The following is a 242,434-nucleotide window of genomic DNA, read 5'->3' as shown; positions in this document are numbered from 1 at the left end:
TTACAAGGGACGTGTGATGAGAGGAAACGGTGGACCCACACAATCACATCAAAGGGTAGCCTCGTAACTCGTGATTATTTTCATTAACAAGTAATTCATTTTAGGATAAATCTCAGTTTACTATCTTCAAATTTCGTGGTTTTCAACATTTGGTACATGAAATTTTTTTCGTCCCGGAGTCATACCTAAAGTGTTAATTTTGGGACAGTCTCATACATCCATTAGTCTGGTTGTTAAGTCTCCCGTTAATTGATGACGTGACATCCATATGGACAATGACTGGATGCCACGTGTCATTAAGGGGTCCACGTGGAAATTAAAAATTCAAAAAAAAACTTTTATTTGGTCGTCTTCTACCTTCCCCGACCTTCCCTTCCTTCTTTATCCCTCCATTCTCTCCTCTGCACCAACCCACCAAACCCTCATCTCCTCTCCTCTTCAACTCGTCATACATCCACCATTCCCCCTTCATCTTCGGCTCCACCCATCCTCTTCTGCGTATTACCCCTCGGCCCAATGATAAGTTCGATAAAATTGTATCCAGGATATTCCTTCATCGGTATGTAAAGCTTATTATGAAGCTTGGGTGGCCTGTAATTAGCCGGGGGCTTAAATTTCGGGTTCCTCTTAATAATATGAGCAATAATTTCCCATGTTATCATATATAGGTTCCGATGAAGGAAACCTAGCCTCTTCAGGACAATCATCTAAGGGCAAACCCAAAGATAGCATTCGACTAATCCCAAGCACCTACTATTCAAAGCTTGAATTTATGGATTAAACTCAATACCTCCTATGAAATCCCGCGGCTGAATCGCCTTCGGCTCCTCATCTGCCCACCGCGACTTCCTCTTCCTCGTCCCACTGCCTGTCTCACCACCACCACTCTGATTCTTCGACTCAGGCTGAGGATCCCACCTGCTGCGGCAACAGCGCCTGCTGGTCGTCTTCTCCGTAGCGGCTTGGGGATTTGGGAAAGGGTTTTAAGCGTCAGAAGCTAATGTTTCAGTGGGCGGCGGTTGAGGCGGTCCATTCAAATCTAAGGCTAGGGTTTCAGCAGGAGGAGGGGGATTGAAATCGTAGGTGTAACGCCCCGATCCCAACATACGTCTAGAACCGACATGTGACGTCACAAAAAACCTGTATCTAACATACCTCGCCTCCGGAATATGTACCAAGCACAACTCATTCCTCGAATTGCGTAATAATTTTTCATATACTTTATGGCTACATCTAACCTCCTCATTAGATTGCCTTTGTACTCTCAATAGGGATCAAGCCATTCGTAGTTCACCATTTCACTACACTCGAACATTCATCACATAGACCATTATGTCTCAACATAATACCACAATTCAATCATGTAGCACCTCAAGGAACATTTAACAAAGCACGATAATAATCTCTAGTCATCTCATCATTCATCCACACATATGCATTCCAACACCATCCAATTATCACATCAATTAATAACTCATACAATACACCGAAATGCAGGGCAAGAGTGACACAGTTTGGTCGAAGCCTACATCTCTGAAGCTGTCTCAAATGAATCAAATGATGCGATTTCGGACCACTCAACGAAATCCATCAACATCGAGTTCTGGACCACTCAACGGAACCAAGACACCAAAGGGGATTCCAGACCACTTAACGAAATTCAACCCAGGATACGATTCTGAACCACTCAACGGAATCGCGAAGTAGAAGGGATTCCGGACCTTTTAACGGAATCCGAGCGGATACAATTCTGGACCACTCAACGAAATCGCGGAGTACAATGCATATCAAACCACTGAATGAAATCCAAGCTTGATACGATTCCGGACCACTCAATGGAATTACGGATCACAAGGGATTCCGGACCACTTAACTGAATCCAGGCGGAGCAGGGAACCAGACCACTTAACGGAACCCCAGTGGATGCCCAGTTCCGGATCACTCAACGGAGCCGAGATGAGGGCCATGGAATATAGCAACGCTCAAAGAACAAGTCATGAAACAAGTACTCAAAATACAAAAGCTCATCAAAACAAGAAATGGAACAAAGCACAAGGTACACAATTAGAACAGCTCAACGAAACGAGAAATGATATAATGATACGATATGTGAAACAAGTCTCGAAGCAACAAACCCCATGACAATGGGTTAACGGTCCACAATTAGCCCTCACATTTCATCACATCATATCAATTATGCAAATCAACCACATTTCAAATATGCACATCAAATCACATTTCATCACACAATTCAACAAGCACTTCAAATCACATTTCATCACGTCATACTCATGTTGGAAATGTGCCCTAAAACCAATCATGTGATGATACTTTACGGACATTTCACATGTTAAACTAATCTAGTTTAATATCAAGGGCAAATATTATTGTTTAAGCCGTCTCATATAAATGTTATATGCTTAAACGATAAGTCCAAGGAATATGTGATTGGAAGAATACGATCTAAAGAAGTTAGATTCATGAGACCATTCTTTCGTAGACACATCCTAAACGTTCCTGATCATAGGATTGCCAATTGGGCATTGACAGTCCGTTAAGATCAGTACGTCCTGTGTCTTCTCTCAGGGAGAGTGACTAGTCTCGAGTCATTGGTGTGTGTGACATCAAGACAAGTACGTAGGTGCTCAATAGAGAATGAGTTCACTGAACACGATCAACGAAGAGTTCTCATATTCATGTCACATGAGAACTCATGGTTGGGATAATGCAAAGTAGTCATTTGACCTGAGGCATCACAGTTGTCTTGTGGTTAAGTCCTTGATCTTTGATTATGTCAAAGTCACCCCATCGGGGTGTCCACGGCATCGTTGGGGTTAAGCCACTTAGCCATGGAGACAAGTGAATGTGCAACAAGGGATCTCTAACCTTCAAACCGTTTGAGGGAGAATACTCTATGATATGATTTAGAATCTCTAGCGCCAGAGTATGAATGAGATTTAGGAAGTCGTCCAAATCACATTCAAGGTAATCATATAAGCACACGAATCACATTGGATAATAGACATAAATAAATAAAATATCAAACCAAACAATGTGGTCAAGAGTATTGTATTAGAGAAAGACCGTATTGCATTTGTAGTCCTAAACTGAATAGGTTCTCCACTTCTTCTGATTAGCTTGGGTAACCATGATATGCTGCTAGGTGTCACTCATGGTTTGTGGAAGCCCTAAACGTGTATAATCACTAAAGGGAGAATTGAAAGTAAGTTTCAAATTCACAATCGATTTGAAATGGTTTTAATCGCCCACTGCCTCGCTAAAAGGAACCTAATGGATCGTACACCGTGTAAGGTGGAGATTGAAGAAACAATGGAAATGAGTAAGAATAATTAAATGGTTTAATTATATATGGCAAGGATTAATTAATATGTTAATTAATCAAACAAATAAGTTCGTTAAAGACCTCGGGATAGTTTTGGACCTTAAGGCCCAATGGGCTTTGAATGCCAAGTCCATTAACTTAAGTTGTATGACAACTTAATGAATAATGATTCACAAAGGCCCAATTAGTCCAAAAATATCCCAATGGCCGGCCATATTAGAGATGGAGTGGGTTTTGGACTTATTTACAAGTTTGCCACTCCAATGAATTAAGGTATAAATATGACTTTATAGCCAAAATTCATTTAGGGTTTCTTTTGGAGAAAATTGGTGAGAACTTGTCTCTCCTTTTCTCTCTAAAGAGGCCGGCCCCTTGGAGGGTGTATCTAGCCATACTAACTACTCCAAGGTCACTCATTTCTTCTCCAATCTAACCTTGGTGAAGATACTTAGAGGTTCTCAATTTTGGGAACTTGGAGAAACCTTTTCATCCATCCAAATCCATAGATTTTAGATGCAAGGAATGAAGGCCCTCTCTTTGGGTGATTAGCCTTTGCTTATGCAAAGAGGAATCTACAAAGGTATATTTCTCAACTCACTTTGATTTGAGTTGAGTCTTGGTTCACCAATCTACTAGGCTTTGAATTTCATGGTTAATGTTTTATTTTTAAGTGCATGCAAGCATGATTCCGCCTTTAATTGTTAATTGCATGCTTATAGATGTTGCTTAAATGAACATGTTTTTCACAAATCATCCTTCAACTCATCATACAAATCAAACCATATTTCACAAACGTTTTTAATGCACAAATCAAAACATACTTAATAAACAAGTATAATATAATACGATGCAACTAGTACGCAAATTGAGTCACCGTCAACCAAGAAGACACGTCATCACAATGAGTCCATCAAGCTCCATGAAATCTCATCTGCACTTTAAGATAACCGACACACTAGAAGAACTCAGCTAGTTGACTACAAAGCCAACCGTTACTCAAGGTCGAGAGTAGGGCCCATAACCCTAGAAATCTAAACCGGAAGATCCACCTATCAAATTCTGATCCGTAACTTTCCAAAGTCCACATTATGCTTCTAGAACAACCTACTAAAATCTCATGGCAATCCGATGGTCGGATCTCTGCCAATTGCCTGAATTAGGTGCCGGTTAACAATTAATTTTTCTAACTTAGAAATCCAGTTTGGGAAGATCCGTACATCGGATTCATGATCCGTCAGTTCTAGCTATCCTCAAATATTATGTTCTATAATGCATTAAAGTTTGGTGACGATCCAACGGTCGGATCGTCGATTCAAATTTTTGATCAAGTAATGTATCATAATAAAACTAGATTCAAATAATCAAATCACTTACTACGGGTGTCAAACATGGACTTAGGGCATCTAATATTACTTAGAAAGACATTTTCAGTCCACTGGCCGCGCTCCGCCGCACACGCCGCTGCGGTTGGCAGTCGGCCACCCCAACTTGCCAGAAAATTCAACTATTTCAAAAAATTACCAAATTTCACAGAAAAGTAGATCTCAGTGAGGGGAGCCTATTGGTGGTGGAAATGGGTTAAGTTAGCTTCACGATTTTTGGATCGCCGCCGTACACCCATAAGCTCTACCTTCAGTTTTTTTTTCCAAAACTAGCACAAAATTCCTTCTAATTTTGGGTGGAAATGGAAAGGGGAAGGCTAGGGAGTCGTTCCTAGGTGGTGATTTGCCTCAATTGAATGGCGTCAGGTTTGCAAGCCCCGTTGGGTCGGGTTGCACGAACTGGGCAGGAATCCGTGATCCCGTGCCTTTCTATTCTCTCCCTCCCCCTCATTTCTTCCCTTTCCCATTCGTCCACTTTTCTCCTCTCCCCTCTCCTTATTGGCTGACTTCCCCTCCTCCTTCCTTTCTCTCATTTTCTTTTTATCCTAACCGTACATCTCTCTCCCTTCTCTTCTTCCTTTTCGATCCCAACCACACACGTGGCTCCATCTGATGGTTCCAGAAAATCTGGAATCTTCTAGCAAGGTCAAAAATACAAAAATATCCATAACATTAAATGTTAATAACTCTTTCGTTATAACTCCAAATTACTTTCCATTTGCACTCACGCGTTCGTAAAATCGAGCTCTATTCGAAAATATAAATTGTGACCTCAAAAGGTCTACGAATTTTAAATAATTAATTTCCAAACTTTACTTTTCGTAACCAATTTAATAAAAATCTAAATTTAAACAAATTAAAAATAAATTCTCGAAAAATAATATAAAATCCTAATACTACAGATACGTATATTATAATAGTGAAATCCAAGAAAAGGATTTCATAGTAGAAGGGTAGGGTTTCAGAAGGAGGGGGATGAGGATCTAGGGATTCGATTAGAGGATGAGGGTTAGGGTTTGATGAAAAAGCAGCCTCCATGGATTTGAGATTGGAGAAGCTTCGAGTGCTAGAGGTCTAGGGAGAGATGTGTGTTTGCTCTCGAAGATGAAAACTTTTGGTTTTTTTGAAATTTTTGTTTTTTGTTTTTTTTTAATTTTTAATTTCCACGTGGATCCTTAAAGACACGTGGCGCCTAGACATTGTTCATATGGGCGTCACATCATCATTTAACGGGAGACTTAACAACTAGACTAACGGATGTATGAGACTGTCCTAAAATTAACCCTTTAGGTATGACTCTGGGGCGAAAAAAACTTCATGTACCAAATGTTGAATACCACGAAACTTGAGAGTAGTAAACTGAGATTTACCCCTCATTTTATGTCTTTAGATTAGACAAAATCCATTTCAAGTGTCTACTTGATAGTATAATGACATGTGATATTCTACTACGTATTTTGAATAGACATGATATTTGTGTCATAATTTTCGTATTCATGTTGTTTTTCTAACATATCCAATATCTTAATAGGTCGTGTCATGTAACATCCATTAAAGTATATGGGTAATATGACCTGACCTCATATCGACCCATTAATATAATCAGGTAATATGACCCGACCTGTTACTCGTTAAAGAAAATATATTTTAAATCCATAAATAATGAAGAAAAAAAAACATAATTTGACCCAAAAAAAATAAAAAACATAATACTAAATCAGTATATGCATACCGCATTGTCACATAAATATTACTTCAAAATATAAAAAAAAAACATTTACCTTTCAAGTATTAGATACCTCAAAATAAGAACCAAATGAAAAAGCATTAGTACATTACTACAAATTACCAAATGTTCAAGGATATGCAAAATGAAGGGAGTTGTGTTTCATGAGGGTTTGTATGGTTTTAAAAATTCAAACGACAATGTACCCATCCCAAACCGTATAGGATGCGATAACAAGTGTTTGCATATTTCTTCACATTTTTCGCACTTGTAAATTAATTATTACAATTTTTAATGTGTTTGGTATTTTTAAATTACTTCATATTTTTATTTTTAATGAGTTTTCTAATTTTTTTAATCTCACTCTTTGCCTATAGTATACTTTTAAAATATATAAATAAATAAAACTTTATTTTTTTCGGTTTATGTAGAATAATAATTACTATAATACATATTTAATATACAATATATGCATATACACTATGACTATTATATTTTATAGTAAATTTATTTAGTAGTTTTAAAAAAATTAAAATCATCAAAATATATATATTTTTTTAACTTGTTGAAACGGATTACCCGGGTGTCACCCTCGTGTAAACCTGTTAATGACCTGTTATTAACAGGTTCTTATCGTGTAACCTGCTAACGACCTGACTAGTTATCGTGTTGATTCGAAACCTTTTATTTTTGTGTCATTTACGTGTCGTGTTAACAAGTGTAAGAAATTGCCAAGTCTAATTTTGAACACATTGAAAATTGTATCCTTTACTACGGGCCTGGAAGAACTTCTTGAGACTCGCAATTTGTTTTGGGATCTATAAACTAAATCAAGCTAAACTATTAGAAAGATTATTGCGAGTAAGAGTAACCACACTAAAGTGAATTGAGTAATTAGTGAGACAAATATATTGAGATGAATCTCATGTTACAACCAAAGAATTTCCAACAACATATAACTTAAAAAAATAAGGAAAACTAATGAAAATGGTTTGAAAACTTTGAGTTTTAACGATAAGGACAAAATAAAGGGTAAAATAAATAGTACCAGGATTGACTTTTTAGTGTTAAAATGTGGTTTTTCGTTAAAGTGAACAGTACCGGGAGCTTTTTGTTAAAGTTCCCTAAAAAATAAGGAAAACTAATGAAAAATGATTGAAAACTTTAAGTTTTAATGATAATGACAAAATAAAAGGTAAAGTGAATAGTACCAGGTTTGACTTTTTAGTGTAAACATGTGGTTTTTCGTTAAAGTGAACAGTACCATGGACTTTTCATTAAAGCTCTCTAAAAAATATTCTCTAAAGTGATATATCTAATATTTATTTATCAAACGGGCACAAAATCTTATATAAATAAATTTGAGAAGTGACAATATATGAAGACATATTTTGATTGAAACTCCATGAAAATGCTACCGACTTTTTTAATTAGATTTTCTCGATCTACCTTATCGACTGTTTATCCTACACGATGACGAAATTCGTCTACTTCTTATATGCCCTCTGTTTTCAAAACTGCAAAATAAGCAATTGAATCAGAAATTTCAGTCTCACAACCTACCCTCATTTAATCTTCTATTTGGAAAAAATGGGATACAAAATCTTCTCATGATCCCTGTAGCTTCTCTGCTCTTTCCGAAGAAGCACACCCACGCAGCCATACAGCAAGCAGTTCCACACGTAGGATTGCCCGGGGTCCCACCAAAAATCACGACAACAAAAATTCCAGAGCCCACCATGTACAACCAAGCAGAAGTTTAATAGCTTCTTCCATAAGCAAAAAATGTCCACTGAAAGAGAAAGACTTTGATCGACCTCAAGTCAATTACTGTTTCTCTTGTTTTTCTTAATCCTAAAATAACCCACCCAGCATTCCATTTGTCCTACATGAAGGAGGATGGCTTCCAATGGAATCCCCTTCACCAGAGCAACCGCAAGAGGCATATTACTGCCAGTGGGATTCCGATTCCACCCCACAGAAGAAGAGCTGATCGGCCATTACTTGCAGTTGAAGCTCCGGGGAGAGGATTCCCTCGTCAGCGACGTCATCCGTGAAATCAATATCTGCAAACACGAGCCCTGGGACTTGCCTGGTAATTATTTGCAAAACCCCAGGTCTTAAATTTTCATTATTTTTCTTGTTTCAAAGAGTCGGATAATCTGTATAATCTGTATTTGCCATTGGGTATTTGGGTTTAATCCTTACGTAACTTATTACCAAACCCAGTTCTTAAAAAATTCAATTTTTTATTTTATTTTTGGTGACAACTTTAGTAATGTGTAACTTATTACTAAGGGATGTATTCAATTGAGAATTTGAGAGATTTTAATGGATTTATAAATCCATGGATTTTTATGGAGTTTAATTGATTTGTAGGGATTCCATGTAAAATTTTGATTCAATTCCCTCAAAATCTCATGGGGAAATGTGAGATTTGTGGATGCTTAAAATACACTACAAAATCTCTCAAATTCCTTCAAATTCCTCAATTTTTCCAAATTCTTTAAATTCTAATTCTAATTGAATACACCTGAAATGTTATAAACTTTTTTAAAATTCTAATTGAATACACCGGATTTCTAATGATTTTAATAAACTATCTTAAAATCCTAATTGAATACCCATTAAATTTCTGAGAATCACCTAAAATCTTGATTAGATTCATTAAGAAAATTAAAATCCCTCAAAATCCCAATTGAATACACCCCCTACAGTTTGAATCTCTGTTTAGGCAATTGGGTTTAATCCAAACGTAACTTATTACCAATCCCAGTTCTTAAAGTTACTATTGTTTTTTCTTGAGTGACAATTTTACGAAGGTAAGAGATTTTAGCGCTTAACACTCTTCTGCGAGTTCGAAAAATTGTAAAATGTTCATTTTTTAAGTGGAAATAGCTGAAGATGGGGTGCGAAAATCGCTACCTTTTTACTGATACTTTTTAGTTTGCATTTGAATGAGTGTAAAAATATGTGTTGGTTTGATCCAAATGTTGTGTTTTTATGCAGCTAAGTCATTGATAAAGTCGGATGATGAGGAATGGTACTTCTACAACCGACCAATTTACAAAAATAACAGCAGACACGACATCGAAAGGGCGACAAGCACAGGCTTCTGGAAGATCACTGGCCGGGATAAAATAGTCACGGCTCGAGACAACAAAACTATCGGTAAAAAGAGGATTCTGACATTTTACCGAGGTCGCCCTCGTCAAGCCCAAATTACCCCCTGGGTCATGCATGAGTTTTACATCCCTCAAGTCAGTCCTAATGCCAATCGGGTCATCCTTCTCTTTCTGTTATCGGGTCTTTGTTAATAATGTTAGGGATATATGATGTACAATTTGCAGCATTGTATGAGGCAAGTTCTATACCGGAGGCTTGAGGGGTTTTCGTTGTGAAACTCAAGTCTATTTGGTTTGGTTCGAAGAGGTTTTGGTTTTGAAATCATTGAATGGATCAAAATCGAAACCCCTTCAAGCCAATTGGCTTGTTCTGTAAATGTGCAAAGTTCAGTGACTTTTGGTTGGAACCTTGTTTAATTTTCTGTTGGTGATACTTCATTACATAATTGGTTTTCCAACTTATTTGCAGAGGGATTTCGTTCTCTGTCACGTAAAGAAGAAATCAGGTAAGAATACGGATGTTGCAACCTGTGATGAAGGTGAATCTAGTAATTACAACAATGCACATGACTTTGAAAATCAACTGCAACCAGCACATAATATGCATGTTGAAGAGGTGAGAATGTCGAGCACGAATGGTGATTAAAACTTCTTCATATATATATATATACTCGGAGCAAAAGAAACAGATCCAAAACCTTCGCTTGCTTGTTGTTCATTATGCAGGAACGTACTCAGCCACCACCAAATCCGGACATTTTTCAGAGGCATATGGGCAGTATGCTTGCAAATGCGCATGATAATAATGATTACCATGGAACGCAATCTGCACCTGGAGCTAATGAATCGGATGGAGATTCAGAAGAGTTCGTAAATACAGTTATTGTTGACCCGGATGAGGCTTTCAGTGAACAAATAACTCACGCTAACGTCTTAAATAACTCCACTCTGCCACAGTCACCTAGGAAGGTGTATTTAAAGGATTGTGGAGTAAGCAGTGGCTCAGCCACAGAAGTACAACATGCAGTTGAACTTGAAGAGGTAAAAAAGCGTTCTGCTAAAACTTCGCTTAACTTTTTGGTACTGGAAGCTTTGGAAACTTGCTCATGTTTTCTGATTATTATTATTTTTTAGGGCCAGTCCCGGGGCGGGAAAGGTGTTACGCTTCGTAACCGGATCTTAATACAGGCTGCTTCCTCTACCAATGTATTACCTAAACCTCAGACTGATCGTCTTCAATCAGTCAGTGATGAAGATTCTGGTGCATCAAGACCCATTAAAAAGAGTGCTTCCTCTGTGGATGTAGATGCAGATAGCCTTCAGATTAACTCTATTCAGTTAGCCTCCGACGAATACTATAACAATGAGAGAAGAACATATTCAACAAGTGCCCTCTTAGCACCAGGCAAACCTAATGAATTAGAACAGCAGCAAAGCAAGGTGAGTGAGAGAACCCAAACTGCAGCACGGAGAACATGAATAATGTTTCTTTGGAGAGGCTATTTCCACAACTTAATCTGGTTTATTTTTGCAGGCCAAAGTAGCTGCAGAGCGTCGAGCTGCTGTTGATTTTCCCCCGAAGAGGAACTTTATAACAGAATCTAACAAAGACGCAGAGGCGGTTCAAGGCAATAATACAGAAAAGGGTTTGAAGCAGACACACAATGCAACCACCGCCGGCAATTGGATGAGCTGTTCTTTCATTTCCTGGGAAACTTTCCCCCCATTAACAAGTCCCCCATCAGTATACCTTTTCAACACGGTTCTAGGTGCGATATTGTTCTTTGTTTTTGCTTGGGAAGTAGTTTTATATGGGCAGTGGTGCTAGATGAGCGTCACACAATGAGTAATGCCAGACTTAGTGGTTGCTTATTGCTGCTATAAAATGTGGGAGTACCAGCCATGTTTTGCAGTGATGAAATGTTTACATTTGGCATAGCCTATGGTAGGCCTGGCATTTTGGACCCAACCCGTTAACCCGACCCGACCCAACCCGTTAATATTTGTATTTGGGTGGATGTTTAATGGATTGGGTCGCTAACGGGTGAACCCGTTAACAACCCGTTAAATAACGGGTCACTTTGGGTCAACCTGTTAGACCCGTTAGGACCCGTTAGTTGAGGATATTTTAGTAATTTTAGTAAAGTCTTAATAACAAAAAATAAACTTTATGCAAAAAAAAAAAAAAAATTGTTAACGGGGGTTAACGGGTCGGGTTCGGGTGACCCGTTAACTTAACGGGTCGGGTTGAACCCGATCCAAACCCAATAAACCCGACCCGTTTACAGGTCTAGCCTATGGAGTTTGACATGTTTCTGTTTCTACGTACCAGATGTAATGATGTATGGCTGGTATTGGAATCTCGGTACGGTATATTGTTTTTTGTTTAATCATTTGGTAGCGGGGATTCGAACTCTTAGGATATTTTCTTGAAATTGTAAAAGAGAAATACGGTTAGACCATGGTAGTGTTAGAAGTTGAGATGTTAAAGAAATCATATGGAAATTCAAACTCTTGGGATATCATTTAAAATTGTGAAAGATAAATACTACTGGACCATGTTCGTGTTGTTAGAAGTTGGAAGTTAAAATGTTTTTGTTTTCCTATAATAGCAAAAGATAAAAAAGAATGGGGTGAGAGAGGCTCGAACTCTCGACCTCAGGATCACTCAGAAGCTATGAGACCTACGCGCTAGCCAACTGCGCCACCACCCCAACGCTGTTCAAGGCTGTGTTATGTACAATTTAAACGGAACATGCAAAATGTATTACATAACTTTAAAGCCCACAACCATCCTCAAAAACTTTGCTTGGTCAAAAATGGTTTGAAGGAGACCTGCATTACCAGTCAAAATTGATACTTAAAAAGATTACGCCACAATTTGTGGGCCAAGATATTTATAAGCATATGAATATTTACATTTTTGTCACATTAAATATGACTCACAAGCCCCCCAACGTAAGTGCCATAATGAGTCCCCAGCCACCGCGTCGGTGGGGTATATTATATATACCGTATATATTTTTCTGGCGACGAAAATTTTCAACTTTTAACAAATAGTTATAGATGCACATTTTCAATTTCAATTATGTTTGTTGTGTGAGTTTATTATGTATTACACATGTATACACAATAAAATTAGAGAATTTATAAAGAGTTCAACACTTATTCTTTTATGAAAGTTACTACTAGAGAAGGACCTTGAGGCTGTAAAATTAGACGGGCTAGTTACGAAAAAGTTTGTTGGTCGAAAAATATGGTAAGATTGAGTGATAATTATGTAACTTGAGATAAAGATAGGTCATGATTTTGGAGAAGAGGTACTTGAGACAACATGGTGAGGAAGTAGTTGAGACGTGTGAGGGAAGTCTTAAAGCCCTATTGGATATCTCCATTCTCCAATAACAAAATTCTGAAATATATATTTTTTTATAAAGAGGGAGGAACCAAAGGGATTCCTCCACCCACATCAACTATGACATCGCGTTATATGTCTTTCATAAATGAATGATGTTTTATGAATGATGTTAGAGAGATGAAATTTTTAGATTATCTTTTGTAAATTATATAATGTGGTAATTGATGGTTGGACTTCTTTAACTCATTAAAATAAGAGCTCAATCATTAATCGTCACATCATGCAGTCTATAAAAAATGGTCTAAAAATTTAGGATCTATTTGGTACTCTACTTGAATCCAACTTTTTAAACTCAAAAATAATTTTCAAGTTTTAAGCCTTAAAAACTTGTTTTGGTAGGACTATTTTCAAAAACTGAACTTAAGACTAACTAAAAAATATAGTATATTCTCTAAAAACATAAAAAGTGAGTTTTTAGAGTTTTTAAACTTCAACTCTCTCATTTCTTTTTTCTCCCTCCTCCCTCTCACTCCAAATCTCTCTCTCTTTTTTCTTCTCTCTCTCCTTTTTTTTTTTACCTTTTTCGTCTCTCCTTTAATCCGCTTTCTTCATTTTCTCGGTTCTTTCTCTCACTTCTCTTCCTCTCTATCTCGTCCAATCCTCTCTCTTTTTTCTTTTTTCTTCAATCATCTCTTACTTTCTTTCCTCATCTCTCATCTTTCTCCCTCTCATGTGACCCCCTCTTTTTAGATTTCTTTGTCTAGTTTAAGTCGTAAGATTTAAAAATTTTAAGTCGCAAACCAATCAAATTTTTGAGTTCTAAAGAAAGTTGTTTTAAAAAAATATTTGGAGAAATGATAAAAAATTTCAAATATGATACCAAACTGGCTCTTAGTTTCCTTCACATTTTCCCTCACAAAATATGTGGTATCGTGATCTTATTCGATTTGATATTGAGATGGCTTAGAGTAGAGCAGTACTTTCCAAAGTTTCTATCTGATGGTAGATGGATCAGAGATGAAAATCACCTAACGCGGCAATGCCAATTGCAAATGGAATCTTGAAAGGTGAGGAAATTGAAAGGACTATTCCACAGCCAAAGTACGTGGTTTTATACTTTCACATGTGTTGCTCTTAAACTTCTTGTCTCAATTGCAGGTTTAAAAATAGAGCACGCTGCCAATTTGGTCATCAATTAATATCCGAGTAAAAATTAAGTCTTTTAAAATTTATTAAAAATTGTAAATTTCATCTCTATTATAAGATTCAAAGTTATTTTATTCAAATTCTATCAATTTAAATCACGTGACTTGCATATGATATACTTTAGGAGATCATACGGTTATGTATCGAGGATGAGTATTTTGGCTCCTTTTTGCGTGTTTAGAAGAGTCATGAAATGTAAAGGTTTTGGCCCTTTTTGAGTGAACTATTTGTTTTAGTGAAGCCTAGAGTTAATAATTTGGTTAGGGGACTAGGAGTATACACATGAATGCAGTTTTAAAGAATTGAAAACCATGGATGATCAACTTGAGCTTAATCTTCCTGAGTACTCTCTTCAAACTTCGAATATTACGCGATCTCCTTCTCCCTTAGAACATAAGATGATGATCTCGGTTAACTTGAACAAATTAAATAGAATAAAATATCGAAGTGAAGAGTGCAAAAGATGAAAATGATGCGTAAAAGTCACTCTCTATTACAAAAGTCAAGTATTATTACGAGTTACTTCAACCCATCATTTTTTACCACAAGCACAATTCATACTTATTTGTTATCGTTATGTTGAAAAAGTTAAAGAAAATTAACAAACAAAAACAAGGATCTGGATCCTCTCCTTAGCTAATGAAGAGGATCCTCCTGATCAAGTATTGTGAATCGTTGTATTTTCATCCAACAGTTATAATTATTATAATTTTAAAGGAACCCTTCTGTTTGTAACCATTAAATAAAAATCTAACGGTCTACGATACTTGATCAGAAAGATCATTTCCATTGGCTAAGGAGAAGATCCAAATCCCAAAAACAAATGCAGGGTGCAAATTATAAAAACGAGCGTATCATTTCATATCGAATGCTTTTGGACTTGTAATTCAATGTGGGAAAAGGACGTGTAACTGCCTCTGACAGATTTTATGAAGTGGGAAGATTCCAAGTGTTATAAAGTAATCCTAAAGCTAAACTTCCAAGAGGGGTTGTCTACCAAAAAAATCAAAGGAAAAAAGTAAACTTCCGAGAGGGGTTGATCAAAAAGACAAAAATATATAAATAAAAAATAAAAGCGTGGCATGTCAGCAAACTTGTTTGGGAAGTCCGAGACTTGATTGGCTGGATCAAATAGTACTGATTATTCTGAAGTGACTTTATAAAATACTTGTAGCTGCACCTTCTTCTCATTTCACACAAACACACACGCACACACGCACACATACGCTGAGAGAAAAGAAACACATGGAAACACCGGGAAGAAAGAGAAAAACAAGAGGAGGAGGGGGTTCAGGGCAGGTAGGGTTCAGATTCCACCCCACCGGGGAGGAACTGGTGGACCATTACTTGAAGCTCAAGAAACAGGACAAGGATTTCCAAGCTGAAAACATCCCTGAAGTCGATGTCTGCAACTTCGACCCTGGGGATTTGGCTGGTAATTATTCAGTCTCTCCCACTCTTTCCTCACTGTTTATTTATCATTATTCATAAAAATAGTATATTGTTTTGTATTTGGTATGTGGTTTTGAAGAACTGAATTGGATTGGCATCCATTTCGTGTTTTGATTTTATTTGGTGCTGTTGGTGTACTTGGTTTTTTTCTCGCTAACAATTATGTATGAGCTCCCAAGGGGAAAAATTTGCTCTGTTTTTAGTACTTGGTTTTTCAAGACTTGAATTTGGTTGGCCTCAATTTCTTGGTTCGAATTGTTGCAATTTTCAGCTCGCATGCCATCCGACGATATGGAGTGGTACTTCTTCGGTCGAAAGAATTATAAGTACAAGAACAGCAAGCGGTCCAACAGAACCACACCAGGAGGCTACTGGAAAATCACAGGCAAGGAGCGTGATATCAAGGCTCGGCGGTCCAAAGCTGTCATTGGTAAGAAGAGGACCTTGACGTTCTACCGGCGTTGTGAGCCTAAACCGAAAAAAACCAACTGGGTCATGCACGAGCACGATCGCATTGATAGTGAAGCCAATCCTAAACTGCCTCAGGTCACTCTCTTTTCCAGTTGCAGAGTTTGCTATTTTGTTCCTTGTTTATTATCTTTGGATTATGCAACATCAAATTTGTGTGTTGGATTGATGTTTCCGTGTTTAACATACATTTAGTAATAGTTTTGAAGTGTGGCAATTGGATTGGATCTATAGCTCATAATATTGTTGTCCAACTTATGCTGAAGGATTTCGTTATCTGTCGCATGAAGAAAAAATCCGATGAGGAGGATACCTCAATCGGTGAAGTTGAACTTGGCAGCTGTAGTGTGTCTAATGTTGAAGATCATGCTGCAGCTGTTGTGACTCCAGGGGTGAGAATGAGAATCGTCTGGTCTTTTAACATTTATCTCATGGATCACGAGAAATTTATCGAAACTTATGCATCACTCTTTGATTCTCTTCAGTCACAGGATAACAGTTCCTCTACACCCCTATCATCCGGATACATAGAGCTGGAAGATGTTCTGCAAGCCAATGGCACCAATGATGATTGTAATGCAATACAATCACCATTTGGAGATAATAATTATTCTTATATTAATAAGAATGATATTTCAACCTGTGATGAAGGTGAACCTCATAGTTTCACCGTATCTGATTTAAAAAATGAAGCTCCACATAATATGTCTCAACAGGTGAGAATAAAAATGCTTATTTGAATATTTCTATATGAACTTTAATAATACAAAAGTGTATCAAAACTTAACCTGCTTGTTTGTGATTTTTAATCCAATTATGTGTTCAGTCCCAAAACGACATGGATTCACTCTGTTTACATGTCGCCCAAGAGTCACCAACATGTGTTATATCCAAGAATAATGTTTCTACCAGTGATGATGATGAACAATTTAAGAACTCCATTTCTAATTTTGAAAATCAAGCTACGAATAAAAGGATTTCAGAGGTAAGAATGAGTCTCTTTAAACATTTTCTTATATGAACTTCTTATGGATATATTTAAACTTTGCTCTTGTTCATGATTCTTAATCTAGGTATGTCCTCCACCAGAAGAAGATATGGAATTTTTCTTTGATCTACCATTTTTCTTTGATCTACCTCAACTAGAGGACTACACACTGTAGCCACCAATGAAAACAACAGTGGGAGATGTTTTGCATGACAGTGAGTTTCAATCCCGAATATGAAGCTAATTACTTTTTTCCCACCAAGTTCTTGAATAAGGTTATAGTTAACTATGATTATTAGTCCTATGAAGAAGTAACATAAACTTATTTTGAATGACAGCAAGCTATCGAAGTGCAGGAGTGGTACGAACACCAAAGTAGTGTCATGGATGTGTAAAATGCTATTATGCATTAGCTAAAGGAGAATAGTAAAGAGGGCTTTTGAATTAGGCATGGAAGAGGTAGCTCACAGTAACTGAAGGCCTTCTTTCAAGTTCGTGGAAATATCTCCCTGAAGTCGTTAATCAAATCCTCCACGGAATAATGTTTCGACCAAGCCATAATGCGCCTTATTGGCAATGCTTTTGTTTGTTCTGAAGCTCTTGCTGCGTGTCTGCTGTAGTATCTATCAGATGACATATTAGTGTTACTTGAGATGTATTTTTGTTATATTTGGAATGACTCAAAACATATGGTTGTAGTTTAAGGTGCTACACCTTTTTGTAAGTATCCTTTTGTATTGTTTATCAGGGAAAAGGATCATCGAGGATCCAGTGATCCTGTGATCGTGACCGTTCATCGTATATCGTGTGATCAGTTTTTGTTAGATACTATTTATATCCTTTTCCGTTTATCAGAACCTCTTAACGTTGAACGGGCTTTTGCATATTCTTCTCTCTTTCTATATATGCAATGTCAATTGTTACATGTTGTATTATGTTACACCCAATTAAGGAGAAAAGAGATCGAAAGGATACACGGCTGCAAACGGCTGCAATTTGGCAAGCAAAATGTGCCCATAAACATGGCAGTGCTGCAATTTGGCAAGCAAAACGTGCCCCATGAACATGACAGTGCTATAACCACATTGAGAAGTGATGAGGAGATCGACATCGAATTGAGCGAACTATTTGAAGTTGAAAAAAGATCGAAAACTCAAAGTTGGAGGCCGGTGGTGGGCATTTGGGAAAGTCGGGCCGATCGGGTGTCTTCATTCAAGCGGCGATACAGAAGAAGAACGAAACGAAGTGAGAGGCCGGGGGTCCGGGAAAAGAGTCGAGTCGATCAGGCTCGACGACCGGGAGAAGCAAAACGAAATTAGGATTTGGCCGAAAAAGAAGCAACGCTATGGATACCAAAAAATGTGGTTCCTAATGGAATAGGTAACGGCCGACTAGCCAAACCACCTCCTCCAGCCGGTTACTTTCTGTCGAAATTCATGTGTTTGAAGCAAGTTCATCTCCACAGGAAATTCCCAAGTGCTATGTCTTTGAATCCATTGATCCTAAAGCTCTAGATTCATTTATTCTACATTCTTCCTGTTCGTGGCAGGAATTTCCGCTGGGGATGTTTCCTGGCCGACGAGCACACAGCTCCCCTGGAGGTTGGCGCCGGTTGAGGGCTGCTGTCGGGCTTCTGCTTTGTTTCTGGGCTTTGTCGGGCAAGTCTCGTCGGGCAAGACTCTTCGGGCAAGGCTCTTCGGGTAAGGCTGAAAGAGAAGGACAGAGTTAACTTTGAGAGGTGCCTTTGTGGGGCCTTAGGTATAGGCCTTGAGGCTCACAATCAAGGTTAACATTTAGGTGCTCAGGCATGCCACTGCCATCTTTAGCATGGCAGATGTAAAATGCTTGTCGTTCTTTCATTGTATATATATATATATATGTATCCAAGAAACCGTGTTTAGTTATAACAGGTGCCTTTGTGGGGCCTTAAATGTAGGCCTTGAGGCTTCCCATACATAACTAAACCAGTACTCGAACGCATCATATGTATTCTTGTGATTGTAGGAGTCTTCTAACTATTATATTTCTGATTACCCGAATCCAAGGAATAGAACGAACCCAAATGGGTGCCTTTGTAGGGCCTTAGGTGTAGGCCTTGAGGCTTCCCATCAGAGTTCATTCTTATGCTTAGACTCTTAAGATCGCTGAATAGGATGAATCCAAATGGATGCCTTTGTGGGGCCTTAAGTGTAGGCCTTAAGGCTTTCCATTAGAGTCCATCCCATGCTTAAGCGTTCTATGATAATCATGATATAATAGAAAGAAAACTAGAAGGTAGGTCGATTACTTGCGCCCCAAGTAACTTCGGACTTCTCGTTTATCAAGGATTGTCGTGGATGGGTTAAGTCCACATAAAGTTCTTTTTTATGCCTTGAGGCCAAGGACTTTTAAACTAATCAGATTTACATGCCTGCGGGCTTAGGACTTGGATCTAATTTAAGCATTGAAGATATATTTAAATCAGATCCAAGTGTCAAAAGCTTTGTCATCGTGATTTTACTAGAGACAACTTGTATATAACTAAAAACATACAACATATCGCTAGACTTTAAAGAAAGAAAAGACAAAGACAGAACAAAGCAGGTCGGGCAAGATTAAACCTTATCAATTAAGGCTGATCGTCTTGCAGGTCCCTATCTTTGTGGTTATGTCAAAGGTCTGAAAGCTTAGGTGGAGAGGGGAAAGGAGAATACAAAAGGGTGAATCGATACTACAACAAGTTTGAACAAGGTAGCAGAGCTATTACAAAGTTTAGGAGAAAAGATTATCCCGAGGGGGATGAAAGCTTGGGCTGACTACAGCTTCGTTTGAAGGCAAATCTGACTTTTTGAGCAGAGTTTGTGCTTTTGTTTGTTTGATTGAGTGTCTTTATTCCTGTCTTCTCTTCCTCCTTTTATAGACTACTCAGTTTGGCTCCTGTAGCAACAGCTTTGCCCGAATGCGGTCTGAGGGTGATGACTCATCAGCTTTATTACATGTAATGCCACCATAAAGTACTTTATGGGCTGTGCAGTCTGATCAGTCTATACCACTTGGTCCTTGGGTAGGTAGGCAAGTGGCCTTTGTGAATTGTATCAAGTCAGAAAAGGCCATTTCCTGCCTTCCCAAGTCTCGGCTGGGCTTTGATCTTCTATTCCTCCAAGCCTCCTTTTGGGCCGACTCCATCTTTGGGCCAAAAATTAAGTTTTAATCCAAACAGTGCCCGCTTCAATTAATGTGAAGGTTGGAATCTCAAGCGTCGACATTGATTGAATACCCGTATGCATGCATATCCGTCCTTGGAAATTGGTGCTTCCAGTGCCCCTTGCTCTTTTCATGACCCTTGAACTGTCCTTTGAGCTCTATAAAATCTAGCTCGGGACTTCTCTTACAAAACCACCAACTTTCCTTTGGTTCTGGCCTTCAACTTCCATCCATCTTGAGCGTTCTTGTTTTCTCTTAGCAACTGAGAAATGGGTTCCTTAGGTTTTGAGTGGAGTTTCCTAAAACTCCCTTTTCGCGAGAAAAGGAGGTTTTAACTGATGACTGCTATCTCCAACACCCTTGGTCGACCGCCCCTCTATCTCCAACACCCCTGGTCAGGCGGCTTCCTCCTGATGGTTTGTCCTCCCGCAAGTTGCGGTGATAAATCGGACTTCACCATCACATATGGTGACAGCCCCGTTGGAGGATCCTCTACCAGGCCCATGTTGGCCGCACAACCCGATCACCCGATTGGGTTCCATCCATGAAGACGTCGGGAAACCAGTTGAAGACACCACCATACTCAGAGAGAATTAAATGTAATACATAGGATTGGAACTCTGTAAATTTCATCAATTTATCGACATGAAATAAATACTATTTTAGCAATTTCTGTCTTTCTGCCCTCTTTGAATGTTTGATGAACAAAAACACTGCATATGGGATTCCCGAAGCTTGCTTCACTCTGCCCCCTCTTCAATGTAACAATCCCTAACATCCCATAATGTAGGACAATATTTCTTTAAGAATCTAACATTAATGGGATGTTTCTGCCTATTTCCTTCGAGGTCCGCTAGGTAGTATCCTCCTTTATTCAAGACTTGACTGATAATGAAAGGACCTTCCCATGTAGGGCTCCACTTTCCAAAACCCCGAAGCTGAGCTCCCAGCGGGAGGACTGTTTTCCATACTAAATCTCCCTCTTTGAAAGACTTTACCTTCACCTTCTTGTTATAAGCTCGGGCAACAGCTATCTTTCCTTCCTGAATCTGGTTCAAGGCTTCAATTCGGGCTGCATCCAGATCTTCAATACCTTGACACATAGCTTCGATATATTCTGTACTATGTAACCCAAATTGGTTTTGAATTCTTACGGAACCAACGTTGATCTCCATGGGGAGCACTGCATCTTGCCCGAACGTCAAAGCATAAGGAGTTGTGCCGGTCCCCGCTCTTTTGGAAGTTCTGTATGCCCACAACGTGTTCCCCAACATCTCATGCCACTTTTCTGGACTATCTGTCACTATTCTTTTAATAATGTTGACCAGGATCTTGTTGCTAGCTTCGGCCTGCGCATTTGACTGAGGGTAGTACAGACTGGATTGGATCATCTTTATCTTATACTTGCTTGCAAACTCCTCGACTTCTTTTGAAATGAAAGATGGCCCACGGTCCGTCACTATAGTCTCGGGCACCCCATATCTGTGCAGGACCTTGGTCTCGATAAAATTCTTGACTACGGTGGAAGTTACGGATTTTACTGCTGATGCTTCCACCCACTTGGTGAAGTAATCCGTCGCCATAATTATAAAAGTATGCCCTTTACTAGAAGCTGGATAAATTTGCCCGATGAAGTCCATCGCCCATCCTCGGAACGGCCAAGGCTTGACCACTGGATTCAAAGGTACTGAAGGCACGTGTTGGAGAGGTCCATGCTTCTGACATTCTTCACAACCGCGGGCATAAGACTTGCAGTCTTTTTCCATGTCGGGCCAGAAATAACCGTACATTCTGAGTAGCCATCTCATCTTTGTCCCCGCTTGATGTGCTCGACATATTCCCTCATGTACTTCGGCAATTACTCTCATGGATTCTTCCTAGCCTAAGCATTTTAACAGTAATCCATCCGGGGTTTTTCTCAGAAGGTTCTTCGCCCATAAGACATATTTGGTTGCTTGCTGTCTATTCTTCTTACTTGTAGGTGAAGAAGGATCCTTCAGGTGATAAATGATGGGTGCCCTCCAATCTTCCATCTTGGCTTCTAGAACCATTACATCCAAACTAAACCCCCGATCCAAGATGGAAGGAAGGTTTCTTGTTTGAATCTCGACATTTACTCCATACTTTCTTTCCTGTATTGGCACTCCTGAGGCGAGTTGCGCCATTTCATTGGCTGCTAAGTTAGATCCCCTAGGAATATGATTGACCGATATCTCGGATTCCCAGAAACTCAACAATTGTGTTGCTGCCATATAGTACCCCGCCATAGTGATATGTCTGCACTTGAACTCGCCATTTAGCTGGTTTACTACCAACTCTGAATCACCAAAGACTTCTACCTCTGCTACCCCCAAATCCAACAGGATTTCCAGACCAATAATCAATGCCTCATACTCTGCCCGATTATTAGTATTTTGTTGGTAATCGAGCAGGAATGAGTAATAATGATAAACCCCCTGAGGATTTATAATCACAATCCCAGCTCCTGCAGCCTTCTGAGTGTGGGATCCATCGAAATATAGCTTCCAAGGAGTAATCCATAGGCCCGTTACTCTTCTTATCTCTTGCTGGATCCAATCTTCTTTGCCCGAAACATCACTTCTTGGTGGGATCCAAATGCTAGTAACCTCCAAACTTCCTGGGATATTGATTACCTCACTTTGAGGTTCCTGATGCTCGGTCAAGAAATCAGCTATTGCCTGGCCTTTGACTGCCCTTTGAGGTACATACTGAAAGCTGAATTCTGACAGTGCTAGAATCCACTTCCCAATCTTTCCTGCTAGCATAGGCTTTGACAACATGTACTTTATCACATCTGTTTTGGCAATGATGTGTACGTGACAAGGTAACATATAATGTCTTAGCTTGCTGGCTGTAAAATATAGAGCCAAACACAATTTCTCCACTGGAGAATATCTTGTTTCTACTTCGGTCAAAATTCTGCTGAGGTAGTATACGGCCTGCTCCTTTCCACCTTCATTATTTTGAGCTAGCAAACTCCCAATTGACTTTTCCGAAGCAGAAATATATAGCTTCAAGGGCTTTCCCCTTTGAGGTGGTACCGGCACTGGTGGAGAAGTTAGGTAGGCCTTGATGCTGTCAAATGCCTGTTGGTGGGTCGGCCCCCACTCGAAATTTTCTTTATCTTTCAACCTTAGTAAAAGAGTCAGCGGTTGGATTTTGCCTGCTAAATTGGCAATGAATCTCCTTAAGAAGTTGATCTTGCCTAGTAGTCTCTGAAGCTGCACTTTGTTGGTGGGTGGAGGTGACTCCAATATTGCCCGAGACTTGTTTTTGTCCACTTCCACACCTCTCTGATACACCAAGAATCCCAAGAAGTTGCCCGCTCTTACTCCAAATGCACACTTCTTTGGATTCATCTTCAATTTGTGGATCCGCATCCTTATCAATGCTTGCCTGAGATCTACTAGATGCTGTTCTTCTGTTTTAGATTTCACCACGATGTCGTCGATATAGACCTCCATGCTCTGGCCGATTAGATCATGAAAAATGGCATTCATTGCTCTTTGATATGTTGCGCCAGCATTCTTGAGCCCGAATGGCATGACCAGATGTTCATATGCCCCCACATGACCAGGACACCTAAAAGCTGTTTTATGAATATCATCTGGAGCCATCTTTATCTGGTTATATCCGGCATTTCCATCCATAAAAGATAAAACTTTATGCTTTGCTACTGCATCTATGGACAAATCAGCCATAGGCATGGGGTACTCATCTTTTGGTGTAGCGCCATTAATATTTCTGTAATCAACATAACATTGTACTGCTTTTGTTACAGCTTTTAAAACGGGTACGATGTTGGCTAACCACTCCACATATTTGGCTGGTCTGATAAAGCCAGCTTTCACTAGCCTCTCAATCTCTTCTTTGACCTTTTCTTCTATCTCCTTTGACATCCTCCGTGGTGCTTGCTTGACCGGTTTATATCCTTCCTTGATAGGCATTCTATGTTCCACCAAGGTTGGATCTAACCCTGGCATCTCGGTGTAATGCCAAGAAAAACAGTCTTTGAATTCTTGCAGGAGACAAATAATCCTGGCCCGATCCTTGGCCCCTAATAAACCACTGATCTGTATTGGTCTTGGATCATTCTCTGTGCCTAGATCAATAACTTCCAAAGGATCCTGAACTTCGGGTGATGGTTTATCAGGTTCTGCACATAAAAATTCGACCAATTCTGGGCTCTCGGGCAAGTCGTCTGGCCCATCTAGATCATATATGCACTCGGCCATCTGAATAGCCTTATCCAGTTCTTCACTGCAAGATTCCTCTTCATTTTCATGCTGGCTGGTCGAAGCTTCTTCCTGCCATTCTTGCTCTTCTTGCTCCCTCTCTTGTCTTCTTCCTTTCCCATATACCAACAGCCTTTTAATCAGGGATATGACTGCCATGACCTGATATTTCTTCTTTTGTTCAGTCATTGATGGTGTAGGGAAATTGGTATGAGACAGGGTCTATCCCATTCCTCCTTAGTAAGGAGCATTCCTTGTTCCAAAAGCTTTTGGGCCGTCACCTTGGTAGGGCGGCCGTTCTTATCAGCTCCTGAACATTTCAAGATTCCTACGTTGGGATTGTAGAAACCTGTTTCCGCAACACTGGCCGAGGGGAGGAACGGCCGTGTTTTGGCCTCTACTATCTCCCAAAAGCCTGGTCCTTCAACACCCGCCTCATGATATACCGCCACTTGTTGATAAAGAGTGGAAGGTATGGCTAAACTTTGATGGATCCAATCTCTTACGAGTAAGGCTCCGTAAGTGGAGGTGCAGTCCACCACAAAGAATGCCAGCATTATCTTTTTGGATCCCAAGTCCACCTCCAAAGGTAATATGCCATGAGTCTTAGTGATGGCACCTGAGAAGCTAGAGACCGTAAGGTCCGTGGGAATAAGATCTTCCGTACCTCTCCCCATCTTCCTCATCTGCTTGGCCGGTAACACGTTAACCGCTGCTCCTCCATCAATCAAAATTCTTTTGAAGGGCACACCTTCTAGGTGAGCTGAAACATATATAGGCTTCAGATGGTTGGCCAATGAAATACTCGGACGGCTAAACACCATCTCATTTGTGTAAATCCTTAGAGGACCACCTTTGGATGTTTCTGAGGGCTCAGCTTTGCCAAAGTCTTCTTCTTCCGCTATATCCACATTGACTTGTGCCATCATTGGCTCGGTTGTTAAGTAATCACCCTCCATAGTAGTAGGTTGATCAGGTCTGACACCAAAAGTGGCGGATAATATATACGCCATGTTGATGTGGAAATTACTGGGCTCGAGTACATCCTCCTTCTTGCTCCCAATATGGTCCATGAATTCATCTAACCAGGCCATCGCATCGGCTGGGAGCAGAGGTTCTGGTATCCCCTCCTGTTGTAGTTGACCCATGCCCTCGTACAACGTTTGTTTTGGAACTTCACCAAAGGGATCCACCAATGGCAGAGAAAGTGGTCTTGCAACGGTTCCCATGTGAATAGGCTCTGGCTTCCATCCAGGAGTTGGTACCATGATCGGATCTTCTTGAGCTCTTCTCAAGATCCTATACTTCCCAGGATGTTGGCTCTGCGGCACATGATCCCCCACCCATTCAGCTTTGCTGTTGGCTTTCTCTACCTCCTTCTTATGTCGCCAATGGAGCTGGCTACTACCTCCAGATGTTGCTCTTTCCAACTTTTGAGTTTTTGAGGTTTCAGAGGTAGTGGGGGTTTTTAAGGAATTCATGTAGGCCTTGTGCTGCCTTTGAACCCTCCTGATCATAGAGGCTCCCATTGGTTTGGTAGGCTGTCCGTTCTTTCCGACTACATACCATTTCCGCCCGAGGTGGGCAGAATTCCCTTTTCTGTCGGGATTAGCTATCCCATCAGTTCTCTTGACTTCCCTCCTCATCTGGCCATTCTGAGGATAATCTGCACCTCTTTGGATTGTGGCCTCCATTTTTTCTGCCTCGTCAGAAGCTTCATGGTTTCGAAACACTTCTGATAAAGCCTTGGGCTGGGAATCACCTCCTAAGCTTTGAAAAACACTTCGGGAGGTGTCCTTCCTTGTTGCCTGCTTATTTCTCTCGCGGGCCTCTCTTCTTGCATCTTCTTCCTTCCTCCTGATTAACTCGTGATCAATGAGGACTCCAGCCGAAGGAATCTCGAGCTCACACTCACACTGGCATTTACTGCACATAACCATCCCTTTGATTATGGCAGCCTTTGGATACACGGGTAGTTTGTTTATTTTCTCCGTAGGTTTCTTGGCCAGTCTTTCTTCTTCTTCCCTTGTAATCTTCCCTTTTCCCTTCTCCGCCCATGTTATATTCAGCATATTTATAGGGGCATCCGGAAAGGGACATGCAGGGTTGATTATCACGTCCATCTCGTCTGGCTGGTTGTTTTCACGTCTTTTTCCTCTGGGAGGAACAACTACATCAATATCACTTCTAGAGCTCGTGGAGGCTTTCTCCAAGCGTTGCAACATTTGAAATAACGTGTTCTGCAAGTCTTCTGGCATATCCGTTTCTCTATCTTCTGATTGGTAAATCCCACCGGGCGTGCCAAAACTATGTTCGTGGCAGGAATTTCCGCTGGGGATGTTTCTTGGCTGACGAGCACACAGCTCCCCTGGAGGTTGGCGCCGGTTGAGGGCTGCTGTCGGGCTTCTGCTTCATTTCTGGGCGTTGTCGGGCAAGTCTCGTCGGGCAAGACTCTTCGGGCAAGGCTCTTCGGGCAAGGCTGAAACAGAAGGACAGAGTTAACTTTGAGAGGTGCCTTTGTGGGGCCTTAGGTATAGGCCTTGAGGCTCACAATCAAGGTTAACATTTAGGTGCTCAGGCGTGCCACTGCCATCTTTAGCATGGCAGATGTAAAATGGTTGTCGTTCTTTCATTGTATATATATATATATATATATATATGTATCCAAGAAACCGTGTTTAGTTATAACAGGTGCCTTTGTGGGGCCTTAAATGTAGGCCTTGAGGCTTCCCATACATAACTAAACCAGTACTCGAACGCATCATATGTATTCTTGTGATTGTAGGAGTCTTCTAACTATTATATTTCTGATTACCCGAATCCAAGGAATAGAACGAACCCAAATGGGTGCCTTTGTGGGGCCTTAGGTGTAGGCCTTGAGGCTTCCCATCAGAGTTCATTCTTATGCTTAGACTCTTAAGATCGCTGAATAGGATGAATCCAAATGGATGTCTTTGTGGGGCCTTAAGTGTAGGCCTTGAGGCTTTCCATTAGAGTCCATCCCATGCTTAAGCGTTCTATGATAATCATGATATAATAGAAAGAAAACTAGAAGGTAGGTCGATTACTTGCGCCCCAAGTAACTTCGGACTTCTCGTTTATCAAGGATTGTCGTGGATGGGTTAAGTCCACATAAAGTTCTTTTTTATGCCTTGAGGCCAAGGACTTTTAAACTAATCAGATTTACATGCCTGCGGGCTTAGGACTTGGATCTAATTTAAGCATTGAAGATATATTTAAATCAGATCCAAGTGTTGAGAAAGCTTTGTCATCGTGATTTTACTAGAGACAACTTGTATATAACTAAAAACATACAACATATCGCTAGACTTTAAAGAAAGAAAAGACAAAGACAGAACAAAGCAGGTCGGGCAAGATTAAACCTTATCAATTAAGGCTGATCGTCTTGCAGGTCCCTATCTTTGTGGTTCTGTCAAAGGTCTAAAAGCTTAGGTGGAGAGGGGAAAGGAGAATACAAAAGGGTGAATCGATACTACAACAAGTTTGAACAAGGTAGCAGAGCTATTACAAAGTTTAGGAGAAAAGATTATCCCGAGGGGGATGAAAGCTTGGGCTGACTACAGCTTCGTTTGAAGGCAAATCTGGCTTTTTGAGCAGAGTTTGTGCTTTTGTTTGTTTGATTGAGTGTCTTTATTCCTGTCTTCTCTTCCTCCTTTTATAGACTACTCAGTTTGGCTCCTGTAGCAACAGCTTTGCCCGAATGCGGTCTGAGGGTGATGACTCATCAGCTTTATTACATGTAATGCCACCATAAAGTACTTTATGGGCTGTGCAGTCTGATCAGTCTATACCACTTGGTCCTTGGGTAGGTAGGCAAGTGGCCTTTGTGAATTGTATCAAGTCAGAAAAGGCCCTTTCCTGCCTTCCCAAGTCTCGGCTGGGCTTTGATCTTCTATTCCTCCAGGCCTCCTTTTGGGCCGACTCCATCTTTGGGCCAAAAATCAAGTTTTAATCCAAACACTTCCAAAGATCCACTTCTAATCCACCTGCCGAATTATGGAAGAGTTTGGAATCGAACAAAAAATCAAAGATGTCTAGTCAACTAAATTCCACTCCAATGGCCAAGATATGTGGAAGAGACAACCGAAAAAAGTGAATAAAAACAAGTCTCAAGCTTTGAAATTTAAGAAAACACAAAAATATGCAGTGCCTCATTGTCTTGCATCCACACCAAATTTTAAAGCTACACAGTGGAAGAAAGGAACATGAAGAAGAAACATGGAGTGGTTCCTCATTTCAATGATCCACCATCTTTGACTTAATCTCGGCATGGTCAGGTTGAGAACTTTAAACCAAGCGCTTGTAAGGAGGCAACCTAATCAGGTTCTTGCGTTCCTTATTTTTCGTTATTTTTTCATATTTTCTTCATTCTTTTCCCGGACTGGTCATTGCATGCTTTTGTTATGGTTTTACATTGCGGACAATGTTTAGTTTAGGTTTGGGGGGGGGGGGGGGGAGTACTTTGTTAGTATTTTATGTTGAGTCATCTGAATTTTTGTTTTTAAGGTAAAAAAGTTTAAGGTATTTATGTTCCAAGTTGATAAATATTGATTTCTTCATACATAGAATGTTTCGAGTATGTTTACTTTGTCATTGCAGATGTGTTTGGGGTGGTTTTATGGTTAAAAGGCCAAAGAAAGGAGAAGAATGCATGTAAAGTTCATATTTTGGTCTTAATTGATTTAACTGCCCAAATTATATTTAGATGTTTGCAAGTTAATTTGATGATGTCAACATGTTTAGAATATTGAATATGATGTTTTGGAATATGTTTGGGGATAAATTCGCTTATATTGTGAATTGACGGGTTTAAAGGCTCTAAAAGTGATAAATCAAGGAAGGTTGCTGCAGAAAAATTCCAATTTTTTTCTCATTAAATAACTTTTTGTGACGACCTTCATACAAATTTTATCGCTAAAGAAGCTGTACATATATTTAGAGACCATCTAGGGGCAATTATTTTGTCCCTAAAAAGTTTTTTTTTTTTTTCCTTCAGAATTTCTCTTTTAAGGACGGCAACAATTTGGCTCAGATCCTTCATCTTGGAAGCTTATTCTTCTTTCCACTGGAGCCAAAAAATAGGCGTATCCTCTCTCTAATTTCTATCTTTTCATCTATAGGTGAATTGTGCATTTAGTGTTAAAAGGAGGAGGTAGAAAATAAATTTGGGGATAGGTGTTAGAAATTGTTTGAAATAATACGAATTTTGATTATAAGATGTTAAGGTTATCACTTTAATTTGTTTTGTTCCTGCAACATGAGTCCTAGACGCCAAGAATAGAAGATCAAGGTTCAAAAAGAAGGGCCGGCCGAATTACAAATGAAGAAGTCTCGATATATCTCAAATTCTAGTTTTCTCTAACCGTTCTTTCATAGCCCATAACCTAGCCTTACGTTACAATCATGATGAAGACCTAACAGGTTTATGGGAAAGTCTTGCTTAAGTGGTGAAGGTAAATACCTATGTTCTAAGTGTTTGATTCCTTTATGGATTTTTTTTCTTCATAAATTGTTATTTTTCATTACTACTCATATGTGGTAATATTCCGATTCCCTTTACATAAATTCATAACATATATTTGTTAAGAGTGAAAGCTTAGGTTAAGAAAATAAAGAGAGAACAATTCTCGAACTCTTAATTTGAGCCATTGGATCAAATTCAAAAGTGAAATATACGTCCATCAGTACTCAAGCAAAATGAAGGATCAACATCAGTTGAAGAAAAGAATAGTACAAGCTTGAACTTTGGCTTTTCAATCTCCAATTACATGAAGGATGAGATTCCTTTAAGAATAAAAACAAAGACAAAGTAAAGGCATGACAGGAAGGGAGTGGGATCCACACTCAAAGCCATTTCCACACCATCAACAAAACCTGGTTTGGCGGCATCATCGCACGACTTGCAAGTCAAAGAGCAGTGGCACTCACTTGGTTGGGTGACTTTTGTTTTATATATACAAACTTCACTTGCTATGCTTCTTCTGCTTTGTTCTCCCAAGGCAAAAGCATCTGATAATCTTGCTTCCAAATTTCCAAAACATTTGAACGAGGGATGGGAAACATCAGCAGCAGCACCGCCACATCAACAACCGGACAATCGGTGCCGGACATGGTGCTTGCGATCAGATTCCATCCCACTGAAGAGGAAATGGCAGACTTCTTGTGGAAGAAAATGAAAGGTCACAACTCCCAAGCCTGCCATTCCCTCCCTGTCATCGATGTCTGCAAGTTCGAGCCTTGGGATTTGCCTGGTAACCCGTTATTCTACCTCACTTTTTCTTTAAAACCAAGGTTTTTTTTTTTCACTGTATGATTTTTGTGCATGCATAATCTTGTTTGATTTGTTCAAGACTAGGACCTCGTTTGGCATCTAGGATTAGATTGGATTAGATGAGTTACTAGGTTGATGGATGTATGTTGAATGAAGATATAGATATCAACTTCTAAGTTTGTCCAAATTGGAGGTAGAAGATGAATTCGCCACAGTGGAAAGTAAGAACTGGGTTTTGAAGAAAAAGTAGTCCATCTTAGACCTTCAATATAGTGAGTTCCCCAATTCAATCCAATTCTACACACCAAATGACCCTGAATCTAACAAGTTATCAAATCCAACCAATCCTAGACACTAAACAAGGATATTAAGTAGGTTAATTTCAAATTTTAAATATCTTTCTTTGTGTTGCAGAGCGCATGTTCCCTGACACTCGATATCAAGCTAAGGCATGGTACTCATTCAGCCAGCCTGATTACAAATACATCAATAGTCCTCGCTGCAACAGGATCACTGAGAAAGGCTTCTGGAAAATCACAGGCAAGCCACGAGATATCAGCTCCACACATGTCACTTGCAAAAAGAGAACCTTGACCTTCTACAAAGGTCGTGTGTCTAAATCCGAGAGGACTGGCTGGGTGATGCACGAGTACTATTTCACTAAACCTAAACAGGGTTCTAATACCAGTCAGGGGAGGGATCCGCTGAGGGACTTTGTTCTTTACCGCTTAAAGAAGAAGCCAGCTAATTCTATGTCTGATAACAAGAATCTTCAGGATACTTTGATCGGTGATGATTTAACTGATCCTGGTAATGGTAGTTGCATTGCATCTAGTTCCGGAAATGATCAAGCAGCTACTGCTGCTGCATTGAATCATGATATGACTCCAGCTGCAGAAGAACTTCTTGCATACCAAGAGCTAGAAGATGATCTGTTTGACAGTGGAAATCATGATCGTGGCGAACCTGGTGGCGGCATCTCATCTGATTCTACTGATCAAGTTCTACGTGACATGATTCAACAGGTTTGGTTTTATGTCCCCCTCGTATGTATATCTTTATTTAATTATTTTGTTTTCATAAACACGGGATTGGAGGGAGGTTTATGGATGTGTTGGTTCTCTCTCCTTCATGACTGAGACTAGCACTTAGTGCCTTTGACGGACATGAGCTAATCTCGCCCAGTCCTCTGTTTTATTAAGAAGAAGAAAGAAAAAAAACCACCTTTTTGAACATTTTCTGATGTAAACTTGATAATATGGAGCACAAAAAGTACATCAAACTTAGCACTTGCTTATTTTGTGATTCTTAATCTTGCAGTGGAAGTCGTGTGCTCCGGTAGGTGAATATCTGAATTCACTCTTGACTCTTCCTGAGTCACCTCAGCCACCTCAGCCACCTCAGCCACCTCAGCTTGGAAATGCTCCTGATGTCTGTAGTGATGAATTCGTTGATCCTAGTACTGGTGGCTGCATCACCTGTAATACTGATAACCAAGATGCTGCAATGAATCATATGATTTCCGCTGAAGAAGAAATTCTGGCATACAAACAGCTAGAACGTGCTTTGCTTGGCAATGGCGATCATGATGATGGTGAACCTGGTAGCGGCGGTTCATCTGATTTTAATGATCAAGCTGTAGATGATATGATTCTGGAGGTGAGGATGAGTACACGTTTTAAACATTCTGATGCGAACTTGGTAATACGAAACACAAGAAGTTATTAAAAATTTAACCTTGGCTTTGTTTTGTGCATCCTAATATGGCAGCTTTCTGCGGAGCTACAAAAAGATTCGGATTCACCCTTTCCTCCTCCCGAGCCATCTCAGACAATTCAGCCACACCAGCTGGGAGATGCTGCGGACGTCCATAGTGGCAAATTCAGTAACTGTCCGTCTCCAACCAATTATGACAACGAATCAGTTATCAACATCGTTTATAATTCTCAAAATCGTGCTACAAGTGAAAGGATTTCCGAGGTGATGATGAATTTTTTATTATATAAACTTAATACGGTGCACTAGAAGTACATCAAAACTTAACACTTGCTTGTCATGATTCTTCATCCAGGCTTATTCTCAGCGAGAAGAAAATCCGGAATCACCCTTTCAACCGTTTGATCATTACCCATTGCAGTCACCATTATTTTCCTCAGAACTGGGAGAGCTTATGCTTGCCAATACCTATATTGGAGGCAACGAGTCGCAATCTTTAAATATAGAGCCTGCGACTCTTTTCCCGCAAAGTTCTTGAATAACAGAGGCATCGTACACTCCTTCCAATGGCTCCAACCTATAAGAGTCATTGGGATGGGTGTATGATGGGGATAGTGGAGTAACCAGTGATACTGACGCCGAGTTACTCCACGGACGTGCAAAAGAATATTCTGCATTAGCTATTGGAGAAACACTCCAATATTGTTAATGAACAACGATACTCTTATCTGTAGGAGAATATTAAGAGGGCCTTGTAAGAATGGGTCCCCAACTCTCTGATATTCTCCTACAAATACTTCAAAAACACTCAAAAACACTCACAGTTATCTACATTTCTGCAACCAAGTTAAGTAGTCTTTGAGGCACGACATTGCTTTTGGACAATTATGTCCAAATCTTTGTCGTGTGTCACAGAATCCCCAAGTTTTTATGCTTCAACCTTGTTAGGTGAACTTTTGTTGGTACAAAGGAACACCAGGAGATGCAAATGGTTGAAATGCTATCTGGAACTCTACCGTTCTCAGAACGTGACGAGTCCAGATAAAGTAATAATGTCTTTTCTCACAAGCATTATTTGAAGACGATACTTCCTCTATCAACACAGCTACATGTATTCCTCAGACGAGTAGCTTCTATCCTACAGTCAAACAACACACGACTCCAATGTACACCAACATCCATTCCTGTCTACCCACATGGAGATGCTCCAAGAAGAATCCGAATGCAGGGCAGTGTCACGAAACAAGGTGAGGAAATCAAGCTGAAAACATGAAGTGAATACTCTCTGGCTTTGTCCCTGTGATTAAACGAATACTTTTATGTTTATCCCTTGACTCCAATAAGCTATTTGCTATGTTTACTGAAGTACTTAATTTGATTTTGTATGTGCAGGACAGTGAAGCTGCAGCTAGCGCATTGTATTGCTTTCTGTTCATACCGTTTGAAGCAGGCATGGAATGTGCGGTGAAATGAAGGGTTCTTTCAATTTCCAGGAAGCATCTCCATTATGCAATATCAAGTCGTCCATGGTAACAGTATTTCAATTCCAACCAAGTTCTATGATTTTCGATCAAAAGCGGATTTGCTTTGTTCCGCATTCACTATACAGGAGCTGCTGCTACATGGCTGCTGGAGACTCAACTGATACATTAACATAACCAGACACTAATGTGATGTCATGGTTATGAAAAGTGAGGCTTTGAGTTCCATCCTTGATGGAGTACTAGTTACAATTATATTTTTTGTTAAATGTATGATTAAAATCGAAGGTCTTAAACTTATCAATGACCTATCTTAACTGTGAAACACCAAAACTTGTATCTTTGTTAATATGGCGTTTATTATCATGTCCTTGAGAATGTTATATCAAAAGAAAATCATTCTTGTGAATGTGGCTTATTTTGAACATTTGAATGTGGAATGGAGTATTTTGTTTTGTTTTTTTCTTTTTGCTTTTGAACTGTGGCGTATGTTTTCTCCTATTTTTGCCATTTAAATACTGGTTTCGGGCATTTTACTGTCATGGCTCCTAATGTTATAGACCAAATGGAGCAATGAAGCAACGAATGAGGCAGAGAATTTGAATCTGAGATTTAATTTTAGGAAGAGAAGAATGATGAGACCAAGAGTTAGTTGTCATGTAAAGAACTTACTTTGACATATTTTTCTTCTCTTAAACCATTTAAGCTACAAACTCCTTGATAATTGTCAACGTAAAAGTTTTATGGTAGTCCAATCGATATAAAATCTAGACCACTCTCAAATTGTCGGACGGGTTCAAAATCATCTTCTAAAAAAGGAAACATATTGTAGCATTGTAAGTGTCTCAGGCTCTCAACCACGAAGGAAGCTTATGTTCCCCATAAAACTCCATTAGTAATATGAGTCGTAGCCTAACTCCTTAGAGGATCTCTAGTGTGAGATGCAAAATGCATTAAAATAGTCAATTTATATTTTTGAGTGGCCGAAGGCTCTTCAATAGGCGAGATGTAAAATACATGCCTTGATCGGAAAAAGAGAATTTGCATATTCTTTCCTTTTACATCTAAATGGCTCTCCGCTAGTCAAATTTCATGGAGAAAATTATATTCTCTTACTTGGACAAAAACGTCTTTGACTCACATCTTAGAGTCTAGGATGTCTCTTGCTTGGTTATCAAGAGTAATAAGGAACTATTTTTATAAATAAATAATGTCCCTTGCTTCATATGCATGGTAATAGTAAAGCAAAGGGAAGAAGAGCATAGAGTAAGGAATTTGAAGATGGGTTACATAGTATTCTTTTTTTTTTTTTTTCCCAATAGATAGTGTTTTTTTTTTTTAAACTATTGATCTTCAATCATATTTTATAAATAATTTCCGTGCACTTTTTTCTCTTTTTCATACATGTATTTGATACATTTCGACTCAGAATGTTCACTTGGACTCCGAATCGAGTTGTGCTGACCGATACCAGGAAGGTAACAAAGCCATAAAGTGTAATGAGATGAAAAATGTGAATAAATTTAAACCTAAAAGTGCCTAAATACAAGTGCGCGTGTGAGCGGGAATGAACCAAATTCACACGTGATGCCAGAGTATAAGCGAAGTACAATAAAGGTAGGATAAGAATTATACCATTAAAGGTAATCACCTATACCGAGATTTGCCAATAATCCTTATCGACACGAAAGCTTAGCTACTAAAACCTAGAGGGGCCAAAAATAAGGGTGAGTGGGTCTAAAAATAAAGCTTTGTAAAAACCTTTTCAAAAATGTATAACCCATCGCCATAAAACAAGTATAGTTTCCAAATATAACATACTACGTATAGTATGAAAATACTTACCGTAGCCAACAATATCTAAAAAAATGCAATACTTCACAAAAATTCGTAAATAAGCATATAACTTCCGGTAATCACAATATCACTGAAATAAGCATTCACATCGAGTGCTCATCGACACATGCTGACACACGAGTTCATGCATAGGTATTCTGACATGAACATGACTGGATGTAATAATGATTTACGCTTTAGTACTACAATCAAGTGAAGACTGGTGTTATGCGTAACACATACGAGTCCTAATTGCCTATAGCAATCTAGGATAGGACTGGCACCTACAATGGATCCAAAGTAAGTGTATGGTGCTATGCGAACATACACATAGAGGTGGGTTCGGTTTCGTTTTGTTCCCTTTTTTGCCAAAACCGAAAACCAAACCAAAGTTAATGTTATGTTCGGTTCAGTTTTTCTTCAGTTTTTTTTGTTTGATTTTTTTCAGTTTCGATTTATTTCTGTTCAATTTCAGTCCGGTTCAGTTTTTTTCATGATTTTTTTTAATATGGATATTGGTAAAGAAACAAATCTGCAACAACACTGCACATACTCATCAAACCACTATCTTCATCTACAAATCACAACAACAATTATATTCATTTAGCCGAAATTTAAATAACTAACAACCACACAACACAAAAATCGAACAAAATCTGCAAACTTGCTTACTCTTTTTCTTTGGGGTTTCACTCGATAAGTGTGGGCAAAGTTTAGAGTTTGCAAGACTTGTGGGCTGCTATTGATGCAGCAAAATACGAAGATGAGAAAAAAAAAAAAGAGGATGATTAGAGAGCAAAACAGAATGAAGGTCCAGCTAGGGAGAAAAAAAGGGAGAGAAGAATGAAGGTGCGGCTGAAGTCCAGGAATGGTTAGGTGGTTTCTGGGTTTTAAAGGGTGGGTGGCTGCTGAGCTTTGAATCCGAGAAAGAGAGAAAGAGTCTGAGACTGAGTGAAGGCAGATGAGAAAGGAAAAATGAAATGAGAGAAAGTGAGTAGGGAAGTGTCGGCTCGGTTTTCGATTGAGAGGAAGGAAGGGTTAGGTGGTTTCTGCATTCTGAGATATAGAGAAAGATATTACGCGTGAGATAAGACAGAGAATAAGAAAGAGACATAGATAGAGTTTTGTAAAGCAAGCACCCATGTGCTTGATATAACTTTTGTCAGCACACGGTTTCTAGGTTGTAAAGAGAGATAACAGAGAATGAGAGAGAGAGAGACAGATTTCTGTCTTTAGAAAGCAAGCACCCATGTGCTTGATACAACTTTTGTCAGCCACATTTTAGTTATTTTAATAATATAATAATTGCCCATTACACATTCCAACACACACACACACACACACACACATATATATACAAAACAGATAAATAAATAATTAAATACTAATTTAATTAATTTGGTTCGGTTTAGTTTTTTCAATTTGGTTCAATTTTTTTGGTTCAATTTGGTTTTTTCGATCTCGGTTTTTTTTTTCTTCAGTTTTCGATTTTTTGAACCTACCCCTACATACACATGAAGTCTGGCCCTAGCCTGAGCGAGTCCTGATACCATTGTAGCACACGATGAGCAATTCACGTAAATATAGTCATGCCACAGTGATTCAATAATTCTAGTCGACATAATACTATTCGTAGCCGTAAATCTAATTAAGACATCCCATAGGATTTATAATGATTTCCTAATTCTCATCATTACGTCGTTTCCTATAAACGTTAATTTAATTACGGCATCACATAGAAAATTCATTATTAGATGTATATATGGAAAATAAACAAATGTATATACTACATAAAAGAAAAGACCCACTCACAAATCATGTCGTCAAGTCTAACTCGCCTTGCAGGTATCGGGGGTCCTTGCAATGCGCTTCGCCTATAAATGAAATCATTTACGTAAATATATAATATACTAACGTATAAACGCGTTTTTAGTATAAAGACAACTAATAAAGAAATTATTCTAAAACCATCGAATTTCAAAAGACAGACGACGAATTTAGGTTCGGCACATCGAGAAATCGAGTTCCTCTACATGCTGCCACAAGGTGGTTACACTGGAAACCACACACTGCACGCGCTGGCCACCACGCTTTCCCACGCTCCGGTAACCACGCCGGCCCACGCGCCTTCTTCGCGATTCCCAGATTTTGCAGGTTTTCTTCCCAACTTTCAGAGCTCATTTTAAGCTCAATACTCAACCAATATCGATGATTCAAAAGTCAATTTAAAGCTAGAAAGGTAAGGAACAAATCCTTACAAAATGGGGCTGAGTTATGGTCGGTGTTGGCCGGAAAAATGGCTTGAAAGTGGCTTGGTGGCCATGGTTTTTCCTTCACCAGTTTTATGGAAAATCCTCCCCAAGGTTTTTCTGCACTTGAATACCATCAAAACATTCATATGGCTTCAAAAATAGACTTAAGGCAACGAGAAGGGAATGATCGAGGAAGTCCCGAGGATTACCTAAGCCGTGAACGACAAGATTTACCAGAGATGAGGGTGGTCACAATGCCATTGCACAATGATGTGAGGGAGGATATTTGTGAGTGTTTTCCTTCGTTCTTAGGTTTGTAGAACTCACAGAGGGGGATGTGTGACCAAGGTGGTGTGATCGAGGAACTCACAGGAGAAAATGGCAAATGGTGGTGACTCGAGTTCGACGGAAATGGCAGCCGTATTGTCTATGTTTCGTTTGGTATGTGTCCGAGATGACAAGAGAAGAAATAAATGATAATAAAGAGTCAGTGAAGAGGATGGTGGTATCCTGATCTTGACGTCGGTGGTAGTAAATGGAGGTGAGAGTTTTAATGAGGATATACAAGGAAAGATAGAAAGAGAAATGATGGAAAAAATGAGAGAGAGATAGAGAAGAGTGTCTGAGAGTTATGGAAGGCACATGAGAAGGGAAAATTGTCATGCCCCGATCCCAACATACGTCCAAGATCGACACATGACGCCACCAAATATCCGTATCTCTAACTTACCTCGCCTCTGGGATACGACAAAGCATAACTCGAGAATCGAATCATATAGTAATTTTTCGTGCACTTTATGACTGCATCTAACCGCTTTGTTAGACTGCCTACGTACCTTAAACAAGGATAAAGCCATTCGTAGTTCACCATTTGTCAAACTTCAATCTTTTCGTAAAACACTTCGAGCAAAAATTATAGAGTACCACACTACACAGCAACCATACACAAAACAACAATTATCACCTTATCATGCACGCAGGTATGCCAATCCCACACATATGCTTTCCAATTCATCCATCATATAAATCACTATGTTTCACATAATACTGCAATTCATAGTATGCTACATCTCAAAGAACAGTCAACGAAGCAAAATGTTATTCTCACAATGATCAATGAGTCTATCATAATAATAACAATCATATCCAACGTCATTCCACAATCACTCCAATTATTCAGTCCCATGAATCACAAATGCACGATATTAACATTTAACTACATTAATATATCATCAAGATCACGTATCAATTCATGAAATTTAATAAAGGAATTCAATATAATTCCCTGCATGGATTCCAAGTAATAATAAGGTAAATCCAATTTATAAACACAATGTCTACTGTGAGAAAGAGTAGGGATTTCGAACCACTCAATAGAATCCAACCCGAAATATAATTGTCTATCGGAATGTACCAAGTACAACTAATCCTTAGGGATGAGCAACGGTTATGGCGGGCAGGTAACCGCGGTTATTTACCCATAACTGTTTAAGCTTTTACCCGCATAACTGTTTACCCGTTGGGTATTTACATAAACGGGTATACCCATACCCATAACCATTTATAAACGGTTAACCATACCATAACCGCATACCCATTTACCCATTTTTAACCCGTTTACTTTTTTTTTACCCGTCTACCTATTTTTTTGACAACTTGAAAATTAAAAAGAAATTTGTCATAATTTTTTTTCTTCTAACAATTAAATACCGTTATAAATACATTTAACATGAATTTTTGTGTTAACGGCAATATTATTTATGAAATATGCGATGTCTCCCAATTATTTGACGGTCAATCTATTACAAGAATCATACATGGTTGTAGGTTAATATATATATATATGTGTGTGTGTGTGTGTGTAAGTACGCATCAGTATGCTAATAAGCTAATTTGATAAATATTTGGATTTTTATTTAGAAACATATGTTCATCGATCCAAGCCATTTAATTGATTTCTAATTTTTGGGTCAAATATTTATTGAAAACTCAAGGCCAATTTAATATATATACATATATATAGGTATGCATCAACTGACAATAACATGTTTCTAAAAACTCAAGGTAATCATGCAGGTAGTGATCACCCAAAGCAGATATACCAAGCATGATCACCCCTAAAATACGTATGGTCCCCCAACGTGGATATACCAAGTAGGACCACATCTTAACTTTAGGTAGTAATCACCCAACGATATACCAAGCATGATCACTCTTAGAATGCGTATAGTCCCCCAAAGCGGATATACCAAGCATAACCATATGCATAGTCTAATAACGTAGGCAGTGATCACCCAACGCAGATATACCAAGCATGATCACCCCTAACAGTCCCCCAACACGGATATACCAAGCAGGACTGTATCCTATAGCTCTAGGTAGTGATCACCCAATGCGGATATACCAAGCATGATCATTCCTAGAATGCGTATGGTCTCCCAACACGGATATACCAAGCAGAACATAGCATAATCTCATCGTGCATGTAGTGATCACCCAACGCGGATATACCAAGCATGATCACCCTTGAAATACGTATGGTCCCCCAATGCGGATATACCAAGCAGGACCATCCATGTACCACTCCTACATGGTGCAGTAAATTCAACACACAAACTACCTCCTACCTCCACACTTATGATTTACAAGATGAGCACATACACGTATAATGACACACCCTGACCCGAATCAGGGCATGCTGGCCGTCACGTGAGGGTGACATAGCCATGTGCACAGTGCGGAAGCAATAAGGATAATAGAGAATACGAATAATTAAAAACCAATTCATAAGAGTACTAGCTAAGGTAAGTGCTAGAAAATGTGTGAATACACAATCAGAGCATAAGTAGCCTAAGTTCAGTCCAGAAAATAAGTACTAATTAAACGACACCCAAAGATGCCCTACATTTGTGATAGTCTGTCAAAACCTCCAGTCAATCCTCGTGAGCCACCAACGAACAAGCTTATCTAAAACTTGGAGGGGCACAAAAACAGAAAGTGTGAGTGGGCAAAAACAAAGCTTTCCAAAACCATTTCATTATCAAATGCTCTAACCCCTCGCCGTAAAACATGTATAAATTTCCCAGAAGTGGAATATAAATATATAAGTATATATATATACACACACACATATATTTCAATTCATGCTTCGCATATCCATTTTTATAAGTATGCCATGCCAAAATATAAAGCAGAATGAGTAACTCAGGTGAAAATAAATTCATGGAAAATAACATATTAGTCGAAACCCCTGCAGAGGTCTATATGGCTGAATTCATAACTCATTAGTCAATCTAGCCAGAGTCACTGCAAGTGACCTATACGACACTAGACTGCATACGAGTCGGAACCACTGAAATGGTCTGTACAACAAGACTAGGTGTAATATAACTATGCTCCTTACTACATTCTCATTATAACTGTGCGATAAATCGCTAGTCACCTACGAGTCGGAACCACATATAATGGTTTTTACGACAAGACTGTGCACCTAAATTGGATCCAATGTGAGCATATGGTGCGGGAGGTGACATTAGATACATGCATGTGCCATATCTTTGGCTAACTCACTAACACCGGGGTGCAGGTTTATGAGCTCTATGTTCCTCAATTAATTAGAACCGTTATTCACATTCACAATTCATAACTTACCTAGGGCTTACCTGAGCATCCACAACACCACAATTATATATATATATATATATATATATATATGCAAACATCATATGCATATTCTAAATGTAAAACATTTGGCATGGCAATTTAAGTCATAACTCATTTAAATGCATTTTCTAGGAAATATACCAAACATATACATATATATTCAAAACCAAAAGCCCACTCATTGGTATGTCGAAAGATTGTAGCCCCCGAGTCGCCCTTGACTACGCTCGTCCTCGAGATAAGTCTCTCCTATAAACAAAACAACTATAAAAACGTTAATTTAAAGCACATAACCAATACTAGCTAATCACTTCTCATACATTGCTCAATTGAGGTATATAAATATATCATCGTGACCTACACAACTCCATGAACACGTCCAAATTTTTAAAATAATTTTTGGAGCCCTCACGCACCGTCACGCGCCGACAAGGGCACAGCCCTACGCGCGGCCACGCGTAGGGAACCCTAAAGGAATCCCCTAACCCCGTTAGGAACATTCCGTTAAAAAGTAACAGAAATCGTTAATTCTACCTGACGACGTCAGAATATTCCGTCAAAGTTTGACGGAATATTCTCTGTCTTCTACCTTCGAACTCCGGCGACCGTCGCCGTCGCCAGAAACTGGAAAATCTTAAAATCCTTATAACTTCTTCATTTTTGAACCAAAACTCATGAAACTTAAACCAAATTGAAGCTTATAACGAGTAGAACACATTCTTACCAATTTCAAGCTCCAAAAATCACGGGATCTCACCGGAGAAGACACGATAATTCCGGCCAACTTTCATACTCGCCAAACTCGACTTCCCGACGTCCAATTTACTTGGTTTTTGTCCTCCGAGCTTTGTAAGAACGTCCTAAAGCTTCCTACGAGCTTAAAATCCCCTAAAACATCCATAGTTATGACCATGTGAACAAAACTCAAATCGTGGGTGATGGTTTCTCGGGTTTTACAAGCTTTCAAGTCCTAAAAATGGTACGAATGGACTCAGGAGCTTGTAGGGAACAAGAACATTACCTTTTTAACGTCGATCCGTGCGTGAAAGCTTGAGTTTGAAGTTTGTCCATACGGTTTGTACGGAAAATAGAAAGAAGTCCGAGAGGGAGGAGAGACAGAGCATGGGAGTGATGGAGAATGTGTGTGTGTCCACGTGGGTCACCAACCAAAACCAACAAAACTAAGTCCTTTTTAGTTTCCCTTAGTTCTTAACTTGGGAAAATAATGGATGGGTCTAAAACCTAAGTACACAATACACACAACACACTATAACGTCCAAGGGTATTTTAGTAACTTCCACGTTTGAGACCAATTAATATTCCAAAATTTCGGGACGGGCTGTCACATATAATGTTGACACATGTTTAACAGTTGAATTTAATAGAGCAGTACTCAATCTCTCAATTTAAGCCATTAAATCAAATTCAAAAGTTAAATATATGTCGATACTGAATTCAGGTACTACTCAAGAAAAATCTAAGGTAGTGCCACTCATTTTACTTCTCACTCACTATTCTCAATTTTCAACCGTCGGAATGAATTGAAAAAGATTAATGAAAAAATATTAATAAAAATGTGTGATTGATAAAAATGGGTTTGTGTTCAAAATCTATTGATATCATCAGTTAAAGAAAATGAATGAGGATCCTAGGAATCCTCCAATCGCGTCCGTTTATCGTATATTGTGCGAAAAGTTTTTATTAGGTAATATTTATATTCAATTTTAAATAATAATTTTATAATAATTTTTTACTGCATAATATACGATAAACTGATACGATTGAATAATTCCCATAATCCTCACAAAGAAGATCCGAAGTCCGGATCCTCATCCGAGGAAAATAATAGTAAAGCTTGAACTTTGGCTTTTCAATCTCCAATTACAAGGGTGATATTTCCCAAAAGAACAAAAACAAATAAAACAAATACAAAATACAAAGTAAGAGACATGATTGCCGATAGGAAGTGGGTGGGATCCACTCAAAGAGAAATTTTTAATTATAACGAGAACACGGTTGATGAATCACATGTTTTTATATGAGTAGTGAAAAGTTTTATTTTTTAAATTATTAACTTTTTGATACACACATCCTACAATTTATATAATGACACGTGATATATCACTTCGTGTATCGATCATCCTGGAAAATCTCTATTTCTACAGCATCAGCAAAACTTGGTTTGGCGGCATCATCCCAAGACTTGGAAGTCTTTGCAAGTCAAAAAGCACAGTGGCACTGACTTGATTGGGTGACTTCGGTTTTTAAATACAAATTTCACTTGCTCTGCTTCTTCTGCTTCGTTCTCTCTAGGCAACAAACATCTGATAATCTTGTTTCCAAATTGTCAAAACATTGAAAGACAAAGAGGAGGGATGGGAAACATCAGTAGCAGCACCACCACATCAACAACCGCACAATCGGTGCCGGACATGGTGGCTGCGATCAGATTCCATCCCACTGAAAAGGAAATGGCAGACTTCTTGAGGAAGAAGATGAAATATAACAACTCCCAAGCCTGCCACTTCCTCCCTGTCATCGATGTCTGCAAGTTCGAGCCTTGGGATTTGACTGGTAACCCATTATTCTATCTCACTTTTTCTTTAAAACCCAGGTATTATTTTTCACTGTATGATTTTTGTTCATGCATAATCTTGTTTGATTTGTTCAAGACTTTGGGGCTCGTTTGGTGTATTGGATTAGATTGGATTGGATAAATTATTACGTTGAATGGATGTATGTTGAATGAAGATATAGATGTTAATTTCCAGGTTTTTTGTCAAGTTGAAGGTAGAAGATTAATTAGTCATGGAGGAAACTTATCCCTTCCAATCCTTCCATGGTAGGATTAGGAGGGGTAAGTTGGCTTAACGAGTGATCCATCTTCTACCTTTAACTTGAAAGTTGCATCTTTTCTTCCTTCAACATACATTGAGGGATCGTTTGGTGGAAGGATTGGATTGTCAACTTGAAAGTAGTGACTAGTGAGTTCCCCAATTCAAGGCACCCAACGAGCTCTGAATGTACAACGAGTTAGCCAATCAAATCCTGGTGGTGACCAACCAAGCCATTTTCAATATCTTGTTTTTTGTTGCAGAGCGCATGTTCCCTGAATCTCCATATCTAGCTAAGCCGTGGTACTCCTTCAGCTGGTGTGATTACAAATTCATCAATAGTCTTCGCTGTTAGCCGTGATGTTTGCATGATCAAAACACATATCAGTTATCAAGCACAAAGAAGAATTACTTACTTGTCGAGGATGCAGCTGCCATGCTTACAGAATTTGATCGAGGAAAAACACTAACTCTTCTGCAAACTCCTTGTCACGCCCCGGACCTGGGGTCGGTAGTAAAAACTCGATCCCGAGTCCGAAACACGAGTTAAAAGCTAAATAAATAAAAGGAAATTGACACGGGTTGGAAAATTAAACTCCTCTTATTAAAATAACTCCAAAATTTTTACAAGGTGTATAGAAATAATAAATCAACACTCTTAGATCCCTCGTCTAACACAACCTTAGCTCGTCTATCACCAGTGTTGCCAAATAACTCATCTGTAAAATAATAGGTTAGGGGTGAGCAACAACCACCGTCGCTCAGTAGGGACATAACCTTATCACAGTAAATTGACAATATTAAATTATGTGTCATGAAATCATATAGCCGAATATCAAATTATTATTGATAAAATAATGCATGGATGCAATTGAACCTCTTCGGCTACCCCCGTTAATTAATATAATAAAACACGCGGACCTGCACGTCCCATACCGTGCATTTTACCTCTGCAGTGGTGGTTCGAATGGTTTAATATACAAATTAACCCCCTGTAACTCAATCATCCCAATTTTCCCTTTTGTTAGTCATCTTGCCAAAACTCTTCGTCGCCAGTCCCGAATTACCCTTAAAGAATCTGTGCACTGTGGGCTCACCTGAGACCTGGTACCTGCTAAGAGTTTGACTCAACTACACAAAAGATCATTTCCATTACCCTCTTTCCAATTTCCTTTCTCACCTACAAAGTTCCAACCACTTCTTACACATGAGTGATGCACAAGCACGTTATTACATCTTCACAAGTCACAATATATATCTCAACGAATAACATTCCAGTAGTACTAACAAGTAAACAACGAACTGAAGCAATAATCCAAACAATGTCCAACCACATTAATCAACCAACACAAATATAGTACTTCACGAAATTTAATAGAATCAATATCTGTAAAGGTTTGCCGTATTTCCCCTACCTGGACTCCAAAGCATTGCTCCAACTCTCTATTACAAGAGTTCACCACCTTGACAAAATCCTATTCACAAGTATTAAGCAAATCACAATATATGCAAGACATAGACTCTAACTAATCAAAGTACTTGGGTTACTAATTTACTACCACTCAAATCAGATATCAAATTGGTTGACCTATAATACTATGCAAAATAGTTTTGTGTATAGTAAACATACTATGGAGACCAAAAGAAAGAATAAACTTAGATAGTCCTCTGCCTTCAAAACCTTATGTAACTTGTATAAAATAACCATACATAAAACCATTTCACAACATGATTAATCATTTATAACCTAGACGATATATAGTGCAAAAAGCTTAAGACTTAGTGTGGTTTTGTTCCAGCATATACTAATGTATATAAAAATAGCTATACATATACATCTACATATATTGATAGCGTAGCATATGTGTATATATAAACTTCATTCTATTCTCAATCAAATTAACATAATATTGTATAAATATAAAGTAGTTTTGGAAAAGGAAATTGAATTGGATTTGTCAAACTAGGGTTTATCATACTTCTTTCATATTTTATAATAAGACAGCCAACTCAAAGATCTATACAGATTTGAAGCCAAATTACATTAGATTTGATCAAGCGAAGAATTTGTATAAACTAACTTCGAATAGAAACTCCACGACAAATATAAACAAGGAAAATATATAATAGTTATGAAAAGATAAACAAGGTATAGAAATTGTTACCCACACAAAGCAGGCTACTGACTCCACGGTCCTCCCTCCCTCACTCAATCGATCTCTCTCTCACTCTCAACAGAAACCACAGAAAAACAACTCTCTCTCTCTCTCTCTATCCTGGTCTCTTTCTCTCGAATTATTTTTCCCTTCTTCCGTTTGTTTTCCTCTTTCAAATGAATGAAAAGCACTCCTATTTATAGGAGGTTAAGAGACGGTTATAGCTATTCTCTTATTGGAAGGTGTAGCGGCAAGAGATAAGTTGAACCTATCTCCGTACTCCCATAATCTGCTACGGGTGTGTCTAAATAGGGAGGTGTTGTCAACAATAGCACTGACCTTGACCAGCCAATTATTTTAGACCAAAATAATTATAGTAAAGCTAAAATCAATAAATAAAATAAATATAAACAGGTAATTAGACAAGGTTAATATATAGTAAACAAATAAATAATTAAATAAATACAAGGAACACAAATATTATAATTATAGATGGTCTTATAAATATATTTTCCAAATTACAGGTCTTCACACTCCTAGCCTTATGACTATGCTCTATGGGAAGCCTTAGTTGTCGTATCTAGGGTTAGCAGGGACCGATGTTTATATACTAGCCAAGGATAAGCTAAAACTCTCATTTCTTGGCTCTCAAGTAAAGTATCATAATCATATATTATTAAGGATTCTATCAAGCCTACTTATAATGTAAGACACTTAACGTGGGATATGATATATGAGGATCAAATCACAGCTTTACTGATTTCCTACTTATGCATTCCTATTTATGGTTGATTTATATTGAATAGATCCAACATTCTCCCACTTGGTCTACGAATTGTAATGATCATGTTTCAAATATGTATCGGAAATCAGTGTTTCTTTAATGGCCATATGCCTGCGATTCAATCTCATCCTTAATTCAAATTTCTGTCAAAAAGTTTTCTCAATGTAGGATTAACAAGGTTGTAATTATGTCTCATCTCAAAACCTTCATAATCACATACACTGAGCAAACCATTCACATGAAAATCATCAAATTATGATCTAGAGATGAAACTTTATCTCAAGAACTGTCTTACTCCATATCATCTCAGGTCCACTGTATTGTAACTTTAATAAGTCACACCTTATGCTTTTGAACAGCTTATATGTTTGCCAATGCAAACTTTTCCATCACTCCAGAAAACTCTTCAACTTTCTGCAATTCAAAAGTATAAAATGCAGACAAAATATACATATGCATGCATGCATTACGTGAACACAATTATTGAAAACAACCTTTATTCAATCCAAACTCGGAACCAAACTACATCTTTAAAACTTAGTGAGTTTAACTCACTTATTTGCACTGTAATTAGAAACAGTTTTCTACTCCCACTAATTCTGCATATCAAAGTTCGAGGTCAGTCCCATATTTTCCACATGCTGTTTAAAAGCTTTGACTGGAAGTGGCTTGTTCAAGAGATCTGCAAGCATTGATACTGTGTCAATGTAACTGATCTTTATAAACCCTTGCTTGATCTTTTCTCTAATTAACTTGTACTTGATATGCATATGCTTAGTTCCAGAAGACCTCTTATTGTTCTTGAAATAGAAAACTGATGCAGTGTTGTCACAAAATATTTGTAATGGATTCGTGACAATGTTGAGGACTTTCGTTCCTTCTATGAACTTACCAAACCAAACTGCTTGAGAAGTGGCCTCAAAACAAGCCATGTATTCTGCCATCATAGTAGAGGTAGTGATGTTCTTCTGTTTCATACTCTTTCATGAGATTGCACCTCCTGCCATCATAAAAATATAGCTCGAGGTAGACTTCAATGAATCTTGATACCCTGCATAATATGAGTCACAGTAACCAACCAACTAGAGGTTGTCACTTCTCTTGTATACTAACTTATAATCTTTTTTTTTTTTTGCAAATACCGTAACACCTTCTTAGCTGCAATCCAATGGGCATGTCCAGGGTTCAATTGATATCTCCCTAACAAGCTCAATGCAAAAGTCATGTCAAGTCTAGTGCACACTTGTGCCTACATTAGACTCCCAATAACTGAGGTATACGGTTTGTCATTCATCTCAAGCTTTTCAGCTTCAGTTCTAGAGCTTTGTAGCTTGCTTAGTTTATCTCCCTTAGTCACTGGCACATCACAACCACTACATGTTGACATATTGAACCTCTTGAGTATCTTGTCTATATATCCCTTCTGTGATAGCCCAAGCAAACCTCTCCTTTTGTCACGAGTGATTTCGATCCCCATGACATAAAATGCTTCACCCATATCCTTCATCTCAAAGTTGTCACGGAGTATTAATTTTGTTTCATGCAGCAAAGTCAAATCAGTGCTAGCTATAAGGATATCATACATATATAGCACCAATATAGTGAAGTGTCTCCCACTGGATTCGAAATATATGCACTCATCTTCAGAATTCTCAACAAAACCATGTGATTGCATGACTTCATCGAATCTCAAATACCATTGCCTTGATGCATGCTTTAAGCCATAAATTGATTTTTTGAGTTTGCATACTAATTCCTTTCCATCAGAGCCAATGAATCCCTCAGGCTACTTCATATAAATCTTTTCCTCCAAAAAACAAAAAACACATTTAGGAATATAGTTTTTACATCCATTTGATGTAGATGGAAATCATAGTGAGCTACCTAGGCCATAACAAACTTGAATAAATCTTTTGTTGAGACTGGTGAGAATGTCTCAGTGTAATTGATTCCCTCTTGTTGAGTGTATCCCTTGGCTACAAGTTTAGCCTTAAATCTCTCAACTTCCTCTATGGAGTCCTTCTTGGTCTTAAACACCCACTTACATCCAATTGGTTTTGCTCCCTTTGGTAATATTGCAAGTTCCTATACCTTATTCTTTTCCATGGATTCAAGCTTACTCTCCATGGCTTTCATCCGTTCTTCTCGTTGCAGTCCACTTATAGCCTCCTTATATGTAGAAGGCTCACCAACGTTGATATCTACTTCACTCAAAAATACCATAAAATCGTCTGAAATTGCTGGTTTTCTCGTTGTGACTTGCACTGGTTTTCATGGAACATCATTTGCAGTATCATGCTCTTCCATATGGCCTATAGTATTATCAGTGGCATCCCTTGTATCATTTTGCATAATATTCTCAACAATTTCAGTACCTGGTGGCAAGGGAATATTGTCTTATGCATCTTCTTGTGAGTTAAACTCATTTTCTTCTTAAAAGACCAAGCTGTAATTCAAAACTTCTTCTTTCACTTCTTCTATGAACTTAACTTTATTTGTCTCAATGAATCGCATGGAATTTCCAAGGCAATAAAATTTGTACCCTTTGGTTCTTGGTAGATAACCAATGAAATAACAACTCACAGTTTTGGCATCTAACATCATTTTGTGAGGATTGTATGCCCTAGCTTCTGCTTTACAAACCCCATATTCTTAAATGCAACAAGCTAGGTTTTTTGTTGTTCCAAAGTTCAAATGGTGTTGAAGTAATAGACTTGCTTGGTGCCCTATTGCAAATATAGTTTACAGTTTTAATTGCATCACCTTGCAAAAACAATGGCAAGTTGGTAGTGCTCATCATACTCCTAACCATATCCTTCAAAGTACGATTCTTTCTTTCGGAGACACCATTCTGTTGTGGTGTTCGAGGATTTGTATATTGAGTTACAATTCCTTCACTTTGCAGATAAAGTGAAAAAGGTCATGGATTCCTTCCATGTTTAGTATATCTTCCATAGTATTCACCACCTCTACCGGATCTTACTGTTTTGATTTTCTTATCCAACTGTTTTTCAACTTTAGTTTTGTAAATTTGAAAAGCACTTAGGGCACTGGACTTCTCAATAAGCAGATATAAGTAGCAATACCTCAAATAATCGTCTATGAACGTGATGAAGTACTTATAACCATCATAAGTAGGTGTACGGAAAGGTCTACATATATCAGTGTGTACGAGTTCTAGTAATCCACTGCTCCTGGTTGTATCTTTCTTGTGTGTACTTGTCATTTTTTCTTTAATGCATTCAATACATATGACCAGATTATCAAATTCAAATGGTGGGATTATGCCACTTTTACTCAGATTCTTTATTCTTTCAATCAAAATGTGCCCTAGCCTCTTATGCCAAAGAGTGGAGGAAGTCTCATTATGATTCAATCTTTTCTGACCTATCAAATGTGCTACACGATTTGACTCTTTACAATTTAGTCTAAACATGCCACCAATATGCAAACCATTCCCAATAATCTAAGAGTTTTTGTAAATCGAAAAGCCACTGTTATTTATTAAAAATACAAAATCCTTCATGACTAACCGACTAACTGATACGAAATTCCTTTGAAATGAAGGTACATATCACACATTCTCAAGGTCATGTAAAACCAGAATCTAACTTTATTCTACTTGTTCTAATGAACTCAACAGCAACTCTTCCTCCATTCCCAACGACCACTGAGACTTTATCCCTTCTTGGCACTCTCTTGTGTATGAAGTCATGTAAAGAGTTTGTCACATGTATTGAAGCACCATTGTCAAGCCACCAAGAATCTCTAGCAGATTCAACATTATTTGTTTCAAAACAGACTAAAACTTCACCTCTAAAAATCATAACATTACCTTTTCCCTTACCATTGTCAACCCACTTTTTGTACTTCTGGCAGTGTCTCTTCATGTGCCCAGGTCTCTTAAAGAAGAAACATTTTCCCTTAACAGTTTTGGACCCTTTGTTCGCACCAACTTTGGAGTAATGTGATGCCTCTTTGTTGTGCTCCTATCCTGCAGTGTTGTTGTTGTGGTGATCAGTCACCATATTCACCTTTTTTCCAAAAATTTCCTGCCTTATATGTTGTTTCGCATGCACACAAATTTCAATCGGTTTATTAAGGCTTCACTTCTCCTCCTGTGCATTGTATGTGCTCTTTAGTTGTGAACACTCATTTGGCAATGAGTTAAGCGCCACATGAACTAAGAAAGGATCACTCATAGGGACTTTAAGAACATTCAATTTAGCACCAATATCTAGCAGTTCAAATATATGTTCCGTTACACACCCCATACCATTATACCTTTTGGTCATAAGTTCATTCATGAGATTACCAGTTTCTGCCTTCTCTGATTCTTTGAACTTCTCATCAATAAATGTCAAGAATTCCTTGGCACTCTTGAACTCAGGAATGCCACCTCTCACTGTGTCAGACATGGATCACTTGATCACCAAGAGAGCAATTCGATTAGCCTTCTGCCACCTTTCATACTTTGCCTTGACATCAACTACAACATCTGCAGCAGATTCTGGATGAGAGTTTTCTCTTGTTGCCATGTCTAAATCCATTAACCCTAGATAGATCTCAAGGTCTTCTTTCCACTTTTTGTAGTTTGCTCCCCTTAGGGTTTGAACAGTGTTCACATCATTCATCACTGAATATATACATACAACATACATGCATTGAGTAAACCAATCCCAAAACATTATAAAAACGAAATTGATTCAACACTTGTGAGCAAGATGAATCAATATGCCTTTTGACACTGACTTATGCACTACACCAGTTTCCTTCATGCTGATTCCCAACACTTGTGAGCACAACTGATGTGGCGCATAAATAATGTCATACCATTCACATATGATCCAGAAAACAATGATCAACACTTGTGAGCAAGATGAACAGCCTCTATATCATATATTAAATGCAATTTTATGAACAACAATCTTGACTACATGATTCAATCTCTCATGGTAAACTATTGTAGCTTGAATATATGATTAACTTGAATTATGTAGATAAACTATTAGAATATCCTAAAACCGACGTCCGATAACAATTAAATAAATAAAATATTCAAACTAGTGACGCTCTTAACTGACACTACCTTTGTTAATAATAATAAAAAAATTTGAGAATCTGCACTCGTTTCCAATTAATTGTAACTAAAAAAAATTATATAACCAAAATAATAAATTTAAGTATAGGCCAAATCAAACATTAATAAAAATAATTAACAAGAAAAATAGTGCAAAAATGTACAAATATTTTTTATCTAACATTCCACATAATATACAAAACTCATCCATACAAATAGTGCCAAAATTTACAATCTGTACAAATTCTTGCCGCACTCTTACAACTGAAAAAAAAAAAAAAAAAAAATTTTTAGACAAATTTAAGGTGATAATGAAATCAATCATAACGATTACCTTTGTTTTTTCTTTATTCCAGTAAGCCACCAATGCAATCCACTATGTAGGATTCACTTCACAAGGAGGGTGGCTGCGCACCTTCACTGCTCTGTTAGTATAAAAGTTTTTTTTAATTTATTTCTAAACTCTTTGTGCGCATGCTTCGCAACCTTAAGTGTCATATGGCAGATCATAGGCATTTTTACTATATCTGCATCTTCAAAAAAAAATATTTCCCTACATCCATAAAAAAAACCAAGCTAACCAATTATTACTGCTATCATTGACTTGTTCTTCTATTTTCAAGTTAAAATAAAAATATCTATACCTTTATTCTATTCCAGAAAACTTCCTTATCTTCTTCCTTAATCTTACACCAATCACTCACCAACGGGAGATTTCTGTGGTCTCTAACCTCCCCTGCTACATATTTTGCAAATGCACTAGAATTGTCACTAATGCATTTTCCGGAAGAATCAAACGAACAAAGTTGTTTCGTCCATTTGGGAATTGAGGACCCGCGCCTCCGTTGAGATGTTCCTTATTAATACCAAAAAAAAAAAACAATTAAAAACCAGGAAAGTAATGTAAATTTTCAGTTTAAGCATAATATAAGTTTAAACACAAAACAAAAACTGAATTTAATAATAATTCAAAAAAGTACTGGCTTCGAACTCCTCATCTTCCAAATGATGTTCGTCAAAACGTTGATCTCACTAGAATTATCCATAGCACAAGTTAGTGGAAGGAGCAGGAGTATGGCAAAAATGGGGGAAAGAGTAAGGCTGAAATGGGAGAAGGAGAGGGAGTAAACGAGACAGAAATGAGAGATAGAAATGGAAGCACGAAAGTAATGGGAAAGAAGGGGGTTTGAATATGGATTAAAACTTAGCGTCGAAATATGAACACGTTACGTCGGTCAAAACCGACACTCTCTGACAAACTGACATATTTGTCAGTAGCATCGGAATAATTAAACGTTGCGTCAAAATAATTGTCAGTAGTGTCGGAATAATTGAACTTTGCGTCGGTTTAAACCGACACTATATCTGACACGACCTACATACACGCAGCTTGACACACTTTTGACTAAAAGATCATGTTGTCGAAATAGGGACATCTTTGCGTCGAAATAAGAAAAGGTTGCGTCGGTTACACACTAAAATATTTCAAACATTTCAAACATTCATTCCCGTCTAAAACATTTCAAACATTCATTCCCGCCTAAAATATTTCAAGTTATCTCATATAATATTTTAATAAATAATATTTAATACATAATAAAAAACAATAATATAATTATATGATAAAACAATAATATAATTTTATGATAAAATATCATCACACATGAATTGAAACATAGTCTAATTGATATTTAAAATACATAAAATAATTAATATATTTATTCCCTGTCATTATCTGTTAGCTCGTCGTCGACATTTGCATGAGTAACGAACTCGGTAGGCATCGGTAACGATTCATGAAAAGAAGTCTCTTCCACACCAACCCTTTTATGGAAATTTTCATTGTCAAGAATTCGATCATCCAAATTAGGTATAGCATAATCATCAATTGCATCACTATCCTCTAATACATTAAACAAATCCCTCGGCTGAGTTCGACAACTACGTGCCAAATATGTACAAAATAAATAAATTTAAATCTCTTAATAAATAAATATATACACACACCATTAAACTTGATGGGATACGAATTCTATGAAACTAATTTCAACGATCCAACTGTCAAACTTGTTTGTCTATACTTCGAGATCGCATCAGCAAAAAATCACAAAAAACAAACATTCAGAGATCAAGTAACGGGACAAAACTTTTCGACGGTTATAAAACAAAAAAATCACGATTTAACGGTTATTTTAACTCCGATTTTGATTATTTTTTATAGCTACACTCCTTGATCCTATATGAATACAATAAATGAATTCGATCTTTAATTTCAAATATTTACACTAGTGGATACCACAAAATATTATGTTATACTTAATAGAAGTATAAATAAACTCTAAGTGTTAGTGAATCTATCATTTTGATAGGATATGCATACTTCGAAACTAATTTCAACGATCCAACCGTCAAATTTGTTTGTATATGGTTCGAGATCGCATACGCCAAAAATGGAAAAAAAAACATTCAGAGATCAAGTAACGGGACAAAACTTTTCGACGGTTATAAAACGAAAAATCACGATTTAACAGTTATTTTAACTCCAATTTTGATTATTTTTAATAGCTACACTCCTTGATCCTGTATGAATACAATGAATGAATTCGATCTTCAATTTAAAATATTTACACTAGTGGATACCACAAAATCTTATGTTATAAAGTATAAATAAACTCTAAGTGTTAGTGAATCTATCGTTTTGATGGGATATGTATACTTCGAAACTAATTTCAACGATCCAACCGTCAAACTTATTTGTATATGCTTCGAGATCGCATACGCCAAAAATGGCAAAAAACAAACATTCAGAGATCAAGTAACGAGACAAAACTTTTCGACGGTTATAAACGAAAAATCACGATTTAACAGTTATTTTAATTATGATTTTGATGATTTTTTTACAGTTACACTCATTGACCCTATATGAATACAATGAATGAATTCGATCTTCAATTTAAAATAGTTACACTAGTGGATACTACAAAATCTTATGTTATATTTAATAAAAGTATAAATAAAAAGTGTTAGTGAATTTATTGTTTTGATGGGATAAGCATTCTACAAAACTAATTTCAACAATCTAGCCATCAAACTTGTTTATATATGCTTTGAGATCACATACGCCAAAAATGGCAAAAAACAAACATTCAGAGATCAAGTAACGGGACAAAACTTTTCAACGGTTATCAACGAAAAATCACGATTTAACGGTGATTTTAACTCCAATTTTGATGATTTTTTTACAGGTACACTCCTTGACCCTATATGAATACAATGAATGAACTCAATCTTCAATTTAAAATATTTACACTAATGAAAATATAAATAAATTCTAATTATTAATTTAACATAATATATTCTATTCTTATATTACTAAATATTATAAGTTCATGTTATATTTAATATTGTTAATTTAACATAAATGCTTATAAATATTATTCATTTCTATTTTCTCATAACAATTCAAGTGACAAAATTAATTAACTTGGGGTAAATTACATAGTAGCCCCTCAGGTTTGAGGTCTATTACAACCTCATACAACATCTTTAAAACATTTCACTTTCATACCTCACGTACTATTTTATTTCAAAATAATACCTCCGTTACATTTTTCATCCATTGATCCGTTAAGTGCTGACATGGTTGCCATGTGACTGCCAAATGTGTGCCACGTGGCATAATTTTATTTAAAAAAAAAAAAAAAAAAAAAAAAAAAAAAAAAAACCTGAAAGCGCAGAACCCACCCCCACCTCCCCAGCAACCCTCCCCACCCCTTCAATCCCTAACCCAGCACCCTTCCTCCTCGACATCTCCTTCCCCAACCTAACCTCTACTTCTGCCAACCGCTGCCAACCCACACCTCTTCCCAGAACCCCATCCCCGCAACCCCCCACCCCTCTTCCACAGCCTACACCTCTGCCACAGCCTACACAACTTTAAAATCTCGACTCCAATCAAATTCGAGATCTGTTTCTTCCGGACAATGTATTGGTAATAGTCCACCCCCCACAATCCATCGTCTTCTCCGAGCTCACTCGGCAATTTGCACACGCCACGGTTCTATCGGAACGGATTGGTTAGGATTTCAGAACCAGCAATGGGAGAGAAGATGCAGAGCAGATGATCCAGTGCTCGTCTCTCCGGCACCGTTTTCGGGTCTCAGATCCCGACGCTCTTGGTCTCCATGTTCGCCACCTTCACCTTCATCTACGTCGCCGGCCGGTTCGTTCTCTTTCTCTTCTCTCTCTGCAGTCTGCACCCATTTGATGTTGCAGAAAAATCGATTGGACCCATGCGATAAATTTTCTTTCTTTCTTTCCCTTCCTTTTTGTTTGATCTGGGGATTGTGTGTAGGCTAGGAAGAGGTGTGGGTTGGCGGCTGTTGGCAGGAGTGGAGGTTAGGTAAGGGAAGGAGGTGTCAGGGAGGAAGGGTGATGGGTTAGGGATTAAAGGGGTGGGGAGGGGTTGCGGGGGAGGTGGGGGTGGGTTCTGCGCTCTTTAGGGTTTTTTTTTATCTTTTATTTTTTTAATAAAATTATGCCACGTGGCACACATTTGGCAGTCACGTGGCAACCACGTCAGCACTTAACGGATCAATTGATGGAAAATGTAACGGAGGTATTATTTTGAAATAAAATAGTACGTGAGGTATGAAAGTGAAATGTTTTAAAGATGTTGTATGAGGTTGTAATAGACCTCAAACCTGAGGGGCTACTATGTAATTTATCCATTAATTTGACTACATATTTATTAATTTAAAAAAAATAGTAGAAATTTATCTAAGTACTTAAATTAGAATTTTTAAATAAATAAACTTGTGTATCATACAATTTAAAAATTAAAGAATTTAGTGATAAAAACCTGAATTATGGAAGAATTCTGTCGTTGATCAATTCTTTATGTACTCAACTAGCTCAAATAAATTCCCTACAAAACTAAATTGTAAATAAAAATTAAACATAAGAGGAGAAAATAAAAATATTACAAGTAAGAAAAACTTACTATTGTGAAGAAGGAACAAATGAAGTTGGAAGAACAAATAAGAAAGGTGCAAGAGAGAACACACGGGGAGGGTTTGTAAATGGGAAGAACGAATAAGAAAAACGCAAGAGAGGAAGAAGAATACACGGAGGAGAGTTTATCATCAATCTGTCGCTTAAAACCGACACTGGGTTTCAAAATATTTAAAAAAACTAAAATCTATGTCCCTAAGAACCGACGTAGGCTTTAAAATATTTTAAAAACAATAATTAGTGTCGGTTAGAAGTGACACCAATATTTTATGTCGCTTAAAAGCGACACTGTATTATTTAAAGCGACACTAGTATTTAAAAATTATTAAAATATATGTCAGTTTTAAGCGACATTAAATGTTTAAGTCGGTTTAAAAGCGACATTAAATGTTTATGACGCTTATAAGCGACAATAAATCCGACGTCATGTTCAATAAGTGTCGCAATTGTCTAGTCCGACACTATATTATATTAAACCGACACCACCTACTGACACTATAAGGCCCTTTTGTAGTAGTGAGTCTTCGAAATAAGCTTATATTTTATGCATGTCAAAATTTTATGATGCATGCTTTCCACTCGAAACCACATACGATGTCATTCTTATCTGTTTTAACCATACAAACAAAGGCTCTAATACCAATTGTTAGCCGTGATGTTTGCATGATCAAAACACATATTAGTTATCAAGCACAAGGAAGAATTACTTACTTGTCGAGGATGCAGCTGCCATTCGAACAGAATTTGATCGAGGAAAAACACCAACTCTTCTGCAAACTCGTAGCTCTATGGGAAGCCTTAGTTGTCGTATCTAGAGTTAGCAGAGACCGGTGTTTATATACTAGCCAAGGAGTCTTAGATTCTATCCATAAAGGAAAGCTAAAACTCTCCTTTCTTGGCTCTCAAGTAAAGTATCATAATCATATGTTATTAAGGATTCTATCAAACCTACTTATAATGTAAGACACTTAATGTAGGATATGATATATGAGGATCAAATCACAGCTTTATTGATTTCCTACTTACACATTCCTATTACACATAGTAGACAATTTATGGTTGATTTTTATTGAATAAAGCCAATATTAGCTGCAACAGGATCACAGAGCAAGGCTTCTGGAAGATCACAGGCAAGCCGCGGGATATCAGCTCAAAATATTTCACTTGCAAAAAGAGGACATTAACCTTCTAAAAAAAGACCTCCCAAGAAGGTTGTAAGTCTAAATCCGTTAGGAGTGGCTGGATCATACACGAGTACTATGGCACTAAATCTAAACGGGGTTCTAATCCTAGTCGGGAGACGGATCAGCAGAGGGACTTTGTTCTCTGTCTCCTGAAGTATAAGCCAATTGGTTGTAAGTCTGATAACAAGAAGCTTGAGGGTACTTCGATATGTAATAATTTAGCTGATCCTGGTAATCGAGGCTACATTGCCTCTAGTTCCGGAGATGATCAAGCTGCCACTGCTAATCATAATCATGGTGAACCTGGTGGCGGCGTCTCATCTGATTTTATTGATCAAGCTCTACGTGTCATGATTCAAAAGGTTGGTTTTATGTCTCCCCCCGTATGTATTTATCTTTATTGTTTTTTGTTTTAATAAACACACATGGATCGGAGGGAGGTTTCTGGATATGTTGGCCCCTCTCTCCTTCCTGACTCAAAGTAGCACTTTATGCCTTTGACGGACATGAGCTAATCTTGCCCGGAGAAAAAAACCACTTTTTGAACATTTTCTGATCTAAACTTGATGAAAAGGAGCACAAAAGTATATCAACACTTAACACTTGCTTGTTTTGCGATTTTTAACCTGGCATTGGCAGTCATTTGCTCCGCTAGGAGGATATCTGGATTCACCCTTTCCTCCTCCCGAGGCACCTCAGCTGCATCAACAACCTCGGCTTGGAAATGATCCTGATATCGAAGTACTTTGTGTCTAGTTATGAATCACTTGATCCTGGTACTGGTGGCTGCATCGCCTATAATACTGATAACCAAGCTGCTGCCATGAATCATATGATTCCCGTCACAGAAGAAATTCTGGCACACAAACAGCTAGATCGTTCTGTACTTGGCAGTGGTGATCATGATGATGGTGAACCTGGTAGCGGCATTTCATCTGATTTTAATGATCCAGCTGTAGATGATATGATTCTTGAGGTAAGTATGAATACACGTTTTAAACATTCTGATGTGAACTTGGTCATACGAATTACAAGAAGTATATCTAATTTAACTTGTTCCTCATTCACTGTACAGGAGCTGCTGGAGACTCAACTGATATATTCACATAACTAGACACTAATGTGATGTCATGGGTATGAAAATTGAAACTTTGAGTTCCATCCTTCATGGAGTACTAGTTCTAGTTGTTTTTTCTTGTTTAATTGTATGATTAAAATTGAAGGTCAAAACTTATCAATGACCTATCTAAGTGTGAAACACCAAAACTTGTATCCTTGTTAATATGCTTTTATTATTATGTCATTGAGAATGTTGTATTGAAAGGAAAATAGTCTTGTGAATGTGATTTATTTCGAACATTTGAATGTTGCATGGAGTATTCTGAATTGTTTTTTCATTACTTTTTTGCAGTCTTCTTTAAAAATTGAATATAAAAAACGGGAAGTGTAAGATTGAATATACTGAGTGTTTTTGAAAATCGGATGGATAAGATTGAATATACTGAGTGTTTTTGAAAATCGCATGGATAAGATTGAATATACAATTATGAAAATTAAATGTAACAACTAAAATAGTTTTAACACTGAATGCTAAGTAGTATCAAAGCCATAGCGTTACTTTTGAATTGTGGTGAATGTTTTATCCTTTTTTTTTGTCACTAGAACATTGGCTTCGGGCATTTCAATGTCATGGCTGATAATGTAGTAGACCAAATGAAGCAATGAATCAATGAATGAGGCAAAGGAGAATTGGAATTTGAGATTTAAATTCGAAAAGGGAAGAATGATCAGAATTAGGTGTCACATAAAAGATGGGATTTTGGGTGCGTTTGTTGTACCGGACTATCTCGGACTGGACTAGCTTTAGGGACTAAGTTGGACTGGCTTAGACTAGACTAAGCTGGACTGACTTAATGAAGCGTTTGATGCAGTGTCGGACTAAAAAACAGGAAAACAAAAAATTCTAATATTATATTTTCTCATTCATATTTTATTAATATTTTATATTATTTAATACGTATTTAGTAATATTTTATTACTATCATTGTCTCTTTCTTTTGTCATTCTGGAAACTCGCATCCCTATTCCTAATTTTTTTTCCTGTGATCTTCCTTTTTCTTCCTAATTCTGCTCCGACCCTCTCCATCTCTTCGTCTTTTTCTTTTCCTCTCCAGTCTCTCCTCCCTCAAAACATCATCATTCATCACCCCCTTTTGTTCTCTCTTTTTTCCCTTTCCTTTTCTTTGTGTTGTGATTCCTCATATTCTGATTTCCCAACTTCAAATCCCACGGAAAATTGAAATCGTGCAGAGGCTCCTCTCTGCGGCGTCTTAGATTTCACAACCACTCCATTTCTCGCCCCTCCTCTGATTTTCTCAGAAAATCTCTTAATTTTTTGGGAAAAATGAAGAATTTTTCTATTGAGTTTGTTGTTGTTATCGAATTGATTTTTTTTTACTTTTCAAATTTTGGTGGTTGGATGTTGAGAATTAGGCAGTGGGTGTGGTGGGTTTCAGGTCTGGGTACAGGTGGCCAGAGTTGCAGAGAAGCAGACTTTGTACACAGCGTGCAGACTTGCAGCATGAAGAGGATGGAGCAACTATCGCCGTGGCGGCCGAGTTTGAGCCGAGCTTGGATCTCGGCGGAGCAGAAAGAAAAGAAAACGAGGAGAGAGGAGGAGGGGAAGGGGGAATTGGCGAGGGGGAATGATGGTGGCTCTTGGCGTTTGTGAAAACATAGGAGCAGAGGAAGACAAGAGGGAGTTAGTCCCCGCTAATCCCATGGTTCTCGACGGGTTTGCTAGCGAGGGAGTTAGTCCCCGCGAGTCCCTTCTAATCTCATTAAACTTAGTCCTGACTGTTAACAAACACGGGACTGGACTACTACATAGTCCAGTCCAAGCCAGCGAAAGCTAGCGAGCTCAAACAAACGCCCCCAGGTTTTAGTCTTTAGCCTATCTCAAACTACTTAAGCTACATACTCCTCACCTGCAATGCCGAGATTTCTAAAATAAAAAAAGTAGAATAGAAAAACTCTTTGCTAACTGCCAACAAAAAAATATTATAGTAGTCAAAACCAATATAAAGTCTAGACCATTCTAAAATTGTTGTAAAAGTAAATAAATAAACAAACTATTAATCTAATAGTATTCATCTTTATTTTATTAACAGGTTCAAATTCATCTCCTAGAAAATTCATGGTTCAAATTCATCTCCTAGAAAATTCATTAACAGGTTCAAAAAATTGTAGCATTGTAAGTGGGTCGTACTCTTAACTATGAATATGACACACCCCGACCTAGAATGTCCACTAGGACTCCGAATCGAGTTGTGTTAGCCGACACCTGGAAGGTGACGAAGCCATAAAGTGTGATGATGTGGAAATATTGTGAATAAATTTAAACTTAAGAGTGCCTAAATACCAGAGTGTACTGGTGAGCGGGAATGAACCCACTTCACACATGACGTTAGAGTATAAGCAAGTACAAAAGAGTGAATTAAGAATTGTACCATCGAAATAATCTCCAATACTAAGAATCGCCACAATTCCTCGACGATAAGAAAACTCAGCTAGAAGACCTGGAGGGTGAAGACAAGACAAAGGTGAGTGGCCCAGTAGATAAAATTTTAATAGAAACCATATAAATTTCTATAACCCCTCGCTACAACGCCTGTATAATTTCCAGAATTAGAATATAAAAATATACATATATATCAGTTCAAGTCATGCTTCACATATTTATAATCATATGCTAACTTATCGCATATTCATCACGTCCCCTAGCTTATCACGTATTCATCACATATGCTAGCTCATCACACATATTCATTATATATGCTAGCATTTCATCACATGTAGGATAGCATCTAAGTCGGAGTCACCTTTAGTGACCTATACGACATATTCATATCTCATCACATATCTCATCAATCATGGCTAGCATATAAGTCGGAGTCACCTCTAGTGACCTATACGACATATTCATATCTCATCACATATCTCATCAATCATGGCTAATACCGTATACTTACTTGAACTTACCTAAACTTACCTGAACTTACCTGTGTGTCCTGCGTTCACCTTTGCACTTCAGAGTGTTCACAATAATTATGTGCAAGGAATATACGTATGGATATGCCATGATGAAATCTAAACTTAAAACATTTCATAATATTTCCAGATATATAAACATATGAACGATTGGTCTAGAATGTCTAAACTGTAGTGCCCCATTCTCAAACTATTTACTTTTGAGAGTAATCATCGATGATAAGCCTAATTAAACATAGTTAAATTAACTATCAATTAATTCCCTCTCCTTACTTCAATTTCTTGATTATTCACGCAATGATTTATGATCAACATTTAACCACTAAAACATAGGGTCAAATCTTATACTCTTTCCACCAATGTCCCTCAAACTATTCAATTTCCCAAACTAGACTATTGTCTCGATTATTCGTTCTCATTTATTATATGGCTGCATCTAACGTCTTGTTAGACTGCCTACGTACCCTAAACAGGGATCAAGTCATTCGTAGTTCGTATTAGTATTTCAAAATATTCACAGTAATCATGTGCAATAATTAATTTATAAACGCTTGTGGAATTGTCAATCATATATATATATATATATATATATATATATATATATGTATATATAATATACGATAGATAGGAAAAGACCCACTCACCTGGAGTCCACGCTATGATTCTCTAGCACGCACATTGAGGCGTCCCGAACGATCGGCACCTGTGACCAATTATCAAACCATGTCTTAGAATTCTCGTCAATACAATACATAACTTAGATCGCACATGAGTCTACGTAATTCGGTCTAGAAGATCTACAAATCAGATCTCTGATCCGTAACTTCCAAGGATCCAAATTATGCTTTCAAAATAACATACTAAAGTTTCGGAACAATCCAACGGTCGGATCTCCACCAATTGCCAAAACCAAGTGGCAGTTAACATTTTATTTTACGAACGTAAAAATCCAATTCGAGAAGACATGTACGTCGGATTCCCAATCCGTAAGTTCCTATATTCTTCAAATATTATGAATAATAAGCTATTAAAGTTTGATGATGATCCAACGGTCGGATCATCGATTCAGATAATGGTCTATTAACGTATCTTGTAGAATTTTGGTTCTAATGATCAATCTATGTCATTCAATTCTCAAAAATGAATTCAAGGCATCAAATATAGCCTAAAAATAACATTGGTGGCCTTCTGACCACTCGCCGCCATGGGTGGCGGTTGGTCGCCCTGACTAGCCGGAAAAATCAACTATCTTTAAAAATTACCAAAATTTGTAGATTTGAAGATCTCAATGAGTAGAACAACTTTCATACCTGTGACTAAGGCCAATTTGGCCTGGAAAGGCTCCAATTTCATCAAAACCCGTCGAAAACCCTATTTTTTGATGTGATCGATTCGTCCTCTACTCAACTCCGCCACTCCAACCAACAATTGGGCATTGTTTCTAGGCTCAAGGGAAGTGTATGGGTAGTGGTAATTGGAAGAAATTATTTCAGAAATGGTAGATTTGGAGCAAAGACCTCACGGCACCCGTGTGGGTGTTCTTCGCGAAATCACAACGAAATTCGTTGATTTTTGGGTCGAATTGGATGCTGGGATATCTTGAGGGTGTTTGAGGGTGATGGGAGGTTGGAGAAAACTGGAAATTTGGATGGAAAACCGTCGAGAAAACACCCTATAGAACCGGGTCTTCGCGCGGGTTAGAAAGACCTGACTGCTCCCCTATTTTTCCTTCTCCCTCCTTTCCCTCCTTTCCTTCTTCTGGTTGGCCGTCCTCTCCTTCTCTCTTCTCCTGATTCGCCATCTCTTCCTTCTTCCAAATTGGACAGCTTTGCCCAATCCTGTTTGCCCTCTATTCTTCCTCCCCGGCTCTCTTCTTTTCTTTTCCCATATACTAACAATACTCCTCTAAAAAAAATACTTATATCAATAGATATATAAAAGTATAAATATTAACTAAAACCAAAATACTTCTTGGGTTTACAGTTCTATAAAACTTTAACCGTAACTCCAAATCCTCTTCGACATGTGCCTACGCATTCGTAAAATCGAGCTCTCTCCGAATATCTCAATAAACATGACAAAATATACAAGAGTTACACACGTCCTCGAAAAATCACGCTTTGCCCATAGGGCATTTCCGTCCTTTCATGTATTAAAATTATAAACACCATAATTTTTAGGGACGAGCTGTTACAGAATAAGTGAGGTTATACCGTAAAATCAAGAGAAAATATAATCTACACTCTTTTTAACCTTCTACATACTTTGGTTTAATCTGATTAGTAGTTTGCTTTTGATTAATTCAATTTGACAACCAGAAATAAAATATAAAAAAATGTGGGAGAGACTAGAAAGAGTATGTGAAGATTATCTTACTTCTAATTAACAATATAAATGGTAGTCAAAATTTCTATATGCATATGCATTGTCTTTTTTTTTTTTTTTTGGATATGAGATTCATAGGCTCAATAATGATGTGGTCAAAGAATAAATTTCATGCAACATGACACGTACCCATATATCATCACCGCATGAGTGTAACGAATCATCTAAATCATACACATATGTTGAAAAATTCTACAATCCTTCATCCGGGCGATTGCTAACTCTTTGGTCCCACGCCTCTCCACCCTAGTCGTTATCCGGGTTCGGACAGTTAGAACTACATTCTTGTCACTCTACTCTAAATAATTATTTATTGTGACTTGTGAGCAAAGCTTCCCATGTATGAGACACTAGAATGTTCTTGACTTCTCTAGATTGTATGTTTCCCTCCAAAAAATATTGGAGAAAGCTACTAAAGCTCAACCTTTCAAGCAAGGCTGATAAGATTCCCACGACGGGACAAAATGGATTATAAACTTGACTAACGCGTTAAAAGTAAAAGGAATCACCATCAAGAAAACTTGGTTTGGCTTACAGCTCAAGAGTTAGGACTTGGATTCTTTGGAACTAGGAGAAAGAGGAGGGAGAAACATGCATTAACTAGAGATTCTTTGAGAATGAATCATTCAACTACAAATATAGGTCGAGAACCTTAGAGAGAGGATTCTCTAATCCCCCACCTTCATGCAGATAACCAAAAGAAACCCATAACAGAGTATTTTCCATAACTTCTCTCTGAGTATTCCAGCCATCGTAAGCCTTGCTACCACCCTAGAAAGCTCAGATTATCCAACAGAAAACACCATACAATCGTCCAAGCTCTCTCTCTCTTTCATGCAAAACTTATAAATTTCTAGCTTCCACATTATGCCTCACTTAAGCAAGCCACTATTTGCTTAATCATGTTATCTTCGAGTCAACTGGGATATTTCCTAAGACATGATAATTCTTTCAAGATATTCCGGAACTTGGTACAAAAGCAAACCAAGGGAGACAAGAGGATATTCTCAAAGCCTAAGTCCACCTAAACCTAAAAGTCCCTCAACACTAAATTCCAGTATATAAATATTATAGTAATCAAACGCATATAAAGTACAAACCAAACTAAAATTGTTGTAAAAATAAATAAATAAATAAACAAACAATCAGTCTAATAGTATTCATCTCTATATTACTAGGCTAGTTCAAATTCATCACCTAGAAAATTCATTACAGAAAAATTGTGGCATTGTAATTAATTATTACTCTTAACTACAAAGAAGTGAGGTTATACCGTCAAATCAAGAGAAATGATAATATACACTCTTTTTAACCTCTTACATACTTCTGTTAAATCTTGTGAGTTATTTGCTTTTAGTTTATTTAATCTGACGACTAAAAGTAAAAGAGGTTATGTGAGAGACTAAAAGTAGTATATATGTAAAAATTATCTCACTTCTAATTAACAATATAAATAGTAGTCAAAATTTCTATATGCATATGCATTGCCTTTTTTTCGATATGAGATTCATAGGCTTAATAATGATCTCATTGATTTAGTCAAAGAATACATTTCATGTAATCATATATCATACCGCATGGATGTAACGAATTATCTAAATTATACACATCTCTGTCTCTCTCTCTCTCTCTCTCTCTCTCTCTCTCTCTCTCTCTCTCTCTCTCTCTCTCTCTCTCTCTCTCTCTCTCTCTCTCTCTATATATATATATATATATATACAGATTGCTTAAGGGGAGGGATCCCCATTTTTTCAAAAAAATGGGGACATGCTCCCCACCGTTGGATTTAACTTTAATGAAATTGTGTGGTTGAGATTGTGTGGCTTGTGTTTTAATCTCAACCACACAATTTCATTAAAACCAATCTAACGGTGGGGAGCGTGTCCCCATTTTTTTGAAAAAATGGGGATCCCTCCCCATAAGCAATCTATATATAAAGCCAACATTGATGTGAACATTGTTTTTGGAGTCACAAGCTTCCACAAAAATAAGTGGACAGAAATGCCCCCCCAAACAAAAAAGTTCAAAAGCAATCTAAAATAATGCATCAAATAATACAGGGGTATTTTCATCTTATAAACAGTATCTTTTTAATAATTAATTCTTTTTGTACAATTTATTTATTTATTTTGTTTTGGTAATTAGTAACTCACAATAGACTAGCAATAATGTGATTCAATCAGCTGTTTATTAAATATTATTTTCTCTATTTTTAAATATATTCAAAACATCTTAAGAGGTGCGTAGTGTCGGTTATAAAAAAAGTCTTTCGTTTGCGCATAACAATGTGATTCCATTAGTTGTTAAATAATATTTTTTTTCAAACAAACAATATTATCTACACTAAGGGGAGGGGGTGGGCTTAGTCTTACAATGGACTAGGAATATTATAATTCAATCAGTTATTTATTAAATATTATTTTCTCTATTTTAAACATGTTCAAAACATCTTAAGAGGCGCGTAGTGTCCGTTACAAAAAAGGTCTTTCACACGCGCATAATAATGTGATTCAATTAATTGTCAAATAATTTTTTTTTCCGAACAAACGATATTATTTACACTAAAGGGAAGGGGGTGGACTTAGCCTCATAATGAGATAGCAATAATAGACTCAATCAATTGTTTATTAAATTTTTTTTTCTTTCCATTTTTAAACACATTCAAAATATCTTAAGAGGCGTGTAGTAATGATTATAAAAAGGGTATTTCGCACATGCATAATAATGTAATTCAATTAGTTGTCAAATGATTTTTTTTGCCTTTTCGAACAAATGATATTATCTATACTAAGGAAAAGGGGGTTAGCCTCACATTGGGTTAGTAATAATGTGATTCAATCAGTTGTTTATTAAATATTATTTTCTTTATTTTTAAACACGTTCAAAACATCTTAAGAGCTACGTACCACCGGTGATAAAAAAAGGTCTTTCACACACGCATAATAATGTGATTCATTTAGTTGTATTATTTTTTTTCTATTTTTAAACACTTAAGGGGCAAGTAGTGCTAATTATTAAAAAAAAATTCAATTTGGAAAAATAACCAAACTTTGATAGAATAATAGCCATTCTTTTAAGTTTGTAATAATTATAACCAAATGTTAATATAAAAATACTAATATACCCATAAAATAGAAATTGAGAGATAAGAAAGAGAGTTTGAAAACAAATCCAAAAACCAAAATCAAATCTAAGATTAGCCCAATGTCCTACGGGGTTCGTTTAATTTTTCCAAAGAAAAAAACTGACCCATGAACACAAGGGTTTTCTCGGTTTGATTTGTGTGATAAACAAAAATTGTTTATATAGTTAGGCGTATGTATAAGTCAAATCCCTCACATTAAAGGGCCTGAAAGCCAAGATCATAAGCACGGCTAGAATGCCAATGGGATGCAACAACAACATGAAACGTGGGAAGGCAATGGCGGAAGTATCAAAGGAAAATATTAGCAGAGTTGTTGAGGCATACAAGCAAAGGCAAATAAGCAATGACTTCAAGATAAAGTAGCTGGCTTGCAATAGACTTCTTCCACTCCCTCTACTGTGAGATAGGGTTCGCCGATATTCTGTTGCCTTTCTTTGTCTCTGAATCTGACGATGATACTCTACTTCATTTGTCGGGAGTGCTCTATGTTTGGGCACCAGAAACTTTTCTTGTTTTAATATCCATAACTCAACTTGTTGAAGAGCAATCTGACAAATGAATAAAAGCCTATGACAGTACTAAGCCGATTTACTTTAGGAACATCAAAATTCATTTACTGATGCGTCGGTCCGGCAGATCAAAGCACAACACAACACCCAAATGAAGGAAATTATCCCTCAAACAGACCTACTTTTCACCCTAAAACTCAAAATCTCCAAAGCTTGACTAATGCAGGTTTTAGCAAAAAAATTGTGTATTGTTCATCATTTTTTTGTGAAATTGTTGTTGGGTTTCTATTGTTGTTAAAAAATTGAAGTAATTTCTACGGGATTTATTTTCAACCTTGCTCATCTCTCAATTTCTTTTGTAAGGGTATATTAGTACTTTTATATTAACATTTGATTATAATTATCATAAATTTATAATGATGACTATAATTCTATTTAGGATCTAAATTCTGGTTAGTTTTCCAAATTTCTCCAAAAAATTCTCACGCGCATAATAATATGATTCAATTAGTTGTCAAATGATCTTTTTTTTTTTAACAAACGATGTTTTCTACACTAATGGGGAGGGGAATAGGCTTAGCATCACAATGAGGTAGCAATAATGTAATTCAATTAGTTGTTTATTAAATATTATTTTATCTATTCTTAATGTAAATTCAATATAATGTAGATAGATATTGAAAGACCGATTTTATTATGTGGATTTAGCTGCTTTTATTGGTTTTTGAGGGGTTTCTTCTAGCATGTTCGAATATTATTCATTTACTTCAAATATTTGACTTTCTTTTTGTCATAAAAAAATTATTGAAACAATTAACGCATATAAATACATTTACAACATGTAAGTCGAGCATAGCACGCTGTAATTCAAAAAATATCTTCTGTATATGCTTGAGTGCTTGCATGAGGGCTAGTCTGCTAAGAAATTCGTCGATCCCTCGTACGGACGAATACTAACTCTTTGGTCCCACACCCCTTCACTTTGGTCATTATCCGGTTTTGACAGTTAGAACTACATTCTTGTCACTCTACTCTAAATAATTATTTCTTGTGACTTGTGAGCAAAGCTCCCACGTTTCAGAGTCTAGAAAGTTCTAGACTTCTCCTGATTGTATGTTTCCCTCCAAAAAATATTGGGGAAGGTTAATAAAGCTCAACCTTTCGAGAGGGGCTGATAAGAGTTATAATATTCCCAAACTTAACTAACACGTTGACGGAACAAACAAAGCTCAGGATCAAAATTTTAAATTAAATTTGCAAACAAAATAATGTGTCACTAACAACAAATAAGTATGTTCATCAATGTTTAAGTAATAATCTAACCACTAACAACTACATATCATTTAGTTTACAATTTTAATTTTTAAAATTTAGTCTCCCAACATTAGTCCGTAAACTAAAAAAAACAATTGGAAGTGGGTGTTGGAGGGTGGGGGATGGGGTGGGGTCCATAGTCAAAGCCATTTCCTTCACCATCAAGAAAACTTGGTTTGGCTGGCAGCTCAAGAATCGGGACTTGAGTCCTTGGAAGACAAGGAGCACAGTGGCACTGACTTTACCTTTATATACAACTTCACTTGCTCTACTTCTTCTGCCTTGTTTTCTGAAGACAAAATCATCTGGTTTTCTTGTTCACAATTTTATAAAACATTTCTTCACCAAAAAAAAAATGTATAAAAATAAAACATTTGAAGGAGAAGGAGGAGGGATGGGAAACAGCACCACCACCACCAAAACAACAACCGCACAATCGGTGCCGGACATGATGGCTGCGATCAGATTCCATCCCACTGAAAAGGAAATGGCAGACTTCTTGGGGAAGAAGATGAGAAGTCACAAATCCCAAGCCTGCCACTTCCTCCCTGTCATTGATGTCTATAAGTCCGAGCCTCGGGAATTGCCTGGTAACCCATTATTCTATCTCACATTTTCTTTAAAACCCAGGTATATATTATTTTTCACGGTATGATTTTCTTCCGTGCATAATCTTGTTTTATTTGTTCAAGACTAGGACCTCGTTTGGCGTCTAGGATTAGATTGTTTGAATGAAGATATAGTTAGTTTCCGATATTTTGTGCCCAATTGAAGGTAGAAGATCAGTTAGTCATGGGGGAAACTTGTCCCTTCCAATCCTTCCATGGTAGGATTAGGAGGGATAAGTTGCCTTGATGAATAATCTGTCTTCAACCTTCAACTTGTAAGTTGTATTCTTTTCTTCCTTCAACTTACATTGATGGATCGTTCAGTGTGAAGGATTGGATTGTGTTCGATATCTCATCGCATTCAAGGTATCTGATGGTATTAGGTGCGATTGGACATGAAGGAAACTTATTCCTTCACATCCTGCCAATTTTGTAGTGATTGGAAGGAATAAGTTTCCTTATTAGTAATCCATCTTCTACCTTCAAAGTGGACAAAATTTCTTCATGTATCCCATCAACATAGCTTAAAGATTGTGAGTAATCCAATTCGATCAAATCCTAGGCACCAAATGGACCCGGAATCTAATGAGTTATCCAATCCAAAATAATCTTTAGTCTTTATAAATTTTCATTATCTTGCTTTGTGTTGCAGAACTCATGTTCTCTGATTCTCCTTTTCAAGCTAAGGCGTGGTTCTCCTTCAGCCTGTGTGATTACAAATAGACAAATAGTCTTCGCCGCAACAGAGTCACAGAGCATGGCTTCTGGAAGATCACAGGCAAGCCGCGGGATATCAGCTCGAAATACTTCACTTGCAAAAGGAGGATATTAACCTTCCAAAGCAAGACCTTCGAAGAAGGTGGGGCGTCTAAATCCGTTAGGACTGGCTGGATCATACACGAGTACTATTGCTCTAAACCTAAGCAGGGTTCTAGTCCCTGTCAGGAGAGGGATGTGAAGAGGGACTATGTTCTCTGCCTCCTGAAGTATAAGCCAGTTGATTCTAAGTCTGATAAAAAGAAGCCTGAGGGTACATCGGTCTGTGATGATTTAGCTGATCCCGGTAATTGTGGCTACATTGCCTCTAGTCCCGGAGATGATCACGCCACTTCTGCTGCTGCAATGATTCATATGACTCCAGATTCAGAAGAAGGTTTGGCATATAAAGAGCTAGAAGATGATCTACTTGGCAATGGAAATCATGACCATGGTGAACCTCTTGGCAGTGTCTCATCTGATTTAATTGATCAAGCTCTAAGTGCCATGATTCATGAGGTTTGGTTTTATGTCCCTGTATGTATTTATCTTTATTGTTTTTTTGTTTTAATAAACATGGAATCGGAGGGAGGTTTCTGGATGTGTTGGTCCTCTCTCCTTCATGACTAAGAGAAGTACTTTGTACCTTTGACGGGCATGTGCTAATCTTTTATGAAGAAAAAATGAACTTTTTCGAACATTTTCTGATGTAAAAATGTTAATATGTGGCACAATAAGTGTATCAAAACTTAACACTTGCTTGTTTTGTGATTCTTAATCTGGCAGTGGCAGTCATATGCTCTGCTAGGAAGATATCTGGATTCACCCTTTCCTCCTCCTGAGGCACCTCAGCTGCATCAACCATCTCACCTTGGAAATGCTCCTGGTATCTATAGTCATGAATTACTTGATCCTGGTACTGGTGGCTGCATCACCTATAATACTAATAACCAAGCTGCTGCCATGAATCATATGATTCCAGTCACTGAAGAAATTCTGGCACACAAACAGCCAGATAGTTCTGTGCTTGGCAGTGGCGATGATGATGATGGTGAACTTGGTAGCGGCATTTCATCTGATTTCAATGATCCAGCTGTAGATGATATGATTCTTTACGTAAGTATGAATACACGTTTTAAACACTCTGATGCGAACTTGGTCATACGAATTACAAGACGTATATCTAATTTAACAATTGGCTTTTTTTTTGTGAATCCTATAATATGGCAGTGTTGTTCTCAGCTAGGAAAAGAATTGGATTCACCCTTATCTTCTCCCGAGCCACCTCAGCCACCTCAGCCACATCAGCCACACCAGCTGGGAAATGTTCTGGACATCCATAGTAGCAAATTCAGTCACTGGGCATCTCCAATTGGGGATAATGATTCTTATGTTACTAATACGAATAACATTGCAACCAATTATGACAACGAACCAGTTATGAACATCGCTTATAATTCTAAAAATCATGCTACAAACGAATGGATTTCCGAGGTGAGAATGAATTTTTATTATATGAACTTAATATGGTGCATCAGAAGTACACTAAACTTTACACTTAAGCATGATTCTTCATCCAGGTTTATTCTCAGGCAGAAGAAAATTGGGGATCAACCTTTCAGCCGTTTGATCAGCTACAGAAATACGCATTACAGTCACCAATATTGTTCTCAAAACTGGGAGAGCTTCTGCATGCCAATAACTATATTGGATGCAACGAGTTGCAATCTTTAGCTATGGAGATTGCAACTCCTTCTCCACAAAGTTCTTGAATAACAGAGGCATCGTACACTCTTTCAAATGCCTCCAACCTATGAGAGTCATTGGGATGGGTGTGCGATGAGGGCAGTGGAGTAAACCAGTTATACTAACGCTGAATTACTCCACGGATACGCATTAGATTATTCTGCATTAGCTATTGGAGAAACACTCCAATATCGTTAATGAACAACGGTACTCTTATTTGTAGAAGAATATCTAGAGGGCCTTGTAAGAATGTGTCTCCAACTCACATTATTACACGGTGATATTCTTCTACAGGTAATTCAAAAACACTCACAGTTATCTATATTTCTGCAACCAGAAGTTTCGGACACTTATTCGTAGGTACAGACACTTATGTCCAGGAAAAGCAACACAAGTAGTCTTTGACACAGCATTGGTTTTGGACAATTATGTCCAAATCTTTGTTGTGTGTCACAGAATCCCCAAGTCTTGTATACTTCAACCTTGTTAGGTGAACTTTTGTTGGTACAAAGGCACACCAGGAAATGCAAGCAGTTGAAATGCTATCCGGAACTCTACCCTTCTCAGAACGCGATGAGTCCAGATAAAGTAACAATGTCTTTTCTCACAAGCATTATTTGAAGACGGTACTTCCTCTATCAACACAACTACATGTATTACTCAGACGAGCAGCTCTCTATCCTACAAGTCAAACAACACACAACCGCAATATCCACCAACATCTTTCCCTGTCTAACCCACATGGAGATGCTCACAACCGCAATATCCACCAACATCTTTCCCTGTCTACCCACATGGAGATGCTCCAAGAAGAATCCGAATGCAGGGCTGTGTCACGAAACAAGGTGAGGAAATCAATCTGAAAACATGAAGTGAATACTTTATGGCTTTGTCCCCGTGATTAAATAAATGCTCTTATGTTTATCCTTTCTCCGATAAGCTGTTTGCTATGTTCACTGAAGTACTTAATTTGATTTTGTATTTGCAGGTCAGTGAAGCTGCAGCTGGCGCATTGTATTGCTTTCTGCTCATACCGTTTGAAGCAGGCATGGAATGTGCGACGGGGTTCTTTCAATTTCTTGGAAGCATCTCCGTTAAGCGATAAATCAAGTCGTCCATGGTAACAACATTCCAATTCCAACCAAGTCCTATGATTTTCAATCAAAGGCGGATTTGCATTGCTCCTCATTCACTGTACAGGAGCTGCTGCTACATGCTGCTGGAGACTCAACTGATATATTAACATAACCAGACACTAATGTGATGTCATGGTTATGAAAATTGAAACTTTGAGTTCCATCCTTGATGGAGTACTAGTTCCAGTTGTTTTTTTTTTCTTTATGTATGATTAAAATTGAAGGTCTAAACTCATCAATGACCTATCTTAAGTGTGAAACACCAAAACTTGTATCCTTGTTAATATGTTTTTATTATTATGTCATTGAGAATGTTGTATTGAAAGGAAAATACTCTTGTGAATGTGATTTATTTCGAACATTTGAATGTTGCATGGAGTATTTTGCATTATTTTTTCATTACTTTTTTGCAGTCTTCTTTAAAAATTGAATATAAAAAACCGGATGGTTAAGATTGAATATACTGAGTGGTTTTGAAAATTGTATGGATAAGATTCAATTTACAGTTGCGAAAATTAAATATAACAACTAAAATGTTGTAAATAGTGGGTATGTATGCCCACATGCATACAATAAGAACAAGAACAACAACAACAAGAAAAGAAAGAAAGCTAGAATATTTTCAGTATCCTCCTATTTCTCTATAAATGTTGTAATTGCTCTATAAATTGAACATTATGAGTGTTCAACAATAACAATAACAAGAACAATAAGAAAAGAAAGAAAGCTGGAATATTTTCAGTATCCTCATATTTCTCTCTTATCTGCAATCATTTTATAATATTTTACTACAGCCTCGTTCCTGTCTCTAGCAAAGGTTATCTCTCTAACTTTTGCTTATTTATAACACATTATCAGCACGACTCTCTAACCCTAAAACATTTCTCATTGCTCTTCGCCGAAAAAAAAAATGTTTCCTATAAGGATTTTACTGTTCTTTTTCTTCCTCTGCCTCAACTGCTAGGTATACCCTCGTGAAGAATTGTTTGCACCATGCTTGCTTTTAGTTCTCAACCTAACAATTACTTATATCTTTGATTTCTTGTTTGGTGTAGTTCCTAATTTCTAACTCAATGTTTATTTATCTTTGCTGTGATCAAAGATGGTGCGGTATTATCGCCCATCTTGGACTGCAGATTTAATTTTACTACAAATTTTAGGTGGAGGGGTATAATCGCCCACTCTACCCTACATGTTTAAATTTGCTTGCTATTTAATTTTATTGCAATTTTAGGTGGTATGGTATAATCGCCCACCCTGATCTGCATATTTAATTTTTCTGTTACTTGAGTGGTGCGAAATAATCGCCCATCCTATATTATTTCGATGAGAATGGTGCGGTACAATCGCCCTTCTCATTCATTATGTAAATCTCGAGCCTGAAGTTTCGAGTGCTCATCATTTTGGCCTAAAGATCAAAATGAAAAATTTGTAAGAACTAGAAGTTCTAACAATATGTTCCTCCAGAATACATATAATTGCAAGTTCTTACACACCTCTTTTTTCTTTCAAAAAAGAAAATGGAGAACTTGGCAAAACTTGATTTTGTTGTCCTGGATATTACTGGGAAGAATTACCTTACTTGGGTAATGGATGCCAAGATTTATCTGGAGGCAGCGAATCTTTAAGAAACTATTAAGGAGGATAACAGTGCATCTTCTCAAGATCTGGCGAAGGCCATGATCTTTATCCGTCGTCACCTTGATGAGGGACTAAAGAGCGAGTACCTCACGGTTGAAGATCCATTAACTCTCTGGAAGGTACTGAAAAATAGATACAATCACCAGAAAACGGTGATTCTTCTGAGCGCTCGTTATAAGTGGGCTCACCCAAGGATCCAAGATTTTAAGATGGTGACTGAGTACAATTCTGCTATGTTCAGAATCACCTCCCAGTTGAAACTGTGTGGAGAAACCATTACTGAGGAAGACATGCTGGAAAAGACTTTCAGCACTTTTCATGCTTCCAACGTGCTCATGCAGCAGCAGTATAGAGAGCGAGGCTTTACTCAGTACAACCAGTTGATATCTGTGCTCTTTGTAGCTGAGCAAAACAATGAGCTTCTAATGAAGAATCATCAGTCCTGGCCTACTGGATCAGCACCATTCCCAAAAGTGAATACAACTTCCCTTGAAGGGAATACCACATCCTTTCATGGCAATAATTACAAACGAGGACGTGGCCACAAGCGAGGCCGAAAAGGCAAGAACCATGGTGTCTAATTTCACAACCAGGTTCCAAAGCATAATACAAGCCCGAGCTTTAAAAATGCAAATCGCTAGAAAGGCAAAGCTCATATGAACACTCCTAAAAATCATGAATGAGTTTGCCATAGGTGTGGTGGCAATGGGCATTAGGCACGTACCTGTTGTACCCCAAAACATCTGGTGGATCTATATCAAGCCTCCCTCAAGAAGAAGGATGTCGAGACCAATTTTCTCGACCAAGCTAAACCGATGGATACACCTGATCCAGTGTTCGATTTATCAAGACAATTGAACATAACCTACCTAGATGTTTCAGACTTCATTATTGAAAGAGGGAATAAAGTGTTTGGGTCCGATTAAATCATTTATGTTTGATGTACTCTTGTTATTTGTACTTATGATTTAATGCTTGCATTTTATTCCAGTATGAATAAACTGCTTTTAACTGTAATTTCCATTACTCAGTGAGTATGGATAAAAATTATGGTTGTTCTCAAAACAAGAACAATGGTGGAGATTTTTGTCTTGTAGACAGCTCAACCACGCATACAATAATTCGAGATCGAAACTATTTCTCGAACTTGATACTTGCAAAAGTAAAATTAACAACAATATCAGGGCAATCAGATGTAATTGAAGGCTCAAGAAAATCCCATATCATGTTGCCAAATGGAACAATATTGTTCATACAAAATGCGTTGTACGCTACTCAATCCACTCGAAATTTGTTGAGTTTTAAAGACATACGTCTAAATGGATACCAGATTGAAACGAAAAGTGCAGAAAATGTGGAATATCTATGCATTACTTCCAATGATACCCAGAAGCGTATATTTGAGAAGTTGCATGATTTATCGAGTGGATTATATTATACATACATAAAGACAATTGAGGCATATACTGTCATGAACCAGAAGTTCATTGATTCAAAAGTTTATATGCTTTGGCATGACCGTCTGGGTCATCCAGGATCCACCATGATACGTAGGATCATTACCAACTCTAATGGACATCCATTATTGAGCAAACACATTATTATCTCAAATGATAACCCTTGCAAGGCTTGTTCCCAAGGGAAGTTGGTAATTAGACAATCACAACTAAAGGTTGATGCTCCATCATTTTTGCAAAGAATTCAAGGGGATATTTGTGGGCCTATTCAACCACCTTGTGGACCATTTCGATATTTTATGGTTTTGGTTGATGCATCTACCTAATGGTCACATGTTTGCCTGTTGTCTACTCGAAATGTAGCGTTTGCAAGACTTCTTGCTCATATAATTAAGTTGCGAGCACAATTCCCTAATCATCCCATTAAGTCAATCCGACTTGATAATGCTGGTGAATTTACGTATCAAACCTTTGATGATTACTGCAAGACACTGAGCATTGATGTTGAACACTCTGTTCCTCATGTCCATACTCAAAATGGCTTAGCAGAGGCATTTATCAAAAGGCTTTAATTAATAGCTCGCACTTTACTCATGAAAATAAAATTGCCAGTCTCTGCATGGGGACATGCCATCTTACATGCTGCATCATTGGTTCGGTTAAGACCCATAGCCAACCACCAAAACTCATCAATACAACTTGTGTTTGGGCGTCAGCCAAACATTTCACATTTACGAGTTTTTGGTTGTACTGTTTATGTGCCTATTGCACTGCCACAATGCACTAAAATGGGACCTCAACACAGACTGGGAATTTATGTGGGTTTTGATTCACCATTTATCATTAGATATTTGGAACCCTTAACAGGTGATATGTTTACAGCTCGTTTTGCTGATTGTCACTTTGATGAGACAGTCTTCCCGTCGTTAGAGGGAGAAAATACTGTTCCAGAAGAACGGCAATAGCTGACATGGGTTGTTCCCACCCTATCTCATTTTGATCCACGAAGCACTCAACGTAAAGATGAAGTGAAAATGATTGTTCATCTTCAAAGTATTGCTAATCAAATGTCAGATGCATTTAATGATGCTTCGAAAGTGACAAAGTCACATATACTAACTACAAATGCACCTGTAAGAATTAATGTCCCTGTTGGACAAAATAAAGTGGTAGTAAATAATTCATCTGGTGCATGCCTGAAGCGTGGTAGACCACCAGGTTCAAAAGATTCAACCTCTCAAAAGAGAAAGATGAGGGCACAATTGAATCCAAATGAAATCATTCAGGAAAAGAAAGCGAATGATACATCCACAATTCATGATTCTAAATTTTCTGAAAAAGAAAATGTCCTTGATGAGACACATGTCCCTGAAGAGACAGAAGTACATGAAAGCAAACAAATCTCCATAAATTATGCATGTACTAATGAATTGTGGGATTGAAATGAATCATCGACGATATATTCGCTTTCGCAATAGCCACTGAAATCATATTAAGCGATGACATTGAGCCCCACTCTGTTGATAAATGCAAACAAAGACATGATTGACCTAAGTGGAAAGATGCAATCCAGGCAGAATTAATTTCCTTGGAAAGGCAAAGTGTTTTTGGACCAATAGTCCAAACCCCGCCTGGTGTGAACCCCGTAGGTTACAAATGGGCAAGGAAACGCAACGAGAAAAACGAGATTGCAAGATATAAAGAAAGACTCATTGCACAAGGTTTTTCACAAAGACTTGGAATTGATTATGAAGAGACATACTCTCCTGTAATGGACACAATTACGTTCCGTTACTTAATAAGTTTAGTGGTTTCAAAGAAACTTGACATGCGACTTATGGATGTCATCATTGCGTATCTATATAGAGAATTAGATACTGACATATATATAAAAGTCTCAGAAGGACTTAAGTTGCATGATACGACTAACAAACCACGAGGTATGTTCTCAATCAAATTAAGGCGATCATTATATGGGCTAAAACAATCTGGGCGAATGTGGTATAATCATCTCAGTGAGTATTTGATCAAAGAAGGATATGCCAACAATGTCATCTTCCCTTATGTGTTCATTAAGAAATCAAATATTGGTTTCGCTATAGTGGCAGTATATGTTGATGATATGAACCTAGTTGAAACCCTTGAAGATCTAAATAAAACTGCTGAGTATCTGAAAAGTGAATTTGAAATGAAAGATCTTGGGAAAACAAAATATTGTCTTGGCCTGCAGATCGAGCATTATGCTAATGGAATTTTGGTCCATCAATCAGCTTACATTTAAAAATACTGAAGCGATTTGGCATGGACAAGGCTTATCCACTTAGCACCCCAATGGTCGTTCGATCTTTGGACATTAAGAAAGATCCATTCCATCCAAAAGAAGATGATAAAATGGTCCTTAGTCTAGAAGTACCATATTTGAGTGCAATAGGTGCTTTATTGTATTTAGCACAATGTACTAGACCAGATATAGCTTTTTCAGTAAACTTGTTAGCCAGGTATAGCTCTGCTCCAACAATTCGTCATTGGAAGGGAGTCAAAGATGTTCTACGATACCTTCGTGGAACAACAGACATGGACCAGATCCTTGTTGGATATACAGATGCTGGTTTCCTCTCTGATCCGCACAAAGCCCTCTCACAAACTAGATATGTGTTCACTAATGGAGATACTGCAATTTCATGGCGCTCAACAAAGCAAACATTAGTTGCTACATCTTTCAATCACTTAGAAATCATTGCTTTACATGAAGCAAGTCATGAGTGTTCTTGGTTAGGATCAATGATCCATCACATCTGGAATTCATGTGTCTACCTTCAAAGAAAAACACTCCAACTGTCATTCATGAAGGTAATGCAGCCTGTGTTGCCCAGATGAAGGAAGGATTCATCAAGGGTGATAAGGCTAAGCATATATCTCCAAGGTTTTTAAGTGCACATGAGCTTCAGAATGCTAAAGTTATTGAAGTCAGACAAATCCGTTCCAATGAAAATTTGGCAGACTTGTTCACCAAATCTCTACCAAAGTGCACATTTCAAAAGTTAGTGCAAGGAATTGGATTACGTCGGCTTACAAATTTGAAGAATGCGGAATCAGGGGGAGCATCCATGATACATGCATGTTGTACTCTTTTTCCTTCGATTAGGATTTTTCCCACTGCGTTTTTTGCTATCAGGGTTTTAACGAGGCAACATAAGCATGCTTAACACCATATCAACAATCCGGTAAAGTTGTACTCTTTTTCCTTCGCTATGGTTTTTTCCCACTGGGTTTTTCCAAGCAAGGTTTTAACAAGACAACTGATGTTGATATGTGGGCATCCAAGGGGGAGTGTTGTAAATAGTGGGTATGTATGCCCACATGCATACAGTAAACTTTTCATATGATTAATAGTGAAATTTGTTTGTTTCCAATGTAATTGCTCTATAAATAGAGCATTATGAGTGTTCAACAATAACAATAACAAGAACAACAAGAACAACAAGAAAAGAAAGAAAGCTAGAATATTTTCAGTATCCTCCTATTTCTCTCTTATCTGCAATCATTTTATAATATTTTACTACAGCCTCGCTCATATCTCTAGCAAAGGTTATCTCTCTAACTTTTGCCTATTTATAACATAAAACAGTTATAACATTGAATGTTATGTAGTATTATAGCCATGTCGTTACTTTTGAATTGTGGTGAATGTTTTATCCTATTTTTGTCACTAGAACACTGGTTTCGGGCATTTCAATGTCATGGCTGCTAATGTAGTCGACCAAATGAAGCAATGAATAAATGAATGAGGCAAAGGAGAATCGGAATTTGAGATTTAAATTCGGAAAGGAAAGAATGATCAGAGTTAGGTGTCACATAAAGAACTTAAGGTGGGATTTTTAGGTTTTGGTGTTTAGCCTATCTCAAACTACTTAAGCTACAAACTCTTTACCTGCAATGCTGAGATTTCTAAAATAAAAAAATAGAATGGAAAAACTCTTTGCTAACTGCCAACATAAAAATATTATAGTAATCAAAACCAATATAAAGTCCAGACCATTCCAAAATTATTGTAAAAGTAAATAAATAAACAAACTGTTAGTCTAATAGTATCATCTCCATTTTATTAACTGGTTCAAATTCATCTCTTAGAAAATTCATTATAGAAAATTTGTAGCATTGTAAGTGGTTCGTACTCTCAACTATGAAGAAGTGGGGTTATACTGTAAAATCAAGAGAAAAGATAATCTATACTCTTTTTAACCTTTTACATACTTCTGTTTAATCTTGTTAGTTGTTTGCTTTTGATTAATTCAATCTAACGATCAAAATAAAATAAAATAAAAATGTGGGAGAGACTAAAAAGATTATGTGAAAATTATCTCACTTCTAGTTAACAATATAAATGGTAGTCAAAATTTCTATATGCATATGCATTGCTTTTTTTAGGATATGGGATTCATAGGCTCAATCATGACCTGGTCAAAGAATAAATTTCTTGTGACATGTCACGTACCCATATATTATTGCCGTATGAGTGTAACGAATCATCTAAATCATACACATGCTAAAAAATTCTACGATCCATCATCCGGACGACTATTGACTCTTTGGTCCCACACCCCTCCACCTTGGTCGTTATCCGGGTTCGGACAGTCAGAACTACATTCTTGTCACTCTACTCTAAACAATGATTTATTGTGACTTGTGAGCAAAGCTTCCCATGTATCAGACTCTAGAATGTTCTTGACTTCTCTCGATTGTATGTTTCCCTCCCAAAAATATTGGAGAAAGTTACTAAAGCTCAACCTTTCAAGCGGGGCTGATAAGATTCCCACGACGGGACAAAATGGATTATAAACTTAACTAACGCGTTAAAGTAAAAGAAATGATCGAAAGTGGGTGTAGTCCACACTAAAAGCCATCTCACCATCACCATCAAGAAAACTTGGTTTGGCTGGCAGCTCAAGAGTTAGGACTTTGAGTCTTTGGAACTAGGGAGAAAGAGGAGGGAGAAACAAGCCCTAACTAGAGATTCTTTGAGAATAAATCATTCAGCTACAAATATAGGTTGAGAACCATAGAGAGAGGATTCTGATAGGATTAAAAGCACACCACAAAGTAGCACACAAATGTTCTATTGATTTTCCTTATTAACACTAAGATTTGTCAATTGTAGCATATGAAAATAAGGGTCTTTCCCGCAGAAGATTGTTTTATCTAACTACCTAAAATGTCACAAAAACTGGGTTGCTATCCCTACTGACCAGCCACCGAAAAATAATTATTAGACTGACTTATACTTATCTAAAGTCTACGAAATTTTATATGCAGATACTAGACACACAAAGCTACACTCACACAAATTTTTGGGATTTTTTGAGTTGATTTGCTATTTAAATTAAATCGAACAAAAACAGGATAGAAACAAATTTTAAGTAGTTCACAAATTAATAAAAACAAGTTAGGGGTATTGCTATCCACCACCAACTAATCATCCAAACATGTTATGTTTCATTCAAATTTCTTTTATTTCCAGATGAAGATGCTCAAGTTGGCTCAATGTTAGAACTCAACCTATTACTCTTTCTTACGTAGTATGTTAAGAGAATGGCGTTTTCAACTTAACTTAGTCCCTAGCATGCAATCTAGAATGGCGTGTTCATAGATTTAACAAGTAGAAATCATTAAGAAGGAAAAGAGTTTGAGTCATCACAAGGCATCGTAAGTACTGGCGTTGTCTTACTTATCCTAGAAATTGGTTCACATGTTAATCGCAATTAACAAGTACTACTTTAGAACATATGTAAGTCCTCATTCGACAAGGGCATGCACACACATATTCATAGCATTAGAATCCTAAATATGCTTACTACGTATGCATCCATAGAAAACAAATAAAGAATTCATCAATGAGACAAGTAGTGAACCAAGTTTCATCCATTCATAAAAGTAATTCAACGAAATGTCATAACAAAATTGCAATCATATTCGGGGCTTCAAAACAGCCCCTAACTTCTAAAAAATTAGTTACACATAGTTCTCAAAATAAACCAAAAGAAAGACATGAGTTTGAGAAGATAAAACCGAGAGAAGAGAATGCCAAGATTTCCTCCTTCCTTTCCTTCCTTTCTCAACGCAGCAGCCTTGCCTTTTTTCCTTCCTTTCCTTCCTTTTTTTCTATTTTTTTTTTCCTCTAAAGAACTCTCTTTTGCTGCTGCAACCTTCAGCCTTTATGCCCATGCTTGCTGCCCCATTTCTGCTCCATAACTCACCCCACTAATAGCCATTTAGTGATGACAATAAGTGAGAGGAAATGGTAAAACAATTGTAACTTTTTGGGCAACCTTTATGCCAATTACTCCCACTTAATCCTCATCTTTACTTCCATTTCATCTGATATTTGAAGAGGTGTCAGCTGGCTTGTTCTTGGCTGCATCAGTTTTGGCTGCTAGTTTTATTGGATTTATTGCCTTCAATGCAGTTACAAACTGCTCAGCGTCTTGGAAACCTTTCAGTGTTAAAACGGCCATAACTTCTTCTAGAAAAATGATATTAACAATCCGCGAAATGCTCCAGAAAATAGACATCCGTAGCTTTCCAAGCATATAAGGCTCATTCTCTAATTCATTCTGAGATGTTCGCAACTTGCTTCCAAAGTCAGCTGACCTGCACAGGCAGTTTTGACGAATTTGTTACTTAATATCCCACTTGTGCTATTTTTCTTTTATTTTCTTGACAAATCCTACAAAACACAAAAACAAAGTAAATAACTCAAAAATATAAGGAACTAACTAAGAAAAGACAAGTGAATTTGATGTAAAATATATATAAATATGAGCTTATCAGATTCCCTAATCCCCCAGCTTCACGCAAAGAACCAAAAGAAACCCAAAACGGCACCATGCAAATAGAGTATTTTCCATAACTTCCCTCTGAGTATTTCAGCCATCGTAAGCCTTGCTGCCACCCTAGGAAGCCCATATTATCCAACAGGAAACACCATACAATCACCCAAGCTCTCTCTCTTTCATGCAAAACTGATAAACTTCTAGCTTCCACACCATGCCCCACTTGAGCAAGCCATTATTTGCTTATTTATATTATCTTCGAATCATTGATCCAACCGGGATATTTCCTAAGACATGCTAATTCTTTCGAGATATTTCGGAACATGGTACAAAACCGAACCAAGGGAGACAAGAGGATATTCTCAAAGCCTAAGTCCACCTAAACCTAAAAGTCTCCAACACTAACTGCTAGTATAAAAATATTATAGTAATCAAACGCATTGTTGTCAAAATAAATATATAAATAAACAAACTATCAGTCTAATAGTATTCATTTCTATTTTACTAGGCTGCTTCAAATTCATCACCTAGAAAATTCATTACAGAAAAATTGTAGCATTGTAACTAATTCGTATTCTCAACTATGAAGAAGTGAGGTTATACTGTCAAATCAAGAGAAATGATAATATACAATCTTTTTAACCTCTTACATATTTATGTTAAGTCTTGTAAGTTATTTGCTTTTAGTTTATTTAATCTGACGGCTAAAAATAAAAGAAATTATGAGAGTGACTAAAAGTAGTATGAAAAAATTATCTCACTTCTAATTAATAATATAAATAGCAGTCAAAATTTCTATATGCATATGCATTGTCTCTGTTTTTTTTTAGAAAAACTAATGAAAATGGTTTGAAAACTTTGAGTTTTAACAATAAGGACAAAATAAAGGGTAAAGTGAATAGTACAATGAATGACTTTTTAGTGTAAAAATGTGGTTTTTCGTTAAAGTGAACAGTACCGGGAGCTTTTCATTGAAGTTCCTTTTTTTTTTTTTTTTTTGATATGGGATTCATAGGCTTAATAATAATATTTTTGATCTGATCAAAGAATACATTTCATGCAACATGTCACGTAATCAAATATATGGTACCGCATGAGTATAACGAATCATCTAAATTATACACATCTGTTAAGAAATTCGGCGATCCCTCGTACGGACGAATACTGACTCTTTGGTCCCACACCCCTTCACTTTGGTCGTTATCCGGTTCTGATAGTTAGAACTACACTCTTGTCACTCCACTCTAAACAATTATTTCTTGTGACTTGTGAGCAAAGGTCCCATGTTTTAGAGTCTAGAAAGTTCTCGACTTCTCCCGTATGTTTACCTCCAAAAAATGTTGGACAAGGTTAATAAAGCTCAACCTTTTGAGAGGGGCTGATAAGAATCATAAGATTCCCATCATTGGACAAAATTATAAACTTAAATAACGTGTTAAAGTAACGAATAAATTTAGAATGATCAAAATTTTAAACTAAATTTATAAATAAAATGATATGTCACCAACAACTAATAAGTATGTTTATTAATTTTTAAGTAATAATTCAATTATTAACAGCTACATATAATTGAGTTTACAAATTTAATTTTCCCAACGTTATTCGTAAATTAAAAAACACGATTATAGTGGATGGGGTCCATACTCAAAGCCATTTCCATCACCAACAAGAAAACTTGATTTGGCTGGCAGCTCAAGAATCGGGACTTGGATTCTTTGGAAGTCAAGGAGCACAGTGGCACTGACTTTACCTTTATATACAACTTCACTTTACTCTCCACTTCTTCTGCTTTGTTTTCTGAAGACAAAAACATCTGGTTTTCTTCTTTACAATTTTATAAAACATTTCTTCACCAAAAAAAAATAAAAATTATAAAACATTTGAAGGAGGAGGAGGAGGGATGGAAAACAGCAGCACCACCACCAGAACAACAACCGCACAATCGGTGCCGGACATGGTGGCTGCGATCAGATTCCATCCCACTGAAAAGGAAATGGCAGACTTCTTGAGGAAGAAGATGAAAAGTCACAAATCCCAAGCCTGCCACTTCCTCCCTGTCATCGATGTCTGCAAGTTCGAGCCTTGGGATTTACCTGGTAACCCATTATTCTATCTCACATTTTCTTTAAAACCCAGGTATATATTATTTTTCACGGTATGATTTTTGTGCATGCGTAGTATTGTTTTATTTGTTCAAGACTAGGTCCTCGTTTGGCGTCTAGGATTAGATTGGATGGAGGAGTTACAAGGTTGAATGAAGATATAGATGTTAGTTTCCGATATTTTGTGCCCAATTGAAGGTAGAAGATCAATTAGTCATGGGGGAAACTTGTCCCTTCCAATCCTTCCATGGTAGGATTAGGAGGGATAAGTTGGCTTGATGAATAATCCATCTTCTACCTTCAACTTGGAAGTTGCATTCTTTTCTTCCTTCAACGTACATCGAGGGATCGTTCAGTGTGAAGGATTGGATTGTGTTGGATATCTCATCACATTCAAGGTATGTCTGATGGTATTAGGTGCGATTGGACATGAAGGAAACTTATTCCTTCAAATCCTGCCAATTTTGTAGTGATTGGAAGAAATAAGTTTCCTTATGAGTAATCCATCTTCTACCTTCAAAGTGGACAAATTTTTTTCATTTATCCCATCAACATAGCTTAAAGATTGTGAGTTATCCAATTCAATCAAATCCTAGGCACCGAATGGACCCTGAATCTAATGAGTTATTGAATCCAATATAATCTTTAGTCGTTATAAATTTTCATTATCTTGCTTTGTGTTGCAGAACGCATGTTCCCTGATTCTGTTTTTCAAGCTAAGGCGTGGTACTCCTTCAGCTGGTGTGATTACAAATACATAAATAGTCTTCGCTGCAACAGAGTCACAGAGCATGGCTTCTGGAAGATCACAGGCAAGCCGCGGGATATCAGCTTGAAATACTTCACTTGCAAAAAGAGGACATTAACCTTCCAAATCAAGACCTTCCAAGAAGGTGGTGCGTCTAAATCCGTTAGGACTGGCTGGATCATACACGAGTACTATTGCACTAAACCTAAGCAGGGTTCTAGTCCCCGTCAGGAGAGGGATCTGAAGAGGGACTATGTTATCTGCCTCCTGAAGTGTAAGCCAGTTGATTCTAAGTCTGATAAAAAGAAGCCTGAGGGTACATCAGTCTGTGATGATTTAGCTGATCCTGGTAATAGTGGCTACATTGCCTCTAGTCCTGGAGATGATCACACTGCTTCTGCTGCTGCAATGAATCATATGACTCCAGATACAGAAGAAGTTTTGGCATATAAAGAGCTAGAAGATGATCTACTTGGCAGTGGAAACCATGATCATGGTGAACCTGGTGGCGGTGTCTCATCTGATTCTATTGATCAAGCTCTACGTGACATGATTCATGAGGTTTGGTTTTATGTCCCCGTATCTTTATTGTTTTTTGTTTTAATAAGCATGGAATCAATGGGAGGTTTCTGGATGTGTTGATCCTCTCTCCTTCATGACTAAGAGTAGTACCTTGTACCTTTGACGGGCATGAGTTAATCTTTCATGAAGAAAAAAAGAACTTTTTCGAACATTTTCTGATGTAAAATGTTAATATGTGGCACAAGAAGTGTATCAAAACTTAACACTTGCTTGTTTTGTGATTCTTAATCTGGCACTGGCAGTCTTTTGCTCCGCTAGGAGGATTTCTGGATTTACTCTTTCCTCCTCCTGAGCCACCTCAGCCACCTCAGCCGCATCAGCCACCTCAGCTTGGAAATGCTCCTGATATCTATGGTCATGAATTAGTTGATCCTGGTTCTGGTACTGGTGGCTGCATCCCCTATAATTTTGATAACCAAGCTGCTGCAATGAATCATATGGTTCCCAACACAGAAGAAATTCTGGCAGACAAACAGCCAGAACGTGCTGTGCTTGGCAGTAGCAATCATGATGATGGTGAACCTGGTATCGGCATTTCATCTGATTTTATTTATCAAGCTGTAGATGATATGACTCTGGAGGTAAGGATGAATACTCGTTTTTAAACATTCTGATGTGAATTTTGGCAATACGAATTGCAAGAAGTATATCAAAATTTACACTTTGCTTTGTTTGGTGAATCTTAATATGGCAGTTTTATGATCAGCTAGAAAAAGATTTGGATTCACCCTTATCTCCTCCCGGGCCACCTCAGCCACACCAGCTAAGAAATTTTCCGGACGTCCATTGTGGCGAATTCAGTAACTGGCCATCTACCATTGGGGATAATGATTCTTATGATATAATTAAGAATAACATTGCAACCAATTATGATAACGAACCAGTTATCAACATCGCTTATAATTCTCAAAATCTTGCTCCAAATGAAAGGATTTCCGAGGTGAGAATGAACTTTTTATTATACGAACTTAATATGGTGCACCATAAATACATAAAACTTAACGGTTTGATCAGCTGGTCGTGATTCTTCATCCAGGCTTATTCTCAGCCAGAAGAAAATCGGGGATCACCCTTTCAACGGTTTGATCAGCTACAGAATTACACATTGCAGTCATGTGCTCCTGCAGTTGAATATCTGAATTCACTCTTTCCTCGTCCCCAGTCACCTCAGCCACATCAGCCACCTCAGCTTGGAAATGCCCCTGATGTCTGTAGTGATGAATCAATTGATCCTGGTACTGGTGGTTGCATGACCTATAATACTGATAACCAAGCTGCTGCAATGAATCATGTGATTTCCGACACAGAGGAAATTCTGACATACAAACAGCTAGAACTTGCTGTGCTTGGCAATGGTAATCATGGTGATGGTGAACCTAGTAGCGGTATTTCATCTTATTTTATTGATCAAGCTCTAAACGATATGATTCTGGAGGTGAGGATGAATACGCATTTTAAAGATTTCTGATGTGAACTTGGTAATACGAAACACAAGAAGTTACTCAGAATTTAACCTTGGCTTTGTTTTGTCCATCTTTAAATATGGCAGTTTCCTGCTGGGCTACAAAAAGATTTGGATTCACCCTTTCCTCCTCCCGAGCCACCTCAAACACATCAGCCACACCAGCTGGGAGATGTTCCAGATGCCCATATCGGCGAATTCAGTAACTGTCCATCTCCAATTGGGGATAATGGTTTTTATCTTACAAATAAGAACAACATTGCAACCAATTATGACAACGAACAAGTTATCAACATCACTCATAATTCTCCAAATTGTGCTACAAATGAAAGGATTTCCGAGGTTAGACTGAATTTTTATTACATGAACTGAATATGGTGCACCAGAAGTGCATCAAAACTTAACACTTGCTTGTCATGATTTTTCATCCAGGCTTATTCTCAGCCAGAAGAAAATCGGGGATCACCCTTCCAACTGTTTCATCAGCTACATAATTACCCATTGCCGTCACCAATATTGTTCTCAGAACTGGGAGAGCTTCTGCTTGCCAATACCTGTATTGGACACAACGAGTCGCAATCTTTCAATATGGAGCCTGCGACTCTTTTCCCGCAAAGTTCTTGAATAACAGAGGCATCGTACACTCTTTCCAATGGCTCCAACCTATGAGAGTCATTGGGATGGGTGTATGATGGGGATAGTGGAGTAAACCAGTGATACTAATGCTGAGTTACTCCACGGACGTGCAAAAGATTATTCTGCGTTAGCTATTGTAGAAACAGTCCAATATCGATAATGAACAACGATACCCTTATCTGTAGGAGAATATTAAGAGGGCCTTGTAAGAATGTGTCTTAAACTCGCATTATTACATCGTGATATTCTCCTACAAATAATTCAAAGACACCTTCAATTGTCTACATTTCTGAAACCAAGATATGTAGTCTTTGACACGCAGTATTGGTTTTGGACAATTATGTCCGAAATCATTGTTGTGTGCCACAGAATCTCCAAGTCCTGTACACTTCAACCTTGTTAGGTGAAATTTTGTTGGTACAAAGGAACACCTGAAAATGCAAATGGTTGAACTGCTATCTGGATTCTCCGAACCCAACGAGTCCAGATAAGGTAATAATGTCTTTTCTCAGAAGCATTATTTGAAGACGGTACTTCTTCTATCAACACAACTATAGATATTCCTCAGACAACTGCAATATCCACCAACATCCATTCCTGTTCACCCCCGTGGAGATGCTCCAAGACGGATCCGAATGCAGAGCAGTTTCAAGAAACAAGGTGAGAAAATCAAGCTGAAAACATGGAAGTGAATACTTTCTGGCTTTGCACCGTGATTAAATGAATGCTCTTATGCTTAACCTTCGACTCCGAGAAGCTATTTTCTACTTTCACTGATGTACTTAATTTGATTTCTGTTTGCAGGACTGTGAAGCTGCAGCTAGCGCATTGTATTGCTGTCTGCTCATACCGTCTGAAGCAGGCATGGAATGCGCAGCGAATTGGAAGGGTTCTTTCAATTTCCCGGAAGCATCTCCATTAAGCGATAAATCAAATCGTCCAGGGTAACAACGTTTCAATTCCAACCATGTCCTATGATTTTCGATCAAAAGCGGATTTGCTTTGTTCCGCCTTCACTATACAGGAGCTGCTGCTACACGGCTGCTGGAGACTCAACTGATATATTAACATAACCAGACACTTATGTGATGTCTTGGTTATGAAAGTTGGAGCTTTGAGTTCCATCCTTGATGGAGTAGTGGTTACAATTATATTTCAAAAAACATGTATGATCAAAATTGAAGGTCTTATACTTATCGATGACCTACTTTTTTTAGTGTGAAACACAAAAACTTGTATCTTTGTTAATATTGCTTTTATTATCATGTCTTTGAGAATGTTGTATCAAAAGAAAATATTTTTGTGAATGTGGTTTATTTCGAACATTTGAATGTTGAATGGAGTATTTTGTATTGGTTTTTCGCTTTATTTATGAAGTGTGGCAAATGTATTCTGCTATTTTTGTCACTTAAATACTGGTTTCGGGCATTTCAATATCATGGCTGCTAATGTAATAGACAAAATGAAGCAATGAATCAATGAAAGAGGCAAAGAAGAATTCGAATTTGAGATTAAACGTTGGGAAGAGAAGAATGGTTAAGAGTTAGATTGTTACTGTGAAGAACTTAATTTGAAATATTTTAAATTGTCAAATTTTTTACAGGTTGTTGGAGTTTTACTTCTTGTAAATCACTCGTGCTCTTAAAAAATCCAATCAAAATAAGTTCCACCCGGTGTAATTCATCTAAATTATACACGTGCGCAAGTATTACAAGTAAGCCATACCCATATACAAACTCGACATCTGTTATACTTTGAACTACCATTCTTGTCATGGACATGCACAGTTAACGTAGTGATGTAGTGCTCTGCCTTCATTCAGACTTCACTGGAATATATGTTTCCCTCCAAAAAAATATTGGAGAAAATTACCAAAGCTCAACTTACTTGGAGCATGTCCACCCCTCGAAATTATCCCACCTATTGGTGATTAAATCGGACGAGGATTCTCTATCCTCCTATTCTCATCCTCTTCCATCCCATTCTTTCACATATTATTTTTTGTCTTATTATCTCTATTAAAAAATTAATATAAGATGTTGATGTGGCTTAACCATGACCATTCAAATATGAGGGCATGGAAGGGTAGAGAGATTAGGAGGGTAGAGAATCATCATCCGATTAAATCCCCCAATTCCTCTAAAATCGGCTCCAGCGCATGCCTATTAGTAAGGCCATTTAGTGGCCCATCTCCCTAGGACCGAGCAATCGGGCGAGCATGGCCTGACTCCTCACTTGAGATTGTCTGACGTCAGAGTGACGTCACCTAGATATATAAATTTTGTCCGTCAGGCGCAAGCAGTTCACACGCAAGTTTAGGCATTTGAGCTGATAACATGCAGGCGGTGAGGCTCGTGTGGCAGCGCACTCAGCTTCTATTCACATGAAACTTTGGATTTCATATTTGGGTTAGCAATAATGTGTTCCAATCAGTTGTTTATTAAATATTATTTTCTCTACTTTTAAACATGTTCAAAACATCTTAAGAGCCGTGTACCGCTGGTGATAAAAAAAAAAGGTCTTTCACTAGCGCACAATAATGTGATTCAATAAGTTGTATTATTTTTTTGTATTTTTAAACACTTAAGAGGCACGTAGTGGCAATTATAAAAAATATATTTTGCACGTGCATAATAATGTGATTCAATTAGTTGTCAAATGATTTTTTTTTTTAACAAACGATGTTTTCTATACTAAGACCATCTCCAACCCTGACCTAAAACCTAAAAATATTTAACCCAGAAAATTTAGGTTTTAACCCAGAAACAGTTTTTCTACTCCAACCCTTTTGGCCTAAAATTTTAGCCCCAGATTATCAAAAAATGAATTAAGGCTTTTTTTTTTTTTAAATTAACTTTAAAAAAAAATTATGTAGACTATCATAAATTAATTTTATGAACATTTTAACCTAAAAATATTTAAATTCCGATAAATTTTGAAAAATCACTAAATCAATACATGAAAATCATGATAAACCACATAAACTTAAAAAAAAAGACAATTAATAAACCACATAAACTTAATACATTCGAAAACTCATAGACTACATAAACCTAATAATGATATCCATCATCTTGACTTGGTGGGGGGCTTGGGTGATAGTCTTGAGATGAATCATCATCTTGAAATATACTTCTTGTGGCATTCATTCGTAAAATTTCTTTTTGCTTACCACGTAAGTATCACTTCCTCTCTGGAGTGTATTTGTCAAGGTCCTCCATTATCAAATTAGTTTCGTACCTTTCTTGCTCCCTATCCCCTTCTTGCTTCATGGCCAAAAACATTTGGGCCGATTCTTCTTGCCGACGACACTGGTTTTCGTTCATTCTTGCCATTTCGCTAACAAATTGTGCACGTATCGGATCTTGGGACTTCCCTTTTCTCTTTGCTTCCTTTTGCTTATCTCTACCCGAGGGCCTTGGCAAAGAAGAAGTTGGGCTCATTTGGTCGATACCTTCATTGTCGTCAAAATTCACACCTTCATTGACATCATTTGGGGGTGGGGCTTCATTATGAAATAATCTTCCACATTGTTGATTTGCATCGGTTCTCCACCTCAGACAATCCTTGAGGATGTTCCAAGCATGATGCAACTTAAAAGCTTGATTTTTTGGTGTAGTTCTTGTCTTGTAAATTGCCATTGCTTTGTCACCCTATGCAACAAATACATAAAAATAATTAGTTGCAAAATACTATTATGTACATGACAAGTAAAATATCAACAAAGAAACTCACAATTTCTGAGGCGCCCCTTCCACTAGGCATGTCAACCATGGCTCTCTCCAAACTTCCCTTCCACAAAGTGCACGCTTTGTTGATAATCTTCCACCGATCATAAACACCACCACCTTCCCTTTGACCGGCATTGGAGTTTTCATGGAACTTATCAACGATTTTACCCCACAAATCCTTTCTATTTTGATTGGTGCCGATGGCACCATCTTCACTAATAGAAATCCATGCCAAACATAAAGCAATATTTTCATCAAAGGTCCAATTACGACCTCTAACATGCTCTTTTGCCATCTTGAAAATTTTGGAAATAAGAAGAAATGGTAGAAAGAAAAATTAGAAGAATTGTAGGAGAAAAGTGAGTTTTGTGTGGATGTTTGAACAAATACATAGGTATTTATAGATTTTTTGGTTGAATTTTAAGTTAAATAATTTTTTTAAATTATTTTAGCCGTTGGATTTAAATTTGGACCGTTAGATCTTTTTTTTTACCGTTAGATTTGATTATATTGGATCTAAGCCGTTGGATTCAATAAATATATAAATATAAAACTAAAAAAATTAAAATTTGAACGTGGACCGTTGGATTAACCAACGGCCCATTTAAATATGGCCGTTCGATCGAAAAAAGTAGCCGTTAGGCTACTATTGCCTTCTGACAGCAGGGGACACGCCCACGTGGGGTGGGGTCCCGTGGGATTCCGGCTCGCGCGTTGAAGCGCGTTGGGCAATTGGCTCAGGCATCTGGGCTTCACAGCCCGTGTTTCACTCGCAACAGGTAGGGCCCATAATGGCTTTTGGCCTAAAAACGGGCCGGAATTTGGCATTTTTTTGAGTTTTAGGTTTTAGGTTTTGTTTAGCACATGGGTTGGAGTGAGTTTTGGGGGGGGGGGAAATGGAAATTTTAGGTTTTAGGTCAGGGTTGGAGATGGTCTTAGCACATGGGTTGGAGTGAGTTTTGGGGGGGGGGGGGAAATGGAAATTTTAGGTTTTAGGTCAGGGTTGGAGATGGTCTAAGGGAGAGGGGTGGACCTAGTCTCACAATGAGCTAACAATAATGTAATTCAATCAGTTGTTTATTAAATATTATTTTCTCTATTCTTAATGGAAATTCAATATAATGTAGATGAAAATTGAAAGACTGATTTTATTATGTTGATTCAGCTGCTTTGATTGGTTTATGAGGGGTTTCTTCTAGCATGTTAGAATATTATTCATTTACTTCAAATATTTGACTTTTTTGTCATAAAAAAAAATATTGAAGCAATTAACGCATATAAATACATTTAAAACGTGTAAATCAAACGTAGCACGTTGTAGTTCAAAAAATATCTTCTGCAAGCATGTGAGTGCATGCATGAAGGCTAGTCTGCTATGAAATTCAGCGATCCCTCGTACGGACGAATACTGACTCTTTGGTCCACACCCCTTCACTTTGGTCGTTATCTGGTCCTGACAGTTAAAACTACATTCTTGTCACTCTACTCTAAACAATTATTTCTTGTGACTTGTGAGCAAAGCTCCCATGTTTCAGAGTCTAGAAAGTTCTCGACTTCTCCCGATCGTATGTTTCCCTCCAAAAAATATCGGAAAAGGTTAATAGAGCTCAACCTTTCGAGAGGGGCTGATAAGAATAAAATGGTTGAGCCATGTGGCACAACCTGAGCTGTTAGATTGCAAAAAAGTGTAACCACCTAAATGATTCTTATAACCCTTAGGTGCAGTTTGCCTCAGGTGGGGCGGATAAGAATCAGAAGATTCCCACGGAAGGACAAAATTATAAACTTAAAACTACCGCGTTGAAAGACGTTGATGTCATCCACATATATGATGCACCCATGATCGTGACCAAGGTAAACTTGTATCACAAGCTCAAGACTTCATTATAAATTTGCACCTTTAGTTTTAGTATTTGTTCTATTTGGGTTTTTAAACTTTTTTTTTTTTAATAACCAAATGTGTGGCAAATGGGGACAATTCTTTACAACCTAATAAATGATTTGGATTCGCCACTTAGTACTACAGTTAGTGGTTTTCCTTTTCATTGGTAAGCGAGAGATTTCAGGTTCGATTCTTGTCAATGACGAATTTGAACCATATTATTACTAACTCATTATGAGGCTTAGCCTACTATCTCGCCTCCTTAGTGTAGATAATATGATTTGTTAAAAAAAAAAAAAAAGTTTAGGTTCCAAGTGGTTGGCACCTAAATTCAATTCGGAGGGTTTCTAGTTGAATGAAAATCAAGTGGTGGATTGTCTTGTTTAGATAAGACCTTATTATTCAACCCACTACGCCGTCGTTTAAGCTCTCCCATAACTCTTAGTGTTGTTACCTAGAGTAGTAATATAATTTATAATTAAAATCATGTAAAATTAAGCGTAGCCAAATTAGTTAGAACAATGTACTATTCTCACGTCGCTTAAGTTAAAATTGATTTGTAATTAACATCGTATAAATTAAGCGTAGCCAAGTTAGCTAGAACAGTATACTCTTCCCCTTCTCTTGTCACTAAAGTTAAAATTTATCACAATGTAATTTAAATTGGATAAGAAAAGGTAAGAAAAGGTTGGAAGACCAAAATGATAGAAACCAAAAGTGTAGGGAGCAAAAGATGAACTTACACCATAAGCTCAAGGACTAGGAAAAAGCACTAGTCAACTTTCAAAACACCAGTGCTTTGAGTGATAAGTGGGTCTTTGATGAGTGTATTAAGTGTTTATAAATACAACACGGATGAAATGCTGCTTCCCCACACAATCCAAAACACTGATCAATAACAATAATCACAGTTGGACCGGAGAGAGAGAGAGAGAGAGAGAGAGAGAGGAGAGATGAGCAGTAGCAGCAGCAGCAACCGCAGCGGCATGACAGCTGAAGAAGGAGATGCAGTGAGTGTGAATGTGATCCCACTGCCTGGGTTCAGATTCTACCCCACTGAAGAGTTGCTGGTCAGCTACTACTTGAGGAAGAAGATAGAGGGCACTGACTCCCATTTCCGCCACTTCATCCCTGAAATCGATGTCAGCAAGCACGAGCCCTGCGATCTTCCAGGTAACCAATTATTGTACCTTTCTTTCTCTTCACTACCCGTATCTTGTTTCTGATGGATTATGACGTTGTTTACGTAAATTTACAATCTTTGTGCTTTTTTTTCTTTTCTTCAAGATTTGAAGTTTGGTTGGCTTCACATTTCAATATTTAGTTTTTGTTGTAATGATCTTTTTTTGTGATTTTGTACTTCAAGAATTGGAGTGGTTGGTTTCAAATTCTGAACATTTTGTTTTTGTTGTTGGATTTCAGCATTCTACCCAGACGTTCACGAGAAGGAGTGGTTCTTCTTCAGCAGGCCCGATTACAAGTACGTCAACAGCACTCGCTGTAACCGGGCGACAGAACAAGGCTTTTACAAGATCACAGGCAAGGAACGTGAGATCAAGGCTGAACAGTCCAAAGCTGTGATTGGGAAGAAGAGGACTCTGACCTTCTACGAAGGTCGTGTGCCCAATGCAACGAAGACCGATTGGATAGTACATGAGTATTATCTCACTGAAACTGAGGTGGGTTCTAAACCCACCAAGCGGATGGACTTTGTCATCTGCCGTCTGAAGAACAACTCAGCTAGTTATAAGAAGCCGAAGATTGATTCAATCTGTGGCGAATTAGCTGATTCGGGAGTGACTTCTGAAGAAGATCGAGATGCTGTTAGTGATGTGATTGCGGAGCCAGTGGAACATTTGGGATCCAAAGAGCCAGGAGATGTTAATAGTTCTGAGTCTCCAGATGGTTCTTGTCCTATGGACTGCAATGGCATTTTGACCATTGATGATGGTGATGATGGAACAGGTGGCTGGAAATTCAATTTCGATGATCCAGTTGCATCTGATATGGTTCGAGAGGTGAGATAATCATATGCTTTTTCCACATTTTTTGTATGAACTTGCAAAGCCAACCAAAGTTTAACACCTGCTTGCTTGTGATTCTTAATCCACCAGTTGTGTGCTGAGGGAGAGATTCCAAATTCACCCTCTGAACCGCTGCAGCCACCGCAGACACCACAGCCACATCAGCCACAAGATTACTACCCCCGCACACTGCAGCCACTGCAGTCACCACAGCCACATCAACCACAGGATTACCGCCCCTCCACACTGCAGCAACCATTACACACTAGGCATGGAATTGATCCCTATGTCTATGGAGATTGCACAAAGCGGCAATCTTTAATCCCGGATGATATTTCTTCTCCTGAATACAAGAATAGTATTTCAACCAATGATCCCAATGAACAAGTCAGCAAACTCGCTAATGGTGTTCAAGATCGAGCTACAGATTCAGAGGTGAGAAGTTGTTTCCTTCATTTTATATGAACTTTCTAATATAGAGCACAAAATTACATCAAAACTTAACGCTTTCTGTTTACGATTCTTAATCCAGGCTTTTTTTAATCCAGAAGAGCGTATGGGTCCGTTTGATTACTTGTTGATGTCACCAATGAACACGGATTTGGGAGAATTTGTGCATGCCAGTAAATATATTGGATGCAGTGATGAGTTGCCGTCTCTAGATGACACGGAGATTGCAACTTTTTTCCCATAGTCCTTGGTTTATCATTGTTGACCAGGATTAGTAAGTTAGTATCCTGGGAAGAAACAACGTACAGGATTTTGGTGACTCTATGAGTCACGAGCACTAGTGTAAGATAGCAACTGTGGAGTAAGAAACGCAGCAAGATAGGTATGGTCGGTATTACCCATTCAAGAAACACATCAACATAGCTAGTGACCGGCAAGATGTTAGTTATTGAAAAACAACTTAGTATCAGAAAATAGCATTAGGGGCCTTGTAAACCCCAAGAGCTCTAGCAAGAGTAAAACATCGCCCTTATCTACATTTCAGGAACTTTAGGCATTAGAAACTTCTTCTGCTAGTTTTGGACGATCATGTCCAGGACAACGACGTAGGTTAGCTAAGCCTGTTCTTGTTCTTTTTGGCCATTTTTTAGCATTCCCTAGCTTTAGAAACTTCAAAGCTTGTTAGGTGAGCATGTTAGTTCAAAGAAACAGCAGCAAAAGCCAGTGTTTGAGAAAAAATCTGGAAATCTACTCTCCCCCGATGAGTCCAGATAAACCAAAGATGTCTTTTCACAGAAGCAATTGTTTGGAGACCATGTCTCTCCTGTCAGCAGAACTACAAATCATCCTCAGCATACTTGTCTTCATCAAAAGTGTACGAACCTCAGCAAAATCTTCTTCAAATAGCTTACTTTCTTCATCAAAACCCCTAAGGAACTCAGCAAAATTGTCTTCAACCATTATCCATTCGCATCCAGCCACTGGGAGTTGCTTCGAGAAGAATCCGACTGCAAAGTTGTCTTCAAATAATGCACTCTCTTCATCAAAAGTCGAACCTCAGCAAATTGTCTTCAAATAGTCTACTTTCTTCATCCAAAATCGTTAGGAACTCAGTAAAATTGTCTTCAACCATCATCCACTCGCATCTGGCCACTGGGAGTTGCTCTGAGAAGAATCCGACTGCAGAGCTGTATCGCAAGACAAGGTGAGCAATCATATCTGAAATAGTTTATAAAAGCTCTTGTATTGAAGCTTCGGGTGGCTATTTTCCGTTTTCACTCAACTTAATTTGATTTCTGTTAACTCTATTTGCAGGTTAGGGAAGCTGCAGAGTATTGCATTGCTCTTCATCTGCCCAGGAAGAAAACAAAAACCGAGTCTTGGAAGCATACGGTTTTGAAGCAGGCAACTATAGGGTTCTTTCACCGAAGCATCTCCTCAAAACCATCAATCAAGTCCCCGATGGGGAATGGTATAATACTTCGATACCAAGTTCTAGTTCTCGTACTGAGTCCTTCGTTCCACAGGCGATTATTCTGGAAATGGCGTTCTACAGGATCTGCTGCAACATGGCTGCTGGAGTCTCAAATATATTACAATGACCAAACACTAATGGTGATGTCTTGGTTGTTGGTACTGAAATTTGAGGTTCCATCCCTAATGGAGTGGTAATTACAATCATTATCAAAATCGGATGATTATGATTGGGTTTAATCCTATGATAACCTTCAGAATTAAACACCCATCTTATGTAAATATTGCTTTAATTAATTTCCCTGTATCAGCTGCTGCGTTCCTGTGCAGCATTTCTGATTTCCTGTATGTTAATGTTGTGTGTTATATTCTCACCTCATAATTGAACCCGCAATGTTAAGCCCTGCAGTCGGCATAAAGTAGCATCAAACCCGTCATTTTTCGAACCTATGAGCTTCCAGTGAAGAGGGAAATCACTATATTGTAGTACTAAGTGGCAATCCACGGGTCAAAACCTAAAGCTGAAAATTTATATTAATACGCCAAGGAGAACTGAATGGACTAACAGTAACATACATCTTATATATTTACACCACATTTTACAGCAGTCAACACCACCACCGCCTTTGCTGGAAGTATTGATCTATTTGTTCAAAAGATTAGTAAATGAGCATACGAGTCTAAAGAAATGCTGCATTTCAATGCAGGGAGAGAATTCGACAAACAATGATTTAAGATCTCAAAGTTCCCAACTCCAGCACCTTTGTGTGACCAAAACGTTTACCACATGAGCACTGAAGCAGGCTGCTATACATCTACTCATAGGTGACCGAGTTATCACTGTTTCAAACAAAGAAGAAAATAAGGATATTCAGCTGCAGTTAGCCATCCTTAGAGTAAGAGTCTATACTAGTAAACCTAATGTTAGCTAACGCACACCTCCGCATCAAATCGAGGCAGGACATCTATTCTATATCATAAAACAATATGTGTAATCCTTAAACCTAAAGTAATAGGATGAACGAGCATCTAGCAATAGCATTTTGCCGTAACAATTTGTGATGGTAGTTCACTGGTAAAGTTGACACATACATAGAGGCTTAGTTAATGAAAATCTGCATTGAAAATTGCAAACTTTGAAATCATGTCCAGGACTGTAAATACATTATCATCTGACCTTTGAGTGCCACAGTGTTGGATGATGAAACAAATATATCAATGATCAAAATCACAGAAGGATATTCCCATACCTGTAGAACGCATAACGCATGCTTACATTAGATATGCGTTGAGTGTAACCAAGTATATTGGAGAAAAGTACAAATATGCAAGAAAGAAAAACAGGCTATTTGATTTCCAAACCATACCATCATTGCAATAAGAAACATTTGAAGTAACTTGAAATCAATATTGCCAGCAGAAGCTCTTTATACCTGTACCAGAATTGACAATATCACACATTTGTATGTTAGGGTTTGTATATATGTATGTATCTATTGGCTAAAACAATCCAGTTATCTTTTAATCCATGACTCACGGGTGATCACAAATTGTCATTCTTTCTTATGTGTTCTATAATATTTTTCCCTAAACTTCAAACTGTGCTCTTGAACCATATCAACTTAAGCCCGACCAAATTCCTAATCGTTATTATTCTCAGTATAAGCTTGAGCACCCATCATCACCCATTTTACCGACTGATCAAACAGGCGTGCTTCTTGAACAAGTTTCCAAACAGACATGTAAATAAGGAGATGCCTCCGTTAAAATCTTGATATAAATTCACTGTCATCCTGAGAAGTATCAACAAGAAATGTTACCTGAGCGGTCTGGGGAATGTGCTGAAAAGAATCCTCATAGCGAGTAAAAAGGTTGAGAGAAACATGATATTTCCAAGACAATATCCATCAGCATCTGAAATAGGAACAACATTTCTTATCATAGGAAACTGAAACGGGAACATTTTAACCATCTGCTAAAACTTATAATAAACCATCCTAGATGCATGAAACCCATGAAATCCAATAAAAATTCCACCAACCTTTTGAAATCTCCAAAGTAACGAAGCGAAGCTCATGGACAAGCCCCATTCTTCCTTGCTTCTTTCCAGGAAGAGGCTCCTATCTTTACACATTGCTAAGGCACCCAATGCATATAAAAACACATCTTTTGCAAAAAGAATCAAAATTCAAATTTCCAAAAACAAAATCCTGACAAGCATGGTAATGGATACAAGCATCCAACAGAAGAAATCCGAAAGTCGACTTCCACAATAAACCCTGGAAAGGGTAGTAAAAAAAAAAAACAAATAAGCAACTCCTGGGAACTCAAATTTTCAAAGAAGCAGTAAAACTGTAGAACCCCAGAAGCAAAAAGCAGCATAATTTTCAGTACCTGGAAAGAAGGAGCTTGTGGGTCGATGACATTATAGAGTAAATGTGTGTAAGCTTTGGTCTTGTGCAGAATAATCTGGCAGTGCAAACAACAAAAAATGTATCAAATTTGTTGAATTTTGAAGGAAAAAAATTGAAGAAAAAAGATAGGAGCTTTACTATGGGTTCGCATTCGATGTACTCGTCTGCAACTGCCTTGCAATTACCCTATTCACAGAAAAATCAAACCAATTTTGTAGCAGCAGAAAAAATAAAAAATAAAAATAAATAAATAAATAAAAAGGGATTTACGCATTTCATGAGACGAATGTTGCCAGGAGAGTATTGGACGAACAGAGTCGTCATGCGACCGCCGCACTCTACACATCTGTACTCCATGGCGCTCTTTGCTTTTCGCTCCTTTTTTTTATCCGTCTCTCTCGCTTGGCACTCTGAAAACACTTCGGTTCTTCCTGTTTCCGGGTTTGGGCTTCGGCTTCGATAAAAGAAATATAATTTGGGCCTTCACTGACGACTTTTTTTTTTTTTTAAATTAAAATGGTGAACAACACTATGACAAAGTGACACGTGATGATTATTGGCAAGATAGTAGTAGTAAAATTAGTGTATTTGGTGATGGCGATAATAATAGAGGTGGTGATTGCCGTGGCGGGGTGGGGAAGGAGTAGGGATAGGGGTGGTGGTGATGATGGTGGTAGAGGTGGCAATCATGGTGATGATAGAGTCGGTCGAGATCATAGTAGGGGTGGCAAATATGCTCATGAAGATGGCAATGGCTGGGGCGACAGTGACAGTGGTGGTGGTGGAGGAGATGGTCATGGTAAAAAGGTGGTAGTGGCAACACGGTGGTGGGAGTAGTGATAATGATAGTCATTGCATTAAGGTAAAATTTAGGGGAAGATGTTGGATTTGTAGTGACAAAAAACTTACTATAAAAGCAATCAAAGTCCATCAAAACCATGACTTAAAAAAAAATATTAAAATCAATGAAATTTTGAATACACATAAACTTTTGAAGACTTACAAGAAGTCATAATTGAATACCACAAGATACTTTCATAGACTTTTTTGAAGTCATAAAAGTCTTTGGACTCGTTTAAAAATATTTTAAAATGACTGAAAACTATTTTAGTGAAAATATTTTTGGAATCAATTCTTAGTAAAAAAACAAATGAATCTTAATATAACACTTGAAATGCTTCCTTCCAAAAAGTTGGAGCAAAAAAACTTTTTATTTAAAGTGCTTTCAATCATATTAAAAACACTTCCAAATGAACATTTTATTAATTTAATACAGGATGACTTTTGTTTACTCCTAAAATTCTTATTGAATACATTTGAATTTGATAGTCAAGTAAAGTCCATTAAACTCCATACAGTACACCCCCACTATTACTATGAATGCATTTAAAATTCTTACCACAAACGCTCAATAATCTCTCTCTCTCTCTCTCTCTCTCTCTCTCTCTCTCTCTCTCTCTCTCTCTCTCCGTATCACTGCAATTTTGATCTTAGTAAACAATTGTAGAAGAGAAAGTTGGCTAGAACCCTAATGTGGTCCATGCAAGTTTGTGCGCCAGTTCAAAAGAGTCAGTATTCTTGCATCATGGCATAGCTTAACATAATTTGAGACTGTTGAGAAATAAGTATGAAAAATTGTGCGCTTGCATGCAGCGTATTAGGGTTTGTCTTCTACCTTTAGCCATGTGACATGTTCATCACCATCATCATTTTGCATTCTAATATTAAGCCTAGATAACCTACATAGACTTCCTTGCTGTACATAGATAGGCCATATGTAGGATGGGCACTCTCCAGAGACCATTGCTAGACTTGATTACCAGTTGGCATGGTCGTTCCAATAAACTCACCTTTCTGTATTTATACTTTTCTTTTTATACATAATGTCGATATTTTTGTTGATGCGTCATTAAATTAACGAGGAGCATTGCTAGGGTTGATTGCCACTTGAATACTTTACCAACAGGACAAAATTAGGGTTTTTGATTTTCATGAGCAACACAGTAACCCTAACCCTAGACCAACTTGAAGGTGATCAAGAGGATTAACAGCATGCAGCTGTGAAAACAATCAATCATAATCCTGATTTTTCGTGGCCTGCACAACAATCTTGTTTTTTTACAGTAATGTGATTGATGTTATAGCAATGGAATTCTGCAAATAAATACATGCAGTTCTAGTTTGTATCATTCCTTTGGAAATATATATATATATGTGTGTGTGTGTGTGTGTTTTGTGTTGTATCTCATTTATAGATTTGAACAAAATTTGACTCTGTAACAATTGATTAATAACTCGTTTCCTGGAGAACTGCTGTTAAAGAGTACTAGTGCTACTATTACTAATAAGGATGTTAATGCTAGGGGGACCAAGTTTTTAGGAGTGCATTTTTGCTCATCACCCTATTAAACGAACTTTAATATGGAACCCTAGCCGGCCTTTAGCAATTAACCAGTTTATAAATCCAATTTTGGCATGCCATTGCCAGCCAGTGTAGAGAATAAGCTAACGTGTTAGAATGCAGTGGTTAATATGGAAACTAGCATTACATATATAGCTAGCGCATGAAGATTAACGAAAGGAGATGTGATTAATTAGTGTAGTTATAAATTAGTTAAGCTTACAAACAAGTTTAGTACTAATTATAAAAATCTACTTCATCATATGTAAATTAATAAATGATTGCTATTTTGTTTAACACTCATGTCTGCATGAAATAATCCACGATAATTGTTGAAGATTAATATATATAGGAGTACATAATCAAGTAAATTTACTAATTAAGTGAGATGGTTATACTATATGTATACATTCTCATATAGATATATATAACTATACTGCAAAAAATATATAATTATACATAGATATATAGAGGTTAATATTACACGAGAACTGCTTAATTTAGAGAAAAAAATTATTTTAACTGTTTACCATCTCTAATGGTTGGGCTAAAAGCCAATATTTTAGCCCGGAAATTTTAGTTTTTAGCCCAGAAACAGCTTTTCTGATCCAACCGTTCTAGCATAAAATTTTAGCCCGGGATTATTAAAGAATGAACTTAGGCTATTTTTTTTTTGTTAAATTAAATTTAAAAATTAAAAATAAATATGTAGACTATCGTAAATTAATTTTATGAACATTTTAATCTAAAAAAATTTAAATTCCGATAAATATTGAAAATTTTAAATTTCGATTTCTGGGTTAAATTTTGGGAGGAATCTGGCCTTGGTTTAGCATTTAGCATTTAGCCCAAATTTTCTCCTTGGGTTGGATTGGGTTTGGGGAGAAATTTTAGGTGGTAATTTGCCTTTTAGCCCACCATTAAAGTTGGTCTTACAAAAGGAATTACTCATATATATGGGGCAGATTTATGGTATTAGTTTTAATTTACACCAAGTTAAACTCTAGCAGCTGCCTGGTTTTTGCAGTATCGATATCAAGACAATTTCAAAACAGGCTGGATCTATCATAAGCGAAATCAAAATATGAATTACCAAGGTAATAACAAGCTGCAAGGTAGGGGCAGAAACTATATATATATATGTACTTGGCCATAACACTAGAAAAACTTTGAAATAAAGTTACTAATTAAGAACACAGATGAATAGATGTACCTTTTTACATCAGTGAGCTTTCTGCACTTAGCCTTACCTGTAAAGGGTGCCTAATTTAATTAGCTGCAGCTGCAGCAGCAAATAGTGATTAAACACTCTATATGCACATCCTAAAGAAACAAATTTAATTTAATTAAATTGTCCATATCAAGCATGTTGCAGCTACTGCTACATACACATATAACAGCAGTATTCAAACTAGTAATTGAGGAGAAGAAAGTTGAACTTTATATTTCAATGTATTAATTAGTAACGAGAACTAAATAATATACAATTAATATTTTCAGCCAAAAAAATGTACAAGCTTTGAATGGCAAACTTTATCATCAAAGTTCAACCTTTTTACTCTTAAAATTTTGGTGGGATGTTGGAAACTAGGTGTCCATTGTGCAGTAGTGATCAAAGTAACTAAGGAGAGTGCACATATATATAAATGTGTATGCTTACAAGAAGGCTTAACCGCGAATCAGTTAATCAGTTATATATGCAAGGCAAAAAGAAATGCAGCCGCAGTTGTAGTAGTACTCTGATAAACTGAAACTGCAAATTCAACTACTAGTATGTACGTAATTATGTAAAGAAAATGCTTGTTCACTTTTGTTTATAATATATTGACCTGCAAATTCACATCAAATGAACTCTTTGCTAGCTAGCTTGGGATCACCATGTATGTTCCAATAAAACGACAAGTAAAGTAGATTGTTCCTTTCTTTGAAAGGCAGCTGATCTTCAGCTAGACCTGTGGGGCATCATTGTCCATTGGGGTACCTTTAATTCAAGAGGAAAGTGAACTAGTGAAGATCGAAAATTCGTCCTTCAACAGAAAACGATCAAAAACTCTTTAGGGATTCAAATAAAACGACAACGAAGTAGTTGTAGATTTCCCTTTGTTTGAGAGGAAGTGATGGTCTGGTGGAGTACTACTAGTACTACTTGTATTGGGCAGCCTCATGAATTCCGTTGACGATGGAAGATTATGATGATGATTATGGTAAGGTATTGCTGTTGAAGACAATATCTGACATTCTTGATGATCCTCCTTCTCAGTTGGACTACTTGAGCATTCCATGTTCACACCAAAAAGCCTAAGCTTTTTACCAGCTGAAGCAACACTAGCACTTTCACTACTAGTACTAGTAGTAGAACTCCTATAATTAGCATGCTGATAAAGCGGAACCGAATCGATAACCCTTGGATATTGATGATGAATCACGTGATGACCTCTTCCACCTTGCAACTGATGAATCTGATGCGGTAAATATTGTTGATTCATGATCTGATGGTTATGGTGGTGATGGTGGTACGGATGATGAATGTTGTTGTTCGAATGAAGAAAATGTTCGTGGTGTCTAAGAGGCATAGACGATATCACAGACGAAGGCGGCGGCCTCTGCAGCGGCGAGTAAAACCTGCCTCCAGCGTAATGGTTATGATGATGTAGCCGAGGTGGAGGAGGAGGGGGAGGGCGCCCCTTCCAGTCAATGAACAATCTGTCCTTACCGGATTCCCCAACCCCGCGCTCAAACGACACAATGTCGCCAGCATCCAGCTTCTTCTCCTTCACAAAACGGCTCCACCCTTTCGTTATGACATAGCTCTGGCTGCTATTCCAATAAGAGTACCTAAATCGCCATGGCTTCCCCGTCCGGTCTTGAAAATTCAAAAACAATCCATTGTCGTTTGATGATGAGTCCAGCGGGAAGAACCGCTCGGCATGCTGCTTCGGAATAACTAGGCGGTTGAGCTTCCCTACATCGCTCGGCGTCACAACCTTCTCAAACATGTGCTCCCTTTCGCAGCTCGCAGGCCAGTAATTTTCGTCAGTACCACCCTCAGCAGCCTGAATATCTTTGTTTAGTGATAAGTCCATGAAGTTTGTGGCTTCCGGAGAGCCGTGACTCTGAATATTAAGCCGCGGCTTTTGCTGGCCGTACTGCTGGTGGTGGTCAGGAGGAGGAGGAAAAAGGATGGCTTTGTACTTTGGTGAGGACCCATAATTGCTGTTATTTGAAGTATGAGATGATGATGAAGAAAACTTACTGGTGGTGATTATATCCTCCTCTTCCTCTTGATCTTCTTGTTCTTGATCTTGATCTTCTTTGTCAGAATACCCCTTTTGATCTCTTTGCATAAATTCCATGATCTTGTTATCACAATAATTTGCAATATTATCCAAAACCCTATCACCTGATTAGTGTAGTAAATGAAAAAATTAAATAAAATAATAAGGAAATTTTTGTTTATTAAAAACTGGCTAGCATGTAAGAATGCTCACCAGAAATTATACCCTTTTGAAAATTGTTATCATTTTGTGCTTCTGATCAGATCTCTGAGGCCCTAAAGTCTGAGAGTCTCATCATCCACAAAAGAGGGTCGGTGCCTTCCTTGACCACAATAGGAAAAACGCAAACCCTAATAAAACGTGACAAAATTAGCCATGGACGGCTTAACGATAAGGTCATGAAGTAGTAAACTAGCTTCTTGGTATATTAGTGTTGACCAAACTATGCCACCAAACGAGAGAGATTGAGAGGGAGAGAGAGAGACACACATACACACACATATATGGTTAAATTTACTGGTTAATTGAATAGCTAATTACCTTTTGTGAAGCTCTAGAATGAGAAGCAAAACATCAAATTCCGTCTTCCATTTTTCTTGTTTAGAAGAAAACTACTATGTCTGAGAGGAGAGAGATAGAGAGAGGAATCAGAAGAAGGAGAAGAAATTTTTATACGTAGGGGCCCATGAAAGATGAGGTTTTAGGTCATGTGAGCTTGTCCTTGTCTTCAATAATTTTTTGAGAGCAATCTCTATCTCTCTTTGTATGCATATGCATTTGCATATGTATATGTATATGTACAGTCCCTTTAAGGGAAGAGATCCCTATTTTCTTCAAAAAAAATGGGGATAAGTAGTGGGACCTACTCCACATCGAATTTCAAATATTCAAATCGTCTATTTTTTAAGTTTACATTCATATATTATTTGTGAAAAAATTCAGTACAATCCGAAATCATTTGCCTTTTTAATTATCATGATGAAATTTCAATATTTTTCTTATAATAAAATATTCGTTAATTTCTTTAAACTCAATTAAATGCCTCAAATATTTTCGAATTGGCTAATATTTTGCAAGGATGATCTATAATGTGTAACTTGAAAATAAGACGGTTCGGATCATTAAAGTTCAGTAAGGTGTGGGTCTTACAACTAATCCCCATTTTTATTAAAAAAAATAGAGAACCCTTCCCTGTACTGTATAAAAATGTCTTGTATGTGTATTTCTGTGTGCCGGGTGCTTAAGAACCAGAACCAGAGAGAAAGGGCTAGCTCACATTCTGTGTAGAGAGGACACCTTCGTATTATTTAATTGATATTATTATTGTTAATTAGAGGCCACTAGTCTTCGTAGAGAGGACACCTTCGTATTATATAGCTTGATAGATAGTTAGGTTTGGGGCTTTTGACTTTTAATGTCATTGATTGTGTAGTGCTGCTGGTCCTGCCAGCCAGTAGTGGCAAAAGCGATGGCCAAGCCAAGCGCCCAAGGGATAATCAAGCACACCACGCGCCAAATCTCTCACCATCGTCGTATGGAGTCCCCTAATCTTCGACCAATGCTTCATGAGTTGTTCACATCTCACTCACACGACTCCAACCCTCTCAGTAGACTATAATGATTAGATAAGATAATCAGTAAATGTGGTACAAATAGTTTTATTTTTAAATATTTTTTAGGGTAAAATACAAAAAACTACCTCAACTATTGATTTCATGATACTTTCATATCTCATCTTTTTAAAATGACAATGACATACCTCATCTTACGAATTTGTATCAATGTCATAACTCAGTCAGTTTTTCTGTTAGTTTCTTTGTTAAGTGTTGACGTGGCTTAAATAAATTAATAAAATATTAAAATATTAATTATTAAATATAATATTATAATATTATAAAAAAATTAAGAATAAAAAAAACAAAACAAAAAAATTAAATGGCCTAGGGTGCGGGCCTCCCCTTTCTTCCACCCGCACCAACCTTCTTCTTCTATTCGACAGCCACCAAACCCAGAAACCTTCCTCCACTCACCCCTCAAACCTTCCCCAACCCACCTTCATCCCCCACCTCTTCCCTTCCCCTAGAGGTGCGGGCCTCCCATTTCCTCCACCCGCACCAACCTTCTTCTTCTCTTCGACAAGCCCCAAACTCTTCCCCGTACCCCCAACTTTCCCCAACCCACCCCCATCCCCCACATCTTCCCTTCCCCTAACTTTTCTCGTCCCTTTCGAACCCAAACCCTAACCCTAATTCCCCATTTTCAAACAGAAAACCCCAACCTTGCCCACCCATCCCCCCAACCTTCCTCCACCACCTTCTCTATCCTCTTTCTCTCTTCTCTCTCTCTCTCTCTTCTCTCTCTATCTAGGCTACCTGCAGCTCTTCCTGCACCCTGTTCATTTTGAATCGCGACGATCGAAAAAATTTTGACGCGTTCGAGAACGCCAGGTCGCTGATGAATGAGTCATACATTATCGGATTCTGCTCCCAGATGAGTGTGTACCGCTCAAGCGTGGACATCGCCGGATTCTGATGTGGCGGGTAATGAGCAGGTGCTTCATCTCAAGCTCGACGAGAATAACGATGGGTTTTTGGTGGCGGAGAATCCAAGCTTCGAAATTACCGACGGTAGGACGCACAATAGCTTCATGAGGGAGGATAGGGAGTTCATGGCATTGGGGAGAAAAAGTGTCGACGTTTTGTCAATTTTCAGGCCACTGAGGAGAGAGAGATGAGAGAGAGAGGATGGTGGATGAAGGTTGTGGGGGAGACGGGTGGGAAGGGTTTCTGAGTTTTAGGGATTCATGTGTTTGGTGAAAGAGGAGAAAGGTGAGAGAGAAATGAGAGATAGAGGGTGGGTTGTACCTCTTCTCTCCCGCGATCGCCAATTTACTCCCCCTTCAATTCGACAGAACCCCGTCCGCCGCTTTTGCCCAACTCTTCGTTGGTGGAGTTATCTCCTGCATCGACGGAAGCCTCGACGACGACTTGTGGTTCTCTTTCAACAGCACGGCTGAGAAATCAGGCATCGATTGATCGAGAACGTAAGACCCTTTTTCGTGAATCGATCAGATGGGTCTGAAATTTGACTTGTTTCTTCAATGGGGTCAATTTTGATTCGGGTTCTTTGGACTCTTCTGGACTCATGTACTTCCTCCTTAGCCGTGATTCCCTGAGTTCCGTGTGGGCTCTGTATCTAGGTCCTCTCTCCATACAGTAGCTCTTGGTGGCGAACCTCAAGGGGACTGGATGTTGATCTGGGTTAGGGTTCTGTGAGAGAATCAGAGCGATGGGGTCGAGGGCTTCTATTTGAAAATGGGGAATTAGGGTTAGGGTTTAGGTTCGAAAGGGACAGGAAAAGGTAGGGGAAGGGAAGATGTGAGGGATGAAGGTGGGTTGGGGAAGGTTTGGGGGACGGGTGAGGGAAGGTTTCTGGGTTTGGTGGTTGTCGAATAGAAGAAGAAGGTTGGTGCGGGTGGAGGAAAGGGCCCGCACCCTAGGCCATTTAAAATTTTTCTTTTTAATTCTTAATTTTTTTATATAATATTATATTTAATTATAATATTTAATAATTAATAATTAATTAATTACTTAATATTTTATTAATTTATTTAAGCCACGTCAGCACTTAACAGAGAAACTAACAGAAAACTGACAGAGGTATGACATTGACACAAATTCGTAAAATGAGGTATGACATTGTCATTTTAAAAAGATGAGGTATGAAAGTGTCGTGAGACCAATACTTGAGGTAGTTTTTTGTACTTTACCCTATTTTTTAAGTTCATCCATATATTTGATTTTATGTTTACTTCGAAGGCGTTTATTAGGTCAAATATGGGTTCTCTTTGCTAGTAATCTTGTTGGTTAATTTGAATGGACATTCTTATTTTTATAATCATCCTGGTTTTTTTTTTTTTGGTTGAAAAACGGGGCTAAAAGTAAGAAGTCAGACAAACCTATTCAATAATAAATCTAGACCGAGACATTCCAAGTTGATACTTACGAATGAAACTAACTGAACAAGAAGGAGGAGTATCAAAATAAAAATCACGTAAATCTAAATCAAGACTATGAATTGCTAAACTGTCTGCCACAAAGTTCTTTTATCTGTAAACATGTTGAAGTTCGCAAATTAATAAATCATTTATAAGTTAAAAGCAATAAAAGCACACCCTAAACTTATTTCTCCAACAAAATTAAGGATTTAGGTTTATGAGAGGAAACATCCATCTATCGACTAACGAAAAAAAAACATATAAGATGGCTGGACAATTCAACCTTACATCTGAATGCCGATGCTAGTAGATGAAAACTAACAGATTCTATATATAACTTTCAATAAGGTTAAAATAGAAAACAAGAAAGAAAGGAAAAAAAATGGTAATCCTTAGACCATCTCTAACCTTGGGTTAAAACCTAAAATTTTTAATCCATAAAATTTAGATTTTAAACCAGAAACATTTTTTCTGCACTAACCCTTATGGGTTAAATTTTTGTCTGAGATTATTAAAGAACAAATTTAAGATAGTTTTTTTTTTTTGAAAGTAACTTTTTTTTAAATAAAAATAAAATAAAATTGTAGACAATCATAATTTAATTTTATGAACATTTTAACCAAAAAAATATTTATATTTCGATAAATATTGAAAAATCACTAAACCGACACCATGAAACTCGTGGAACACTAAAAAAGAATATAAAACACATATATGGTGGGCCAACCCACTACCCAGGGGAAATTCTAGACTAAATTTTCCCCAAAAATGAGTTTTCGGTTAAAACTCATATTTGGCCCAATGGTTGGAGCAAGTTGGAGTAGGTTAAGAGCCTAAAATTTGAGTTTTACTCCAAGGGTTGGAGCAAGTTGAGATAGGTTCAGAACCTAAAGTTTGAGTTTTACTCTAAGGGGAGATAGCGTGCCTCAAATAAAGAAAAATCTTGAACAAGCTTATTCTCATCCATTTTTTGACAAAGTGGCAATTTTACCATTAAGACATATTTCCAAAAAATTAGAAAAATTCAAAACCATTAAAACTTTCATTTATAGTGAATAAAATGGACGAATATGGCTCTACAATGAAACCCTAAACCCTTAATCCAAAGGTCATATGGTTTTAGATTTGGGTGATTTTTGGTACACATGATATTTGAGGGAATACATAAAAGATAGATGGTTCAGATCGTTGAAATACATCCAAAGTGGGCTCTACAAAAACGTGAGTCAAAAGTTGTGTAAAAAATGGTGTCTTGGATCCGTCCATGTATATATATACATATATAGGCCTTATATGCAAAGGGATTCCCATTCTTTTTTTTTTAAATAGGAATTAGGTGTGGGGTTCACTGTACATCAAACTTCAACGATCTAAACTGTAACAACCCGTCCCATAATTTACAGAGCAGAAGGGTATTTTCGTATTTTCACTTTGTTTGGGTTCTTTTTGTTTTAAAATATTGCTTTTAGGGGTTAAATGGTGTGCCCAACACCGCTGATTTGGTCCCCCGGCTCTGCTCTCTCCATGCCTGCCATGTGGCACCCCACTTCTCCCTTTCCCCCCACTATTTCTCCTTCTCGTGGATGCTTCCCCGTAACCTTCCTCTTCTCTCTCTCCCTCTCGCAGGTATTTCTCACTATTAGACTTTACTCTTCCCTAAGCTCCCTGAGCTCCCATCTCTGTAACCATGCCCCACCACCATCACACTACCTTCCTATTCATGATTCTCAGACCAAGTCGAGGCTCCTTATCTATCCTCTCTCGCTGCACAGTGGCTAGTGTCGTTATTGTGAGTTCTCCTGCGAGTTCTTGGGTTTTTCGACTAGGTAAGCCTCGAGACATGTTAAACCCTATCTTTTATTCTTGTGATGGTTTTTTTATCACGTTCTTGTAAATTTTGGTTGACGAAACTGCATAGAGATATTGAAGATTGATTTTCCAGATCCCGGCGAGAAAAACTTACGACTCTCGTGTGGATTTACGGCCAACTCCGGCCGTGTCATGGCCTCATTTTGGTAGTTTTCAAACCTACATCTTCTTACCTTTATTTTGGTTCTAAAATGGTGAACTTTGGTTATGTTTCGAGCTCCGTCGGAGCTAGGGAAGTTCCCGGCCATGTTCCGACCTTCTTCTTCTCAAGGTCCGGCGACCCACCTAACAAACGGGCCCATGGCCTCTTAAACCCAGGTCATTGGGCCTTAAAACCCAGCCCTGAAACTGTGGGCCAAGCAACCAAAACCCTATTCTAAACAGGTCGAATGTAGCCAGCCTAAACCTTGGGTCGTAGTTAAACCAAGCCCAAAATCCTAAACCTAAAACCCAAGTCTCTTAGCCCAAAGTTCAAACCCATTATCCCTAGGCCCGGCTGCTGAGCCTAAGCCCTTACAAAACCCAATCGAGGAACCGGCCCAAAGTCTAGGCCTAGAACCAGCTGGACGGCCCAACCTAAATGGAATATTCCGCTATGGAATATTTTTAGAATATTCATGTGTTGACTTTTTGTTGACTTTTTGTTGACTTTTTTGAAATTTACCCGGGACCCTTCTTAGGGTAATTCGATGTCCTGAATCCGTTTTTGACGTTTATTTTCCAAATTCATTATGTTGATGCATAGAACTGGAGGTCTTGGAACAACGTAAATCCGACCGTGAATTGCAAGAAATGTAAATAACACAAGATGTATCGTGGTTCACCCCAAGGTTTGGGCTACGTCCACACTGGTTATTTATTTATCTGAGGGAGAGAGAGCTCTAAGAGTGAGAGCTTTAAGAGGGGGTGAGAGGGCTTAGGAATTGGCATCCCCTAATTGTGAGGGTGAGGAGTCATTTTATAAAATAAGGGCTCCTCACTTATTACATATTTGTCCATTCCTTTATTACATAATTACATTTGAGTCCCCCGAGTATTTATACGAGGTCTAAATACGGAGGCCCTAAGTATGGTATAAACAGTAGTCCCCCAAGTCTTCAGTCAAGAGAGTCTTTTGGCTGGAGACTTGAAATTCAGTCCATGTGTGGGCCGAAGTAACTAGATGCTGTCTTGAACTGATGCTCGATATGAGGCAGTGCTCAATCTAAAATGATGCTCAACTAGAAGTAGCACACGCTGCGAGGTTACTCGGCTCGTGGCTTATGTTGCCTTGGTTGGCTCGGCTTGTGGCGTTTGAAGGTAAGGGAGTCCCTTTTATAAAATAAGGGTTCGCTCCTCAATACATAAATATGAGCTAGAGTTGATGCTCTCTAATGGTGGTGAGGGAGTCCCTTTTATAGAATAAGGGCTCGCTCCTCAGTACATAGATAATGGGCTAAGTCCCCTAAGTATTTTTCATGAAGCCCAGTTGAAGCCCAATATATGGTACATAATGTAGTCCCCCAAGTCTTCGGTCAATAGAGTCTGTTGGCTAGAGACTTCAAATTGAATCCATGTATGGGCCGAAGTGGCAGTTGTTCAGTGGCGGTATTTGTATACCCTGCACTGAAGCTTTGTAGGTGAAGCTTTGTAAGTGAAGCTTTGAAGCTAGAGCTCTGTAAATGAAGCTTTAGAAGCTGGAACTTTTATAAATGAAGCTTTTGAAGCTAGAGCTCTGTAAATGAAGCTTTTGAAGCTGATTGACATGAGTGATGCTCATGAATGTTTATGTTGATTAACATGAGTGATGCTCATGGATGTTGTCATGAGTGATGCTCAAGAATGTTAACATGAGTGATGCTCATGAATGTTAACATGAGTGATGCTCATGAATGTTAACATGAGTGATGCTCATGAATGTTGACATGAATGATGGTCATGAATGTTTATGTATGTTTGTCATGAGTGATGCTCATGAATGTTTATGTATGAATGACATGAGTAATGCTCATGTATAATTTTGGAGTACTGAGCGTACTTTTGATCACCTGGTTGGTGGCATGAAAGGGAGTACGGGTTGTACATTTCATCACCTGGTTGGTGGCATGAATGGCTAGTTGCCAAATGATATTAGAGTACGAGTTGTACATTTCATCACCTGTTGGTGGTAATAGCGGCAGGTTACCGAATAATTGTAGAGTACTGGGCGTACTTTTGATCACCTGGTTGGTGGTAATAGCGGCAGGTTTCCGAATAATTGTGGAGTACTGGGCGTACTTTTGATCACCTGGTTGGTGGTAATAGCGGCAGGTTGTCGAATAAATTTTGGAGTACTGGGCGTACTTTTGGTCACCTGGTTGGTGATAATAGCGGCGGGTTGCCGAATAATTTTGGAAGTACTGGGCTTACTTTTGATCACCTGGTTGGTGATAATAGCGGCAGGTTGCCGAATAATTGTGGAGTACTGGGCTTACTTTTGATCACCTGGTTGGTGATAATAGAGGGTCTAGCTCTTTTGGGCATATAGGCCTTTGCCCTCCACATGACATTGCAGCCCATTATTTTGGGCTTGCCATTTTTTATTTTTTTTACCCTCTGATGGGGTTTATATAGACATCTCCGAAAGATAAGAAAAATAAATTACATCATTAAAAAATAAGGAAAGTAAACCACATCACTCTGGTGGGGTGTTTATTCCATGCTTTTGCAGTGCGGGTGTTTATTCCTTGCTTTTGCTTGTGTTTTTCTACTGCACTCTCTCTATCTCTTCATTTGGCAGATAGAAGGAATCATAATAATACGAAAATCTTTTGCTTTTCTTCTTTTCTCTTTACTGCGTCTCTATCTTTTGCTTTTGTGCCGCATCTCACTTGATTGTTTTTCTTTCTGCTTTCTTCTTTTGCTTTTCTTTCTCTTTCCTTGTGCTACTTTGCTTTGTTGTCTTTTAGAAAATGTTCTGTGCATATTAGATTTTTGTTCTGTGGTAAGCCTTGAAGGATACTTAACATCAAACTTGATTCTCAAATTTCCCTTTTTTCCAAGTTCTTTTGAGATCGACATTCCCTCATTTGGTACCATCATTTTAGCTCCGGGTTTGATGATATCAGTCAACGAGATCATGAGATTCCGTCCATCTAGGGTGGTAAGGTCAAGAGTCTTGCCCATAAGTGCCTCCAGCAGTGTTATCTCCTGGTTGACCACCAGGTTATTACTGTCTTTCTTGTGAAGTGTGTGCGGTTTCTTGTCTACAATAAAAATTAGATCCGCCGGAATCACACCTTACTCTTGGTTACCCTTCTCAGGGAAGGTGATCTTTGTGCCCTTCTTCCAACCTGGTCTGATCTCAATAGTCAAAATCTCTTCCACAGTCCGAACCTTACCAGCAACAACGGAATCGTAGATGTTTCTGGAAATCTTCATCTTGTAGAGCTCCTCCAAGCTGCAGGGCAACAAATTCTCAAATTTCCCTTTGGCCTTCCTTGCAAGCGCAGCCCCACTAGGTCCCGCAAACTCTGGCCCACCATCATTGGATGTTCTAAAGAACCCATCATTATACCTTCATCCGCCACCAACCCCGCCTCCACCGCCGTCGGATCCAAAAATTTCGGTGTAAATGTCATTGGCATCCCTTGGACTAAACGTGAACAATGATGTATTCGGGTGTGCGTGGCGCTGGTGGTTGTGGTTGGCGTAGTAGTGGTGGCCCGATAAGAGGGAGGTAGAAGTTACCCCGATTTCAGAGCCTCATCACTGTAGAGGTCGTAGATCTGGTGCTTGGCGAGGTCGCTGAGGACGTTGTAGGCCTTGGAGATTTGCTTAAACTTGGCCTCCGCTTCCGGCCGCTCCTCGGCGGGGTTCTTGTCTGGGTGCCAAATCATGGCGAGCCGCTTATAGGCCTTTTTGAGGTCGTCCACTATTTGAACAAGAATTTGGAGCTTTGAAATGCATGCGTCGCAGAACAGTGCTGGGTAGATGGAGAGGAAACTATACAGCTTGTAGTTGGATTTGCAAGATGCCAACGACTGAGTTTGACCCACTGAGTCAGAGATCAGGCTAAGCCGCCAACTATCTTTCTTATCACTGTCACTGCGACTTTGACAATGGGGGTTTCTGGTTTTTTATTTTTGGTGGGGGGATGAGTGATAAGAGAACAGAGAAGAATGAAGTCTCTGATGAACGAAAGAGAGAAAGTGAGAGAGAAAATGAGCTATGTGTCTGTGTCTCTGTGTGGGTTTTGCAGATTCATAGCAGAGGTGAAAAATTGATAGAGAACCGACATAACGTTTCGTGTCGATTCCCACAGACAGCGCCAAATGTTAATGCACAAAATCGGAGGTCTTGGAACAATGTAAATCCAACCGTGAATCTGCAAGTAATGTAAATAACATAAGATGTATCGTGGTTCACCCCAAGGTTTGGCTACGTCCACACTGATTATTTATTTATCTGAGGGAGAGAGAGCTCTGAGAGTAAGAGCTTTGAGAGGGGGTGAGAAGGCTTAGGAATTGGCCTCCCCTAATTGTAAGGGTGATGAGTCCTTTTATAGAATAAGGGCTCCTCACTTATTATATATTTGCTCCTTCCTTTATAACATAATTACATTTGAGTCTCCCGAGTATTTATACGAGGTCTAAATATGGAGGCCCTAAGTATGGTATAAACACTTTCCTTTGAATACAATTTTCTTAATTGGACCCTTTATGTGCTTAGGTGCGATTATTAGCAGCGATTTCGTTCTTCTTATTTTGCACGGTTCTTCAACGACGAAGTATCTATGAGTGGACCCCTTCTAAAATGCATGTTTTAATAGTAGAAATGCATACATAAAAAGCATGATTTAATGATTACGTTTTATGAGATATTATGCTTACTGAGAATATTTTGAATTACCATATTTTATCGAACTCATGTTCTTTGTAGTATAGATGATGGATGACTTTTGTTGATGCACAAAACCGGAGGTCTTGGAACAACGTAAATCCGAGCATGAATCTACAAGTAATATAAATAACATAAGATGTATCGTGGTTCACCCCAAGGTTTGGGCTACGTCCACACTGACTATGTATTTATCTGAGGGAGAGAGAGCTCTGAGAGTGAGAGCTTTGAGAGGGGATGAGAGGGCCTAGGAATTGGCCTCTCCTAATTGTGAGGGTGAGGGGTCCTTTTATAGAATAAGGGCTCCTCACTTATTACATATTTGCCCCTTCCTTTATTACATAATTACATTTGAGTCCCCTGAGTATTTATACGATATCTAAATACGGATGCCCTAAATATGGTATAAACAGTAGTCCCCCAAGTCTTCAGTCAAGAGAGTCTTTTGGCTGGAGACTTGAAATTCAGTCCATGTGTGGGCCGAAGTAACTAGATGTCGTCTAGGACTGATACTCGATATGAGGCGGTGTCCAATCCGAAATGATGCTCAACTATCACATGTTGCGAGGCTGCTCGGCTTGTGGCTTATGTTGCCTTGGTTGGCTCGGCTTGTGGCGTTGAAGGTGAGGGAGTCCCTTTTATAGAATAAGAGATTGCTTCTCAATACATAAATGATGGGCTAGAGTTGATGCTTGCGGCGAGGCGGTTGCTCAGTAGGTGGCGATGCTCTCTAATAGTGGTGAGGGAGTCTCTTTTATAGAATAAGGGTTCGCTTCTCAATACATAAGTGATGGGTTAGGAGTGATGCTCGCGGTGAAGCGGTTGCTCAGCTGGTGGCATTACTCTCTAATGAAGGTGAGGGAGTCCCTTTTATAGAATAAGGGCTCGTTCCTCAATACATAAGTGATGGGTTAGGAGTGATGCTCGTGACGAGGCGGTTGCTCAGCTGGCGACGTTGCTCTTTAATGAAGGTGAGGGAGTTCATTTTATAAAATAAAGGCTCGCTCCTCAGTACATGAATAATGGGTGCTCTCTAATGAAAGTGAGGGAGCCCCTTTTATAGAATAAGTGATCGCTCCTTAATACATAAATAATGGGCTAAGTCCCCCAAATATTTTTCATGAGGCCTAGTTGAGGCCCAATATATGGTACATAATGTAGTCCCCCAAGTTTTCGGTCAATAGAGTATGTTGGCTGGAGACTTTAAATTGAATCCATGTATGGGCCGAAGTGGCGGTTGTTCGGAGGCAGTATTTATATACCCTGCACTGAAGCTTTATAGGTGAAGCTTTGTAAGTGAAACTTTAAAGCTAGAGCTCTGTAAATGAAGTTTTCGAAGCTGGAGCTCTGTAAATGAAGCTTTTGAAGCTAGAGCTTTTGTAAATGAAGCTTTTGAAGTTGATTGACATGAATGATGCTCATGAATGTTAACATGAGTGATGCTCATGAATGTTGACATGAGTGATGCTCATGAATGTTTATGTATGATTGGATGAGTGATGCTCATGAATGTTTATGTATGATTGACATGAGTAATGCTCATGTATGATTTGAAGTACTGGGCATACTTTTGATCACCTGGTTGGTGGCATGAAGGAGAGTACGAGTTGTACATTTCATCACCTGGTTGGTGGCATGAATGACTAGTTGCCAAATGATATTAGACTACGGGTTGTACATTTCATCACCTGGTTGGTGGTAATAGCGGCAGGTTGCCGAATAAATTTTGGAGTACTGGGCGTACTTTTGGTCACCTGGTTGGTGATAATAACAGCGGGTTGTCGAATAATTTTGGAAGTACTGGGCGTACTTTTGATCACCTGGTTGGTGATAATAACGGTGGGTTGCCAAATAATTTTGGAGTACTGGGCGTATTTTTGATCACCTGGTTGGTGATAAGCAGCAGGTTGCCGAATAATTGTGGAGTACTGGGCGTACTTTTGATTGCCTGGTTGGAGCTATTTTGGGCTTATGGGCCTTCGCCCTCTACACAACATTCCAGCCTATTTATTTTGGGCTTTGCCCTTTTTTTTTATTTTTTTTTTTACCCTTTGATGGGGTTTATACAGATGTCTTCGAAAGATAAAAAATAATTTACACCATTCAGAAACAAAAAAAGTAAACCACATCATTCTGGTGGGGTGTTTATTCCTTGCTTTTGCTTTCTGCTGCACTCTCTCTGTCTCTCACCTGATAGACAAAAGGAATCGTAATAATAGGAACCTTATGATTTTGCCCATTTTCTTCTTTTCTCTTTTCTTTTTTTGCTTTACTTTCTCTTATTCTTTTGCGTTGTCCCCTATGTGCTAGTTGATGATTTTCTTGCTTGTCCCACCTCACATGATTTTCTTGCTTGACACTAAAGTGACAGCTGCTTTTTTGCCATGCCATGCCGTTAGGTTTCTTCTCGGCCACATCAAAGCAGAACACCGGAATATCGAGGCTCAAAATTGGGAAGGATACACATAGGAAAGGGAAAACCGGAGAGAGCATAGATATCTTTTTTCTCGTCGTCCCCGTTGAACTTAACCATAAACAATTGGGTTTTGTTGCCAATGAATTCCTCGGGTATAATTCTGCGGTTGTGGTCCTTGAGGGTGCTGGGGGTCTTTCAGAGGTTTCCAAGCCGTCGGTAAAAATGATTTGGGAGCCGAAGACGCCGCAGCCAGGCTAGTGGCAAAGATTCTTGTCACGTGTGGAAGCCAAATCCTACAGCAAGGGCAATTGATCGGTACCGGAGGAACAAAGGTCGCATACTTTGGTTGTCACGAGCTCATCGCCGTTGTTAACAGTAGGAGGTTGAACGTGAATCTTACAGGAGTATGATAACAAATCTGCGAGATTGATGGCGTGGATATTGTAACGAAAGCCATCCTTCGCAACCTGTTCCGTGCTGAGATACAAAGACCTACACTCCTCAGACGTAACCTATTCCTTGTATTCTTCTACTTGAGCTATTGGTTCGAACCGGAGAAGTAGAGAGCAGCGAGCTCAGTGAAGACCATGACTCAGGTTTGAGAGTCAACGAGGACCGAGCCGTGGCGCGACCAGGCCGAGTCGAGCTGAGAGAGGACTCAAAACTGGTAAGTCAGAGGGTTGCAGACGACGAGTGACTTGGTTGACTAGGGCAGGTCGAACGAATCGAACACGAATTTCGCGGTCTAACATACTGAAATGGAAATAATAGCCTCTACAGAGTCTGCGTCCGTCCTATTCTGAGTTGACTCAGCGACTCGGACATGGTCAGAAGAGTCTGGACTCGGGATGAGGTTCAGCTCTCTCTGTCTCTGTTCAGCTCTCTCTGTCTATGTTCGAGTCTGGACTCGCGTTGATTACTACGAAAGCCCTCCATTAAGGAACAAGTGGTCTGCGGAGGAGTTTTTGTAGGGACCAGTGCTGGAGGCCGTGTCTAAGGTGAAGCACTCGAACTCAAAGTTGGAATCTCGGTCGTGGATCAGAGTGCTCGAGAAGAAGAATGCGTTGGCGGGGGATTTTTTTTATTTTATGGTGGTTTTCCATTGAGGGTTTTTTATTTTAGCAAAGAAACGCCCAGAAAAGGCAGAAGCAGGCAGCAGCAGCAAAAGCAATTTCTTCAGTGCGTTTGCTTTTTTTAGGGTTGTGTTTGTTGCGAGAATTCAAGCTTATCAGCAAGGATGTACCCCCCCCAAAAGCATGATTCACGGTGGAGGTTGTGAAGTTTTCACGGTGGTGAGATAGAAAAATGAAAAAGAACCGACATAACTTTTCGTGTCGTTTCCCACAGACGACACCAAATGTTGATGCACAAAATCGGAGGTCTTGGAACAACGTAAATCCGACTGTGAATCTGCAAGTAATATAAATAACACAAGATGTATCGTGGTTCACCCCAAGGTTTGGACTACGTCCACACTGATTATGTATTTATCTGGGGGAGAGAGAGCTTTGAGAGTGAGAGCTTTGAGAGGGGGTGAGAGGGCCTAGGAATTGGCATCTCCTAATTGTGAGGGTGAGAGGTCCTTTTATAGAATAAGGGCTCCTCACTTATTACATATTTGCCCCTTCTTTTATTACATAATTACATTTGAGTCCCCCGAGTATTTATACGAGATCGTTTGCATAATTATATTTTTTTTTTCGGAAATTCGAAAATTCAGAAATTCAGAAATTCGAAAATTCAAAAATTCAGAAATTTCAAAAAAAAAAAAATGCCTTGTCCTCCTCTTCTTTGGGCCTAACAACTTTCATAATAAATATATATGAAAAAGGAGTTTTGAGTTACCACTTAGAAAGGAAATGCCTCATTTGTCAACTCCCTCGACTAGAGACTTGGGGGACTCCTACCATATGCTACTGCACCTTGATACTCGAAAGTCTCATAACCACTCAGTGACTTAGATTTTTCAAGTCTCCAAACAAGAAGTTTTCCTCAATCAGGAAATTAAGGGAGCACTACCTCAACCTACATGCTTCACTCACAAAGCTTCAACATACAAGCTTCAACAAAAGGAAAATTTCAAAAAACTTAGTGAAGAAGGCCTTGGTGTATTTAAAACAATACGTTGAAATGAAGCAAAGCTTATTTATTGATATCTTCGATAAGTTACAAATATGTACATATACATGAATCAAAATAAACAAACAAGAGGAAACCTTCACAAAGGTTGCTCAAGAGAAGTCTCAGCAGTTGGCAGAGCCCCAGAAAGATGAGGCACCAGAGGGTGATTATTCGGAGCCTCAGTACTAGGCAGAACCCCAGAAGGAGGAGGTACTGAAGGTTGATCATTTGAAGCTTCATTATGCGGTACAGCCCCAGAAGACGAAGGTAATAAATGCTTTTAGAACAAACCCACAAACCTCTGATGATCAAGTAAAATCTGACCATCAGATTCCTGTAGCTGGTTGAGCTTCCTCTTCATGTTTGTAGCATAGTCATGTGCGAGCCTGTGCAACTGTTTATTCTCATGCTTGAGCCCTCTGATCTCCTGTTTGAGACTTATCACTTCAGTCACCAATGATTCAACTTGGCAGGTTCGAGCAAATAGGCATTGGGCCATATTAGACACAGAACCTGCACACTAAACATTGAGAGCCAGAGAATTCTTAATAGCCAACTTATCAGACCATTTGGAAAGTAGTTTGTTATCTTTGGAAGTGAGAAGGTTCCTGGCCACCACCACAGCGGTCATATCATTCTTCATCACAGAGTCCCCAACGGTAAGATGACTAGTAGGGGATAAGAAAGATGGACGTCATATGTTGTCTTGAGAAGGCATGGCTACCTCTTCACCAAAGTTCAAGTCAAAACGACAGTCGGATGGGTCAGACATTCTTAGAAATGATGAAGGAGAAATGAGGTGCAATAAATCTCTAAAGTAAGGGGAAAATTCCTACAAGCAATAACTCTCTGAATGTACTTCTTGCACACAATTGGTGCCCTTATAAAAGAAAAGGCAACAGGGTCGTTGGTTCAAAAATTGAAGAGACACCACTCTCCGAATTCCGAAGAGGCACCACTTTCCACACGCAACATCAGCTCCTCAGGTACCACAAATAACTTTACCAAAGATCTCTGACAAATTTTAGACACATAAATTTTGAAGGTCCAGCTACCCTACTATTATCCACAAAGGTAAAGGAACAGCACCGCTGCTTGATAACTAGAAAGTCTCAATGTGTGTCAACCTCCGTGCTCCGTGGCAAGGTAGACTGGAAAAAATGCCTAACAAGATTGCTTGCTCAAAAATCGAAGAGGCACCGCTCTCCGAATTTCGAGAGCCAGACTCCCAACAGGATTACGTGCTCAAAAATTGAAGAGGCATTGCCCTTCGAATCTCGAGAGCCAGACTCCTAATAGGATTACTTTTGCAAAAAGCTAAGAGACACTGCTCTCCGAATCTCAAGAGTCGAACTACCAACAGGATTGCTTTATCAAAAATCGAAGAGGCACCGTTCTCTGAATCTCGAGAGCCAGATCCCCGACAAGATTGCTTGTTCGAAAACCGAAGAGGCACCGCTCTCCGAACTTCGAGAGCCAGATTTCCTTGGATAAAGCTTATCTGCAATCTTCACACGCAACATCAGCTTTCCAGATACCACAGACCACTTTTTCAAAGTGCTCTAACAAAGTTAAAACACGTGAAGCTTGCAGCTCCCACTACATTACTATGACCAAGAAGGGTAAAGGAATAACACTACTACTTGTTGTGAGGGAGACTCCTATATATGTCGACCTTCATCCTCCACAACCAGGCAGACCTGCAAATAAAAAAAATGCTCAACTTTTATTCACATCCGAGAGGGCACTCTCAGCAGAGTCTCTCGAAATACTCAGCTTCTTTTCGTCCTAATAATACCTCTGCAAACAAGCCACACCAGAGCAAGAGTATCTCATATCATCAGGGGTTAAAAGCAAGAGTATCCCATATCATGCTTTTTCCCTGTCTTTTCCTTTGGCCTTGTTCTTACCTGCAAGATAAGGAGAAAGAGAACAATCAGTCAGCACTTGGAATCAAGCTTCCAGTCAAGAACTGACTACCTGGAACCCCTTGCTTAATTACTTACCTGACATTGCTCTCGAGTACTCATCTTCAACATCTTATGCTTCCAGAGAAGATACCATATCAGCCTAAGGAACATATAGGGCAAGTAAGAAGGATACAAGGAAGCATGTGGAGACAAGCATAACAGAACATGTGCCGATACATCCACTGCTTTGTCAACAGAAAAAGTATCCCATATCATCAGGGTTGAATGTACTCTAGATTTGATAGACTTATTTTGACCCTCAAATTATTGAGTCGGCCTTATACTCTGGAGGAAACCAGAAACCCTTGAACCAAGTTCAAGAATAAGCATGTAGAAAGTTACTTCTTCAAAAGTAAAAGTATCTCATATCATCTCTTTTCCATTTGCTTCTCCTTATCCTTGTTGTTGTTTACGACACAAAGAGAAGGAGAACAATCAACCGGATGCCGAAGTTGAACCTCCGATCCAGGTTGCTTGCTTGGAAATCTGATTGCTTACCTTGTCTGTTACCTCCTTCGACAAATCTCCTAGCTTAGCGACTTGAAAGACTCCTACTACATGGTTTGTATCGCGCTTGACCAAGCCTGAAACTACAAGTAAGCTTCAAGTAAAATTGATACATTACCTTGTGCATCTCCACCGGTTAAAGATACCACCCCTGGATGGAGGAAGAGTACTTCCAGAGAATATGCCACATCTACCTATGAGACAGATAAGGAAAGTGAAGACGATACCACACTTCGGTGCTTAGAAGTTTCGTGATTACTCAGCGGCTTGGATCTTGCAAGACCCCAACCGAGAAGTTTCCCTCACTCGAGAACTTAGGGGAGCACTATTTGTACCATACTTGACCAATCCCGAAACTACTAAGCACCGGTCAACGTTATACCGTCAAGGACCTAGAAGAGTTTCCCTCCAACCAGGAGGCTAATCACAGCGCGACATGTGTCGACATCAGAAGCCAATCATAGCGCGACACGTGTCAACATCAGAAGCCAATCACAACACGATATGTGTCAATGTGAGAATGAAACTAGAAACTCTTTTCTATAAATAGAGATCATTCTCTCACAATATTTCCTAATGTCATTTGTACTAAATCATTAATTAGTACTCATTAAATGAAAGCTTGAACCTATGTACTTGTGTAAACCCTTCACAATTAATGAGAACTCCTCTACTCCGTGGACGTAGCTAATCTGGGTGAACCACGTATATCTTGTGTTTGTTTCCCTGTCCCTATCCATTACATACTTATCCACACTAGTGACCAGAGAAATCTAGCGAAAGTGACAAACTTAACACTTTTTGTTATACCAAAGTCCTCACTGATTTTGTGCATCAACAACTTTATACTGCTTATGAACATTGTTTTGCACACTTCTTTATAGTATAGATGATGGAGGACTTTATACTATGAAGATATTTTTTTAAGATATATATACCTATGTTTGGAAAGTTTATTTTCAATGGTTTTGTGCGTATCTAGTGGTCATGGTTCTGCCTACTACTAAGGGAGATATCTGGCTAAGGGAGATATATGGTTGGCATGAGGTATACATTGATGGCTTCAGGCCGAGAGATACTGATATCGATATTACTAGCTAGCACACTATATACGAGATCTGTTTCATGAAAGGTTTTATGGCATGCTAGGGTTTTCGGAAAACCTATTACATATTATGCTATTGAGTTTTCATTAAACTTTGGGGGTTAGTATGTTGATAACTATTTTAGTATTATATATATATATATATCAACTTGGTCCACTCATGTTTGTTTTGAGCCCCCTCAGGACTTAGAATCGAGTCGTACGATCTTAGTGTCAAGACACTTCCGCATCGACATCTATGAGTCCTCTCAGTGTAGGACCCACTCATTTGTTCATTCAATTTTATATTATTTCTTTTTAGTATTCTAGATTAGTTGTATGCTCTGAACACGTTCCTTAAATGCATATTTATTACATTTAAATTTATAAGTCTTATTTATTTATTGTTCTCATGCATTTTAATATGGCTTTGTCACCTTCGGGTGTTGGCCAACACGTGTTTGGTGATCAGGGAATATCAGGGTCGGGTGTGTCAGTTTGGTATCAGAGCATGGTTTGTTCATAGTATACTTAAGATCTTATGTTACTATTGTGGTGTGTCAGTCATGACATCATTTGGATGTCACGACTTCCGGATTTGTTGTCTTTCGACACGATTATGCAACCCTCATACTGCATGAGCAGTCACATCTTATGGAAGAAGAAGAAATTCATGTCAAGATTGTGCCTCATCAGTGACGAATTAGTTTGTTGGACGACTTTCAACATTAAATCGATACTTAGCCACGTGCGTTCCTTAGGAATTATGGGCAGAGTCAGATTTACATGGGAGTTTTTGGGAAACGGAAAAACCTAAGTGGTTTGAATTTGGAAGATCTGAATCGGTGATGTCACTCTATGACATGTGTTCCCTAGGAATGGCGGGCATAGTCATATCTCTTGGGAAATTACTCGAAACTTTCGAAGTGCGTGTTAGAGAAAGCGAGTAAGTACTAGTTGTTACGAAGCTTAGTAAGTAGTAATTTGGTGGGATCGAACCAGTGTCCTTGGACTCGTTCCCACTGAGGAAATTCATGTGGATCTTTAGAATAAATCCTTGATGATTGTTCAATCGATAACCTTCTTACTTACTCAAACGATGAAGTCAAATTCCCTAACCATCGACTGTTAGTCTCACCCCAAATTCTTCGAGCGTTGACTTCGTTTAGATTAAATACTTTTCTTGGGAGACTCTTCAGTAGCATAGGCTATTCTCATCAATTTCCAAAAAGGTTGCGACCGTTGGAAATTGAAAATCTTCAAGAGGTGTCGTGAAATTGCGAAGTATCTTTGGTCTTGCACTTTAGTTTTGATAGACTTATTTTGACTGTCGAATTCTTCAGTGTTCTTTTAGCCTTCTAGACATGGTTACTCGCTCAATCCATAAGGATTTCACGAGGGATCGACTCGACTCGACTGAAGTGTGCCCCCAGTTCATACCGATCCAGATAGGAATGTTAGGAGCATAATCTTTTCACAAGCTCACCAGACTATTAAGAAGAGTTTCATGTGGCCTTGAGGTTTGAGTCGCCTTTTAGTAAGGGGTTGGTGAATGTGATCAACGGATTACATCATCAACCACTATCTTCACGCATATAATGAATAGTCACATCTCATATTATCTTGCTACAATTCATAGGCATCATATCGTACCCTAGTAGTTCTTTCCCAACTATATATATATATAAGTTCATATCCCAATTATTTTAAGGGTATCATCCCCGAACTATTTAGACCTTAGAGGACGTATTGTGTTCACTCGCCTTGTAGTTTAAGCACATTAAGAATTTACACTTCTCTCGAATTTTGTGTACTCTCATGGGGATTTTAGGTTAATCATTTGCGAGTCCTTCTTTCCAGCAACATTGACCTTGTTTGACTAGAAATATGCAACTAAGCAAATATGGAGAAGTGGTTTGAGCACTACAACAACCCCCTATAGATACTGCTTGTTGGAAATTTGGTTTCTCGTTTTCTGCTTGCTAGGCTCGAGCTTTTGGGTCTATTACTAGCATGGTAGCCACTTCTCTTGAATCCCAAGGTACAGTTTTCAAATGGGTTCTTTATTGGCAAAACACTAAAGTAGTTGGTCACATTTAGAAAAACTGAGAAGGATAAGATGCTTGGTACTGGATGAAGTTTTTACGACGACAGTTTTTGTTTTGTTCGGTTTGGGTATGGCACTTTTTGTGACATGGTACGAGAGTTTCTACAGGCAACATTAGTTGATAGAGGAGTTTTGCGAACTTGTATTTGAAGGATCGAATTTACGATGTGGGAAATTATGCACCCTTAAGAAATCACTGCTTGTTTATCGAGACAACAATGTGTGGTCAATATCACGAGTAGCCGACTGTTGTATCGATAACTTATTCATTGGATTCGTTAAGCAAGTGGGCTGGAAGACCCATTGGATAATTGTTACGGTTTTGTGATTGTTGGGGCTCGATCCAAAGAAATTTTTTCTCGTAGTACATGACGTTACGTATGTCTGGGCGAGACCCATTTTCATTTTCAGTTTTGATTTTCAGTACAAATATTTTAACTTACCATATTATAGTTATACGTGTTTTCTGACATTACAAATGTTTTGGGGGAAGTATTTCCGTTTTCAGTTTTAAGTTCGGCAAGTTTTCAACCTATATGTTAGTACTTCTACTTTTACACTGATGGGGAAAGAAAGTATGAGCTTGGAGGCACGAAAGATGGAATCAGTGCAACCCGATTACGACGGGGTAGCATTTTCCCTTTTATGCAACCGCTCTAACTTGTTTTCTTCTATACATATATATTATCCTTCTTCCTATCTCAGAGTATTTTCAATGTAACAACTTATTTCAAATTTCGGGACAAAATTTTATTTAACGAGGGTATATTGTAACAACTCGTCCCGAAATTTACGGAGCGAAAGGGTATTTTTCATATTTTCACTTTGTTTAGGTTCTTTTTGTTTTAAAATATTGCTTTTAGGTGTTAAATGGTGTGCCCAATGGGCTTACCCCTGATTTGGTCCCCCGACTCTCCTCTCTCCATGCTTGCCATGTGGCACGCCACTTCTCCCTCCCCTCCCCCCACTCTCTCTGCTTTTTGTGGATGCTTCGCCATAACCTTCCTCTTCTCTCTCTCCTTCTCGCAGGTCTCTCTCACTCTCGAATCTTACTCTTCCCTAAGCTCCCCGAGCTCCCATCTCTGCAACCATACCTCACCACCATCACATTACCTTCATATTCACGAATCTCGGACCAAGCCGAGGCTCCTCATCCATCCTCTCTCGCTGCACAATGGCTAGTGCCGCTGTTGTGAGTTCTTCAGTGAGTTCTCGGGTTTTTCGACTAGGTAAGCCTTAAGACATGCTAAACCCTCTCTTTTATTCTTATGATGGTTTTTTATCACATTCTTGTAAATTTTGGTTGATGAAACTACACAGAGATATTGAAGATTGATTTTCCAGATCCCAGCGACTCTCGTGTGGATTTATGGCCAACTCTGGCCGTATCACGGCCTCCTTTTGGTAGTTTTCAAACCTACGTCTTCTTACCTTTATTTTGGTTCTAAAATTGTGATTTTTGGTTATGTTTCGAGCTCCGTCAAAGCTAGGGAAGTTCCCGATCGTATTCTGGCCTTATTTTTCTTGTGGTCTGGCAACCCACTTAACAAACAGGCTTTTGTCCCCTTACCTAGGTCGTTGGCCCTTAAAACCCAGCCCTGAAAATGTGGACCAAGCAACCAAAACCCTATTTTAAACAGGCCTGGTGTAGCCAGCCTAAACCTTGGGCCTTAGTTAACCCAAGCCCAAAACCCTAAACCTAAAACCCAAGTCCCTTAGCCCATAGTTCAAACCCATTGTCCCTAGGTAGGGTTGTTGAGCCCAAGCCCTTACAAAACCCAAAACCCAAAACCCAATTGAGGAACCAACCCAAAGTCTAGGCCCAGAATCGGCTGGACCAGCCCAACCCAAATGGAATATTTCGTTAGGGAATATTCCTGGAATATTCTCATGTTGACTTTTTGTTGATTTTTTTAAAATTTACCCGGGACCCTTCTTAGGGTAATTTGACATCCTGAATCCATTTTTGACGTTCGTTTTCCTAAGTTCATTTGTTTGAATAGAGTTTTATTAATTGGACCCTTTATGTGCTCAAGTGCGATTATTAGCGACGATTATGTTCTTCCTATTTCGCACGGCTCTTTGACGACGGAGTATTTGTGAGTGGACCCTTTCTAAAATGCATGCTTTAATAGTAGAAGTGCATACATGAAAAGCATGATTTAATGAGTACGTTTTATGAAACGTTTTATGAGATATTATGCTTATTGAGAATATTTTCAATTACCATATTTTATCGAACTCATGTTCTTTGTAGTATAGATGATGGATGACTTTATACTGCTTATGAACATTGTTTTGCACACTTCTTTATAGTATAGATGATGGATGACTTTATACTATGAAGATGTTTTTTGAGATATATATATACCTATGTTTGGAAAGTCTATGTTCAATGGTTTTGTGCATATCTAGTGGTCATGGTTCTGCCTACGGGTGAGAGAGATATCTAGCTGAGGGAGATATATGGTTGAGGGAGATATATGGCTGGTAGGAGGTATACATTGATGGCTTCAGGCCGAGAGATAATGATATTGATATCACTAGCTAGCACATTATATATGAGATATGTTTCATGAAAGGTTTTATGGCATGATAGTGTTTTCGGAAAACCTACTACATATTATGCTATTGAGTTTTCATTAAACTTTGGGGGTTAGTATGTTGATAACTATTTCAGTATTATATATATATATATATATATATATATATATATCAATTTGCTCCACTCATGTTTGTTTTGTGCCCCCTCAGGACTTAAAATCGAGGCATACGATCCCGGCGTCAAGACACTTCTGCATCGGCATTTTTGAGTCCTCAAGGTGTAGGACTCACTCCTTTATTCATTCAATTTTATATTATTTTTTTAGTGTTCTAGATTAGTTGTATACTTTGAACACGTTCAATGTACGAGCCCATATTTGATTATTGTGGTCCAGTATTATCTTCAACGTTAGGGCTTGGACAAAATTTTAGGGGTGCCACATTTATATTAACTTTATTGGTCTTGAAATCGGTTTTCCAAATTTCTTCTTTCACTTCCTACTCTCATTTATAATCACCAGCCCCACTTCTTAGAATTTTTATGCATGCCTATGTTAATTTGTTCAACCATTGTTTGGGTTGAAGTAATTGCACACTAATCATTCATGCTAAGAAGAATGTTAAAGTGAAACTTTTCATGGACTCTTCACTATTTTATGTTTTTGGCATAATTTATATGTCAACAATATAAAATATTGTGTCAAAAACATGAGGTGACAGAGAGTTCATAGAAAGTCCCACCTTTAAGAGAGTTTCCTTAGCATTTCTCATTTTTAAGGCATATGTCACACTATCATGTGGTGTTATAAATTCATTTATCTAGTAATATATATGTGTATCAATCTACAAATATTATAGTCTAGATCTATTACATATCAATTATATCGTCTACCCGTATTATAACACGTGAAGTTTAATACACATGTCTGTTGCATTAAAAGGTTTCTCATCATCGTGTTTGAGTTGAATATTTTGGGATAAAAATCTATCTTTTTCAATAAGAAAAGGTGAAACAAAGTCCCGATACACGCATGTTTTGAATGTAATGCTGAATTATATTAAAGGAAAACTAATGAAAAGAGTTTGAAAACTTTGAGTTTTAATGATAAAGACAAAATAAAGGGTAAAGTGAATAGTATCAGGATTAACTTTTTAGTATAAAAATGTGGTTTTTCATTAAAGTGAACAGTACCGGGAGCTTTTCGTTAAAGTTCCCTTATATTAAAGGATAAGACACTTGCATTAAACCATATAGAATGGGGTGAGGTATAATAATTTGATATTGAAATTGTCATTTATGTGAATCAAATCTAAAAAGTATCATTTACAAATTGAGAGGAATAGTACGAGAGTGTAGTTCTAAGTGATACAAGCATATTAAATAATTAAGAAATATTGTTGTAAAAAATTTGTAGCTCAATTAGTTAAATACATTTTAACTCTTGTGCCCTTGATCCTGGTTCAAATGGAGGTGCTTTTTAGACATTCTTTTTAGCTTCTACACCTCTTTTGATTTCTGTCGTATATATATTTGCACCGAAACAGTTGGTAAGCAACTTTTACCGAGAATTTCCGATGAATTGTCACCGGTATACATCAAATTAAATTAAGCTCCAGAGACAGAGGGTGGGGGATGGTGCATCGTCATCGCTCGCTCACTCACTGCCGCCCCCCCCCCCCCCTCCCACCCCAGAAGCCCTAATCCTAATGGGTCGGGACCTCTCTCTCTTCTTTTTTTAGTTTATTCATTTATGAGTGCACATCCTGCGGTAGGCATGCTACTCCTTGCTACTTTCTCTCCCTTCTTTCACTATATCTTTTGGACTTTTCTTATTATATGATAATTAGGGCAAAGTACTACTGTGTATATGTATACAACTTTTCTGTCATCGATCATCTACGGATGGCTACAGCTAGCTAGCTCGATCAAGGGCCATGAGCTAAGCCCTAGGGTTTTTAGGACCACATGCGTGCAACAAGCTCTCTCTCTCTCTCTCTCTCTCTCTCTCTAACCGAACCAGAATCGCAAAACACTCTGACTACCTTACATACATACAGTTGGCTATTACCTTCCACACCATCATTATTCTGGTGCTGGCATTTTGTCCCCCACCCTCCTCCTCTCCTCTCATCCTCTTCCTCCATCTCCTCACAGACATATACTGCCATCATGGCAGTGCCATGCACCTTGCCAAATTCCAAAACCATAACTAATTGTCCTATATTTTGAAAACTGAAACTTTGTTTGCTAACCACTTTTAGTTTTGAAACTGAAAACTAAAAACCAATCATAAAAACTACTTCCATGAGTTTTCAAAATTTGGCTTTGAGTTCAAAACTTAAAAGTTACTAAACAAGATTTTAGTTCTCAGTCTTATAAAAAGTAAAAATAAAAAAATAAAATCAAATTGATCCTTAATTTACCTGCCACAAACTATATAGAAAGCAGCATGCACTTCTATATTCCATATGACTATGATGACAATGGCAAGCCCACGAGTCAATCAAGTAGGTCTGTATATATATATATATATATACACACACACACGGAGGGATCCTCATTTTTTTTTTAAATGGGGACACGTTCCCCATCATTGGATTTAACTTTAATGAAATTGTGTGGTTGAGATTGTGTGGCCTGTGTTTTAATCTCAACCACACAATTTCATTAAAACCAATTTAACGGTATATATATATAGACACACACACAAAGGACGCTAGGTCTATATAGAGGATGCTATTATATATAGGAGGAGGATGCTAGCTAGCTGTATTAACATTGTAAACAATCAAATAACACAATATATATAGGTATATATAGGTTAATGCGAGACACCATATGTGGGTAAAGTGGGACCATGATTTAAGGCAAGGGGGACACAACCGATCGAGAATCAACCAAAGAGCCTCAAGTGAATGGGAAAGGCGAGATTACCCAAATAATTCCTTTAGAAATGTGTAAAAAGCAGTAGTATCGTGGGGGCTACATTTATCACTTGCCCGCACCACAGCCACAACCCTAAAACAGCACAAGATCATATACTAAGGAGATTAACAAGCATCAACTTTCAAGCACCAGCAGAAGCAGAAGGAAGAAAAAGCAGAAAGCAGAAGCATAATATTGCTGTGCTGATCAGAACCACCATTCCTTTTCTTTCATCTCTTTCCCTTTCTCCTCCTACAGAGCATGTTTATTTTTAACCCCACTCTAATGGTCTATATATACTAGCTAGCTACTGATAATAATACTATCCATTCATGCCCCTCCTTATGTCTCTCTTTCCCACCCTCAGCCTGCCTTTTCTGAGAAACCGTTGGGGCTCTCGGTCTCTCTCAGGCTGTTGAGTCGCTTTCCTCTTCATTACATTACATATGGCATATGGCCTATATGGCCCCTGTCTATAGCTAAAGGCCATAGCTCTCCTTCCCTATCTATTCATGTTTAATTATGTGGTATCTATATATATGTAATCGGTTGATTAACATAGCACTATGATCTGCCAAACTAGGATCTGCCAAATACCCATTAGTAATTTAGCACCCGAACAACTTGATTTGTGGCCCTTTGTTTATTTGTCAAAGATTTGCAGCCTAGCTAATAAACTTTTTACCTAATCCAAACAAATATAAAATAAGCCAACTATTTTTTTTTCAAAAAAAAAAAAAAAAAAAAAAAAAAAGCCAAGGTGTTTAATCCAAAACAGTGTTATTCACACACTCATCTTTATCTCCCACACACATTAAGAAGAGTGTGTGAGAAGTAAAAATATGTTCAGGTCATCCAAGATGGTGACTTTTGACAACAAGCCCTTCTAGAAATATGTTCAGGTCATTTAAGCTTTAAAAAGAGTCATCTTGGGCTGGTTATGGAGGTGTCTAAGACCCAGAACGTGGATATTTTGTGGTTAGGCAGATTTCTCCATGTTTGACCAGGAAATTGTCACCTAGTTTCTCTTAACCTATTATGTTTCTTAGTTTTTTTTAGAAGGCATTTTCTAGGCAAGATTTTATTATGTAGTAGTATAAATAAGGCTAATTAGCCATTAAAGTGATGCCATAATTAAATTGACGTTATTAGAATTGTCACAATGCTGAAAATTGTGATATTATTATGAATCCCACGGGATGCACATGTATGCATATTATTACGAGATACCTTATTTATATTTACGGTAGTGAATAGTATTATGTCGACGTAAATTATTGATTTACCGATGTATGATTTTATTTACGTTATCTGCTCATCGTTGCTGCACCGGTGTTAGTACTCAGTCGGGCTAGGGCCAATCTTTAACGTGTATGTTCACATCGCACCATATACATTGTAGGTGCTAGTCCTATCCTATATTGTTACAGGCAATTAGGACTTTTATGTGATGTGGATAGCGCCAGTCTTCACTTGATTGTAGTACTAGAGGGTATATCATTATTACACCAAGTCCTGTTCATGTTAGAATATCTCTTCATGAACTCGTGTGTCAGCATATGTCGAATGAGCACTCGATATGATATGTTGTTGATGCGAGATTATGTGATTACTGGACATTAGATGTTTATTTACGAAATATTGTGACGTATTGGATTCTTGAGATATTGCAGGCTATAGTAAGTATTTTCTTACTATACGTAGTATATATATTTGGAAACTATACTTGTTTTATGGCGAGGGGTTATACGTTTTCGAAAAGGTTTTACAAAGCTTTATTTTTAGAACCACTCATCCTTGTTTTTCACCCCTCCAGATTTTAGTACCAAATGCTATTAGAAGCGCTTTTGGTGAATAAAAAGCACTTTTAGTTGTTTTAAAAAATACTTCCAAACACGTACAATTATAATATCATAGAATATTAACTCTATAATTAATATCCGCGTGGTACTTAAGTGGAGTGAGAATGTTATACCGTTGTTAAATGTGGTAAATAAAATTGGAGTCGTTGTACTATACATTAATATTCCGTCTACATTGCCTTTTAAATTCAACGGACATCTGATTGTTAAATTCAACATTAGCACTGTATGCATGTACTCTAGAATTTCTTATTAAGTCAGTTTTGTAAAAAAAAGTACTCTAGCTAGTGGCTCTTTATTTACACATAAGCACCTTACCATTTGGTTTAACGGCATTCAAAATATTCTGAATTACATGAGAAAAATAAAATTCCGATACATATGCATATAGGAAAGCATATATAAGTGACATATTTAGGTAAAGAAAAACATACATAATTTCACTAATTCTTCACTTAGTAGTTATTTTGACATGTGATATGAGGATCTCTTGCACTAGCTGGGTAGATAACCCATTAAAACCCAGCTACGATTCCTGCTTAATTGGTATTTTAATGTTACATTGCTACTAAATACATCTGGATCCCAAATGGATGAGAAAAGTGTATGTGATGATGATTCTAATGAAAATAGAGTCTAGGACTCGGTGTAAGAACTTAATTAAAGTAAGCAGCACCTGTAGGGAACAAGATCTAAACATGGAAGATTGCCACATGCTGAATGTCAAACTTTTAATGACAGAGTTCATCGATCCACTACTAATGAATCAAGCGTTAACGTTGTCTTTAATTTAATCATCTGCTACGTATGTCAGCATGTGTGAGGTAATTTTATCAACAAAAGAAAAAGACTTCAATGCAATTACAAGTAAAACCACTCCGTCAAGTGTTCGATGTGGACTTTTTATGTTCTTCAACATATAAGGATCTAGGGTAAGAAGTTAATTTAAAGTAACCAGCACTTGTGGGGGAACAAGATCAGAATATGGTAGATCACCACCTGCTCGATCATATTTCTCACAGAGCTAGTCACTAATTACCATTTCTTTAAAAACACAAACACCTTAAACGTTGATTTTTGAGTACTCGAATTGTGCAGATGGAAAGGGAAACTCAATTTGTATACTTGCAGGTTGTGACTGTTATTTGTGCATGTGGGAACGAAAGCGTGATCCACATGCAGCAGGGAATTTTGAAAAGTGGGTTGGGAAAGGGGGGTTTGGTGGGAGCCCTTGGCAGTACGTAATAAATAATGTGTACTTAATTTGCACCAAAGTCGACTTCTCATTGCATCTCCAAGTTCCTTTTCAACCAGAATTAAACCCAAGAAAGTAAAAACCGGAATAGGGTTCCAAAACCACCTACCAAAGTATACTCAACTTCTGTTTTTCTTCTCTTTGTATCATTTTTTTTAGGAAAACTAATGAAAATGGCTTGAAACTTTGAGTTTTAATGATAAGGACAAAATAAATGGTAAAGTGAATAGTACAAGGATTGACTTTTTAGTGTAAAAATGTGGTTTTTCGTTAAAATAAACAGGATCGGAAACTTTTCGTTAAAGTTCCTTTTTTTTTTTGGTTTGTTTGCTTGCCCTTTAGATGAAATATTTAATAAATGTAATTTTGGAAAAAAAAAAAAACTTGGGTATAGACGGCGGAACCGGCTCTAGACTTGGATAGGCTCTAACTCAGGGCAAATGTTTAACATGCTAATCTCATTATTATCAATAAATTTGGCGGAGGGACGGCCGGAGGATTTTTGGGTGTAATGGTCTTCAACCGTCTGGATGAGAGCAGGTGCCTCACACGCGACCATTTCTAAAGAGCTAATATACCTAATCTTTCTCCGTTGGCAAAAAAAAAAAAAAAAAAAAAATTAAAGCTAATTTGATCGTACAAAATTAAAAATGATAGCCTGCCATTGGAGCAACCGTTATTCAAACACTCATCACTGGTCAGGAAAAGCTTTTCTCATAACTGAGGGTGCCAAAGAAATATTGATATTGGGTCTTTTAGGGATTAGAATGATTTGGTGGTGGAAACTTGGAAGAAATGAAAAGAAAATGAGAAAAAGTAGGGGTGCGAAAATCATTCCTAACAAAGACTTTTTGTTGTTGCGTTACCCTTTTCTTAATACCTTCATTCTCCTTTCATTTGGAGGTAGCGTAACTTGGGCTTATCATGCGAGTATGTTTTCATCTTGTCTTGTTTACATAAAGTTTGTGAAAACAAAAGTACCTTAATGTTCATAGAGAAATAACAGAAACAACTCTTGTAATATGTGGAGGGCCTTCTCTAATGCACATGCCTATATACACATTTAAATTAGAACCTTTAGTTTGATCTAGACGGTTATTATATAGAGCAGTGGTTAACTTACAACCCATTAGACCCAATTGCAAAAATAAAAATCCGAGAGTTACCTTTAATCTCTATTCGACTCAAACTTAGGCATAATTTTTCAAATAAACAACCGGTTGTAACTCAATCATTCATTTCTCTATTGACCGTCCAGATTGGTCCAACGGTTTATATTCAAATAAGTATGCAGACATGTGCACCGCAAAAAAATAGGTAATATATGTAAGATTACATTTATTTATCATGTTAGGCCCATTACCAAAACACTTAGCAAAGGGCTTAGGAAATAATTTTCGTCTCAAAAGTAATATTTTAGGGCCAGTCCATATGGCTATTAGCCAACCCATGTGACTAGATGGGTTTTCTTTTTCCTTTTTTTTTTTGGTTTGTTGTTGTTGTGGTAAATTAAGTGAATAGGGTGAATGGAGAAAGTATTGTGTGTAGTACCAATAACTATGAGGAATAAGCGTATTTTTGCTTACCACTATAGTTATGATGTATGATATACATTCACTATACATTTAATTATTTGTTATGTGTCATTTTACTTAATTCTAGTTAATTTTCACATTAATTGTTACTTTTTTAATTTAAAAAAAAATAATCAAGGTTAAGTGAAGTGTATGATGAGCATACACCATAGTTTATGGTGGTGAGCAAAAATGCTCCCTCAAGTTACAAGACAATTAGCATGTTTTCCTCACGATCCTCTCCGGTCTCTTCCACCAAGACCACAAGATCAAGTGATCTAGACTTTTGAAATTTGATCCAACGGCTAAGGCCCTCTTTAAAAGTTATAATAATTTTAGCCTTTGAATCAAATTTTAAGGGTAAAGATTACTTGATCTGGTGACCTTGGTGGAAGAGATCCAAAGATGATATATTTCCTTTCCTTGATTGCACATAATTAGATTTTATCAATTTGGGTTGTTTTTATTTTTAGTTTTTAACCAAAAAAATCAAAGTTATTTTTTTTTGAGTTCTCAAAATTTAGAACTGAAAACTAAAAATTAAAATTAAAAATAAAAATAAAATATCAAACGAGTACTTATTTAGTTTAGCTAATCAATCTACTCCTCCACATTAAACATTGACTAAAAAATACTAGTCCACACCAAAAATTATTAAAAATAACTAGTCCACAGCATTCTTGTATATTTTTTATAATTCCTAGCCAGCCCTTGAGTCTACAACATTAAAGTTAATTATTATTTTTTTGTCAAAAAGTTAATTAATATTTGGAATCACAATAATGTTACGAAAGATAGGATCAAATATTCGGGAATAACACTATCAAGCACCATATATGCATCCAAAAGAAAAGCTCAGTAACGACCAGTCTCATCTGGAGGCCCCACAATTCCAAATCTGATCAAGTACAATATCAACCTGATCTCGCCCATTATTCCCATCTCGTTCACTGTCTCCGATCCGACGTTCGGGAGGTCCCGTTGACTCCGCAAGGAACAGTGCGGTTGCTCTGTCATTCCCCCCCTAGATCACCGGCTGCGATTCCACAATCCACAGTCCACACTCAAACAACCAAGTGGAAAGTACAAAGCCAGTGGAAATGAAGGTTGTCCGAAATCCGACTGTTGTTGTCCTACAATTTGTCACGTTCAAACAGTGTAAAAAATCGCCAACGAAATCAGAAAAAGGTCCAACGCCCAATAGGCTGAGGCGGGTTGGCACTTTGCATAATACTGTCATGTAGCGTTACTGTTTTAGATTATAATATGCGTTTATGTTATTTTATTAGTGTACGTGTCATTTAATACTACTATTTAGTGATATTTCTTTTCATTTGTAATAAGTGGTTTTACATTTAATTATCGTCAAATTTGAATCACTTTATCGCTAACCCATTGTGCCGTTTAACCCACATTCTTTCTAATGAAGATAATGTCGTTTTTCAAAATAAATAAAGTAATATTTTAAGAATGCGTTTGATATGTAGAAAATATTCTCCTAAAATTTTGTAATTAATGTCATGGTCAGCAAGAAATGATGGAATATAAGGAGAAATGTAAGCCTTCAATCCATGGAAAGAGTTTTCAATGTGCTGGGAATACAGCTCGGTACATCAAATGTTAAAATACAAATAGTTGAATATTCAAAGTTTTTTTTAACCACTTATATTATAATACTTAGTGTATTAGAGCGTATTTTCAGCACACTGAGATATTTTTCCCATCTATCATAGGTTCGGTATACTTACCTTATTTTTCGACAGTTATTACATATTTATTAATATTTCTTTCTTCAAACTTAATTTATCAAACATAGGAAAGGAGGTGATTTTCCTACTCAGAACTTCTTTTCTCGTACTCAACACAGCCTGGAAGTGTAATATACCATTCATTTGTTTTATAAGACATAGAATATTAACATCACGTGATCGTAGTTTGGATGTAACGAAAAATCTCTAGAGGGGCAAAGAGAGAATTTAGCAACATGGATAAAAAAGGGAAAAAGGGTAGAAAGAGAATATCAAAAGTACGATATGGGAAAGGTATCAGAGTTTTTGCCCTTCTCCCTCTCTCTCCTCTCTCCTCTCTCTGCTCTGTTTCTCTCTCTAAAAATGTGAAAGCAGAGAGCAAAGGAATCAAGAGTGAGAGAGGACGGAGGAAGCAGTGTGGGTCCGGTCAAAGAAGAAGAAGAAGAAGAAGAAGAAGAAGAAGAGATAGAGAGCAGAATAGGCGTAGATAGACCGTGGGAATCTCAGAAAGAAGAAATAAAATCTCCAAAAAATAAGAAGAATAAAAAGGAAGAAAAGTTATGGTCTTTAATTAGGGTATCTTCTTGAAAGACCACCATTGTTCTTCAATCATTCATTCATTCTGCGTATCCGTACGGTCTATCCACTCCTTTCTTACTCTCTCTCTCTCTCTCTCTCTAACACTCTTCGCCTTTCGATTTCGATTTAATTATTGTTGTTGTTTGGTTGGATTCAGCTGAATTTTAGATTGTTATACAATTATTTTAGTTATATAGATTGTTATACGTATTATTTATAAAGATATAGTCTGAAATATATACTGGAGTTTAGCAATGGAGGAGGCTAGGGTTTCAGGGGACACTGGGAATGGTGCTCCCACTGAGGGGGCGGTTCGGCCCTCGTACTGGTTGGATGCTTGTGAGGACATACCGTGTGGTGATTTCGTGGAGTTCTGTGAACCTCCAGTTTGTGGTCCTCCTCCTGTGGTGGTGGCGGCTATTGGCAATGGCTGCAACCAGGAGGAGGATGGGTTGGTGGGCGGTTTTTTCGGGGGGATTGATCACTTTCTCGACAGTATTAAGAGCGGAGCTGGCCTCCCTGGTGTGACTGATCCGAACTTGGATGTGAATGCCAACGGTGTTATTGGCAATGCTGCTGTTGATGGTTGTGCTAAGATTGAGCCACCTGTGGTTGTGCAGAGGGAGAATGTTGATGACTCGGTTGGACACAATGTTCGGAGAGGAGGGAGGAATTTGGAGGGTGATAATGGAGAGGGTAAGGGTGATTGGAGTGGTTATCACACGTATGGGAAGAGGAGGGGCAATGGGGTTGTGAGGGAGAGAGATATGGATGGTGAGGAGAGGTTCTCTAAGAGGGTTGCTTTGGATAATGGTAGGAATGGGAGGTATAGTTCCGGTAGAGGGCAATATAACATGAGGGACAAAAGTTTTAGCAGGAAGAGGCCTCGTGATTCCGAGGATATTGATCGGAGGGATAGAGATAGAGAAGATAGAGATCGGATTAGGAGAAGAGAGAATTATGGTAGTTATAATAGGAGGGAGGGTGGTAGAGATAGGGAGGCAAAGGGTTATTGGGAGAGGGATAAGTTGGGCACCGATGAGCTTGTTTTCCAATTAGGATGTTACGAACCTGATCATAACAAAGAGGGTAGGATAGCCGATGTCAAAAACAAAGAATGCAATGGGAAGGCTGACAAGAAACCTGAAGAGGTTAAAGAAAAAACTCCCGAGGAACAAGTCAGGAAGTATCAATTGGATGTGCTGGAACAGGCAAAGAAGAGAAATACAATAGCTTTTCTTGAAACTGGGGCCGGAAAGACACTCATTGCCGTTCTCCTCATGCAAAGTGTTTGCAATGATATGCAACAAAAGCAGAACAAAAAGATGCTCTCTGTATTTCTCGTTCCTAAAGTTCCCCTTGTTTATCAGGTAATGTATGTGCAAGTTTAAGTGTTTTTTTTTTTTTTTTTTTTTTGCTTAGAAGTACTTTATGTGGCGTCCATCCATTGCAATTTGCACCTTTTGAGTTTATGATACATTTGTCTTGTCCATATTCAGCAAGCAGAAGTTATTCGTGAGCGAACTGGTTTCCAAGTGGGCCATTATTGTGGTGAGATGGGCCAAGATTTCTGGGACACCCGAAGATGGCAGCATGAATTCGACACAAAACAGGTAGGTCTTACCATTTTAGTTATTAGAACATATCCTGTATATTTTGTTACTCATCTTATGTTCTGAGCACTTTTACTTTCTAATGATATTTTTCTGTGAAACATTGTGGTATCATTTCACTCACTATTACTTTGGTCTGCTTCGCTTATGAATTTTTAATGTATACTAGCCGATTTCATTTTGTTTTTTGTTTTTTTATTAAGGAGTGTGATTAGTTTTTAAAATTTAAAAAAGAGTATGAAAAAATGATGGTGGGACAGTTTCTCTTAATAAATGCATATTTTATCTTAATATTACATAATTATTGTTTTTTGTCCTCTTTATGTAAATATTGTGTATCAAAAGTGAGGGTAAAATAGGAAAAATAGGGATATGATTGTCATTTTGTCGCTACTAGACCCACCCTATTGTCTTATTTTCCCGCCCACATTAAAAAGTTAAAAAATTAAAATGTTATTTCCCCACCCACTATTATTCCCAAAATAACCTTTAATATATACATACATATGAAATTCTAAAATTCTCTCTTAAAAAATATAACAAATAATATGTAAAAGAAAACCACTAATTAAGGTTTGCAAATTCAAATGGAAATGACAGAGGTGTCCAAATTCAAAAGAAATCGACAACGACAAATTCAAAAATACAATTGACAAATTCAAATGACCTACACACAAATTATTCTTCTACAGTTTCAATGGAAACATAATCGTCTATCTCTTCCGTAGAAGCGTCACTTCCACTTGTTTAACCATTGATATTTTTTTTTACTTTCTCTGAATGAAAGGAGATGAAAATATGAGTTAGAGTTTAAGGTAGACAAATCATCTCCCATGTCCAACTTTTTTTAAAAAAAATTAAGCAAAACAAGATAATTAATGTCCTTATCATTCTTTTTGCAAATGGACAAATTTGTAATTAAAAATTCATTAAAAGGTGGGTGGGAAGATAAGATATTGGGGTGGGAATAACATCACTAAAAAATGAGGGTAAAATAGGAAAATAGGGATATGATTGTCATTTTGTCAAAAGGTACAAAATTACTATTTTGCGATCCTCATGTCAATATTGTGTATTCAAAAGTAAGGGCAAAATTGAAAAAAAAAGGGGAAAAAAGTTGACAAGGGCTCTTCTCTTAATAGAATAGATTATTTATTGTAAGTTGTTCGTAGTGTTGGCTTTCGTCATCTAATTTCCGTCTGCATAGTTGCCCCTCTAATGTGTCTAGTGCACATTAGCAATTGAGTGATGGTATTATAGGGGGAAAAGTGAGAAAGAGTGCAAAAAGTACACTGGCAGTGTACAATAACAAACTTAAGTTTGAAAATACAAGGAAATGAAATCTAAACCGAAAAAGGTGGAGAGCAAGAATTTATCCAGAAGAATAACAATCCCGAAGTGTAGCATTAATTTCTAAAACTGAATGTCCCTTGAAGAATCCTTTGGGTTTTTAGCTAGAACGTTTTGCATCCAATAGCAATACGTTACTGTATCAAGAATAGAATGTCAATAGCTTGACTCCCATCATTGAATCTGTGGCTTAGGATGGTTCCTGCTCGGTCCTCGGTTCCTTGATTACAATTTGACATTTTCCCCTGCAGGTTCTGGTAATGACAGCTCAAATTCTGTTGAACATTCTGAGGCACAGCATCATAAAAATGGAATCAATCAATCTCTTGATTCTGGATGAGTGTCATCACGCTGCGAAGAAACATCCATATTCTTTAGTGATGTCTGAATTTTATCATACAACCCCAAAGGAGAAAAGACCGTCTGTATTTGGAATGACTGCTTCTCCTGTTAATTTAAAAGGTACTTTTGTTTTGTCGAGTTACGACATCGAAAATTCAACTCTTGTTTATTCATGGCAATGTTTTAAATCACTGTATATTGATGCTTCTTATAACTATGTTCCATTCAGGTGTTTCCAACCAAATAGATTGTGCAATAAAGATTTGTAATCTTGAAAGTAAACTAGATTCCATAGTTTGTACCATAAAGGACCGCAAGGAGCTTGAAAAGCATGTTCCAATGCCCTCCGAAACAGTGGTGAAGTATGATAAAGGAGCTAGCTTATGGTCCTTTCATGAGCAGCTAAAAAAAATGGAAGCGGAAGTTGAAGAAGCTGCAAAGTTCAGCTCTAGGAAAAGTAAATGGCAGTTTATGGGAGCCAGAGATGCTGGGGCCAAGGAAGAGCTGCGCCAAGTGTATGGTGTTTCGGAAAGAACAGAAAGTGATGGGGCTGTTAACTTAATTCAAAAGTTGAGGGCTATTAATTATGCGCTCGGTGAACTGGGTCAGTGGTGTGCTTACAAGGTACCAACTAATAATTTTTCTGCCTAAGTTAGTTATATAATCATTTTATGAAACTATTGCTCATTCGGTTTCTTTCCTAGGTTGCACAATCTTTCTTGACAGCTTTACAGAATGACGAGAGGGTGAACTACCAGCTTGATGTCAAGTTTCAGGAATCCTACCTGAGCAAAGTTGTAAATCTCTTACAATGTCAACTATAAGAGGGAGCTGTTTTAGACATGGAAAAGAAAGTAGCAGATTCAGAGAATGGTGTTTCTTGTGATGGAAATGATCCTGATGAGATGGAGGAAGGAGAGCTACCGGATACTCATGGTTAGTCGGGTGGTTTACTTTTTCGAGCATGCTGTTCAGCATTCATTCCCTGAGTTAAGGAGTCCATTTGATCGACACTTTTTCTAAAGTTATCTCTTTGTGTTGTGTAGTTGCCTCTGGTGGGGAGCATGTAGATGTGATAATAGGAGCTGCTGTAGCTGATGGGAAGGTGACTCCAAAAGTGCAGTCACTGGTAAAAACACTTCTCAAGTATCAGCATACGGAAGATTTTCGCGCAATCGTCTTTGTTGAGCGAGTTGTGTCTGCTTTAGTCCTTCCCAAGGTTGTATTTGTTAATAGATATTGTTCTTTTCGAAAAAAAAAAAAAATGATGCATAGATATTATTTGCCTTTTTTGATTATTTCTTGTTTCAAGTTCCTCACCCAATAGTGTTCTTCCAAACATGCAGGTCTTCGCGGAACTTCCTTCTTTAGGTTTTATAAAGTGTGCTAGCCTTATCGGCCACAACTATAGTCAGGAAATGAGAAGCTGCCAAATGCAGGACACTATTGCCAAATTCAAGGATGGCCGTGTATGTATAAACAAAAGTTGAATGGAAGACAGTCTTCATGATTCAATCTTCTCCGGTCTAAAACTTTCTTTTACTTCTTTGCAGGTAACATTGTTAGTTGCGACTAGTGTTGCCGAGGAAGGACTTGATATACGGCAGTGCAATGTTGTTATTCGGTTCGACCTCGCAAAAACTGTTTTGGCTTACATTCAGTCCAGGGGTCGTGCTAGAAAACCCGGGTCTGATTACATCTTGATGGTGGAGAGGTACTTAGTTGCTTGGGCTCCATATTACCATTAATATCAGTAATGGTCACCACTATGGTTTTTCACATAACAATGGCTAATATTACTTAAGTGTTTTCTGTGTGAACAATTTGTCACTTTGTACTTTAATCTGGTCATTATCTTTTCCGTATGATAACTGACATCAAATTCCCTCTTCTTCTTTCGGGTGCCCTGTAGAGGAAATCTGGCACATGAAGCATTCTTAAGGAATGCCAGGAATAGTGAGGAGACTTTACGGAAGGAAGCAATAGAGAGAACTGATCTGAGTCATCTGAAAGATAGTGCTAGGTTAATTTCAGCGGATACAATGCCAGAGACAGTGCACCAGGTGGAGTCAACTGGTGCTGTTGTGAGCTTAAATTCTGCTGTTGGACTCATCCATTTCTACTGCTCTCAGCTTCCCAGCGACAGGTTCTTCTTTCATCAGAGTAATGTTTTTGCCACAGCAACTATAATAGGTCCATATTACTGATTTTGCCTTAAATCTGTTGTTCAGGTACTCAATTCTTCGTCCTGAGTTTGTTATGGTGAGGCATGAGAAGCAAGGAGGTCACACTGAATATTCACGCAAACTTCAACTCCCTTGTAACGCACCATTTGAGACACTTGAGGGTCCTGTGTCCAGTTCAATGCACCTTGCACAGCAGGCATGCTTTTGTTTTTTACGATCATGATACCTTTGCTTCACATTATCCAAGGATTTGGCTTATCTTTTCCTCATCATGCAGGCTGTTTGCTTGGCTGCTTGCAAGAAACTCCATGAGATGGGAGCATTTACTGACATGCTCTTGCCGGACAAGGGAGTTGGGGAAGAAAAAGAGCAGGTTGACCAGAATGATGGCGGAGATCCACTTCCTGGAACTGCCAGGCACAGAGAGTTCTATCCCGAAGGTGTAGCTGATATCCTTAAGGTAAGTTCATCCTGCATGTCATATGCTTTAGATTTATCTTTTCTGATATTTGGTTGAAGGTTCGTGCTTCTTACGTAGATTTGTTACAGAATTCATAGTGTACTCTCTGGCATTTCAGGGAGAATGGATCTTATCCGGAAGAGATTTGGGCTGTGACTTGGAATTAATTCATGTTTACATGTATGGCGTGAAATGTGTAAACTCTGGCTCTTCAAAAGATCCTTTCTTGACTCAAGTTTCGGACTTCGCAGTTCTAGTAGGAAATGAACTGGATGCAGAGGTACCTTGTTGCCATTTTAGGTGTGATGGTATCTGTTTCTAATTCCCCATTCTTTGCTAACTCGTTTTCTGTTAATAGGTGTTATCGATGTCGGTGGATCTATTTATCGCTCGAACCATGACCATAGATGCATCCCTTGTTTTCAGGGGTTCAATATGTATTACTGAAAGTCAGGTTGATAGTTTACTACCCTACTTGAATGTGATTAATTTTGAAACGATTAACTGTTTAGATTTTAGCTACAGATTTTTAATCAAATTTTTAATTTCTTGTGTACAGTTGGCATCCCTTAAAAGTTTTCATGTAAGATTAATGAGTATTGTACTGGACGTGGATGTTGAACCTTCCACCACTCCTTGGGACCATGCAAAGGCTTATTTATTTGTCCCTGTGGTTAGCGATAAGTTTGTAGATCCTATGAAAGAAATAGATTGGAATCTGGTTGAAAATATAAATGGTGCAGAGGCTTGGGACAATCCCCTTCAAAGAGCTCGACCTGATGTTTGCCTTGGCACAAATGAGCGTACGCTAGGTGGAGACAGAAGGGAGTATGGTTTTGCAAAATTGCGTCATGGCATGGCTTTTGGACAAAAATCCCATCCAACCTATGGTATCAGAGGAGCCGTGGCACAGTTTGATGTTGTTAAAGCTTCTGGATTGATTCCTGATCGGAATGCCCTAAAAATTAGAAAGCTGGTGGATTTTCCCAAAGACAAGTTATTTATGGCAGATACTACATGTGTCAGTGTAAAAGGCTTGGTCGGGAAGATTGTGACAGCTGCTCACTCAGGGAAGAGGTTTTATGTGGATTCAATATGCTATGATATGACGGCAGAAAACTCTTTCCCCCGGAAAGAAGGCTACCTTGGCCCTGTGGAGTACAGCTCATATGCTGATTATTACAAGCAAAAGTATGATACGCTTTTCCATTCTAGATTGTCTGATCTTTTTTTTAGTTATTTTAATATGCCTTTTTAGATTTATTATGGTAAACCTAGAAACGAGTCGATTCTTAATGGATGGTTGATGTGCCTGAGATTACGTGCTTGAAGAAGGGGAAAGCTAGGTGGTGCTTGGTTCCTGAGTAGCATTTTGTTTTTAGAATTGTTAGAAAGTGAGTGAAAACATATTCATTTTCATTGCTGGGGTAATGAAAATTGTTTTCATTTTTCACGAACCAAACACCACCAAATTATAATCTGGAAGGAAGTAGCTAATTATTGCCGGGTGGAAATTTTTTGGATTCATCAATGGAATGTTCCAATAAATTTTCCAGTGCCATAGTTGCGAATCCTTACAGATCGGAGAAGCTTTCTTCTTTCTTCTTGCGCAATATAGGGTGCATTTGGCTTTTTGATCTTTCTTTAAATAGGTATGGAGTTGAGTTGGTCTATAAGCAACAACCTCTTATAAGAGGGCGTGGTGTCTCATATTGCAAGAATCTCTTCTCCCCGCGATTTGAACACGCAGAAGGTATGCTTCACTTATTACCCTTAAATGAATTTACATTTCACCTATTTTTTTTCTTTTTTGAGTTAATGGAGCTTTTATGCAGAACAAGATGGTGAATCTGAAGAAATTCTTGACAAAACGTACTATGTTTTCCTCCCTCCTGAGCTGTGTTTAGTACACCCATTGCCTGGATCACTTGTCCGTGGTGCCCAGAGACTACCATCAATAATGAGAAGGGTTGAAAGCATGCTGCTTGCAGTCGAACTTAAAGATATGATAAACTATCCTGTCCCTGCTTCAAAGGTATTTTATCATCTCAAGTGCTTAGTTTAACTGGCTATTAATTACTTGGTTAGCGTGTGTTACCTACCTGTCTACAGATCTTGGAAGCCCTGACAGCTGCTTCGTGCCAGGAGACATTTTGCTACGAAAGAGCAGAGCTTCTGGGTGATGCTTACCTGAAATGGGTTGTTAGTCGATTTCTATTTCTTAAATACCCTCAGAAACACGAGGGTCAGCTTACTAGGATGAGGCAACAAATGGTTAGCAACATGGTTTTGTACCAGTATGCATTGAAACAAGGACTTCAGTCATATATTCAATCAGATCGCTTTTCTCCATCTCGGTGGGCTGCTCCTGGGGTGTTACCCTTCTTTGATGAGTATACAAATGACGGAGAATCATCCTTGTTTGACGAGGATAATCCTGTAGGGAAAATGGATCGCACTGGTGATGTATATGAGGATGATGAGCTGGAGGACGGGGAGCTTGAAGGTGATTCGAGTTCTTATAGAGTCCTCTCTAGCAAGACCCTTGCAGATGTTGTCGAAGCACTTATCGGGGTTTATTATGTTGAAGGTGGGAAAAATGCTGCTAACCATCTCATGAACTGGATTGGAATTGAGATAGAGCTTGATCCTGATGGGCTAGAGTGCATACCGAAGCCATCTAGTGTTCCAGAGAGTGTACTTAGGAGTGTCAACTTTGATGCCTTAGAAGGTGCTTTGAATTTTAAATTTAATGATAGGTTCTTTTTGATAGAAGCCATTAGTCATGCTTCTCGACCATCTGCTGGAGTATCCTGTTATCAGCGGCTGGAGTTTGTTGGTGATGCCGTCTTAGATCATCTCATTACAAGGCACTTGTTCTTCACCTACACAAATCTACCTCCAGGCAGGTTGACTGACCTGCGAGCTGCTGCTGTTAACAATGAAAAATTTGCACGTGTTGCTGTGAAACATAATCTCCATGTGCACCTTCGGCATGGGTCGAGTGCCCTTGAAAAACAGGTACTCAAATCCCTTTCTTACCCTTAAAACTTTTGGATTTTCATACTTGAAGGGGAAGCTGATGGTACAGATTAGGCAGGTTAGCTGCCAGCATAGAGCCTAAATCCTAATTTAGCGTTTTTGGATTCTGTTTACAGATTAATGACTTTGTGAAAGAAGTCGGAAATGAATTATCAAAGCCAGGGTTCAACTCCTTTGGTTTGGGAGATTGCAAAGCTCCAAAGGTTCTTGGTGACATTTTTGAATCTATTGCAGGTGCCATTTTTCTCGACAGTGGACATAATACTGCAGCTGTTTGGAAGGTAGATCTCACTCAAGGCACGTAATCTGCATTTTTACTTTTCGATGTTCTTTGGTGATGAGTTTGGGAAATTAATCCATGAATTTCTGGTTTTTCCGTCTCTGTGGCCATAGGTCTTTCAACCTCTGTTGCAACCAATGGTTACTCCAGAGACACTGCCAATGCATCCTGTGCGTGAGCTGCAAGAAAGATGCCAGCAACAGGCTGAAGGCTTGGAATACAAAGCCACTCGAAGTGGAAATGTGGCTACAGTCGAAGTCTTCATTGATGGCATCCAGATGGCAATTGCTCAGAATCCGCAAAAGAAGATGGCACAGAAACTGGCTGCTAGGAATGCACTTGCTGCATTGAAAGATAAGGAAACAGCTGAAACTAAAGGGAAGGAAGAGAATGGGAAGAAGAAGAAGGGTAGTCAAACATTTACCCGACAAACCTTGAATGACATATGCTTGCGTAAAAATTGGCCCATGCCATCCTACCGGTAAGAAGTTCTGAACACATCATCAACATCTGACTATGCCTTATCTGATAAAGACCTTGAGCTTTTTACTATTTCTTCCAAGGATATGCTTAAGTTTTTCTTTGAGAACGCCGTTGGTGGAGCAGGTGAAGATCATGTCGCCCAGGTATGTACAGCCAAAGATGGTGCAACCTAGGTAGAGGCGACTGATGACAATGCTGCCCAGGATGGGGCAGCTGTAGATGAAGGGCGGAAGGTTGATGTTGCTGAGAGCAATGCGATTGCTGAAGATGTCCAAGCTGTTGATGAGTAATTTTTTTAGATAGGCTTTAGGATTTACTTTATTTTCCGTATGATAACTGACATCAAATTCCCTCTTCTTCTTTCGGGTGCCCTGTAGAGGAAATCTGGCACATGAAGCATTCTTAAGGAATGCCAGGAATAGTGAGGAGACTTTACGGAAGCAAGCAATAGAGAGAACTGATCTGAGTCATCTGAAAGATAGTGCTAGGTTAATTTCAGCGGATACAACGCCAGAGACAGTGTACCAGGTGGAGTCAACTGGTGCTGTTGTGAGCTTAAATTCTGCTGTTGGACTCATCCATTTCTACTGCTCTCAGCTTCCCAGCGACAGGTTCTTCTTTCATCAGAGTAATGTTTTTGCCACAGCAACTATAATAGGTCCATATTACTGATTTTGCCTTAAATCTGTTGTTCAGGTACTCAATTCTTCGTCCTGAGTTTGTTATGGTGAGGCATGAGAAGCAAGGAGGTCACACTGAATATTCATGCAAACTTCAACTCCCTTGTAACGCACCATTTGAGACACTTGAGGGTCCTGTGTCCAGTTCAATGCACCTTGCACAGCAGGCATGCTTTTGTTTTTTACGATCATGATACCTTTGCTTCACATTATCCAAGGATTTGGCTTATCTTTTCCTCATCATGCAGGCTGTTTGCTTGGCTGCTTGCAAGAAACTCCATGAGATGGGAGCATTTACTGACATGCTCTTGCCGGACAAGGGAGTTGGGGAAGAAAAAGAGCAGGTTGACCAGAATGATGGCGGAGATCCACTTCCTGGAACTGCCAGGCACAGAGAGTTCTATCCCGAAGGTGTAGCTGATATCCTCAAGGTAAGTTCATCCTGCATGTCATATGCTTTAGATTTATCTTTTCTGATATTTGGTTGAAGGTTCGTGCTTCTTACGTAGATTTGTTACAGAATTCATAGTTTACTCTCTGGCATTTCAGGGAGAATGGATCTTATCCGGAAGAGATTTGAGCTGTGACTTGGAATTAATTCATGTTTACATGTATGGCGTGAAATGTGTGAACTCTGGCTCTTCAAAAGATCCTTTCTTGACTCAAGTTACGGACTTCGCAGTTCTAGTAGGAAATGAACTGGATGCAGAGGTACCTTGTTGCCATTTTAGGTGTAATGGTATCTGTTTCTAATTCCCCATTCTTTGCTAACTCGTTTTCTGTTAATAGGTGTTATCGATGTCGGTGGATCTATTTATCGCTCGAACCATGACCATAGATGCATCCCTTGTTTTCAGGGGTTCAATATGTATTACTGAAAGTCAGGTTGATAGTTTACTACCCTACTTGAATGTGATTAATTTTGAAACGATTAACTGTTTAGATTTTAGCTACAGATTTTTAATCAAATTTTTAATTTCTTGTGTACAGTTGGCATCCCTTAAAAGTTTTCATGTAAGATTAATGAGTATTGTACTGGACGTGGATGTTGAACCTTCCACCACTCCTTGGGACCATGCAAAGGCTTATTTATTTGTCCCTGTGGTTAGCGATAAGTTTGTAGATCCTATGAAAGAAATAGATTGGAATCTGGTTGAAAATATAAATGGTGCAGAGGCTTGGGACAATCCCCTTCAAAGAGCTCGACCTGATGTTTGCCTTGGCACAAATGAGCGTACGCTAGGTGGAGACAGAAGGGAGTATGGTTTTGCAAAATTGCGTCATGGCATGGCTTTTGGACAAAAATCCCATCCAACCTATGGTATCAGAGGAGCCGTGGCACAGTTTGATGTTGTTAAAGCTTCTGGATTGATTCCTGATCGGAATGCCCTAAAAATTAGAAAGCTGGTGGATTTTCCCAAAGACAAGTTATTTATGGCAGATACTACATGTGTCAGTGTAAAAGGCTTGGTCGGGAAGATTGTGACAACTGCTCACTCAGGGAAGAGGTTTTATGTGGATTCAATATGCTATGATATGACGGCAGAAAACTCTTTCCCCCGGAAAGAAGGCTACCTTGGCCCTGTGGAGTACAGCTCATATGCTGATTATTACAAGCAAAAGTATGATACGCTTTTCCATTCTAGATTGTCTGATCTTTTTTTTAGTTATTTTAATATGCCTTTTTAGATTTATTATGGTAAACCTAGAAACGAGTCGATTCTTAATGGATGGCTGATGTGCCCGAGATTACGTGCTTGAAGAAGGGGAAAGCTAGGTGGTGCTTGGTTCCTGAGTAGCATTTTGTTTTTAGAATTGTTAGAAAGTGAATGAAAACATATTCATTTTCATTTTTCACGAACCAAACACCACCAAATTATAATCTGGAAGGAAGTAGCTAATTATTGCCGGGTGGAAATTTTTTGGATTCATCAATGGAATGTTCCAATAAATTTTCCAGTGCCATAGTTGCGAATCCTTACAGATCGGAGAAGCTTTCTTCTTTCTTCTTGCACAATATAGGGTGCATTTGGCTTTTTGATCTTTCTTTAAATAGGTATGGAGTTGAGTTGGTCTTTAAGCAACAACCTCTTATAAGAGGGCGCGGTGTCTCATATTGCAAGAATCTCCTCTCCGCGCGATTTGAACACGCAGAAGGTATGCTTCACTTATTACCCTTAAATTAATTTACATTTCACCTATTTTTTTTCTTTTTTGAGTTAATGGAGCTTTTATGCAGAACAAGATGGTGAATCTGAAGAAATTCTTGACAAAACGTACTATGTTTTCCTCCCTCCTGAGCTGTGTTTAGTACACCCATTGCCTGGATCACTTGTCCGTGGTGCCCAGAGACTACCATCAATAATGAGAAGGGTTGAAAGCATGCTGCTTGCAGTCGAACTTAAAGATATGATAAACTATCCTGTCCCTGCTTCAAAGGTATTTTATCATCTCAAGTGCTTAGTTTAACTGGCTATTAATTACTTGGTTAGCGTGTGTTACCTACCTGTCTACAGATCTTGGAAGCCCTGACAGCTGCTTCGTGCCAGGAGACATTTTGCTACGAAAGAGCAGAGCTTCTGGGTGATGCTTACCTGAAATGGGTTGTTAGTCGATTTCTATTTCTTAAATACCCTCAGAAACACGAGGGTCAGCTTACTAGGATGAGGCAACAAATGGTTAGCAACATGGTTTTGTACCAGTATGCATTGAAACAAGGACTTCAGTCATATATTCAATCAGATCGCTTTTCTCCATCTCGGTGGGCTGCTCCTGGGGTGTTACCCGTCTTTGATGAGTATACAAATGACGGAGAATCATCCTTGTTTGACGAGGATAATCCTGTAGGGAAAATGGATCGCACTGGTGATGTATATGAGGATGATGAGCTGGAGGACGGGGAGCTTGAAGGTGATTCGAGTTCTTATAGAGTCCTCTCTAGCAAGACCCTTGCAGACGTTGTCGAAGCACTTATCAGGGTTTTTTATGTTGAAGGTGGGAAAAATGCTGCTAACCATCTCATGAACTGGATTGGAATTGAGATAGAGCTTGATCCCGATGGGCTAGAGTGCATACTGAAGCCATCTAGCGTTCCAGAGAGTGTACTTAGGAGTGTCAACTTTGATGCCTTAGAAGGTGCTTTGAATTTTAAATTTATGATAGGTTCTTTTTGATAGAAGCCATTAGTCATGCTTCTCGACCATCTGCTGGAGTATCCTGTTATCAGCGGCTGGAGTTTGTTGGTGATGCCGTCTTAGATCATCTCATTACAAGGCACTTGTTCTTCACCTACACAAATCTACCTCCAGGCAGGTTGACTGACCTGCGAGCTGCTGCTGTTAACAATGAAAACTTTGCACGTGTTGCTGTGAAACATAATCTCCATGTGCACCTTTGGCATGGGTCGAGTGCCCTTGAAAAACAGGTACTCAAATCCCTTTCTTACCCTTAAAACTTTTGGATTTTCATACTTGAAGGGGGAGCTGATGGTACAGATTAGGCAGGTTAGCTGCCAGCATAAAGCCTAAATCCTAATTTAGCGTTTTTGGATTCTGTTTACAGATTAATGACTTTGTGAAAGAAGTCGGAAATGAATTATCAAAGCCAGGGTTCAACTCCTTTGGTTTGGGAGATTGCAAAGCTCCAAAGGTTCTTGGTGACATTTTTGAATCTATTGCAGGTGCCATTTTTCTCGACAGTGGACATAATACTGCAGCTGTTTGGAAGGTAGATCTCACTCAAGGCACGTAATCTGCATTTTTACTTTTCGATGTTCTTTGGTGATGAGTTTGGGAAATTAATCCATGAATTTCTGGTTTTTCCGTCTCTGTGGCCATAGGTCTTTCAACCTCTGTTGCAACCAATGGTTACTCCAGAGACACTGCCAATGCATCCTGTGCGTGAGCTGCAAGAAAGATGCCAGCAACAGGCTGAAGGCTTGGAATACAAAGCCACTCGAAGTGGAAATGTGGCTACAGTCGAAGTCTTCATTGATGGCATCCAGATGGCAATTGCTCAGAATCCGCAAAAGAAGATGGCACAGAAACTGGCTGCTAGGAATGCACTTGCTGCATTGAAAGATAAGGAAACAGCTGAAACAAAAGGGAAGGAAGAGAATGGGAAGAAGAAGGGTAGTCAAACATTTACCCGACAAACCTTGAATGACATATGCTTGCGTAAAAATTGGCCCATGCCATCCTACCGGTAAGAAGTTCTGAACACATCATCAACACTTACTATCACTAGAGAAGTACGTGGAATTAAGGATAAATTTGGAAGTTGTAGTTTTGTAGGGATTCAAGCTTTTCTAGCTCTTATTCCATTTTAAATTTAGTTGGTTTTCTATTGTCTCAAAACGTTTGATATGTTTATATTTTTAGGTGTGTAAATGAGGGTGGCCCTGCACATGCAAAGAAGTTCACATTTGCCGTACATGTGAATACCTCAGACAGGGGATGGACAGACGAATGCGTCGGGGAGCCTATGCCCAGTGTTAAGAAGGCCAAGGACTCGGCAGCAGTTCTTCTTTTGGAACTTTTAAATAAGTTATACTCATGATGGCATGACGGGTGCTGGTGTTTGCAACTCTATTTTTCTGGTTGTGAATGCCTCAGCATTGCTGTTTACCAAGAACAAGCTGTAACTTACCTCAAGCGTTCTAAATGTACAGCTTATCGAATTGAATAAAAGTAGAAAATGCAAGCAGGAAATTATTTTAACAAAGTTTCATTTAGCTGGTTATGATTGGGGTCCAATATATAATGTGGTTTTACCTATCACGAATATATATGCACATGATCATTTGGTTTAGTGGCAGCCAGTCTCTGCTTTATCGGATTAAGTCACAAGTTCTATTCTTGTGAACCAAAAGTATGAAACTTCAGCTTCTCACACAAGCAATACGATGTAAGAGAAGATTTGGTGTTAGCTATTACGCTCCTTGTACTTTCTCCGTTTGTTTTTCCTATTCTCTGTGGTCCGTTAGTCTTCGGACTTAAAAAAAAAATCATCCAAATCGAAAACAATTTAGACATTTGATCAACAAAGTGATAATTCGTTGTTCAACCAAGCACTAGATACGTCTATTTATATGGTACTAGTTGGATAAACGAAATGTTTCCAATTTGATTGATTTTTTGCAAATATGATCGTTAAAAAGTGGTCTAAAAGATGAGACGTAGTTCCTTTCATCAAACTTAACTGCAAGTCTAAAAGACGAGACGCAGTTCCTTTCATCAAGATTCAAACCTAATTGCAGGATGGGAACATAACGAGAGGAGGTAGAAGGGGAAGGAAGGTAGCAAGGATTCAATGTCAAAATTTGCTACTGTTGTTTGTATTTAATTCCTTCCTACTGCTGTATGATTTTACTTATTGTCAAAATTTGCTACTGTTGTTTGTATTTAACTTCTTCCTACTGTTGTATGTATTTACTCATTGTCAAAATTTGCTTGGCCCCTTGTTTACTTGGTTTCAATGTCGATGATGTTGCTAGCAGAGGTGGATTTTATAAATCCAATCTTTTGAATTCTCATGTCCAAATTGAAAATAAATCATTGTTTTAAAGGATTGAAACACATTCTTCATTCCAACTGGATAAATAAAATAAGCAAATTAACAAAGTAAATTTGTAATAATTGTGGACACAAGTTATAAATCCGAGAATATTAGAAGATGATAATTTTTTCCACTTTAAAGTCCAAGGATGCTGAGAGAAAGTGTCAAACTCTTGTTGTGAATACAGGGCGAGATGCTCTACCACTGAACCTATAAGCCCCAAACTCGAAGATGATACCGCATTGAAGGTGAAATGGAAAACAACATTCTCTAATGATTTCGTTCAACTTCATTAATCAACCAAACAATCACCAATCACTATCCAGAACAGAAAAGGTAAAACTGGGGAAGTTCTGCATGAAATCTTCCTTCTGCCATTGACAAAATGACTTATCTGTAATTAGTGGAATGTTGTAGCTTGTGTGTTTACCGCCTTAAGGTGTGGAGTATGTACTCAGCATAAAGATCCCTGCACCAAAACATACAAGTTAGACACTGCATCAATTTATAATCTCTTTCTTAAGCAACAAGAAACATTAGAGCTTCGACCGCCATGTCCCGGAAGCTTGTGGTTCCTAAAGATAAAACTTACATTGAGTACTGGATAGCTTCAAGAGCAGTGCTAACGGGCAAAAAGGCGTTTACTGCAACCTCTTTGTTCTCATTCTTCTTGTCTATACAGTATGTTAAGAAAAATGGTGCAACATCTAAAGTGATGCATTAAGTTTTAAAGTATGATTGTGAACTGAAGGATACAGTCTTCAAAGAAGCGACGAATCTCAGAAAGGCGATGAGGGGGTAGGTCATTGAGCTCAGTGAAATGTCTGTACTCTGGATCATCTGCGCAGACTGCGATGATCTTATCATCTTTCTCTCCCTGGATTAAAAACATGAATCAGTAATCGTGAAAGTTCATGCACAAAGCTGAACAGTTATAGAAAGAAGTAGTAGAGGCTCAACCTGATCAATCATGGGCATTACTCCAATGGCTCGGGCTCGCAGAAAGCAACCCGGAAGTACAGGTTCCTGTTTATTCATCGATTTATATAAATACTCATCAAAACTGCATTACTTATACTCATTATTTTGCTACGTTCTAATGGAATTTTGTTAACGAAATTTCTTTGAAATGATGACGTAAAAAAATCTGATAAATCACCTGCATGAGAACTAAAACATCCAGTGGATCATTGTCTTCGCACAGGGTGCGAGGGATGAAACCGTAATTGTGAGGGTACACCACCGACGAATATAAAATCCTATCAACCTGAGAATTTATGTAAAACATTTAAGGACCATCTGAACTTAGATACTAGAAATATGCAGAAAGTAATTCTCAAGGTAATTCAGAGCTGTGAATTTTAATTTCACACCTTAATCAGTCCTGTTTTCTTGTCAAGTTCATATTTGACTTTGCTTCCCTTTGTTATCTCAATAACCTGAACCAATCCAACAAACAATTCAATTAATTAGCAACATTTTATTAATAGCATTTAGGATTTCCTCTAGTCACTTGCTTTGGCTCAAGTTATTTGATACGGAGCAGATACATACAACGTTGAAAACATTGGGTGCACTAGGTCCTGCAGACAAAGATTTTGCATCATGATCAGTTTCTTCCAGGAAAAAAAACCGAAACAAAAGAACAAAAGAAAAGAGCTAGTGAGTTTAACGCTCGCTCTCTACCCTCCTGCACTTCCGTAAGTGCGTAAAAAACAGTAAAATATTCAATTTAGTGTGCATGACTAAAAAGGCGCGTCAAAATCGATACCAAAAAGAAAGGTAAAAGCAAAACGTAGAGATCTATTTTAGGGTCAAACTGTAGGTACCAATTTCAAGATCATGCCAAGGATGTGCAGCAACGGATCTCCTTGACAGAGATGAAAGAATCCTCTCATTCAATTTGGGAGCTTTTTGGGTTTTAGTTTCTTCTTCCTTTCCTTCAGACATCTCTAACCATATGCAGGTAAAAAGTAAAAGGGTTAAGGTAAAACATCACATGCAGCTAGCAGTAAAAAAAAGAACATTCAAACAACAAATAGGATATTGATGAGTAAACAATGAACAGACTTGAGTAAATCATTGCATGGGAGGACCAAATTACGAATCCAAATATTGAGGTAAATATAACAGGATTATAATGGGTGATTAATATGGTGATTTACCCTTAATCAAAGACACGTTTTTTCTGTTAAAAAAAAAAAGTGATGAACAAGAACTACCCCATAAAAGACAAGATCGTTAATTACAAGATTAGGAAGCCTAAACAAAGATCTAAAGCAAAAAAAAAAAAAAAAAACAAGGGTTTTGGTAATAATCATGGTTTATTTACGATAAAACAAAATACAGAATCATGAGTTGAGGCAAAAATATGATATACGCACTTAGAAGTGCAAAAAAGGGACTGGTTGAGGCTCCCGGTGTTTGTTGATGTAGAAACTTGAAATTAAGATAAAAAGGATTGAAGAGCAAATGTGCTTGTAACTTGTAAGGATGGAATGATTGGATGAATATACAAAATGTTTATATATTAGGTGGGGAGGGAATGGAGGTGAGAAATGAGGGGGTTGGTCAAAACTTTGAGGGATTGCGTCGTGTCTGCCTATGAGTGAAGGTAGCTAAACTGCAGACCCACCCCTTACGTTGAACCTTCGAAGTTGGTTAATTTTCTATTTTTTATTTTTCAATTTATTATTTATCTCTACTAATTAATAAAATTCTCTTTGTCAACCAAAAGATGGTGAAATGACAAATTAGTCTTCTATCACACAAAAAAAATGATGGGCAATAATGTAATTTCACAGGTTCAAATTTTCTAAAAAAATGTGTTTATACACACAAAGTGTGTAGGCAAATGCTAGTGTTAAATTATGAAAAATAGATTCAAAAGATGAAATGAAATTCGGTTTCTTGTTTCAACATACAAGGGCTTGAACTTCGTTTGTTAAGAGCATTTATTTTGCACTCAAAATTGTGTTTGACTCTTACTTTCCTATTCCAGTTCTTGAGGAATGAAGTGCCTTTTCTCAATCTTCTAGATCTACATAAACTTATTAAACTTGTAAAATTAATTTAACAAATTCCTCTAAATAAATAAAGTCCCCATTGTGGATGCAAATTTTCGTCTTTCCTTGATTGACGAATCTGCACCTGCAAAATAATAACAACTAAGATAAAGGCCAAAAGCCTCACGTGCCCACGATGATTTTTTTTTGGGGGAGGGGGGTGGGGGAGGGGGCTTTGGCCGAAGAATCTTCAATGCCAAAGTTATAATTCTGTAAAGAATGTGTTTAAGTGTTTGTGAGAAGCAAAAAGCCTCTTTAGGGATAGGTCAAGCTTCTTTGAATTTTGGAGATAAATGGAGTATTTATAGGAGAAAGGGAGGAGATGGGTCGGCCTTTTAGGGTTGAGAGGTGGCCGGCCCTAGGGTGAAATTTGGGTAAGAATATTCTAAGATATTTGTGTAAATAAATATCTTAGAATAATTAGGTAAATATCCTAAATAAATGAGATTATGATAACTTACTTGAAAGAGGTATCCTTTGATTAGGAATGTATTTATGATAAGAATAAGGGATTATTCTATCATAAATACGTTTGACTTTTCCTACGGGCATGGGTGCCTTGAGTAGTTGTTGATCTCTACCTGTTCTACCTCAGCTACATGTGGCGAATGAGGCTGCTCCCTGCTTATTTAATAGGGGCAGTCTTGTCTTTCTTGAGAAATAATCCACGTGTCAACTCCATGATTTTTGGGATTATTTTTGGCTCCACAAATGCTCCCACACCTGCTGGCTTGCTTGTAGGAAAGGGCATGAGGTGTAGGAATCCAAAGCTGTAATGGAGTTTGTGTCCCAATTTGATGTAGATTTCCTCTCTGACTTGGAATTTAAATTCTTCTATGTAAGGGAATATGTAATTGCCACCAAAACCTATTTAAGTTTGCGTCAAGTAGGGGGTTAAATAAATCTGGACAATTAAAACCCCACAAGAAAGAGAGAAAGTCGGAGGATATTTGTTCCCTCTCCCATAGCAATCTTCTTCGCTTGCCAGTGTAAAGAATTGTATTTCGTTGCTTTTCTTCTTTTCCAAGGTAAGAAAAAAATTAATTTTCTCCTTCTTCTTGATTTTTTGGAGCCTCGGGGCTTGAATTTTTGGCTTGACGGGGGTCGAAAAGTAGTGAAAAGTGGCAGCCATCGGGTTGCTGCATTGCTGCTATGGTAGCCATGCTGCTGCAGGAGGCTCGGCTTTACAGAGAGCCAAGGGCCTGGTGTGGTGCAGCTCAGCTAGGCTGTTGTGGACCTGGGCACTAGGGTGCCAGTCTTGGGCTACTCAAGATGGGCCACTACGTGCGAGCCCATGTGGCTGAAGGGGCTACTGGGCTTGGGCATATGCATCGTGGGATAGATGCAAGAGAGAGGGAGGCGTGGGGGCTCCAGCCCTCATTCCATTTGAATTAGGCTGTGAGGGGAAGAAAGGCAGCTCTGGGGTGCCCGCCCCCTGCCATGTAATCTAGGCTGCTGTGCTCTTTGGGCTAAGGAAATGAGACCAGGCTGTGGGGCTTAGCAAGGCTACTGGGCTCCTACGGTCTTGATCTTGAATTTTTTTTTTCTTTGAGCAGCATTCTAATAATTTCTCCTTGCACCATTGTAGGATTTTCGAACATATCTTCATCGAGCGGATTTGCAAGTAAGCTAAGCTAAGCTACTTCAGAGCTGCTCATGTCAAGGTAGGTTCTGATAAGCAGTTCATGAACTTCCTTGAGATATTTAAGCACGTAATTCCGTCTACGGTTCGCGTGAAGTGGGCCAAGGATGGTAGCAATCGTGAGCCGTGCGGTTCTAGGAGAGCTATCAAGTTTAACCCTTACTACTTCGTGTTGGGGTTCACCTTTCCTATGCTTTGGTTTTTCTAAGAGGTGATCTACTCCATGAAGTGTGCTTCTGCTCAGTGCTCTCTGAACGTAGGTTCTTTGACTTCGACCTGACTGCTAACGAGTTTTGGTATTTCTTTAACATAGGTCACATTAATGGTGTCGGGCAGCTGAGAACTTGCCATAAGTTCCTCAATTACTTGAGCAAAAGGGATCATGACTGGTTTAGGGAGACCCTTGAGTTCAGCGGAGAGTGGAAATCTGACTCTTTGCCTGGGGGCGCGTTCCGACAACCTTTATCGATGGAAAGTAAGCTGCTTAGTCTCTAAGTTGCTTTATACTTTTGCTGAGCTTCCTTTTGATTTGTCCTCATCTGTTTATGTAGATTCGGAGTTTGGTTCAATTCCTAAGACTTCTTCAGACATGAAGAAGGTGCACATCGCTTTGGGGATCCTTGTTGAATACCATGAATAACGCTGGTTGCTCAGTCTTCTTTGTAGGGAGAAAGGTGAGCTACCCTCATTAGAAGAGATTAAGAGGATCAAGGGTAAGGCATTTGCTCGTTCGATCGCCACTATGAAGCCTACTGCAAACGAAGGTGGGAGAAAGAGATCTTCGTCTCCTGCTCGAGAGCTGTTGGTGGAGAAAAAGCTAAAGACTTCCTCTGCTGCTCGCAAGGGTTCGTCCACTGCTGAGAGGGTCGTGATTGACTTAACTTTTTCCAAGGGGAAGAAAAAAGCTGCTGGATCTAAGCCTGTGAAGCTTGTTGCTCCTAGGATTGCTAACAGAGCTTGCCATGCATAATGATGTGGTTTGACTCAAGAAGCCTACTAGTAGACTTGAGTCCAAGGAGGTGGAGCTGCAAGGAGCGTTGTCTGCTAACGAGAACCTGAAGAAGGAACTATATGAGTTGCAGAGTGCTCGTATTGACCTGATTGAGGAGAATAAGTAGTTGAGAAGCAAAAAGTCCAGTCTTGTGGTTTTCCTTGCCCAAGGTCAGGCTGACTTCTACAAGCTTAGCTGCATAGATCATTTACTTGGCATGCCATCTGACTATGCCTTATCTGATAAAGACCTTGAGCTTTTTACTATTTCTTCCAAGGATATGCTTAAGTTTTTCTTTGAGAACGCCGTTGGTGGAGCAGGTGAAGATCATGTCGCCCAGGTATGTACAGCCAAAGATGGTGCAACCTAGGTAGAGGCGACTGATGACAATGCTGCCCAGGATGGGGCAGCTGTAGATGAAGGGCGGAAGGTTGATGTTGCTGAGAGCGATGCGATTGCTGAAGATGTCCAAGCTGTTGATAAGTAATTTTTTTAGATAGGCTTTAGGATTTACTTTATTTTCCTTTCCTGCTTTGCTTTTTCCTTTGCTTGAACTCTGTTGGCCTTCGTGCCAATTTACCATTTTGTTAAAAATTAATAAACTGTTTTTCTTCACTTCACCCTCGCCTTTTTGCCTTGCTTTAAGATTTTTTCGTAGAATGACCAATCGAGTAGGCTGCTTTAAGCAAAGCAGTCAAGCTCGTTTTCATTGCTTTAGGCGCCAAATTCGGGTTGTCGGGTGCGAATCTTTGCTTGCTTGAGGCATATTTTGAAACTTATAACTTGCAAGGTTGAATGGCCTCCGTAGTTACATGTCTCATATCGGTGGTCCACTAGATCTTTAATCACAAGGTCGTTAATGAAGTGCGCTGCTTTTTAATAAGCAGTTGGGTTTGCATGACTTAAGTGATTGCCGATCTAGGTTTAGGACCTCTGTAAAGCTGTTAACCAAAGAGTCAGCAGCCAAGCGCTTTACTTACAGAAGCAGTAAGTCTGCATGACTGCTTGGTTGTTAAGTTTGATCTTCTAAGGTGTTGAACTGCTAAGCTTTATCTCGTGTTATTGGCTCCTGACCATAGGCTACTTAGTTGGTCGTCATTTCTCCAATCCTTTGTGTTGCGTGGCCTGCATCACAACATGCTAAAGATTGTTGGGACATGAAATTCGTTAACTTTTTGCATCAAAAGTGTGAGGTTCTATGGAATTTCATGGGCAGTGGTTTGAAAAAACTCTTTGCACTTTATATAACTAATTTCATAGGTTACATATCAAGTAGCACAACACTTTAGGAATCAGTGTAAACCCAAAGGGTTGTTCTGCGCTGACCTGTTAACCTTTCAAAAGATTGTATGGTTGTATAGGTTTTTACAGCTAACTACTCGAAGGGTGTATCGTAGACAGTCTTCCAGAAATTGTAGGTTGCTCGTTGAGTTGGCAGCTACTTTAAGTTCATAGGGATATTCTAGAAATCATAGGCTACTCGTTGAATTGGCAGCGACTTTAAGTTCCCAGGTATTTCTAGAAATCATAGGCTGCTCGTTAAGTAGGTAGCGACTTTAGATTCCCATGGATATTCCAGAATTCATAGGCTACTCGCTGAATTGGTTACAGCTTCAGGTTTCTAGGGATACGCAGAGATTACTAGTTGGTCATAAACAAGATGCTGAGCTCCTTACGCTAGCTGGTCACATCAAGATGCTCAACTGCATGTACCCTATACGTGTAGCCGGAGCTAGAATTTCGTATCCTCATAGAGATCACCTATGTATGGCATCGGGGATGCTCAGCTACGAATGCTAGCTAGTCACATTGCAAATGCGTACAAGGGATGTTCCTCTAACGGGTAGAGGAAATACTATTCCGTAACATGAAGATCACTAGTTGGTTATATACATAATGCTAAACCAGGGTTACTAGCAACTGGTCACATCAAAGATGCTCAACTGTGGTCCATCTTTGTGGGTAGCCGTCCAAAGGGCAAGCTGCGCAGCGTGCCTCCTCCATCTCTGAGGCCCGAGTTCTCGCGGATCAAGCCAAGGCCTAAAATCCTTCAAATCTAGCTAAGCCTTGAAAGAGACCATTATGGTTACTTCTAGGGATGCCGACATAGGCCACTGTGCTCTAGTTACACCAGGGCAGCTCGATCCATCCACGTCTGGATATTTGGAGTGCGTAGTTTACCCTCTCGTAGGGGGAGAACAAGGTTGGTCCTTAGGGGGGCGCAATTCCTGAGAAAAGTTTCTGATTGGGCACAATCTTCAATGAAAGCAGGAGTAGATAGCTGTTGCAGATACATAATCGAGCCAAGTGATGTTTAACTTCAGAAATCTTCATTGAAAAAATGAGATGAAAGATATTAAACTTAGCTGAAAGGTAGAAACTGCATAGCAACTGGTAACAATGAATGCTTATCTTAGGACCAGATCTGCAGGCTGAAATTGTCAGATCTTTACCCTTTTGATGTAGTTAGAGATGAGCTGCTACTGGTAGGTTGTAATGCAGGTGATACCCTTATCGCATTCTTTCTCTGCCAAATTTAGATTTGTGGCCATCTCCTTTCTGTTATGCTCTAAAGTTGGTAGTATGGTATTGATGCTCGGCACGATAACATTGGGAATGATGATTGCTTCTGAACCAAATGCCAAGGAGAAAGGAGTTTCACTAGTTGCTTGTCATTTGGTCGTGTGATACGCCTATAGTACACCAAGAAGTTTGTCTGGCCACTTCCCATGCTTATATGTAAGGGATTTCTTGAGGCATTCGAAGATTGTCTTGTTGGATGCCTCCGCTTACTCGTTGCCTTGGGGATATTTAGGCGTAGACATATGCTGCTTGATGCCATATTTCTAGAAGAACTTTGCCAAGTCTTTGTCTACAAATTATGGGCCGTTGTCCGTGGCGATATATTGAGAGATGCCAAACAGGCAGATGATGTTCCTCCATATGAAGTGGCTTTATGTTAGATTGAGTAATGGTGGTCATGGGCTCGGTTTCTACCCACTTGGTGAAGTAGTTGGTTACCACCATCATCATGCCTCTACCCCTAGTAGTCGACGACATGGGCCCTACCAGATCTATTACCTACTGCATGAATGAACATGGCCTTGTTTACGGGTGAAGCTCGTTGGTAGGCAGTGCGGGTACATGCTTAAAACGTTGGTAGCTGTCGCATTTTTAAACAAATTCCTTAAAGTCTTGATGCATGGTGGGCCAATAGTAGCTGATGTTGAAGATCTTCTGTGCTAAGGATTGACCTCTTGAGTGGTTTCCACAAACTCATTTGTGGATCGAGGTTAGAACTTTCAAGTTGTCGGGAGGTGCCAGGCATCAGAGATGTGGGCCTGAAAACAATTTTCAGACGATAATGTCGTTCCACATGTAGTAGCGTGCCACCTTTATTTAGAGCTCCCTAGCTTCTAATCTTTTTGCAGGGAGTGTCTCATTAACTAGGTAGTCGATGATGGGATCTTACCAGGGCTGGGTTGTATTGACTTGTAACACCGTGGCTGCTTGTTGTTCTTTTATACTCGGCTTTCCTAAATACTAGATCGGGATAGAGCGTTTGAACTGGTGATCCAAAGTAGAGCCGAAGGCTACCAGGGCATCTGCATGAGCGTTGTCTGCCAGCGACACCTGTGTGAAGGTGTAAGTCTAATGCCTCAAGCTGTTTTTGTACCTTCTCGAGGTATAGTGCCATTCTTGGATTCTTTGCTGTATACTCCCTAGTAGTCTGGCTAGTGATTAGGGGTGGTTCGGTATAGGATCCCATATAGAAACCTTTGTCCCGATTCCCAAACTGAAATTTTTGGGAATCCCAATTTCAATACCGATCCCAAACCAAATTTTCGGGAATCCTAATTATCGAGAATCCCGAAATAATTTTGAGATTTCATGACAAATCGGGAATCCTGAAATGGTTTTGGGCTTTTGGACCCAATTTGACATAGTTTCATATGCATGCATGCTGCTAATATATAACCAAAGTAACAATTTACCCACTGCCACAATAATGCCCATTTGAATCCCGAAATGGTTTCATATGCATGCATGCTGCTAATATATAACCAATATGCCCACTGCCACAATATTCCCAATTTGACATAGTTTCATACTTTCATAGTATATAACTAATTTGCCCACTGCCCACTGCCCACTGCCCATTTGTGCACAAATCTGTGCACAATAGCATTTGCCTATTCAATTTCTACTACACATGCATGCAATAAAAATAAATTAAGTACCAAATCCAAAAGCAAAAATAATAGTTACAAGCCAAGGTTTTAAAATAAATAAAGTAACAAACCCAAAAGCAAAAAAAATTAGTTATGAGACAAAGTTTCAATAATTAAGTTACAAATCAAAAGAAAAAAGCAAAGCTTAAAGTTTATAAAGATTGTTGGCCTCTTCGACCCCTTCGGCCCCTTGATCTTGTTGATGCTTGTGGTTGCACCCTTCTTGTTGGAACTTGTACTCTTCCCCTTGATGTCGATGGTTGAGCCTTTCCCCTTGATGTCGATGGTTGAGCCCTTCCCCTTACAATGGATGGTCGTGGAGGTAGTGATTGATTTTGACGTTGTTCAACTTCAACTTGAGGTGGTCGAGGAGGTGGAGGTGGCATTTCATTTTCTTGTGTTGTATTCTCCTCACCTCCCAAATTAGGCGTGCCTAAAACAATAAACCACAAATCATTTACATTGAATTATAGTCAAATAAATAATAAATACTAAGAAAATAAAAGAGGAAATTAAATTGTTTACTTACTTCTTTCTAAGCGTTTAAGCTCCTTGTAGAAATGATATTCGTCAAGTGTAGGCTCCTTGTAGAAACAAAATTCCTTTCCTCTAAGCCAATCACTAGTACACACTAAAGCCTTAACCGCTTTAGGTGTTAAGGAAGTTCTAAAAAGATCAACAACTCTCCCACCAAGACTAAAGGCATTCTCACTAGCAACTGTGCTACTAGGAAGGGCCAATACATCTTTAGCAACTTTACTAAGAGTTGGATATTGAGCACAATTTCCTTTCCACCAATCCAAAAGATTGAAACCCTCATATGTTAGGCTTTGATGTGGATCATTGAAGTACATATCCACTTTATTGGCTATCTCATTTTGTTATGCCTCCGCTCTCATTCGTTGAATCTTCTTTGTCATCCTTGAAGCAACATCATTATCTACAATCACACCCCCCACATCATCTAGTACAATACTTGATCTTTGCTCCACATTTGAGGTAGCACTACTACTAGTACTACTAGTACTACTACTACCAAGGACCACTCCCTCCTTATATGCATTACACAACTCGGTTACATAGCCTTTAACCTTTACTTTCTCCTCCCCTATTTTGTCCCATCCATAGCCGAGCTCTTCTAAATTTGCCACCAACATATCAAATTTGTACCTAGGGTCGAGTACTTGGGCTACAAAGAGAATAGGATTCACCTTTTCAATGTGACCCCAATATTTGTCAAACTTGAGCTTCAATGAGGTAGCCACACTTTGCAAAGTGGCATTAGAGGCGTTTAAAATTTGTTCTTGTATCTCCACTTGCAAGGCAATCACCATGCTAAGTATTAAGTGTGACGTTGGAGTAAAGGTTGCACTCAATGTCAAGGTGGCATCATAAAACTTTTTAAGAAAGTGAGCAAAACTCATTAACCTTTCCCAATCATCCACCTCCGGAGGACCTACCCGCTTGGCCTTTGTTGTCACCCTATCAATCTCTTTTGAGTCATCCTCTTTAAAGTAAGCGATAAAAGAGTCACACTCAAAGGCCATCTTAAAGAACACTTCTTTAAACTTGAAAGCACTATTAAGCATTTCAGACGTGGCATTCCACCCCGTGACAACATCAAAAGGGATACTTGACATCCTATCAAATCTCAACAAGAAACAATATTCCCTAAAAGACTCAAACCTTGCCGGGGATGGGTGTATAAACTTTACACAATTTCTTATGGCTTCAATCTCACAACTAAGCTCCGTCATTCCATCCTTAACTATCAAATTGAGGATGTAACAAGCACACCTCATGTGCAAGTGAGCCCCGTCAAGTAAAAGAGTACCATTTGAGTTGAGTCTTCTTTTCATGTATATAATAGCTGTGTTATTTGCACTAGCATTGTCAATGATAATGCTAAACACCTTGCCTATGCCCTAATCATTCAAGCAAACCTCTAGACATCTTCCAATATCATCACCCTTATGAGAAGTAACTTGGACAAAGTTTAGGATCCTTTTATGTAACCCCCAATTAGTGTCCAAAAAATGGGCCGTGATGACCATGTAGTTTATCATTTGAATCAAGGTCTAAGTGTCGGTTGTAATACTCACTCTCAACCCCTTAATCACACTTTTTATTTTAGCTTTCTCTTCAACATACAACTCCAAAACCGCCGCCGTCACCTTGTGGCTATTAGGAAGTTTGTACTTTGGATTCAAGTCACAAATAAAATTTCGAAAGTCCTCTTGATCAACCACCCTAAAAGGCATCTCCGCTATTATAATCAACCTCAAAGTCTTTTTTTGATTGAAAGTGTGAGTGACAACTGGACCTCCCATCCTCGCTTGTGTCAATGTAGGTTGGTGCGGATCCACATTCTCAAAGAGACTAGAACCCGGGCATTTCCTCAAATGCGTAAGAATTCCCGTCGTCCCATGAGTTATAGGGTGTGCCGGTACTAAGAGTTTGCAATGCTTGCATTCGGCCATGAAAGATTTCTCCCCATTATTATCAGTGATCGTTACCCTTTTAGCATCATTCCATGCCGGACTTGGACCCTTTCTCCTATTGTTTTTTCGAGGAGGACCCTCCCATTGTCTCACTACTTCTTATACATCCTCTTCCCCCTTTCCCCATCTTCCCCCTCTTCCCCATCTTCCCCCTCTTCCCCCTCTTCCCCCTCTTCTTCTATTTGTTCTAATGCAATATCATCCTCCATATTCGGATCATCATCCCAACAATCTTCATAATAATCATTATGCAAATAATCTTGAGGTGAGGGAGTGCCTAGTTGACGGGTACCACTAGGTTGGGTTTGTTTTCGTTTTCCTAATACCGAGACCATATGTGTACTAGATTGGCTACCAGACCCGTCCATCCTAACAAATAAAATAACAATGCACATTAATATATCACAACCACAATTCAGCATATATCCAAATTCCAATAAATAAATAAAATAAATGGTTCAAAAACTGAGCATTCAACATAGAAATATATGGAGAACTCAAAATATATAACAGAAATCAAAATCGTAAATACTATTTCCAACTGCTGTCTAGTCTTAGTTTATAGCATGATCTCTTGATGAGTAAGCATCTTATTTGTCAATTAGCTAACTAACAGTTAATTATGTGATTTGCAATTAGTTAATTTATGGGTCTTTAGCTGAACTTGCAGCCAGTTATATATATAATTTATGTAACTCATACGTGGTCTAATTTATGTAAATGAACCAGCACAGTGTTGAGTAGTTAACATACTTTGTAGATAGGTTGTTCCAGAGTCTGTAATTCGAGCTTCAAATAGATCCAATCCAGGTGTGTCAATCCAGTCAAGCCTGCATCCAAAAGGAAAATACATGCAATATTCATATAATCAGATGACTTGAAAATTTCGTCAGGAGGCCAAAATATCATAATGCAGTTTTCATCTAACCATGCTTACTTGTAAGAGCTGCCAGTCCAAAATTTGTAATTTGGCGAGTATCCAAATTAAGGGATTTGAGAGACGAGAGACCAGACAGCTTTCTCAAACCACTATGTCAAAAAATTATCAGAAAATCATTTATCTCTTGAAGATGCATCACCATGAACTGTAAGATGCAATACAACAAAGACGGAAAGAAGGTAGCATACGAAAACTATGGGTGGTAAGTATGATGGATGTAATAGGATATACAGTTCAAACTTTTGCCTAACTACGAAAGTCATCTCATGGAATTAGAAACTAATGTACGTCCAAACCTCAAATCTTACATAAGAGTACTAGGATAACTAGTGTCTTATATAAGAGTACTAGGATAACTAGTGTCCATCTTCTTTCACTATGCAGTTACAAGAACTCAGACAGAATATCATCATTTAAATTTTATAACGACCCACTGAAATTCTATCTAGTTTGAACTTTCATTTTTATGCTCACAAATTATGTGATAAACAAGTAAATCTACAAATCATTATCATTAAGCTTAATGTTGAAACGAGGACGAGGATCTAAATGTTTTACTGTAAATGCCATTCCCATCCATTTGCATAACATTTACATTTGGTCACTGGCAGTAACTCAATGAGACTCTCACATATTCGTCAATATCAAGGATGCTGCTCGCTCAACTAATCCTTTCATGAAAAAATTTCTATTCACTTTTGTCTAAAATTTTACGATGTTAACTAAAAAGAATTGAAACTGAGTGATCTCGGTTCGCCCATCCTTTTTATGTGTGTACGTTTTAATATCGATCAACAAAGAATAGAGGACCTTGTAGCAAAACCCAGTCCATATGCAAAGGAACTCTCAAACATGAAAGAAGATATGAGCAATAATAAAGCTGCAACATGAAGGAAGATATGAGCAATACTAATAAAATCAAACAAGAAAACAACAATAGTCAGGTTACGGAATAACAAAACCAAAAATTAAATCTTAAAACCATTTGAAAACTTCAAAGCAGAATCTACCAACATAAATTAGATTTCAAAACACTAAATTAATTACCTAATTTGGGGTGAGAGTGAGACTCGGACTTGGTGTGGTGGTGAGAGAGATCGCGAGAGAAAATCGCCTGAGAGAGAGATTATGAGAGAGAACGGTGGCTGTGTGGTGTGGTGGTGGGCCGGTGGTTGGCCGAAATTCGAAACAGATAGATGAGAGATGAGGGCTCGGTGAGGGACGCGCAGGGGCTGGGCTGGGCTGTGCTTGGAGTTAGATGGATGCAAAATGGAATGGAACTGTGAAATGAAATGGGATCTGACCTAAAACAAATCAACGGCACAAATTAAATCTAAAACAATGAACGGTTCAAATAATTTTCTTATAATTAAAAAATAATATAAATATATATATATATATATATAATTTTTTTTCGGTTCGGTATGGGAATGCCGAAAAAAATGAAATGCAAAACCGAATCCTATACCGAAACTTTCAGTTTGGTTTAGGATTATATCCCAAAAATTTTAGGAATTTTGGTTTGGGATTAGGAATTTTTCGGTTTGGTTTGGGATTTTTGGGATTGTTTTCCAGCCCTACTAGTGATGAGCTGAGAATCAGAATGGATTGCAAGCTTCTTAATTGCCAGATCATTTGCCATTCGGAGGCTTGCTAATAAGGCCTTGTACTCTACTTCGTTGTTTGAAACTTTAAAGCCTAGAGTGATTGCTTGCTCGAGCATCGAGCCGCCTGGGGTGATGAGAACTAAGCCTACTTTAGAGCCCTTGTAGTTGGATGAACTGTTGACGTGCAGGAGACAAAAGTCTTTGTCAGAAAGGGTTGGTGCGGCCAGGGCGTGCTTGATAGCGATTTTACCACTTGTAAAACAAAGGGTTAAACCATAGAAAATTCTTGCAAGAGAACAAGTGTTTGTAGTATAGAATGGCTCAAGCAAGGTCGATCTCCTCAGGGACTGATATAAACAATTTACGAGTTTTTGTGTAATTTTTTTTTTACTCTAAGAATTACACTAATTTGACGAAACTAAATACTACTGGATGTGAATTAAACAAATATCTAAAATGGGAATTTGCATATAGGAACAATGATTCAACTTAACAAAACAAGTAAAAGAGAAAATTCAAGATAAAATAAATGATTGAAGAAAAATAGATTGACAATATGCTAGAGTTCAACCTTTACCAACAACACTCCTACGTAGCTCTTCCAATTGCTTAAATAATTGAAAACACACATACTTTGAAGGTTGGATTTTCCTTGTGTATGTTTTACTTGTGACATTCAAGCTAAAACGCATACCACTACATGCAATTTATCCATGACATTTGGATTAAATATAAACATAATGATTCATTAATCTTGATGAAAATCCCTTTGTTAAACCATGTAATCCCTAAGAGTATGATATTTACCTTAGGAGAGTACAATCCTCAATCACAAGAAGCACAATCAATTTTAACGTGACATTCGTTCAAAATTGCATCCGATAACTTTTCTAAGCATCCTAATGGTGATCAAGCATCAAGGTATATAGATAGTTTAATTCAGTGATTGAAAATATCAAAGCAAGCATGTAACAACACTTAAGCAATTGAAAGAGAAATCTACATATTCATGTTGCGGCTCATGGCCTCACTCTAGCAAAATAAATTAGTTACACATACTTGTATTAATACATAAGAAATTATCCATAAAAAAATAACAAAGAAAGAAGACACCCGTTTTTGCAAGACGAGCTCTCCGTTCCTTTTGCTCTCTGCTCCTCACTTCCTCTCCTCTGCCTTTCTGCTTCTTCCTGCGCACCGCACTCTTCCCACACTGCCCTCTTTTTCCCCCTTTTATTTTCTGCCGTGCTCCTCTCTCCTCTATGTCATCTTCTGTCCGTGTCCCCCTCTCTCCTCTCTGTCATCTTCTGTCCGTGTCCCCCATTTCTTATTCTTTTCCTTTTCTCCTATCTATTTCTTCCTTTCATTTTTGTGCCGTGCTCTGTCTTTCTGCTTATTCTTTTCTATTCTTTTATTCTTTTCCTTCCACTCTTCTTTGTCTGCCAGTCTGTCCTGTGTGCCTTTCCCTCTTTTTCTTATCTGTTTTCTGTTGCTTTAAACAATAAGGCAATGATCCTTTCAAAACATCACCCCGTGGAGACAAGCTCCACTTCCATTTCTCTTATTTGTTTTTATTAATTCCTTTTCTCCATTTTGCTTGAAAGTGATCCTAAAATAAATTTAACTGCACATTAACACAAGGTAAGGTAAAATGCTACAATTTTAACACAAAAACATCACAAAGACTTTAGAAATGTATGGTATAAATGCATGAAATATATGAGTGATCAGTGCTCGGCTACTTCGGGGGCACCTTTGGGGAGTGAACAATGCTATGAAGTCTACTAAGACCTGAGCTTTTATCTCTGTGCGAGGTTGGTAAGCCAAGTCGTATTGGTTAAGTTCTGATGCCCACTTCATCACTCATTGAGAATCATTTGTACCATGTAAGATAGATATCAAGGATACTTAGTCAAAACGACGATCGTATGCGCCTAAAAGTATGGTCTTAGCTTTTGAGCTGAGACAACTGGCGCCAAAATTAGCTTTTCGATCCTCTGGTATCTTGTTTCTACATCGAGGAGAGCTTTAGAAATGTAAAATACTGGTAGTTGAGTCCCCAGCTCTTCTGGTATGAGAGTAGAGCATACTACTACATCTGAAACTGCCAAATGGATGTATAATTCCTCGACCGCTTCCATCTTAGATAGTAGCGGAGGGGTTGTCAAATATCTCTTCAAGTCTTGAAATGCTTTCTCGCACTCATCATCCCACTTGTTTCTTTGGGCCTGTTTGATGGCCTTGAAAAAGGGCTTGTATCTATTTGTTAAACATGAGAGAAAACGGTTGAGTGCAGTTGGGCTTAGTCGTGAGCCAATTCTAGCCATCTTATTCAGTTGCTCAGGATAAAGAATAATGTATTCGGCATCCTCTTCTGGCTTCCATTTTTTTTTCTTTTATCGGCGTGTCATTCTGAATGCCATCATCTTGATCCACCTATTATGACTACTATTACTATTTGGTAGCAGGCTTGTCCTTCTCAACCTCGGTAGCTCCTACGGGGGTGAAAGACTTCTTCTTTGACTTCTTTAGCATTTACACTTTGCATCGTCGAGATGCGGCTTGGTTAGACTTAATCTTTCTGACTCCTCATCCCAAGATGCGGAATCAGATTTTCTGGCCGGGGCATTGACTAGAAACGATGTAGGTTACGGTGCCCAATTTCACTAGCCAGGGCCTTCCAAGAATCCCGTTATAGGGAGACGGGTCGCTGACTATAATGAACGTCTGCTTTGAGACTAGTGGTGGTGTTCTCACATCAAGTGTTATGTTGCTAATAACAATTGAGGTGTATCCATTGAATTCATTAAGTACCTCTGCTTGGCGTATTATCGTGTTTTCCAGGCCTATCTTCTGAATGACTAATAGCTAAAGTAGATTTACTATGTTACCGTTACCCATCATCATTATGTCGACTATAGCGTATGCCAATTGAACGGACACTAATTGCTTGGTGAAACCAATGATGGGTCCAGGTTTAGTGTCGACTGCCTAAACCTAGGACATTACTATAGCCTGCTAGATCTTCCTCTTCTTGGAGTTGTTTGTGGCCCCCAAGTATTTAGACTCAGTGAAGATGTCGTTGATTCTGATGGTCTTGGCAGACGGCTCATCGTCTACGTCAGCGTTCCTTATAGACTACGCAGCTGGCTTGTTCAAGTATTTGTTGCATTTTCCTTCCTTCACCAGCTTCTCTAGGTAGTCCCTACATGTATAGCAAATGTCGGTGACTGAGATCTTAGTGGAACGCGCAGTACTTGGTGTGATCCAGCTTGGAGGTGTCTCATCTAGATTGTCTTAGCAGATTGAACCAAGGCTCACTCTTGAGGTCAAAGAGGATTTGGTTGACCAGGATCAAGAACTTGGTATAGTTCTTGGTGGATTGACCTCCTCTTGCGGTGGACTGATTTCTATACTTGGCCCTCTCTTCCCTCGGTCGTTGGACTGCTTCCTGTCCACCTTCTTTTGGGCTACCTTGGATTCCTTCTGAGGCTGCTCAGGTGCCTTGATTGCTCGTCTGAACTTGTCCCAAAGCCCATGCTTCTCTGCCAAAGAAAATGAGTCTGCTAGGGTCAGGTTTTCCTTCATGATTAATTCTCCGAATAAGAGATAATCTGCTAAGAGTCCTTTTTAGAAGGCTGCCCTGGTGATAAAGTAGTTGCAGCCGACTATCTTCGCCTTCTCTGCCTTGAACCTCTTGATATAGTCGGGGAACAACTCATTTAGATTATTCTTGATGTTGAAGAGATTATCAGACTTCTTCTTGATCGGGCAGTAGGATGAGTACTCCTTAGTGAAAACTATGGAAAACTCATTGAAACTCCAGATGGATTGTGGAGGCAGGGTATGAAATCAATCATGCGCTTCGCCTTGCAAAGTGGTTGGTCAATGGGTTGCTTACCGGGACCTTGTTGGAGAGAAACGTCATCGCTTGTCCTTGTTCTGCTTCGGGACACCTCGTTTTGGGCACGCTCTACCTCGGTGCGCTGCAAGAGTTGACTCATTAAGGTAGTCTGCTGTACGAGGGAGCTTGTGAGTTCAGCGACTTGTTGGGATAAGTGTTATTCACCATTTGGAATGGAAAAGCTGGGATGGTAGATTTCTGCTTGAGTTGTGGAAATGTAATGGATTCTAAGTGCAAAGCTTAAGCCAGAATGGGTTAGATCTGTAGTAAGGTGGGGTGAAAATACCCTTGGTTCAACCGTCAGCCTTGGGATATAGATATGGGCTGGTTGAATTGGTCTGGGACTATGCTAGACTGTCTGGAGGACTGTGGGAGCACGTCGGGCGCACGGGCACTGGCTGCCTTGGTTGGCGTGGCTTGGGCTGCCTTAGACTGGGCAGCTTGCATCCAAGTGAAAGTGGTAGGTGCCAAGGGTTGCTGGCGAGGGCGAACAGCTATTTGAGCCTGCGTTTTCTGGCTGCTTGCATCATGGGCCTCCTGCCCTAGGGTTTCCTCACGATGAGCGGAGGCTGCGTTATGGGCCACTACAATGGTGAGAGCCGCTGCTGGTATGGCCATGGTGCCTCGTGGTGGCAAAGGTGCAGTCCTTGCCGTGGTGAACCTCGAGGAGCAACGACGTGAAGCCACATCGTGATCTTCATCGATTAGTCCATGTCCTTCAACATAGGGGGTCCCATTGGTTGTATTTTATGAATTTCCTGCCATCGTAGTCGTGGATTTACAAACGAAGGAAGTTGAAAGCGAGAGTCTTCTTCGAGTCTTCGAATCAGAGCTTTTAATGAAAACACCAATTTGTGGATGCAAATTTCTGCCTTTCCTTGATTGACAAATTTGCACCTGCAAAATAATAACACCTAAGATTAAGGCCAAAAGCCTCACACGCCCACGATGAATGAGAAAGGGCTTTGGCCGAAGAATCTCTAATGCCAAGGTTAGAATTCTGTGAAGAATGTGTTTGAGTGTTTGTGGGAAGCAAAAAGTCTCTTTAGGGGTAGCTTAAGCTTCTCTAAATTTTGAAGATAAATGAAGTATTTATAGGAGAAAGGGATGAGATGGGCCGACTCTCTAAGGTTTAGAGGTGGCCGACCCTAGGGTGGAATTTGGGAGAAAATATTCTAAGATATTTGTGTAAATAAATATCTTAGAATAATTAGGTAAATATCCTAAATAAATGGGATTATGATAACTTACTTGAAAGAGGTCTTCCCTAATTAGAAATGTATTTATGATAACAATGAGGGATTATTTTATCATAAATACCTTTGACTTTTCCTACAAGCAGGGGTGTCTTGAGGAGTCGTTGATCTCTGTTTAGTCTATCTTAGCTGCGCATGGTGAATGAGGTTGCTCCCTGCTCATTTAAAAGGGGGCAGCATTGTCTTTCTTGGGAAATAATCCACGTGTCAACTCCATGATTTTTGTGATTATTTTTTGCTCCACATTGGGAAATAATCCCCTTTCTTTATCTAATTTTTTTTAGTGAGACCACATATTTGTACCACATTGGTGTACTATCTGATGTGGCATATGGTGCATACAACTAATATTCAATGAGATAAATTTATAATTGACGTAATATGTAAACACCACTAACCACATCAAATCATACAAAAATGTGATTTTCCTACCATTTCTTGAGAAAAAGCAACCGATTGCATCAAACGTAGATAAAGTAGTAAAACTATCTTTGTCACAAAACAAAAAAGAGCATAATTTTTTTTTAATTGCCTTGGTTAAAATTTCCGCCCCCCTTTGAGATCATGTGTTTGAACTTTGAACCCCTCCTTTCCCAACCGTTGCAGTTATTTAAAAAAAAAAAAAGGAACAATTGATTAAGTCAAACATAAAAAGAATTTCAATCTATCATACCACGTACAAAATACGTGGATCTCAGTGGATAATACAATTTCAGATTGGATTATTTGGGCAATCTCAACTAACTAATCAACATCAATCTCTGTCATAATAATATAATCCCATTACTTTGGCATTACTATCCATGATTTGGTACATGTTTAATATTTTGTGTTTATGGTTTAGCACTATCTATTATCCATCACTAGAGAGTTCAACACGTGGAAATGACCATAAATTTGGAGGTTTTAGTTGTTTTTACATCATTTTAATTTTTGTTGGTTGGTCAATCGTGGTATTGTTTCCATAAGAGTGATGTATTTGCATCTTTAGTTGTGTGCTTGAAGAGGGTGTGGACCACCAACTATACCAGAGGAGGGATGATTTTTTATGTCCTCTTTGACGAGAAAAATTTGAGTATAAACAGAAATATATCTCGATCCTATTTGATTCTATTTACAAGTAGTAATTTATCGAAGGTTTATGACAAAGTGTTATTAAGGCCAAAGAATGTCATTGAGGGATTGATGTTTGCAACACTACTTGTTGCCTCAACGATGTTAGAAAGTGAGCATCTGATACAAAATCAATTGATAACGGTGAAGATGCCTATAATCTTTTTATGGTCGTTATATATTGGATTTTTATTGCTTTATTTGTGTGTGTTTGTTTTCAAATATGCTAATCCCCTAAATAATTGATGTAACCAGTCGAGACGCATTTTTGTAAAGCAAGTTGACATTTCCTCTCGTATCTAAATTGATAATAAGACACCATTGTAAATTAGAATGGTGAACTTCAAACCGGGAGAGAAGAATCAAACCCGGGACTTTTGATGCAAGAGAGAATGCTGCAGCTGAACTACAAATCCCTTCAGGATTGAAGTAGATTACTAGGGAAGAAAAGTGAATACAATCGAACTTTTAAACACATGATGTATAATAAACATTCTCTAGTGATTTGATTGATCAACCAAACAAAGTTAACCGTAATCCGAAATAGAAAAAAGTAAAAAACGTGAAGATTTGATTGGTAAAATGACTTATTGTAAATATTGTAGCCTGTGTGTAACTTTATCGCCTTAAGGTGAGGATTATGTACTCTGCATAAAGGTCCCTGCACTAACAAAATTACAAGTCAGGGGAGTGAAATGTGGTGTTCTTTTGATGCTTGTTTTGTTATTCGACGGGATTGGATGATTTTATTTTATTTTTTATATACGAGCAATATTTGGGGAGGGGGAACGAAATACAGGAACTCGGCTGCAGTGGTAAATACTTTTATGGTGTTGACACATGTACTTTTGGGTGAAAATGATATTTATTCAAATCTCTGTCATCACTTCTCATCAAATCCTCACTCAAAAGGTAACTCCCAATTTTGCTATTCAATTTAGAATTAAGTGCCAAGATTAATTGTAAGATATTATTTCACATAATATAAATATTATCTTGACATTTTACTCATAATTTGACCATATGTGGCCGGCCCCTATTCACCATATAGGGCCGGTCACTCTCATATAAATAGCCCTATTCTCCTACTAAAATGGCAAGTCATTCTCTACCTAAAAATTCCCAAACACATTCTCTTTCAAATTCTAACTTTGGCATCGGAGATTTTTTGGCCAAAGCTCCCCTCCATTCATAGTGGGCACGTGAGGCTTTTGGCCTTAATTTTAGGTGTTATTATTTTGCAGGTGCATTTTCGTCAAAGGAGAAGATGACAAAAATTTGCATCCACAAATTGGTGCTTTCATTGAGTCTTGATTCACACGCTTGAAGAAGACTCTCGCATTCAAAGTTTCTCATTTCTTGTTCATTTGTAGATTTTTCATACGTTTTTATTCCTAGAATTTTTTTTATAAAATTCTTTGAATAAACGTAAAAGAAAAGTACAATGACTAGAAATTCAGAAACCACAACAAACGAAACTTTCTACGTCAATGATTTGGACCACAATGATCCATGAGGCTCAACGCAACGACGAGGGGAGCACCCCCATAGGGCACCACCGTGGCAGCCACCATGGTAGCAACCACGGCAGCGGCCCTTGGTGAAGCCCAAGCCCACGATGAAGGAGTCACCTTGCAACCACAAGCCCAGGCCTACACCACCTTGTAGCAGCAAGCCCATGCCTGTGCCACAAGAGAGGCTAGCATGGCCCAACTTAATCAAGCCCAAAACCAAGCAGCTGAGCCCAACACTCACGAGCCCAGCGCGCTCCCGAGCCTAGCCCAAGCCTAGTGCCCACGCGCCCCACACATGGGACAACCCATGACAACGGCCCGACCCACTCTGGTGACCCGACCCGCTCTCGCAGCTTAATCCGAGACTAGCCCAGCCCAAATCAGTCCAAAACCAGTTCAACCGTCCCAGCTTCAGATTTTTGGACCGACAATTGAACGAAGGGCATTTTCATCTTATTTCTCTACATATTTGAGATTTCCCAATTCAAATCTCTCACCCGAGGTCCATTACACTTCCACTACTCAAGAAGATGCATACCGTCCAAGCTCTTCCAACTTAAATGGCGAACAACACTTGTCTCGACAAGTCATAGAGTTAACAAGCGCCCTTGCGCAGTAGACAACCTTGGTGAATCAGCTTTTGCAGTGTACTGAGATGCAGCATGCCCCAAACAAGGTGTCTCGAAGTAAGACAAGGGTAAACGACAAACCGACAAGCGGCCCCTCGACCAGCCATGAACCGAGCATTCGGGCAATCTATACTCGTGATTGGACCCCCGAGATAACGTATACTCTCATCTTAGCGTGCGGAGGAGCGTGCACTCTTGGTTAGGCCCACGGACAAGCATATAATCATAATTGGGGCCACACTTCGATAATCAACATGAGTAACTTTCCATGCGAAGTGTTAATTCATGATTAAGCCAGCAAGAAGCATCCTTCACCTCACATTGCAGTAGGCAGCACGACAGATGGAGAGAATCAGTCACACAATCTGACATAAGTTTAACCAGTAATCTGCGAGGAATTCGCTTGCCTGCTAGGAACGTACCACATGTATCACAACCACGGCATAAACGAGCCGAACATATAGAAGAACAGCCTAGATTAGTAGGTCATGACCGGAGGCAGTCGAGAGCTCTACTACCCCAACAAAGGCAAATTCGTGAAGAAGTAGAAAAGCTCTTGACCGAACAATTGCGCAATTTCTAACGTCACGAGGTCACCGATAAGGCATTACGTCAAGACATGACCAACACAAGTAGGTCACCCTTCACGGACGAGATCGAGCAGGCAAAGCCTCCACGCAAGTTTAGCATGCCACATTTCACATCCTTCAAATGAGATGGAGACCAGGTGAGGCACATAAAGCACTACCGAAGCACAATCATTCTTTATCGGAACAACGACGCTCTCATGTGCAAGATATTCACCACCACTTTACAAGGCAATGTGCAAGATTGGTTCCACACCCTGCCACCACAATCCATTCGGAGTTTCGATAAGCTTTCTTTGACTTTCACCAAAGAGTATTCATCATATTGCTCGATTTAGAAGAAGTTTGACCATTTGTTCAACATCAAGAAGAACCCAAAAGAGTCATTTCGTGACTATTTAAAGAGGTTCAAAGCAGAGAAGGCAAAGATAGTTGGATGCGATGACTCGATAGCTAGTGTAGCCTTCAAAAAATGACTCCCTACAGACCACCCGCTGTTCGGATAATTGATCATGAAAATAAATCTAACTCTGGTAGAGAAACATGCACTTTGGGTCAGCAGATAAGGCACCCGAGCCGTCTCGAAGAGAATCGGTAATAGCTCAAAAGAAGGAGGAAAATAAGCAGTACAACAACAAAACCAGGCAGGAGGCTATACGTAGGGACCAACCCATGACTAAAGAAGGCCCGACGCCTAAGAACTACTGTAAGTTCTCGATCTCGATCCAACAAATCCTCCGCGACATCAAGAGTGAGCCATGGTTCAAGCTGCCAAAACAATCAAAAGGAGATACTTCCAAGTTGGACCACACTAAGTACTGCGCATTCCATTGAGGTCTTGGTCACACAACTGACAACTGCTACACTTGGAAGAACTACATAGAGAAGCTGGTGAAAGAAGGCAAGGTCGACAGATACTTAGACAAGCTAGCTGTGCATCCTAGGAGAAACACAGATGCCGGTGAAGAGCCACCAACCAAGACAATTCAGATCAATGACATCAATCCGAGCATTTGAGGGCCACCAACAACTCCAAGAAAAAGAAGATCCAACAGGCTCTACTAGTCTTATAGGTCTAGGCAGTCAACGTTCAACTTAGACCTATCGTTGTCTTTACTAAGCAAGATGCCTAAGGCGTCAATTTCCCACACGACCATGCACTAGTGGTATTTGTCCAACTAGCCCACACTATAGTTGACAGGATGATAACGAAAGTGTGGTAAACTTACTTTAGCTCTCAGTAATTCAGAAGATGGGCCTGTAAAACATAATCATACGCCGAGTGGAGGTACTCACCGGATTCAACAGACACACCTTAACTGCCATCGATAACATTACACTTGACTTGAGAACATCGTCAGTTGTCTCAAAGCAATTGTTCACGATGGTAAAAAACCCGTCTCCTTACAATGGAATTCTAGGGTGACTATGGCTGATAAAGCTGAACCCCGTAACCTCCGTCAAGTATCAAAAAATCTGATTCCACATCATACGAGGAGAAGTCTAAGAAATCAAGTCTGACTAGGTTAAATCTCGACGATGCACTGTGCAAGTACTGAATGAGTAAAAAAAAAAGACCTTTACCCCCATAGAGGCTACCGAGGTCCAAAAGGACGACAAAGCTACCAAATAGCAATTAGAGCAGACGGATTAAGAAGATGGTGTCCAAATAAATGCGCCAGCAGACAAGATGGGATAGAAACCTAAAGAGGATGTCGAACATATCATTCTTGATCCCTAGCAGCTGGAGAAGACTGCTAGAATGCACTCATGTCTAAGCCCGAAGGAAAATGAGGAACTCACGACTTTTCTTGGGGAAAATCATGACGTTTTTGCATGGTCATCTTCCGACATGCCTGGCATTGACCCCAAGATAGCTTGCTATAAGCTGCATGTCGACCCCGCTGCCAAATTGGTGAACCAAAAGAGAAGACATTTCGCACCAGAACGAGTGGCAATCATCGAAGTAGAAATCGACAAGCTATTGGAGGCTGGATTCATAGAAGAGGTAGCACACTCAGCATGGCTTGCCAACGTTGTGCTAGTACTGAAGAAAGAAAAAGGCAAATAGAGGGTTTACGTAGACTACATCGACCTCAATAAAGCATGCCCAAATGATCCTTATCCAATTCCCCAAATTGATCTACAAGTAGATTCCACTTCCGGGAATCATCTGCTTAGTTTTTTGGACGCATGCTCTAGCTACAACCAAATAGCTATACACGAGCCTTGCAAAGAGAAAACCACGTTCGTGATCGAGCGAGGCACCTACTGCTATAAGGTCATGCCTTTTAGCCTTAAGAATGCAGGAGCCACTTACTAACGACCGGTAAACATGATGTTCAAGAAGTAAATTGGAGTAACAATAGAGGTCTACGTTGATGACATCATGGTGAAGGCCAAGCAGCGATCAGACCACATCGGCAACTTGGCGGAAACTTTTGACATCCTTAGAAAGGACAAGATGAAGCTCAATCTCGCCAAATGCATATTTAGAGTATCTTCAGCCATGCTCAACCGCTTTCTCTCGCGATCCATTGATAGATGCAAGCCTTTTTTCAAAGGAATCAAAAGGGCACAACGAGACACATGGGATGATGAATGCGAAAGAGCTTTTCAAGACCTGAAGAAGTATCTCACATCATCTCCCTTACTATCCAAACTCGAAGCAGCGGAGGACTTATACATTTACTTGGCAGTTTTGGAAGTAGCAGTGAGCTATACCCTTATACGAGAAGAGCTGAGGGCCCAATTGCTGATATTCTACATTTTTAAAGCTCTTCTTGATGAGGAAACTAGATATCCAAAGATTAAGAAATTAATTTTGGAGCTAGTTGTTATGGCTCGAAAACATAAACCATATGTTCATGCTTACATAATCATCATCATGACTCAATATCTTCTACGATCAATCTAACATGGTTCAGACGCTTTTCAACGAGCAATGAAATCGACGTTGGAACTTGGCCAATACGGCTTAGTTTACAGACCCCGCACGGCGATAAAGGCCCAAGCCTTAGCAAAATTCATGCCTAGCCTAAATGATGCAACAGAGCAACCTAACGATGCCCTGAAGGTAACTGAGCATGCTCTAGCCACGTTTGCTTCACCCAATGGAGACTTCTGGCATTTGAACGTCGACAGTGCATCCAACTATAAGGGCTAGGAAACCAGCGTGCTCCTTGTCACTCCAGATGGATCGATACTCGAGCAGGCAATCACTTTAGGCTTCAAAGCATCCAACAACGAAGCAAATGACGAAGCCCTACTAGTAGGCATCTGAATGGAAAAAGACTTGGCGGTGAAAAAGCTTGCAATTCATTCTGATTCTTACCTAATCACCAGCTATACTATTGGGGAGTACATGGCAAAACATTTTAAGATGGCACAATACATAGAGAAGGTACGAAAGCAACTTGAGGCATTTCAGACTTACACCCTTACTTAAGTTTCGCGGGCAGACAATGCCCACACAGACGCGCTAGTTAGCCTATGCTCAACCCTTGACCACCAACTCAAATGCTTTATTCCGGTGGAGTATTTGGACAAACTAAGCATAGAGACAGAGCCAGCAACCGAAATGTCACAGGTTAGTACAACTTTAAAATGGCAAGATTCCATTATAGACTACATGGTTAATGGCACACTCTCCATGGAAAGATTGGAGTATAGGAAGCTCCAAACAAAGGCAGCAAGTTACTACATGTGGAACGACATTCTTGTCTGAAGATCATATACTAGACCACATCTCCGTTGTCTAGCGTCTCCCGACAATCTAAAGGTTCTAAGTTCAATCCATAAAGGCGCTTGTGGAAATCACTCAAGAGGTATCCTTAGCACATAAGACTCTTAACACAGGCTACTACTGGCCTAATATGCATCAAGATGTTAAGAAGTTAGTACAAAAGTACGACCATTGCCAATGTTACAAGTCGATACCAGCATTGTCTGCCAGCGAACTATACCCGCAGACGAGTCTTTGTCCGTTCATGCAGTTGGCAATCGACTTGGTAGGGCCAATGTCGCCCGCTACTGAGGGCAGATGCATGATGATCGTGGCAGCTGACTACTTCACAAAATGGGTAGAAGTAGAGTCCATGATAACCACAACTCAGAAGGACATAGAGCGCTTCATATGGAGGAACATCATTTACCGATTTGACATCCCTCAATCCATCGTCACAGACAATGGCCCGTAATTCATAGGCAAAGCTTTGGCAAATTTCATCCAGAAATATGGCATCAAGCAACACATGTCCACGCTAAGGTATCCCCAAAGCAATGGGCTGGTCGAAGCATCCAACAAGACAATTCTCGACTGCCTCAAGAATTTCCTCTCTGACAAGAAGGGAAAATGGCCAAATGAACTTCTTGGATGTCTATAGGCGTATCGCATAACCAAATGATGAGCAACCAGTGAGATTCATTTCTCTTTAGAATTTGGTTCAGAAGCAATCATTCCTCTTAATGTCATCGTGCCAAGTATTAGCACTCTACTGCCAAGCATCAAGCAGATAGAAATGAGATGGCCACAAACTTAGATATGGTAGAGGAGAAACGCGAAAAAGTCATTATCAGCATTGCAGCCTACCAGCAACAGCTTTTCTCTAGTTACAACAAAAGGGCCAAGATCCGGCAGTTTCAGCCTGGAAATCTAGTCCTAAGAAAAGCTTTCATCACTGCCCATAGAGAAGGCTCTAAAAAGATGGATCCCATCTGGGAAGGTCTGTACAAGATCCTCAGAGTAGGCGACAAGGGTAGTTACACCCTCACCACCATGAATGACAAGCTCGATGGGCACCACCTCGAAAGTCGATGACTATCCAGTTGTTATGTAGTTCCTACCATACAGCTAAGTTTTCGTTCATTTCACTCATTTTTCAATGAGGAATTCATAAGCAATTTACAACTTGGCTCGACTACATGCTTACAACAACTGATCACTCCTACACTTCAAAAAAAGATCGCGCCTTTCTTAGGGACTTATCGCAGAAATTGCACCCCTTGGGGACCAACCATGCTCTTTAGTGAGAAAGGGTAAATTAATTCCCTAACACCCATATGGGTTTGCTTTTCGATGCGAGAGGATAAACTATACACTTCGAATATTCAGACGTGGATGAGTTGGGCTACCCTGGTGTAACTAGGTGAACGATGACTTGCGTCGAGATTCCTAGAAGTAGCCATAATGGTCTTTTTCAAGTCTTAGCTAACTGAAGGATTTTTGGCCTCTTAGACTAATCCACGGGGAACCGGGCCTTAGAGACGTAGGAGGCACATTATGCAGTATGCATTATGGACGGCTGCCCTGGAACCCTAAAGTTGTTACCAAGTGAATTAAGGTAGCCTAGGGTTTCCAGAAGATTGCCTACAGCTTGCCCTTCGAGCAGTAAGCCGCGCTAAATTTATATAATTGTACATTTTTGTGAAAGGTTAAACAGTGTTAGCGTGCATATACGAAGCTCTATCCACTGCCGACATGCTACACAGTTGATAAGCTTCACCTCTGCCAAAGCGTAGAATGATCGTTTAGAACTACACTAATTCCTAAAGTGTTGTGATACTTGCTACGCAAACCATAGAATTTGGTACATTAAAGGCAATGAGTTCTCTCAGACGTTTGCTTACGAAATTCCATACAACCGCATACTTTTGATATGAAAGGTTAGCGAATTTCAAGACAAAAAATCTTTAGTATGTTGTGATACAGGCCATACAGCTCAAAGGATTGAAGAAAGCCAATGTTAACAGCCAAGTGGTTGCGCGGACTCGTCTGCTTCTGTAAGTAAGGCGTTTGGCTGCCGACCCTATGGCTAACAACTTTGCAAAATTTCTACACCAACACCTACAGCTACATAGGCTACATAGGCCTATCTGCTTATAGAAAATCAGCACGCATGCCACTTGTCTAAAGGTCAAAAGTTGGGCATAAACAAAAGAAGCAAAGGTGAAGAAAAGCGAATGAAGCACATTTATTAAATTTTCTAGCAAAATTGATAAACAAATAGCAAAGGCCGAATGAGTCCAAGTAAAGCAAAAAGCAATAAGGAAAATAAAGAAAATCCTAAAGGCTACCTAGAAGACTACTTTTCAGCAGCTTCATCCCATGATTACTCGGTTGCCACACCTTCAATAGCCGCAACACTCTCAGTAGCAGCATCATCCAATGCTTCACCCCCAGTTGCCCCAACCTAGGTACCAACTTATTTGACTACTTCACCAATGAAATCCCCAAAAGGAGAGGCAAACAAGTCTTTTGGAGAAATAGAAAAGGTCTCGAAGTCTTTTCCAGCAAACTCAAAGTCAAACGACCTACCAAAGAGATGATCTACGTAACCCAACTTGTAGAAATCGGCCTGACTATGAACAAGTGAAGCCTTGAGCCCAACCTTCTTGCCATTTAGCTGCTCGTTAAGCAGACCAACATAGACGTGCCATAGCTCATCCACTTCATTTTTCAGACTTTCGTTGATCTTCAATGCACCTTGGAGTTCCAACACTTGGGGTTCAAGCTTATCGACAATCTTCTTGAAGTGGATCACTTGATTATAAGCAGTAATTAACTATTTATCCTTTGCGTAAGAAGTGGAACGAAGCTAAAAAATGGCACGCTCAAGATCTTGAATCTGAGGTATGTAACATCCAATCTCTTTGTTTGCATTTTCATACTTAACTTGGATCACGTCAAGCCTAGTCTTCAAGTCAATGATCTCTTGGCGAGCGATCTCAAGTTGCAGAGAAGTGGGGGCATAGATATTAGACCTCTTTAAAGGAATAAGCTTCAATTGCCATATTCTTTGCCATCTCCTTAGTAGCCTTCGTATCCTTTTGATCAAGGAACATAGACTCGCCTACCAGAATCGTTGTTTTCTGCATCATAGCAAGCAGGGCAGTCATTCTATATTGGGTCATATGCTTCATAAAGGAACTTGGGCAAACAACCCCTCTAATGCCATCAATAAACTTAACATACGCGTCCATGTCTTTAAGAAGATCTGGTTTCAATAGCGCATGAATCTCAGCAGCTTCCCCATAAACAGGCTTAATGGATTTCTCACAACTGCCCACACGAGCAGTCTCATCTTTCTCAGCAGTAAGAGGAGTGGGCCTTGGCGTCACTTTAGCAGCAGAGTCCACTTTATCGCTCTTCATAGTAGCAAGCCTCTCCAAATATGAACCAGACTTAGCCCCCAACGAATGCCTTGTCATAGATTTCGATACTGGGGGCACGACGCAATTTCTATGTTGAGCAATCCTATTAGCAATCGTATTAGCCACCTTTGGCATGGCAGGCGTCACCGGCTTAGATATAGCAGCTTCATCTTTCTTTCCCTTGGAAGAAGTCAAGTCAATCACAAGCCTATCAGCAGTTGGCGAACCCTCATAAGCAGCAGATGAAGTTTTTCGCTTTTTCTCAGTCGGCATCTCTTGAGCAGATGGGGAAAACCTATTCTTTCTATCTTCGTTCACAGCAAGCTCCACGACAGCAATCGAACAAGCTAATGTCTCCGTCTTGATTTTCTTTATCTCTTCTCTCGAGGGGAGCCCACCTTCCGAACACCATTCACGGTACTCAACAAGGATACCTAAAGCAACATGCACCTTCTTTATATCTGGAGAAGTCTTTGAAGTTGAGATGAATTCCGAATCTACATAAGTAGAGAAAGACAATCAACAAATCAGAGAGCAGCTCAGGAAAAGCACAAAGTAACCTAGAGGCTAAGCAGTTTACTTACTGGTGATGAAAATCATTAGAACGCGTAGCTCAAGGGAAAAATCAGACTCCTACTCTCAACTTATCTCCAAAGTCTCCGTGGCCTAGTCATGATCTCCCTTGCTCGAATTATCAAATAGCCTATGGCGAGATTGCAGTTGTCCAACTTCATCAATGTGGCCTATGTCAAAGAGGTACCAAAATTCATTGACGGTTAAATCCAAGTCAAAGAATTGGCTTAGATTGAGGAATCTCACCATCACACAGACCGCATTTGGAGAACATTGAGCGGGGGCACACTTTATGAAGCAAAGCACTTCTTGGAAGAAACATAGCACGGGAAAAGTAAATCCCAACACAAAGTAGTAGGGGTGAAACTTGATGGCCCTCCGAGCCTTACTACATGGCCCACAGCTACTACCTTATTGACATGCTTCACATGCACCCCCGACAGAATGGTGGCATGCCTATACACCTCAAAGAAATCTCTGAACGAGTCATCAGAGCTAATTTTGAAGTGAGCAGCCTTGAAGTAACCCACTTACTCAATGAACCGCCTTGGCGATACAACGGCAACACACCAACGTCATTCTTGTGGCTTGAAGAAGACATACTTGAAGAAATTCTACAAAGAAATAAGGAAGAATCATTAGACGGATGCAAAAATAAAAAATAACAAAAAACCATCGGGAGTCCAGTCCGCGTTGTCTTCTATTCTTCCCTCTCGACCCAACACGCTAAGCGACCCAGCACGCCAGGCAGCCCAGCACACCAGGTTGTCATTCTCTCGGCCTAAAGGCTTCACGGCCTATTCCAAAAGGAAGGGCCTGGCGCTCTCACGCCTTCCTCTCTCTCACTATTTCTCCGCATATGGGCTCATGCCTCATTGGTCCAGTCCAGCGCCTTATTAGCTCGACCCAAGCCGAGCCGTACTTGGCCCAGCCAGCCACCGCCACACTAAGTTATCCATGGCAGCAACAATGTCGTGGCTTTCCAGCCATTTTTCACACACCCTCGACCCCTGTTGAGCCAAATTTCAAGCCCTAAGGCTCCAAAAAATGACGAAGACACGGAAAAATTAATTTTTTCTTACCTTGGTGCGGCGTGAAGTTGAAGAAAGAAACAAAAGATGGTCATTTGCATGGGAAAGTGTAGAAGATAGCTAGGGGAGGGGGAACAAATATCCTCTAGCTTTCTCTCTTGTAGGGTAAAATAAATTGCTCTCTGAAGTTGATTTAATCATTTACTTAAGGTAGACTTAAATAGATTTTGGAAGTGATTTATTTCCCTTTCCTAGAAGGATTTAATTTCCCATTAATGTGGGAATCTACATTAAAATAGAAAACAATCTTATGTTTCCTAAAGCAATGGAAGATCTCTACACCTGTTGCCCTTTTCTGCGAGCAGCCCAACAGGTGTGGGGGCATTTGTAGAGCAAAAAAGAATCAAGAAAATTATGGAGGTGACACATGTACTTTTAGGTGAAAAGGACAAAATTACCCTCGAGGCACACCGGGATTCTCACGCGCATGCAACAGACAATAACGGCTCAATCAAGGAAGAGTCAAAGGTGATCAAAATGGTATTTATTCAAATCCCTCTCATCACTCCTCATCAAATCCTCATCAAATCCTCACTCAAAAGGTAACTCCCAATTTTCCTATTCAATTTAGGATTAGTTGCAAGATATTATTTCACATAATATCTTGCAATTATACTCATAATTTGACCATATGTGGTCGGCCCCTATTCTGCAAATAGAGCCGGTCACTTTCCTATAAATAGTCCTATTCTCCCACTAAAATACTAAGCCATTCTCTATCCAAAAATTCCCAAACACATTCTCTTTCAAATTCTAACTTTGGCATCGGAGATTCTTCAACCAAACCCCCCCCCCCAATTCATCGTGGGCGCGTGAGGCTTTTGACCTTAATCTTAGGTATTATTATTTTGCAGGTGCATTTTCGTCAAAGGAGAAAGACGACATAAATTTGCATCCACAAACTGCAACCCCTTTGTTCTCATCCTTCTTGTCTATTACGATATGTTAAGAAACCACTTTGCAACTATTCACATTATAATAACCCGCAAAAAGAACTTTCACATATATATATCTGAAGTAATACATTAAGTTTGAAAGTAAAATTGTAAAGGATCTTCAAAGAACCTACGAATCTCAGAGAGGCGATGAGGGGGAAGCTCTTTGATGTCAGTGTAATGGTTATATGCAGGATCATCGGCGCAGACCGCGATGATCTAATCATCTTTCTCTCCCTAATTAAAAGTATGAATCAATAAAAGTCAGCGAAAAAAATGAAATCAGAAAGTAGTGGTAGAGTTTCAATTTGCTAGAGAGCTATGGAGGCGTATTTGGTCAATCATAGGCATTAGTCCAATCTCTTTGGCTCGTAGAAAACAGCCGGGATGAACACGTTCCTGTTTAACTTCACTTCACCGATTTAGATAAATATTTATGGATCAACTTGCCACTATGAAATTATGAATAGACTAATTAGCTAATGAGACATAATGGAAACTTGTTGCTCAATGCTCAAGGTACATGTAGCACTTTGGTTATATTATGCTGTCTTTTTGCCTCTTTGGCAATCTGTTCTTATATCCATTACCCCTCGATGTAATTTAGTAGATGATATTTTGCAGAATAGATGGATATATATGAAGCAAACAAGTGCCTGCATGAGAACCAACACATCCAGGGGATCATTGTCTTCACAGAATGTGCGAGAGATGAAACCGTAGTTGTGAGGATAAACCACTTATGGATGACATAAAGATTTCAACAAATTTGTTAACCAAATTGCCACACACACAGTTGAGGTTGCAGCAACGTACTCGGCTTCACACGATGACAAAGCAACAATTGATTACTTTTTTTAAGCCTCTGAGAAAGCTGTTAATCCTAAAAAAAAACATATAGCCAGTTGTGCTTTTCCTTTCATCTTGGTCACCTCCCCATTTACTATCTAAATAACCAAATAATTTTGCATCTCCACCAAAATTATAAAACATACCATAATTTAGACTATATCTTATGTACCTCAAACTTCTCTTGGTAGCCAGCCAATGAGATTCTCTTGGTGTTTTTATGTACTGACTCATGAGTCCAACACCATAAACTATATCTGGTCTTGTGATTGTAAGGTACCTCAGGCTTCAAACGAGACTTTTGTACACAGTGGAGTTTACAAATTCACCTTCTCCTTCCTTGGACAGCTTCCATCCAGTTGCTATTGGAGTGTTGACAGGATTGCACTTGTCCATATTGAACTTCTCCAATGTCTCTTATGTACTTCTATTGAAAGATGTAGATACCATCACTTTCTTGCTTCACCTCTATGCCAAGAAAGTATGACATTAATCCATTGTCAGTCATCTCAAATTCATTGAACATGGATTGCTTGAACTCACTGAACATTGCTTCATTGTTTCCTATAAACAAAAAGTCATCTACATAGAGACAAAGAATTAATAACTCCCTTTTTGCACCATTCTTCATGTAAACTAAATGCTTATACGGACATTTCTGAAATCCATTTTGATGAAGGGAGTTATCAATCCTTGAGTTCCAAGCTCGTGCTGCTTGCTTGAGGCCATACAAAGCTTTCAACTGATAGCTTTGAGGAGTCACCAAGACTCAAAGATCTATAGGCCCCATCTTTGGGTTCGGCAAAGAACTCCTTTCCACACATGTGGTTGCTTGCACTAGAATCTAAATACCAAACATCTTGTTGGTTGCTAGAATCATGGTGTCTAGTAAGACTGTAAGTTCCTCACCAACATTTCCACTTGATTTTGCCATATTGACATGCTCACCATTTTTATATGAACATTCATTGGCATAATGTCCATATTGCTTGCAGTTGTGACACTGGATATGCACCTTTCCTCGAGCAGTTCTCCACTCTTGAGATTGACCTCGGTTGTTCGTATAGCCTCGACTACTTGTAATTGTGAATCAAATAAAAAGGAATGGCGAGAAGCTTGACAATGTTCGTGTCATGGAGAAAATCCTTTGGTCCCTCACATTCAACTTTGAGCATGTGGTGACGACCATTGAGGAATCCAAGGATTTAGAGACAATGAGCGCAAAGGAATTGCTAGGATCCCTCCTAGTTCACGAGCAACGCATTCAAAAGAATGCAAGCCCCACAACATTAGAGCAAGCTAGAGTCAAAGTTAAATAATGACAAACCAAATGGAGGTCCGACTTCCAACAATAGCATACGGAGAGATGTACCAATTTCAAGATCATGCCAAGGATGTGCAGCAACTGATTTCCTTGAGAGAGAATAAAGAATCCTGTCATTTAATTTAGGAGTTTTTTGTGTTGTTTTGTGGCTGCTTTAGCTTCTTCACGGTGATCTTCAGAAGCCACCTACTTAACCATAGGCAGAAAACATGCATTCAGTCTTAAAACATGCAAACAGCTAAGATGTAATTACAAATGTTGGGCATATCCCCCTAGGCAGGCCCTCATAATTTATGCATTTCGGTACAATACTCTAGTTTATAATCTTCAATATAGCTTTCCCTTATTCAGCGACTCGTTGAGATAAAAGGTTTTAAACAATTATCGAACTTTGAAAGTTTAAAGAGTCAGAAAGTGACTCAACAATGTATATCAAGCTAACACCCTTTCTTACGTACAAACTCATCAACAAAAAAAATCGGAAGTGAGTATTGGAGATATCAATCCGAAGACAAGATCATGATTCGGGGGTTGAGATAGAAACTAGAAAAAGAAAGAAGATGAATAAGAAATAAGTGCAAGAATTTTGCCTTCGGATGATATTCATATTTTATAGTACGTTAATTGTGAGGGGAAAGGAGAGAGACAGACAGAGAAAAGGCGGGGATTGGTAAAAACTTTGAGGCAGTGCCACGTGTCAGCCTTTGAGAGAAGTTACAGCAGACCCCATCTGTAACGTTTAACCCTAGAAGTTTGATTTAAGGGCTGGTTTAGTATTGCTGTGTTTTGAAAAAAAAAAACTAATTCTGCTGTGTTGTGAGAATAAGTAGCTGTGAAATAAAACAGTAGAGTGTTTGGTATACTTTTTTGTAAAAGTAATTTTGGGGAAAAAAAAGCACTATTATAGTGTTTGGTAAACTTTTATGTAAAATAGTTGTGACTATGTGAAATGACAAAAAATAGTATAATATTAGATGTACTATTAATTTAAGGAAAACTAATGAAAAGGGCTTGAAAACTTTGAGTTTTAATGATAAGGATAAAATAAAGGGTAAAGTGAATAGTATCAAGTTTGACTTTTTAGTGTAAAAATATGGTTTTTCGTTAAAGTGAACAGTACCGTAAGCTTTTCGTTAAAACTCCCATTAATTTAATTTTGTTAACAAATAAAGGTGAATTAGTAAATATACTTTATTTTTAAAAGAAAAATATTTATAAATTTTATCTTAAATATTAATTAGTATGACAAACTACTTCAATTAAAATATTTTAGATTGAATAGCTAGGATTCATTAGTACAATATTGTTAATGTACTTGAAAGTAGTCTAATTAGAAGCATTCATCAAACTGGCTGATATTCTATTTCCCAATGGCACGACCCAAAGAAGTTGTGAGTTCTAACTTTGTTCATTGTACAACTAGGTTAACGGGTCTTTCACAATTACTCTCTAAACCACTTCAAATATAGAATAATGAGATTTAACAAAGTATACAATTTGAATTAGGCAATCCAAGTGAATGCCTCATGTTAATGCACTTGTCCAAATGCAATCTAAAAGAATTCAACAGAGAGAAGGAACTGGAAGTGTTTTCAACTACTAGTACTACATATGCAATATCATACAACCAGGTCACTCTATACAAAGCCATTCTACAGAATACACGACTACTTCACAACGACCTAAAAGCATGTTGAAATAGCTAAGCTGAAGTGTCATTTTTGAAACTTTTCACATCCCAAAATCATCCAATCACTCTTCAAACTCAGTGAAGTCCATCACATCAGACATGACATTCTGATTCTGCGTTTTACGCAATTCATCAATATCAGCAGCTAACAGTGGATCATCCTTCACTTTATTTGACTTCAATTTCGCAGGGCAAGCTGATAAGAGGAAAAACCAAAAGGGTTTAGCAATCTCACCAAAGTATAAGTCCAATTGATGTAGGGGAACAAAAAATAAATATACCTACAACAGGGCGTTGTGTGCTGTTTTCCTGTAAGTAATGCATGATATGCCCTTTGTCGTAAACATGCTTGCATACGACACTGTATTTGGGGGAAAAAATACACCAAGAAAAAACTTTAACATTAGAAAGGTCTACAACAGTGTAGTGTGAGCTAAAGTAAATATAAGAAGGGACTGGAAATGCCTAAACACACATAAATACTCAATGCTAGAAGTCTTATGTCACACCAACATTCAATAAAGACCGTAAATTCATATTTTCCCAACAAGGAAAAAGATAAATGTCTGAAGTAACTGATACAACACATGCGTACTGGATGCTTCAGTTCAGTGACAGGCAAATGGTCTTGGGGCCAGAAATAATAGAAATAACTTCTCACAAATTTTAGAGAGTGAATTTTCCGAGTACAATGGATAATGGCTTTCATCTACATGCAATAGTATACAGGGAATGCATACTATGGTCAACTGTGGTCTGCTTACTAGATCTATTGGTGTCTCACAGAGAGGGATGAATTCATAGTCCTGGCTACTGATGGGGTATGTAACATCTAATTTATGCTATTTACAAAAGATATATATAACATTTCCTTTCCTTTTCCCCCTCTTATTCCTTGTGCTCTTGGAATCTAAGATTAAAACTTTCTTGGCAGATTTAGGATGTCTTCTTTAACAAAACAGTGGTAGACATTATAGTAACAGCCCTAGCACGTTCTTTTGTAGCTCGAGCACTGGTAGAGACAGCAGTTCGTGCATGGAGACAGAAGTACCCAACTTCCAAACTAGATGACTGTGTTGTAGTTTGTTTATTCCTTGACTTAACATATGTCAAACACATTAGACATGAAGCAGTTTAATACATTGATAACAGAGCAAACATCTTTAGATACTTGAGGTAAAACATTTGCATGACAATATTGCTATGGTGCTACCCAAATCGAGCAGTGTAATATATTTATCTAACTCTAAAGGATTATCATGGCTCTTTACGCATATAAACAACTATAGAGGTGCCCCTCAAGGATTATCATGGCTCTTTACACATATAAACAACTACAGAGGTGCCCCTCAAATATTCAATAGTGCAGGGTGCCCCTCAAATAGAATACACTAGCAATTGAGCCCCACGCGATGCCGCGGGTTTTACGACCATTTTAAGATGATATTATTTTACATATAACATGTTTAGACTGAAAGATATGATTTTAAAGTGTTATTTACAAAAGAGATGATACTATTTACAACCAGCTCAAATCACACTGACTGTCTGCTCTTTGAGCAAGTTTTTGACAAACCTGAACAATAAAATGGACAAATCAATAGGTTGCATGAGATGAATGAAATTTCAAATAGATTTACCATGAATGAATTAATGAAGAATCGACAGTAATACTAAACATGGTAGTCATACAAATTAGGAAGCCATCCATCTATAAGCCAGTCCTCATAAGTTCATTCACTTGCACTATTCTTCTAGTGTCTGATAAAGAAAACGAAGTTCCTGTAAGCACTCCCTAACCATATGAGCAATAAAATCTTTTAAAAGGAATCCCAATTTTCTCCACATTAAAAAAAAACCATAAAAGCATTACTAATGACTATATCTACAAACCAAATCTCTTTTTTTTTGTACCCGTTAAAGTACACATATGAATATCAAAACGAAAACCTCAAATTATCATAGCATTCCCTTTCGATCTTAATTTTTGAAAAAGGAAACACAACGGAAGAAAAAAAATCAACAATTTTATCTTGTAAATCATTACTACATAGAGTCAAAAGCACTTCAATTATGGAAGGAGGGAAAAGAGGTGCAAATAATTGGTGCTCAATAGAAATCATTGCCTAGTCATCAACTCTTTGTAAGCAAAGATTAGAAAAGTTTCGGATCTAGCATGATAATTTAAGTTACTTGAGATTTGTCAATGTTCGCAATCATTCTGCTACTATATAAACTGATGTATTCTTCGAAAGAATATAATTGGTGTGTACTTATATGTAACACCACATAATTAGCCTTAAAATCAATATGCAAAACTTAATTAACTTGCACAACACTCATTTTACTGCTTACTCACCAACTGAAATATTGGCTCTTAGATAAGAGATGTAATGGTGACTTCTTAGCCTTATACAATGCACGGTACCATAAATCGCAGAACCTCCAAAACTCTATACAACAACAACAAAGCCTTTTCCCACTAAGTGGGGTCGGCTATATGAATCCTAAAACGCCATTGCGTTTGGTTTTGTGTCATGTCCTCCGTTAGATCCAAGTACTCTAAGTCTTTTCTTACGGTCTCTTCCAAAATTTTCCTAGATCTTCCTCTACCCCTTCGGCCCTGAACCTCTATCCCGTAGTCACATCTTCGAACTGGAGTGTCAGTAGGCCTTCTTTGCACATGTCCAAACCACCGTAACCGATTTTCTCTCATCTTTCCTTCAATTTCGGCTACTCCTACTTTACCTCAGATATCCTCATTCTTAATCTTATCCTTTCTCGTGTGCCCACACATCCAATGAAGCATCCTCATCTCCGCTACACTTATTTTGTGTACGTGTTGATGCTTCATCGCCCAACATTCTGTGCCATACAGCATCGCCGGCCTTATTGCCGTCCTATAAAATTTTTCCTTGAGCTTCAGTGGCCTACGACGGTCACACAACACGCCGGATGCACTCTTCCACTTCATCCATCCAGCTTGTATTCTATGGTTGAGATCTCCATCTAATTCTCCGTTCTTTTGCAAGATAGATCCTAGGTAGCGAAAACGATCGCTCTTTAGTATTTCCTGATCTCCGATCCTCACCCCTACCTCATTTTGGCCTCCATTTGCACTGAACTTGCACTCCATATATTCTGTCTTTGATCGGCTTAGGCGAAAACCTTTAGATTCCAACACTTCTCTCTAAAGGTTAAACTTCGCATTTGCCCCTTCCTGAGTTTCATCTATCAACACTATATCGTTTGCGAAAAGCATACACCAAGGAATATCATCTTGAATATGTCATGTTAACTCATCCATTACCAACGCAAAAAGGTAAGGACTTAAGGATTGTTGATGCACAAAATCAGTGAGGACTTTGGTAAAACAGAAAGTATTAAGTTTGTGATCTTCGTTAGATTGCTCTGGTCATTAGTGTGGATAAGTATGTAAATGGATAGAGATAGGAAAGCAAACACAAGATGTACAAGGTTCACCTAGATTGGCTACGTCCACAGAGTAGAAGAGTTCTCATTAATTGTGAAGGGTTTACACAAGTACATAGGTTCAAACTCTCCTTTAGTGAGTACAAGTGAATGATTTAGTACAAATGACATTAGGAAATATTATGGGAGAATGATCTCGTAATCACGAAACTTCTAAGTACCGAAGTGTGGTATCGTCTTCACATGCCTTATTTGTCTCATAGGTAGATGTGACATCTTCTCTGGAAGTACTCTTCCTCCATCCAGGGATGGTATCTTTAACTGGTGGAGATGCACAAGGTAATGTATCAATTTCACTTGAAGCTTACTTGTAGTTTTAGGCTTGGTCAAGCGCGATACAAACCATGTAGTAAGAGTCCCCCAAGTCGCCGAGCTAGGGGATCTGCTGAAAGAGGTGATAGACAAGGTAAGCAATCAGTCCCAGATCAGAAGTTTGATTTTGGGTTCCGGCTGATTGTTTTCATTCTCCCTATCTTGCAGGCAGCATGAAGGATAAAGAGAAGAAAAAGGAGAAGAGATGATATGAGATACTTTTGCTTTTTAAGAAATAATTTTCCATAGGCTTATTCTTGAACTGGGCTTGAGGGTTTTCTGGTTTCGTCCAGAGTATAAGGCCGACTGAAGAATTTGAGGGTCAAAACAAGTCCATCAAATCTAGAGTACGTTCGACCCTGCTGATATGGGATACTTTTTCTGTTGACAAAGTAGTGGATGTATCGGCACGTGTTCTGTTGCGCTTGTCTCCACATGCTTCTGAAGGAAATTATGTGAAAAACATGTTCATTTAGGCAACATCTATAGCATGCAATTAATAATTAAAAGGCGGAATCATGCTTGTATGCACTTAAAAACAAAACATTAACCATGAAATTCAAAGCCTAGTAGATTAGTGAACCTTGACTCAACTTAAAACAACATTTGTTAGTTGAGAAATTATACCTTTGTAGATTCCTCTTTGCATAAGCAAAGGCTAATCACCCAAAGAGAGGGCCTTCATTCCTTGCATCTTAGATCTATGGATTTGGATGGATGAAATGGTTCTCCAATTTCCCAAAATTGAGAACCTCTAACTCTCTTCACCAATGTTAGATTGGAGAAGAAATGAGTGACCTTGGAGTAGTAGGATTGCTAGCTAAACCCTCCAAGGAGGCCGGCCACTTTAGAGAGAAATGAGAGATTATGTTCTCATCCTTTCCCCAAAAGAAAACCCTAAATGAATTTTGGCTATAAAGTCATATTTATACCTTAATTCATTGGAATGGCAAACTTGTAAATAAATCCAAAACTCACTCCATCTCTAAATGGCCAGCCTTAGGGTATTATTGGGCTAATTAGGCCTTTGTGAATCATTATTCATTAAGTTGTCATACAACTTAAGTCAATGGGCTTGACGTTCGAAGCCCATTGGGCCTTAAGGTCCAAAACTATCCCGAGGTCTTTAACGAACTTATTCGTTTGATTAATTAACATATTAATTAATCCTTGCCATAAATAATTAAACCATTTAATTATTCTTACTCATCTCCATTGTTTCTTCAATCTCCACCTTACACGGTGTACGATCCATTAGGTTCCTTTTAGCGAGGCAGTGGGCGATTAAAACCATTTCAAATCGATTGTGAATTGAAACTTACTTTCAATTCTCCCTTTAGTGATTATACACGTTTAGGGCTTCCACAAACCATGAGTGACACCTAGCAGCATATCATGGTTACCCAAGCTAATCAGAAGAGGTGAAGAACCTATTCAGTTTAGGATTACAAATGCAATACGGTCTTTCTCTAATACAATACTCTTGACCACATTGTTTGGTTTAATAGTTTATTCATGTCTACTATCCAATGTGATTCGTGTGCTTATATGATTACCTTGAATGTGATTTGGAACGACTTCCTAAATCTCATTCATACTCTGGCCAGAGATTCTTAATCATATCATAGAGTATTCTCCCCCAAACGGTTTGAAGGTTAGAGATCCCTTGTTGCGCATTCACTTGCCTCCATGGCTAAGTGGCTTAACCCCGACGATGCCGTAGACACCCGCGGATGGGGTGACTTTGACATAATCAAAGATCAAGTACCTAACCACAAGACAACTATGATGCCTCAGGTCAACGGACTACTTTGCATTATCCCAACCATGAGTTCTCATGTGACATGAATATGAGAACTCTTCATTGATCGTGTTCAATGAACTCATTCTCTATTAAGCACCTACATGATTGTCTTGGTGTCAATCACACCAATGACTCGAGACTAGTCACTCTCCCTAAAAGAAGACATAGCATGTACTAATCTTAACGGACTATCAATGCCCAATTGGCAATCCTATGATCAGGAACGTTTAGGATATGTATACGAAAGAGAATGGTCTCATTAATCTAACTTGTTTAAATTACATTCTCCTAATTACATATTCCTTGGACTTATCGTTTAAGCATATAACATTTATATGAGACGGCTTAAAACAATAATCTTTGCCCTTGATATTAAACTAGATTAGTTTAACATGTGAAATGTCCGTAAAGTATCATCATATGATTGGTTTTAGGGCACATTTCCAACAGCTTCCTTGTATCCTTCTCACTTTCCCTATCTATTCCTCAGGCAGATGTGGTATCTTCTCTGGAAGCATAAGATGTTGAAGATGAGTACTCGAGAGCAATGACAGGTAAGTAATCAGGTAAGGGGTTCCAGGCAGTCAGTTCCTGACTAGAAGCTTGATTCCAAGTGCTGACTGATTGCTCTCTTTCTTCTTGTCTTGCAGGTAAGAACAAGGCCAAAGGAAAAGACAGGGAAAAAGCATGATATGGGATACTCTTGCTTTTAACCCTGATGATATGAGATATTCTTGCTCTGGTGTAGCTTGTTTGCAGAGGTATTATCGGGGGGAAAGAAAGCTGAGTATTTCGAGAGGCTTCGTTGGGAGTGCCCTCTCAAATATGAGGAAGGGTTGAGCATTTTTGCAGGTCTGCCCATCCGTTGAGGATGGAGATCGACATATATAGGAGTCTCCCTAACAAGTAGTAATGTTATTCATTTACCCTGCTTGGTCATAGCACGGTAGTGTGAGCTGCAAGCTTCACGTGTTTTAACTCTGTCATAGCACTTTGAAAAAATGGTCTGTGGTATCTGGAAAGCTAATGTTGCGTGTGAAGATTACAGACAAGCTTTATCCAAGGAGATCTAGCTCTCGAAGTTGAGAAAGCGATGCCTTTTCGGTTTTCGAACAAGCAATCATGTCGGGGATCTGGCTCTCGAGATTCGGAGAATGGTGCCTCTTCGATTTTTGAGAAAGCAATCTTATTGGGAGTCTGGCTCTCGAGATTCGGAGAGCGGTGTCTCTTCGATTTTTGAGAAAGTAATCATGTTGGGAGTCTGGCTCTCGAGATTCGGAGGGCGGTGCCTCTTCGATTTTGGAGCAAGCAATCTTGTTGGGAGAGTTTTCTCGAATGTGAGTAAAGGTTGGGCATGTTTGCTAGTCTACCTTGCCATGGAGCACAGAGGTTGACACACAAGGACTTTCCAATTATCCAGCAGTGGTGCTGTTCCTTTACCCTTGTGGGTAATAATATGGTAGCTAGACTTTCAAAATTTATGTGTTTAAACTTTGTTAGTGCTGTTCCTTTACTATTCTTTTACCCTTCTTGGTCATAGCGATGTAGTGGGAGCTGCAAGCTTCATGTGTTTAAACTTTGTCAGAGATCTTTGGCAAAGTTATCTATGGTACCCATGAGCTGATGGTGCGTGTGGAAAGTGGATGATTGAACAGTAAGATTCACGTGCTTTCTACTTCATCAGAAATCTTCGACAGAATGCCCGTAATTTCAGCAAAGCTGAGTGTGCATGTGACAGGTGCTGACAAGGCTGAAAAAATAGGTGCATCTTTGATTTCTGAGATCGGCCCTCGTGGTCTCTAAGCAACCCAGCTTTTGAGAAAGCAAGCGCCTCTTCGATTTCTGAGATCGGCCTTCGTGGTATTTGAGCAGCCCAGCTTTTGAGAAAGCAAACGCCTCTTCGATTTCTGAGATCGGCCCTCGTGGTCTCTGAACAGCCCAGCTTTTAAGAAAGCAAACACCTCTTCGATTTCTGAGTAGGCGCCTCTTCGATTTATGAAGCTCCGTCGAGTGCAAATTTTTATAGAGGTTGGCATTAAGTTCCAAAGAACACTTGAATCTCCACCAGTAGAAGCTCCCTTCTTACACTTCTAAGATCTTGATTTGTCTGACCTCTTCTCTCTTCAACACCTTTGAAAATGTCTGGCCCCTTCGACCGTCGTTTTGACTTGAACCTTGTTGAAGAGGCAGCCACGCCTTCTCCAGACAACATATGGCACTCATCCTTCTTATCCCTTACTGTTCCTCTTACCGTTGGGGATTCAGTGATGAAGAATGATATGACCGCTGCGGTGGTGGCCATGAACCTTCTCACTCCCAAAGATAACAGACTACTTTCCAAACGGTCTGATGAGTTGGCTGTTAAGGATTCTTTGGCTCTGAGTGTTCAGTGTGCAGGTTCTGTGTCTAATATGGCCCAACGCCTATTTGCTCGAACCCGCCAAGTTGAATCATTGGCAGCTGAAGTGATGAGTCTCAAACAGGAGATTAGAGGGCTCAAGCATGAGAATAAACAGTTACACCGGCTCACACATGACTATGCTACAAACATGAAGAGGAAGCTTGACCAGATGAAGGAATCTGATGGTCAAATTTTACTTGATCATCAGAGGTTTGTGGGTTTGTTCCAAAGGCATTTATTACCTTCGTCTTCTGGGGCTGTACCGCGTAATGAAGCTCCAAATGATCAACCTCTGATGCCTCCTCCTTCTAGGGTTCTATCCAGTATTGAGGCTCTGAATGATCCCCTCCGGTGCCTTCTCTTTCTGGGGCTTTACCGACTGCTGAGACTTCTCCTAAGCAACCTTTGTGAAGTATCCCTCTTGTTTGTTTATTTTTACTCATGTATATGTACTTATTTGTAACTTATCGGAGATATCAATAAATAAGTTTTGCTTCATTTCAACGTATTATGTTAAATACACCAAAGCCTTCTTCACTAAGTTCTTTGATTTTTTTTTTCTTTTGTTGAAGCTTGTATGTTGAAGCTTTGTGAGTGGAGCATGTAGGTTGAAGTAGTGTTCCCTTAATTTCCCGAGTGAGGAAAACTTCTCGGTTTGAGACTTGAAAAATCCAAGTCACTAAGTGGGGTTGGCTATATGAATCTTAGAACACCATTGTGCTCGGTCATGTGTCATGTCCTCCGTTAGATCCAAGTACTCTAAGTCTTTTCTTAGAGTTTCTTCCAAAGTTTTCCTAGGTCTTCCTTTACCCCTTCGGCCCTGAACCTTTGTCCCGTAGTCGTATCTTCTAACCGGAGCGTCAGTAGGCCTTCTTTGCACATGTCCAAACCACCGTAACCGATTTTCTCTCAGCTTTCCTACAATTTCGGCTACTCCTATTTTACCTCGGATATCCTCATTCCTAATCTTATCCTTTCTCGTGTGCCCACACATCCAACGAAGCATCCTCATCTCCGCTACACCCATTTTGTGTACGTGTTGATGTTTCACCGCCCAACATTCTGTGCCATACAGCATCGCTGGCTTTATTGCCGTCCTATAAAATTTTTCCTTGAGCTTCAGTGGCATACGGCGGTCACACAACACGCCGGATGCACTCTTCCACTTCATCCATCCAGCTTGTATTCTATGGTTGAGATCTCCATCTAATTCTCCGTTCTTTTGCAAGATAGATCCTAGGTAGCGAAAACGGTCGCTCTTTGGTATTTCCTGATCTCCGATCCTCACCCCTAACTCATTTTGGCCTCCATTTGCACTGAACTTGCACTCCATATATTCTATCTTTGATCGGCTTAGGTGAAGACCTTTAGATTCCAACACTTCTCTCCAAAGGTTAAGCTTTGCATTTACCCCTTCCTGAGTTTCATCTATCAACACTATATAAAATTTACAGTGGTATAATCAACAAAACTCCTTGGAAAATGTTTTATACAATAGTTTTCAATCATGTTAACAAAATGCACATGTTTATTCATGGAGTTAAACAAAATGTAAATCTTGGTATTCTTCCCTAAACTGTAAAAGCCCGCCAAACCTTAACTCTTTTCAATCTACCCCGAGTTAGTAATGATCTACTGTAGGTTCTTTTGGTCTAGATAGCCATTGAATGCAATCTGAGCGTGATGGTTACCTGATGCATGGTGGTTTAATAGCCATCTGCTACTTTTTGAGATGGAAATGGACTAATTCTTGTCTTTAGCTTAATGATATCAAATTCAGCTTGGTTCCAAACGTACTGCAAAAGCCAATTGAAAGTTAATGACATCCTTGTAAGTAAACAATAGTTTAATTAGTAATAAAATTTGATCAGCTCTGCATCACATAGATGAGAGCACCATATAAACTTAGGTCCCTAAATATTTTTAGCAAGTCAAATGACAATATTCTAAAAACGAAAACTGCATTCTGGTTCTCAAGAAATATACTAAGCTAGGAAAGGCCTGAAGTTGAGATAAAGAAGTGATGTCGGAAATAACAGTTCCGATTCGTTTTGGTCCTATGATCACTCACTCCCAAATTATCAGATTCTCAATACCATTTTTTCAAAACCTTGCATCTCCCAAATTATCAGATTCTCAATACCATTTTCTCAAAAACTTGCATACAACAACTAACTTTCTATTGTTTTCAATGTTTAAAAATTACCGAGCAGTGTAAATTTCAGATCCTTTCTTTAAAGCCAGAGCAGATAGACAAACTAATTGTAAAAAAACACATAAAACAGAGAGAAAAAAAGATACCTAGGATAGATGGAAACTTGTTTGCAATTTCCCATGTATATCCATAGCATGATTTTGAATTAATTTGCACAAAAAATAAGTTTTGCAGGACACAATATCAGGGAAAAAAGGGTATACAGAGATTATGATAGACTGTGGGATGTTGTGATAGGCTTCTTGTTAATACTATATGTTACATCAGATTCTTTATAAACACCTCTAGGTAACAAAAGTAAGCATTCTTCACTAATTAACTCTCTCAAATAGGCTCAATTTTCAGTTTAAATTTGGTCAACCGTTTGGAGTGCCTAACGTTTCCAGATTCTTCATTTCTTAAATCGACTAAAAAGAGAAAAATTAAAATGAAATTAAAAAGGTGAACCTGCTGGTCGCCGTCGGCGCCGATGAGGAGATCAAGGGGATTGATTTTAGCCTATCAGTTGAAAAGCTGGCTTCCCTTTCTCCAGCCAAAACCAAACAACATCATGCTCATCCTCTGCAATTAAAATACAACAAAAAAAAGACATCAAAATGACAGGAATAAAAATTTAAAAGATTCTTTTTTTCTCAGATTCTCAATCTTCTCTAATAAAATTAGCTTACCTTTTTCAAAGCCCTACAAATAACAGATCAAAGGTTTATGTAGACCCAAATTCAACCATTAGAGAAAGGGCAGTGGCGATGGACTTCTGGAGAGATAAAGTGGTTTGAAGGAGGAGAGAGAAATGGAATTTTGGAGAGAGATGGAATTTTATAGAGAAAGAAAGCAGAAAGGCGAGCGAGAGGAAGAGAGAAGGAAGACATTTGGTGGATTTGTGTTTGTTGTTCGTGGGTTCCAATTGGAGAGATCTGCATTGAAAGGAAATGGAAAGGTTTACTGAACCTTCGAGAGAGAGCTCGAGAAATCTGAGAGAGAATACGCGTCCACGATCAAAAATACGTGTCCACCATGTGTAAACTTGGCAGAAATGAAATTAAAAAAATCAAGTAGGGGTAAAATTGGGAGAACACTGTGCTTATGAACAGTGTTTCAGTTCATTTTCTCTTTTAGTATATATATAATTTGGCTTAAACCGATATGCAGAGAAACCTTCTAAAGGTTTCTTGATGTTTCTCTAGGAAGCCTTACAAGATTTAACTTTAATTATCCTCATGGTTTCTCCACAAACCCTAATTTTTCTCCCCAATTAAATTTTTCCACAAACCATATCACCTTCCCCAATTAATTTTTTCCCAGCCCTCCATCCCCAATTTTTTTTTTCCTGACACCCATACACTCATCTGTTCCCTCTTCCCACCCCTCTTTCACTCACTCTCCCATCCCCAAATTCTAAATCCAAACAAATAAATAACAAAATTTTAGATAAGAGAAGCTTACCAGAGGAAGGACGCAGGACACCAAGCCGGAGAACGAGAGAGATAAATGGCTTCTTTCAGATTTGGGTCAAGAGGTCGTTGGGGTTCGAAAATGGCGTGCGAGAGTGAAAGTGTGAGAAAGGCAGGAGAAAGGAGGGCAATGTTGGCAAATTGAAAAATTCATTATTCCGATTTAGTGTTCACCTGTGTTTTTCAGAATAAGCTGCTTTCTGAAGCTGCTTTTTGCAGCTTCCGGTTTTTAGCTTTTTTCATCTAAAACTTTGAAATAAAGCTGTTTTGGGATGTTTACCAAACACCAAAAACTCTCCCAACTTTTTTTCATACCACTTTTTTTAAAAATCATCTCAGTTCCAAACTGGTACTTATAACATCCTAGCTTATAATTTTCTCGGACTCGTGTTGATGAGGCCTCTATAATTGCTGGTTTTAGCCGATAAGTTGAGCAATATTTTGGATGAAATTTGGGTGCTTGAACAGGAGGATTAACAATTTAAATTGCATCATTGGAAAATCCACAAATGTATCCTAAATTAATTAGCACGTCCAAATCAATTGCATCTAAGACTGAGAAGGTTGTCTTAATCAACCTCCACATTATGTTACTAATTGAATTCTGTTGTGATGTGACTGTCACACTCAAACATTTCTCGGCTGTAGAGGAAGATACACGGTTTACCATAACCTATGTCAAGTATTTTGAATTGCATGAAATTTTTCTCCATGTGGGGTTTTAACAATTATAATTTGCTTCAGATTCAAAAACTACTCATCATGGAAAGAGAGTTTATATCATGAGGGTTACTATATTTTTTCAACTCTCGATCAAACAATGTGAGTTTCGTTTGATGCACTTAGGCAGGCAGGCAGGTTTGATATATAAGAGATGCAAGTTTTGATCTCCTTGAATTCCCTTCTGATCAGCTGATGTACAACACATAGAAGCAGCAAAGAAAGACATGTAAAACCTCTATGGAAAGTGAAATGAACTGCAAATTTTGTTGAGCTGCAGTCACATATTTTTTTACCAATTATAACAAATTCAAGGCACATATTTCGAATCAGGAGACATCGAAATCATCTGAAGCAGGCTCGAGTTCGAAAATGTTTCCTCTAGTCCAGGCCCTCTCTTGCTCCCTCCATCACTGCTGTCCCTTCTAATATGTACTAATTCGCGCACAACATCATACATTCCCAGCTTCCCATCTCCACCAAACAACAGGCACCTCATGGCAAGGTCTGCAACCACCTCTATCTGCTCGCGCCTGTGCGAAGGTTGCTCATGATAGTAGAGAAGTGGATCCACAATCTCTTCCACCTTCCCACTCCTTATCTTTTGCAGGGCTACTGCCGGCAAGTCCAAGCAATTTGAGCCTGCAATCATCTCAAATAGCATGACACCAAAAGCGTAAACATCATTGTGCTGAAAGCGCGAACCTTCGTGATTGTGTGACTGAGAACTATCTCCAGGACTCGAATTCAGTAGCCCAAATCCGGCAACTTTGCTAGAAAAGTTATTGTCAATGAAGATGTAGGCAGATTTGAGATCACAGTGGAAAATGGGAGGAGAAATTTCGTATTGCAAAAAGGCAAGAACACTTGCTGTTTCAGCAGCAATGCTCAGCCTCTTGTACCAGTCAAGAGCAACATTTTGTCCTCCGTTTTGATGCAAATGATCCTCGAGGGTACCATTCGCAGGATGTTCGTATACCAGTAGTGGAGTATAGGCCAAGTCAATGCAGCACCCAATAAATCGCGCGATATTTCGGTGCAAAACAGAAGATAAAACCTCGACTTGTGATAGGACTTGAATTAGGTCTTTTTCATTCTCACATTCTACCTTGTGCACCGCAATTTGCGATCCGTCACCAAGAACCCCAGCAAAGATTGTGCCATTGTTTCCATGTGCAAGTTTCTGACACACCTCAAACCCTTTGGTAGCTTCCTCTAGCTCATGGTACGTGAATAGCCGCGTCCTACTAGCTTTTCGGAATGACATGGTGCTGTGAAAATGGACTTTCCGAGCAGGATCAAATGTTCTGGGTTTAGCAGGCCGCTTTAGTATATACAAAAGTGAAATCAAGGAGGCTATGATGAAAACTGGAGCTAGAACTCCTGCAGTTCAACATGTCATGAAATTATTCCATGACAATGAATAGGAAGCTTTAATGGAGAGATGGGTTTATTTTGTTTATTCTTTCATCACTTACCGGCTAAAATTGCAAGTTTCCGGCCACCATGCTTTATCTTTAAGCAATCATTGCCATATGCTTCCCTTCTGTCCTTGATGCATGCTGCCAAAGGCATGTCAAATATAAGTAATTCCACTGTTATACTAGTGTTGACCTTATAATTTTCAGCAACACCAACAATGTGTAGGAATAAAAGGGCTTTTGACATAGAAGACTCTGAGAACATTACACTGCACAAAAAACATTTCATGTCTAATACTTCATAAAAGAAATAAAAAAACCCTACCGACATTTCAACGGAAGTCGGGCACTGAAGGAATTTTGAACCTAAGAATAAGTGAGAACATGACAAGTTTTCAGTCGAGGAATTGTTTTCTTCAATTGAACACTCTAACATAGTTGTCAGAGTGTTTTTTCTGATTTACTAAAAAAAAGTACAATTTTCTTCAAAGGCATGCAATGGATTAAAGAACATCAAACCGCTGTATCTTTATGAAGGGACATGTTAGAATAGCAATAGACCACATAAAGAAAAAAAATGAATAAATCTGCAGAAAGAAGAAAATTAATTCTTTTTTCCAATAATTTAGAGTGCCCTGAAAACTGAATTGATTATCAAACGAACCCTCAAAATGCACCAATAATGACTCGACGATCTCTGAAGACGTACTTGGTAATTCAATCTTAGAGGCAATTACTCAAAATGTGATTTTTAAAGTGAAAAATGTACAAAATAATTTCATAAAATATACTCACATTTCAAGCACCCTGCACCAGCTGCAAGGCCATCACCAAGAAACCCATCTGGACACATGCATCTCACCCCTCCTTCAACTACTGTTGCATTAGTAATATAAGCACTGCTATCACAAACTTCCTTGGATGAGTTCTTTGGCACTGCCCATTCCAATTTTACCCCTCTCTTCCCCAAGTTAGACCCTCTTTGTACAACCCAACTGGAAATGCCCCTGCATCCAAACTTGGCAAAAACCGAAAACTTGTCACCAAGATGCCACACGCTATGATCAGAGAGAGGGTAGCAGCAAGCAGGAGAGCTGTTCTCGTTGCCATCACAATCAGGCAAGTCATTTGTTTCACAATCTGTCTTGCACAAAGAAGAGTCCTCACAATCATATAAGCCAACCACATTTTCAACCGCAACTCCGAAATAGTCATTTCCCAAGAAATCGAAGGAGTTCAAGTCGTTGTACTGGCGGCACGAAGAGGAGCCCGGAAAGTCCACTAGTAGGCCATCAGAGAAGAAGTCTAGCACCCGGTAGCTTTCGGAACCAATGTTGAGGAAAAGGGTTGTTGAGTTTTGGCAAGAGAGGTGGAAAGCATCAGAGACTGAACTGCAAGACTTGTTCAAGTGAAATGGGAAGGGTAGTTGAAGTTGTCCACATTTTTCATTGCAAAGCTGGTTGGGAGGCAAAGTGGGTTGTTCTAGTTTTTGTTGTTGGCCATGGAGGGAATGAGAAAATGGTAAGGAATTAAGGAGTCCAAGGAGAAGAAAGGAAGGTAGAAATAGAGGTAACATTGCCAGTACCGAAACTGCTGATAACTGCAGAGAATATTTGGATAGAAATTTATACTACAGGAAGAAGAAATAGTGCAGGTTTGATGAGACTCCCTAGCAAGTACTTGGTATTTTTGTTGCCTATGCTTATATGCTAGTGGTAAATAGAATAGTGAGCGAGGTTTTTTTTTTTTTTTTTTTTTTTTTTTTTTTTTTTTTTTGGGAGCAAGTGAGAGAGGGTTTTAGTAGTGTAATATGACTCATACATGGGTTTCATACAAAGTGAAGTTCATGAAATGCCATGTCAAATAGGAGAAATGTTTGTGTGGGGATGCTATCTTATCACGTGGCACCGCTAAATGGTATAACTGTCTAGTTGAACAATTGTATGTGTTTATATTTAACAATAATCGTCATGTCATTCAATATTGTCATCTTTATAGTTTATACAAGATCAATTGGTCTAACAGCATACGGTCTTTATATTAGTTGATCTAGTTAGAGAGTATCTTAAATTTGACTCACATGAATGCAAAAATGATATTGTGGTGTGTTCAACATTAAGTTGTGGCTTCTTGTGTTTTGTTGTAGGTGGGTTCACGATCCATTGTGATTAACATCTTTGCAACTCTCCTATCATTTCTCTAAACATTATCCTCTTTAGCATTTCAATTAAAGAATACGGCTGAAATCATGACTGTTTTTAACTAATTAATGTCACCTGACACTGTCACTTACCAAGTGCTTCAATTTCCTCTCCCTATATGCTCCAATGATCGTCAATCATCATTATACCACGAGAACTGATTGTACTATGAACTGGTATTCTAGCACCACACAATAAGATTTTCTCGTATGGAGTTGGGGCCACAATGGTGTAGAGCCAGGTGATTAGCAAGGTGAGGAATGTAATTGGATGTTGAAAGAGGGTTGCTTGGGAGTTTGAAAAAGAGGGGAGGATTTATGGTCTGTGGAATGGCCTACATTTCGTACCGTATATTCATATGGAATGCCGTGCATGCTGTGGGCGTGGCCCAAGTGTGAACTTTTCGATTCACGTATATATTATTTATTTTGCATGGGCTTCGAGATTTGTTATTTATAATGAAATAATGTACGATTAAGTTATGAAGTTTGAGAACTACGGAATGTTAGATCTACGCAAATATTATAAGTTTATAACACACGAAATTATGTTATCTTTGCTCTTAGAAAGATGGTTAATACGTTCTAGTTCTATCTTTTCCACTGTTCTTCTTATCTTATAATATTTAACGAGAATCGGAATTATCTGCTTTTTAGGAAATATTTTATGAAATAACTTTACAAAAGAATTTAATCAAATCAGAAATCGTTTGATTAATGTTGTCAAAATTTTATTGTTTTAATTAAAAGAACATAGTTCGTCTATTTATTGAATAACTGTTTTAAATGACTGATTCAAATTTGGTTTATTTTTAGCAAAACTAATATTGGAGTCATCTAAAAATAAACGTTTTAAGTCATCATACAATATTACAAAATAAATAAGTAAAACAAAAATATTACTAACAATCCTCGATATATAGTCTGCTGCTGCTATATACTATGCAACCAAGTGGTTCTCTAACCCCAACGCCACGCTTGGTGGGTTTTCATAGCCGCGTTTGTTGCAACAAGGCTGTGATATCTGTAATATATTTCACAGTTGAGTTGAGCTCACTCTCCCCCTAATTTCAAATTTTGGTCAAATGAAATGAAAATTTAAATTTAAATTTTGGGGTTTAGCAATCTTGGTAATGTTACTGTGTGAGTTGTGACCTAACTTTATATATGTTGGGATGCCAAATTTGGCCTGGGTTGCGTGGCTCAATCTTACATGTTCCCAGCTCAGATATGTTTAGGGTTGAGCAAATAATCAGAGTTTTGGGGGCTCCTGAAATTAGTACTTGTAATTGGAGTCTTGAGGCTTTTTGGAGACATGTACATGCAGACAAGTTCGATAATTCCTTAGTCTATTTCCTTAAGAGAAATTCTTGAGTAGGGTTGCCCCATGTGACAACATACTTATAAAATAGAGGAATTGTGTACGTCTAACATATTTTGTAATTGTTTATGGCATAACGACAGCCCTATCTAAGAAGAGAAATTCTTGAGTAGGGTTGCCCCATGCAACAACACACTCATAAAATAGGGGAATTGCGTTAAGTCTAACATACTTTTGTAATTGTTTATGGCATAAGGACAACCCTATCTGAGGCTCTCTCTTGATCGTTTGCCTATAAACTTTGCAGGAAGAGAGAACAAGATGTGAATACCTAAACAAACTTGTATGTACTAAACAATAATGAGATCTCTATCACCAAAACTCATGCTTAATACAGCTAGGCCATGAAGCTTTTCAATGCTAATGCAGCTTCTGTGTCTTTCTTGGTCTCCTAAAATCCTTTTGGGCCGGCGTGGGTGTTGTGCTGCGTGATGAAGGTTGATCATATTAGGGCTGCTGAACATGTCAAATTTCTGGCCGCTCGAGAAAAAGCATGGCAGTTGGGGCAAAGTTGGGTTTGGCTAGTGTAACATGAGGAGAGTAATCTGCGTGCTATTTGTAGTGAAGGACTATACTTTCTCTGTGGGACGAATCTTTGACAATCTGATTGTATTTAATTGATATTTAAGCCTATGTTTGGTCTAGTAGTATTCTTCTTTATTTGTAAATGAGAGGTTTTTAATTCAATTCTCGTCAAAGATGAATTTAAACCACATTATTGCTAACTCATTGTGAGGCTAAACCCATCCTCCTTCCCCTTAAATAATATCGTTTGTTAAATAAAATAAAATAAATAAAAAAATAAAAACCGAGGCTAAATAAGGACGAAATAGAACGTGTTGGAGTACATTTATCTTTTACAATTTGGGTTTGGGTTTGTACAAGGATATGTGTTTGGATCAAAACTTGAACTTTGGGCTCAAGGAGGGAGCTGACCCGAAAGAAGGCCCAAAGGGAAAGATAGCCAGAACCCAGTCAAAGCCCAGAAGGCAGAAAGGGTCTTTTCTGACTTAGTGCAGCTCATGAAGACCACTTGCTTACCTACCCAAAGGCCAAGTGGTGTGGACTGATCAGCTACACAACCCATAAAACACTTTGCGGTGGCATCACATGTAAAATAGTTGATGAGTCATCATCCTCACACCACATTCGGGCAAGGCTGCTGCTACAGAAAACCAAGCCAAGTTGTCTATATAAGAAGAAAGAAAAACCAGGAATAAGGACACTTAATCAAACAAACAAATGCAAGCACAAACTCTGCTCAAAGCCAGATTTGCCTTCAAAACAAAGCTGTAGTCAGCCTTTATCCCTTTCGGGACAAGCCTTCATCCCTCTCGGGATAACCCTTTCTTCAACCCTTTGTAATAGCTCTGCTACCTTGTTCAACCTTGCTGTAGTATCGATTCATCTTTTGTAATCTCTCTCTCTCTATCCTTCTAAGCCTTCAGACATTTGACAAAACTACAAAGATAGGAACCTGCAAGACGAGCAACCTTACCCGATAAGGTTTAACCTTGCCCGACCTTCTTTGCTTTGTTTTTGTCTTTTCAATATGTTGTATACTTCCAGTTATATGCAAGTTATTTCTAGCAATATGACTATTAAAAGGCTTTCTCAGTACTTGATAGAAGCATATTTATGCGACTTAGTATGTTTGTTTTCGTGCATTTATGTTCTTAGTTCTTAGTTATGTTAGTAGTTTAAGCCATTTTCGTGTGTTTATAGGTTCTATGGGCCAAGGATGCAAGAAGATGCATTTTGGAGCATTTTTGGGCCAAGATTGGATGGTGCAAACATGGAGACATGAGGATGGACGAATTTGAATATTAGAAGGCTAGGAAATCAGCATTTGTGTGTGCAAGTGTGTTGGCCTACAACTACAAACATCATAGCTGCCATGTGATGGCAGAAAATGTGTTTATTGCTAGCTAAATGGATGAAGAGCATGTATGTGCAAGTATAAACACCACATGGGCAGCAAGAAGGAAAGAAAACAGCAACACACACACCACATGGGCAGCAAGGAATCAGAAATTAAAGCATGGAAGAGTGGGAAGTGATGAGGACAACACACACACACACACACACACACACACACACACACGGCAATGGCAGATTTCTACAACAAGGGGAGTGAATGGACAGCAGAAAAGCAAGGAAATTGGACCACTATGAAGTGGATTTCTTGTTGGTCTCCCACTTATAGCTTTGGGTGGCTTTGGAATGATTATTTCTAGGTGGAAAGAGCACAAAAACAGCACACACACATGCAAAACAAAGCTGGCAGCATCCTTTCTTCCCTTTGCCGTGAGTTGTCATGTCCCTTACCTTGCATTTCTTTTCATTTTCAACCTCTATATAAACACCATTCAGCCTTCAAGGAAAACACACAGAAATTCATACACATTTACATTAGTTCCAAGGCTTGCAAAGAAGGATGAGTGCTTGGAGTTGTGATAGCCATTCCATTGGAGTTGTTGGAGCATTCTAGGTGTATTCTACTTTGTTTTTCTATGTTTAATATCAATTGTTTTTGTTTAATTGCAAGTATGAGGAACTAAACCCTTACTTAGCTAGGGTGAAGTTCGAAGCCATGAACATGCTTGAGATATGAATTGATTTCTTCCAATTGTGATTTAATAAGTTGTGAATGCAATTCAATTAACTACTTTCTTCAAAACTAATTCTTGTATGTTGATTAAGGATGCATACTTAGTTTTCATGCATGAATTTGATGCTAGGATATAAATGAGTTTCACCTAATCGTTACAAGTTTATATTCATTGGTAGTGAAGGTTGCTAGTCACAATCGCGTTAATTGAATTCTTGGCAAACGTATCATGCATTCATAGTTACGAATGCCTCGTTAACACGTATGATTTTCATAGAACGTAATGATCTTTGATTGTATCTCTATTATGCATTCATGTAGAGGACTTTTGGAGAATAATTTGGATTGTCGTATGCATTCATCCAATTCAATAAATCAAGGAAAATCTGAGGATTAATTAGTGCATCACGGTTAATCTGGGGTGTTGAGTTTCATAATCTATTGAAAAGCAATTGGAAATCAATTCATGTACAAGTGTGTCGTGTGTGAAGAATGGATCTCTAGCTAATCCATCAACCATCTATTTAGTTTTACTTTTTGTTGTTATCTCAATCTCATCCAAACCAATACCCCCCATTTACTTTCTCGTATCAAAGTGTGTTTAAGTTTGTTTAGTTTGTGCCTTAAAGTGTTTTGAGTCTAGTGAGGTATTGTAAGGTATAGTTTTGTGTCATTGAGTCTATTCTAACGTTTTTAACTTTGTTCTTATATTTTTGAGTCAAGTGAGAGGTTATTAGCAAGCCCTCCTAATCCCCGGTCCAGAACGATCCCTACTTATACATATACTACAATTGTCAACAAGAGGGTTTAATTTGTGTGCTTAACTTTATTTCGCATCAAATTTTGGCGCCGTTGGCGGGGATTAGCAACTTTGCTAATCTCTTGGATTGTTTTCTTTCGAATTATTGTATTTTGTTTAAGTTTCTGTTTAAGTTGCTGATTTGTTTTGTTTTCTTTGTTTTTAGGTACTAGTTTATGACCCGTAGCTCACAACCTGTTCGTGAGCATATCTCCGACTTTGACGGTGATTTTGAGAGGACTTTGAGAAGGAAAAAGAAATTGCAAGAGTCTAATCCTCCTAGTCCCGAGCCTGAATTAGAAGAGCAAGAAGTTGAGGTTGAAGAGAAGGCCACGACACAAGTGGGTGGAGAAGAGCAAGGTATAGCCATGGACAACCGTACACTCAAGGAGCTTGCCGCCTCGGGTTTGGATAATGCCACACCATTGTGTATCCAATATCCCATGGCTGCTCAAGGTAAAACCGAAGAGTTCGAGTTAAAGTCAAGTTTGCTCCACCACATTCCAAAGTTCCATGGGCTTTCCATGGAGGATCCGAACAAACATTTGAAGGAATTTGAAGTGGTGTGCTCAAGTATGACTCCGGTTACCATTGACGGAAGTATTTTAAAGATGAAGGCTTTTCCATTCTCTTTAATGGACCAAGCCAAGGATTGGTTATACGAGTTGGCTCCCGGTACAGTTACATCTTGGGAGAGTATGAAGAGGGCGTTTCTGGAGAAGTTTTTCCCAACTTCTCGCATCATTCTTCTTCGTAAAAAAATAAGTGGAATTCAGCAAAGCCAAGGTGAATCTTTTCCATCTTATTATGAACGATTTAAATCACTTGTTGCTTCTTGTCCACAGCATCAGATGAAGGAGGAGTTACTTCTTCAATACTTTTACGAAGGTCTTTTACCACTTGAACGGCAAATGTTGGATGCTTCCGCGGGAGGAGCTCTAGTGGATAAGACACCTAGGGATGCCAAAACTCTCATTGCGAATCGAGCACTCAATGCACAACAATATGAAGGTGTTGGGCAAAGAGACACCCCACGGCCACATCATGTCAATGAGGTAAGTTCTATTTCTGAGTTACAATCCCAAATGGCTAACCTTACGTCTATGTTATCGCAGTTGGTTGAAGGCCCCAAAACGCAAGGAACTACAATCTGTGGTGTATGCTCCATTCAAGGACACCAATCTGATCAATGCCCTCAATTAATTGAGAATGGAGGATGGGAATCGGCCAATGCTGTGGGTTATGGGAATCAAAACCAACCAAGGAATGATCCTTTCTCCAATACATACAACCCGGGATGGTGTGACCACCCCAATTTCAGATGGAGAGATGCACCACAATATGGCCAACAAAGTGGATTCTGACACCCCCCGGGTTTCTTTCCAAGGCCAATGGAACCACAACCACCTCCTCAGGCACAATCTTCCCAAACTAACCCAGGTACGTCTATGAATGATGATAAAACATATCAGTTACTAACCACCATGGCGCAGGGAATGCAGAACCAAGCAAAGGAGGTTAATGAGCTGAAGAAGCAAATGGGCCAAATGGCCAAATTTTTGGGGCAATTCCGTGAAAATGGTAAGTTACCAAGCACTACGGTGGTCAATCCAAAGGGTGGCTTCGAATCTGCAAAGGCTATCACATTACGAAGTGGAAAAAAGGTGAGAAACAAGGAAGATGAGAAGATACAACTCGAAGAAGATGAGAACACCTACCCCACGGCAAGGGTACCATCACCCATGCCGCAGCCATCTAAGACATCCCATCCGTCCACCTCAGGTAAGAATGTTCCAAATGTTGTGATTTCGAACACTAATCTGCCCAATGTCCCCTTTCCTAGCAGATTTTTGCAATCAAAGAACGAAGAGGAGGAAAAAGATGTTCTAGAGACATTTAGAAAGGTGCATGTCAACATTCCCCTCCTTGATGCCATAAAGCAAATCCCGAAGTATGCCAAGTGTTTAAAGAAGCTTTGTACAACAAAGAAACGTGTCCGGGAGAAAGAGGTGGTACATGTAAGTGAGAATGTCTCCGCCATCTTGCAACATAAACTACCCCCCAAATGCAAAGATCCGGGGAGTTTTACAATTCCGTGTGTCATTGGTAATACCCGTTTCAAATCTGCCATGCTTGATTTAGGTGCTTCTATAAATGTTATGCCATATTCCATTTATGCATCTATGAACTTAGGAGCATTGAAAAATGATGGTGTAATCATACAATTGGCCGATAGATCTAACGCTTATCCAAAGGGAGTTTTGGAAGACGTTTTAGTGCAAGTTGATCATTTAATCTTCCCGGCAGATTTCTATGTCCTCGAAATGGATGAATCGGACCATGCCCCTTCATTGCCCATCCTCCTTGGAAGGCCATTCATGAAAACGGCTCAAACGAAGATTGATGTGGCCAAAGGATTAGTCACTATGGCATTTGGTGGTGACATGATTAGTTTCAAAATTTCTGAATCCATTGAGACTCCTAATGTTGTTCATTCTTGTTGTGCCATTGATAAAATTGAAAAGATAGGACTGGACCGTTCAGCACCAGGCACAAAGGATGCATCAAGAACCATGCAAGACGAGGGAATTGGAGTGGCGCACAAGGACCATACGGCCACTGCTCTCAAAATGCTCAAATTGGCCGAACGCACCATGGGGAAGAATGTTCACATTGCTGCCACTTCATCACAACACATAGGTAAGCCACCTAATCCAAATCCAATTTCCATTAAAGTTGATAAGTGGTTCCCTTCTTTGGTGCAGGTACCCAAGCAAATCCCCGATGGTGGGCGTATGAACATGAACCTTAGGCAACACAACGCACCCATCAACAAACATCACTATCCATTTCCGTTCAAGGATGTAATCTATGAGAACTTTGTTGAGCATGTTGTGAAGGACATTCCCTTGCATGCCGTGGGCTCCAGTGGGGAGTAATTGTGTTCATCGTCCGGCTGGAAGACGTTAAAGCAAGCGCTTTAAGGGAGGCAACCCATTTATTCTGCTTGATTGTCAATTTTATTACTTGTTTAATTATTTTTGGTTGTGACTTTCTATTTTGAAACATTAACAAATATGCAAAGGATTTTAACATTAAACTTCGTGGAAATGAATAGCAAACTGGGAAATAAAGAAACATAGCATAATACAAGAGAAAGCCTTCACAAAGGCTGCTTGGCAGAGGTCGCAGTAGTCGGCGGAGTCTCAGCAGTCGGTGGGGCCACGGAATGAGGAGGTATCGGAGGTTGATCAGTTGGAGCTTCACTACGCGGTGCCGCCCCAGAAGACGAAGGCAGATGCGGTTGGAACAAACCCACAAACCTCCGGTGATCAAGTAAAATCTGACCATTATTTTCCTGCAGCTGGTCAATTTTCCTCTTCATGTTTGTGGCATAATTGTGTGCAAGCTTGTGCAATTGTTTATTTTCATGCTTGAGTCCTCTAATCTCCTCTTTGAGACTCTGTATTTCAGCCACCAACGATTCAACGTGACAGGTTCGAGCAAATAGGCGTTGGGCCATGTTGGACACAGAACCCGCACACTGCACACTAAGAGCCAGAGACTCCTTAACCGCCAATTCATCAGACCGTCTAGCGAGCAGTCTGTTATCTCTGGGGGTGACAAGGTTCCGGGCCACCACCGCAGCGATCATGTTATTTTTCATCACTGAATCCCCAACGGTAAGAGGACCAGTAGGAGATATGAGGGACGGGCGCCATATGTTATCTGGAAAAGGAGGGGCTGCACCTTCACCAAGGTTCAAATCAAAACGACGATCAGAAGGGCCAGACATTTTTCAGAGGTTTTGGAGAAAGAAGAGATCGGACAGATTAAGATTTCGGAAGTGCAAGAAGGGAGTGTTTACAGGAGGGAGCTCAAGTGTGTTGTGGAACAAAATTAACGCCTCTATAAAAAGAAGAAATCAATGAGGCGCTCCTCAGAAATCGAAGAAGCGTCCTCTCGTAAATCGAAGAGTCGAGGCTCCTTTCTCAAAAGCCGGATTCTTTTCTCAAAAGAGGCGTTTCATTTCTCAAAAAATGGGCATGCTCAGAAACCACGAGCCGAACCCCGGATTTCAAAAGATCAATTTGTCCAGACGTGTCGTCACTCGTCACATGTAACTTGCAGCTTTGCGGAAATTACGGGCAGCTTTGTCAGAAAGCTCGTAATTTGTACTATTCATCCATCCACCGGCTGCCACATCTGCTTGGAGAACAAATAAGGAACTGCAACATCACCAAAGAGCAAAGCTTCGCCGTACAATTCCAATCCAGTTCAAGTTCAAAGCTGTGGAAAGTCAACAAGATCAACTATCTCCAAAACCAGATTTGCATTCTTAAACTCTACTCTGTCTGGTTTTTACCTTGCTATATTTGTCATGTTCATTCATTGTTTGTTTATTTGCTTGTTTTTTGTGTGAGTTATGCTTGAAACATTGAGGACAATGTTTGATTTAAGTGTGGGGGGGGTAACTAGTGTTTTACATGAAATTCGTAGAAAATTATCACCCATTACTTCTAGTGTTGTTCCTTGCTGTTTTAAGTATTTTTAAGCTGTTTTGGAGTGTTTCAGTGTGTTTTGATATAAAAATCCGAAAATTCATAAAAATTTGAAAAATTGTTTTTGAAAATCCCAAAAAGAGTTGTTTTTGTGTGCTTATTTGTGTCTTAGGGTACCTTCCAACACAATGATGAGGATTCAGTTTGTAATTGCATGACTGTTAAAGAGAGTTATAAACATGGATGAAAGTTTGATTTACTCTTTATTTATGCGTGATTGTGGTTATAACTTATGAAATCACATGTAATCATAAAAGAAAAAAATTAGTTTTTTTTGTAACATGCTTGAAGGAAAGAACTCAAACTAACGCTACAACCTTGTGAGACTTAAGCCTAAATGTTTATTTGGAGAGTTAAAATCTATGCATTATTGTTTTCTAAAGTCGTTGCATGATCTCATTATTCTTTGCTTGGTTATTACTTAGAAGGCGTTTCATCATTTAGTTCCAAATGCTAGAACGCATGCCTATTTCATTCAAAGCATGCTATTGATTTGCATAACACATATTCAAGATGAAGTTGTGTAGTTACCACCACCAAAGCCAAACTGCCATGTATCCCATATCGTTATATGTTTAAGTTAACCCCACTGAGCCTTGATAGCCTACATTCTTTGTTAAACCACATTATCCTTACCTAGCCTAGTTTAGGACCATCCATACCCTTGTTCTTGAAGCATAGTAAAGTATGAGTCAAATTGAATTCCTTTTGATTAATGTATGGCAGAAAACAAGTGTGGGGGAAGTGATTCTTATGTGTGTGTATGCCAAAATCATTCATAAGGCATGAGTAGAAAAGAAAGATTCGTGAAAAAATAGAATGAAAAGAAGAAGAGCTGTGAAGAGAAAAGGAGTTGAAAAATATGTGAAAAAGAGTTTTAAAGTGTTGCTTGTTGAAGAAAGGGTCCAAAACATTGAATTCGACCCTAAATATTGCTTGAATCTTCCCTTCGTGTTTAAAAGTTGATTACTGCAATCTAAGTGAATTCTAAGTTTCCATTTCATTACTTTTCTTGCTATTGCTTTAAGAACGTTTGTTATCCCTATCCTTCATTTGTTAGCCAACACCCCAAGCCCGTTACAACCTTTGACTTCAATCTTAAGTGTTATGTGTTTCAATTTGTGGAGTTTGAATTTGGTATGAGCATATGCTGTCACTGGTTCTCGCGTCTAAGTAATAGCATTCCATTCATGAGATCATATCTAAACATGCTTATTAACTCCAGAAATTGCTTTCTTTGTGATACATATATGTGAGCATTCGTTTTCATATCTACATCAATCTTCTCACATATAACTAGTATAGGGTGTGTAGTTGGAAAATCTGAGTGAAAATTGAGTGCATATCTTGTAAGGAATTGAGCGAATTCTCTAAGGCATGTTACTACATCAAAAACATTGTTTTAATTGATTAATTGTGAACTAGTAAGTGGTGACTATGATTAAGTATGTGCTTAAGTGTAAAGATGACTCAAATCTGTGGGGATAATGATTTTTAACATTTCATGTTGCATTGAAAATCCCTAAGGTAAATGTTGGAAGGTTTAGGTTTTGTTTTGTTCTTATGTTTTGTTTCTTTGTTTTGCTCGAGGACTAGCAAAAGCTAAGTGTGGGGGAATTTGATAGAAGCATATTTATGCGACTTAGTATGTTTGTTTTCGTGCATTTATGTTCTTAGTTCTTAGTTATGTTAGTAGTTTAAGCCATTTTCGTGTGTTTACAGGTTCTATGGGCCAAGGATGCAAGAAGATGCATTTTGGAGCATTTTGGAGCATTTTTGGGCCAAGATTGGATGGTGCAAACATGGAGACATGAGGATGGACGAATTTGAATATTAGAAGGCTAGGAAATCAGCATTTGTGTGTGCAAGTGTGTTGGCCTACAACTACAAACATCATAGCTGCCATGTGATGGTAGAAAATGTGTTTATTGCTAGCTAAATGGATGAAGAGCATGTATGTGCAAGTATAAACACCACATGGGCAGCAAGAAGGAAAGAAAACAGCAACACACACACCACATGGGCAGCAAGGAATCAGAAATTAAAGCATGGAAGAGTGGGAAGTGATGAGGACAACACACACACACACACACACACACACACACACGGCAATGGCAGATTTCTACAACAAGGGGAGTGAATGGACAGCAGAAAAGCAAGGAAATTGGACCACTATGAAGTGGATTTCTTGTTGGTCTCCCACTTATAGCTTTGGGTGGCTTTGGAATGATTATTTCTAGGTGGAAAGAGCACAAAAACAGCACACACACATGCAAAACAAAGCTGGCAGCATCCTTTCTTCCCTTTGCCGTGAGTTGTCATGTCCCTTACCTTGCATTTCTTTTCATTTTCAACCTCTATATAAACACCATTCAGCCTTCAAGGAAAACACACAGAAATTCATACACATTTACATTAGTTCCAAGGCTTGCAAAGAAGGATGAGTGCTTGGAGTTGTGCTAGCCATTCCATTGGAGTTGTTGGAGCATTCTAGGTGTATTCTACTTTGTTTTTCTATGTTTAATATCAATTGTTTTTGTTTAATTGCAAGTATGAGGAACTAAACCCTTACTTAGCTAGGGTGAAGTTCGAAGCCATGAACATGCTTGAGATATGAATTGATTTCTTCCAATTGTGATTTAATAAGTTGTGAATGCAATTCAATTAACTACTTTCTTCAAAACTAATTCTTGTATGTTGATTAAGGATGCATACTTAGTTTTCATGCATGAATTTGATGCTAGGATATAAATGAGTTTCACCTAATCGTTACAAGTTTATATTCATTGGTAGTGAAGGTTGCTAGTCACAATCGCGTTAATTGAATTCTTGGCAAACGTATCATGCATTCATAGTTACGAATGCCTCGTTAACACTTATGATTTTCATAGAACGTAATGATCTTTGATTGTATCTCTATTATGCATTCATGTAGAGGACTTTTGGAGAATAATTTGGATTGTCGTATGCATTCATCCAATTCAATAAATCAAGGAAAATCTGAGGATTAATTAGTGCATCACGGTTAATCTGGGGTGTTGAGTTTCATAATCTATTGAAAAGCAATTGGAAATCAATTCATGTACAAGTGTGTCGTGTGTGAAGAATGGATCTCTAGCTAATCCATCAACCATCTATTTAGTTTTACTTTTTGTTGTTATCTCAATCTCATCCAAACCAATACCCCCCATTTACTTTCTCGTATCAAAGTGTGTTTAAGTTTGTTTAGTTTGTGCCTTAAAGTGTTTTGAGTCTAGTGAGGTATTGTAAGGTATAGTTTTGTGTCATTGAGTCTATTCTAACGTTTTTAACTTTGTTCTTATATTTTTGAGTCAAGTGAGAGGTTATTAGCAAGCCCTCCTAATCCCCGGTCCAGAACGATCCCTACTTATACATATACTACAATTGTCAACAAGAGGGTTTAATTTGTGTGCTTAACTTTATTTCGCATCAGTACTTGAATCTGATTTGAATATATCGTCAATGTTCAAACCAGATCCAAGTCACAAGCCCTCGGGCATGTAAATCTGATCAGTTAAAAGTCCTTGGCCTCAAGGCGTAAAAAAAGAACCTTATGTGGACTTAACCCATCCACAACAGTCCTTGATAAACGAGAAGTCCGAAGTTACTTGGGGCGCAAGTAATCGACCTACCCTCTAGTTTTCTTTCTATTATATTATGATTACCATAGAACGCCTGAGCATGGAATGGATTCTGATGGAAAGCCTCAAGGCCTACACCTAAGGCCCCACAAAGGCATCCATTTGGATTCATTCCGTTCTGCGATCTAGAGAGTTTGAGTATAAGAATGAACTCTGATGGGAAGCCTCAAGGCCTACACCTAAGGCCCCACAAAGACACCTATTTGGGTTCATTCTACTTCTTGGACTCGGGTAATCAGAAGTATAATAGTTAGAAAACTCCGGCAATCACGAGAACAAATATGATGTGTTCGAAACACCGGTTTAGTTATTGATGGGAAGCCTCAAGGCCTACACCTAAGGCCCCACAAAGGCACCTGTTATAACTAACACGGTTTCTTGGATACATACATATATGCAACTAAAACGCGACATCCATTTTACATCTGCCATGCTAAAGATGGCAGTGGCACGCCTGAGCACCTAAATGTTAACCTTGATTGTGAGCCTCAAGGCCTACACCTAAGGCCCCATAAAGGCACTTCTCAAAGTTAACGATGTCCTTCTCTTTCAGCCTTGCCCATCGAGCCTTGCCCGAAGAGTCTTGCCCGACGAGACTTGCCCGACTAGACTTGCCCGACAACGCCCGACAGCGAAGCAGAAGCCCGACAGCAGCCCTCAACCGGCGCCAACCTCCAAGGGAGCTGTGTGCTCGTCGACCAGGAAACATCCCTGACGGAAATTCCTGACGCGAACAATATGATTTTAGGATACTAACCCCAATATATGATTTCTTTTGTTTTTTCAATGGCCTATAAACGAAGGGCAAGTTTGAAGTTTTGTGAATGTTTAAGGCATTTTGCTTTAATAGGATCGTTTGGAATTGGTTTTAAAATGGCTGAAAGTCTTTTTTGTGAAAATGTTTTTGAAACTAAGCTTTAGTAGAAATGCAAGTGAATCCTGGAAAAATACTTGAAGTGCTTCCTACAAAGATCACATAACTAATGCTTTTTCCAGAAAGCACATAACTGGTGTTTCTTGTAAGAAGCACATAGTTGGTGCTTCTTGCATGAAACACTTTAAATGCTTTGGAAACTCAAAAATATTTTCTCTAAAAACACTTTTAGTCATTTTAAAAACATTTCCGAACAAGCCCATAGATAAATAAACAACCACTTAAAACAAATGAAATTAATTTTTAGGGTAAAAGACTATTTACTACCATCATGTTTTATGGTTTTCAACATTTAGTACATCAAGTTTTTTTCGTCTCAGATTCATACCTAAAGTGTAAATTTTGGGACAGTCTCATACATCCTTTAGTCAAATTGTTAAATTTGCCGTTAATTGTGAAGTGGCGCCACGTGTCATCCACGTTTTTTTTTTCTTTTCTTCTTTCTTCCTTCCTCCTTCCTCCTTCTTCCTTCCCCTTCTTCTCCTTCTTCCTTCTTCTTCCTTCTTCTTCCTTCTCCTTCTTCCTTCTTCTTCCTCTTCCTCCGAATATGGGGAAGTTTTTTTTTTTTTTTTTTTTTTTTTCTTCTTCTTCCTCCTTTTTCCTCCTTCATCTTTCTTCTTCCTCCGACTGCAACCTTTTTTTTTTCTTCCTCCTTCTCCTTCTTTCTTCCTCCTTCTTCCTTCCCCTTCTTCTCCTTCTTCCTTCTTCTTCTTCTTCTTCTTCCTCGAATCTGGGGAAGATGAAGGTTTTTTTTTTTTTTTTTGAGGAAGATAAAGAAAAAGGAAGAAGGAAGAAGGAAGAAGGAGAAGAAGAATGGGAAGGAAGACGGAGGAGGAAGAAGGTAAAGAAGAAGGAGGAAGAAGGAGGAAGAAGGAGGAAGAAGAAGAAAGAAGAAAGAAGAAAGAAGAAAAAAAAAAAGAAAAAAAAAACCTTCATCTTCCCCAGATTCGGAGGAAGAAGAAGGAAGAAGAAGAAGAAGGGGAAGGAAGAAGGAAGAAGGAGAAGAAGGAGGAAGAAAAAAAAAACCTTCATCTTCCCCAGATTCGGAGGAAGAAGAAGAAGAAGAAGAAGAAGAAGGAGAAGAAGGGGAAGGAAGAAGGAGGAAGGAAGAAGGAGAAGGAGGAAGAAAAAAAAAAAAAAAGTTGCAGTCGGAGGAAGAAGAAGAAGAAGAAGAAGAAAGAGGAAGAAGGAGGAAGAAGAAGAAAGAAGAAAAAAACAAAATTCCCCAGATTCGGAGGAAGAATAAGAAGAAGGAGAAGGAGAAGGAGAAGGAAGAAGAAGGAAGAAGGAGAAGAAGGGGAAGGAAGGAGGAAGGAAGAAGGAGAAGGAGGAAGAAAAAAAAAAGTTGAAGAAGGAAGAAGAAGAAAGAAGAAGACAAGAAAAAAAAAGAAAAGGAAAAAAAAACATGGAGGACACGTGGTGCCCAATCATGGCGCCACGTCACAATTAACGGCAGATTTAACAGTTTGACTAACGGATGTATGAGACTGTCCCAAAATTTACATTTTAGGTATGAATTTGAGACAAAAATAACTTGATGTACTAAATGTTGAAAACCACAAAACATGAGGGTAGTAAACAGTCTTTTACCCTAATTTTTATTATACAATGATAGTCTTTTATAGGCATTAAACCAAACTTCAATAAAAAATAAAAAAAACAAGGCTTATTTTTAGTTACGCCCTCTGTAACTTGATTTTAATCTCACTTTGCTTCATGTAATTCAAAAGTCACCACTTTGCTCTCTAAAACTCATATTTCGCTCCACTTTGCCTCTTGGAACTAGAAATTGAGTTTCAAAGAGTAAAGTGGTGACTTTTGAATTACAGGGGTAAAGTGAGATCAAAATGGAGTTACATGAGACGTAGCTAAAAATAAACCAAAAAACAACTAAAGGTAAAGGTTGATGCTATTTACACCAAATTGGTGCACAAAATTTGGCCCCAAATGATGTGGTACATTCTACACCACATAAATTTTAACTACAATTATTTATCAAATTTCAACTTGAGTCAAAATACAAATTTGATTGGTGACAAATCATTTATTACACATTTTTAGTGCACAAATTTGGTGTGCTTATTTGACGACCCTTCCCTAATTTTCCATGTAATTTCCTTCCCGATTGTGTAAAATGACGATTATGCCCTTGTTGGCAAAGTGGAACCTGATGTGGACGTTGTTATTCAGCTTTTAATTTATTTTTCCTATTATGCTTAGTTAGACCCAAAATAGATTTGTAACAAAGAAGTTACGCTTAGTTAAAGTACGTTAACAATGGGTAAAATTGTATACGTGTGTGCTAATTATTTAGTGTTGGAAACACTGTTTTTGATAAGGAGACAAATTTTGTGTACTTTAAAATTGTACAAAATCTGATTCCTTTCTCTTTAAAACCGGTCCCATGACCTACTTCACCCATTAATCAGCGTTTCCCTTTATTCTTCTCACCCAGTCAAAAACCCCATCTCCTTTATCCAATCAGAATCTCTCTCTCTCTCTCTCTCTCTCTCTCTCTCTCTCTCTCTCTCTCTCTTTCTTATTCTCTCCCTCACGCCAAGTCTCACTCTTCTCTCTGCAACAACTAAGAACACTCATTAAACCTCACAGATCAGACCTCACATCACCACCATTGTACTCCTCTCATACCCAAGAGTCCATTTGTACAAGCCGATTAAAAAATGAACGAGTTTTGAGCCTCCAACGTGGACCTTCAACTCGGATATGGGTTCTCCGACGACTTTCCGTTCAAGTTGCAAGGTTTTGGAAGGTTTAGGAGCAACTATATAACTCCCTGGAGTCCCTAACCTAAGTTTGAAGTCAAGCCAACGTGTAGACACGTGACTTTGGGACGTTGTAAATAGGGCCAAGATCTTCGAGGCATTTTCAGTCCACTTCTGTCCACTTTTTGGACTTTTAAAAGGTACAATCTTTTTCTTCTCTTCCCAAGCTTCATTTCCATATAAAGTACGTCGAAAATGGTTGAGAAATGAGGAATATATGAAGTTTTAAAGTTTTTACAAAAATCCGGCCAACTTTTCCAGATTCCGACGAACCAAATGACGGCGGACAGTGGCGACGGTGACCGAAAAATTAGAGAAGAAGGAGAATATTCCATCAAAGTTGACGGAATATTCTCACGCCGTTACTGACACCGTTAGACTTAACAGAATATTCTGTCCCCTGGGATCTGCCAGCGCGTGTGGCTGTGAGCTGGCGACACGTGGTGGTGCGTGGTCGACGTGTACGGGTCCATGATGTTGCGTAGAATATTTTCTTATATTAAAACCCTCTGTTTGAGCAAACTATGAGGGATTTTTCCTAGCCTTTTTGTGTATGTCCTAATTAATTAATTATTATAGTTGTTTCACATATACGAGAGAGTTACCCCGAGGATGTACGAGGTCAAGCAAGGCTAGGAATCTGACTACGTATTAGTGAGTGGGAATTTTTTTATATATATATATATATCTATAGTATATATAAAGTTTTATAGTTTCCGCAAATGATTTTGGATTGATATTATGCTTATCATGCCATGTTTTATTTCATTTTAAAAGTGCTATTATATTGTTGAGATTTATAAATTGTCATGGCATGTTCATATACATTTTACTTGCTCATCATGCATGCTTGCACCGATGTAGTACTCGCCCTGGGCCAGGGCCAAGCTTCACATGTATGTTCACATTGCACCGCACGCTCACCTGGATCCATTATAGGTGTCAGTCCTGTCCTAGGTTGTAATAGGTAACTAGGACTCATATGTAATGCGTCTAGCGTCAGTCTTCACGTGATTGTAGTACTAGAGCGTATATTGTGATTACAACCAATCCTGTTCATGTCAGAATCCCTTTGCGTGAACTCGTGTGTTAGCATAAATTGATGAGCATTTGATTTTCTTATGCCACGGTTGAGATATTATGATTTGTGTATTTCCTGAATTATTGTTGAATTACCTTTGATTTCATACTTATATGTAGTATAATTTTCTGGAAATTATACTTGTTTTACGGCGAGGGGTTAGTATGTTTGTAAAATAACTGTGTTTTACAAACCTTTGTTTTTGCCCACTCTCACCTTTTGTTTTTCGCCCCTCCAGGACTTAGTTAGCTGAATTCTCTATGGCATACGAGGAATCCTTGGCGATTCTGACATTCTCCCAAATAAATGTGGGAGCTTATTTCCGGTTGTGTAATAAGTACCTTAACTAGATTTAACTGCTCTAATTTGTCATACTGCCATCTATGCTTTGACTACTTATGTTTTATGGGTTCTTCCTATTACTGCGCACTCTCTTTATTAGCTTAAATAAATGCTAGCTTTGGTTTAAATTTATCCATATTTTATACATCACTTTCCTTTTGGCTACGTCACCTTTGGGTGTCGGCCAGCATACCTTGACTCCGGTCGGGGTGTGTCAGCTTAAGCAAAGGAGCCTAAATGTATATATTGTTTATTATTTCCCCCATAAATGAGTAAATAAATATAATATATCAGAATTCAAGTTAGTAATAAAGCTTGGGTCTAGTTTAGGACAATGCCTCAACCAAACCTAACCCAAAAACATTGGATTGAGGTCGACTGGGTTCTAAAGGCTTTGACCTAATTCTACTCGTGAATTGGGTTGGAAGTTGTGTGGATTTAGGGTTGTACCAGCTCAACTTACACTCAATCGCATTGCTATGTGAAAAAGACACGTGATAACGTGTGATTAATATAAGACGCAAATTCATTTGGACATGAATCCAACAAAAATAGTCACTAATGATTTGCAATTTGTTCTATTTTCTTCTTCTCATAAAATAAGTACTTTGATATAATGTATAATCACCCCGTTGTAGTCTATGTACCATTAGAACTAGGGAGCTTTAACAAAAAGGACTTCCTCAAACTTTTTCTTAACCAAAGACCACATAATAACTTTATTTAATGAAAATGACTTAAATTTTAATTAAATAAACTTAAACTTTAGTGCAAATGACAAAATTTTAAAATAATAAGAGAAAAATAAAAATAAAAGAGAGAAGAGATACGGGTGAGGAAGGGTGGAAGGGAGAGAAAAGGGGGGACATGCGATTCACCCATCATCAACATATCTCTCTTAATCCATTACCATCATCTCTCTCATTTTTCACCCTTCAGTATCATCTCTCTCATCTTTTACCCATCACCATTATCTCTCTCATCTTTTACCTATCACCATCATTTCTGTCTCTTCTTTCACTTATCACTATCATTTCTCTTATCTCCCTCTCTCCCTCTCATGTCCCTCCTTCCTCCACTCCCCTTTGTGTTTTGTTTTTTTGTTATATCAACAATTATTAATAAAAAGCGCTTAATAAAATTTTATTAATAAGCAATATTGCTCTTAAAAATAATATATTTCCAAGAACACTATTGAAAATTCAAGCCCTTTTCTTATTATATTAGTCAGCTTTTTTAGTCTTTTTAATTTTTTAAATTTCTTTAGAAATGGTCATACTATTTCTAGAAGCGGTGACACCATTTCTAGAATTAGAACCACTATTTCTAGAAAGGGTAACATTATTTATAGAAACAGTGACACTATTTATAGAATCGGTTTCACTATTTCTAAAAACGGTGATACTATTTCTAGAAACAATGTTAATATCTTTAGATACAATGGTCACTATTTCTAAAAATGTTCACTATTTATAAAACAATGACCATGTTGTAAAATTGATGGTATGTGCAGTGGAATAAATAAATAAATAAGACACATAATTTACAAGGTTTCTCTACAGTCAGTGTGACTGGAGTACATCTTCGGAGCAGCAGCGGTGCATTTATTTATAATCTGAAATCATAAGATTACAAAGATAACTCTCGCTATTATCTCCTTTCTTTTTCTTCTCTCTGCCGTGAGCCTTGTGGCTTATCTCTTCTTTTTCTCTTCTTCTTTCTTTCTTTTCTCTCCTCTCAACTGTCAGGCTTTGTGTTTTTGTGTGTGATTTTATATGGAATGATGAAGCAACAAGTGGATTTAGTGGACAAACATGTAGAGTTGTAGTGGGTTGGCCATCCACACATTGAATGGCTTATAAGATTACAACACTCCCCCTGTGATGGCCATAAGCTGTGACGCCACTGCAGGCTACCACTCCAATCATTTTCACTTGCCTTATTTGTTCCCTAGGTAGAAGTGGTATGTTCTTTAGTTTTCTCTAGGCAGATGTGGCATCTTCTCTGGAAAACCTTAAAATCTGAATCTATTTTTGGGTGCTCCCCGTGATGAGTTTCTCCCCCTGATTTCAAATTCCTTAGGCTGATGTTTTCCCTCAAGATGTTATATCATTTTCACTTACTTGTTGTTGACTTTCCACAACTTGATCTTGAACTAGGCTGAAGGGTTTCTTGAAAGGCTGGCGAGGCATGGCCTTTCAATCACTCAATCAACCACCAATTTTCTCCATTTGGATTCCATGGGCTTATCATTGATCATTCTGCTTCAATCTCTTGCACAGTATAAGTGGTGCGTAATTTCTACCTTTTTGGATGGTCCATCACTTCTTGGTGACTCATCCATACTTGGTAGCTTCAGTGTAAAGAGCCAACATCAGACCAATTATTCTGCAATGTTGGTGACTTAAGACCCAGCTCCATCAACAGTTAAAGATGGTTACTCGAGAGCAATACTAAGTAAGCAATCAGGAAAGGTTCCAAGCAGTCGGTTCCTTACCGGAAGTTTGATTGCAGGTTCCGACTGATTGCTTTCTTTATCATTGTCTTGCAGGTAAGAGCAAAGGCAAAGGAAATGACAAGGAGATTGCATGATATGAGATACTTTTGCTCTTGAAGGAAAAAGTATAAGATTTTGATGCTGGTGTAAACCTTTTCGATCGAAAGGGGTTTCTTGCTGAGGAAATAAGTTAAGCATTTTTAAGGAGTTGGTTGAAAAGGTATTCTCGGAGAAGAACAAAACTGAGTATGTTGAGAGGTTTGGTTGCAAATTCATTTTCGACAAGGAGAAAGAGTTAGGTGTTTTGGATGTATGCCTTTCCATGGAGGATGAAGGTCGACATATATAGAGATTTCCCCAATAGTAGGTAGTGGTGTGGATGTGGCCTTGTTACCCACGCTTGTTGACAACTTCACGCATTTTCAACTCTGTCAGATATCTTTGACAAAGTTGCACGTGATATCTGAAAAGCTAAAATTATATCTGAAAAGTGCTGACGGACTTGGTGCAGGAGAATTTGGCTTTTTGAAATTTGGAGAGTAGCGTCTCTTCGATTTTTGAACAAGTGGCCATGTTGCCTCTTCTTGATAGAGGTATCGATTGTATTCAAATTCACTTTGAAGATTTCCTACCTGTGAAAATTGTCTTTGCTGTATTTACGAGATTTTACTCCATCCAACCTTTTTCTTTCATCATTTCTGAAAATGGCTTACCCATCTAACATTTGCTTAGATTTAAGTCTCAGGAGTGATACGGACAAGCTGCGTCAAGATAATATTTGGCGTCTATCCTTCTTATCTTCTAATGGCCCTCTTACAGTTGGAGACTCTGTGATGAGGGATGAAGTGACAGCTACGGTAGTAGCTAGGAACATTCTCACTCCCAGAGATAAAAGAATACTGTCAAAGAGGACTGATGAATCGGCTGTTCAAGACTCTTTGTCTTTCAGTGTTTAATGTTCAGGTTCTGTATCCAACATAGGCCAGCGTCTACTTGCTCGATCTCGCTAAGTCGAATTATTAATGGCTGAGGTGGCAAGTCTTAGACAAAAGATTAGATGGCTCAAGTACGAGAATAAAAAGTTGCACAAACTCGCAAATATTTACTCAATGAACATGAAGAGAAAGCTCGACCAGCTGCAGGAATCCGAAAGTTGAATTCAAAGTGATCACCATAAATTCATGGCTAGATTCCGAGGGCAACTGGTGTCTTCCCCTTCTAGTGTTTTGCCAAGTACTAGGGAGTCACATGATCAATCTCCAGTGTCTTCCCCTTCTAGGGTACTGCCAAGTACTGAGGCTTTACATGAACAACCTTTATGAAGGTTCCTTCTTGTTTGTTTGTTTTAACTCATGTGTATGTACATATCTGTAATTTCTCGGAGATATCAATAGATAAGTTTTATTTCATTTAGTGTATTGTGCTAAATACAATAAATCATATACTTCACTAAGATGTGGTACTTCTAGACCAAACATCAATTCATCAGTTCCCTCATGAGGATGAATGATTTTTCTTGGTGTCTAAATATTAATTAACCTCTTAAGTGTTCAGCTCATCCATATGATTATTTAATATCATAAACATCATGGATAAGATTCGCGTTGGCATATTGTTTGATCTGCAGCTCGAGACAATATTTCCTTCAACACTTTATAATTTTTCTAGACTCTTCAGGAGTTTCAATTTAATATCATCAACTTTTGCAAGAGATTTTAGTATATTTCAGCAATATCATAATGATAGTACTCACTAAGGTAATTTATACCATCCATTGACATTGAGTGGATAATTTATGCTTTACCTTTTCAGAGCTTACTTCAAGCAATTTGAATCCTTCAGGGATTTTCTACACTTCATTACACATTTTCCTTTGGAATTTATACATAGCAATTTGCTTCCATGTATACTTAAGGGATTTACTTATGGAGATATGCTTTAGGCATTTCATAAAGTTTCCTGTAATATATAATTTTCCATTTAAATGGACAAGCTTCATAATGAGAAATCATGTTTCCAGGAGTGTATTACAATTTCAAGTTTCAACTAAGAACCTTGTGTCATATCATTTGAGTGTAGTTTACTGTATTACAAATGCCCCTATATAACCTTCTAGGTTCAACATCATTTGGCAATTTGTACAATAGGTCCATTTTCCATGTTCTTGGTAAATTGATATGGAATTGCCTTTCTCCATTTTTGGCCAATAATTTTTCCTTTTGTCGATGAACAAAAGAACGTAACTCAATATCCACAGCTCAATGATGAATTTAGTAGCTACTAAAAAACCAAAATTACCATTGGTTATCATCAATCCGTGATCCCGTATTCTCATGTGCATGCACATGCATATTTATAAGCATTTCATTACTTTGGATATCCTTGCCTCTTCAGGGGCTTTACATTGTCTCTTCTAGGACAATAATCTCTTATTAGATAATTGTTTAAGAATTTGGATCATAAGCTCATCTAGAGCGTTATAGAGCTTGGATTTTAATTTCCACTTATTTGAGTTAAGTCATTGGAACCTATACGTCTATCATGCTTCATGCATGAGACATCAAAATTTCCATGTCCATGTCCATGGATTGTCCTTTCTGGGACGTGTATCCATACGGCGACTATCAAGCTTCCCGCATGTAACATTTATGCTTCGGGAATGCAATAGTTCAGTAGTGCCATATTCTTCTTCTTTCAAATGACTGAACCTTCTGAATCTAAGGGTCTGCCACGCTTCAGGCGTGTAACAGATAAATCATTTGCTACCACATTATTTTGTCCAACAGGGACATCAATTCTTGTAGGCACATTTTTAGCAAGTATATATGATTTTATTACTTTTGTTGCATCATTAAATGCATTTGGCATTTGATTTGTACATCGTTGCATCATTCAATTATTCTCACTTCATTTTTATATTGATTGCTTCGTGAATCAAAATAAGACAAATTCTCTTCGTTCTTCTGTAACAGTCTTTTCTTGTCATCCTTTTGGAACAGTATTTCACCCCCTAACAGCGAGAAAATTGTCTTATCAAAATGACATTCCGCAAACTGCGTGGTGAACATATCTCTGGTCAAGGGTTCCAAATGTTGAATGATAGATGATGAATCAAATCCAACATAAATTCCCAGTTTGCGTTAATGCCCCATTTTAGTATATTGTGGCAGTGCAATAGACACACAGATAACTCAACCAAAAACTCGTAAATCTTAATGTTTGGATGGTTCCCAAACACAAGTTGTACTGAGAAGTATTGATGGTTGGTAACAAGTCTTAACAGAACTAATAATGTATCATGTAAAATGGTATGTCCCCATCTTGCAATTTTGTTTTCATGAGCAGAGCGCGGGTAATTAATTTTATCCGCTTAATAAATGCTTCTTTTAAACCATTTTTTAGTATGGACATGAAGAACATGGCGCTTAACATTAATGCCCAGTGATATGCAACAATCATCAAGACTTTGAGATGTAAACTCTCCAGGAAATATGCATTATATCATCATTCACAAAAATCAAGGAATTTTTTGTCCTTATTTAATAGTTTATGGATTGAGACTCTTATGTCCTTTATTACAATTAAGTTGTGGCACTTCGGCTCTTCAAACTTAAGGTACTCATCAAGGAACTTCATGTCTGATCTTGAGGATTTAGGGACTTCATGCCTGATCTTTTTGCATGAGGAACTCGTGTCCAATCATTTTATGTGATGAGGATCAAGAAACTTCAGGTTCTGAACTGATCAAGGAACTTCGGGTCCTATATGTACTCATCGTAACAAAAAGAAGTACAATAAATAAATTAAAGCAATAGACAGTAATTCCAGCCATAATAAATAAATTGCTTTTAAGTAAATAAAGCTTGTGACAAGGGCTTTGATTAAGCACCATTCACATAAATATCAAAGCTTTAAAGCAAAGGGTAATACTTCTACCCACTGTAAATAAATAGAACTTGTGATATGGCTTTAAACCAACACCATGCATATAAATATGCCAAAAACAGAAAATGCAATGATTAAGTCCTTATCTTTTGCTTTTTCTTTTTCTTGGTTTGCCACTTCTTTTGTTTCATTCTTTCTATTTTTTTGTTTTCATTTCACAACTCTAAGTCCTTTTAGCCACTCAGGAAGTAATAGTAATAATAAGTTCCAATTGGTATTCCACCTCCAGTGAGTTTCAAAAAAGTTGAAAAGGTTCCCATAAGTTTTGGAGTCAAGAGTGTTTGTAACTTATGAGAAGATCAAACTGTTGGATTTAGCTCAAATTTTAGTATGTTATGGATAAGAGGATACCGAACAACTTTCGTGAAGAAACAATTTCAATCTGAGCTACTAAAATGGAGTTTTGGTACTCATAAGGTGCCTGTCCATTTTCTGCGGAAATTGAAAACTGGTTTGGTATTTTAGTTACCTAGGATGACCGCACCGTTGGAATTTTCTAAAAATTTGATATGTTGTAGGTACTGGGCGGACAAACAACTTTGAAGAAGAAAGTATTTCAAAGTTTTGGTACTCATAAGGTCCACAAGTTGGAGTTCCAAGGCTGTCAAATTCTCTACGAATTTTGAGTCTGTACTATTTTGCTTCTGCAAAGGATGATATACAATCATACAACAACATATATATATTTGCTTCAAGAAAATCAGTAGTACAAAGATTTTAAGATGAAATGAAAATATTTTCTTATCTGTAAGATTCCAGGCGATAGAGGTGAACAGGATTTGTGATGTTGTGCTTTCCACTGACACGAGAGCTTCTCGTGCTGATAACGTGTTGTAAAATCGACGATATGTGCAGTGGAATAAATAAACAAGACACATAATTTACGAGGTTCCTTTATAGTCGGTGTGACTGGAGTACGTCCTCGGAGCAGCAATAGTGCTTTTATTTATAATCTAAAATCATAAGATTACAAAGATAACTCTCTCTATTATCTCCTCTCTTTTTCTTCGCTCTGCCGTGAGCCTTGTGGCTCTCTCTTCTTTTTCTCTTCTTCCTTCTTTCTTTTCTCTCTTCGCAGCTGTCAGGCTTTGTGTTTTTGTGTGTGATTTTATATGGAAGGATGAGGCAGCAAGTGGACTTAGTGGACAAACATGTAAAGTTGTAGTGGGTTGGCTATCCACACATTGAATGGCTTACTTCTACCCTCTTTTTAAGTTGTAAAGGGAAAAACTTTCATTTGGTTATTCACAATGGGAAACAAAACTCCTTGACAAACGCTTGTTAGAATCTATAAATCTAAAAAAGCTAAAAAAAAGTGAAGGCACCTCTTCGACTTAATGAAACATGATTAGAGATTTGAATTTTAAAAAAAATTAAAAAAACGAAAATCATATACAATTACAAAAAGAAAAAGAAAAAGAAAATCAATATATGACATTCATCCTAATCTTTAAAGATGACGTCAAAGAAAGTTATATTCAATTACAAAAAGTATAAGGAAAATTATATATAATTACAAAAAAGAACAAAAACAGTGGTCCCAAGTATAAGGAAACAAAAACAGCGGTCCTAAGGTTTTGTTAGGAATATAAAAACAGTGGTCTCAATTCACAAAACTTGGTTGACGATTATGCACGCGCCCTAGTTTGTTTATTTTTTTCTTTATCGTTTGTCCTTACCATTAAATAAAATTATTATATTGTTTTATTTTTTATTTTTGTTTAAACTTAAAATTTTGAACCTCTTTTTTATTAATTTTTCTTTAAAACTAAGCTCATTAGTTTTCAACAATCCTCTTTTCTGGGGTATTTTCTTTTAGTTGTATTAATACATTGCCCTACTGCCAAAACAAAAGAGTGTCAAGAAGATTCATTTCCACTTCAAATCATGCCCAACATTCAATATTCAATACTCCTATGTTTGGGACACTACACAAAACCAAACTTGAAGTTCATTTTCAAATCTCAGTCATTTGTGGGTGGGCCTTTGAGTTTGTACTCTTCTAATATTTGGGCAGGTGCATTAAGTCCACATCAAATCAAAGCCTCTGTTTTTTTTTTGTTTTTTTTTATTTTTTTTTATTTTTTATTTTTAATGCTTATGATCAAAAGATTTCTAATTTGGGCCAGGGTCCTAATCCCATCTGCATTAGGACTGGACCATCATTAAATTGGGTTTTTTGGCAAACATACCTCTCATAATATTCTTCTTAATCTAAAACACAGTATGTTGAACAAAATGACTATAACCATGAAAACAAATCACTATTTACAAATAAAAACAAGGTAATTAAATTTCTAAATTATTTAGCACTGATTAGGTAAATCTTAAATGCATGCATAAATTTTTAGACAAAATATTCAAATACGTGGTTCATAAGGATAATTTAACAATGTAATAAGCTAGATCGCTAATGTATGTGTGTATGAATGAATGTGTGTATGTATATATGTATATATGTGTGTATGTATGTATATATGTGTGTATTTATGTATCCTAACGATGTCGTCACTGTCACATGGAGGTTTGAAGTTCTACAATCTTGTGAATTTTAATCCATCAATAATTGCTAAAATTAGATGTATATATGCTAACGATGTTATTACTATCACGTGAGGGTTTAAGGTTCTAAAATCTTGTAAATTTTAATCTAGCCATAGTTGTCCAAATAGGATGAACAAAATCAAATTAAAAACATAAAAATAAGAACATGTACTATACCATACATAGTACATTCAAATCAAGGAAGAAACAATTTTTTTTTTTTTGCTTATATTCTCTGCTTCCACTCAACCTCTCTCTCTCTCTCTCTCTCAGCAAAAAGTGTTTGCTTTAGGACTCTCTCTCTCTCTCTCTCTCTCTGATTTAGCATTGACAATCGGCGTCGGTTTTCCACACACACAAGAAAAATGTAATTAAAGTCTCTCTCACTTTGTTTAGTTTTGTTTCCAAATTCCGATATGACCATTGTTCCCCTTTTTATTATCCTCACAAAGACATAACCACCACTCCCACTTCCGCAATAACTACCGTCATCGCCACCGTCAACCTCCCCCCCCAAACCCACACTCGAGTTCACAGCTTTAGTCAACACCCAAATTTAAAAAATTGACCCATGATCTTCTCGCGCAGCGACGATTAGAGTTTCGACCCACCACCACGGCGGCGGCGGACATGGATCACCGCGACCACAACCAGTCCCGCCTCATCGGAGACTACATACTTGGCCCCAAAGTCGGGTCGGGTTCATTCGCGGTTGTTTGGCGCTCACGCCACCGACAACTCGGTATTGAAGTTGCCGTCAAAGAAATTGACAAGACGCAGCTCAGCCCAAAAGTCAGCGACAACCTACTCAAAGAAATTTCCATTCTCAGCACCATCAACCACCCCAACATCATTCGCCTTTTCGAGGCCATCCAGGTATTGTTTTTGCTTATTCCGAGGTTGTTTTGTTTCCTTATTTTTCTGAGTTATTTATGTATGTGCAATGTTGGTGGTTTGGGGGTTTTGGCAGACCAAGGACAGAATCTACCTTGTGCTGGAGTACTGTGACGGCGGCGACCTGGCAGCGTATATTCACCGACAAGGGAAGGTCTCAGAAACTGTTGCCAGGCACTTTATGAGGCAATTGGGTATTTTTCTTTTTTCTGTGATCAACTTTGCTTTTAATTCAAGTTTTTAATGAAAGTTCATATTTTTGGGGGATTTGGATAATTGTGGTTGCCCTCAACACTTTTCAGATTGAATTCTGGCTCTTTAGACGAATAGAAGTTCAATCTCTTTTAAATGGTTGGCCAGTTTGGTTTGTGTTATGTGTTAGAAATAGAAATAATTTTTGGATGATTAGGCTAATTATGCTGGTGGGAATGTTCTTAATTTGACAGTTTAGCTGTTTTCTTCCTTTTTTGCTAGTGGGAAGTTTGACATGTTTGATTTGGATTCTCCTGAACAGCTGCAGGATTGCAAGTGCTTCAAGAAAAGCACCTCATTCATCGGGATTTAAAGCCGCAGGTATTGTGCTATTTTGTTTTGTCGTGAGTCATGATTCGTGAGATGTGTGATATGTTTATGACGTTTGATACATTGTCGATTATTGTTGGAAATTTTGGTTTTTGTTTTTCTTGTCTCCTGACTTGTCGATTTCTGGCCGAAATTGTAGAACTTACTCTTGTCAACAACAGTTGAAGATACCCCACTATTGAAGATAGGGGATTTTGGTTTTGCAAGGTAAACTACTAAGATCCTTTTCGACACTACCCCTTCCACATTGTTTGTGAATTCGAAGCTGCAACCCAAGTGAAGAAGTTTACTTATTTAGCTTTGTGGTGCTTTTATGATATCATGCTTTAACACATTCAACCAATACTAGTTCAACACTATCCCAATTATTTGGCTTTCTGATAAGCAGGATAAAAGATTTATTTTGTCGTTTACTTTTATTATATGGGATCGGATTAGCCAAAAGCTTTTACTATTGTATGACCTTCAACTTGGCCGTGTGCTAAGGAGGGTTTTTTGTTGAACGTCAGCTTCTGTGTTCCTTCTGTTAACCAAATCTTCCATTCATAACCTGTGGTTTATGAAATTAACATCTACTACTGAGAGATGCTATATGTTGTCGTTTGAGGAAATTTGAGATGGCATGAACTGTTTCAATGGCACAAAGAGGTTTATTAAATTTTTCACCAGCTCCTCTCTAAAAAACATTCAATTTTTTAAAATGATCCGAAGCAACCTCAGTTGGCAATATATGAAAGTAAAATATTGGTGACAAGTATTTCTAAATGTATTTTGCACTTGGTCATTGTCCTGATGTTCCTGTTCGCAGATCCCTCACGCCCCAAGGCTTGGCTGACACACTATGTGGTTCACCACTGTACATGGCTCCAGAGATTATTAAGAGCCAAAAATATGATGCAAAGGTGATAGAATGTGAAACTGACATTACTGACAAAGTTGTTGGTACCTCTACCCATTTTATTCATCTTTAATCTGTTATATGGTCTTTGCAGGCCGATTTGTGGAGTGTTGGAGCAATTTTGTTTCAGCTGGTGACCGGGAAACCACCGTTTGATGGGAATAGTCAATTACAGGTCTGATGAAATCTTAATACATATATTTGGTTATAAGATTTTAGGATTTGAATCACATACTCTATCCAGAAAGTCTCATCTTGTGTATTTAATGGTTCACACAATATGCAGCTTTTCCAAAATATCGTGACATCGACTGAACTGAGGTTTCCACAAGGTGCTTTGGAAGAATTGCATCCAGATTGCATAGATCTCTGCAGAAGCCTGTTACGTCAAAATCCAGGTCATGATTGATATATTATTAAGTATCTGGTGTTATGCTTGCCTATGTATTTTGATTTAATTACATTTCAGAGCTGAATAATGTGTGATTGTATTTTGATTTAATTACATTTCAGAGCTGAATAATGTGTGATTTACTACTAGTGACATGTGAATATCAAGAGTTTACTCAACAAAGCTACCATGTAAAAAATAATACTTTGATTTGCAGTTGAGCGACTATCATTTATGGAGTTCTTCAATCACAAGTTCCTCAGAGATTCTAGGTAAAGCATTTAGTTTCATAGCTTTCAAACCGCATGGATTTTAGCTATAGTACATTTGACATTTTTGTAAAAATTAGATACCAGTAAGTAAGATTACTACCTATACCTACCTATACGTATGCAGTCATTACAATTGTTTCTTATTTATAATATGTAGGTATCAAGTGGATGTTGATCATCCTTCAGTACTTCCATCACTTAAATCAACGGTCGAACAGCCTAGTTCTTCTGTCTCCGACAAGATACTGCAAATGCGTTCCAGGCAAACCACCAACTCATCTAGCAGAGATCCGAGTTCAGATTTTCCATCTGCACATGACCAAAAATTGTCACAAAGAAATTATGGCAGTATATCCTGCACTAGGAGTGTTCAAGGGCAGGTGCAAGATATTGCATCTCATAGGATGAGGAAATCTATTACCCGAGATCCAAACTTGCCGGATCAGCTTCGAGGTCTGTTTTTGTGTTTGGGATTCCCTAATTATGCTTGTGCTATGTTAGTTTGTTGAATTATTTATTTTGGTTTGCCTTGCCTTCCAGTTTCTGATTCAATGGAGTCCATTGAGAAAGACTATGTTATGGTCAATTCTTTCTCGTATTACCTTGAATCTTCCCTGCAACATCATTCCACAATGAGAGCTTCTATCAGTGCGTCAAAGCAGCACCATCATGATAAAACAGTTCTAATGAAAACAGAGGAGCAGGCAGCTAGTTCTGTTGGTGCAGAAAGTTCACAAACTAGTGGATCAGCTACATTACCAGCATCTTGTGAATCAACACTGTTACTGGAAGTGCAAGGACTATCTATACTGCATCCTTCTACTAGGGTCCATCTGTTACATCAGTATGCTCAGGTTCTTGCAGATCTGTCACAGGAAAAGGTGCGTCAGTTACAGTTCTACATCATGGAATGTGCTCATCTAATTTTTATTGCACTAGACTTAGTTCAATATCATAATATGTTTTATTTACAAGAGTGTATCAAGGAACTTAACTATATTAGCATGATTAGACAACTACTCTAGACTTTTTTAGGGGTCTGTATTAAAGTAATTGTTACTTTTGGTTGCAGTACAATGCAGGACTAGTTCTAGACTCATTTTCGGTTCAACTTGTCGTTTTGGCCATATGGAAGAAATCTCTTCAAATTTGCAGCACTTGGCTGGCATCATCTAAAGCGGATAAATCACCTGAAGGCAGCTCAGCGAATGAATCCTCACTGGTGCAGGGAGGTGCTGCCTCATCAACAAACGCCTCAGAAAAAGTAGATTTTAGCCGGCCTTCATCTGTTTCGATGTGGGCAGAGCAAAGGTTTATTGTTGCATTTGATCGAGCAGAGCATCTATCGTATCGTATCCAAGATATGGATGGTTAGTCTGTCGATAAACTGTCTGATCGCAATTTTTAAGTTTTCTGCTTGTATTCTGCTGATTATGTGGTATACATTGCAGGTGCTGCTGAATTGCCGGATGCCATGGACATTATCTACCAAAAAGCGCTAGAAGTTGGGACAAGGGGTGCTGTAAGTAAACTTACTTGCACAAGTGCCGCCGTCTTACTTTGTCAAATTACATCTCTAATCCTGTTAGCAGATTTCACAATCTTTGACCAATTAGATTCTGCCTATGTTTTTCCAGGTAGATGAGTACATGGAGAACAAGGGTAGTGCCGAAGCATTGTACTCCAAGGCTATGCTTCTCCT

The 242,434-nt window shown here is 38.5% G+C and overlaps 10 protein-coding genes, 1 long non-coding RNA gene, 1 other non-coding gene and 3 pseudogenes across 21 annotated transcripts in view; 9 read left to right on the top strand and 6 right to left on the bottom strand.

The window, feature by feature from the left end:
• The first annotated feature begins 8,044 nt into the window (after positions 1-8,044).
• Positions 8,045-11,517, top strand: LOC126629848 (protein BEARSKIN2-like). Of its 2 annotated transcripts, none has more exons than XM_050299987.1 (6): positions 8,045-8,546; positions 9,461-9,732; positions 10,046-10,192; positions 10,303-10,617; positions 10,711-11,016; positions 11,111-11,517. In XM_050299987.1, exons 1-6 carry the CDS (start codon positions 8,351-8,353, stop codon positions 11,402-11,404), a joined length of 1,530 nt encoding a protein of 509 aa, XP_050155944.1. In that variant the 5' UTR covers positions 8,045-8,350; the 3' UTR covers positions 11,405-11,517. The 2 variants fall into 2 exon arrangements, with proteins under 2 accessions (XP_050155944.1, XP_050155945.1); XM_050299988.1 differs by having other exon boundaries at positions 8,056-8,546; positions 9,461-9,711.
• A 688-nt stretch (positions 11,518-12,205) lies between these two features.
• On the bottom strand, positions 12,206-12,290 carry TRNAM-CAU (transfer RNA methionine (anticodon CAU)). Its single transcript is given in 2 exon segments — positions 12,206-12,241; positions 12,253-12,290. It is a non-coding gene; the product is annotated as a tRNA-Met (tRNA).
• A 2,971-nt stretch (positions 12,291-15,261) lies between these two features.
• Positions 15,262-17,849, top strand: LOC126629851 (NAC domain-containing protein 71-like). 3 transcript variants are annotated; one of them, XM_050299995.1, is made up of 7 exons: positions 15,275-15,575; positions 15,864-16,138; positions 16,327-16,452; positions 16,546-16,776; positions 16,887-17,045; positions 17,134-17,263; positions 17,387-17,849. In XM_050299995.1, the coding sequence occupies exons 1-6, from the start codon at positions 15,386-15,388 to the stop codon at positions 17,221-17,223; spliced, it is 1,071 nt and encodes a 356-aa protein (XP_050155952.1). In that variant the 5' UTR covers positions 15,275-15,385; the 3' UTR covers positions 17,224-17,263; positions 17,387-17,849. The 3 variants fall into 3 exon arrangements, with proteins under 3 accessions (XP_050155951.1, XP_050155950.1, XP_050155952.1); XM_050299994.1 differs by having other exon boundaries at positions 15,262-15,575; positions 16,327-16,776; positions 17,391-17,849; XM_050299993.1 differs by having other exon boundaries at positions 15,267-15,575; positions 16,327-16,776.
• Positions 17,850-28,979: 11,130 nt separating this feature from the next.
• Positions 28,980-91,253, top strand: LOC126629842 (uncharacterized). 4 transcript variants are annotated; one of them, XM_050299981.1, is made up of 8 exons: positions 28,980-30,759; positions 31,194-31,804; positions 32,100-32,438; positions 32,550-32,759; positions 88,824-89,222; positions 89,337-89,591; positions 89,682-90,545; positions 90,690-91,253. In XM_050299981.1, the coding sequence occupies exons 1-7, from the start codon at positions 30,561-30,563 to the stop codon at positions 89,871-89,873; spliced, it is 2,205 nt and encodes a 734-aa protein (XP_050155938.1). In that variant the 5' UTR covers positions 28,980-30,560; the 3' UTR covers positions 89,874-90,545; positions 90,690-91,253. The 4 variants fall into 4 exon arrangements, with proteins under 4 accessions (XP_050155938.1, XP_050155940.1, XP_050155937.1 ...); XM_050299983.1 differs by having other exon boundaries at positions 30,620-30,799; XM_050299980.1 differs by lacking the exons at positions 28,980-30,759; positions 31,194-31,804; positions 32,100-32,438; positions 32,550-32,759 and adding exons at positions 86,132-86,451; positions 87,144-87,766; positions 88,030-88,368; positions 88,482-88,727.
• On the top strand, positions 70,482-74,788 carry LOC126629844 (protein CUP-SHAPED COTYLEDON 1-like; annotated as a pseudogene).
• Positions 91,254-96,366: 5,113 nt separating the features above from the next.
• On the top strand, positions 96,367-99,875 carry LOC126629837 (NAC domain-containing protein 60-like). The gene is made up of 5 exons (XM_050299973.1): positions 96,367-96,671; positions 96,921-97,516; positions 97,613-97,957; positions 98,055-99,176; positions 99,287-99,875. The coding sequence occupies exons 1-4, from the start codon at positions 96,452-96,454 to the stop codon at positions 98,214-98,216; spliced, it is 1,323 nt and encodes a 440-aa protein (XP_050155930.1). The 5' UTR covers positions 96,367-96,451; the 3' UTR covers positions 98,217-99,176; positions 99,287-99,875.
• A 132-nt stretch (positions 99,876-100,007) lies between these two features.
• LOC126629840 (protein ARV 1-like) lies at positions 100,008-101,914 on the bottom strand (annotated as a pseudogene).
• Positions 101,915-106,043: 4,129 nt separating this feature from the next.
• On the bottom strand, positions 106,044-108,243 carry LOC126629838 (B3 domain-containing transcription factor NGA1-like). 4 transcript variants are annotated; one of them, XM_050299976.1, is made up of 3 exons: positions 108,076-108,243; positions 107,761-107,885; positions 106,044-107,660 (listed from the first exon to the last, which is right to left on the bottom strand). In XM_050299976.1, the coding sequence occupies exon 3, from the start codon at positions 107,611-107,613 to the stop codon at positions 106,315-106,317; it is 1,299 nt and encodes a 432-aa protein (XP_050155933.1). In that variant the 5' UTR covers positions 107,614-107,660; positions 107,761-107,885; positions 108,076-108,243; the 3' UTR covers positions 106,044-106,314. The 4 variants fall into 4 exon arrangements, with proteins under 4 accessions (XP_050155933.1, XP_050155931.1, XP_050155932.1 ...); XM_050299974.1 differs by having other exon boundaries at positions 107,749-107,885; positions 108,076-108,242; XM_050299975.1 differs by having other exon boundaries at positions 106,044-107,885.
• A 7,897-nt stretch (positions 108,244-116,140) lies between these two features.
• LOC126630195 (uncharacterized) lies at positions 116,141-133,215 on the bottom strand (annotated as a pseudogene).
• Positions 133,216-140,691: 7,476 nt separating this feature from the next.
• On the top strand, positions 140,692-156,127 carry LOC126629835 (endoribonuclease Dicer homolog 1-like). Its single transcript, XM_050299972.1, is given in 20 exon segments — positions 140,692-142,321; positions 142,451-142,564; positions 144,166-144,376; positions 144,486-144,880; positions 144,961-145,192; positions 145,303-145,475; positions 145,603-145,725; positions 145,810-145,970; positions 146,169-146,402; positions 146,488-146,638; positions 146,720-146,902; positions 147,021-147,182; positions 147,261-147,356; positions 147,462-148,093; positions 148,555-148,655; positions 148,738-148,937; positions 149,015-149,923; positions 150,061-150,225; positions 150,338-150,705; positions 155,767-156,127. Coding segments are annotated over 20 exon segments (5,904 nt in total). The 5' UTR covers positions 140,692-141,205; the 3' UTR covers positions 155,945-156,127.
• Positions 151,965-154,375, top strand: LOC126629834 (endoribonuclease Dicer homolog 1-like). Its single transcript, XM_050299971.1, has 6 exons — positions 151,965-152,098; positions 152,177-152,267; positions 152,378-153,009; positions 153,444-153,544; positions 153,627-153,811; positions 153,923-154,375. The coding sequence occupies exons 2-6, from the start codon at positions 152,226-152,228 to the stop codon at positions 153,983-153,985; spliced, it is 1,023 nt and encodes a 340-aa protein (XP_050155928.1). The 5' UTR covers positions 151,965-152,098; positions 152,177-152,225; the 3' UTR covers positions 153,986-154,375.
• A 1,082-nt stretch (positions 156,128-157,209) lies between the features above and the next one.
• LOC126629832 (soluble inorganic pyrophosphatase 1) lies at positions 157,210-159,446 on the bottom strand. Its single transcript, XM_050299970.1, has 9 exons — positions 159,328-159,446; positions 158,773-158,895; positions 158,498-158,526; positions 158,317-158,382; positions 158,103-158,210; positions 157,904-157,969; positions 157,700-157,820; positions 157,536-157,617; positions 157,210-157,412 (listed from the first exon to the last, which is right to left on the bottom strand). The coding sequence occupies exons 2-9, from the start codon at positions 158,891-158,893 to the stop codon at positions 157,370-157,372; spliced, it is 636 nt and encodes a 211-aa protein (XP_050155927.1). The 5' UTR covers positions 158,894-158,895; positions 159,328-159,446; the 3' UTR covers positions 157,210-157,369.
• Positions 159,447-198,643: 39,197 nt separating this feature from the next.
• Positions 198,644-201,004, top strand: LOC126629833 (uncharacterized). Its single transcript, XR_007625874.1, has 3 exons — positions 198,644-198,689; positions 200,637-200,700; positions 200,797-201,004. It is a non-coding gene; the product is annotated as an uncharacterized LOC126629833 (long non-coding RNA).
• A 6,172-nt stretch (positions 201,005-207,176) lies between these two features.
• Positions 207,177-210,093, bottom strand: LOC126629831 (probably inactive receptor-like protein kinase At2g46850). Its single transcript, XM_050299969.1, has 3 exons — positions 209,150-210,093; positions 208,412-208,495; positions 207,177-208,316 (listed from the first exon to the last, which is right to left on the bottom strand). The coding sequence occupies exons 1-3, from the start codon at positions 209,928-209,930 to the stop codon at positions 207,244-207,246; spliced, it is 1,938 nt and encodes a 645-aa protein (XP_050155926.1). The 5' UTR covers positions 209,931-210,093; the 3' UTR covers positions 207,177-207,243.
• A 27,862-nt stretch (positions 210,094-237,955) lies between these two features.
• The window catches only part of LOC126629830 (serine/threonine-protein kinase ATG1a-like), a 5,136-nt gene continuing 657 nt past the window's right edge, over positions 237,956-242,434 (top strand). The window contains exons 1-13 of the mRNA XM_050299968.1: positions 237,956-238,571; positions 238,666-238,783; positions 239,104-239,162; positions 239,311-239,378; positions 239,980-240,073; positions 240,164-240,244; positions 240,356-240,467; positions 240,678-240,732; positions 240,890-241,185; positions 241,273-241,613; positions 241,805-242,102; positions 242,184-242,254; positions 242,370-242,434. The exon at positions 242,370-242,434 is cut by the window's right edge and continues 657 nt beyond it. Coding sequence (XP_050155925.1) covers positions 238,326-238,571; positions 238,666-238,783; positions 239,104-239,162; positions 239,311-239,378; positions 239,980-240,073; positions 240,164-240,244; positions 240,356-240,467; positions 240,678-240,732; positions 240,890-241,185; positions 241,273-241,613; positions 241,805-242,102; positions 242,184-242,254; positions 242,370-242,434 — 1,904 coding nt within the window. The 5' untranslated portion in view covers positions 237,956-238,325. The remainder of the gene's footprint in view (positions 238,572-238,665; positions 238,784-239,103; positions 239,163-239,310; positions 239,379-239,979; positions 240,074-240,163; positions 240,245-240,355; positions 240,468-240,677; positions 240,733-240,889; positions 241,186-241,272; positions 241,614-241,804; positions 242,103-242,183; positions 242,255-242,369) is intronic.

This window comes from Malus sylvestris, chromosome 7 (assembly GCF_916048215.2).
Source record: "Malus sylvestris chromosome 7, drMalSylv7.2, whole genome shotgun sequence".
Classification (NCBI taxonomy): Eukaryota; Viridiplantae; Streptophyta; class Magnoliopsida; order Rosales; family Rosaceae; genus Malus; species Malus sylvestris.
Note: the sequence above shows the minus strand (reverse complement) of the source record. Positions and strands in the feature narration are given on the sequence as shown.

What these genes read in the sequence shown, in the direction of transcription:
- LOC126629831 (XM_050299969.1), bottom strand. Translation starts at nt 209,930, where the DNA reads ATGTTACCTCTATTTCTACCTTCCTTTCTTCTCCTTGGACTCCTTAAT. An exon ending in TGGTGCAGGGTGCTTGAAAT is followed by an intron (nt 208,496 to 209,149) that starts GTGAGTATATTT and finishes TGCCTTTGGCAG; the next exon opens with CATGCATCAAGGACAGAAGG. An exon ending in GAAACTTGCAATTTTAGCCG is followed by an intron (nt 208,317 to 208,411) that starts GTAAGTGATGAA and finishes GTTGAACTGCAG; the next exon opens with GAGTTCTAGCTCCAGTTTTC.
- LOC126629834 (XM_050299971.1), top strand. Translation starts at nt 152,226, where the DNA reads ATGCATCCCTTGTTTTCAGGGGTTCAATATGTATTACTGAAA. An exon ending in TTCAATATGTATTACTGAAA is followed by an intron (nt 152,268 to 152,377) that starts GTCAGGTTGATA and finishes TCTTGTGTACAG; the next exon opens with TTGGCATCCCTTAAAAGTTT. An exon ending in GCTGATTATTACAAGCAAAA is followed by an intron (nt 153,010 to 153,443) that starts GTATGATACGCT and finishes TTCTTTAAATAG; the next exon opens with GTATGGAGTTGAGTTGGTCT.
- LOC126629842 (XM_050299980.1), top strand. Translation starts at nt 86,256, where the DNA reads ATGGAAAACAGCAGCACCACCACCAGAACAACAACCGCACAATCGGTG. An exon ending in CGAGCCTTGGGATTTACCTG is followed by an intron (nt 86,452 to 87,143) that starts GTAACCCATTAT and finishes TTTGTGTTGCAG; the next exon opens with AACGCATGTTCCCTGATTCT. An exon ending in TAGATGATATGACTCTGGAG is followed by an intron (nt 88,369 to 88,481) that starts GTAAGGATGAAT and finishes TTAATATGGCAG; the next exon opens with TTTTATGATCAGCTAGAAAA.
- LOC126629851 (XM_050299994.1), top strand. Translation starts at nt 15,386, where the DNA reads ATGGAAACACCGGGAAGAAAGAGAAAAACAAGAGGAGGAGGGGGTTCA. An exon ending in CCAATCCTAAACTGCCTCAG is followed by an intron (nt 16,139 to 16,326) that starts GTCACTCTCTTT and finishes CTTATGCTGAAG; the next exon opens with GATTTCGTTATCTGTCGCAT. An exon ending in CGAATAAAAGGATTTCAGAG is followed by an intron (nt 17,046 to 17,133) that starts GTAAGAATGAGT and finishes TTCTTAATCTAG; the next exon opens with GTATGTCCTCCACCAGAAGA.
- LOC126629848 (XM_050299987.1), top strand. Translation starts at nt 8,351, where the DNA reads ATGGCTTCCAATGGAATCCCCTTCACCAGAGCAACCGCAAGAGGCATA. An exon ending in TCAGTCCTAATGCCAATCGG is followed by an intron (nt 9,733 to 10,045) that starts GTCATCCTTCTC and finishes ACTTATTTGCAG; the next exon opens with AGGGATTTCGTTCTCTGTCA. An exon ending in ATAATATGCATGTTGAAGAG is followed by an intron (nt 10,193 to 10,302) that starts GTGAGAATGTCG and finishes TTCATTATGCAG; the next exon opens with GAACGTACTCAGCCACCACC.
- LOC126629838 (XM_050299975.1), bottom strand. Translation starts at nt 107,613, where the DNA reads ATGGAATTTATGCAAAGAGATCAAAAGGGGTATTCTGACAAAGAAGAT.
- LOC126629837 (XM_050299973.1), top strand. Translation starts at nt 96,452, where the DNA reads ATGAGCAGTAGCAGCAGCAGCAACCGCAGCGGCATGACAGCTGAAGAA. An exon ending in CGAGCCCTGCGATCTTCCAG is followed by an intron (nt 96,672 to 96,920) that starts GTAACCAATTAT and finishes GTTGGATTTCAG; the next exon opens with CATTCTACCCAGACGTTCAC. An exon ending in CATCTGATATGGTTCGAGAG is followed by an intron (nt 97,517 to 97,612) that starts GTGAGATAATCA and finishes TTAATCCACCAG; the next exon opens with TTGTGTGCTGAGGGAGAGAT.
- LOC126629832 (XM_050299970.1), bottom strand. Translation starts at nt 158,893, where the DNA reads ATGTCTGAAGGAAAGGAAGAAGAAACTAAAACCCAAAAAGCTCCCAAA. An exon ending in CACCCAATGTTTTCAACGTT is followed by an intron (nt 158,383 to 158,497) that starts GTATGTATCTGC and finishes GGATTGGTTCAG; the next exon opens with GTTATTGAGATAACAAAGGG. An exon ending in AGAAAACAGGACTGATTAAG is followed by an intron (nt 158,211 to 158,316) that starts GTGTGAAATTAA and finishes ATAAATTCTCAG; the next exon opens with GTTGATAGGATTTTATATTC.